The sequence below is a fragment of the Mobula birostris genome, chromosome 4, assembly GCF_030028105.1.
Source record: "Mobula birostris isolate sMobBir1 chromosome 4, sMobBir1.hap1, whole genome shotgun sequence".
In the NCBI taxonomy this organism is placed as follows: domain Eukaryota; kingdom Metazoa; phylum Chordata; class Chondrichthyes; order Myliobatiformes; family Myliobatidae; genus Mobula; species Mobula birostris.
This window is the reverse complement of record NC_092373.1, coordinates 106,927,980-107,162,219: the sequence shown is the minus strand read 5'-3', so window position 1 is coordinate 107,162,219 and position 234,240 is coordinate 106,927,980. Positions and strand designations below refer to the sequence as shown.

Below are 234,240 nucleotides of genomic sequence, written 5' to 3'. Positions count from 1 at the left end.
TTGGAGGGGGAGGGGGAGATCCAAAATGATAGGAGAAGACAGGAGGGGGAGGGATGGAGCCAAGAGCTGGACAGGTGATTGGCAAAAGCGGATACGAGAGGATCATGGGACAGGAGGTCCGGGAAGAAAGACAAGGAGGCTGGGTGGGGGGGGGGACCCAGAGGATGGGCAAGAGGTATATTCAGAGGGACAGAGGGAGAAAAAGGAGAGTGAGAGAAAGAATGTGTGCATAAAAATAAGTAACAGATGGGGTACGAGGGGGAGGTGGGGCCTAGTGGAAGTTAGAGAAGTCGATGTTCATGCCATCAGGTTGGAGGCTACCCAGACGGAATATAAGGTGTTGTTCCTCCAACCTGAGTGTGGCTTCATCTTTACAGTAGAGGAGGCCGTGGATAGACATGTCAGAATGGGAATGGGATGTGGAATTAAAATGTGTGGCCACTGGGAGATCCTGCTTTCTCTGGCAGACAGAGCGTAGATGTTCAGCAAAGCGGTCTCCCAGTCTGCGTCGGGTCTCGCCAATATATAAAAGGCCACATCCGGAGCACCGGACGCAGTATATCACCCCAGTCGACTCACAGGTGAAGTGTTGCCTCACCTGGAAGGACTGTTTGGGGCCCTGAATGGTGGTAAGGGAGGAAGTGTAAGGGCATGTGTAGCACTTGTTCCGCTTACATGGATAAGTGCCAGGAGGGAGATCAGTGGGGAGGGATGGGGGGGACGAATGGACAAGGGAGTTGTGTAGGGAGCGATCTCTGCGGAATATAGAGAAAGGGGGTGGGAGGGAAAGATGTGCTTAGTGGTGGGATCCCGTTGGAGGTGGCGGAAGTTACGGAGAATAATATGCTGGACCCGTAGGCTGGTGGGTTGGTAGGTGAGGACCAGGGGAACCCTATTCCTAGCGGGGTGGCGGGAGGATGGAGTGAGAGCAGATGTCCGTGAAATGGGGAGATGCCTTTAAGAGCAGAGTTGATAGTGGAGGAAGGGAAGCCCCTTTCTTTTAAAAATGAAGACATCTCCCTCGTCCTAGAATGAAAAGCCTCATCCTGAGAGCAGATGCGGCGGAGACGGAGGAATTGCAAGAAGGGGATGGCGTTTTTGCAAGAGACAGGGTGAGAAGAGGAATAGTCCAGATAGCTGTGAGAGTTAGTAGGCTTATAGTAGACATCAGTGGATAAGCTGCCTCCAGAGACAGAGACAGAAAGATCTAGAAAGGGGAGGGAAGTGTCGGAAATGGACCAGATAAATTTGAGGGCAGGGTGAAAGTTGGAGGCAAAGTTAATAAAGTCAACGAGTTCTGCATGCGTGCAGGAAGCAGCGCCAATGCAGTCATCGATGTAGCGAAGGAAAAGTGGGGGACAGATACCAGAATAGGCACGGAACATAGATTGTTCCACAAACCCAACAAAAAGGCAGGCATAGCTAGGACCCATACTACACCTTTAGTTTGGAGGAAGTGGGAGGAGCCAAAGGAGAAATTATTAAGAGTCAGGACTAATTCCGCTAGACAGAGCAGAGTGGTGGTAGAGGGGAACTGATTAGGTCTGGAATCCAAAAAGAAGCGTAGAGCTTTGAGACCTTCCTGATGGGGGATGGAAGTATATAAGGACTGGACATCCATGGTGAAAATAAAGCGGTGAGGGCCAGAGAACTTAAAATCATCGAAAAGTTTAAGAGCGTGAGAAGTGTCACGAACATAGTTCGGAAGGGATTGAACAAGGGGTGATAAAACAGTGTCGAGGTATGCAGAAATGAGTTCGGTGGGGCAGGAGCAAGCTGAGACAATAGGTCGGCCAGGACAGGCAGGTTTTTTATTTTATTTTTTATTAGTAAGGATATTAACGGTTATGGGGAGAAGGTAGGATAATGACGTTGAGAAGGAATAATAAATCAGCCATGGTGGAATGACAGAGCAGACTTGATGGGCCGAATAGCCGAATTCATTCCTATGCCTTTTGGAATCTTTTTGGAGCTGAGGTGTGGCTTTCTTTTCCAAGTGACATTTATTCATTCGCATACAAATTTACTGTACTTCATCTTGGTAAGGCTGTGAAATGTTTCCTAACACACAACCAAGAGTAAGCCATCAGTGTTTGTCCACACTGTTGTCAGTTCAGGCTGCCCGGTGGGAGTAATACGACTGAAGCAGGTGTCCGGTTAGGACAGGACACGACGCCGCTTTTCAGTGAAGAGGGTGCTGCTGGCGCGCCCCGCTCTCCTCCGCTGTGTGGTGCTATGGAGCAGCCGATTTGCGTTCGGGGCATGGGGGCGGCTGGTGGAGAGTAACCGGGACATCAGAGGAAAGGTATTCCCTCGGATATTGCGGCTGCTGGAGGAGCCGTGATTGCGTTGGGACTGCTGAGAAAGGCATGGGGAGGGTTGCTCGTCTGTTCCCGCGAGGGTGGCCTGTTGGCCTTTCGGTTGTTGCACCTCCGGAGCAGCTGCTGCTCCAGTGGAATCGGGGGCGTTTTCAGGCCTCGAGCTGCAGCAATTCGTGGGTTTGTTTTAAAGCAAACATTTCCTTTCTATCCCCGCCAGTAGCCCACCCCCCACCACACAAAAAAAGAAAGAGCATTTAATTTTGTTTTTGGTACACTTGTTTGCTGAATTTTAAACTTTGCACTGGCTGTAGGCCGCTGTCCTTGGTTGTGTCCGAGCCAGTCAGGCTGTGGCTTGGGCATTTCTCAAATTTAACCTGGGCAGAGTATTGGGCCTGAGCCTCTATTGAGGAGAGCGAAGTATCAGATAAAATGTACATCTTTTTCTAAAAATAATGTGCGGAATTGATTTATCATGTGTCTAAGATTAATTTCAACATATCAAGAGGTTCAGATTTCTTAAATTTAAAGAACAACTTAACAAAAATATTATTTTGATTATGGACCGAATTATTGGACGGTGCAAATTCTTTATACGATAGAAATTCTGAATTCAGAATGCTCCCGTTAAAACCTTAACTACACACTAATTTATTGGGGCAACTACACGGGGCCTCCTTAAATCAGTACAGTTAAACATTGCTGACGTATTGGAATTTATCCTAGAGACACTGCCCAAAAATACTGAACTATGAAATTAAGATATATAGCATTTAAAAAATTTTTCTACTGCGAGTTTTGTATGGGTTAACTCTTGTTGTGCTTCTATTCGCTTTATATGGTTACTTGTCTTGATCTTCTCACTATGATTTACTGAACTGAGTTAAAACTTTTTTTCATTTTATTTAACGTTTTATAATCCATCTATTTTTCTTTAGAATTCTTAAATTGATTTTATGTAATCAAACGTAAGAATTACAGGATTGCAATTGCTATTATCACATATGAAGTACTCCTTTCACTGATGAATGTTAATGAAAAGGATGAAAATAAGAAATAGAGTTGGAGAAATCAAAATGTAAATGTTGACAAATTTCATGATATTCTGCATCCAAAAGTTTGAAAAGTGGTTCTGTAGAGTTAGTGGATGAATTATTCAGCATTTGGAAAATTGTTAGCAGTTCTTAGAAATTTAGAAATATAATTGTGTCCTTCAAGAAAGTTCGGAGAAATATCACCCTTGCGCCAGGTGGTCAGAAGATCTGTATCTGTTACAGGAATACAATAAAATAAGAGCAGGCATAGTTCCCAAACCCTGCCCTGCCTTTGAATACAACCATAGCAGATCTATACCCACGTTGTCTGCATGTTCCAATTGCTTGGTCAGGAATTTATCTATATGCACCTTAAATATTTTTGATGCTTTAGTCCCCACCATTCTCTGAGATAGAGAATTCCAGATATTTTCCACTTCCTTGGAGAAGAAATGTCTACATACCTCAGTTCTAAGTGACTGGACCCTTATAGGTATGTCCCTTTGTTTGAGGTTCTCTTAGTAGTGAAAATATTTCAACATCTACTCTGTGAGCAACCCCAAAGTTTTGTATATTTCAATAAGGTCACGGTGAGCTTATTTCTAAATACAAGAAATAGAAACACTCTATTTACATTTATTAATAGAGCAGTGTTATTATCTTTGCAATTAGCCTGCTGAGTGCCCTTTGGACTTCCTCCAGTCCACTGTATTATTTTGTAAATAAGGAGACTTGAGTTGTAGCCTCACCAATACCCTGTAGATATTTTTGTATTTAGAAATACAGCACGGAACTGGCCCTTTGAGCTGTGCTGCCCAGCAACCCCTGATTTAACCCTAACCTAATCACGGGACAATTTACAGTGATCAATTACCCTACTAACCTGTATGTCTTTGAACTGCGAGAAGAAACCAAGGACCTGGAGAAAGCCCACACATTCCGTGGGAAGGACGGACAAACTTCTTATAGGGGATGCAGGGATCGAACTCTGGACTACGATGCCACGAGCTGTAATAGCATTGTGCTAACTGCTACACTACCATGGTGCTGTCCCTATTCTTACCAACCACCAGTACCTACCAATTCCTTTGCAGTAAATGCCAAAGCATTGACATATTGCATTTGGTGCTTCGGCACGACCGAGAGCAGACAAGGTGACCACTTTGCTGAGCACCGGTGCTTTGTCTACAAATGGACAATCTTTCTTGAGCTCCTGGCGACAAGCTGTTTGAACTCTCCTCCCTGTGACTATGCTGAGCCGTCTGTCCTCAGCTTCTTCCACTGCCAGGATGAGGCCTAACACAAACTAGAGGAATAGCATATTTTGCCTAGGCATTGTTCCCTCTAAGTGCAATAGCATGGCCGCACAGTAACTGAAATGTTCTTGTGCACGTAGCCTTTGTTGCCGCACTGCTGGAATTTTCTTTTATGTGATGTTAATATAAAGTGCTGCGCAGTTATCAGGCTGCGTTTTAAAAATAAATAAATAAACAATAACAATGACAATTCCTGCTCAGGTCAATGGCTGGTCCACGCAGCTGCTATATACAGGTTTCCCCCGCCATCCAAAGGTAGAGCGTTCTTATGAAACGGTTCGTAAGCTGAAATGTCGTAAAGCGAAGAAGCAATTACCATTTATTTATATGGGAAAAATTTGTGAGAGTTCGCAGACCCAAAAATCACCTACCAAATCATGCCAAATAACACACAAAACCTAAAGTAACAGTAACGTATAGTAAAAGCAGGAATGATATGATAAATACACAGCCTATATAAAGTAGAAATACTTTTCTACAATCATTACTGCACTGTTCTCCGAAGCGAAAATCTCACGCAAGCGCTATTGGCAAAAACACGGCGCAAGCGCTCTCCAGTAACCTTTAAGCTATGAAGCTGCTGAATCATACCAAATAACACGTAAAAATACACAGCCTATATAAAGTAGAAATAATGTATGTACTGTGTAGTATCACTTACTGGAATTGGTTCAGCGCCCAGCACACTGATGATGGTGTGTTAGGCTGAGTCGTTGCAGGTTTGGGTGGTGCAGTGCCCCCACCCTCCAGGCTGCCGACCGATACATTGCTGTGAAGTGTGCAGGGGTACAGCGGTAGCCGGGAGGCACACAGCACATCTTTAAGAAAAAAGCCGAAATAAACATGCTAATTAATTAGGTGCCGCCTGGCACGTAATTGTCGGCCCAGATCAGTGCCGGTTTCCGATTGCGTCGTCTCTGATCTGGGCCGACATTTACGTGTCGGGCAGCACCTAATTAATTAGCTTGTTTATTTCGGCTTTTTTCTTAAAGATGTGCTGTGTGCCTCCCGGCTACTGCTGCATTCTCCGCGAATCAGTACAGTATCTGTCCGTGGCCTGGGTGTTGGGGTGGTGGAACCCTGGGGTGTCATCTCATCGTCTGTTTCCATTAGAGCAAGCAACTCATCTTCTCCTATGACTGCCTGCCTCGATGTCGAAGGTCGAGGTTTGTCGTCTGCTGTGGCTGATGCGGAAGGCTTGCCTGACTGCTGAGCCTCGCACATTTTTCTATCATACAGTTCTTTAATAAGGACTCAGACCATCCTGCAAATATCCCCTAAACCTAAGTACCCTTTCAAAATTAAAGTCGTACTTTATCATTGGCGCGAAAATCTCACGCAGTTGCTTCACGTTCAGTTCCTGGACGACTTCACTTTCGGTCCGTTCGCTACTGCATTCAGTTTCAATTGTTATCCTTTCCTCTTCCAATTGCATCAGCTCTTCGTCTATCAGTTCTTGGTCATGGGATGCCAAAACCTCTTCAACATCATGTTCGTCAGCTTCCACAAGCCAAACTCACTTAGTCCTTACTTTGTTCACTACGATCGAAACACTTAATTATGTCTAGTTTTACGCTAAGTGTAACACCCTTACGAGCTCCTTTAGGCTTTTCCAATACCTTAGAACTCATCTTGCAAACGGCTGCTCACAGGCACGTGTTTAAGCAATGCCGGCTAGAATACCGTTCTAAATCTGGAGAGAACGGCTGCTCGGGCGCGCGCGCTGCCTTTTATCGTGTGCTGCTTTTTCTTCGTAACAGTGATAACACCTTCTGAAAGTGAAAACAGGATACTAATGTAGGTCTTTCATAACAGTGAGGTTTCGTAAAGCGAACGTTCGAAAAGCAGGGGACACCTGTATACATATTAACATCATATATATAAATAAATGAGAGGGAACGTTGATAGGTGGTAAAGAAGGTGTGTGGCATACTTGCTTCATCAGTCGGGGCACTGAGTATAAGAGTCAGGAAATCACTGCAGCTGTTTAAAACTTTGATGAAAACACGTTACATTACATAGTCCCATTTTGGCAAGGATGTCATTTCTTTAGAGAGGCTCACCAGGTTGCTACCTGGATTAGAGTATTAGCTATAAGAAGAGAGTGGACAAACGTTGGTTATTTTTCTCTTGAGCTTTGCAGGTTCAGGGGAGACCTAATAGAAATTTGTGTGTTGCAGAGGTAGATGGGGTCTTTTTCCAGGGGTGTGCTGGTATAGTGAGAGGAGGAAAGTGTAAAGATGTTTAAAAGGGTGTGTTTTTATTTACACAGAAACTGTGCGTGCCTGGATTGCACTGCCACGGATGGTGGTGGAAGCAAAGGCTTTTGTAGTCAGGAAAGAATAGATCCACTCATGGTTAAAGGAGGTTATTTATGCATGGAGCCAGAGGAAGTGGGTAGGTTCCTAAATGAGTACTTCACATTTGTATCCACTGTGCAGAAGGAAATAGATAATGGTCAAATTGGGGAGGAACATGTTGATATTCTGCAGCTCCTTATTTGTTATTAAGGAGTTGTTGTTGGGTGTCTTTGAAAAACATTAAGATGGATAACTCCTCAGGGCCTGATGGAAACTATCCCAGGATACTGATGGAGGCAAGGGTAGATCACTGGGGCTTTGAACGAGATCCTTGTATTCTCTTTATCCACAGACAAGATCTCAGAGGACTGGACAATGCTTAGAAACAAGAGAAAATCTGCAACACACACAAAATGCTGGAGGGACTCAGCAGGCCAGGCAGCATCTAGGAAAAGAGTACAGTGGATGTCCCGGGCTGAGACCCTTCGGCAGGACTGGAGAAAAAAAGCTAGGGAGTAGATTTAAAAGGTCTGGAGAAGGGAGAGAGAAACACAAGGTGATAGGTGAAACCGGAAGGAGGGAAGAGCTGGGAAGAAAAAGTGGAATCTCCCAGTGGCCATCCATTTTAATTCCACTTCCCATTCCCATTCGGATATGTCTGTCCATGGTCTCCTCTACTGTCGTGATGAAGCCACACTCAAGTTGGAGGAACAGTACCTTATATTCCATTTGGGTAGCCTCCAACCTGATGGCATGAACATCAATTTCTTAAACTTCTGGTAATGCCCCCCCTTCATCATTTCCCATCCCCATTTTCCTCTCTCACCTTATCTCCATGCCCACCCATTGCCTCCCTCTGGTGCTCCTCCCCACTTTTCTTTCTTCCATGCACTCACCAATCAACTTCCCAGCTCTTTTCTTCATCCTTCCCCCTCCAGGTTTCACCTATCACCTTGTGTTTCTCCCTCCTCTACCCCCACCTTTTAAATCTACTCCCTAGCTTTTTTTTTCCAGTCCTGCTAAAGGGTTTTGGCCTGAAACATCAACTGTACTCTTTTCCATAGATGCTGCCTGGCCTGCTCAGTTCCTCCAGCATTTTGTGTGTGTTGGAGAATCCTTAGTGTTGTTCCTGTCATTAAGACAGGCATCAGATATAATCAAGAAAATTAAGCCTGTGAGCCTTGCAACAATGGTAGGGAAATTATTGGAAAATATTCTCAGGCACAGGACTTACTCACATTTGGAAAAGCTTTGTCAGCATTGATTTTATGCGGCACAGGTAATTTCTTTTGAACTTGCTTGAGTTTTATGAGGAGATAATGAAGACAATTGATGAGTATAGAACAGTTGATGTTGTCCATATGGACTTTACTAAAGCATTTGACAAGGTCCTCATGGTAGGCACACGTATTGATTTGGATGAAAATGTAGTTAGTCTGATAAAGAAGGTTGTCAAAAGTTACAGCAGGATATAGACCAGCTAGGAATATAGACAGAGAAATGGCACTTGGAGTTTAATATGGGCAAATGTGAGGTGCATTTTGGGAGTAAAAATACAGTGGTGATTGTTGTGCAGCTGTATAGCTCCCTGAAGTTGGCAACAGGATGAATAGGCTATTAAAGAAGGCATGTGGTTTGCTTGCTTTATTGGTCAGGGGTTTCATTGTAAAAATTGGAAATCATATTCAGCTCTGTAAAATTTAGTATTCAAAGTACACTTATTATCAAAATATTTATACTTTATAGAACCTTGAGATTTGTCTCCTTACAGGTAGAAACCCATTGAAACAAAGAAAACTGACAAACACCCAGTGTGCAGAGAGAAATAAAACAAATGGTACAATCAATAAAAGTAAGCAAATAGCATTCAAATCTGAAGTTCACAAAGCTAGGCATCACTGCATCCGATTCAGAAGTCCATTAGTTGCAGGTCACAGCCTCAGTTCAGTGCGGAGATGAGTAACCCTCACGGAACAGCAAGCTGAACCAGCCCGTCCCTCTCCTCCGGCCACAATATCCTGACCCACATTTAGATTATTGTGTGCAGTTCTCATTACCATACCATAAAAAGGATTTGGAAGTTTCCCTGGATTGGAGTGTATTGGCTATACAAAAGAGGTTGGACAAACTTGGATTTTGTTTTCTGGTATGTCAGAGGTCAATACAATCATGACAGTAATAGATCAAGTAGATCCTTGGAGGCTTTTTCCCAAGATAAAAGTGACAAATACTAGAGAACAAAACAAAATCTGCAGATGCTGGAAGTCCAAGCAGCATGCATAAAAATGCTGGAGGAACTCAGCGGGCCAGGCAGCATCTATGAAAAAGGGTATAGTCGGCGTTTTAGTCTGATACGTCGACTGCACTCTTTTTCAGAGATCCTGCCTGGCCTGAATTCTAGAGAGCAGGAATTTAAGTTGAGATGAGATGAAGAAAGTTTTTTTGCACAGTGTTGTAGGTGCCCGAAATGTGCTGGAACCAGAAACAATAGCCCTGTTTAAGAGCCGTTTATATTGACATGTGAGCGTATCCCATTTAGGGACACAGACCATCTGCAGGCAGATATAAACAGTTAGATTGACATCATGTTCAGCACAGACATGGTGGTCCAAGGGGTATGTACTCATTTCTGCTTTGTGCTGTGCTAACTTAATAACTTTCACTTGTCAGGTTGTTCATTCGTTTGCTGTCGGACCTACTGTGGTTTCAGGATTTATGATCTATGTTAATAAGATGGATGAAAGGACTCTGTACTGTATCTATGTTTCTTTTCATTATGAAGCTATGAGGAAAAGTGGTAGCATCTGGAGGTGAGTTGATAAGACTGTGAGAGGATATAATTTAGGATTAGTGTAAATGGATGGCTTATGGTCAATATGGACTTAGTGGGCCAAAAGGCCCGCTTCCATCGGAGAATAGAGCGAGGTGATCATATGTTCAATCCATAGAGATGAGGAGTAACTTCTTTAGATAGAGGGTGGTAAACCTATGGAATTCATTGCCACACATTGGGGAAGCCAAGTCATTGGGTTTATTTAAAGTGGAGGTTATGGGGAGAAGGCAGGAGAATAGGGTGAGATAATAAATCAGCCATGATGGAATGATGGAGCAAGGTTGATGGGCCAAATTGTCTAATTCTGCTCCGATGTCTTATGATCATTGTCTCATCTAGGTCAGCAGAATGTTCACCAGAATTGTATTCAGATCTTTGATGAGAGAATAGAAAGTCCGGCATGATGGATAGCTCCTGGGTTGCTGTGTGAAAATTTGTGCTGGAAGTTCAATAAGGATAGGGCTAGGCTATGGGATGGCTGCCACTTACCTGCATTATCCTCATGTTCCTTCGTACCTTAATATCGAAAAAAACTTTTTGCCTCTGTATCATAACAGTAACTAAACCTCCACAGTTATCTTGTGAAGAGAAACGTGCCTTTATCACAATTTTAATCTGGCTTGACGTCTTTTTGTTCAGGTGACTTCAATACGCCTCAGACTCAGAGTTTGCTCGTGTCACAGCTGAATGCAGAAATACATGAGTACTTGAAGGATTCTTAATTGAAAGTGAGTTTGTAAGTAGCTGGCTTCATGTCTAATTATGTCAGTATTTTACAGTTATAAAATATTTTACAGCTATTACAAATACTCCATTGTTTGCAAAGCATATACAGATGCTGCCTGGCCTGCTGCGTTCCACCAGCATTTTGTGTGTGTTGCTTGTATATTGAGAAGGATTGCTTTTATGTCACTTTTTGGATTTTGCAATATTTAGCTGTGCTTTCTTTAAGAAGTTACTTTTTTAATTTGATCAATAAGTAGTTGCGCCATATGGGTCAGGCACAGTTCCCAGCGAGAAGAAGAATAAAATTTTAAAATAAAAACTGCAAGTGCTGGGGGTTTGAAACAAAACAAACAAATGCTAGGAAAAATCAGCATCAGAGAAAAGAGAAGCAGTCACATGTTGACTGCAATCCTTCATCAGAACTGGTAGAAAGAGAACAAGTTAGTTTTCAGTCGGAGAGACAATGGGAGAGTGAAAGTTAGAGCAAAGGAAATGTCTGTGATAAGGCCAGTTGCTTAATGAAGACAGTTACCTGCATATTAGTTGTTTGGTCTGTTTGGTGTGTTGTTAATGGCAAGGTTGGGACATGCCCAGCTGACCAGACGTACGAAGAGAAGTCAAAAAAAAGCTGAGCCGGATAGAAAATAGAGAATACTACAAAAACACAGCAGGCAAATGCAATTCATGAATTCATTCTGAGAGGGCTAGGATATAAAAGCAAAGATGTACTGCTGAGGATTTTTTTTTTAGAAAGTATTGGTCAGACTGCATTTGAAATATTGTGAACAGTTTTGGGCTCCACATTAGAGGAAAGATGTACCCTGCCTGGAGAGGTTCACAGAAATATGCCCAGGAGCTTAACGTTTGAGGAGCATTTGGTGGCTGTGCGATTGTTCAGAAGGATGAGGGGAGATCTTATTGAAACTTATAAGACCATAAGACATAGGATCAGAATTAGGCTATTTGGCCCATCAAGTCTTCCCCACCATACAATCCTGGCTGATCCTTTTTTCTCCGCCTCAGCCCCACTCCCTAGCCTTTTCCCCATAACCTTTGATGCCATGTCCAATCAACAACCTTTCAAGCCCTGCCTTAAATACCCACAGTGATTTAGCCTCTACAGCTCTCTGAGGTAATAAATTCCACAAGTTCACCACCCTCTGGCTAAAGAAATTTCTCCGCATCTCTATATTAGTTGGGCTCCCCTCCATCCTGAGGCTGTGCCCTCTTGTCCTAGACTCCCTCACCATGGGAAACGTCCTTTCCACATCTACTCTGTCTAGGCCTTTCAATATTCGAAAGGTTTCAATGAGATCCCCCCCCCTTCGCCCTTCTAAATTCCAGCGAGTACAGACCCAGAGCTATCAAACATTCCTGGTATGATAACCCTTTCATTCCCGGAATCACCCTTGTGAACCTCCACTGAACCCTCTCCAATGCTAGCACATCTTTTCTTAGATGAGAAGCCCAAACTGTTCACAGTGGTCAAGGTGAGGCCTTGTTATTGCCTTATAAAGCCTCAGCATCACGTCCCTGCTCTTGTATTCTAGAACTCTTGAAATGAATGCTAACCGTGCATTTGCCTTCCTCACCACCGACTCTAGCTGCTAATTAACCTTTAGGGTGTTCTGCACAAGAACGTTGCATCTCAGATTTTTGGATTTTCTCCCCATTTAGAAAATATTCTGCACATTTATTTCAACTACCAAAGTGCATGACCATGCATTTTCCAACATTGCATTTAATTTGCCACTGTCTTGTCCATTCTCCTAATCTAAGTCTTTCTGCAGCCTGCCTGTTTCCCCAACACTACCTATCCTTCCACCAATCTTCATATCATCTGCAAACTTGGCAACAAAGCCATCTATTCCATCATCTAAATCATTGATATACAGCATGAAAAGAAGTGGTCCCAACACTGACCCTTGTGGAACACTACTGGACATTTAAAGGCCTGGTTACAATATGAATATTAAAAACTAGGAGCAGGAGTCGGCCATCTGGTTCGTCGAGCCTGCTCTGCCATTCAAGAAAATCATGACTGATTTGGCCATGGACTCATCTCCGCCTATCTGCCTTTTCCCCAAAACCCTTAATTCCCCTACTATGCAAATCTCTATCCAGTCTTGTTTTAAATATATTTACAGAGGTAGCCTGCAATGCTTCATTGGGCAGAGAATTCCATAAATACACCACTCTTTGGGAAAAGCAGTTTCTCCTCATCGCCATCCTAAATATACTGCCCAAACCTTGAGGCTCTGTATCCTTGTTCTAGTCTCACCTGCCAGCGGAAACAACTTTCCTGCCTCTACCTTATCTATCCTTTCATAATTGTATATGTTTCTATAAGATCTCCTCTCATTCTTCTGAATTCCAGTGAGTACTGTCCCAGACAACTTGATCTTTACTCATAGCCTAACCCCCTGATCTCTAGAATCAACCTAGTGAACCTCCTCTGCACCACCTCCAAAGCCAGTACATCCTTCCTCAAATAAGGAAACCAGAATTGCACGCAGTACTCCAGGTGTGGTCTCACCAGTACCCTGTATAGTTGCAGCATACCCTCCCTGCTCTTAAATTCAATCTCTTTAGCAGTGAAGGCCAGTATTCCATTTGCCTTCTTGATAGCCTGTTGCACCTGCAAACCAACCTTTTGTGATTCATGCATAAGCACTCCCAAGTCCCTCTGCACAGCAGCATAATCTGCTCTTTCATTTTTTTCCTTCCAAAGTGGATGACCTCACATTTACCAACATTGTACTCCATCTACTTGCTCACTCACTTAACCTATTGATATCTGTCTGCAGACTCTCTGTATCTTCTACACAATTTGTTTTTTCACTCAATTTAGTATCATCAGCAAACTTAGTTACACTACACTTGGTCCCTCTTCCAGATAGTTAATGTATATTGTGGGCCCAGCACTGACCCCAAAGGCATGCCACTCACCACTGATTGCCAACCAGAATAACACCCATGTGTCCCAACTCTCTGCTTTCTATTAGTTAACCAATCCTCTATCAGTGCTAATATGTCACCCCCAACTCTGTGCATCCTTATCTTATGGATAAGTTTTTTATGCAGCACCTTATTGAATGCCTTCTGGAAATCCCAGTAAATAACGTCCATCTGTGCTCCTCTATCCACTGTGCTTGTTATATCCTCAAAGAACTCTAGTAAGTTTGTCAAATAGGACTTGCCTTTGCTGAATCCATGCTGTGTCTGCCTGCACTGCTTCAGTACCCCACTTGGAGTATTGTGCTCAGTTCTGGTCGCCTCACTACAGGAAGGATGTGGAAACCATAGAAAGGGTGCAGAGGTGATTTACAAGGATGTTGCCTGGATTGGGGAGCATGCCTTATGAGAATAGGTTGAGTGAACTCGGTCTTTTCTCCTTGGAGTGACGGAGGATGAGAGGTGACTTGATAGAGGTGTATAAGATGATGAGAGGCGTTGATCGTGTGGATAGTCAGAGGCTTTTTTCCCAGTGCTGAAGTGGCTAGCACGAGAGGGCACAGTTTTAAGGTGCTTGGAAGATATCAGGGGTAAGTTTTTTTATGCAGAGAGTGGTGAGTGTGTGGAATGGGCTGCCGGCGACAGTGATGGGGGTGGATACGATAGGGTCTTTTAAGAGACTCCTGGATAGGTACATGGAGCTTAGAAAAATAAGGGGCTTTGGGTAACCCTAGTTAATTTTTAAGGTAAGGACATGTCGGGCAGAGCTTTGTGCTGTAGGTTTTCTATGTTTCTACTATGCTGTGTATTTTGTGCTGGCCTTACTGGGATATGCTAAGTAGACTAGGCTGTGCACAGAGAATACCAAGACTGCAGCATTTGCAGTCTCTCTTGTGTCTATGAGCATACTGAATAACTCCAAGACTTTTTTGTCTTACTCCTGATTCTAATATGAATACTCTAAACATTCTCATATTTGAATCCTAACAAAATGTGAAATGATGCATTTTGGGAAGTTATATTGGGGCTGGACATGTAGAATTAATGACAAAGCATGAAGGAATGAAAGTGGCAACACAGCTAGAGAGGGTGGTAAAGAAGACACTTCTGTTCATAAATTGTTGCATAGAATATGAAAGTTCGGACATCACATTGCAACTTCACACAAAGCTGTAAGCTGTACTTGGAGTGTTATGTTCTATGATGGTCGCCACTTGATAAGGCATTTGAGCCAAGGAGTGACATGACCAAGTTATGTGAAGTTAAGAGAGGAATAGATTGGATTTTTGGTAAGAACAGTTTTTCACATGGTAGGACTAGTGAAAATTAGAGCATCCATTTAAAGTGAGAGAAAGGAATTCTAAAGAGGATCTGAGGGGTAAGATTTTTAACACAAAGTATTTAATATCTGGAATGTGCTGCTAGAAGAGGTGCTGAAATCAGATACAATTATTTTGTTAAAGAGGCATTTAGACAGGTACTTAAATAGGCAAGGCATTGAAGATTGCTAATCTGGTGTGGGTAAATGGGATTAGTGTATTTGGGCAAAAGGGCCTCATTACTGTCCTGTACATCTCTGACTCTTTGAGTGAGGTATCACCCTGGTAAATAACCAGTGCCTTCAAAGAAGAATTTATCCCTGAGAAAAGCAATAGTACATCAGTTAATAGTTTGCTTTTTTCCAACCTAGAGTGTTTAGTTATATGCATGATAAGTTACAGTGCAGCTATAATTCTGCCTTTAGGTTTTGCGTGTCTTTCTTTCCCTATCAACAAGCTGCAGTATGAGGTTTCTTTCATATATCATTACTCATCACAGACAATGTCACTGCAGTGCTCAGACAGGACAGACTGGAGGGCTCCTCTAATAAGGTTATATGAGTGGGACTGAGGAATGAGAAAGGGATGACCATGGTAATGAGATTATATTATAAACCTCCCAATAGTCAGTGGGATTTAGAGGAGCAAATTTGTCGTGAGATAGAAGACTGTTTCAAAAGAAGATCGTAATAGTAAGTGATTTATACTTTCTGCATATTGACTGGGGCTCCCATGCATTCAATGTTTTAGAAACAGATTTATCCCCTCCGAAAGCGGTTTTCTGATTGGACAATGAATCCACGTACACTGCCTCTCAATTTTTATAATTAAGTAAATATAGTAATTAATAGTTTTTAAAATTATGTATTGCAATGTACTGCTGCTGCAAAACAACAAATTTCACAACATATGCCAGTGATATTAAATCTGATTCTGTTTCTGTGAAATGTTGGGATAGAGTTCGACAAATGTGTTCTGTAAAGTTTCCTTAAAATATAGAGGCCCAAATTAGAGAGAGTACAATACTGGATCTCTTACTACGTAACAAGACTGGACAAGTAACAGAAGTTATGTTGGGGAACATTTTGGATCTAGTGATCATAGTTCCTAAATAATTATGGAGAAGGCTAGATCAGGTCCTCGGGTTGATATTCTGAATTGCCAGTCCAATTTTGACTGGCAAGTGTGGACTGAGAATAGGTGCTTTTCTGGCAAAGGGATGCTTGGTGAATAAGAGGTCTTCAAGAGTGGAACTTTGAGAGTACAGAATTTGTATGTTTCTGTTAGAATAAAAGTTCAAAGCTAACAGGTAGAGGAAACCTTGGTTTTCGAGGGTTATTAAGGCCCTGGTCAGGAAGAAGGAGGAGGTGCATGGCAGGTATAGGCAGCAAGGAGCAAACGAGGTGCTTGAGAATAACAAGAAATGCAAGATACACTTAAGAGGGAAATCAAGAGGGCTAAAAGCAGGCAAGGAGGAGAATCCCAAGGGCCTCCACAGATACAGAGCAAGCGGATAACAAGTGCTATATTGGTCCATTTGCAGTTCAGCCTGTTCATCAATGTATGGAGCTGAAAGATGTGGGAGATCTTAAATGGAAATTTTTGCAACAGTATCATACAGGAAATTGTCACATAGTCTGTAGAACTGAGGAAAAGTAGTAGTGAGATAATTGACTGGAGGGTAGCTAATGTTGTTCCATCAGAAACAAGAGAAAGTCTACAGATGCTGGAAATCCAAGCAACACACATAAAATGCTGGAGGAACCCAGCAGGCCAGGCAGCATCTATGGAAAAGCATACATTCGACATTTTGGGCTGAAACCCTTCATCAGGGCTGAAGAAAAAAAGAGCAGTCAGAGTAAGAAGGTGGGGAGAGGGCAGGAAGAAACACAAGGTGATGAGTGAAACCGGGAGGGAGAGGGGTGAAGTAAAGAGATGCGAAGTTGATTGGCGAAATAGATAAAGGGCTGGAGGATTTCTTATCTTATCCTTTTCTTATCTGTTTCTTTCTTCCATGATTTTCTATAGGAGAGGATAGAAGATCATGGAAGAAAGAAAAGGGAGAGGAGCACCAGGGGAAGGTGTTGGGCAGGTAAACAGATAAGGTGAGAGAAGGAAATGGGAATGGTGAAGGGAGCCTAGGAGGGGAGGGGTGGTTCATTATCGGAAGTTTGAGAAATCTGTGTTCATGCCATCAGGTTGGAGGCTACCCAGATGGAATATAAGGTGTTGCTCTTCCAATCTGAGTGTGGACTCGTTGTGACGGTAGAAGAGATCATGGATGGACATGGGAATGGGTAGTGGAAAATGGGTGGCCATTGGGAGATCCTGCTTTTTCTGGTAGAAAAGCAGTCTCCCAACTATGCTGGGTCTCACTAATATATAGGAGGCCACACTGGGAGCACTGGACACAGTAGATGACATCAACAGACTTGCAGGTGAAGTGTCGCCTCACCTGGAAGAACTGTTTGAGGACCTAAATGGTAGTGAGGGAGGTGGTGTAGGGGCAGGTGTAACATGTGTTCTGCTTAAAAGGATAAATGCCAGGTGGGAGATCAGGAGGGATGAATGGACAAGTGAGTTGTGTAAAGAAACATAGAAACAAAGAAAATCTACAGCATAATACAGGCCCTTCAGCCCACAAAGTTGTGCCGAACATGTCCCTACCTTAGAAATTACTAGAGTTACCCATAGCCCTCTATTTTTCTAAGCTCCATGTGTACCGTGTAGGGAGAGATCCCTGCGGAAAACGGAAAGTTTGGGGGGTGGGGGGAGAGAAAGATTATGCTTGGTGCTTGGATCCCATTGGAGATGGCAGAAATTACAGAGAATTATGTGCTGTATGTGGAGGTCAATGAGGACAAGAGGAACCCTGGTGGGAATCTCCTTAACCATATAAGAATTACAGCTCGGAAACAGGCCATCTTGGCCCTTCTAGTCCGTGCCGAACTCTTACTCTCACCTAGTCCCACCGACCTTCATTCAGCCCATAACCCTCCATTCCTTTCCTGTCCATATATCTATCCAATTTAACTTTAAACAACAACATCGAACCTGCCTCAACCACTTCTGCTGGAAGCTCGTTCCACACAGCTACCACTCTCTGAGTAAAGAAGTTCCCCCTCATGTTACCCCTAAACTTTTGCCCTTTAACTCTCAACTCTTTCTTTGAAGAAGGAGGACACCTCCTTCATTCTGGAATGAAAAGCCTCATCGTGAGAGCAGATGTGACAGAGACAGAGGAATTAGGAAGGGGAAGGTATTTTTACAAGTAACAGGGTGGGAAGAGGTATCGTCCAGGTAGCTGTGAGTGTCAGTGGGTTTATAATAGACATCAGTAGTTAAGCTGTCTCCAGAGACAGAGAGGTCGAGAAAGGGGAGGGAGGTGTTGGAAATGGACCAGGTAAATTTGAGGGCAGGGTGGAAGTTGGAGGCAAAGTTGATGAAGTCGACTCCACATGGGTGCAGGAAGCAGCACCAATGCAGTGTTTGATGTCGCATTGGAAAAGTAGGGAGAGGAGTGACACCAGTGTAGGCTTGGAATATAGATTGTTCCATTTAGCCAACAAAAAAGGCGGTCATAGATGGGACCCATGCGATTGCTCGTGGCTGCGCTTCTTGTTTGAAGGAAGTGGGAGGAGGCAAAGGAGGAATTATTGAGAATGAGAACAAGTTTTGCCAGATGGTGGTGGAGGGGATGTGGTTGGGCCTGGTGTCCAGAAAGAAACAAAGAGCTTTGAGGCCTTCCTGGTAGGTGATGGAGGTGTATAGGGACTGGACATCCATAGTGAAGACAGGGTGCTTGGGCCAGGGAACTTGAAATCATCGAAAAGATCAAGAGCAGGTGAAGTGTCACAGATGTAGGTAGGAAGGGTCTGAACCAGGGGGATGAAACTGGATGCAGATATGAATTCAGTGGGACAAGAACAAGCAGGAACAGTGGGTCTACCTGGACAGGCAGGTTTGGATCTTGGGTAGTAGGTAGAAACGGAAGCTGTGGGGTGCAGGAACTATGAGATAGGTGGCAGTGTTGGGAGACCCCCCAGAGCTAATAAGGTCAGTAGTGGTGTGGGAGACAATAGCCTGGTGCTTCTTAGTGGGATCCTGTTCGAGGTTAAATAAGAGGAGGTATCTGACAGTTGTTGCTGGGCCTCAGCAAGGTGGAGGTCAGTACACCAGACTACTACAGCATCCCCTTTATCTACAGGTTTGATGGTGGGGTTACGATTAGTGCATGGAGAGTGGAGAACTGTGTGTTTGAAAGGAATGAGGTTGGAATTGGAGAGAGGAGTGGTGAAGTCAAGACGGTTGATGTCCCGTCGTCATTTGGAATGAAAAGATACAGGGCATGCAGAAGACCAGGTGGGGTGTCCAGGAAGAGGAAAGGGTTGAAGATGGGTGGAAGGGTCATCAGTGCGGGACGGAGAAGCCTTGCTAAAGAAGTAGGCACGGAGAAGGACTCAGCGAAAGAGCTCAGCATCATGGTGGGTCATGAACTCACGGAGTATGGACACAGGGGGATGAAGGTGAAGCCCTTACTGAAGACAGAACATTCTGCCTCAGAGAGGGGAACGTAGGAGGGTATGGTGAACACCCGGTACAGGTGAGAGCTGGGATCAGAGGGGGGAAGGGGGTTGGTAGTTTGAGGAGAGAGGAGGGTTGGGTGTTCAGTGAAGGTGGAGTGTTGTTCCATTGTTTCTGAAAGGCTCTTAAGAATTAGCAAAGAAGTTATAGGCCAGTGACATCGGTATTGGGTAAGTTGTTGGGAGGTATTGTTAAAATCAAATCTGAATAAAACTCCGGAGACCTGCTTCTTATAGTTACAATAGTTTATTGCGCACCCTCCTGCAGGAGTTTGAGATCCAGTTGTCGAAGGGAAGGCACGTAAGTACTGCCACCATCCGACAAGTGGGCCCACTTAGTCAGGTTACAGCCGTAGATTTACTGGTAATGAGGCTGTCTTAGCTAACTGCTGAAGACAGAGTTTACTTCAGTTCAAAAATTCCTATTCAGTCCCAATTATTCTTTTAGCCTTATAAAACTGCAGCATATCTTGCCAAATCCTTTGCTCAGTGCTCTGACAGATGAAGGCCAGTGTGCATGTACATATGCCTTCTTCACCACTTGAGAAGCTTCCTCCAGTAAACTATGTACTTGTACTCCCAGGCCTGTCTATTCATGACACTCCCCAGGACCCTACCATTCACTGTATTATTCCTACCTTAGATTTGACCTCCAAGATGCAACACCTCACATTTATCTGGATTGAAAGCCATATGCCAGCTCTCAGCCCACATACCTAGCTGGTCAAGATCCCGCTGTAATTTTTCATAACCTACTACATTGTCTTCAATATCAGCCATTTCAGTATCATCCGCAAACTTGCTAACCAACCTTTGTGGATTCACATCCAAGTCGTTTCTATCAGTTATATAAACCACAGAACATTACAGCAATTCAGCCCACAATGCTTTGCTGACCAAAGATCAATTAAACCCTTCCCTCTCACATAGCCCTCTACTTTTCTATCATCTGTGTGTAAGAGTCTCCTAATGCCTCTACCAGCACCCCTGGCAGTGCGTTCCATGCACCCATCACTCTTTGTGTAAATAAAACTTATCTCTGATAATCTCCTCTATACTTTCCTCCCGTCACCTTAAAATGATGCCCCTTTATAATGGTCCTTTCTGCCCGGGCGGGGGGGTGGGGTGGTGGTGCGGTGTAAATCTCTGGTTATCCACGTGATATACACCTCTGATCATCCTGTACATCTCTATAGTCTCCTCTCAATCTCCTTCACTCCCAAAAAGTCCTAACTCACTCAGCCTATCCTCATAAGACATGCACTCTAATCCAGCCAGCATTCTGGTAAATATCTGCAACCTCTTACATCCTTCTTGGATCGGCCTCTGCAGCCACCAGAAGATGTATCAATGGACAACTCCTTATGAGAACATCATACTCGACTTGAGTGATCCCTCCGATAATGAAGTGACTGGAACAGAACCCAATGTTCCAGGATTTTGCTGAGCTCCATTATTACCTTGCTGCTATGAACTACAAAGAAACTAGCAGTGAGCCCTGTGGCACACCACTTGGCGCAGGCCCACAATCCAAGAAACAACCCTCGACCAGCATCCTCCGCTTCCTTCAACTGAGCCAATTGTGAATCCAGTAATCTTTTTTCCCCTGGGTCCCATTTGGCTAGTCTGGCTGTCATGTTGTTCAGCTTGGTGCCTTTGACTTCTGCACCGCATTCTTAGTATGTATGTTACCCAGAGAGGATATTTGCATGAAGTAAGTTGAAATGGGTATGTGAATAGTTGAGCATTCAGGTATGAATATTATTCTGTCACTGCAGCCTGCAGATTCCTGGATGTATGAGTGCAGCTATCTTTTACCTGTATAATTGGATTGAAAATACAGAAGGTGTTTAAATGTGAGAATAATGGAGGCAAAGAAATATAGCAGGATATTTAGTGTTTCAGATTTTTAAAATTTTAAATGTTGGATCTGACTATTTAATTCTTAGGTTATATTGTTTAATTGATATTTTCTTTGCTGTTTAGCAATTAATTGTCTGCTTGTATTTTATTTAATGACTTGTAACTGCCTAATATGCTTCCGAGTGATAATAGTATGTCAAGTCAAGTTCATTGTGTTCCCCTATTGGTATCATTCTGGAAAGCTCTGGAAGCTTCTCTTTATTCTGCATTATTTGAATTAAGTGCTTTTTCATTGGTTAACACCTACAAATTGGAATGGAATTTTCCTTATCTCTGTAGTATAAAAATAGCTGGCTATTAGTACGTTAGTATCTTATTCCTCTGTCTCTTTCTTTACCTCATAGACCTCCATCATTGTCTGTTTCAATTTCTCTTCGTTCTATCAACGCTTATTAAAGCAATCATTAATCAAGTTTTGTACCTCTTCCCTGACTTCTGAAATAACCTTAGATTTAAACATCAGAATCCAACATCATGTACAAGACTCTTGGGTTATTAGGATGATTATTACCGTATTTTCCCAGGTAACATTCTCAAAGCTGAACTTATAAAATTCCCTTAGGCTGGGAAAGCAATAATTTGCCTGAATCAAGCTTTCAATAGGTATTATAGATTGCAGTTTACTGTACTTTGTACAACACCTTCGATTTGTGTGTTTGGCACTGGCTCTTGCAGATGATGGAACACTCTTTAAGAAACTGAAGCCATAGCATGCTGAGGCAGAGGCATTGGGCATTCACATTTTCATATCCAGTTGGACTAGGATGCCTCTTTATCATTGTTGGAAAATTGGATCTGGAGTAACAGTTGACAACACTTCTGAGAAGAAAATCCTTTGTCATGAAATTTTGAAATACAATACTATATATTAGTATTGGGAAGTCCAGAACGAAGGGTCACAGTTTGAGGATAAAGGGGGAGCCTTTTAGGACCGAGATTAGGAAAAACTTCTTCACACAGAGAGTGGTGAATCTGTGGAATTCTCTGCCACAGGAAACAGTTGAGGCCAGTTCATTGGCTATATTTAAGAGGGAGTTAGATATGGCCCTTGTGGCTAAAGGGATCAGGGGGTATGGAGGGAAGGTTGGTGCAAGGTTCTGAGTTGGATAATCAGCCATGATCATACTGAATGGTGGTGCAGGCTCGAAGGGCCGAATGGCCTACTCCTGCACCTATTTTCTATGTTTCTATTACTAGAACTATTGCTAAGAATCAGCTGGCTACCACAAATTTTGCAGTTGAGTACCCCGCATCAAGAAGACAGCGGTAAGAGGCTAAGGATTTCCAGCGAGAAGACATTTTATTTCTGGAGTAGGAGAGAGGCCAGACTGCGCAGGCGCGTGACGTCTGCCAGTTGAGCGCGAACAGTTTAAAAAGAGGAAGGAAGTCGCAGACTTTTTCTCTTCGGATCAAGAAGACAGCGGTAAGAGGCTAAGGATTTCCAGCGAGAAGACATTTTATTTCTCGGAGTTGGAGAGAGGCCAGATTGCGCAGGCATGTGACGTCAGCCAGTTGAGCGCGAACAGTTTAAAAAGAAAACCGCCATATCCAGCAGGCAGCGTCGGAGCGGGCTGCGGAGTGAAAGGGTGCAGAGTGAAAGGGCTTTGGCTCAACGGGCTTCAGCGGAGATGGGAAGAGGCTTCCTGCGACCGTTGAGTCTCATAGTAACGGAGTAAGTTACAGTTTTTTGGTATTTAGTACAAACAGTAGCATTAGAGGTATGCATCTAGGATTAGTGTTGTGCTTGGAGTGCCAGATGTGGGGACCCTGGGAGACTCCCCGCCCCCCAAGGATTACATCTGCACCAGGTGCACTGAGATGAGGCTCCTGAAGGACCGTGTTAAGGAGCTTGAGATGGAAATTGATGACCTTCGGCTAATTAGGGAAAGTGAGGAGGTGATAGATACTACCTATAGAGAGGTAGTGGATAGCACCCCTGTGACGGTCCCCCTCAGAAAAATGGGAAAAATGAGAACTGGAAGACTTTAAAAACTTACAGAAGGAAACTAAGGAAGTCATTAGAAAAGATGAATTATGAAAGGAAGTTGGCGATTAACATAAAAAAGGATACTAAGAGTTTTTTTAAAATATATGATGAGTAAAAGAATGACAAGGGTAGATACGGGACCGATGGAAAATGATGCTGGAGAAATTACAATGGATAACAAAGAGATGGCGGAGGAACTGAATGAGTATTTTGCATGTCTTCACAGTAGAAGACATGAGCAATATACCTGATAGCCAGAGGTATCAGGGGATAGAACTAGGTACAGTCAAGATTACTAGAGAGGAAGTGCTTGGGAAGCTAAGTGGACTAAGAATAGATAAGTCTCCCGGTCCAGATGAGGTGCACCCAAGGGTTCTGAAGGAAGTGGCTTTGGAGATTGTGGAAGCATTGGAAATGATCTTTCAGGAATCAATAGACTCTGGCATGGTTCCGGAGGACTGGAAGGTCGTAAATGTAGTTCTGCTATTTAAGAAAGGAAGGAGGCAGCAAAAAGAAAATTACAGACCTATTAGTCTGACATCTGTAGTTGGAAAGATATTGGAGTCAATCCTCAAGGCCGAGGTTATGAAATACCTCGAGGTGCATGACAAGATCGGCCGAAGCCAGCATGGTTTCATGAAGGGAAGATCCTAGTGGAATTTTTTGAGGTAATCTCGAATAAGATTGACAAGGGAGAGGCTGTGGATGTGTATTTGGATTTTCAAAAGGCCTTCGATAAGGTGCCGCATATGAGGCTGCTTAATAAGATGAGAGCCCATGGAATTACAGGAAAGATATTGAAATGGGTGGAGCATTGGCTGATAGGCAGAAAGCAAAGGGTGGGAATAAAGGGATCCTATTCTGATTGGTTGCCAGTTACTCGTGGTGTTCCGCAGGGGTTGTTGTTGGGGCCGCTTCTTTTTACGATGTATATCGATGATTTGGGTTATGGATTAAATGGTTTTGTGGCCAAGTTTGTGGATGACACCAAGATAGGTGGAGGAGCAGGAAATGTTGAAGAAACGGAAAGGTTGCAGAGAGACTTATTCAGTTTAGGAGAGTGGGCAAAGAAATGGCAGATGAGATACAACGTTGACAAATGTACGGTTGTACATTTTGGAAGAAGAAATAATCGGGCAGTTTATTATTTAGATGGGGAGAAAATTCAAAGATCGGAAGTGCAAAGGGACTTGAGGGTCTTCGTGCAGGATACCCTAAAGGTTAACCACCAAGCTGGACTGGCGGTAAGGAAAGCGAATGCTATGTTGGCATTCATTTCAAGAGAAATAGTATACAAGAGTAAGGAGGTGTTGATGAGGCTCTATGGGGCATTAGTGAGACCTCATTTGGAATACTATATGCAGTTTTGGGCCTCCTATCTTAGAAAGGATGTACTGATGTTGGAGAGAGTTCAGAGAAGATTTACGAGGATGATTCCTGGAATGCAGGGGCTAACATATGAGGAGTGTTTGTCAGCTCTTGGACTGTATTCATTAGAGTATAGAAGAATGAGAGAGGATCTCATAGAAACATTGCGAATGTTGAAAGGGTTGGACAGAGTAGATGTGGAAGGGTTGTTTCCCTTGGTGGGTGAGTCCAGGACAAGAGGTCATAGTCTTAGAATTAGAGGGTACCCAGTTAAAACAGAGAAGAGGAGAAATTTTTTTAGCCAGAGGGTCGTGGATTTGTGGAATTCGTTGCCACATACAGCTGTGGAGGCCCGATCATTGAGGGTGTTTAAGGAGGAGATTGACAGGTATCTAATTAGTCAGGGTATCAAGGGATATGGGGAAAAAGCCAGAAATTGGAACAAGATGGGTGAATAGTTTAGTTCATGGTGGAGCTGCGGAGCAGACTCAATGGGCCAAATGGCCTACTTCTGCTCCTTTGTCTCGTCTTGTGATTTGGGGACATCGCAGGTGCCAGCACACCTGAAGTGCAATGGGATAGCCTTGTCCTGGGAGAACCGCCTTAATGATCACGGTCTCTCCCCTGCCAGCTAAGGATCATGATTTTTTTTTAATATAAAAAGACAAATTCTTTTTATTGAATTGACATCGGAATTGATGACTTTGTAGCAAAGTCTGCAGATGATATAAATATAGGTGGAGGGATAGGTAGTGCTGAAGAAGCAATGCAATTACAGCATGACTTAGACAAGCTGGAAGACTGAGCAAAAAAGTGGCAGATGGAATACAGTGTTGGGAAATGTATGAGAAGCATCAGAGGTGTGAAGGGACTTAGGAATTCTTGTGCAAGACTCCCAGAAGGTTAATTCACAGGTTGAGTCTATGGTAAAGAAGGCAAGTGCAATGTTAGCATTCATGTCAATAGGAATAGAATATAAAAGCAAGGAGATAGTGCTGAGCCTTTACAAGACACTTGTCAGGCTGCACTTGGAGTATTGTCAACAGCTTTCAGCCTCATATCTCAAATTCCAGATGAGGTTTACAAGGATGATTCCAGGATTGAATGGGTTAATATATGAGGAACATTTGGCAGCTTTGGGCCTGTACTCACTGGAAATGAGAAGAATGCGGGGGAATCTCATTGAAACCAACCGAATGTTGAAAGGACTAGATAGGATGGACGTGGAGAAGATGTTTCCTCTGGTGGGGGTATCTAGAACTAGAGGACACAGCCTCAAAATTATGGGTCGAACTTTTAGAACAGAAGTAAGGAGGAATTTTTTTAGCCAGAGAGTAGTGAATTTGTGGAATGCTCTGCCACAGACTGTGGTGGAGGCCAAGTTCATGGGTATACCTAAGGCGGAAGTTGATCATTTCCTGATCGATCAAAGGATATGGTGAGAAGGTAGGTGTATGAGGTTGTACACAACTGTGTAACCAGATCCTGTCCTAACTCACTACAAATTTGCATGTGATACAGAAACAGTAAGTTCCTGAAAGGAATGGGGAGCCTTGTGACGTGTCATGCCAACAACCTTTCAATGGCTGTAAAACAAAGAGCTGCAGGGAGCGGAAAGAGCACATAGAAGGATGCCCTTTCAATATAGAGATGTAGAGAAATTTCTTTAGCCAAAGGATGGTGAATTTGTGGAATTTGTTGCCACTTGCAGCTGTGGAGGCCAGGTTGTTGGGTATATTTAAGGCAGAAATTGATAGGTTAATCTTGATTGGACATGACATCAAAGGTTACAGGGAGAAGGCCGGGTACTGGGGTTGAGGAGGAGATAGAAAAGAAGGATCAGCCATGATTGAATGGCAGAGTAGACTCGATGGGCCAGATGGCCTAATTCTGCTCCTATGTCTTATGGTCCTTATGGTCACATGCCCCTGTTTACGTCAGTGGTGCTGAGGTGGAGATGGCTGAGATCTTCATGTTCCAAGTACAAATGGCTTGTCCTGGTCCAAACTGGTGGATGTCATGTCTAAGAAAGCACACTGTGCTCTTATTTTGTATACTTCTATTCAGTCATCTCAACTTCTTTTGCTCTAGGGGAAAAATTCCAACCTATCCTCGTAACCCAAACCCTTCAGTCCCAGTAACATCCTCATAAATCTTTTATGCACTTTCTCCATTTTAATGATAAGCTTCCTATAGCAAGCTGACCAGAACTGTATGTGGCCTTACCGTTGTTTTGTACAGCTACAACATTTCATTATATCTCAACTGCTGTACTCAAAATTCTGCCAAACACCTTCTTCACCATTTGTTCTACCTATGTCAGCACTTTCAAGGAACTATGTCCCTGCACACTGAGGTCTCTGTTCTCTGATCTTTGTCTATGTTCTGCAACATTCCCCAGGCCTATCCTTTACTCTGTTAGTCTTGCTCTGATTTGTCTTACTGAAATCTGATATCTTGTAGCTTTAAGTATTTATTTGAATTAGACTCTGCATGCCATTTCTCATCCCACTGGCGCACTGATCATGATCCCATTGTAATCTTCGATAAACTTCTTCTTGCTCTGTGTGAGATTGGTATCATTTGATTGGTGCCAGTGCATACTGGGCTTTCGGGCAGATGTTAACCAAGGGCAGATGTGGGAAAATGTTAACCAAGGACTGTGTAACCACTGTAATTTAAAAATTTCCTCATTGCATGTGCAATGGTATTGCAACAAAACCACAAATGTGCTATACTTGCTTGCACATATATATCATGCCTTTTGTTTCTAACATTGGAAATAATTTGATGAGATATAACAAGATATTTACTATTTTTATTTTTTCAGGCCCCGCACAGAACTTGTCTATGCAGCATCCTCTGACTTCTGGAGATGGAGCATCTCTGCAGAAGAGCAGTACTGCTCCAAGATGTCATCAGCCAGAACCACTTAGATCAACTGTTCAACAGTATGACTTCAATTACCAGAACAGCTACCAGCCATCTGCTCACAACGTCATCAGACCTCTTTGTCCTACATCTTTGGGTGATACTCAAGGATCTGGTCAGATGTGCACCACTCTTCCCATGGATTCTTCATTATTTATACCATGTGTTCCAAACATGACTACTGCCAGACCACAATCCGGGCAGGCGTTTATAAGCACTCCTCAGCAAGCAAGTTACATTGCAAGTGGTGAACCTTACCCAACTCAAGTTCCTTACTTTGTCCCTTCTTACAGTACTACTCAGGTCTTTCCATCCCATTCTGCTACGATTCACCAAACTTATCCTAGTTTCTGTTATCAAGCTACGTCTGATTTCAACACCCAGTATAATGTTTCCTTAACCTCACAGGCTCTTCATCTTGCCACCAGTCAGCCTTCATTTAATGCCTTGTCCGGTCAAACAAAAGCATTGCCAAAAATGGGGCAGGAACATCCCCAGGCATCATTTCAATCTTGCCATGCTGAAAATACTAGTGCTTCTTTGCAACCCCAAGTTGAAGCATCGCTGACAATGCCAACTGGTCCTACTGTCAATCCTGTTGTCTTTTCTTCCAGTGCAAGTAGCCAAGCAACTGCAGGTACGGGATATTTTGAGTTATTTTTTGGAAGGAATGAATGTTTGTTTTTATTGTGTAGACAAATGCTTTTTCTTTTTTTTGTAATTTATTTTTTATTGAGTTTCATCATCAAACAAACATTTCCATAAGATGTATTTCAGATACTGTACATATATATCATATAATCATATTTGTCACAAATCCCTACATAATATTTATCTGAAGTATACCCTTATAGAAAGAAGAGGAAGGAAAGACCAATCGAAAGAAGAAATCTATGTACAGAGTAGGGAGTGATTTTTTTTTTTCCAACATATTCATTGATTGTGAGAATAAAATCAGGCCTATGAGGTGTTATGTAGTTAAACTATTTTTTCCAGTATGAATAAAATTGTTCCAACTTATGATTAACAGATGTTGTTATCTTCTCCATTTTGTAAATGTCCATTGTAATTTCCATCCATACATTTGAAGATGGGCTCTCCTGAGATATCCTGAAGTGGGAGGGTGAGGAGCCAGAGGTCGTGGTACATATAGGTACCAATGACATAGGTAGGAAAAGGGAAGAGGTCCTGAAAGGAGAATATAGGGAGCTAGGAAGGGAGTTGAGAAAAAGGACTGCAAAGGTAGTAATCTCGGGATTACTGCCTGTGCCACGCGACAGTGAGAGTAGGAATGCGTTGAGGTGGAGGATAAATGCGTGGCTGAGGGATTGGAGCAGGAGGCAGGGATTCAAGTTTTTGGATCATTGGGACCTCTTTTGGCGCAGACGTGACCTGTACAAAAAGGACGGGTTACACTTGAATCCTAGGGGGACCAATATCCTGGCAGGGAGATTAGCGAGGGCTACTGAGCTGACTTTAAAGTAGAATGGTTGGGGGGTGGGAATCAAATTAAAGAGACTAGGCGAGAGGAGGTTAGTTCACAACAGGGGGATAGGAACCAGTGCAGAGAGACAGAGGGGTGTAAAGTGAGGGTAGAAGCAAAAAGTAGTAAGGAGAAAAGTAAAAGTGGCAGGCCAACAAATCCAGAGCAAGCATCAAAAAGGGCCACTTTTCAACATAATTGTATAAGGGCTAAGAGATTTGTAAAAGAGCGCCTGAAGGCTTTGTGTGTCAATGCAAGGAGCATTCGTAACAAGGTGGATGAATTGAAAGTGCAGATTGTTATTAATGATTATGATATAGTTGGGATCACAGAGACATGGCTCCAGGGTGACCAAGGATGGGAGCTCAACGTTCAGGGATATTCAATATTCAGGAGGGATAGACATGAAAGAAAAGGAGGTGGGGTGGCGTTGTTGGTTAAAGATGAGATTAACGCAATAGAAAGGAAGGACATAAGCCGGGAAGATGTGGAATCGATATGGGTAGAGCTGCATAACACTAAGGTGCAGAAAACGCTGGTGGGAGTTGTGTACAGGCCACCTAACAGTAGTAGTGAGGTCGGAGATGGTATTAAACAGGAAATTAGAAATGTGTGCAATAAAGGAACAGCAGTTATAATGGGTGACTTCAATCTACATGTAGATTGGGTGAACCAAATTGGCAAAGGTGCTGAGGAAGAGGATTTCTTGGAATGTATGCGGGATGGTTTTTTGAACCAACATGTCGAGGAACCAACTAGAGAGCAGGCTATTCTAGACTGGGTTTTGAGCAATGAGGAAGGGTTAATTAGCAATCTTGTTGTGAGAGGCCCCTTGGGTAAGAGTGACCATAATATGGTGGAATTCTTCATTAAGATGGAGAGTGACATAGTTAATTCAGAAACAAAGGTTCTGAACTTAAAGAGGGGTAACTTTGAAGGTATGAGATGTGAATTAGCTAAGATAGACTGGCAAATGACACAAAGGATTGACGGTGGATATGCAATGGCAAGCATTTAAAGATTGCATGGATGAACTACAACAATTGTTCATCCCAGTTTGGCAAAAGAATAAATCAAGGAAGGTAGTGCACCCATGGCTAACAAGAGAAATTAGGGATAGTATCAATTCCAAAGAAGAAGCATACAAATTAGCCAGAAAAAGTGGCTCACCTGAGGACGGGGAGAAATTCAGAGTTCAGCAGAGAAGGACAAAGGGCTTAATTAGGAAGGGGAAAAAAGATTATGAGAGAAAACTGGCAGGGAACATAAAAACGGACTGTAAAAGCTTTTATAGATATGTAAAAAGGAAAAGACTGGTAAAGACAAATGTAGGTCCTCTGCAGACAGAAACAGGTGAATTGATTATGGGGAGCAAGGACATGACAGACCAATTGAATAATTACTTTGGTTCTGTCTTCACTAAGGAGGACATAAATAATCTTCCAGAAATAGTAGGGGACAGAGGGTCCAGTGAGATGGAGGAACTGAGCGAAATACATGTTAGTAGGGAAGTGGTGTTAGGTAAATTGAAGGGATTAAAGGCAGATAAATCCCCAGGGCCAGATGGTCTACATCCTAGAGTGCTTAAGGAAGTAGCCCAAGAAATAGTGGATGCATTAGTGATAATTTTTCAAAACTCGTTAGATTCTGGACTAGTTCCTGAGGATTGGAGGGTGGCTAATGTAACCCCTCTTTTTAAAAAAGGAGGGAGAGAGAAACCGGGGAATTATAGACCGGTTAGCCTAACGTCGGTGGTGGGGAAACTGCTGGAGTCAGTTATCAAAGATGTGATAACAGCACATTTGGAAAGCGGTGAAATGATCGGACAAAGTCAGCATGGATTTGTGAAAGGAAAATCATGTCTGACAAATCTCATAGAATTTTTTGAGGATGTAACTAGTAGAGTGGATAGGGGACAACCAGTGGATGTGGTATAATTGGATTTTTAAAAGGCTTTTGACAAGGTCCCACACAGGAGATTAGTGTGCAAACTTAAAGCACACGGTATTGGGGGTAAGGTATTGATGTGGATAGAGAATTGGTTAGCAGACAGGAAGCAAAGAGTGGGAATAAACGGGACCTTTTCAGAAAGGCAGGCAGTGACTAGTGGGGTACCGCAAGGCTCAGTGCTGGGACCCCAGTTGTTTACAATATATATTAATGACTTGGATGAGGGAATTAAATGCAGCATTTCCAAGTTTGCGGATGACATGAAGCTGGGCGGCAGTGTTAGCTGTGAGGAGGATGCAGGGTGACTTGGATAGGTTGGGTGAGTGGGCAAATTCATGGCAGATGCAATTTAATGTGGATAAATGTGAAGTTATCCACTTTGGTGGCAAAAATAGGAAAACAGATTATTATCTGAATGGTGGCCGATTGGGAAAAGGGGAGGTGCAACGAGACCTGGGTGTCATTATACACCAGTCATTGAAAGTGGGCATGCAGGTACAGCAGTCGGTGAAAAAGGCGAATGGTATGCTGACATTTATAGCGAGAGGATTTGAGTACAGGAGCAGGGAGGTACTACTGCAGTTGTACAAGGCCTTGGTGAGACCACACCTGGAGTACTGTGTGCAGTTTTGGTCCCCTAATCTGAGGAAAGACATCCTTGCCATAGAGGGAGTACAAAGAAGGTTCACCAGATTGATTCCTGGGATGGCAGGACTTTCATATGAAGAAAGACTGGATGAACTGGGCTTGTACTCGTTGGAATTTAGAAGATTGAGGGAGGATCTGATTGACACGTATAAAATCCTAGAGGGATTGGACAGGCTAGATGCAGGAAGATTGTTCCTGATGTTGGGGAAGTCCAGAACGAGGGGTCACAGTTTGAGGATAAGGGGGAAGCCTTTTAGGACTGAGATTAGGAAAAACTTCTTCACACAGAGAGTGGTGAATCTGTGGAATTCTCTGCCACAGGAAACAGTTGAGGCCAGTTCTTTGGCTATATTTAAGAGGGAGTTAGATATGGCCCTTGTGGCTACGGGGATCAGGGGGTATGGAGGGAAGGTTGGTGCAGGGTTCTGAGTTGGATGATCAGCCATGATCATAACAAATGGCGGTGCAGGCTCGAAGGGCTGAATGGCCTACTCCTGCACCTATTTTCTATGTTTAACCATTTCCTGGTAAGGGTCTTTTTACCAGCCACCAGCAGTACATTCATTAAATATTTATATTTATCTCTTTTCAACCATTCTTGAGGCATATACCCAAAATATATGGCCTTACAGTGTATTTATCTGTTAGTATACCATTGAAATTTGCAGAATATAACTTAATCGATCTACTCCCTGAACAAATAAGAACCAAAAAAAGTGAATAATAAAAAAAAAAGTAACGAAGGTGTGGGTGTGGGTTGACCCTGGGTTGGGCTAGAAGAAAAGACTAGCCATGGGGGATAGCCCCTCCTACATGTGGGTTGAGAGCCCCTGCTGCAGTACCTATAAAAGTAAGTTTAAAAAAAACTATGTCCATTACACAGAAATGATTTCCCTGTGTATTCCTCCCATGTATATATTCTCACTTAGGTGGGGAAAAAGGAATGAATAAATAGGTTCTCTTAGTATTTCCCAAGCAGTTCGGGACAACTGCTCAGCCAGTTTCCCTTGGTTTGACCGCGCTAATGGACAGTCTCTGTTGTTCATGTCTGTAGTCGCCTCCACCACTGTCTGGTACAGTCGCCTCCACCACTGTCTGGTACAGTCGCATCCCTTCTTGGTAAAATACCCTCATTTTAGCAGGGTACGGGGTTTGGAATTTAATCTTTTCTTGCTTTATTATTTGTTTCGCTTCAGAATATTCCTTCCGTTTCTGTAGGACTGTCGAGGGGTAATCATGATCGAAGTATATTAACTTCCTGTTCCAAAACACCCTGTTCTTACCCCAGGCCCTTCGTGGAATCTTAGCCTTGCTCTTGAATCGATAGAATCTAAGTACAATGGAGCGCGGTTTACCTTCTCTGTCTCCGGGAGGCCGCTGGATAAGCGGACAATGCGCCCTTTCAATTTTAATCTCCGTAGTCTGAGGAATCTCTAGCGCTTCCCGCAGCAGCTTGTCTACAAAGTCCATCATCAACAATCCCTCCGCTCCTTCGGGAACATTATAAATCCTGATATTTTTCTGTTGCGATCTTCCCTCCTAGTCAAGCAATTTACTTTCCTGTTGACTTAATATTTTTATCGTCTTACTTAGTATCTGTTCCATGTTTTTCACGCAATCTTCCATCTTCTCAATTCGAGTCTCTGCCACCACTATTTTCTGATTGACGTGGCGAGCTCTGACTTTATATCATTGAGTTGCTGCTTTATATCTTTTTGGACTTCCCTTATCTCTTCTAAAATCCTTGTCATATTTGCTGCTTCGCCTGCACGAGGCCCAGCATCAGCTTCACCGCCACGCGGACGTGTAGGAGAGCTGCGTGCTGTACCTCTCTCTTCCATAGGCTCCGATTCTTTCTCCCCATTCTTGCCCCCCTTATCATAGAAACCATAGAAAAACTACAGCACAGAAACAGGCCTTTTGACCCTTCTTGGCTGTGCCGCACTATTTTCTGCCTAGTCCCACTGACCTGTACACGGACCATATCCCTCCATACACCTCCCATCCATGTATCTGTCCAATTTATTCTTAAATGTTAAAAAAGAACCTGCATTTACCACCTTGTCTGGCAGCTCATTCCACACTCCCACCACTCTCTGTGTGAAGAAGCCCCCCCCCCACAATGTTCCCTTTAAACTTTTCCCCCCTCACCCTTAACCCATGTCCTCTGGTTTTTTTCTCCCCTTGCCTCAGTGGAAAAAGCCTGCTTGCATTCACTCTATCTATACCCATCATAATTTTATATACCTCTATCAAATCTCCCCTCATTCTTCTACGCTCCAGGGAATAAAGTCCTAACCTATTCAACCTTTCTCTGTAACTGAGTTTCTCAAGTCCCGGCAACATCCTTGAAAACCTCCTCTGCACTCTTTTTAACGTTATTAATATCCTTCCTGTAATTTGGTGACCAAAACTGAACACAATACTGGAGATTCGGCCTCACCATTGCCTTATACAACCTCATTATAACATTCCAGCTCGTACACTCAATACTTTGATTAATAAAGGCCAGTGTACCAAAAGCTCTCTTTACGACCCTATCTACCTGTGACGCAGCTTTTAGGGAATTTTGTATCTGTATTCCCAGATCCCTCTGTTCTACTACACTCCTCAGTGCCTTACCATTTACCCTGTTTGTTCTACCTTGGTATGTTCTACCTTGGTTTGTCCTTCAATTCAGATATTTTCGAAAGATCTTAGACTTGATGGATTAATGGGGCAAAATGTGTGTTTTTCCGGAGGAGCTGTTGATTTAAGCTGCCATTCTGAACGATGACGTCACTGGAACCTGACAAATGCTTTTTCTATTAAACTTATGCTTTTGAAACAGTTGCATTTTTAAAAAACCTGTGGATTTACTGTGAAGGAAATTGATATAATGTTACATTTTAAATTTGATAGCACAAGAGAGTTTGGTGATTTTTGATTCTGAAAATTTTCTAGACTTTTTCTAGAGCTGCTGTGGTTTATGTGACAAAGCCATAAATTGACTTAAAAGTAAATGATTTGATGACAGTTATTGTTATAATTTAAAATAATGAAAGAAAGGTATAGCTGGACTATTTGAATTAAAGTGAAACAACAATAATCTGGCTCCCTTGGAACTTTGATAGTGTTGGACGGGGGTCCCCAACCTTTTTTGCACCACAGACTGGTTTAATAGTGACAATATTCTTGTGGACCGGCTGACCGCGCGGGGGGGGGGGTCGGCGGTGGGGTGTTCAAGTAGGGTTAAACTCACCTTAACGGGTCTTTTACAGTTAAGGTTGCCAATTTTCTCACTCTCAAATAAGGGACAAAAGTAGCAGTCAAATATGGGACACTTGTGTTTACCCCGAGAAGGACTACCATGACCATGAAGCCTTGCACGGGCACCTTGTGTGCGCATGCGTGTACGTGCCGATTTTTTTCTACAAATGGGTTTTGGTTTAATCTTCCCGACTCAACTGTTAAGTGAAACTACACTGTATATACATTATTTCTACTTTATATAGGTTGTGTATTTATCATATCATTCCTGTTTTTACTACATGTTAGTGTTATTTTAGGTTTTATGTGTTATTTGGTATGATTTGGTAGGTTATTTTTTGGGTCTGGGAACACTCAAAAATTTTTCCCATATAAATTAATGGTAATTGCTTCTTCACTTTACACCATTTCCGCTTACGAACGGTTTCATAGGAACACTCTACCTTAGCTGCGGAAAGGGCGGTCCCGCATGGGAGAAACCAATTTAGCCCAATATATGGGATGTCCCAGCAAATACGAGACAGTTGGCCACCCTATGTTCAAGGTTCAAGAGTACGTGGCTGGGAACGAGGAAAGGTGCAGCTGACTCATATCTTTTCCTTGCGGCCCGGTAGCACATGCTTTGCGGCCCGGTGGTTGGGGACCGCTGGTGTTGGACTAGCAGATTTGCAAGACTTGGATTTAACACTTTTTGATACTCAGCACAACTTTGTTACACTTCTTTATATGTTACACAGTAATAAAATTATTTTTTTCAGAAAACCTTGAGTTTAAAGAGAGTGTCAAACTGAGTGCACGTGAATTAAAATTGAACCCAGGGAGCCACAACTTGTCAAGCCATTCTGGAGACTGGCTGCTTCTAAAAGCCTCTCCATGACTCTGACCCTTAATGCTGATTGTACATCTGGCCTGCACTCCGAATCCTTGCTCTGGTTGCACATCCAGGCCACAGTTCAAACCATGGCCTCAGTTGTACATTTTTGTTGTGGATTCCCTGCCTTACATTCTGCTTTAATGTGTTGAGCCAGAGTTATTAAATCATCAAAACTTCTAACAATTGGATACCACTTTAGTGTAGATTAATTGAAGAACATTAGTGGGACAATGTATTCTTTGTTTTAAGTAATCTCAGTTCTCTCATAGTGTTACTCAACAAGGCAATAGTTTTTGCACTATTCTGGAATTGTTGAAGCATGAACTCCCCATATTATGATTATGAAGACATGTAGTCCTCTTTTATTGTCATTTAGTAATGCATGCATTAAGAAATGATACATTATTTCCTCCGGTATGATATCACAAAACACAGGACAAATCAAGACTGAAAAAACTAACAAAACCACATAATTATAACATATAGTTACAAACAGTGTAACAATACCATAACTTGATGAAGAAGTCCATGAGCACAGTAAAGTTCAAAGTTTCTCAAATGTCCCACATCTCACGCAGACGGGAGGAGGAAGAAAAACTCTCCTTGCATGCCGACCACGATCCGACTCTGAGCCATCCAAAAACTTCGAGCTCTGATCAGCTCTCCGACACTGAGTACTGAGCGCCATCTCTGTCCGAACGGTTCGACCTCCTTCTCGGTCGCCAAAAGCAGGCAAGGCCGGGGATTTTGAGGCCTACCCTCCGAAAGATTCCCGACCACACAGTAACGACAGCAGTGAACGGGAGTTTCAGAAATTTCTCCAGATGTTCCTCTGTGCTTTCGCATCCATTCTCCATGAAATCGGAATTGTCCACGGCCCCTATTTAACAGATACGATATCATTTTTCACCGGAGGGCTGCGCACACGCAGGCGCGCTGCCATCTTCTCCTCCCGCCTGATGAAACTGATTAAAAAGGATATTTGTTTCAGTTATGCTTTAGAAAGGATTCTATAGGAACAATTAAAACCAATTGACAATGGTACCTTGCTTAGCATTCCTAAGACTGACAGTACAAATGGAATCAACTTTAAAGGGATAATAATTGCAGCAGAAAGTGTAGATGTATTCATTTACTGTCAATTCTTATTTTCCCAGTTCTGATGAAGGTTCTTCAAGCTGAAACATTAACTCCTTTTTGCATAGATACTGCTTACCAGTTGTTTCCAAAAGTATTATTTTTGTTTTGGTTACGTGAGATTTTCATTGCAGCATTGTTGAACTCTTTAAGAACTGCTTGCAAGAACTTAATTTACAAATGTAAAAATGAGTTGGTTAATAAACTATAACTGATTCATTGCATGTAAAAGTTAGAAAGCATATAAAAATTAAGGACCACAGTCAGCCAGGACATTCCCCCTATTGTAATTTACTGTTTTTATTATGTATTGTAATGTAGTGCTGCTGCGAAACAGTAAATTTCATGACGTGTGCCACTGATTCTGATACTATTAGAATGATGACAAATATTCTTGTTGTCTCCTAGGTCTTTTGAATTTACCAGTTTCTTTTTGCTTCTATAATTTTAACTTATATATTTTTTTCATCTATTCCAGGAGAGTGCATGGGTTGCAATGGTTGTTTGCTTTGTTCATTTTTTGAGAAGAGAGCAGAGCATATCAATCCTCATGTTTATTTGTAACTTATCAGTGGTTTCTATCTTTTCCTATGTATCTACACATTAAATATTTAATAGTAAAGTGTTTGCATGAAGCAATGTGTGAGTTTAAATGAGACTTCAAGATAAAATTATATTGCTGACCAGATGATGACGACACAAGGCTACAGCAATTTTCACTACTTCCTGCAAATCTGTCTTTGCTTCAACCCAGTATTAAAATGTTAGCAGGTCGACTATAAGCTGTAAGCCATATGGTCGAATGATGATCAGTTTTTCTGTTACAAATCAGATCATTGTTTTATCCACTTACGTCAGCATTCTGCTTGAATCTTAGGTTATATTTAATAGTGTGGAATGTTCAATGACAAATACGGCTATCAGTTTTCATGATTGTAATGAATGAAATCTGTCAGAACTTATACATGTAAATGCAAAATACACATACTGCTGACTTCAATTCCCTGTTGGTCTCTGAATTGCAAGGTGTGCAGTGCTGACTTTTTCAGCTTAGACTTTGGAAGAGTCAGTGAAATTATATGTGGTGATAAAATGCTCTTTTAAAAGTAATGAAAAGATTAATTATGCTTATTTTAAACTTATGTTGAGTTTGTTACTTCGGCATTCACCCATGTGTGCTCTCATCCATATTTCACTCTGCAAAATGTTTAGTAAGTTAATTAAAAATTGCATTTGTGCTTGCTGTCAAGGAATTCTTCACTGTGATTGGCTGCAAACATCTTTTGCAACCTGTGTGCTCTTTTAGACCAGGCAACAAAAAAAAAAAGACGTTAAAAAATTTCAAAGCTAAGAATGGATGCAAAAAGGATTCTGGAAAATTGAAAGGACTAGATACAATGAAGGATAGTATCCTTCATTGTAAATCACAACTGCTGCATTTCACATAATGTGGTGACTGACGGAAACTGATGTCAGAAAAGGTCACTTGAGCTTATTCAATTTTTGGGCAGCTGTCTTCAAGATTAATTGGCAAGCACTTATGCTTCATCACTGCAGAATGCAGGTTATGGGACATTGTTGTTATGCTTGTTTACAAATGAACTCTGTTTTGAACTTAGGCTCTCCCCTTTTAACGCCTCAACATATGAACCAAAGTTATCCACCCAGCAGACCAAATGTAGTAAAAACTCCAGTTGCTATGGCACCTCTTCCACGATTGCCACCACCTTCAGCTGATCAACCTGCTTCAGCTTTTGCATCACCAGCATCTGCTTCAGAGACACAGGATGGTAAATATTGCTGCATTTGTTACTTGTACTTATCTCCTTTCTCTTTGCTTTGCCCCACAAACACATTATAGCTATTCAATTTATGCTTTTCTGAAGACATAATTAAGTTGACTTGTATCTCAAGATGGTCAATAGATTAAGAGTGACACAGAAGACTCTGACTATGTAGGACAAGAAAGTGAACAGGTTAAGAATTTGGGTTCTAACTTTAAAAAAAATTTGGACTTTTTTTCACCTTCAATATTTCTTATTTAGTAATTTTGTTTTTAAATGAAACTGGAATATCCCATTTCAAGAGCATAAATACCTTAATGTTCAGCAGATTAAGACCAATTTTGGAGGAATGACTATTATGGAAATATAATGTCCATATAATGCAATGTCCCTTCCCATCGTGTTGCTGGATTCATAATCCCACATTCATAAAGAATACACATTTGCTGTTTTCTCTCCAAGTGAAATTTCTTGCACCAGATCAGCCAGTAGTTTTTTATAAACACGTCAGGGAAATGTAAGTGGGAGGAGTGACAGAATAATTTTCCAACAACACCCAAGTGATGGTTTTTTAATTTATCTCTTAGTTGAAATCAGGAAGCAGGTGTGAACGATGAAGAGAGGTATGTGTGTACTGTGGGGAGAAAAGTAGATTGGGGGGGGCATTCTGGGATGTTCAAGAACCCCTTAAGAGACTGTTTTGAGTCAACACTGATAATCCTGTAGTTCCAAACCTCACCACTTGTATCACGTTGGGGTCTGAAAAGATATTTATTTGGAAACTCAAAAAAGGACAAGCAAGCTGTGTTGGAAATGCTCTGCTGAATAAGCTCTGCCAGTTTGTATGTTAAAATAGCATTTTCCTCTGAATTAAGTTGTTTCGACATTGTACCAATTTGAGAATAAATCCAAAATTGAGCTGTTTTTGTTTTGAATTGCAATAGTATTTTGTTTGCTAGTTCACCTTCTCTTGAGTCACATTATCCTGTAATGTCAGTGATATAGTTGTTACACATTTCTGTAAAAAAAGATTTTAAACTGTACAAGATGTAACATGTTTTCTGTTGAGAATTTGTAACTTATCTAATCACTGGAAACTATACTTATTGGACCTTGGGTAGTGTGAAGTAGGGAGATTATATAAGTTCAGAGCTTTTAAGGGTTAATAGACAGCATTCTCTTTCAAAGAAATTAAGGGAATGAATCTTTATTTGCTTTGGGAATTATTCTAAAATGCACTGAAGCAGAGAAGTGAGAAGGTAAATATCCTCTGGGAGCTCATTGCTGGGGAATAGTAGTTAGCCATCTCTTGATAGTTCTGTGTGCAAATTCTGCGATTGCATCAGAATTGTGCTTTCAATTACAGACATCACTGCAATAGGACAAGCCTTCTAAGATTTTTGTATTTGCATTTGTATTGTAGTTTATGACTAAGCATTGAGTTGAGGATCAACAAATGCAAACACTTTTTTATTTTAAGACAGTAACATGATTTTTGTGTGGTTTTAAGCAATACTAATTTGATAGTTATAATTAACAGTTACAGAAAGAAATTTAGCAAATAGTTTTGTATTAATGCTCTGTCTACCTTTTAAAAAAATTTTCCTTTGGATCAAAATTTCAAGTTAAGACTGGTAAATGTGTGCTGTCAATGTGAAGCTTTTTGATTATTTTAGTTCTTTGGGATGAATATATATAAATCAGATTAAGTTTTGTGGAGTGAAATATGGAAATTCCCCTTTTCACAAATCTGTTGGGCATTCTTTATGTTCGTTTGGACTGGAGATTGTGCTTGCAAAATGTTTTTTTCTTCACCCCACTATTAATGATGGGCTGGCTGGTGGCACAATGACATCAACGGAGGTTCCTGGGTTTGAATCCAATCGAGGCTGCTCCCGAAGTACGCTTTCCATCCGTACCGGGTTGGGTGTCGAGATTGCAACTCGACCTCGTAAAATAAAAGGGAAAATTTCTGCGAAAATGTCTCGGTGAGGAGTGGCGCGCCACACAGTCTCTCTCTTGCTCCGCGCCTTGTAAAGGCTTGAAATAAAAAGACATCATCGCGCACACGCACGGATGCACAGACGCACATACACATGCACAGACAAACATGCACGCACGCACACGCCAAAACAAAAAGAAAGAAACTATTAATGATTTGGTTTAGACTAAACTGGTACTGCCAAAGGAAGGCCAAGTTCTGCAAGTGGTCAGCCAAAGCAATGCATTTGGTTATGCTGTTCATACACACTGAATTTGAAGGTTAACTTTTAATTGTCGTACCAATATTTCAGATGTATTTTTGGGATCTCAGTGGTGCAAGCAAAACCAGTATTAATTGCTCATCCCAAATTGATCTTCATACGGTAGTTGTAAATTACTGCTTTGAACTGTTCAAGTTCAAGTTTATTGTCGTTCAAACATATACAGTGCATATATACCACAAAGCAAAACAATGTTCCTCTGGACCAAGGTGCACAACGCAGCTTGTATAACTCACACACAGCACATAAAGTAATATTACTACAAATAAATTAACAAATAATAAGTTGCATTTACGGCACAAGTTTAAAAAGTAAACTGTATAATGTTTCTGGTGCCTCGTATCTGATGAGACCTGATTGGTAGCAGTGAGTTCAGTATCTCATGACCTGGGAGAATGAGGCTGTTTCCCATCCTTATTTTTTTAGCCAGAGGGTGGTGAATCTGTGGAATTTGTTGCCACAGACGGCAGTGGAGGCCAAGTCATTGGATGTATTTAAGGCAGAGATTGATAGGTATCTGAGTAGCCAGGTGAGAAAGCGGGGGAGTGGACTAAATGGGAGAAAGTTATGGTGAGAAAGCGGGGGAGTGGACTAAATGGGAGAATGGATCAGCTCATGATAAAATGGCGGAGCAGACTCGATGGGCCGAATAGCTGACTTCTGCTCCTTTGTCTTATGGTCTTATTCTAATGCTGCAGTACCTCCTTCCTGATGGTGTGGCGGGGGGCGTTGTTCAAAGATGTTGGACGGTTGGGAAAGATCGTGAACAGTGCTAAGGGCATTGTGAACGTACTGCTGATAAATATCTCTGATGGGTGTAAGAGCGACCCCAATGATCATCTCTGCAGTCCTCACAATCCTTTGAAGGGTCTTGCAGTCAAGTGTCTTGCAATTCCCAGACTAGATAGTGATGTAGCTGCTCAGGACACTCTCATTGGTGCTCCTTTAAAAATTGGTTAGAATGTTGACCAATAGGGGGAGAGCCTTGCTTGCTTCACTCTCCTCAGGAAGAGGAGACACTGCTGTGCTTTTTTGACTAAAGAGTGGTATTGAGGAATGAGGTGAGATGGTTAATTATGGGCATCCCAGAAACTTGGTGCTGCTAACTCCGTCCATGGAAGAGCTGTTTATGTGCAGTGAGGAGTAGTCAGCCTGCACCTTCCTAAAGTTGACAGTCATCTCTTTAGTTTTCTCCATGTTGAAACTCAAGTTGTTGTGCTCACACCAATCTACCAGCTGCTCTACCTCCTCTCTGAGCTGTGTCATTGTCATTGTTGATGAGGCCAACTACTGCTCTGTCATCTGTGAACTTAATGATTTGGTATGAACGGGATCTGGCAGTGCAGTCATGTGTCAGCAGCGGGCTGAGCACACAGTCCTGGGGGGCTCTTAACATGGACTGACTCAGCTTTCTGTCAAGAAGAATCATATACACAGAGAGATGTTGAGATCCAAAAGGACAGTTTACCCACCAGTTTCTGAGGGATGACTGTTAAACGCTCAGATTTCTGTATTTTCTCTCCATTTAGAAAACAGTCAACCCTTTCATTTCTTCTACCAATGTGTATGACCGTACGCTTCCCAACACTGTATTCCATCTGCCACTTCTGTAGCCTCCCTATTTCCTCAAAACTACCTGCTCCTCCACCTATCTTCATATCATCTTCAAACTTGGCAACCAACCCATCAATTCCATCATCCAAATCGTTGACATATAATGTAAAAAAAATCGGTCCCAACACAGACCCCTGTGGAACACCACTAGTCACCAGCAGCCAACCAGAAAAGCTCCCTTAATTCCCACTTCTTGCATCCTGCCAGTCAGCCACAGCTTTGTCCATGATAGAATCTCTCCTGTACTACCATGGGCTTGTAGCTTGTTAAGCAGCCTCATGTGTGGCACCTTGTCAAAGGCCTTCTGAAAATCCAAGTACACAATATCGACTGATTCTCCTTTGTCTATCCTGCCTTTTACTTCTCAAATAATTCCAAGAGATTTGTCAGGCGAGATTTTCTTGAGAAAAAATGGCCTTTTTTTATTATGTCCCTCCAAATACCCCGAAACCACATCCTTAATGATCAACTCCAACATCTTCCCAACCGCTGAGATCAGACTAACTGGCCTATAATTCCCTCTCTTCTGTCTCTCTGCCTTCTTGAAGAGTGAAGTGATATTTGCGGTTTTCCAGTCAGTGGGAACCTTTCAGAACCCTGAGGTGTACACCATCTGGTCCAGGTAACTTATCTACCTTCACACACAAATTGCTGGGGGAACTCAGCAGGCCAGGCAGCACCTATGGAAAAGAGTACTGTCGACATTTTGAGCAGAGATCCTTCAACAGGAGTGGACCTGTCCTGTGTTGTTTGGATTTCCAGCATCTGCAGACTTTCTCTTGTTTCTAACTTAACTACATTCAGGCGTTTCCGTTTTCCAAGAACCTCCCTCTAGTAATACTAACTTCACGCACATCATAACCCCTGGAGCTTCCACCATACTGCTAGTGTCTTCCACTATGAAGACTGAAGCAAAATACTTTTTCAGTTTGTCTGCCATTTTCTTGTCCACTATTACTACCTCTCCAACATTGTTTTCCAGAAGTCCAATATCCACTCTTGCCTCACTTTTACACTTTATGTATCTGAAGAAACTTTTTGTATCCTCTTTAATATTATAACAATCACAGCACGGAAACAGGCCATCTCGGCCCTTCTAGTCCATGCTGAACTCTTACTCTCACCAAGTCCCACCGACCTGCACTCAGCCCATAACCCTCCATTCCTTTCCTCTCCTGTCCATATAGCTATCCAATTTAACTTTAAATGACAACATCAAACCTGCCTCAACCACTTCTGCTGGAAGCTCGTTCCACACAGCTACTACTCTCTGAGTAAAGAAGTTCCTCCTCATTTTACCCCCAAACTTTTGCCCTTTAACTCTCAACTCATGTCCTCTTGTTCGAATCTCCCCCACTCTCAATGGAAAAAGCCTATCCACGTCAACTCTATCTATCCCCCTCATAATTTTAAACACCTCTATCAAGCCCCCCCTCAAACTTCTACACTCCAAAGAATAAACACCCAACTTGGCTAGCTTACTTTTGTATTCCATCTTTACCTTAATGATTTTTTGGTTGTCTTCTGCTGGTAATTAAAAACTTCCCAATCTTAAATGTGGACCTGACTGAAAGGTAGCTCTTTTTATGCACTGCCTTTTGCTTCCTGGTCACTCTTCAAATCAGAAAATCTGCCGTGGAAACTCTGCCTTCAAAATCTCAACTGCCATCTTGATTAAATAGCAACTCTTTTTATGCACCCCTGGTGTGGATTGCCCAACTCCAAGTTAGAGTGATGTGTGTATCTTGGAGGGAACCTTGCAGATGGTGGAGTTTTCCATTTGTTGCAGACTTTGTTTTGTTGTAGGAAAGGTTATCTTGTTCTTGTAAGCAGAAACTCCATAAGTAGTACAGAATGAGTAGCATACTGCTGCTGGAGGGCATTTCAGCTCTTGAATGCTGGAACTGATGTATTGCAATCACATTTTAGATTGTCTTCATTTGAATGCCCTGTCCTTGATTCATGCTTGGTTGTAGCACTACTTCACTATGGGCAATCACTATTAAATTGCATCAGCAACCATTTTACAAAAAGTAGGTTGAAAACATCTCTTACTTAGCTATAGCCTCTGACTTTCAAAGCTTGTCAAGAGCAGAATTTGAGTATTAGCAACCCACATTTTTTTTAAACCTCAGCCCATATCTGAAACAACAATCTTTGCTGACTCGTGGCAAATAATGAGACATTATTTGCAGATGTATTAGGAACCTGGAAGAGTTGATAAAGGTTCCAAGGTTAATTTATTACCAAAGTGTACAACTCTGAAATTCTTCTCCAGATAGTCATGAAACCACGAAAGAAAAGAATGGTAGCATGATCATCCTCCCTGCACAAAAAAATGACCAAAAATGGAACAGGCACATCTACTCTCAAATCCCCCTCCACTACATGCAAAACCATGAGAAAGATCGGTCAAAAACACAGGCAGAATATAAAAAAAACTGTAAGACAGAAAAGAAGTGTATAGTCCAAGTCCATACCAAAATACAGAAAACCTGGGTAATGTTCTCCCTCTCCATAGCAGGGTGATTTCACCAGCGATAAAAAGGTGGTCTCCTCTCTCCGGCAGTAGAGCAATTCCCCCAACAATTTAAAAAGGCAGCCGGCTAGCATTTTAATCTCCCTCTTCACTTTAATCGGCAAACAAGGGAAGCTTTACTTGTCAAAATGGAGTCGAATGTCGGCTCACAGCCTTCTCGCCATGAGGTTCCTGCATGCTGCTTCTGCCACCCGGAATCTCCTCAGAGACTGCAGAGTGCTGTATCACCCAAACGATCTCCAAACTACAAATCATGGGCTCGCACAACAGTTCCATAATCACATTCAAGATGAAAAACAGAAGTAAAAGAAGTGAAATATATGGTTTCATGATCTATCCATAAGCTATCAACCGAAGAAGTGATGTACGCAGGTGCCATCTTGACTGGAATAACATCACTTGTTAGTAACTAATACCTGAAGTCCTTTTGTCGCAGAATGAGATTGTCACATTCATGTATATTACAAACTTTAGATCTTGAGGAAAATAAATGGCAGTCTTTGTTCTACCTGAAAGAAAATGGATGCTGAAGTAGTAAAAATCACCATTGTAATAGTAATGCTTCAACTAAGAAGGCAATGGATTTCTGGAATGACCAGAGCTGCAGTCTCTCAATTCCAGTCACGTGGGTTCAGTTCTGACCTTTAGTGCTGTCTTTGTTGTTACGTACCCCGTAACTGGGTTGCCAAACCAGCAGAAATGGACCACTTAGTTGGAGTCTGGAGTCTGGATTACTGGAACTAAGAAAGTTTTATTAAAGAAATAAGTAACACAGTACTCTAATTGTAAGGACATAAATGCAACAGGTTAGCAATGATAAACACACATGTACACAGAACTAGGGTAATAGGAATCAAACAAGCTCTATCGCAGTCTGGGGGTCAAATGATCAGTCTCAAGTGACGCAGAGTTCAATTCAGCTTAGTACAGTTCGCAGTAATCGCTGTTGTGCCGTTGGAGAGAGAGAGGAAATATGCAAATCTGATTCAGACAGACCTTGATGTTCTCCGCAGTTAGCTTTCGGGCGAACCCTCTTATGTGTTCCGTGGTCACCGACTGTGATTCCCTCCATTCCGGATACGACCGTTCTTCCGCGGTGAACCGGGCACCCAGGCAAGGGCGGACACACACACCAGGTTCCTGCCGATCGTACCTTTTCACCCTGTGCGTCTATGGTCGGTTCCCGCGATCGGACCTCCAAACTCTCACCAACTTGTGGGGGCATACTGCTTTTCCAGGGACTCGGTATCTCATGATCTCGTGGTGTGTCGTGCCTCAGCGAACCTGTTCTTTTTATCCCCCTGTTGGGGTATCGCCTGTCCATCAAACTTCAAACAGTTCAGGTTCAAAGCAACCGGTCTGTCAATGCTCTTAATTGTGTTTCTTTTCCGTTACCTCTCTCTCCTCTCTCATTAACATTTTGAACGCTTCTCCATTGTCTCCCTTATCTCTCTCATCAGTATCAATCTTCTGATAACTTTGGTTTTTCGTCACAGTGTAGAGTTTGCATGTTCTCTTCTGAGTACTCTGATTTCTTCCCATATCTCAACAATTTGTTAGTAGGTTAAATAACTACTGTAGATTGTTGGGTGTCAGTGAGTGGTAGAATTTGGTTGGCATTGATGAGAATGTGGGAAGGGTAAAATGGGTCAATGTAGCATTACTGTAAAAATCGATCCTTGATGGTTGGCACAGACCTGGTTGTCCTTTGTGCCTATTTCTCTGTAGAGACTGCAGATGCTGCACGCTAGAGCAGTAAAAACCTTGGAAGAACTCAGCAGGTTAAGCCACATCTTGTGGACTGTTTCTGTCCTGTCATTCTATATGACTCTGACTCCAATTTACAGAAACAATTAAAAAGTTGGCCTCAGCTTTGTTTTCTTGACTGTTTCCCATAAACTCTTGATTCTCTTGTTAGTCAGAGACTAAATCAGGCAAGAAGTGTTGCATTTAAAGCTGTTTGAGCTGGATAATTTCAAATCAATCTGAATATGCAGAGGTGTTGTTCTTCCTGATCCACTCTAATATGGGTAACTTGTTATCCTGAAACTTATTTTCCTGGTTACATCTTTACAGGAAGGTTGTGGAGCATTGGAAATGATGCTGAAACAGTACATTGAGATTTTGCCTGGATTAGGACGTATTAGGTAGAAGGAGAGATTGGACAATCTTGGATTGTTTTTCTGGAGAGGCACAGATTGAGGGGAGACTGACTGAAAAATATATCTAATTATTAGGCATTGCAGCACTCATAACACGCTGGAGGAACTCAGCAGGTTGGGCAGCATCCGTGGAAATGATCGGTCAACGTTTCGGGCCGGAACCTTTCGTCAGGACTGAAGAGGGAAGGGGCAGAGGCCCTATAAAGAAGGTGGGGGGAGGGTAGGAAGGAGAAGGCTGGTAGGTTCCAGGTGAAAAACCAGTAAGGGGAAAGATAAAGGGGTAGGGGAAGGGGAAGCAGGGAGGGGATAGGCAGGAAAGGTGAAGAAGGAATAGGGGGACCCGAAGTAGGCCCGAAACATTGACTGATCGTTTCCACGGATGCTGCCCAACCTACTGAGTTCCTCCAGTGTGTTGTGTGTGTTGTGAGTGTTGCTTTGACCCCAGCATCTGCAGAATATTTTGTATTAAGAGGCATAGAGAGGGTGAATATTCAGTCTTTTTCCCAGAATGGAAATGTTGAATGCAAGAAGACATAGATTTAATTTGAGAAGGAGAAATTTAAAGATTTACAAATCATTTTTTTAACTTACTAAGTGGTAGGTATCTAAGCAACACATACAAAATGCTAGAGGAACTCAGCAGGCTAGGCAACATCTATGGAAAAAAGTGCAGTCGAAGTTTCGGGCTGAAACCCTTCAGCAGGACTGGAGAAGTGTTTGCTACACTGGGAGCACTGAACACAAATACTTCACCTGTGAGTCTGTTGGGGTCATTTACTGTATTCAGTGCTCCTGGTGTGGCCTCCTGAACATCAGTGAGACCTGACGTAGATTGGGAGACTGCTTCGCCAAACATCTGCGCTCTGTCAGCCAGAACAAGCGGGATCTCCCAGTGGCCACCGATTTTAATTCCACTTCCCATTCCCATTCTGATATATCCATCCATGGCCTCCTCCACCGTCGTGAATGAGACTACATGTCAGTTGGAGGAACACCACCATGTATTCCATTTGGGTAGCCTCCAATCTGATGGCATGAACATCGATTTCTCAAACATCCGGTAATGCACCCCAACACTTCTCCCCCCCCCCCCGCCCCCCCGCATTTCCTATTCCCTTTTCCCTCTCTCACCTCATCTCACCAACCAGCTTCCCAGCTCCTTACTTCATCCCTCCCCCTCCAGGTTTCACCTATCACTTGGTGGTTCTCTCTCCCCTCCCCTCCACCATTTAAATCTACTCCTCAGCTTGTTTTCTCCAGTTCTGCCAAAGAAACATTGAGTTTACTTTTTTCCATAGATGCTGCCTGGCCTGATGAGTTCCTTCAGCGTTTTGGGTGTGTTGCTTGGATTTCCAGCATCTGCAGATTTTCTCTTGTTTATGGTGGGTGTCTGGAATGCTCTACGAGGAGAGGTGGCTGAAGCTGGTATAAACGCAACATTTTAGAGTATTTATACAGGCATATGAACAGGTAGGAAATTGAGGGATTTTGACCATTTGCAGGCAGATGCGCAGTTTAAGTCAACATTATGCTTGCCACAGACATCTTGGGCTGAAAGGCCTTTGCCCATGCTGTACTGTCTTACTTTATGTAGTTATGGCAAAGGCCAATCAGAAAGACCTTTAAGTTAGAAACAGAAAATGGTGTGTGGAGAGTGAGAAGGTGAGAGAAGTGTAGTCCCCATCCAGCCTCACTTTTACTCAGTGAATGAGTTAGTCTGCTCAGCATTTCCAGCTTTGTTGTGGCTTAAGACAGTGGGGAACATATGGTGATGAGAGAAGAGATATGGAAATGCCTGCTCCCACCCATAAGTTCCCTCTCCCCCTACACTAGCTAGCAAATCCATCCCACTGACTCCCAACCATTTGTCCATATGTACAAGGTGCCCGTAAGTCTGGTGTTTGTAAACTGGGGAGAACGTGTAATCCAGCAATTCATTTTGCTATCTATTACTTTCTGTACCTACATGTTCTCTTAGTTTTTTGCATGCGAAAGCAGCCTTGTCTCCTCATAAATATACATTAGTTTATTTTGTGCCATTTGCTTTTCTGTTCTTCCAACTAAAATCCATAACCTCTCAATTATCTACATTATAACTAAAATGCATTTCTCTTTCATACTCATTTCACCTGTTTCTTTGCAGCCACTTTTGTGTCCTATTCACAATCTCCTGCTTACCTTTGTGTTGCCAATATCATGGGTATGAGAGGAGCTTGACTTTTTCTGTCATGATGGAAATTGTGAATAGTTAAAGCGGCAGTATTCATTCATGTGACACTCCAGTTGTAACTTCAGCTTGCAAATTTGAAAATGGCCCTTTTATCCCATTCTGTTTTCTGTTTATTGCTTATCTTCGGGGTTTGTTAATATATTACCATCCCCACCATATGCTGTTCTGAAGTAACTTGATATGTGGCATCTTGCTGAATATATTTGGAAATTATATTATGCAGCCTTTGTGATTGAGCATATTTACTTCAACTCCTGTATTATGGGATCTGAGGTAGCTTTAAGAATCTTCCACAGGTGGAACAGATAGTACTGCGGGGTGGAGGGGGGGGGAGGGGAGAAAGGTTAGGACCTTAGGACTTTGTTTTGGAAGATTGTGCATGCCTTCTGCAATGCCTCTGAGTGCTTCCATGGAATGAATTAGAGGTGCTCAGAGACTTCCTTGATGCCTAGTCTCCATTTTGAGCAGTTGTTGACTAAGAATTCCCATGAATTTCACAGAAAAGGTCTTTCTCTTTTTCTCCTGAGGAAACCTCCTGCTTGGTGGCAGCATGTAAAGTGTTTGATTTGGGAGTCTGGTGTCAGATCTACAAGCAAAGTGAGTATGATCAGAGGCTCAATGCTGTGGATGTTGGTCTTGGAGAGGACACTGACATTTGCTTCCTGCAATCGATATGGAGGATTTTTGAGAAATAGCATTGATGGTACTTCCTTAATGCTTCAGGGGATCCACTTTTAGTTGTGCTTGCCATTGGAGCATATGGGAGGGTATAATGTTTGCAGCATTTTTTGGTCAATAGACACAATATTGAATTTAGTGTTCTGGTTTTTGCGTGTTCTTCTGTTGGTCTAAGGCTGTACTGTCACATTGAATGCTGTGAATTTCATCATTGATAGCTGCCTTTGCTGAAAGGTGACTCATGAAAGCGCTTCATGTTTTTTGTGGTCTCATTGTGGATTTTTGTTTTCAGAGGATGCTTTAAGTAGCGGGCACTGGCTATTAGTGGATCTGTGTGGTCTGGGGAGTGTTTAATGCAAAGCTATAATCCCATTAATATTGCAGTGAAGTAGTTGCAGCTGACTTGAAGTTCACTCAGAGTATGCATAGGTGTGCTGTAAATTGATGACTGAAGTTGGTGTGAATCTTGATTGTGGAGTTGAGATACCAAATGTCAAGACAGTACCTAGTCATTCTGCAATGGAAAGGTCATATGGATAGAATCTCGAGGGGTGGGCAGGGTTTATACCAGTGGTCCCCAACCCAACGGGCCGTGGACTGGTACCAGGCCGCAAAGATATGTTACTGGGCCACGAGGAAACGATATGATTTGGCGATGTGAAACGGTATGAGTCAGCTGCATCTTTCCTCATTCCCTGTCGCACACTGTTGAACTTGAACACCCCCCCCACCCCCGTTGGCTGGTCCACAAGAATATCGTCAATATATATTTTTTTTTAATATAATTTTTATTGAATTTTCAAAATGAACACATGAAAAGATAGTGTCTACCCTCCCCCCTCCCCTTAACCCTCCCCCCCCCCATATATAGTCCTACCTAAAAAAGAAGAAGAAAAAAAAAGAAGAACCGCCTGGGTGTTGGAAGGTTTCCACATGCTCCATGGAGTTCAAAATAAATTTGGTATACTTATTCGTTACTTTCCCCAAGGGAACAAGATCTTTATCGGAGCACTTAAATATGCCATCCTATCTTTTGTAAATAAGGGCGCCAAATATTCAGAAATGTTACATATTTATCTCTTAAATTATAAGTAATTTTTGGGGACTTCCGGTAGCGCTCATGGAGTGAAGTCGCGTTCTTGATTCGCTCCATTACCTCTGAGTTTTTCTTCTTATGATCAGCTATATTTTAATTAACCATTAAGGCATCGACTTTTACAATACTTTGAAACAAATTGGGCTCTTCGATAATCGGATGTTTTTAAGGTCTGCTATGTCTAAGAATGGAAAAAATGGGAAGGACGACAAACCTCCGGGTAGACCGAAAGGTACCGATTTTCCTCCGACTGAACCACCGGTGACGTTGAAAGCTATATCGGAGCTAATTCAAAGGGAAATTTCAACCTCTATTACGGAGCTGATTCGTGAGGAAATTTCAATTAGTTTCCAGAAAATTGCCGATTCAATCGAGAAGATACAAATATCTATTACGGAACATCAGTCGGCTATATCTGATCTTCAAAAATCCACGCAACAAAGTGAGCTCAAGATGGAGAAAATCGAAGAAACAATTAATGTAATGAAGAAGAAACTCGACTTTCTGACCTTTAAAAACTCTGACTTAGAAACCAGAACGCGACGGCAGAATCTTCGAATGATCGGGGTGCGTGAAGCTGTTGAATCTGATAACCCTATGAAGTATTTTTCTCAACTTTTAAAAGATGCATTTCCTACTGTATTTCCTGACCAACCACCGTTATTGGATCGTGTTCACAGAGTTCCATCATACTCGCTTAGGTCAGATAAACCTCGACATGTCATTTTACGTTTTCATTACTTTCAAGACAAGGAGAAACTGTTTCGTTTCGTTCGATCTAAAGGTTACATTGATTTTCTGGATCTTAAATTCCGATTCGTGGAGGATTTCAGTAAACCAATCCGGGATCAACGGGTTCGTTACAGATCTGTGATGTCCGAACTCTACAAGATGGATTTAAAACCAGCGCTGCTTTACCCTGCACGTCTAAGGATTCGTACGTCGGATGGAGCCCTCCGTTTTTTTGAATCTCCATCGGATGCCCAGAGTTATCTGGATCAATTTTCACCTTCAACATCTTAATCGTAATTTTTAACTATCTCTGTTGATCGGAGGTTGTGAATTTGTCAGTCTTAATTTTTTTTTGCCCTATATGGGCAGAAAAGTTTATTTTTGATTATTTAATATGGTTGCTAAACTTTCTTTTTAACTGCGTCATTCCTTTCTTTTTCCCAGGGGATTCTGAGTGGTTATTTCCTCACCGTCATTTTATGTATTTCCTTTGTGGCCTTAAATTTTGTAGTTTTTAAATCTACTTTGTTTTGTAGGTTTTCATAACTAGTTTATGTTAATAATCTCATTTTTTTTGTTTTGTTTACTCATAGGGTCTGGGGTTTGTTGCGGTTTTTTTTATATTTTCTGGCTTTTACTCTGTTATATTATGTGTTTGTTTTAATTGAGTTACCTTTTTTTATTCTTTTACTGTTTTATAATTAGCTGATCTTTTTTATATTTACACTTTTTTTAGGGAGCGTATACCGGAAGTCATGGGGGTAGTTTTAGTGCTTGCTTCTTTCGGGCTGGTCTGCATTAGATTTAGCCTTGGGGTCATGGGGTGGGGGGTGGTGGGAGGGGCTTCACGTTTTAGTTTCTTTCTTCTTGGGCTATGTACATTATTGAAGTATTGGTTGCGTTCTTCTTCCCGGTATCTCTTATCCGTTCTGTTCCCTTTCCGGGTTCGTGGGTCGAGCCTATTGTCAATCCTCCTAAAATCCTGACTTTAGGGTTTATGGAGTCTATTATTAATTTTGTCTCCTGGAATACTAATGGTCTTAATCATCCTATTAAAAGGAAAAAAGTTTTTAAAGTGTTCCGGAGACTTAAAGCACAAATTTTATTTTTACAAGAGACCCATGTGCAGAGGGGGGACAGACTACGTTTTTTTAAATTCTGGAAGGATCAACAGTTTCATTCGAACTCCAATGCTAAGATTCGAGGCGTCTCTATTTTTATAGACTCCTCAGTTACTTTTATACAACATGATATTATTTCTGATCCGAATGGTAGATTTCTATTGGTTAGTGGTCTACTATTTAATAAAAAGGTAGTTTTAGTTAATGTTTATGCTCCTAATATGGACTGTCCGGAATTTTATAAATCATTATTCAATCAGTTCCCGAATTTGAATGAGTTTTCATTGATCTGGGGCGGAGATCTTAATACCTGTTTATCTCCAGCTTTGGACCGTTTGGCTCCTCTACGGACCTTACCTAATAAATCTGCAACTTTGATTAATTTATTCCTCTCTGATTCTGGGTCGACGGACATTTGGCGTTTTTTGCATCCTCAGGAAAAAGATTTTTCTTTTTTTTTCACATGTTCACCATTCCTATTCAAGAATTGATTATTTCTTTATTGATTCTCATCTTATTTCTTCAGTGATTAAATGTGATTATGACTCTATAACCATTTTGGATCATGCTCCACTTAAGCTTTCTATTAAAATTCAGGCCAATACACAAAATAATAGACAATGGCGTTTTAATTCGCTGTTGCTTCAGGACTCGGACTTCGTTAACTTTATGAATGAACAGATTGATCTTTTCTTTACAATTAACTATACAGAGGATATTTCTGTGAACATTCTTTGGGATACTTTTAAAGCTTATATTCGTGGTCAGATTATCTCGTATTCTGCTGCTTTGAGGAAGAAGCTGAAGCAGGAGGAGTTGGTAATTGTGGACAAGATTAAGGAAATTGATAAGAAATATGTTATAGCTCCTTCTGAGGAGTTATATAAACAAAGAACTGAACTTCAAATGGAACACAGTTTATTACTTTCGTCCTCGATTGTAAACCAATTAAAGAAAACAAGAAGTGAATTTTATGTACACAGTGACAAAATTGGCAAACTGTTGGCAAATCAACTGAAGTCTAATTATGCTAAATCTCAAAGTAATCAGATTTATAACCAAAATGACCGACTGATACTTGATCATGCGGGGATTAATCAAACCTTCTGTGATTTTTATTCTTTCTTATATCAATCAGAGTCTCCTCGAGATTCTAAATATATGAATGATTTTTTAGATAATCTAGACTTCCCTGAGATTTCACAGGATATGTCTTCTATGTTAGATACTCCCATTACCACGGATGAGATTAAGAATGTTACTTTCTCTATGAATTTGGGGAAGGCTCCTGGCCCTGATGGGTTTACCGTAGAATTTTATAAATGTTTTGCACCTTCATTAATCCCTTGGTTCTGTAGGGTTTTTGAGGCTTCATTAAAACTTGGTAAACTTCCTGAATCTTTCAATAGAGCGTCAATCTCTCTAATATTAAAGAAGGATAAAGATCCTGCTCAATGTGCATCTTATAGACCAATATCTTTATTAAATGTTGATTCTAAAGTTTTTTCTAACTTATTAGCAAATAGATTAGAAAAAGTACTTCCTTTTATTATTTCGGAAGACCAAACGGGTTTTATTAAAGGTCGTTACTCTTTTTATATCATTCGTACACTGTTAAATATTGTTTATACCCCCTCACAAAATGTTCCTGAGTGTGTTATCTCTTTAGCTGCTGAGAAAGCTTTTGATAGAGTAGAATGGCCTTATTTATTTAAGGTGCTTGAAATGTTTAATTTTAGCTCGAAATTTATATCCTGGATTAAACTGCTATATCATTCTCCTGTGGCCTCGGTCCGTACTAACTCTCTAAGCTCACCTTTTTTCCCTCTTTTTCGAGGTACTCGACAAGGTTGTCCTCTTAGTCCTTTATTATTTGATATTGCATTGGAACCTCTTGCAATTGCCATTCGAGAATCTCCAAATATTACTGGGATAATTCGGGGCTTAAAGTCCCATAAAATATCACTCTATGCTGATGACTTACTTTTATATATTTCTAATCCTCAAAAATCCATCCCTGCTGTTTTAGAGCTATTAGCACAATTTGGTCTTTTTTCAGGTTATAAATTAAATCTTAGTAAGAGTGAACTTTTCCCGATTAATAAACCCTTATATCATAACTTTCCATTTAAATTGATTAATAATTATTTTTCATATCTTGGGGTTAAAATTACTTGTAAATATAAAGATTTATTTAAGATTAACTTTTTACCATTAATTGACCATATTATTCAACTTTCATCTAAATGATTTCCTTTATATTTAACTTTGATTGGTCGTATTAATGCAGTTAAGATGTTTTTTTTGCCAAAATTTTTATATATATTTCAGGCATTACCAATTTTTGTTCCAAAATCTTTTTTTGATAAAGTTGACTCCAAAATTTCTTCATTTATTTGGCAAAATAAAAACCCGGGACTGGGTAAAATACATTTACAGAAAGCTAAGAGAGATGGAGGCTTAGCATTACCTAACTTTAGATTTTATTATTGGGCAATTAATATTCGACATATGAAATTTTGGTTACTTGACCAGGATATACTATCCATTCCTAAATGGGTAGCATTGGAATTACAATCTGTTCAGGGTTATACACTTGGCTCTATTTTAGGTTCCTCTCTTCCTTTTGATTTGAAACGCCTTAAACAGGTGTCTAACCCGATAGTTAAATATACCTTACGTATTTTGTTTCAATTCAGAAAATTTTTTGATCTTAACCAATTTGGGCTAGCGATTCCTACTTTAGGTAACATATTTTTTCCTCCCTCTTTTACGGATCGTGCTTTTCAAATTTGGAAGACTAAGGGTATTTCACGGTTTTTGGATTTATTTTTAGATGGTTCTCTTATGTCTTTTGAACAATTATCTAATAAATATAATTTATCAAGAATACATTTTTTTAGATATCTACAAGTTAGAAATTTCCTAAGTACTATACTTTCTTCCTTTCCAATGCTTTCTCCTACATACATTTTAGATACTATAATTAACCTTAATCCATGTCAGAAAGGTGCATCGGCTATGATTTATAATATTATTATGAAACTTAGGAAAGCTCCATTTGATAAGATTAGGGTAGATTGGGAACAGGAATTGGGGTCTATCATTTCCGTGGATGACTGGGGGCAGATTTTACAATTAGTCAATACTTCCTCTATCTGTGCCAAACATTCCCTAATTCAATTTAAAGTTGTTCATAGAGCACATATGTCCAAAGATAAATTAGCTCGCTTTTATTCTCATATTAATCCTTTTTGTGATAGATGTCCGGGGCAGATAGCCTCTTTAACTCATATGTTTTGGTCTTGTCCTACTCTGGAAACTTTTTGGAGAGACATTTTTAATATTGAATATAGATATCTCTTCTCACCCTATTACTGCTATCTTTGGACTACCTAAAATTTCCAGTAATCTTTCTCCTTCAGCCCGTAGAATGATTGCATTTCTTACTTTAATGGCGAAAAGATGTATCTTACAACATTGGAAAGAGCTTAATGCTCCAACTACCTTTTTTTGGTTTTCTCAGACGATATTATGCTTGAATTTGGAGAAAATTAGAAGCAATCTTTATGACTCCTCATTTAAATTTGAACAGACCTGGAGATCTTTTATTCAATATTTTCATTTAATGTAATATATACTCTTCTTGTTTTTTTTACTGTTTTTAATGGAGGTCGGGATTGAGGACGTGATTTTAAGTTTTTTAACTCTGTTTGGTTTCAAGTTAGCCCATTGCTTTGCTTTGCACGGTGGTTTTTTTTGGGGGTTTTTTGTTCCTTTTCTCTATTGATATATATATATAAATTAGTATACTATTATGTTACCTTGGTACATTATGTTTAAATTACATTGTTTGTATCATTTTCTTTTGTATTAATATCTCCTGTAGTTTTATTATATTCTAACAGTGTATTAGTGCCTATATGGCTTACCTTTTTGTATACTTATTCAATAAAAAGATTAAAAAAAAATTATAAGTAATTTTTTTGAGTGGAACAGAACTAGCCATTTCATTATTCCAACGATTCATACTTAAACACGAATCAGATTTCCAAGTAACTGCTATAGTCTTCTTAGCTACTGCCAATGCAATTTTTATAAATTCTTTCTGATATTTATTCAATTTAAGTTTCGGCTTTATCCCTTCAATATCACCTAATAGAAATAATGCAGGGTTATGTGGAAGTTGAGTTCCAGTAATGTTTTTGCCAAAACCTAATGAAATTGAAACTTTAATTCAAAAAGGGAAAATTAAAAAATTTATTTCTTGTATGTATAATTTGATTCAAGAACAGACAATTAAACAAGGAATCTATAAGTCAAAACAAAAATGGGAAACAGATCCGAATATTAATATTGATGAAACAAATTGGTCAAGACTCTGTCTTGACAGTATGACAAATACAATAAATGTTAGACTTAGATTAGTACAATATAATTTTTTACACCAATTATATATTACACCACAAAAAATAAATAGATTAAATTCAAATCTATCCGATAAATGCTTTCGGTGTAATCAAGAAATTGGTACTTTTTTACATTCTACTTGGTCTTGTTTTAAAATTCAATATCGTCAATATTAAACCAGTCCATGGTGTGCAAAAGTTTGGGGACCCCTGGTTTTTACTATAGGCTCCCCATTCGTCAGCAGGAATTAGAAGAACATATATGAAGGGAAATTATACAGAGGGAAAGGAATAATAAGGTTGTAATACTATGTCATTTTATCTTTACTAATTATTAACTGGGATTCCCTTAGTGCTAAGGTATCAAATGGGTCAGAATTTGAGTGTCCAGGAAAAGCTGAAGAAATATGTAGATGGACTTAACCTAGAAGGAGCTGAATCCTGCTTCTTCTTAGGAAATGAGGCAGTGCAAGTGGTTGATATGTCAGTGGGGAAATAGAACTATTAAACTAATGCTATTAATTTCAAACTCATCATGGAAAAGATAGGACTTGTTTTCAAGTTAAAGTCTGAATTGGGGGAAGCATAGTGTTACTGGTAGTGATATTGTAGATCAGAATTCTCCAAAGTTGAGAGGTTGTTGCAGGCAAAGGAGCACCTGGAAAATGTGATAAAAGAAGTTCAGGGCCAGCATGTTCCTGTTTCAATTAAGGGCAAGGCTGGCAGGATTAGGTGGCCTTGGTAGAAAAGGAAAATGGAGAAACTGATGAGCCATATAATGGTTATAGGCAGCTGGAATCAAATAGTCCCTTGAAGAGTATAAGAGGTACAGGAGTGTACTTAGGTAAGAAATTATGAGGGTAAAATGTTGTTATCCCTGATGGATAAAATAAAGGAGAATCCTAGCTCGAGAGAGAGAGGGGGAAGATTACCTCAAAGATCTCTGTGGAAATCTACTGTGGAGCCGCGGGAAGTGCGTGAGGTCCAAAATGAAAATGGTTGCAAGAAAAAGTGTGTGAACCCTTTGTAATTACGCGTTTTTCTGTATTAAATACTCATAAAATGTGAACTGATCTTCATCTAAGTCACAGAAATAGAGCTTCACCTTCCTTAAATGAGCAGGACGTCCATCCTAGGACTGACCCACCCACAACAAATATGCTGTTTCAACAGAAAGCCGGGTTCAAGATGACCTGGAGACACTCCCGATCCAAACACTGGCACCTCCCAGACTACATCCTGGTGCGCCATAAGGATATGTCTCATGTTCTACACACCAGGGTCATGCTGAGCACAGACTGTCAGGGCGAAAGTCAGACTGGCTATCAAGCCAGTGAGAAGGAAAAGGGGACCATGGTCAAAGATACTTCAGGTGGATAAGCTCTTTGGCCTCCGAGATGTATCCTAGATAGAATTGAATTAACTTTAATTCTTCAAACAACAGGAATACTGCAGATGCTGGAAATTCAAGCAACACACATCAAAGTTGCTGGTGAACACAGCAGGCCAGGCAGCATCTTTAGGAAGAGGTACAGTTGACATTTCAGGCCGAGACCCTGATGAAGGTTCTCGGCCTGAAATGGCGACTGTACCTCTTCCTAGAGATGCTGCCTGGCCTGCTGCGTTCACTAGCAACTTTGATGTGTGTAACTTTAATTCTTACTCCTTTCACATACATGAGCAGTAAAAATCTTTACCTTACATCTCCATCTAAATGTGCAATGTGGAATTTATAGTAATTTGTAATAACAGGACAGCCAATATAATATAGAAATACAGTGGTGTCTGTGTGAATTAATCAGTCTGATGGCCTGGTGGAAGAAGTTGTCCCAGAGCCTATTGGTCCTGGCTTTAATGCTGCGGTACTGTTTATACTTTATACTTTATTGTCGCCAAACAATTGGTACTAGAACGTATAATCAGCGATATTTGATTCTGCGCTTCACACTCCCTGGATTACAAATATTAAATATTAAAAATAGTTAAAATAGTAAATATTACAATTCAAAATATAAATCATAAATAGAAAATAGAAAAAATGGGAAGTAAGGTAGTGCAAAAGAACCGAGAGGCAGGTCCGGATATTTGGAGGGTACGGCCCAGATCTGGGTCAGGATCCGTTCAGCAGTCTTATCACTGTTGGAAAGAAGCTGTTCCCAAATCTGGCCATCGGAGTCTTCAAGCTCCTGAACCTTCTCCTGGAGGGAAGAGGGACGAAAAGTGTGTTGGCTGGGTAGGTCGTGTCCTTGGTTATCCTGGCAGCACCGCTCTGACAGTGTGTGGTGTAAAGTGAGTCCAAGGACGGAAGATTGGTTTGTGTGATGTGCTGGATCAGGGAGGCTAAAGACAGGTACAGGAGGAAGCTTGACTGGAAACTCCAGCAGAACAACATGAGAGAGGTCTGGAGGACCATCATTGGGTTCCGGCAAACTAGCAACAGAGGAGCTGAAGGCAGTGTGGACAGGGCCAATGAACTTAACCTGTTCTTTAACAGATTTGACAGTGTGGCCCCTGCCTATCCCACACATGAGCCATCTGTTGTTGGCCCCCAACCAACACATATTCCACTCTCCCCTCCTACCCCTCCTCACAGTCCCCGACCCTGCTCTCATGACTATACCACTTCCCCACACGAAACCACCACAGTGGGCTTCACAGCTCTACAGGTGAGAAGACAGCTGAAACGTCTCAACCCAAGCAAGGCTGCAGGACCAGATGGTGTCAGTACCAGGGTGCTCAAAGCCTGTGCCCCTCAGCTGTGTGGAGTACTTTGTCATGTATTCAACCTGAGCCTGAGGCTCCGGAGGGTTCCTGTATTGTGGAAGACATCCTGCCTCGTCCCTGTGCCGAAGACGCTGCACCCCAGCGGCTTCAATGACTACTGACCAGTGGCATTGACCTCCCACATCATGAAGACCCTGGAGAGACTTATTCTGGAGCTGCTCAGGCCACACTTAGATCCCCTCCAGTTCGCCTACCGAACTAGGAGTTGAGGATGCCATCGTCTTCCTGCTGAATCGTGTCTACGCCCACCTGGACAAGCCAGCAAGCACTGTGAGGGTCATGTTTTTTGACTTCTCCAGTGCGTTCAACACCATCTGCCCTGCTCTGCTGGGGGAGAAGCTGACAGCGATGCAGGTGGATGCTTCCCTGGTGTCATGGATTCTTGATTACCTGACTGGCAGACCACAGTACATGTGCTTGCAACACTGTGTGTCCGGCAGAGTGATCAGCAGCACTGGGGCTCCACAGGGGACTGTCTTGTCTCCCTTCCTCTTCACCATTTACACCTCGGACTTCAACTACTGCATGGAGTCTTGTCACCTTCAGAAGTTTTTGGATGACTCTGCCATCGTTGGATGCATCAGCAAGGGAGATGAGGCTGAGTACAGGGCTACGGTAGGAAACTTTGACACATGGTGTGAGCAGAATTATCTGCAGCTTAATGTGAAAAAGACTGTCAGTGTGGACATGGTGGAGGATTACAAATACCTTTGGATACGAATTGACAATAAACTGGACTGGTCAAAGAACACTGAGGCTGTCTACAAGAAGGGCCAGAGCCATCTCTATTTCCTGAGGAGACTGAGGTCCTTTAACATCTGCCGGATGATGCTGAGGATGTTCTACGAGTCTGTGGTGGCCAGTGCTATCATGTTTGCTGTTGTGTGCTGGGGCAACAGGTTGAGGGTGGCAGACACCAACAGAATCAACAAACTCATTCGTAAGGCCAGTGATGTTGTGGGGATGGAACTGGACTCTCTCACGGTGGTGTCTGAAAAGAGGATGCTGTCTAAGTTGCATGCCATCTTGGTCAATGTCTCCCATCCACTACATAATGTACTGGGTGGGCACAGGAGTACATTCAGCCAGAGACTCATTCCACCGAGATGCAGCACTGAGTATCATAGGAAGACATTCCTGCCTGTGGCCATCAAACTTTACAACTTCTCCCTTGGAGGGTCAGACATCCTGAGCCAATAGGCTGGTCCTAGACTTATTTCATAATATACTAGCATAATTTACATATTACAATTTAACTATTTATGGTTCTATTGCTATTTATTATTTATGGAGTAACTGTAACGAAAACCAATTTCCCCCTGGATTAATGAAGTATGACTATGACTATGCGTCGCGTTCAAGATTTTCTGCAGCTTCTTTTGGTCTTGGACAGGACAACTTCCATACCAGGTTGTGATGCACCCTAGAAGAATGCTTTCTACGGTGCATCTATAAAAATTAGTGAGGGTTTTAGGGAACAAACCAAATTTCTTTAGTTTTCTCAGGAAGTAAAGGCACTGGTGAGCCTCCTTGGCAGTGAACTCTGCTTGGATGGACCAAGTCTGGTCCTTTGTGATAGTGACCCTGAGGAACTTAAAGCTTTTGACCTGTTCCACTTGCACACCACCGATGTAAATTGGGTCATTCAGTCCACTACTCCTTCTGAAGTCAACAACAAATTCCTTCGTCTTGCTGACATTGAGGGATAGGTTATTGTCTTCGCACCATGCCACCAGGTTCTTAATTTCCTCTGTGTATTCAAACTCATCATTACCCGAGATACGGTCTACAATTGTTGTGTCATCAGCAAATTTATATATTGAGTTTGATGGAAACTTGGCTACACAATCATGGGTGTACAGTGAGTACAGCAGGGGACTGAGTACACAGCCTTGTGGGGCACTGGTGCTCAGAGTGATTGTAGAGGAGAGCTTGTCCCCTATTTTTACAGCCTGAGTCCTGTCTGTGAGAAAGTTGAAAATCCAGCTGCAGATCTGAGTGCTAACGCCCAGGTTCCGGAGCTTAGGAATCAATTATTTGGAATGATGGTATTAAAGGCAGAGCTGTAGTCAATGAAAAGGAGCCTTACGTATGCGTCTTTATTCTCCAGGTGTTCTAAGGAGGAATGTAGGGCCAGAGAGATGGCATCTGCCGTTGACCTGTTGCTCTGGTAGGCGAATTGCAAAGCGTCGAGGTTGACTGGTAGGCTGTGGTTGATGTGTGCTAAAACCAATCTCTCGAACCACTTCATAGCAATTGATGTCAGAGCCACAGGTCGATAGTCATTCAGGCATGCACCTTGCTCTTCTTCGGCACTGGGATTATCATTGCGTTCTTAAAACACGAGGGGATCTTAGACTGAAGCAAGGAGCAGTTGAAGATGTCAACAAGCGCTCTAACTAGCTCACTTGCACAGGCCCGAAGAACCTGTCCTGGGACGCCATCTGGGCCGTCGCCTTCCTTGGATTTATCTTCAGGAAGGCCCTTCTAATGTCCTCCTTGGTGACGATGAATCTCGATGCCACCAGGTCCGGTTCATCTGGAGGGAGCTAGAATACGTAGAATACGCTAAGTTCGTCAGGAAGAGAAGCGCCACAGTTATTGATATTCTCAGCCTTTTCTTTGTGCCTAGTGATCTCATTGAGACCCTGCCATAGTCTACTGGCATCCCTTTGGTTAGCCTGGGCTTCCAACTTGGCTCGATATTGCCTCTTGGCACCCTTAATGGTTTTCCGGAGTTCCGGATGGTAGCAGCTGGAACAGTTCGTGGTTGGGGTGACTCGGGTCCCCAACGATCTTTTGGGCCCTTTTTACGCACCTGTCTCTGTAAATGTCCTGAATAATGGGAAGTTCACATCCACAGATGCACTGGGCTGTCCGCACCACACATTGCAGAGTCCTGCGATTGAGGGAAGTACGATTTCCATACCAGGCAGTGATGCAACCAGTCAGGATGCTCTCAGCTGTGACCCCATAGAAAGTCCTTAGGATTTGGGGACTCGTGCCAAACTTTTTCAACCACCTGAGATGAAAGAGGCACTGTTGTGCTTTTTTCACTACATAGCCAGTATGTACAGACCATGTGAGATCCTCGGTGATGTGTATGCTGAGGAACTTAAAGCTGTTCACCCTCTCAACCCCAGATCCATTGATGTCAATAGGGGTTAGCCTGTCTCCATTCCTCCTGTAGTCCACAACCAGTTCCTTTGTTTTTGCAACATTGAGGGAGAGGTTGTTTTCTTGACACCACTGTTTCAGAGTGATGACTTCTCTGTTGGATGCCTCGTTAATATTTGAGATTTGGCCAATCAGTGTAGTGTTGTCAGAACATTAATTTAATTAACAAATTTAATTATACAGTTCAGTTGGGTGAACTTTGATGTATTTAATTGTCCTTTGAGTGATTGTGAGTTGATTTTGTATTTGTTTAAAGTCATTGTGGTAATGTCAGCAAATTTAATTAGCAGATTGGAGATGTGGATGGCGATAGAGTCATGGGTATACAGAGAGTAAAGGAGGGGCTTAGGAGACAGCCCTGACGGGCATCTGTGTTGAGGGTCAGAGAGACAGAGGTGAGGGAGCTCACTCTTACCACCTGCCGGTAATCTGACAGGAAGTCCAGGATTGAGTTGCACAAGGCAGGGTGAAGGCTGTGGTTTCTGAGCTTCTTATTGAGCCTGGAGGGAATTATGGTGTTGAATGCCGAGCTGTAGTCCAAGAACAGCATTCTTACATAAGCATCCCTCTTCTCCAGATGTGTCAGGACGGTGTGTAGAGCTGTGGCTATTGTGTCATCTGTCAATCGGTTGTGTTGGTAGGCGAATTGTAGGGGGTTCATTGTGGGTGGTAGCAAGCTGCAGATGTACCCCTTGACCATCCTTTCACAGCATTTGCTTATTATTGAGGTGAGTGCGACAGTTGCCAGTCATTCAGACATGTTACCTTGGTCTTTTTATGTAGAGGAACAATGTTGGATGCTTTGAAGGCACTCTACACTGGGAGAGGGAGAGATTAAAAATGTCTGTAAACATACCTGCCAATTGTGCCCATGCACATCCTGAGTACCCACCCTGGGATGTCGTCCCGTCCCGCAGCCTTGCGGCTGTTCACTCGTTGGAAACACCTGCGTACTTCAGCCTCAGAGATGACCAAGATGCAGGTTGCTTCGGTGGCTGTCCTCGGGGGCTCAGTGTTGGCAACATCGAACCGAGTGTAAAAAAGAGTTAGCTCATCTGGGAGAGAGGCAGCGATGTTGGCAGCACCATTGCACTTGGCTTTGAAATCTGCAGACCTTGCCATAAGCTGCGTGTGTTGTTGGTGGAAAGTTGTGTCTGGATCTTGTCCCTGTATGGTCGTTTTGCTGCCTTGATGACTTTGCATAGATTGTAGCTGCATTTCTTGAGTTCCTGTTGGTTACCGGCTGTGTAAGCTCTGTCTCGCACAGTAAGTGCTGCCCATACGGAGCAAGCTAAGGGAGAAACTGAACAGCAAAGGCACCCCAAGTGCAGACTACGACACAAGGAAGAAATGGCAACACCTGAAGACTCTCATCCAAGATACAGCTGTCGAGGTAGTTGGATATTCCTCTAGAAGAAATGAGGACTGGTTTGATGAAAACACTGCTGAAATCCAGAACCTGCTCCAAAAGAAGTGCTCCTCCCATCAAGTGGAGCTGTCTACACCCAAAGACCAGGTGGCCAAGGCAGAGTACAGAGCTGCATACAGCACCCTCCAGGCCAAATTGAGCCAAATGCAAAATGATTGGTGGACTGTCCTAGTGGAACAAATGCAGCACTATGCAAACACCGGCAACACTTGAGCCTTCTATGAATCACTGCGCATAGTGTATGGTCCAACTCATCAGTTTCAAGCTTCTGATGGCTCCTGCTTGCTGACAGATAAGGAAGCCATCATGAGGCAATGAACGGAGCACTACCAGAGCCTTTTCGGGGATAATTGTTAATCACAAAAAACATCCATTGAAATGAACACCCAGCATGAGGTCAGGCTTAAGCTTGATGGCCCGCCAACTCTGGACAAGGTCAGATCTGTTATTTCCAAGCTGAAGTGCCATGAAGTCCCAGGCATTGACAGGATCCCAGCAGAAGCGTTCTAAATGGGTGGAGACATTCTCCTGAGTGAACTCACAAACCTGTTCTCACACTGTTGGGAGAAAAGTTCAATCACAAATGACCTGTGCAGTGCTGTAATTGTCTCCCTGTACAAGAACAAAGGGGAGAAATCGGATTGCTTTAACTATAGAGGCATTACCCTGATGTCCACTGCGGGGAAGATTTTCTTGGACAGAATCATCCCACTATTGCCGAAGGCATCCTCATAGAGAGTCAGTGCGGATTCAGAGCGACAGAGACACATCCGACATGATCTTTGTCCTGTGCCAGATATGGAGAAGTGTCATGAACAGAACACGGGACTGTACGCGGTCTTCATTGACCTGACCAAGGCCTTTGATATAGTCAGCAGCGATGGTCTCTGGAAGGTTGTCGAAGCTCGGCTGTCCCCCGAAATTCCTCACCATCCTGCAGCAGCTCCATGAAAGCCAAAGTGGTGAGGTTAAACACGCTCTGTCCGCCAGAGAAAGCAGGATCTCCCAGTGGTCACACACTTTAATTCCATGTCCCATTCCCATTCTGATATGTCTATCCACGGCCTCCTCTACGGTCAAGATGAAGCCACACTCAGGTTGGAGGAGCAACACCATATATTCCATCTGGGTAGCCTCCAACTTGATGGCATGAACATTGATTTCTCAAACTTCCGCTAATGCCCCACCTCCCCCTCGTACCCAATCTGTTAGTTAGTTAGTTAGTTAGTTAGTTATTTATTTATTTATTTATTTATTTATTTATTATTATGATTAATCTTTTTTCCCCTCTCCTTTTTCTCCCTCTGTCCCTCTCACTATAACTCCTTGTCCATCCTCTGGGCTTCCCCCCCCCCCACTTCTGTCTCCCTAGGCCTCCCGTCCCATGATCCTCTCCCTTCTCCAGCCTCATATCCCTTTTGCCAATCGACTTTCCAGCTCTTAGCTCCATCCCTCCCCCTCCTGTCTTCTCCTATCATTTTGGATCTCCCCCTCCCCCTCCCACTTCCTTCTTTCAGTTAGTCCTGACGAAGGGTCTGGGCCCGAAACATTGACTGTACCTCTTCCTAGAGATGCTGCCTGGCCTGCTGCGTTCACCAGCAACTTTGATGTGTGTTGCTTGAATTTCCAGCATCTGCAGATTTCCTCGTGTTTGCCTTTTGTACAGATGATTCCATCGCCAGAAGTGATCTCGATGATCCAGAAATCTGAAACGCTGACCCCCTGCACCATTTCTCAGCCACACATTCATTGCCAAATCATTCTACTCTTAGCCTCATTCACGCATGGCATAGGAAGCAATTCAGAGATCACTACCCTGGAGCTTTCTACCAAGCTTCCTAAATTCTTTGTTCAGGACCTTATCGCTTTCCTACCAGGCATCACTGGTGCTAATATGTACCATGTCCTATGGTCTTATGGTTGTAAGACTTCTGGTTGCTCACTGTCTCCCCTTTTGAATGTCACGGACCCAATCCAAGACATTCCTGACCCTGGCACCTGGGAGGCATCATACCATCCGGATGTCTCTCTCATGTCTACACCTCTAACTATGGGATCACTTATCACTACTGCAGTCCTCTTCTGCCCCCTTCCCTTCTGAGCCACAGTTCCAGGGACCCAGTTGCTGTGGCTCCCTCCTGGTAGTTTGTTCCTCCTCAACAGTATCCAAAACGGTATACATATTATTGATGGGAATAGCAACAGAGGTAGACCATAAGACATAGGAGCAGAATTAGGCCATTCAAACCATCGAGTCCGCTTGCCATTTCATCATGGCTGATCCCAGATCCCAATCAACCCCATACACCTGCCCTCTCACCATATTCCCTTGCTACCCCAACCAACCAAGAACCTAACAATTTCCACTTTAAATATTCTCACGGACTTGGCCTCCACCATAGTCCGTGACAGAATATTCCACAGGTTCACTACTCTTCGGCTAAAAAATGTCCTTACCTTTGTTCTAAAAGGTCACCCCTCAGTTTTGAGGCTGTGCCCCCTAGTTCTTGATACTCCCACCAGAGGAAACATCCTCCCCACATCCTCCCTATCTAGTCCTTTCAACATTCGGACTCTGTACTTTATCAACTCTGGATATGGATTAATTTACTTCAGCATTTAATTACTAGCTTAATTAGTTTGGTACAACGTCATGGACTAGAGCATCTGTTCCTGTGCTGTACTGTTCTACACTCCAGCACCTTGTTTGTCATGTTGAGAGGCTCCAGAATATCACTGTTCCCTCAGCTGAACTACCTTAGATTTTCTTCTCCATGGTAAATACAGATGAAAAGTGCGTGAGATCCAAAATGAATACAGTTGCAAGAAAAAAATTTTGAACCCTTTGCAGTTGCTTGACATTCTGCATTAATTACTCAGAAAATAGGGTCTGATCTTCATCTAAATCACAATAATAGACAAACACAATCTGCCTAAACTAACAGAGATGGCTGAGTCCTCAGGAGTGGCGGCACGATCTTTGGAGACTGTAGAGGCCAATTCTGGATCTGTAGTCTCTGGAGCAGTAGGGACACGGGAACATCTAGGATGCGGGCATTTGGGTAGTAGGATCCTTCCTACGTCTCTTCTTCAGCAGTCGCTCTTCTGGAAATTCTTGCTCTGCAGATCAACATTCTGCAGCAGTTTCTGTTATAAGCCAGCAGCTGCTACTCATTGACCTCAATATTTGCCTGAGAGGGCTGCTGCTTAACTTGGTCTTTGTACCTCTTGCGTGGGTCACCACGATCTCTCTTGCCCTGAGAGAGCTTTCTGTAGAGTACTGCTTTCGATAACCTGGAGTTGTCCATGCAAGACACGTGGATCTGTATGAGCAGCAAAGTGACTTCAATACTTGGAAGTTGAGACCTCTCTAGGACCTTGCTGTTGCAGACAAGATCCTGCCAGCTGATACCCATGATGGAGCGGAGGCAGCGCTCGAGCAACCAGATTTGCTTGTGGTTCAAGACCCAGGCTTTGGAGCCATATAGCAGTGTTGTGACGATGGCAGCCCTGTACACCTAGATTTCTGTGGACACACACAGCTGGAGGTTCTTCCAAATGTTTCTTGAGGCGCCTGAAGGCACTACTAGCTCTGGCAAATTGATTGTCAATGGGATTGAGGTCAGGGCTTTGTGATGGCCATTCCAATACCTTGACTTTGTTGTTCTTAAGCAATTTTGTCACAACTTGGAGGTGTGCTTGGGGTCATTGTCCATTTGGAAGACCCATTTGCGACCCAGTTTTAACTTCCTGGCTGATGTCTTGAGATGTTGCTTCTATATATTCACATAATTTTCCTTCCTTGTGATGCCATCTATTTTGTGAAGTGCACCAGTCCCTCCTGCAACAGAGCACCCCTACAACATGATGCTGCCCCTCCCATGCTTCACGGTTGGGATGGTGTTCTTCGGCTTGCGCAAGCCTCACCCTTTTTCCTCCAAACATAACGATGGTCATTATGGCCATATAGTTCAATTTTTGTTTCATCAGACCAGAGGACATTTCTCTAAAAAGTAAGATCTTTGTCCCCATGTGCACTTGCAAACTGTAGTCTGGCTTTTTTATGGCTGTTTTGGAGCAGTGGCTTCTTCCTTGCTGAGCAGCCTTTCAGGTTATGTTGATATAGGACTCATTTTACTGTGGATATAGATACTTGTCTACCTGTTTCCTCCAGCATCTTCACAAGGTCCTTTGCTGTTGTTCTGGGATTGATTTGCACTTTTTGCATCAAAGTACGTTCATCTCTAGGAGACAGAATGCGTCTCCTTCCTGAGTGGTATGACGGCTGCGTGGTCCCATGGTGTTTATACTTGTGTGTTATTGTTTGTACAGATGAACATGGTACCCTTTGGCGTTTGGAAATTGCTCCCAAGGATGAACCAGACTTGTGGTGGTCCACAATTTTTTTTCTGAGGTCTTGGCTGATTTTTTTTGATTTTGTTTGTAAACCTCTGACCCACTGGAATTGTGATATAGTCAATTAAAAGAGAAATAATCTGTCTGTAGACAATTGTTGGAAAAAATTACTCGTATTATGCACAAAGTAGGTGTCCTCAATGTCTTGCCAAAACTATAGTTTGCTAATATGAAATCTGTGGAGTGGTTAAACAATGAGTTTTAATGACTTCAACCTAAGTGTATGTAAACTTCTGACTTCAACTGTATATGCAGACTTCCAAACAGTAATCAGGATGTGGGCTACAAATTACAATGGGAGACAGAAAAGGCATGTCGAAAGGGCAATGTTACGACAGCCATGGGGGATTGCAAGATGCAGGTAGATTGGGAAAATCAGGTTGGTGCTGGATCCAAAGAGAGAATGCCTACAAGATTGCTGTTAAGAGCAGTTTGTGGTTGAGCCCACTAGGGGATAACACCCAGTCCAGAATAGCTTGTGTAATGAACTGGATTTGATTAGGGAGCTTAAGGTAGAGGAACTGTTAGGAGATGGTGATTACAATTTGATAGAATTCACCCTGCAATTTGAGAAGGAGAAGGTGTATCAGTATTACAGTGGAGAAAGGGGAATTACAGAGGCATGAGAGAAGAGCTGGCCTAAGTTGATTGGAAAGGGATGACGGTGGAGCAGCAATGGATAGAGTTTCTGGGAGCAATTTGAAAGGCACAGGATTGATGCATCCCAAAGAATTAGTATTCTAAAGGCAGGATAACACAACCATGGCTGACGAGAAGTCAAAGCCAACATAAAAATAAAAGAGAGGGATACAATAGAACAAAAAATTAGTGGGAAGTTAGAGGATTGGGAAGCTTTACAAACCAACAGAAGTCAACTAAAAAAGCCATAAGTGGTGTAAAAGATGAAATATACAGATGAAATAAGCAAGCCAACAGTATCAAAGAGGGCCAAAGGGCCTGTATTGTGCTGTAGATTTTCTGCGTTCTAAAGAGGATACCACAAGTTTTTTTCAGATATATAAAGAGTAAAAGAGAGGTAAGCGTAGATGACACTGGAGAGGAGGTAACGTCAGGCAAGGAAATGGCAGACAAAGTTAAGTATTTTGCAAGTCTTCACTGTGGAAGACATCAGCAGTTGTTTCTACTAGGGAGAAGGTGCTTGAGAATCTGAATAATCTAAAGGTAGATAAGTTATCTGGACCAGATAGACTACATGCCAGGGTTCTGAAAGATATAGCTGAAGAGATTGTGGCGGTGTTAGTAATGATCTTTCAAGAATCACTACATTCTGGAAAGGTTCGGGAGGACTGGAAACTTGCAAATGTCACTCCACTCTTCAAGAAGGGAGGGAGGTAGAAGAAAGGAAATTATAGGCCATTTAACCTAGCCTCAGTGGTTGGGAAGATGTAGGAGTTGATTGTTAAGGATGCGTTTTCAAAGTACATGATAAAATAGGCCAAAGTCAGCATGGGAAATGTTGCCTAACAAATCTGTTGGAATTGTTTGACGAAATAAAAAGCAGGATAGACAAAAGAGAATCACTGTATATTGTGTACTTGGATTTTCAGAAGGCCTTTGACAAGGTAGCGCACATAAGGCTGTTTAACAAGAGGCCATGGTATTATAGGAAAGGTACTAGCATGGATAAAGCATTGGCTGATGAGCAGGAGGCAAAGAGCGTGAATAAAGGGAGCCTTTGCTGATTGGCTGCTAGTGACAAGTGGTGTTCCACAGGGATCAGTGTTGGGATCGTTTCTTTTTATGTTTTGTGTCAATAATTTGGATGATGGAATTGATGGCTTTGTGGCTAAGTTGGCAGACAATACAAAAATAATTAGTGTTGAGAAAGCAGTTGCTGTAGAAGGACTTGGATAATAAGGAGAATGGGCAAATGGAATACAGTGTTGGGAATTTTATGGTCATGCATATTCGTAGCATAGACTATTTTGAATTCAGGAAGAAAATTCAAAAATCCGAGGCGTGAAGGGACTTGGGAATCTTTGTGCAAGTTGAGTCAGTGGTGAGGAAATTAAGTGGAATGTTAGCATTCGTTTCAAGGAGACTAAAATTTAAAAGCAAGTATGTAATTCTGAGGCTTTATAAGGCACTGATGAGGTCTCACCTGGAGTATTATGAGCAGTTTTGGTCCGCTTATTTTAGAAATGATCTGCTGACGTTAGAGAAGGTTCAGAGGAGGTTCACGAGAATGGTTCTGGGAATGAAAGACTTATCGTGCGAGGAGTAATTGATGGCTCTGGGCTTTTACTTGAACTTAGAAGTATAACGAGGGATTTAATTGAAATGTACTGAATTTTGAAAAGCCTAGATAGGGTGGATCTGGAGAGGGTGTTTGCTGTAGTGGGGGAGTTTTGGACCAGAAGGCATCACCTCAGAATAGAGGGACATCCATTTGAGGAATTTCTTCAGCCAGAGGGTGGTGAATTTATTGCCGCAGGCAGTTGTGGAGGCCAGGTCATTGGGTGTAATTAAGGCAGAGGTCGTTAAGTTCTTGATTAGTCAGGGTGAGAAAGGTTATGGAAAGAAGGCAAGAGAATAGTTTTGAGAGGGAAATAGATCAGCCAAGATGAAATGGGCTGAATGGCCTAAAACTCTCCTGTATTTCATGGTCTTATGATATCCCTCTATTCCCTGCAGCTTCATCTGCCTATCCAAGAGTCCTTTAAACCTATTGTATTTGCTTCTGTTACCTCCCTGGCAATGCAGTCCAGGTACCCACCATAGTCTGTATCTCCTTTGAATTTGCCCCTTCCTAGTGTAAAATACATGCCTCTAGTTTAAGTCATTTCAATCCTGGGAAAGAGATTCTGACCATCTCCCACATCTGTGCCTCTTATAATCTTGTACTTCTGTCAGTCTCCCCTCAGCCTCTGCCACTCAGGAGAAAAATAGTTTCAATTTGTCCAGCCTCTCCTTGTGGCATGTGCTCCTTAGTCCAGGCAGCATCCTAGTGAAACTCTTCTGCACCTCTCCAATGCCTCCCATCCTTCCTATAATGGGATAACCACAATTAAATGCAGTACTCCAGGTGCAGCCAAACTAGACTTTTATAAAGCTGCAACATAAATTCCTGTTTCTTGACCTTACTGCCTTGATTAATAAAGGGAGGCATGCATTTGCCTTCTTTCCACCCTATCAACTTGTGTAGTCACCTTTAAGGAGCTGTGGACTTGGACCTGAAGATTCTTCTGTATATCAACACTGTTAAGGGCTCTGCCAATAACTGTACTGTCCCTTTGCATTTGATCTCCCAAAGTACATCACCTTCACTTGGCTATCTGCCATTTCTTGTATGATATCTGTAAGTGATTTATATGCTGCTGAATCCTTTAGCAATCTTTTTCAATATCTACATTATTTACTAATGCACCAATCTATGTTTACATCCATGTCATTTATAGATATCCCGAACAGCTTGGATCCCACAATAGGTCACCCTGGAACCCGCAGACAACATCCACAACGCTACCTTCAATGACCTTCTTCACCCCCTTCGAAAGCTCTATCATGTTAGTAAAACATGACTTTGCCTCGCAGGAAGCCATGCTGACTGCCCTTAATGAGGCCATACTGACCCAAATGTGCATGAATTCTAACCGTAAGAATCCTCTCCAATAGCTTTCTTACCACTGACGTGAGACCTACTGGGCTGTGGTTTCCCGGATTATTCCGATTTGAAGACCGGAACAACATTAGCTACTGGTCAATCCCACAGGACCTTGCCTGAAGCTAGCAAAGACACAAAAGGTCATGGGTCATGTCCCCAGCAATTTCATCTCTTGCCTCTCTTAATAAGCTAGGATAGATTCTATCAGGCTCTCGAGACTTGCCCACTTTAATGTTCTTCAAAATACCCAACACCACCCATTTCTTGATTTCAAAAAATCCTAGCATATTGATATCACTCATATTGATCTACCTATTTTCCATGTCCTTTGTAAATACCTATTCAAAGTAATTATTTTGTACTTTGTCCGCATAATTTGACCACAAGCATAAACGCCTTTAGTCTTGAGTTGACTTACCCTCTTTCTCATTATCCTCATGTTTTAAGGTATTTATAAAGTTCCTTGGGAATTTCGTTAATGCTTTACTCCTGGTCCTGTGCTATACTGTTCCATGTCTGTGTTAAAGTGGGATTTGTATAGAGAGAGAGAAACAGTGTCACCACAGACATGGTGGACTGAAGGGCATGTTTCTGTGCTGTATATGATAACCTTGACTTTCATCATCAGTTTTTGTACTGGCTTTGAGTCTATTATGAAGTTTTTAGTTACTGTCAGGACTTCTAGAAGACATACTATAGAATATTAATGAGTTGGCCACAAAGCCATCAATTCTGATATCCTTTTCACCTTATACATCATTGACGTATAAGGTGAAAAGAAGCGGTTCCAACTCTGACCTCTGTAGAGCACCACGTCACTAACAGCTAACTAGAAAAGGCTCCCAATATTCCCACTTGCCTGCTGCTACTCATCCATCCTTCTATCAATGTTGATATCTTTTCTCTAGTTTTACGGGCTCTTTGTTAAGCAGCCTCATCTTTGGCACCTTGCCACAGGCCTTCTCCCACTTATTCCCCTGTAACCTATTCTCTCGTAACCTGATTCTCCTGTCACCTACTGATATTGGTGCTAACTTACAGTAAGTATCAATTAGCTGGCTCTCTAATGCTCATTCCATCATTAGCCTTTCATTAGCTAATAACTTTCACATTGGATCTTAACTTTTAGAAGCTGGTAAATCTGTTTAATTTTCCTTAGAGACATGATGGTGTTTGCACCCAAAAATGCATTGCATTTTTAATTAAGTAGTTTAAGTCTCCTGGTCACTTCATAAAGCTAGTTTCAGTGCTTTCTGGTAGAGAAGCCCAGAGTCTTGAACCTGGTATTAATTGTGGTTCACAGACATTGTGGCCACATTGCAACTTTTTTGGTAAGTTGTCAGGTTTGGGATGCTGACTTTCTTTCTGGTGTCATTGATTACTTTTGGAAATCTAAGTACAATACATCCACCAGTTGTGTTTTGCCCAACTGTGTTGGATGCATCCTAAGTGAAGTACATTGTTTCCCGTTGATAAAACAGTGCTATTTCTGGATTTCCATGATAGGATTTTCTAAGAGTCCTCTGGGCATGTAATAATTGTATCTAATTTCAGCATTGACTTGGCAGCAAACATGTTTCTTGTTTTGTTTCTTTCCTCCCTCCTAAAAATAACAACGCACCATTTGTGGTTTCTCAGTCTACCTGCATCCTTGCAAATGTAGGAAATTTTGTTGTAACCATTATCCCAGATGGTGACAACTGCTCATTTTGGGGGAGAAAAGGGTCCATGAATTTGATTTACCATAAATATGAAAATTAAAGCTGTCTCAGTAATTATATTGCATTTGTTACAATCTCTTGATTTAATTGTTAATCTGTCCATTTGTATAGCCACTGTTAGGCGGAGGGGGTTGGTCTCTAGGTTACTTGCTCTAATGATTTCTTTCCTTTGTTATTTCAAACATATACACAATCTGATTGTGCTGTAACTTTCTGAGTATTTTGTTATTATCCTCATTTTCCATTCTGTCTGTCCTTCCAAAATAATGCCCTGCCTTCTTCACTTTGCAGCTATAATCAATCTCTTTCACAGCTCTTTGATCCTACCTGTTTATATTTATTTATACTATCAGTTCAGCTAGCAGTACTGTTCTGTGTGCTGTGCTCATACTGACGTCAAGACTTTAATTCTAACCTGTTGCCATTCTTTTATTGTTATGTTCTTTGTCTTTTCCTATCATACTTTGCTTGTTACTTATCGGTGCTTCACCTCCTAATCTATGTCTGTGCTTGGCTATGGAGTATGAAAACTTCCTGTGGTTCTTAAAATACTTAGTTCATCATGAAGACAGATGGATTTCAAACTTCAGGTTGAGAATTTGTGTTATGATAGATAGGAAAATAATGTATCGTCTCAAACTGGCATTTTCCAGAAAGGTTCATTATGAGCACGTGTCTGTAGAGTGCTTTTGTTAATTTTTAATCTGTTATGTTAGTTGCCTTTTCATTAACAATTAGGTTTGCATCCCACTAACATGTTTGTCGTTCTTAACTTTTGAATGATTTGCGTTGTGATTCTTAATTCTTGGCTCTGCTTAATTTTCTTTGTTTTGTGCTTTCCACTTTACAGGCATGCACTGTGGATTTGTTTCTAATAATCAAGTTAATTCAGCACCAAGTCCCTTGTCATCAACTTCAGATGATGAGGATGATGATGATGAAGCAGGTGTGCTTTATGTTTTAACAGATGACATAAGTGTTGCTGCTGATATGCATATGCTGAATTCATTTGCTGTAAATTGTGTAATATTGTTGGATTATAAGACCACAAATTGTTCAGCTGAGTGTTTGAAAGGCTCTCAGTTGAATAAGTAATGATGATCGGGTACAGTTTATCATTGAAGTGGTTTCCTGTTCATTGACTAAGCCAAGACTCTATAAGCCTTAGTGTTGAGTGTGCGACATGAAGTGGTATATTTCACTGCAGGTTTACTGATTTTCTCTGAGATCCATGTGATATGACTGAGTTTCATGGAATGGAAAGAAATTTGTATAAGATTATTCTTATGAATGCAAGACATTGTACATGAATAGTGGGGCAAATGTCTGAGGTTGAGTAATGGATGTAATAGTTGAAAGTATCAACAAGATGATCAACCAGGCTTGTTTGAAGAAACTCCTGCCCAATTACAATGGGCATATAACCTGTAGCACCAGAGGTCTCAATATACTAGACCACTGTTATACTAAGATAAAGAATGCCTACTATTCTATTCCTAGACTGCATTTTGGGAAATCTGATAACTTGGCTATACTTCTCCTGCCTGCATACAGGCAGAGTCTAAAGAGCAAGGCTCTAGAGATTAGGACGACAAAAAGTGGTTGCAGAAGGCAGAGGAATGGCTATAGGATTGCTTCGAGTTAGTGAACTGTGCCGTGCTCAAGGAGTCATCTGTGGATCTAAATGAATACAACATGGTTGTCTCAAACTTTATAAAAACAGTTGTGGACGAGTGTGATCCCACAAAATCATTCAGAGTCCGGAAGCCCTGGATGAATCATGAATGTGGTAACCCGCATCTACAACTATTGTCCAGTAGATCTTACATCCACAGTGATGAAGTGTTTTGAGAGTTTGGTGGTGAAACACATCAACTCCTGCCTGAGAAGTGACTTGGATCTGCTCCAATTTGCATTGCAGCACAACAGGTTCACAGCAGATGCCATCTCACTGGCTCTTCACTCAGCCCTGGAACATCTACAGCAAAGATGTATTAATCAAGATGCTCTTTATCAGCTACAGCTCTGCATTCAACACCATCATTCTCTCAAAACTAATCAATAGACTTTAAGACCTTGGCCTCAATGCCTCCATGTGCAATTCATCCTCGATTTCCTCATTTACAAAGCCCAGTCTGTCAAATTGGCAACAACATCGCCACCACAATCTCTATCAGCACAGGGGCACCACAAGGCTGTGTTAACCCCCTGCTCTACTCATATTACACTTATGACTGTGTGGCTAAACACAGCTCCAATGCCATTTTCAAGTTTGCTGATAATACCACCGTCGTTGGCTGAATCAAAGGTGGTGACGAATCTGCGTATAGGAGGGAGATTGAAAATCTGGCTCTTAATAACAACCTCTTACTCAGTGCCAGCAAGTTCAAGGAGCTGATTATTGACTTCAGGGGAGAGAAAACAGAGGTTCATGATCTAGTCCGCTTTGGAGGATCAAAGATGGAGAGAGTCAGTAACTTTAAATTCCTTGGTGTTATTATTTCGGAGGACTTGTCCTGGGTCCAGTCCGTAAATACAGTTACAAAGAAAGCACGGCAATGCCTCTATTTCCTTAAGAGTTTGTGAAGATTCAGCATGATATCTAACATTTTCACAAACTTTTATGTATGTGTGCTGGAGAGTATATTGACTGGCTGCATCATAGCTGGTATGGAAACACCAATGCCCTTGAATGGAAAAGCCTATAAAAAGTAGTGGATATGTCCCAGTCCAGCATGCGTATTGAGCACATCTACATGAACATTGTTGCAGGAAAACAATATCTAAGGGCTCACACTATCCAGGTCATGCTCTCTTCTCACTGCTGCCATCAGGAAGAAGGTACAGGAGCCTCGGGACTCACACCACCACATTGAGGAACAGTTATTACCCCTCAACCATCAGGCTCTTGAACCAAAGGAGATAACTTCATTCAACTTCACTTGCCCCAAAACTGAGATGTTCCCACTATCTATGAACTCAGTTTCAAGGACTCTTCATCTCATGTGCTCGATTTTTATTGCTTGCTTGCTTATTTATTTATTTATCTATCTATCTATCTATCTTTTTTTATTGTCCTTTGCACACTAGTTGAATGTGCAATTGGTGCAGTCTTTCATTGATTCTGTTGTGGTTATTTTTCTTTTATGGATTTATTGAGTACGCCTGCAAGAAAATAAATCTCAGGGTTGTATACAGTGACATATTTGTACTTTGATCATAAATTTACTTTGAACTTTGAAGATTGAGCAAAGCTAGCTGAGGCTTATGAAAGGAAGATCATGCTTAACAATCTTTTTTTAGCATGCAATGTATAGAATAGATGAGGGAGAACAAGTGACCATAGGCAATTTGAATTCACAGACAGTATTTGAAAGGATCCCACATTAATGATAAAAATAAAGCATGAGCGTTTGGTGATTGAGGATTTGTTGATGGATAGGAAACAAAGTAGGAATAAACAGGTGACTCAGCCAGTGCTATTCAAATATCTATCAATGATTTGGTTGAGGGAAACAAAGTGTAACATTTCCAGGCTTGGGATGATGCAGGCCCACGGTGGGTTGGGGATGGGAGTTGTGAGGAGGATGCAGAGGCTCAGTTGTAACTTAGACAAACAGGATTAAACTGTCTAGAAACTTCATTTTTAGGAACCGAAATATAATTATCCAAATAGGTTCAGATTTGGAATATGGAAGGCTTGGTATCCTTGTACACTAGTTGCCTAAAGAATCCACATCAACCTTTGGGAGAAAAAAATTATATATTAGCCTTCATTGCAAGATGATTTGAGTACAAATGTCTCGTTGTGCTGTACAGGGCCTCAGTGAGATCCCATCTGGATTTTTATTACCGTTTTGATTTCCTTATCTGATAAAGGATATTGTTGCCAAGTGGGAGTGCAGCAAACGTTTACTCGACTGGAATGAACATAGGATGTAGAAAACCTACAGCACAATACAGGCCCTTCAGCCCACATAGTTGTGCTGAACATGACCCATAGCCCTCTATTTTACTAAGCTCCATGTACCTATCTAAATGTCTCTTAAAAGACCCTATCGTTTCTGCCTCCTCCACCGTTGCTGGCAGCCCATTGCACACACTCACCACTGGTAAAAAAACTTACCCCTACATCTCCTCTGTACCTACTCCCCAGCACCTTAAACCTGTGTCCTCTTGTGGCAACCATTTTAGCCCTGGGAAAAAGCCTCTGACTCTCCATACGATCAATGCCTCTCATCATCTTATGCACCTCTCATCCTCTGTCGCTCCAAGGAGAAAAGGCCAAATTCACTCAACCTATTCTCGTAAGGCATGTTCCCCAATCCAGGCAACATCCTTGTAAATCTCCTCTGCGCCCTTTCTATGGCTTCCACATCCTTCCTGTAGTGAGGCAACTAGAACTGAGCACAGTACTCCAAGTGGGTCTGACCAAGGTCCTATATAGCTGCAACATTACCTCTTGGCTCCTAAATTCAATCCCACAATTGATGAAGGCCAACACACCGTACGCCTTCTTAACCACAGAGTCAACCTGCGCTGCTGCTTTGAACGTCCTGTGGACTCGGACCTCAAGATCCCTCTGATCCTCCACACTGCCAAGAGTCTTAGCTTTAATACTATATTCTGCCATCATATTTGACCTAGCAAAATTAACCACCTCACACTTATCTGGGTTGAACTCCATCTGCCACTTCTCAGTCCAGTTTTGCATCCTATCAATGTCCCTCCACACTATCCACAACACCTCCAACCTTTGTGTCATCAGCAAACTTACTAACCCATCCTTCCACTTCCTCATCCAGATCATTTATAAAAATCACGAAGAGTAACAGTCCCACAACAGATCCCTGAGGCACCCCACTGGTGACCGACCTCCATACAGAATATGACCCGTCTACAACCACTCTTTGCCTTCTGTGGGCAAGCCAGTTCTGGATCAACAAAACAATGTCCCCTTGGATCCCATGCCTCTTTACTTTCTCAATAAGCCTTGCATGGGGTACCTTATCAAAAGCCTTGCTGAAATCCTTATACACTACACCTGCTGCTCTTCCTTCATCAATGTGTTTAGTCACATCCTCAAAAAATTCGGTCAGGCTCGTAAGGCACGACCTGCCCTTGACAAAGCCATGCTGACTATTCCTAATCATATTATGCCTCTCCAATTAGTCATAAATCCTGCCTCTCAGGATCTTCTCCATTAAAAGAATGAAGAGAAATAGATTTGATTTATGGGATTCCTGCCCCTTCCCACACCCCACCTCCCATTCACCAGAGTTTAGAAGAACAACAGAGGCTTGGTTTTCACTTTATAGCAGGATGAGTCAGGCTGAATGCAGGGCGAACGCTCGTGATAGCTAGGGAGGCCAGAACACTATATTGCACTCGCCAAGTTTGGCGTATGCCATTAGACGTGAGATGGACGTCAAACATCACAGCTCAGGCCTTTCTGCCCGCAATGTTGTGCCAACCTTTTAACTTAATCTATGATCAATCTAACCTTTCCTCCCGCATTGCCCTCCATTTTTCTTTTCTCCATGTGCCTATCCACAAGAGTTTTCCAAATAACCCTCCACCACCAGCAGAGAGCTCCATGCTGCCGCTACTCTCTAAGTTTACACCCAAACAGTCTTTTTCCTAAGACAAGAGAGTCTAAAACTGGAAGAATAGGTTTAAGGTAAGAGGGGAACAGAACGTTTTCCACAGAGGATGGGTTTGTGGAATATATGGGGAAAGCTGCCAGAAAAAAACTGCATCAGGAGATCCTTCACTCTTTTACCAGAGAACGCAAATGATGCAGAAAAGCCCATTGCAGAATGCAGTCCAGGCCAAGAAATTAAAATACTTTCAAGACTGAGGTACTTCATGCTGAAAGGAAACAGAGATAAAACAGAAACAGGGTGTTGAAGCGATTATCTGTTATTGTATTGAATGATGAGTGGGGCCAAATAATGTACCCCTGCTCCAATTTAGTATCTTTAAAAAGAGGGAATGTAATGGATATCAGTACTGGTAGGAATTTGATGAAGTTCCACATGTGAGGCTAGCCAGCAAACTTGAGGCCCCTGGAATATAGGGGACATTGACTGAAGCAAAACAAAAAGTTCAGACCAGAGGCGGCAAAGACTGCCTTTTGGAGGTTATTGTTCTTTTGTAATGAGAATGGCTTGGTCCTGAATTTCAATATTTGTAGATGATTTAAGAGAGCGAAAATAAAGATGAACATAGAACATAGAATAGTACAGCACATTACAGGCCCTTCAGCCCACAATGTTGTGCCGACCCTCAAACCCTGCCTCCCATATAACCCCCCACCTTAAATTCCTCCATATACCTGTCTTGTAGTCTCTTAAACTTCACTAGTGCATCTGCCTCCACCACTGACTCAGGCAGTGCATTCCACACAACAACCACTCTCTGAGTAAAAAACTTTCCTCTAATATCCCCCTTGAACTTCCCACTCCTTACCTTAAAGCCATGTCCTCTTTTATTGAGCAGTGGTGCCCTGGGGAAGAGGCGCTAGCTATCCACTTTATCTATTCCTCTTAATATCTTGTACACCTCTATCATGTCTCCTCTCATCCTCCTTTTCTCGAAAGAGTAAAGCCCTAGCTCCTTTAATCTCTGATCATAATCCATACTGTCTAAACCAGGCAGCATCCTGGTAAATGTCCTCTGTACCCTTTCCAATGCTTCCACATCCTTCCTATAGTGAGGCGACCAGAACTGGGCACAGTACTCCAGTGTGGCCTAACCAGAGTTTTATAGAGCTGCATCATTACATTGCGACTCTTAAACTCTATCCCTCGACTTATGAAAGCTAACACCCCATAAGCTTTCTTAACTACCCTATCTACCTGTGAGGCAACTTTCAGGGATCTGTGGACATGTACCCCCAGATCCCTCTGCTCCTCCACACTACCAAGTATCCTGCCATTTACTTTGTACTCTGCCTTGGAGTTTGTCCTTCCAAAGTGTACCACCTCACACTTTTCCGGGTTGAACTCCATCTGCCACTTCTCAGCCCATTTCTGCACCCTATCAATGTTTCTCTGTAATCTTTGACAGTCCTCTACACTATCTACAACACCACCAACCTTTGTGTTGTCTGCAAGCTTGCCAACCCACCCTTCTACCCCACATCCAGGTTGTTAATAAAAATCACGAAAAGTAGAGGTCCCAGAACTGATCCTTGTGGGACACCACTAGTCACAACCCTCCAATCTGAATGTACTCCCTCCACCACGACCCTCTGCCTTCTGCAGGCAAGCCAATCCTGAATCGACCTGGCCAAACTTCCCAGGATCCCATGCCTTCTGACTTTCTGAATAAGCCTACCGTGTGAAACCTTGTCAAATGCCTTACTAAAATCCATGTAGATCATATCCACTGCACTACCCTCATCTATATGCCTGGTTACCTCCTCAAAGAACTCTATCAGGCTTGTTAGACACGATCTGCCCTTCACAAAGCCATTGCTGACTGTCCCTGGTCAGACAATGATTCTCTAAATGCGCATAGGGCCTATCTCGAAGAATCTTTTCCAACAGCTTTACCACCACAGACGTAAGGCTCACTGGTCTATAATTACCCGGACTCTCCCTACTACCTTTTTTGAACAAGGGGACAACATTCGCCTCCCTCCAATCCTCCGGTACCATTCCCGTGGACAACGAGGACATAAAGATCCTAGCCAGAGGCTCAGCAATCTCTTCCCTCGCCTTGTGGAGCAGCCTGGGGAATATTCCTTAGGGCCCCAGGGACTTAACCATCCTAATGTATTTTAACAATTCCAACATCTCCTCTCCCTTAATATCAACATGCTCCAGAACATCAACCTCACTTATATTGTCCTCACCGTCATCAAGTTCATTGGTGAATACCGAAGAGAAGTATTCATTGAGGACCTCGCTCATTTCCACAGCCTCTAGGCACATCTTCCCACCTTTATCTCTAATCGGTCTTACCTTCACTCCTGTCATCCTTTTCTTCTTCACATAATTGAAGAATACCTTGGGGTTTTCCTTTACCCTACTTGCCAAGGCCTTCTCATGCCCCCTCCTTGCTCTTCTCAACCCCTTCTTAAGCTCCTTTCTTGCTACCCTATATTCCTCAGTAGACCCATCTGATCCTTGCTTCCTAAACCTCATGTATGCTGCCTTCTTCCACCTGACTAGATTTTCCACCTCACTTGTCACCCATGGTTCCTTCACCCTAACGTTCTTTATCTTCCTCACCGGGACAAATTTATCCCTAACATTCTGCAAAAGATCTCTGAACATCGACCAGATGTCCATAGTGCTTTTCCCTGCAAAAACATCATCCCAATTCACACCCGCAAGTTCTAGCCTTATAGCCTCATAATTTGCCCTTCCCCAATTAGAATTTTTTTCCTGTCCTCTATTCTATCCTTTTCCATGATAATGCTAAAGGCCAGGGAGCGGTGGTCACTGTCCCCCAGATGCTCGCCCACTGAGAGATCTGTGACCTGACCCGGTTCGTTACCTAGTACTAGATCTAGTATGGCATTCCCCCTAGTCGGCCTGTCAACGTACTGTGACAGGAATCCATCCTGGACACACTTATCAAACTCTGCCCCATCTAAACACTTGGAACTAATCAGGTGCCAATCAATATTAGGGAAGTTAAAGTCACCCATGATAGCAACCCTGTTATTTTTGCACCTTTTCAAAATCTGCCTCCCAGTCTTCTCCTTTGTATCTCTGCTGCTACCAGGGGGCCTGTAGAATACCCCCAATAGAGTAACTGCTCCCTTCCTGTTCCTGACTTCCACCTATACTGACTCAAAAGAGGTTCCTGCTACATTACCCACCCTTTCTGTAGCTGTAATAATATCCCTGACCAGTAATGCCACTCCTCCTCCCCTTTTTACCCCTTCTCTATCCCTTTTAAAGCACTGAAATCCAGGAATATGGAGAATCCATTCTTGCCCTGGTGCCAGCCAAGTATCTGTAATGGCCACCACATCATAATTCCATGAAAGTCAACTTGCATGGAATATACAAGCTTCATGCATATAAAAACAAAAAACTTAGAGAAACTTTGGAAGGTTGAACTTGAAGGTAGAGTACAAGTACAAGATTAATAGCAGGATTCTTGGCAGTGTGGAGGGAAGGAGGGATCTTGGGGTCCACATGCAGAATTCCTTACAGTTGCTGTGCAAGTTAATAAGGTAGTTAAGAAGGTGTATGATGTGTTGGCTTTTATTAGTCCAAGGATTGAGTTCAAGAGTCACAAGGTAATATTGCAGCTCTATAAAACTCTGGGTAGACCACACTTGGAATATAGTGTTCGGTTGTAGTCACTTCATTACAGGAAAGATATGGAAGCTTTGGAGAGGGTGCAAGGGAGATTTACCAGAATGTTGCCTGGATTAGAGAGCATGTCTTATGAGCGAACTAGGCCTTTTTTCTTTGGGGCGAAGGGGGATGAGAAGTGACTAGATAGAGGTGTGTAAGATGACAAGAGGCGTAGATAGACTGGACAGCCAATGCCTTTTTTCCCCATGGTGGATAATACGAGAGTGCATAATATTAAGGTAATTTTAAACTATTGGAGCGATGTCAGGTAGATTTTTCTACACATGGAACACACTGCGGGGGGTAGTAGTAGAGGAGCTTACTTTAGAGACATTTAAGAGTCTCTTCGACAGGCACATGGATGATAGAAAAATGGTGGGTCATTTGGCAAGGAAAGGTTAGATTGATCTAGGAGTACCTCATGGGCCGAAGTGTCTGTACTACTCTGTTCTAGAATCACTGTCAGGAAGGGGAGAATTTATAATGGGAATCAGTTGGCAGAGCAATCTAATGCTATGCCTGTGTGAAAGATGGTGTAAATAACTGTGCAATAAATGTGAAGGAATTAAGAATTAAATGGAAAGGAAGAATTGTAGAAAATCAGGAACTACTAGAAACAACAGATCAGGCAGAATCTGTGAAAAACAATTCTGATGAGTGTATTTCAACCAGAAAGATAAACTATGCTTCCCTTTCCATAGATGTTGCTTGGCCTGCTGAGTGTTGCTGGCATTTTCTGTTTGTATATTAGATTTCCAAGACATATATTTTTAAAAATTTTCATTGCAGGAGATGAGTTCAGTAAAAATATATGTGGGAGAAATTAATGGAGCAGAGAGCTTTTGCATCTTCAGGAAATGATAATCTACATAAAAAGGGTAACAGAGAACTGGTTGTCACCTTCCAAATTTTATAGGTTATAGTATTTTTCTTGCAGGTTGGAGTTTGGTAAACGTAACTAAAGGAATGAGGAGAGAGAGAGAAAAAAATAAAAGACCTTTAGACTGTTTAGCCTAACATCAGTTCGTTGAGCACTCTCGCTCCATCCACCAAAAGCAGAACTTCCCGGTGGCCAAACTTTTTAATTCCAATTCCTATTCTCATTCCAACATGTCGATCCATGACCTTCTCTTGTGCCAAGATTGAGGCCACCTCAGGGTGGAGGAACAATACCTTATATTCCATCTGGGTAACCTCCAACCTGATGGCATGAATTGATTTATCCTTCTGGTAAAAAACATTCCCTCTCCCTCCCCTCTTCTATTACCCACTCTGGCCTCTCAACTCTTCTCACCTGCCTATGAGCTCTCCCTCAGTCTCCCTCCTCCTTCCCTTTCTTCTATCAGATTCTTTCCTCTCCAGGCCTTTACCTTTCCCACCCACCTGGCTTCACCTATCACCTACTAGCTATCCTCCTTCCCGTCCCCCACATTTTTATTCTAGCATCATCTTCTTTCCTTTCCAGTCCTGGAGATGGGTCTCAGCCCGAAACATCAACTGCTTATTCATTTCCATAGATGGTGCCTGACCTGCATTTTGTGTGTGTTGATCAGTATAGGGAAATCACTAGAATCTATAATAAAGGTTGGGAAAGCTAGGCACAGAAGATTTCAACAGGATTTGCGGAATCCACATTGTCTATGAAAGGGAAATTGTGTTTGACAACTTTATGGATTTTTGTTTGAAGATGAAAGTGGTAGATTATAATAAGGGACAACCAATAGGTACCTGGATGTTCAGAATGTCCCTAATGAAGTCCTATTTTAGACGCTAGTTTCAGAATTGAAGTACATGGAATACTGGTGATATACTAACATAGTTTGAAAATTGACAGAAATAAAATGCAAGTAGGAATGAAAATATTACCTTTTCAGATTCCAGAAATGACTAAATAAGTTACCATAAGGATTGGTGTGTGTGACTTCACCTATTCACAGTGGTTTTGATGTGGGAACAGAATATAATATTTCTAATAACATGTATCTGAGATTGTAACTTGAAAAAGAAACAAAGAGACTTCAAGGTGATTTAGACTTGAGTGAGTGGGGAAATAAGTGACAGCAAGGCAGATACAGTATGATGAAGTTATCCATTTTGGTATAAAAAGAACAGACGCAGAGTATTATTTAAATGTTGATAGATTAGAAACTGATGTATGGAAGAATTTACGTGATAATAGTCACTGAAACAAATTTGCAGCTGCGGCAAGCAGTTAAGAAGCTAAGGAGTATGCTAGTCTTTAGTGCAGGAGCAAGGATGTCTTCTACACTTTATAGAACCTTGGTGGGGACATGCTTGAGGGTATAGCACGCAGCTTTGGTCTCCTTTCTTGCTGCACATTTAGTGCAACAAATTTTACCAGCTGTTTGCGGGGATGACAGGACTCTCACGTGAGGATGGATTGGGTCCACTGGGTACATAGTCTTTCAAGTTTGGAAGAATGAGAGTAGATTTCATTTTCATTTTTCATTTTATAATCTTTTTATTGATATATAATCTTCTACAGCTATAAAATACAGTTCAGCAAATTAGTATATATATAATTAATAAAGCTGAAGAAAAAACATGCTAATGAAAAAAAATTTTTATATAAGAAAAAGAAGGAAAAAAGAAAACTCCAACTAACTGAAAAAAGATCCCACTAACTACAAAACAAAAAAAAAAGAAAAAAAACCATTAGGAGCCAACTCCCGGAGCAATACGTCTTACAATCATATATATATATGAAGAAAAAAAAACTGCCAAATCACATTTATATAACATAAAATTGGAAGGAAACCATATAAATTAATTCAAATTAAATGATAATTTGGCAAAAGAGCCCCACCTTCTCTCAAAATCGAATCAGGGATCAAAAGTTCTACTTCTAATTTTTTCCAAACTAAGACATAACATTACTTGGGAAAACAATTGAATTAGTGTAGGAGCAGAGGTATCTTTCCACTTCAATAAAAGAGCCCTTCTTGCCAACAATGTAACGAATGCAATTACATGTTGGTTTGAAAATGAAATACCCTGAATATGATGCGGAACTATTCCAGATTTCATTGAAATGTACACAATTCTGAGGGGTTGAATGCTGGAGAGTTTTCCTTGTCACAGGACCTTTAGATCCAAGCTCATGATGTGGGATAAGACAGAGAGGGCTAAGGTGAGGAGAAATTTCTTCACTTGAGGGGGAGATTTTGTGATACAGAAAGCTGTGGAAGTCAGGTTGTTGAATGCTTTAAGGAAGATAGATACACAAGTTCTCAAAGGGTTTTAAAAGACTCTTGGGATATGATACTGAGATAGATGATCAGCTATGATCATACCGAATGGCAGACCAGGCTTGGAGGGTCAAATAGCATACTCCTGTTCCTAGGTTTCTAATTTATAATCACAAACAAATTATTCTACATTATTTATCTTGCACTTCCTTGAGATGTAAGGTACTACAGGAAAAGTGTACTATGAAGTTTGTCTGTTTTTATGAGCTACATGAGGCTATACATTTATAAACCGGTGGATGTATATTTGTTATATTTGTTTTGATGAGCAGATGTTATTTTATGAAACCAAACATGTTAGGGAATGTTTTACATACTTTAGAAAAACTATTTTATTTCCACTTATGCTGAGATCTTTTGCTGTGGATAAGTATTATGTTTTGATTTTTTTTTCCAGGTGTGGACTCTTCTACTTCATCATCAACATCCACCAACACGTCACTTACCAACAACTATGATAGTTTGGAAGGTGGAAGCAGTCAAGGTGACATTTTTCTCTGATTTGCAGAGGGTATCAATTGGAAAGAGTTGTGCAGCTTTCAAGCCTAAATCAGAACATTTCTTTTAAAGTATTTGTTGCCTAATACTTCAAACAAAAACAAAAAAACCTTTGAAGTATTTTTAAAAAATAATTTCAATTGAAAAATTATCATGAATAGCTCATTGTATTCTCCCTGATGATTAGTGTAGAATGCAGCCTCAGCCTCAAGAGTGATCCTTAATACTGTGTAAGATGATGCAGCTTGTTTATCTATGAGCTGTTTAGATTGAAGTGGAAAACGTTTAGCAATTTCCAGTACATAAAACATAGACAAACTATAAATATGAAACAAAACTCTGAACCATTAAGCTGTACATGGATTTCTAGAGATCAGAGAGCAGAAAGTTGTTCTCAGTTGTTTATGCAGTACCCAGTGTTGACACCCCCCAATGCACTGCACTGCCCTTCACGGTGCATGTCCTGCCCTGATGCAGCTTCCCAAAATATATCACTTCACACCTGTCCAAGTTTCTTCTGCCAATCCCTTGCCCATTGACTCATTTGATTTAAATTATGCTGTAACCTAGCTTCTTCACTGAACACTATAGCACCAGTTTTGGTGTTGTCTAAAATTAATAATTATGCTACTTACATTCTCAAACAAACAATTAACATTTATAAGAGCATAAGACAGAGGAGCAGAATTAGGCCATTCAGCCAATCGGGTCTGCTCCACCATTCCATTATGACTGACTTATTATTTCCCTCAACCTAGTTTCTCCAGCCTACTCCCCAAAACCTTTGACACCCTTACTAATTAAGAACCTATAAACTTCCACTTTAAATATAGTCAATGACATGGCCTCCTAAGCATCTGCAATAATGAATTCCACAGATTCATCACCCTCTGGCTAAAGAAATTCCTCCTCATCTCTGTTCTTATATTTAAGGAACATTCTTATATTTTGATGTTGTGATCCTAGATTCCCCCAGTATAGGAAACATCCTCTCAACGTTCCACTCTGTCTAGGCCTTCCAATATAGAAAGATAGAAAACCTATGGCACAATACAGGCCCTTCGGCCCACAAAGCTGTGTTGAATGTGTCCTTACCTTAGAAATTACCTAGGGTTACCCATAGCCCTCTATTTTTCTGAACTCCATGTATCTATCCAGGAGTCTCTTGGAAGACCTTATCGTTTCTGCCTTCTCCACCATTGCCGGCAGCCCATTCCATGCTCTTATCACTTTCTGTGTAAAAAAAACTTACGACTGACATCTCCTCTGTACCTACTTCCAAGCACCCTAAAGCTGTGCCCTCCCGTGCTAACCATTTCAGCTCTGAGAAGAAGCCTCTGACTATCCACACGATCAATGCCTCTCATCATCTTATACACCTCTATCAGGTCACCTCTCATCCTCTATCGCTCCAGGGGAAGAGGCCGAGTTCACTCTACGTATTCTCATAAGGCATGCTCCCCAATCCAGGCAACATCCTTGTAAATCTCCTGTGCACCCTTTCTATGATTTCCACATCCTTCCTGTAGTGAGGCGACCGAAACTGAGCACAGTGCTCCAAGTGGGGTCTGACCAGGGTCCTAGATAGCTGCAACATTACGTCTCAGCTGTTAAACTCAATCCCACGATGGATGAAAGCCAATGCACTATATGCCTTCTTAACCACAGAGTCAACCTACACAGCAGCTTTGAGTGTCCTATGGACTTGGACCCCAAGATCCCTCTGACCTTCCACACTGCTAAGAGTCTTACCATCAATACCATATTCTGCCATCGTATTTGATCTACCAAAATGAACCACCTCTCACCTGTCTGGGTTGAACTCCATCTGCCACTTCTCAGCCCAGTTTTGCATCCTATCGATGTCCCGCTGTAACTTCTGATAGCCCTCCACACTATCCACAGCACCCCCAACCTTTGTGTCATCAGCAAATTTACTAACCCAATATTCAATAGGTTTCGATAAAATTCCCCCTTATTCTTTGAAACTCCAGTGTGTTCAGACACAGAGCAATCAAGCAGTTCTTATACATTAACCGTTTCATTCCTGGAACCATTCTCATGAACCTCCCCTTGTCCATCTCCGATGCTAGCACATCCTTTCTTAGATAAGGGGCCCAAATCTGCTCACAATATTCCTGGTGTAATCTTACCAATGCCTTATAAAGCCTCAGCTTGACCTCCTTGCCTTTATATTCTACTCTTTTTGAAACGAACGTTAGCATTAGATTTGCCGCCTTTACCACCCAGTCAACCTGGAAGTTGATCTTTATGAATGCTGCACAAGGACTCCCGACATGCCTTGCACTTCTGCACCTCTATTCCTTTGACCAAAGTGCATGACCGTACACTTCCCTGCACTATATGCCATTCTACCATTTCTTTGCCCATTCTCTCAATCTGCCTGAGTCCTTTTGCAGACACCTGCTTCCTCAACACTTCCTGCCCCTCCATCTAGATTGTGTTGTCTGCAAACTTTACCTCAGCCATCAATTCTGTCATCTAAATCATTGACATATAACGTGAAAAGATGGTAAAGAAGAGAGCAACCAGACGAATTTCTGTGTCACACTACTGGCTATAGGCCTTCAATCTGAGAAATAACCCCTCCACGGTCACACTCTTCTTCCTGTCACGAAGCCAACCCGTCCACACAGTTGGCTTATTCATACTTGATTCTATGTGTTGTAACATTCTAGAGGGATGTCCTACCTTGTGGGACTTTGTCAAAGGTTTTGCTAAAACCCATGTAGACGGTGTTCCTGCTGTTATCAATCTCTTTTAAAAGTACAATTAAGTTGTGGGACATTATTTCTCATTCATAAAACCATGTTGACTATCCTGAATCAGTCCTTCCGACAGGGCATCAACTGTCTCAACTTCAACACTCCTGTCTCCAATTTCAACCTCACCCCTTCCGGACACTCTGCTCTCCACTCCCTCCACACTAATCCCAATCTCACCATCAAACCCACAGATAAAAAGGGGTGCCGTAGTAGTCTGCGGACTGACCTCTACCTTGCTGAGGCCCAGCAACAACTCTCAGACACCACCTAGTACTTATCCCTCGAACAGGACCCCGCTAAGGAGCACCAGGCCATTGTCTCCCACATCATCACTGATCTTATTAGCTCTGGGGATCTTCCATCCACTGCCACCAACCTCATAGTTGCTGCACCCTGCACCTCCCGTTTCTACCTCCTACCCAAGATCCACAAATGCGCTTGTCCAGGTAGACCCATTGTTTCAGCTTGTTCTTGCCTCACTGAACTCATACTTGCATATGTCCGACTCTGTTTTATCCCCCCCAAGTTCAGTCCCTTCCTACCTACATCCATGACACTTCACACACTCTAGATCTTTTCAATGATTTCAAGTTCCCTGGACCCTATCATCTTATTTTTACTATGGATGTCCAGTCCCTCTACACCTCCCAACCCCCACCAGGAAGGCCTCAAAGCTCTTTGTTTCTTTCTGGACACCAGACCCAACCAGTTCCCCACCACCAGCACTCTCCTCTGCCAAGCAGAACTTGTCCTCACTCTTAATAATTTCTCCTTTGGTTTCTCCCACTTTCTTTAAACAAACGGTGTAACTCATGTGGGTCCCAGCTATTCCTGCCTGTTGGCTACGTGGAGCAGTCTATGTTCCAAGCCTACCCTGGTGACTGTCCTGCACTTTCCCTGCACTACATCGACATCTGCATTGGTGCTGCTTCCTGCACTCATGCGCAGCTCGTTGGCTTTATCAACTTTGCCTCCAACTTCCACCCTGCCCTCAAATTTACCTGGTCCATTTCCAATGCCTCCCTCCCCTTTCTTGATTTCACTGTTTCTGTCTCTGGAGAAAGCTTATTTACTGATGGACTCTCACAGCTACCTGGACCACACCTCTTCCCACTCCGTTGCTTGTAAAAACGCCATCTCCTTCTCTCAATTCCTCCTTCTCCATTGCATGATGAGGCTACACTCAGGTTGGAGGAATAACACCTTATATTCCATCTGGATACCCTCCAACCTGATGGCATGAACATCAATTTCTGTCATTTCTGGAAATGCCCCCCCCCCCCACCATCGCCATTCCCCGTCCCCTTTCCCTCTCTCATCTTTCCTCCTTGCCTGCCCATCACCTCCCTGTGGTGCTCGCCCCCCTTTTCTTTCTTCCATGGCCTTCTGTGCTCTCCTATCAGACTCCCCCTTCTCCAGCCCTGTATTTCTTTCACCAATCAACTTCCCAGCTCTTTACTTCAACCCTCCCTCCACCTTTTAAATCTACTCCTCTTCATTTTTTCCTCCAGTCCGGCTGAAGGGTCTGGACCAAAAAAGTCGACTGTACTTTTTCCCATAAATGCTGTCTGGCCTCCTGAGTTCTTCCAGCATTTTGTGTGTATTGCTTGAATTTCCAGCATTTGCAGATTTTTTCTTGTTTCTGAATCAGTCCTTGCCTTTTTCAAATGGAAATAAGCCATGTCTCTCTGGATTTTTTCCAATAATTTTTCCACCACTGATGTAAGGCTCACCAACCTGTAGTTCCTTTTTTTTAGCATAAGCAAAGCAGGACAAATTATTATCATAAAATACTTTAAATTTGAATACATATTATTCTGCACACCTCCTGGTGTTTGCCTGATTGAAGAGGTACCACGTTTGTCCATACAACACAGGAGGTATAGGAAAAGGAACATTTTCAGATTTTGTTGAATATGTATTCAGTATTTTCTTATTGTACTTATGCTCCTCTTCATCTACATCAGTGCTTCAGCCCCATGGATTTAAATTAACTTTATTCAATATCATTCTATTTTGTAAGTGTATTTATGTAAATCATTCATTACTAAGCTACTACTACAGAGCATTTGTGACCCATTTCACCACAGATTAATTTCACCACAGAATGGTACCTTTTCAGGTAAAGTTCCACGTAAGGAAACTTCACAGTGTCATGTTACACATACTGTCCCATTCCCTTGTATGCCAGTTATTCGTAGTAAATATTCCTAAAATGTTAGACACTAGCTGTGTGTACATTAAATACACATTAACAAAGCAATTTGCACTTGCTCATTGCTATTTGCAAATTGGCCAGCAGGTTTAATTATTGCACAGCTATGACTGTACTTCAGATGTACTTAAATGGTATTTGAAGTGCTTTGCAGTGTACTAAAATAGTGAAAACTGCTGTAGAAATGCCAGGTCACTGTTTATTTTAATATTTCTAACTTGCATGTTCAAATTTTTGCAGACTTGTCATCTTTAGCCACTAAACCACCTGCTCCATCTGATCCAAGTTCACTGATGACAACTAAACATAATGCATATCCAACTTTTCAACAACCTCACCTGAAAGTAGCTTCTCCATTGTGTTCTGTGGGGCAGCCCACCAGTCCAGGATATTCTCCTGCAATTCAACGGATTACACAGGTGGGTCCACTATTAATCTCGGTTTTGACCTGCATCGGGAGATGGTCTTAATAAAGTTCGTTATTAACTTCATTCACTTTTCATTTCTGTTTGCCCTTCCCAAAAATAACCCTGAGAATTCAACAATTCAGGAAGCCAATTGACTATCACCTTAAGAATGGGTAGCTTAATGCTTGCTCATCCTACTATGCCCAGGTCCCTTAATTGATAAAAAAAGAATCACTATAGTGGGGTTTGAGACAGTTTGCATCATTGGTATTTTCTCTTTTAAACACATCTGAAGCATCTTATCTGGTTGGAGTGTAGCCTTATTCATGGAGGTGCATCAGATTTGGGGTGTAACAGGTTGATCTCTCTTGCTTTAACATGGAAATGCAACTTACTAGTAGCCTGATTTTTGGCGTAAGTTAATTTGGTTGCTGGTAAAAGGTTTGAAAGCCTGCACTTTTTAATTACCGAACACTGATACTAGCCTTGAGAAAAGATATCTGACATGGTTAGTCATGAAATTAAGATAACATCTAACATTTAAGATAGCTGCTTCAGTTACTTATATTGTGTCTGTAACTTGAAGCAGTTTTGAAAATTTCTTCAAAAATTAAAATTGCTACCAGATGTAAATTTATGCATTTCATTTGCTCTGCAGTATCATTCAGTTTTAATAGCAGAATCCTTTTTCCAAAGTGGCAATCTTAATGTCTTTGGACTTTGGATATTTCATAAAGTTTTTCCAATTAAGAATTTTAGTTAAATTCATTACTGTTGAAGCATTTGGTGTGTAATGACATGTTTAATAAAGGCTTTTGCTTGAATTTGGATTAAAAAAAAACATGCATAACCAGAGAAGGTCCTTTACTTTTCACAATTGCAGCCATTTTCAAATGTTAATCAGTTGTCATCGAGAATGGAGCAGCTATTTTTTCAGAATAAGCAACAGACCGAGTCTCTGAAGCAAATCAACCTTCTTCAAGAGCATAATATTCTTCCAACTGTTCCAGTCCAGTGCTCTCAATCAAGTTTAAGTCCAGAACTAAGAAAGCTTAATTGCAGTCCAGAGTAAGTTTATTTCCTGTATATTTGTATATACTGAACTGCAAAATGTCTGCACAGGCTTTTATACCTGTTCAGTACCATATCATTTGTGACTAACTTGCTATATTTCTTTAAGACTGTACTTATTCTGTTTAGCTCCATTCTCAAGTGTACTGCCTCTGATTTTCCTCGCCCTTTTCAAAATTGAGAAAATTAAATAAAGTATGAAACTAATGAAAAGATACTTGAGTTATGATATTTACCCTAACCCTGAAGGCATGGGGTTCTCAAAACCATTGGTGACAGTTTTGAAACTGACTTGAAAGTGCAGTTAAAATGTTTGATTCCAAGTGTAATTGCAAGAAATTTAGAATTAATTAACAGCTTTGTTTGAGGTGATTGCTTTTGGTATTAAATGTTTCAACTCTACAGAAGACATTTTTACAAAACTAGATGATCCAAGCATATAAATTTAAAGATGTAATATTTGAAGTGAAAGGGAAAGGTAAGCTTAATTATTCTTGAAACCTTCATATTCAAACAGGATTTTATGACAGTCATATAAATAAATCCATAAGCTATAGGAGCAGAATTAGGCCATTTGGCCCATTGTGTCTGCTCCACCATTTCTCCTGCCTTTCCCCCATATCCCTTCCTGTCCTGACCAATCAACAATCTATCAACCTCTGCCTTAAATATACATAAAGACTTGTCCTCCACAGCTGCCTGTGGCAAAGAATTCCACAGATTTACTACTTTATGGATAAAGAAATTCCTCCTCGTCTCCATTCTAAAGGGATGCCCCTCTATTCTGAGGCTTTGTCCTCTGGTCTTAGACTCTCCCACTATAGGAAACATTCTGTCCACATCCGCTCTATGGAGGTCTGTCACCATTCGATAGGTTTCAATGAGGTCACCTGAATTCTAGTGAATACAGGCCCTGAGCCATCAGACAGTTTTTATATGACAAGCCTGGAATCATTTTTGTGAACCTCCTTTGAACTCTCTCCAGTTTCAGCACATCTTTTCTCAGTTAAGGTGCCAAAAACTGCTCACAATACTTTAAGTGAGGCCTCACCAGTGTTTTATAAAGTCTCAAAATGACATCCTTGCTTCTGTATTGAAATGAATGCTGACATTTGCCTTACTTACCACAGACTCAACCTGCAAATTAACCTTTAGGGAATCCTGCACAAGGACTCCCAAGTCCCTTTACGCCTCAGATTTTTGCATTTTCTCTCCACTTAGAAAATAATCAACCCTTTTGTTTCTTTTGGTAAAGTGCATAACCATACACTTCCCAAAACTGTATTCCAGCTGCCACTTTGCCTATTCTCCTAATCTGTCTATGGCCTTCTGTAGCCTCTCTATTTCCTCAAAACTACCTGCCTTTCCACTTACCTTTGTATCAGCTGCAAACTTTGCAACAAAGCCATCAAATCCATCATCTAAATCATTATCATATAACGTAAAAAGAATCAGTCCCATCACAGAAAAAGCCCCCTTTATTTCCACTCTTTGCCTCCTGCCAATCAGCCAGTACTTTGTCCATACTAGAATCTTTCCTGTAATACCACAGGCTCATAACTTAAGCAGCCTCATGTGTGGCACCTTGTCAAAGGCCTTCTGAAAGTACACAAAATCAACCATATCTCCTTTGTGTATCCTGTTTTTTATTTCTTCAAAGAATTCAACAGATTTATCAAGCAAGATTTTCCCTTGAGGCCATGCTGACTACAACCTATTTTATCATGTGCCTCCCAACTACCCTGAGACATCATCCTTAATAATTGACTCCCCAACATCTCAACCACTGAGGTCATATTAACCGGCCTTTAGTTTCATTTTTTATACCTCTCTTCCTTCTTGAAGATAGGAGTGGCATTTGTAATTTTCCTGTCTTCTTGAAAGATCTTTACTTATGCCTCCACAATCTCTTCAGCCACCTCTTTCAGAACTCTGAAGTGTACACCATCTGGTCCATGTGACTTACCTACCTTCAGACCTTTCAATTTCCCAAGAACCTTCTCTCTAGTTATATTAACTTCATATACTTCATGACCCTGACATCTGCTAGTGTCTTCCACAGTGAAGCCTGATGTAAAATACTTACTCAGTTCATCCGCCATTTCCTTGTCCACTATTACTGCCTCTCTAGTATCACTTTTCAGTGGTCCAATATGCACGCTCACCTCTCTTTTACACTTTTACAGAAATAAAATTATCTTTTTCACAAAATGTATGTACATCCATACTGTTCAAGGGATTTTGGTTTTCAAGGGATATTAGCGATCTGGTTAAGAAAAAGAGAGAGGTGTATAGCAGGTATAGGCAACTAGGAACAAATGAGGTACTTGAAGAGTATAGAAAGTGTAAGAAAATACTAAAGAAGGAAATCAGGAAGGCAAAAAGAAGACATGAGGTTGCTTTGGCAGATAATGTGAAGGTAAACCTGAAGGGTTTCTACAAGTATATTAAGAGTAAAAGGATAGTAAGGGACAAAATTAATCCCCTAGAACAGCGGTCCCCAACCACCGGGCCGTGGACCGGTACCAGGCCGCAGAGCATGCACTACCGGGCTGCCAGGAAACGATATGATTTGGCGATATGAGTCAGCTGCACCTTTCCTCATTCCCTGTCATGCCCACTGTTGAGCCATTACGCATGTGAGGTCATTACCTGCGTGTCATCCATGTCAGCGCCGGAAGGAGATCAACTCCTCGAGCTTGCAAATGACGGCGGGCTGAAAAGTCTGTTTGACATAACATCTCTGCCGGCATTCTAGATCAAAGTCAAGGCGAAATATCCTGAGATAGCCATGGAGGCACCGAAAACGTTGCTTCCATTTCCAACATATCCCTGCGATGAATGTAACAAAAACTAAATTGCGGATATAAGGACATAAGGAACCCCGTTCGAGTATCGCTGTCTCCCATCACCTCTCGATAGGACCGTCTTGTTGCAGGGAAACAAGCCCAGGGCTCCCACTGATTCAGCGATATTGGTGCGTTGCAATGATTTTATAAGTTCATACGGGGAAAATATGCGCTGTGTTTAATATCCAAACATTACTTAAAATGTTATGATGCTATTGACTTATATAACCATATAACAATTACAGCACGGAAACAGGCCATCTCTGCCCTTCTAGACCGTGCCGAACGCTACTCTCACCTCGTCCCACCGACCTGCACTCAGCCCATAACCCTCCATTACTTTCCTGTCCATATACCTATTCAATTTTTCTTTAAATGATAATATCGAACCTGCTTCTGACACTTCTGCTGGAAGTTTGTTCAACACTTCAAGCTCCCCTGTCCTCCCCTGATAATTGATTTATTGCTATATTCATGCGATGAAAATGCGCTGTGTTTAATATTAAATTCGTTAGATAAAGCCTTTTAGAAACGAAATTGAGTGTATTAGCCACTTATCATCGATATTCCGGTCGTGATTAACAGCCACCCCCCAACAGAATCGCCAAAAACAATTTGTAGAAAAATAATCGACACGAGCGCGCATGCGCACTGGTGCCCATTCAAGGCTTCATGGTCATTGTAGTCTTCCTCTGGGTAAACGCAACGTATTTGACTGCTACTCTTCAAAGTTGCTGGTGAACGCAGCAGGCCAGGCAGCATCTCTAGGAAGAGGTGCAGTCGACGTTTCAGGCCGAGACCCTTCGTCAGGACTCCTGAAACGTCAGTCCTGATGTGTGTTGCTTGAATTTCCAGCATCTGCAGAATTCCTGTTGACTGCTACTCTTGTCCGTTGGCAACCATCCTGCGCGCCCCCCCCCCCCCCCCCCAGTCCGCCGCGCCGGTCCGCAAAAATATTGTCAACATGAAACCGGTCCGCACTGCAAAAAAGGTTGGGGACCCCTGCCCTAGAAGATCAGAGTGGTTGTCTATTTGTGGAGCCTCAGGTGATGAGGGAGATCTTAAACAGTTTTTTTTCCATCAGTATTTACTCAGGAAACTGGCAGAGTGTATATGGAAGGAAGTGAAACAAGCAGTAGTGTCATGGAACATATAGAGATTAAAGAGGAGGATGTGCTTGCTGCCTTACAGCGAATAAAGGTAGATAAATCCCCCGGGCCTGACAGGATATTTCCTCGGACATTGAGAGAGAATAGTGTAGAAATTGCAGGGGCCCTGGCAGAAATATTTAAAATGTCCTTAGCCACCGGTGCCGGAGGACTGGAGGGTGGTTCATGTTGTTCTGTTGATTAAAAAAGGCTCTAAAAGTAAACCAGGCAATTACAGACCGATGAGCCTAACATCAGTAGTAGGTAAATTATTGGAAGGTGTTCTGAGAGATTGGATATACAAGTATTTGGACAGCCAAGGGCCGATTAAGGATAGTCAGCATGGCTTTGTGTGTGGTAGATCATGTTTAATGAATCTTGTAGAGTTTTTTGAGGAGGTTACAAAGAAAGTAGATGAGGGAAAGGCTGTAGATGTTGTCTACATAGACTTTAGTAAGGCCTTGGACAAGGTCCCACATGGGAGGTTGGTTCAGAAGGTTCAGAGACTAGGTATCCATGAAGAGGTTGCAAACTGGATTCGAAATTGGCTGTGTGGGAGAAGACAGAGTGTGGTAGTGGATAATTGCTTCTCAAACTGGAGGCCTGTGACTAGTGGTGTGCCTCAGGGATCTGTGCTGGAACCATTGTTGTTTGTTGTCTATATCGATGATCTAGATGAAAATGTGGAAAATTGGATCAGCAAGTTTGCTGTTGACACTAAGATTGGAGGCATTGTGGAAGGCTTTCAAAGCTTGCAGAGGGATCTGGACCAGCTGGAAAAATGGGCTAGAAAATGGCAGATGGAATTTAATGCAGACAAGTGTGAGGTGTTGCATTTTGGAAGGACAAATCAAGGTAGGACATACACAGTAAATGGTAGGGCACTGAGGAGTGCGGAGGAACAAAGGGATTTGGGAGTTCAGATACATAATTCCCTGAAAGTGGCGTCACAGGAGGACAGGGTTGTAGAGAAGGCATTTCGCATCCTGGCATTCATAAATCAAAGTATTAAGTATAGGAGTTGGGATGTTATGGTGAGGTTGTATAAGACATTGGTGAGGCCAAATTTGGAATATTTTGTGCAGTTCTGGTCACCTAATTATAGGAAGGATATCAGTAAGATTGAAAGTGTGCAGAGAAGATTTACTAGGATGTTGCTGGGTCTTCAGGAGTTGAATTACAGGGAAAGATTGAACAGGTTAGGACTTTATTCCTTGGAGCGTAGAAGAATGAGGAGAGATTTGAAGGAGGTTTACAAAATAATGAGGGATATAGACAGAGTAAATGCGACTAGGCTCTTTCCGTTTAGGTTAGGAGAGATAAACATGAGAGGACATGGCTTTAGGATGGAAGGGGAAAGATTTAGGGGGAACGTTAGGGGGAACAACTTCACTCAGAGAGTGGTGGGAGTGTGGAACGAGCTGCTATCTGACGTCGTAAATGCAGGCCCACTTAAGTTTTAAGAACAAATTGGATAGATACATGGATGGGAGAGGTCTGGAGGGTTATAGACTGGGTGTGGGTCAATGGGACTAGCAGAATAAAGTTTCGGCACAGACTAGAAGGGTCGAATGGCCTGTTTTTTGTGCTGCAGTGTTCTGTGGATCTATGGTTCAGATTATTCACAATATTAATTGCGCCTCCTGACTTGTCATTGTCAAATTTTCCTATTGCACTCACGATTCATTTTAACGCGGACCTTAGAAATCCTAGACCTGTTGTGCAAAGATCCTCCTTTCTGCTTTAAAATTAGCCTTTAACCCCAGATTAAATACACATCAGCAAGACGAGGTATTTATTTATACCCATTGGCTTTTATTTAAAGTGGGAGATACAAATTTCAAGTCGGGTCCTGTTATAAACTAAAGTTTACCTTGTTGAAAACTATACATTCTTGAGAAGAAGGAGGGTATTGCTGTGGTTTAAAAATATCTATGCTGATCTATTGAGAAATATACTGCTGCAGTAACCAAAAAGACAAAATTTTATGTTGTGTGGATTTGCACAAGTGCTGACATAACATGCTCACTAAATTGTGTGCAATTCACTGAATTAAATCTAGTCTCTCTGAGCATATGTTGGCATGGATGGAATAAGTAGACCAGAGCATTTTGTCTACTTATTTAGTGACACATTGCGGAAGTAGGCCCTTCAAATTATGCTAAGTAATGTAGCAACCCCCCGGCGACTCCAATTAATCCTAGTCAAATCATGGGACAATTTACAATGACTAATTAACCTACCTGATACATCTCTGGATTGTGGGAGAAAACGCATGCATTTCGCAAGGAGATCGTACGGATACTCCTTACAGAACGACGCTGGAATTGGACTCTGACCTTTCATGCACTGAGCTATAATAGCATCTTGCTACCTCCTGTGCTACCATGGTGTCTAATACTTAAACCTACAAAATACTTTTTAGAAAAGAATAATTTAAGAATATAAACTGAGAAATGTGTTTTTTTCCTTGGCATTTATTCTATAATGTTAGTGTCTGATTTTGTGCTATTTTCTTTATCTCAGCTTATTCCGGTGCACCCTGATGAATGTTCCTCAGACTCAGGCTTTGCTGAACAAAGCAAAACTTCCCCTTGGGTTACTACTTCATCCTTTCAGAGACCTGACGGTAATTAGTTTTATTTGGTATCTATAATGATGCTCTTCACCCTGTGTAATTTCTCATGATGCAGTTGATGGTACTCACTATCTTCTATGCAAAACTGCTGATAAAAGGTAGTCAACCTAGTTTATAAAAAAATGAGAAAATAGAATGGAAAATTGTCTTTGTGCCAAATGCCTGATTCTGTATCATTGTGTGCATGGGAAATTAAACTGTGCTACCCTAGATGGTATTTAGATTTTACTTTCATAATACTGCAATGGAAGATGATGGACAACAAGTAGATTGGAAATTTACTCTGACACAATACAATACCCTATATTATGATCTTTCCATTGTTACTGGGTCCAAATCTTGACCCAAAGGTATTGTGGGTGTATCTCAAGGATTAGAATGGTCAAGGGTCGTGGTTCACTATCATCATGTCAAGGGTATGGGCATTGATTGTGAGTAGATCCCAAAAAACTGATTTAGCCAGGTGAGGCATGAGAGTGGTTAATATGGAATTCCTGGCTCACAGACTTGGGTGACGTCTCTGATTGTTCCTTGCATTCCTACCAGAGCTGGCAAGGGGCCTCCTTTCTATTTTCCACCACAGATGAATGAACTATTCTAAAGCTAGTTCTGAATCCAAATGGCCAATTCACAATGGATTCATGTATCTTAATCTTCTGGATGAGCACTTCATGAGGTATATTGCGAAATCCATGTAGATAACATCCTGTACCATCATCAGTCAGTCTCATCACCTAGTCAAAAAAACTCAGTTGAGTTAGTAAGACATGACTTGCCTTGCTCAATGCGATGCCTCACTATTGAGTCACCTTTCACTGTCACTCTGCCTGACTTCACCTTTCCCTGTTGAACCTCAGAGCTGGCTACAGTGCCACTGGCCTGACTGCTGCTGTTGCTTTGTATTGATAGCACCCACCCCACCCTGGAATATCCAAAGGGGTAGTATATTTGTTGTTGAGGGGAATGGCCACAGAGGAACCCTACATGGATGTTTAAGCCCCTTACTTCTCCTGATTGTCTCCCATTTTGTTTCTGAAGCCTGCACTCCTGGTGTGACCACCTTAGTAAAAGTTTCATCTATGAGGTTTTCCGCTCTCCGAGTGTCTCTGAGTATCTCCAGTCCCTTGATCTGGTCAGTCAGGAGCTAAAGTTGGGTGCAGTTGCTGCTGACGTCATCTTCAGGGAGACTGTTAGGTACTCTAAAATACTACATCTTACAGGAAGAGCATTCCACGGCCTTAACTATCATCCATCCGACACTGAATTAAAGATTTACAGGCAGCCGAAAAAGCTTACCTGTTCTTATGTGTGCCTTCTGTCTGAAACCTTTGGGTTTCGCACTCATCTAGGTCAATACTCCACCTCTCCTCACTGAGCTTGTCCAAAAATTAAAGTAAATTTATTATCAAAGTACATAAATATTACCATATACAATCCTGAGATTCAGTTTCTTGCGGGTATGCTTAATAAATAGATAATAGAATAATAACTATTATAGAATAAATGAAAGACTGCACCAACTTGGGCTTTCAACCGGTGTGCAAAAGACACAAATTATGCAAATACAAAAAGAAAGAAAGGAAAATAATAAATAAATAAGCAGTAAGTATTGAGAACACGAGATGAAGAGTCCTTGAAAGTGAGTCCATAGATTGTGGGAATATTTCAATGATGGGGCAAGTGAAGTTGAATGAAGTTATCTCCTTTCCTTCAAGATGGTTAAGGACTGATAACTGTTCCCGAACATGGCAGTGAGAGTCCTGAGGCTCCTGTACTTTCTTCCTGATGGCAGTGAGAAGAGTCCATGTCCTGGGTGATGGAGGTCCCTTATGCTGCTTTCTTGCGATGTTTCATGTAACTGTGCTCAGTGGTGGAGAGGGTTTTACACGTGTTGCATTGAGCCGTATCCACTACCTTTTGGAGGATTTTCTGCTTAAGGGCATTGGTGTTTCCATACCAGGCTGTGATGCAGCCGTCAATATACTCTCCACTACACATCTATAGAAGTTTGTCAAGAATTTTAGATGTCATGCTAAATCTTTTCAAATTCCTTAAGAAGTAGAGGCACAGCTGTGCTTTCTTCATAATTGCACTTACATGCTTGGCCCAGGACAGTTCCTCTGAGGAATTTAAAGTTGCTAACCCTCTCCATCTGTGATCTTCCAATGAGGACTGGCTCATGGACCTTTGGTTTCTTCTTCCTGAAATCAATAATTAGCTCCATGGTCTCTTTGACATTGAGTAAAAAGATTGTTGTTATGGCACCACTCAGCCAGATTTTCAATTTCCCTTCTATATGCTGATTCGTTACCACTTTTGAATTGGCCTACATCTGTGATGTTGTCAGCATCCTGACATGTGCATCTTTGCTGTCTCGACGTTCCAGGATTCAGTGAATAGCCAATGAGATTACATTTGCTGTGGACCTTTTATACCTTTGGTTGCAACTTCTCAAGCCCAAGCCCAAGTTCTACAATGAAACAAATGATTCAAGTCCATGTATGCACAGGTGCAATGAAAAATGTACTTTCAGAAACATCACAGACATAAAACATCACATAAGCAGGAAAAAAGGAATATTAATAATTTTTGTAGACAATGACAACCTTTGTGAATGAATTTCCCTTCAAAAAATTCTTTTCTAAAGGTTAAGTTGACCCTAACCGGATCTTGGACTTCTTGATCAGACGTAAGATCCTACACTGCGGTCTGTCTCCTCCCTGTTCATGACATTTTCCAGGAGTGTTGTATACAAAGGGCCAAAAGCATTGTTAAGGATCCTTACCACCCATCCCACAATCTTTGACTCAGTACCATCAGGAAGGTGGCACAAAGAGCATCAGGACTAGGACTGCAAGATTAGGTAATAGCTTCTTTCCTCAGGGTGAGAGACTAATACCACTGATGTCTTGTCACTAGGACAGTGAACTGTTTACTGTTTGCCTTTGCTGCACATTACATGCACTTCAAATTATATTTTTTTCACTTATTTGTGGTAATATTTTGTTTAATGTGCTGTGTGTGATATAGGTTTTGTGGGTACACTGTGGTCTGGAGGAATGTTGTTTCATTTGGTTGTATATATGTACAGTCAGATGATATACTTGAACCAAACTTGAAGTCTGGCTAGATGATAGTGCAATCATCATTATCAGCAGTTCTACAGAAAAGCACCGGATACTAGTTATGTATTTTTCAGCTAGCTGGTCTACACAAGATGGTGCAGCATTATGGAAGTGTTATGGAAGATATTGGAAGATTGTAGCTTATCTTGCCTTCTCTTTTGCTATTTGGCATGGCATTGAGTTAATTATGCTGAGTTGAGGGTCCAATACAATTAGCAGTCAGCTTTATATGAGCTTTCGGGCAGCCCCATTTATTTAATTGTGTCATTTATTTTGATGAGAAAAAGGTAAGACTGGTTGAAAAGCAAAAACTGCAGGTGTGAAAGATGTAAAACAAATTAACTGCAGGAAATATTCTACAAGCCAGCCAACAGCTGAGCAAAGAAAAATGAGTTAACTTTTTAGGTTGACCTTTTTGAGCTTTTTATCCTTCAGAAGCCACTAAAGGGGTAAGTAGCCACTGTTGCAAGTAGCCACTGTTGCAAGTAATTACAATTTTTGAAGATGTAGCTGCAGAAATTATGGTTGTTTTGCAGGTGAGTTTAACTAGGCAGGTAGTCTTACTAAGGAAATTTTAGAAGCTAAAAAACAATTTCAAAAGGAAGACTAAAAGTGTGGTAATCTCAATGTTCTGTTTGGACTTGAGTCCAAAATGAACTTTCTGGGCACTGGCCTGAAGTGATAACTCACTACGCGGATGCTGCTTGTTCTGAATATTTTGAGCATTCAAATAAAGCTAGTTGCCTTTTTAAATTAATATTCAATGTTTATTCTGAGGTAAAGGTTATTAGAACCACAGACAACCTGCAGCAGGAGCATTATGTAAGATCTGGATTGGAGAAAGTAATCATGATCTATCTAGCAGGCCTTCGCTTGATGTGTGGATAATTTCATCTTTTCTGATTGTATTTTAGATATTAACTTGCATGTATTGAGAAAATCTGGAAATTTTGCTCAGTAATAATAATTGGTTTTGTTGATGATTCAGCATTTACCTGTGATTACGTCCAGCACCATTGTCAGATGTCGAACTTGCAGAACATATATTAACCCGTTTGTATCCTTCCATGATCAAAGGAGATGGAAATGTAATCTGTGTTATCGAGTTAATGATGGTAAGTTAACAGATATTAGTGAACTTTGGAGTTATTTTAATATATTAGGTTTATTATCACTGAAATACATCATGAAATTAGCCTTGCTGAAGGAATTTCAGTTGCTCAAAATTGTATATTTTTGAAAGGAAATGTATGGTGATTTCAAAGTGTTCATTGTGCGAAGGATAAAGGCATCAAAAAAAATTTAAATGTAGCTAAACAACATGGTATAGAAGAGAGAATCTTACAGGGGGCATTAGCTTTACTTCAGAGACTGGTACCACTTAATTTGGATTGCAATCAAATTATAACAGAAAAAATGAAATAGTTATTTATGAAAATGAACAAAATTTAATTCAAGAGGCATGGTTAGTAAGTTTGCAGATGACACTGAAATAGGTTGTGTCGTAGACAGTGAAAATGGCTATCGGGATTTACAGAAGTATCTTGTTCAGCTGAGTAAGCAGACTGAGGATTGGATGGCGTTTAATTCGGGTAACTGTGAGGTGTTTCAGTTTAGGAAGACAATTCTAGGTAGGACATTCACAGTGAATTATAGAGCCTAGGTGAGAGTTGCACAACAGAAGGATCTAAGAGTACAGGTGCATAGTTTCCTGAAGGTGTGTCACAGGTAGACAGGGTGGTGAAGAAGGCTTGGAATGCTGGTCTTTATCAGACGGGGTATTGAGTATAGAAGGCAGAATGTTCTGTTGCAATTGTAGAAGACATTGGTGAGGCTGCATTTGGAATATTGTGTTCAGCATTGGTAGCTTTGCAATGGTAAGGATATCATTTAGCTGGAAGGAATACAGATGTTGCTAGAACTAGAAGGACTGACTTATAGAGAAGGTTGAACTGACTGGTTCTTTTTTGTTTGGAACTTGATAGAATGAGGGGTGATCTTAGAGGTATATAAAATCATGATGTAGGGTTGAATTCGCAAAATCTTTTTTCCGAGTTGGAGAATCAAGAACTGGAGTGCCTTGGTGTAAGATGAGAGGAGAAAGGTTTGTAATGGGAACCAGTGGGGTAATGCTTTCACCTAGAGCATGGTGGTGCTGCTAAAGCAAATAGTTGAAACAGGTACGTTAATAACTTGTAAGAGATACTTGGACAGGTACGTGGATAGGAAAAGTTTAGAGGGATATGAGACAAATGTGGGAAAATGAGACTGGCTTAAAGGTGCATCTTGCTTTGGTATGGATCATTAAGATGAAAGGCCTGCTAACGTGCAAGTGTGAAGAATCAAAGATTACCAGATCCTTGAAGATTTGGACATTTGGGACTCGGCCAAGAAATTTAACTTGTGAATTGAATTGACTTTATTTCTTACATCCTTCATATTCATGAAGAGTAAAAATCTTTGTGTCTCCGTCTAAATATGCAATATGCAATTATAGTAATTTATAATAAATAGAACAGTCAATGTAACATACAAATACACTCAAATCAGCGTGAGTTAATCAGTCTGATGGCCTGGTGGAAGAAGCTGTCCTGGAGCCTGTTGGTCCTGGCTTTTATGCTGTGATACCGTTTCCCGGCTGGTAGCAATTGGAATAGATTGTGGTTGGGGTGAATCAGGCCCCCAATGAATCTTTGGGACTTTTTTCATACCTGTTCTTTGTAAATGCCCTGAATCATGGGAAGTTCACAATGCACTGGGCTGTCCACACCACTCTCTGCAGAATTCTGCGATTAAGGAAGGTACAGTTCCCATACCAGGCAGTGATGCAGCCAGTCAGGATGCTCTCAATTGTGCCCTGTAGAAAGTTCTTAGGATTTGGGGACCTATACCAAACTTCCTCAACCATCTGAGGTGAAAGAGGTGCTGTTGTGCTTTTTTCACCACACAGCTGGTGTGTACAGACCACATGAAGTCCTCGGTGATGTGGATGCCAAGGAACTTAAAGCTGTTTGCCCTCTGAACCCCAGATCCATTAATGTCAATAGGGGTTAGCCCATCTCTATTCCTCCTGTAATCCACAACCAGCTCTTTTGTTTTTGTGACATTGAGGGAGAGGTTGTTTTCTTGACACCACTGTGTCAGAGAGATGATTTCTTCCCTGTAGGCCACCTCGTTATTGTTTGAGATTAGGCCAATCAATGTAGTGTTGTAGGCAGATTTAATTAGCAGATTAGATCTGTGGGTGCTGACACAATCATGGGTATACAGAGAGTAAAGGAGGAGACTTAGTGCACAACCCTGAGGGGCTCCTGTGTTGAGAGTCGGAGGGGTGGAGGAGGGAGCCCACTCTTGCCATCTGCTGGCAATCTGACAGGAAGTCCAGGATCCAGCTGCATAAGGCAGGGTCAAGGCCAAGGTTATATTTAAAAAATCTTTAAAAAAAATGATAGGTTGAAAGATCTTAAAATGTAATGAATATCCTGAAGGAAAACAGGCAGAAATCATATTTTGGAACTGTGGTAAATATTATTTCAAAGTAACTGAGGAAAATAAGATTTGAGAATAGCTACTTTGTGAAAAATGCCATAATTCATGATAGGAGTGACAATTTTATAGGAATATGTTTGGAGCCATTGAATCAGGACGGAAGGTTATTTGGATGCTGTTGCATACTATTATAATATGAAAAGGATGGGAAAGGCAGTTTTCACATTTTTTTGCCTTAATCTTTCCAGAGCTTATTGTGTTAAATTATGCATTTATTACATCCCCGCAGTAGGTCCTTGGTTTTGCTTTAGATTTTGTAATGACTGCTGCTCTTCAGGATTGTTTTGACATGATTTCCGGATTTAATTTTCCCTGTCGTACCTTTTGCTAAGGAGATCATTAGTATGAATTGAAACTACTTGCATAAATTAGAATATTATTCGACTTTTACAAATAAAACTTTTCACATTAAATTGCAGTACCTGAAGAATTTATGTATAACCCTTTGACCCACTCATATGGTGAGCCACATAAACGGCCAGAGGTTCAAACTGCAACTGTGGAATTTATTGCTTCTTCAGATTATATGGTAAAATGTTGTATTCTGCATAACCATTCTAGATATTCAAGTTATTCCATATTTGTATATTGGTATATATTTGTTGCTTGTATAGAGTACAGTGTTGGAATCTAATTGAAAGATTGCAAATTGACTGGTATGATTGAAAAATAAAATGTATAAAGCTGTGTTCTGAAGATAGAAGTTTTTTCAGTTATATAAAGAGTAAAAGGGAGGTAAGAGTGAATATTGGACCACTGGAAAATGATATTGGTGGGGTAGTAATGGGGGACAAAGAAATGGCAGATGAACTTAATGGGTACTTTGCATCAGTGTTCACTGTGGAAGAAACTAGCCGTGTGCCAGAGTCCTGTAAGTGTCAGGGAGCAAGAGTGCATGCAAAGGCAAACCGGAAGGTCTTCAAGTGGATAAGTCACCTGGAGCAGATGGACCACACCCTAGAGTCCTGAGGGAGTTTGCTGAAGAGATAACGGATGCGTTGGTCATGATCTTTCAAAAATCACTCGATTCTGGCATGGTCCTGGAAGGTTGCAAATGTCACTTCATTCTTTAAAAAGGGAGGAAGGCAAACGAAAGGAAATTATAGACCATTTAGCCTAACCTCAGTGGTTGTGAAAGTGCTGGAGTCCATTATTAAGGATGAGGTTTCGGGGTACTTGGAGACTAATGATAAAATAAGTCAAAGTCAGTATGGTTTCTGTAAAGGGAAATATTGGCTGACAAATCTGTCAGAATTCTTCGAAGAAATAACAAGCAGGGTGGGCAGAGGAGAGGTAGTGGATGTTATTTACTTGGATTTTCAGAAGGCATTAGATAAAGAGCCTTTTCTGGTTGGCTGCCAGTGTTCCTCAGGGGTCAGTTTTGTGACTGCTACTTTTCACATTGTCAGTAATTTAGATAATGGAATTGATGGCTTTATGGTGAAGTTTGCAGATGATGCGAAGATAGGTGGACGGATAGGTTGTGCTAAGGAGACAATGCGATTGCAGAAGGACTTAGTCAAGTTATCTAAGTGGGGAGAAAATTCAAACGTAAAAGTGCAGAGGGACTTGGGAGTCCTCGTGTAAGACACTCAGAAGGTTAATTTGCAGGTTGAGTCTGTGGTAAAGAAGGCAAATAATTATTGGCATTCACTTCAAGTGGAATAGAGTATAAACACAAGAAGATAATGCCGAGGCTTTGTAAGATGTTAGTCAGCCCGCACTTGGAGTATAGTCAACAGTTTTGGGCCCCATATTTCAGAAAGAATGTGTTGTCATTTGAGAGTCCAGAGGAAGTTCACGAGGATGATAATGGGAATGAAGGGGTTAACATACGAGGAGCATTTTGCAGCTTTGGGCCTGTACACATTGGAATTTCAAAGAATACGTGGGGATCTCATTGAAGCCTACTGAATGTTGAAAGGACTAGATAAGGTGGTTGTGCAGTGGATGTTTCCTCTGGTGGGGGTGTCCAGAACTAGAGGGCACAGCCTCATAATTGAGGGTCGACCCTTTAGAACAGAGGTAAGGAGGACTTTTTTTAAAATCAGAAAGTAGTGAATCTGTAGAATGCTCTGCCACAGACAACTGTGATGGCCAAGACCGTGGGTATATTTAAAGTGAAAATTAGGTTTCTTGGTCATCAAAGGTTATTGTGAGAGGGCAGGTGTATGGGGTTGAGTGGGATCCTGGATAAACCATGATGGAAAGGCTAGGTAGATTCAATGGGCGTCATGGCCTAATTCTGCTCCTGTATCTTATGGTCTTATAACTGTTTTCAACACCCCTTTAAATAGCCAAAATATTTCCTTTGCAGCTGCGACCGCCTCAACCTGCTGTCTATCTCTTTGTTTTTGATGTTTCCCATAATGCTGTGGAATCAGGATATCTGAACATTTGTTGTCAGTCATTGTTAGAAAACTTTGACAAGTAAGTGTCCATTAAAAAAAATAATAGCTTGCAATTAAGAGTGTATATTATTTGAGGCTTTGGATATTTAATATTTTTTCCAGAGAATTTGAAATCATTGTGAGATATAAAATTACGTGATGTCGATGTGTGTTTTTTTTAAGTTATGTTTGAAGTGCTTGTAATATAGATAAAATCACAATCTAAAGCTTCATGGAATATATTATTGTCTGACTTAAAATGATCTTAAGACTTAATTGCATGCCCCAAAAGAGATTTCGTACTATAATGCGATATTTTTTATTTTACTTGTTTGTTATTTACTATCATTGCAAACATATATACTTTTTAGATCATCACTAAGTTTATGTGTGTGTGTGTGTGTGTGTGTGTGTATATATATAAATAAATAAATATTCATAAATATATTTTAGGTTACCTGGAGACTCAAGAACCAGAATAGGATTTATTACATTTGACAGCACTGTTCACTTCTTCAACTTGCAGGAAGGGTTGGCACAGCCTCAAATGTTGATTGTGTCCGAGATTGAAGGTACATTATGAAAATGTCTTATATTTTTACTTTGGTGTTTTTTTTTGTTATGTGGTAGTAGATGTTTGTAAAAATAGGATGTTAAATTAATTTTTATTGATTTAATTATAGAATTTGAATTTAAAGTATTTTCCTATATAAATATAAGTTTTGGTTACATTTTGTAGAATAATATCAACTATCTTGGAATAGTTAACAAAGAAAATTCTGCCAAAACTAAAATCTGTTCTTTATTATGAGTACCAACTGCATTTCCTCAGACAGCAATTTTTTTGCCAGCATGGTAAATTGGTCAAAGTAATCTGTCCAAGCTGAGTACACTGTACATCTTTGAGAATGATGTGTCTGACCCCCTGAAAGCACAACAGTGCTCTTGCTTTCCCTGGTTAAAAAAGGGATGGAGTTTATGAAATATTCAAGAAGTACAGGGGATAATTTTATTGGTGAGAGTTAATTGTTGAGGTCCAGTCACCATTGCTGAAAGTGACTAAACTGTTGCAAAAGTCTTGGAAGCTGTGATGCTGATCTATACAGTCGCTATAGAAATGTAATACTGATCCAGTGTCTTACTATCTATTTTTTCTCATCATTGTCACCTGGGAAACTGAAGGAAATCTGTGTAATTGCAAAAGAGAGTCTTACCTTTCTCTGTACTTTTTCAAATTTGCTATGCCTGGGGAATGCTTGTATATGTCGGTTTGTAGTAAAATGAAGTAGTATTCTATCCTGTAGTAGTATCCTGTAGTATTCTAACTACAACAGTAATATATACAGTTATTGATTCAAAAGAATATTTATATTTTTAAAATGCCTTTATCCATTTAACCTGCCACTTCAAGGGTTGCTGTTATACTGTATATTTCTTCTGTTTTGTCTTTTTAATGTTCTATTATTAAAAGAGAACTAGGAACAGTTCCCTCTAAGTATTCATCCTTTGCCTTAATTAAGAGTTGTCATCAAAATTCTTGTGGCTCTCATGCCGTTCTTATTGAACCCGCACCTATACTTTCTACCTCAAACACTACCTCCCTGCATCATTTTTTCCTCTTGTAATTTAAGAACGTGAGGCACAGCTTCAGAATGAAAGGATATACCTTTAAAACTGAGATGAGGAGGAATTTCTTCAGACAGAGGGTGATGAATTTATAGAATTTATTGCCACAGAAGGTTGTGGAGGCCAGCTCATTGGATATGTTCAAGGTTGGAATTGATAGGTTGTTGATTGATGAGGGGGTGAGGGATTATGGGGAAAAGGCAGGACAATGGAATTGAAGATTGAGTAATGGGGAGTTGGTATATAAGTAGATCCATTGTGTAGTTTAGAAAGGGATAGGAGTTTAACTTCTGGTAACATGAGAAAACTGAAAAGAGTGACGAAGGTGTTATATTTGAATGCATGCAGTATATGGAGTTGATAAATTTTGTAGCACAGTTAGAGATTAGCAGATATGACATTGTGGGCATCACTGAGACATGGCTGAAAGATCATTGTTGGGAGCTTAACATCTGAGGATACATCTTGTATCAAAAGGACAGGCGGGTAGGTAGAGGGGGTGAGATGGTACTGTTGGTAAAATTGAAATCAAATTCTTTGAAGGAGGTGACAAAGGATCAGAAGATGTGGAATCCTTGAGGGTGGAGTCAAGAAACTGCAAGAGTAAAAAGATAGTGATGGCAGTTATGTACAAGCCTCTGAACAGTAACCAGGATGTGGGATACAAATTACAATGGAAGATAGAAGAGGCAATACATGTATTACAACAGTCATTGGGGATTTCAGTATGCAAGTAGTTTGGGAAATTCAAGTTGGTGCTAGATCCCTAGCGAAGGAATTTGTAGAATACCTGTGAGCTGGCTGCTAATGTAGGTTGTGGTTGTCCCCATCAGGAAAAAGGCAATTTTGGATTAAGTGTTGTGTAATGAGCCAGATTTGATTAGTGAGTTTCAGGTAAAGGAACCCTTAAGAGGCAGTGATCATAATATGAAAGAACTCACTTAGCAGTTTAAGAGGGGCAAGTTAAGATCAGATGTATCAGTATTACAGTAGAGTAATGAGAGCTCTAGAAGTATGAGAGAGGAACTGGCCAAAGTTGATTAGAAGGGGACACTAGCAGGGATGATGGCAGAGCAGCAATGGCTGGAGTTTCGGGAAACAATTTGGAAGGTCGTCTCACTATAGGAAGGATGTGGAAGCATTGGAAAGGGTACAGAGGAGATTTACCAGGATGCTACCTGGTTTAGAGAGTATGCATTATGATCAGAGATTAAGGGAGCTAGGGCTTTACTCTTTGGAGAGAAGGAGGATGAGAGGAGACATGATTGAGGTGTGCAAGGTATTAAGAGGAATAGATAGAGTGGATAGCCAGCGCCTCTTCCCCAGGGCACCACTGCTCAATACAAGAAGACATGGCTTTAAGGTAAGGGATGGGAAGTTCAAGGGGGATATTAGAGGAAGGTTTTTCACTCAGAGAGTGGTTGGTGCGTGGAATGCGCTGCCTGAGTCAGTGGTGGAGGCAGATACACTAGTGAAGCTTAGGAGACTACTAGACAGGTATATAGAGGAATTTAAGGTGGGGGGGTTATATGGGAGGCAGGGTTTGAGGGTCGGCACAACATTGTGTGCTGAAGGGCCTGTAACGTGCTGTACTATGTGCTGTAAGGTGCAGGATAAGTACATCCTAAAGAAGACATCTCCTAATGGGAGGATGAGGCAACCATGGCTGACAAAGGAAATCAAAAACAGCATAAAAGTAAAAGAGAAGGAATATAATGTAGCCATGGGATTATATTAGAGACCACCCAACAAAGAAGGATTAAGAGGAGCAAATGTGTAGAAGGACACAGTCTATTGCAAGAAAAACAAGGTAGTAAGAGTAACACACAAAATGCTGGAGAACTTCGATTTCTCAAACTTCCAGTAATTCCCCCCCCCCCCCGCTCACCATTCCCATTTACCCCTCTCATCTTCTCATCACCTTTCTCTGGTGCTCGTCCCCCCCTTCCCTTTCTTCCACAGCTTTCAGCCCTCTGCTATCAGATTCCCCCTTCTCTAGCCCTTTACCACTTTCACCAATCAACTTCCCAGCACTTTACTTCACCCCTTCCCCTCTCCCATTTTCACCTATCACCTACTACCTTGAATTTCTACCTCCCCTCCACCCACCTTTTTATTTGACTTCCCATATTTTTTCTCCAGTTTTGATGAAGGATCTTAGGCTAAAATATCAACTGCTTACTGTTTTCCATAGATGCTGCCTGGCCTGCTGAGTTCCTCCAGCATTTTGAGTGTGTTGCTTGGATTTCCAGCATCTGCAGATTTTCTCTTGGTTGTGATAGACAATAGACAATAGGTGCAGGAGTAGGCCATTCAGCCCTTCGAGCCAGCACCGCCATTCACTGTGATCATGGCTAATCATCCCTGATCAGTACCCTGTTCCTGCCTTCTCCCCATATCCCTTGACTCCGCTATCTTTAAGAGCTCTATCTAACTCTTTCTTGAAAGGATCCAGAGAATTGGCCTCCACTGCCTTCTGAGGCAGAGCATTCCACATATCTACAACCCTCTGTGTGAAAAAATTTTTCCTCAACTCCGTTCTAAATGGCCTACCCCTTATTCTTAAACTGTGGCCTCTGGTTCTGGACTCCCCCAACATCGGGAACATTTTTCCTGCCTCTAGTGTGTCCAATCCCTTAATAATCTTAAATGTTTCAATCAGATCCCCTCTAATCCTTCTAAATTCCAGTATATACAAGCCCAGTGGCTCCAATCTTTCAACATATGACATTCCTGCCATCCCTGGAATTAACTCAATGAACCTACGCTGCACTCCCTCCATAGCAAGAATGTTCTTCCTCAAATTTGGAGACCAAAACTGCACACAATACTCCAGGTGGGGTCTCACCAGGGCTTTGTACAACTGTAGAAGGACGTCTTTGCTCCTATACGCAACTCTCCTTGTTATGAAGGCCACAATGCCATTAGCCTTTTTCACTGCCTGCTGTACCTGTATGCTTACTTTTAGTGACTAATGAACAAGGACACCCAGATCTCGTTGTACTTCCCCTTTTCCTAACTTGACACCATTCAGATAGTAATCTGCCTTCCTGTTCTTGCCACCAAAGTGGATAACCTCACATTTATCCACATTAAACTGCATCTGTCATGCATCTGCCCACTCACCCAACCTGTCTAAGTCACCCTGTATTCTCATAACATCCTCCTCACATTTCACACTGCCACCCAGCTTTGTGTCATCTGCAAATTTGCTAAAGTTACTTTTAATTCCTTCATCTAAATCATTAATGTATATTGTAGGTAGCTGCGGTCCCTGCACCGAGCCTTGCGGTACTGCACTAGTCACTGCCTGCCATTCTGAAAAGGACCCGTTAATCCCTACTCTTTGTTTCCTGTCTGCCAACCAATTTTCTGTCCATGTCAGTACCCTACCCCCAATACCATGTGCTCTAATTTTGCCCACTAACCTCCTATGTGGGATCTTATCAAAGGTTTTCTGTAAGTTCAGGTACCATGCATCCACTGGCTTTCCAATGTCCATTTTCATAGTTACATCCTCAAAAAATTCCAGAAGATTAGCCAAGCATGATTTCTCCTTCGTAGATCCATGCTGACTCGGACCTATCCTGCCACTGCTATCCAAATATGCCGCTGTTTCATCTTTTATAATTGACTCCAGCATCTTCCCCACCACTGATGTCAGACTAACTGGTCAAGGAAGGTAGTGCACCCGTGGCTGACAAGAGAAATTAGGGATAGTATCAATTCAAAAGAAGAAGCATACAAATTAGCCAGAGAAAGTGGCTCACCTGAGGACTGGGAGAAATTCAGAGTTCAGCAGAGGAGGACAAAGGGCTTAATTAGGAAGGGGAAAAAAGATTATGAGAGAAAACTGGCAGGGAACTTAAAAACGGACTGTAAAAGCTTTTATAGATATGTAAAAAGGAAAAGACTGGTAAAGACAAATGTAGGTCCCCCGCAGACAGAAACAGGTGAATTGATTATGGGGAGTAAGGACATGGCAGACCAATTGAATAATTACTTTGGTTCTGTCTTCACTAAGGAGGACATAAATAATCTTCCAGAAATAGTAGGGGACAGAGGGTCCAGTGAGATGGAGGAACTGAGTGAAATACATGTTAGTAGGGAAGTGGTGTTAGGTAAATTGAAGGGATTGAAGGCAGATGAATCCCCAGGGCCAGATGGTCTGCATCCTAGAGTGCTTAAGGAAGTAGCCCAAGAAATAGTGGATGCATTAGTGATAATTTTTCAAAACTCGTTAGATTCTGGACTAGTTCCTGAGGATTGGAGGGTGGCTAATGTAACTCCACTTTTTAAAAAAGGAGGGAGAGAGAAACCGGGGAATTATAGACCGGTTAGCCTAATGTCGGTGGTGGGGAAACTGCTGGAGTCAGTTATCAAGGATGTGATAACAGCACATTTGGAAAGCGGTGAAATGATCGGACAAAGTCAGCATGGATTTGTGAAAGGAAAATCATGTCTGACGAATCTCATAGAATTTTTTGAGGATGTAACTAGTAGAGTGGATAGGGGAGAACCAGTGGATGTGGTATATTTGGATTTTCAGAAGGCTTTTGACAAGGTCCCACACAGGAGATTAGTGTGCAAACTTAAAGCACACGGTATTGGGGGTAAGGTATTGGTGTGGGTGGAGAATTGGTTAGCAGACAGGAAGCAAAGAGTGGAAATAAACAGGACCCCTATTGGCTCAGGGTGTCTGACCCTCCAAGGGAGGAGTTGTAAAGTTTTATGGCCACAGGCAGGAATGACCTCCTATGACGCTCTGTGTTGCATCTTGGTGGAATGAGTCTCTGGCTGAATGTACTCCTGTGCCCAACCAGAAAATTATGTAGTGGATGGGAGACATTGTTCAAGATGACATGCAATTTGGACAGCATCCTCTTTTCAGACACCACCGTCAGAGAGTCCAGTTCCATCCCCACAACATCACTGGCCTTACGAATGAATTTGCTGATTCTGTTGGTGTCTGCTACCCTCAGCCTGCTGCCCCAGCACACAACAGCAGACATGATCGCACTGGCCACCACAGACTCGTAGAACATCCTCAGCATCGTCCGGCAGATGTTAAAGGACCTCAGTCTCCTCAGGAAATAGAGACGGCTCTGACCATTCTTGTAGACAGCCTCAGTGTTCTTTGACCAGTCCAGTTTATTGTCAATTTGTATCCCCAGGTATTTGTAATCCTCCACCATGTCCACACTGACCCCCTGGATGGAAACAGGGGTCGCCGGTACCTTAGCTCTCCTCAGGTCTATCAGCAGCTCCTTAGTCTTTTTCACATTAAGCTGCAGATAATTCTGCTCACGCCGTGTGACAAAGTTTCCTACCGTAGCCCTGTACTCAGCCTCCCTTGCTGATGCATCCAACTATGGCAGAGTCATCAGAAAACTTCTGAAGATGACAAGACTCTGTGTAGTAATTGAAGTCCGAGGTGTAAATGGTGAAGAGAAAGGGAGACAAGACAGTCCCCTGTGGAGCTCCAGTGCTGCTGATCACTCTGTCGGACACACAGTGTTGCAAGCACACGTACTGTGGTCCATTACTCAATTCTCTGCTAACAGAGGTGTATTTCAATCTTTCATTATTTTGAACATAATCTGAAATTCACATGACAAACTTCGGCATGGATTGTAACTCTTGAAGAAACATGTCTATAATGTTTATTTTCTGGACGATTTTACCTGGATATTAATTACAATTTAAATTCTGTAATTTTTATATACATATTTTCACACAGATATCTTCATACCTACTCCTGACAGCTTGTTGGTAAATCTGCATGAAAACGGAGAGGTAGGTAATCATTCCATTTAAAATTGTATCTTGAATTTCAGTTCCTGTAATCTCACAGTGTTAATAATTTAAAACTTTTATAAAATATTGCTTAAGGGGATTGTAAGGGGAATTTATCATTGAAACAAAATCTGCAAATACTTGAAACCTGAAACAGCTAGAAATGTTCTCGGCATTATTTGGAAATTCTAATATCTCTCTCCCCCTCTCCCCCCTCCCCATCTCCTGCCTCCCCCCAATTACCTTAGATAGTGCATTTGCCATGTTATCCCTACAGAGATAAATGAGAAAGCTGGGGTTTTGTGTTATACCATTTCGTCTGCATAAAATCTCGGTGAAGTTTGATAAATGTCTCGTATTTTGTAATTAAAGGTATAGTCTTTCCTCCAGGTGTCTTCCCAACATCTGTAGATACTTTAGGATTTATCATTGGTGGATTACAGAGGTTAATGAAGCATTGTTGCTATATACCTGCCTACATAAACTTTAGTGAGAATCGGAACCAGGTTTATAATCAGCGACATGTCGTGAAATTTACTAACTTAGCAGCAGCAGTACAATGCAATATATGAAAATATAAAAAGAAAGATAAATAAGTAAATCAGTTACAGGCAGTAAGTGTATATGTAATAGATTAAATATAGTACAAAAGCAGAAGTAATATTTAAGAAAAAAAGGTAGTATTCATGGGTTCAACGTCCATTTAGGAATTATATGTTCCTGAGTCACTGGCTGTGTGCCTTCAGGTTTCTGTACCTCCTATCTGACAGTAATAATGAGAAGAGTGCATGTCTTGGGTGATGGGGGTCCTTAATAATGGACATTGCCTTTCTGAGGCACCGCTCCTTGAAGATGTCTTGGATAATATAGAAGCTAGTACCCAAGATGGAGCTAACTAATTTTACAACTTTCTGTAGCTTCTGTCAGTCTGAACAGTAGTCCTCTTACCCCCTGCCCCCCACCCCCATAACAGACAGTGATGCAGCCTGTCAGGATGTTCTCCACGGTACACGTACAGAGTTTTTGATTGTTTTAGGTGACAAACGAATTCTCTTCAAACTCCTGATGAAATATAGCTGCTGTCTTGCCTTCTTTATAGCTGCATCGATATATTGGGACCAGGTTAGGTCCTCAGAGATCTGGACACACAGGAACTTGAAATTGCTCACTTTCTTCACTTCTGATCCCTCTATGAGGATTCGTTCATGTTCCCTTGTCTTACCTTTACTGAAGTCCACAATCAGCTCTTTCATCTTACTGACATTGAGTGCAAGGTTGTGGCTGCGACACCACTCAACTAGCTGGTATATTTCACTCCTGCACGTCCTCTCATCTCCATCTGAGATTCTACCAACAATGGTTGTTTTATCAGCAAACTGATTGATGGCATTTGAGCTAAACCTTGCCATAGAAGGAGTTGAGCAGTGGGCTGGGCTCACACCCCTGAAGTGCACCAGTATTCATCATCAGAGAAGAGGAGGTATCACCAATCTGCACAGATTGTGATCTTCCAGTCAGGAAGCCAACGAGCCCATTGCAGAAGGAGGTACAGTGGCCCAGGTTCTGCAGTTTATCAATCAGGACTGTGGGAATGATGATATTAAACTCTGAGCTATAGTCAACGAACATTATTCTGACATGGGTATTTTTGTATTGTGCAGATGATCGAAGGCTGTGTGAAGAGCCATTAACATTGTGTCTGCTGTAGACCCATTGTGGCAGTAGGCAAATTACAATGGGTCCAGGTCCTTGCTAAGATAATTTACCCTCAGTTGGCATTGCATCTCTGTTCTCACCTTCTTTCTTCCTGGACAGGGCATGAATGAGCTCCTCTGGTCCTTACCTTCTATCCCACCAGTCTTTTCCTGAGCATCTGGTTGCCTGCCGTTTAATTCACCATCCCACACTTGATCTGTGCTTTCTGTCTGTGCCCTCCTGCACTGTTACAATGGGATGTAATACAAATTTGAGGAACAGAACCTCATCTTTCAGCTGAGAATGTTGAAGCCTTCTGAATTCATTAACTGTTTTTCAGTTGGAGGTCATTCTTTATGCTGGTCTGTATCAGAATTGGCCAATTTTGCCTGTCATCATTTTGACTTTTTTTAAAATTTCAGTTTGTGTTGTCTAACTGCTGACATTTCCCACAACCAAGCCACACAAATTGAACCAGTTCTATCTGCTAGTCTTAATGCTTCATTCATTCATTTGCTATGTGCCATGTCATATGATGTGGGTGATCATGCACTTTCAATGACCATGATTATTCTTGGCAAATTTTTCTAAAGTGGTCTGGGCAGTGTCTTACAATGTTGGCGACACCAGCCATTATCATTACTCTTCAGAGTTTGTCTGCCTGGTGTCAGTGGTCATACGACCATCCACCACCTGTACCCATTGCTTCACATGACCCTAATTAAGGGGGAGGGGGCTAAGCAGGTGCTACACCTTGCCCAAAGGTGACCTGCAGACTAGCAGAGGGAAGGAATGTCTTCCACTTCCTTTGGTAGGAATAGATCTCCACCTGGCCATCCTACCCTTAATGCTATATCAACTTACTTGGTCTTGATTTGTCAGAAATACAGTGGCTTCCAGTTAATTGAGCCTTTGGTTAAACAGGAAAGCCAGTTAATTGGGACAACTCTCAAAGAACGAAAGCTAGTCGGGAAAATAGCCAGGACTCCCTTTGCTTATTTGGGACTCCATGCTCCTTCATTGGAGCAGAAGCTTGTTGACGGAATGGTTTCTAACTAGCTCCAGATGTGTGCATTTGTGTGGTCATTAGATACTACACTGCTTAGAGCAGTTTTTAAGTAGTGTCATTTGCATTCGATTGTTTTCAAAAGCAGTGATTTTTGTTACTGATAGTTGATGAAAAATAAGCAGTAAGACACCCATACTGAGCTCATCGTTTTCATCAACTTTGCCTCAAACTTCCACCCCTCCCTTACATACAATTGGTCCATTTCTGAGACACGCCCCCCCCGCCCCCAATCTCTCTCGTCTCCATCTTTGGAGACAAACTGTCGACTGACATCTTTTAAATACCTACCAATTCCCACTGCTATCTTGACTATACCTCTTTCCAGCCTGCCTCCTGTAAAAATACTATTCCCTTTTCTGTGACAACGAATTCCACATATTCACTATCCCCTGACTAAAGAAATTCTTCCTCATCTGTGTTCTAAAATAATATCCTTCTATTCTGAGGCTGTGCCCTCTGGTGCTAGATTCTCCAACCATAGGAGACATCCTCTCCATATCCACTGTACAGTTCCTTGGAAAAGTATTCGGCCCCTAACGCTTTGCTCACATAAGTAAGTATTACAACCAGGATTTTGATCAATTTAACTGAGAATTTTTATTTGTGAATCACGTGCTCCTTTTTTTCTCAGTTGACTCCAAAAAACAGGAAATTTTTTAATGCATGAAAAACTTAAAATTCAAAAACAGCACTTCAAAAGTATTCATCCCCCTTTGCTCAGTACTTAGTTGAACTGCCTCTTGCAGCTATTACAGCCAGTAGTCTTTTTGGATAAGTCTCTATTAGCTTTGCACAACATGATGGAGTAAGATTTTCCCATTGCTCTCTTGCAAAAATTGCTCAAGCTATGTCAGTTTAGTTGGGGCTGGTGGTGGGCAGCAATTTTGAGGTCTTGACAGAGATGTTCGATTGGGTTAAGGTCAGGACTGTGTCTGGGCCAATCAAAGACGTCAGTTTTCTTCATTTGAAGCCACTCCGTGGTTGCTCTGGCAGTGTGCTTTGGGTCATTGTTCTGCTGAAAGACAAACTTCCTCCCTAGTTTACACTTTCTAGCAGAGGCTAGCGGGTTTTTTTAGGATCTCTCAGTATCTAGCAGCATTCATCTTCCCATCTATCCTCAGCAGATTTCTAGTCCTGACAGCTGAAAAGCATTCACATAGCATGATGCTACCTACTTCATACTTTCCATTAGGGATGGTTTTACCTGATTTTACTAGATTTATGCTGCATGTACTGCTAGGTGGGATAAAAGGCATATCCTTGCCCATACACTCAGGCATTTCACCCCACTGTAAATCATCCCCACAATCGCCAAGGTCCGTTTCCCTGGTGAATACTGAAGCAAAGTACCTCCGCTACCTCCTTTGGCTCCATATACATATTTTCACTCTCAGTCCTGATTGGTCCTATTCTCACATGGCTCATCCTCTTGCTCTTCACGTACTTGTAGAATGTCTTGGGGTTTTCTTTAATCCTGCTTACCAAGGCCTTCTCATGGCTCCTTCTAGCTCTCCTAATTCCATTCTTGAGCTCCTTCCTGGCACCCTTGTAATTTTCTAGAGCTCTAACAGCACCTAGTTTCTTGAACCTTTCATAAGCTTTTCTTTTCTTCTTAATTAGATTTTGTACGTCCTTTGTACATCATGGTTTTTTTACCCTACCATCCTTTCCATGCCTCAATGGAACATTTGCCACAGTTCTGCCGTGCATTTCCCTGAGAACATCTGTTCTCAATTTATGTTTCCCAGTTGCTGCCTAATAGCATCATATTTCCCCCTACCCCAATTAAATGTTTTCCCAAGTTGTCTGCTCCTATTCCTCTCCAGCACTGTGGTAAAGGAGATAGAGTTGTGATCACTACCTCCAAAATGTTTTCGCATTCGAGAGATCTGACACCTGACCAGATTCATTTCCCAGTACCAGATCAAGTACAGCCTCTCCTCTAGTTGGCTTATCTATATATTGCATCAGGAAACCTTCCTGAACACACCTAACAAACTCTACCCCATCTAAACCCCTTGCTCGAAGGAGATGCCATTCAATTTTAGGAAAGTTAAAATTATCCATCGCAACAGCCCTATTATTATTGCACTGTTCCAGAATCTGCTTCCCTATCTGCTCCTCTGTCTCTATTACAATTGGGGTGGGAGTCCATTAAAAAACACCCAGTAGAATTATTGCCCCCTTTCTGTTTCTGACTTCTACCCTCAATGACTCAGTAGACAATCCCTCCATGACTTCCTCCTTTTCTGCAGCTGTGATACTATCCCTGATAAGCAATGCCATGCCCCCACCTCTTTTGCCTACCTCCCTGTCCTTTTTGAAACATCTAAAGCCCGGCACCCTCAGCAGCTATTCCTGCTACTGAGTCATCCAAGTCTCTGTAATGATCACACATCATAGTTCCACGTATTGATCCACACTCTTGCCTTGTTTATGGTACTCCTTGCATTAAAATAGACATGTCTCAAACTATCTGGCTGAGTGCATCTTTGCTCTGTCATCTGCCTGTCCTTCCGCACAAACTCCCTTCAAGTTGTCACTACTTGTGCTCCAACCACCCCATCCTCTGCTTCTTCACTTCGGTTCCCACCCCCCCTTCAAATCTAATTTAAACCCTCCCCAATAGCATTAGCAAACCTCCCTCCCAGGATATTGGTTCCCCTCCAGTTCAGGGGCAACTTGTCCCATTTGTACAGGTCACTCGTTCCCTGCGAAAGGTTCCAATGATCCAAGAATGTGAAACCCTGTCCCCTGCACCATCTCCTCATTCATCTGCACTCCCTTCCTGTTCTGACCTTCCCTTGCTTGTGGCACTGGGAGTAATCTGGAGATTACCACCTTGGAGGTCCTACTCTTCAACCTCCTTTCTAGCTCCCTAAACTTACTGTGCAGGACATCTACCCCTCTCCTGTCTATGTCATTTGTACCAACATATACCACAACCTCCAGCTGTTCACCCTCCTCTTCAAGAATATTCTGCCACTGCTCAGAGACATCCTGGACTCCAGCACCCGGGAGGCAACACATTTTCTGGGCGTCTCTTGCTGCAGCAGAATCTCCTATCCGTACCCCTAACTATGAAATTCCCTATGACTATTGCTCTGCTTGTCCTCACCTTACCCTTCTGAGGCTCAGAGCTGACCACAGTGCAATTGATCTGGCTGCTGCTGCTCACCCAGATAGGTTATCTCCCTCAGCAGTATCCAAAGGGGTATACTTCTTGGTGAGGGAAATGGCCACAGCAGGACCCTGCACTTTACCCTTCCTTCTCCCTTTACCTCTCTCGGTGTTCACTCATCTACTTGCTGAATTCTGCACCCTGGGTGTAACCACTTGCTCAAAAGTCGTAACTATCAATTGCTCTGCCTCCTGGATGATCCTAAGTTTATCTAACTCCAGCTCCAGCTTCTTAATGCAGTCTTTCATGAGCTGGAGTTGGCTGCATTTCCTGCAGGTGCAGTCATCAGGGAGATTATCAGATTCCATGAATTCCCACACCCTACAGGAGAAGTATTACAATGCCTTATCTGCCATCCTGCCTGCACTGTTCAATTGGCAATCAAGACCAAATTCTCTAACCTGTGTCTTTGGCCTCAGCTTCTTCTCATCAAAGCCTCTTGAGTCAGAGCCTAACGCTCCTGCTCTTACTGCTGCCCTACTCCCAATAATGGCCGTCCCACTTGCCCCTTCTGTACTTTTATTTAATTTGCATTGTGCTCTGCTGTTAAACTGTTTGAGGTAACGTTTTTTATTCTTTCTCACTTCTCTTCTAACATTTGTATATTGGTATATGTGTGCACATAATGCTGCTATGACACTTTAATTTCCTTTGGGATCAATAAAGTATCGATCTACTCCAGACGGGACTTAACCAGAGTACTATAAACTTGCAACATAATCTCTTGACTTTTGAACTTAATACCTTAACTAATAAAAACAACCATTTCATAAGCTGCCTTGCTCTTAACAGTGTACTGTCTCCTTGCATTTGCCCTACTGAGGTGCAGCACCTCACATCTGCCATTTCTGTGCCCAGATCTACAACTGATCTGTATCGCACTGTATTCTTGGCCAGTATTCTACACGATCAACAACTCCACCAATCTTAGTATCATCCATCAACTTATTCACCCACCCGTCTACACTTTCATCCAGGTCATTTAAACACATCACAAACAGCAGAGGCTCAAACCTAGATCCCTGCAGGGCACTTCTAATCACAGTCCTTCAGCTCGAATGAGATCCTTTGACCACTACCCTCTGTCTTCTATGCGCAAACCAGTTCTAAATATAGACAGCCAATTTGCCACAGACCCTATGCATCCTTACCTTCTGAATTAGCCTCCCATGAGGGACTTTTTTTCAAACACTTTAATAAAATCCGTGTAGACAACATCCATTGCCCTACCTCCATCAATCTCTCTCGTCACCTTGTCAAAAAACCCATTCAAGTTGGTGAGATGCAACTTGCCCCGCACAAAGCCATGCTGGCTCTATCTAATTAGGCCACGGTCAATCAAAAGAATGTGGCATCGTACAGGTAGAGTGGATGAATTCCTTCATTGATAACAATTAGAAACTAATACTCAGGTTTATCGTGCTGTAGTAGTATTGATGGTATTCTCATCTGTTCTGTATTTCATTTAAATACATAATTTGTTACTCAGTTAAACATTAGTTTGTTTTTTTATATACCTTTAACTATTTTTAACTGTTTTCATGAAACTTCAACTAATTGGGGTAGCCGCTTAATTGGGTCAAAATGAACTGGTCCAGATTGTCCTAGTTAAGCAGATCGACTGTCTTTCATTTATTCTACTCAGTCCTTCTCCATTAGCTCTATTCTACGCAATAGAAGAGGACAAGTGGCTGAGTTATCAGTGGGCGAGCACTTTGGGACCAGTGACATTGGTTTATTAGAATCAGATTGAGATATCACCGGCATATGTCGTGAAATTTGTTAACTTAGCACCAGTACAATGAAGTACATGAAAGTGTTACATTAAGTATGTATATGTCTGTAAAATAGTTAAGTTAAAATAAGTGTAGGTTGACCACTGATTTTCCGGAAACTGATGGTTTGGCACCTCTTTTAATTCAGATGAAATTGCAAGGCTAAGAATTGCTCACTTTTCATTAAACTAGATGAAACGAATGCTGGTAATTCTGTACAAACATTTATTAAAGAATTTAACATGAAGGACGTCCTTTGGTTCATTGCTAGAGGGTGGAAGAAGATAGAATCTTCAACACTAAAGAATGGCTGGTATAAGTTGTGGTCTGCCTTGATTTTGATAATGAGCCTGAAGAAAAGCTTGACAATGATTTTACAGTATTTCATGTACCAAACGAGAAAGTAGTTGTTCATGATTTGCTTGCGTATGCAAAAAGTGTTACAGGACCTACCTGCTTTCAAAGATCTAGCAAGTAGTCTTAATGAAGAAAACCTACATGAGTGGATGATTGTCGATGACAAAACACCTGTTATGCATCACATTATGGACTGAGAAATTATAGACAGTGTTGATAAAAACACTGCCAGTGATGAAGATGAGATGGATGAAACCGAAAGGCTCACTATTGACAAGTTAGTTGAGTGGTTGAGTGATTTAGTCAAAGGGTTAGAGAAATGTACCTTCATTACAGAACAAGAGCTAATGAACTTTTACTTGATGCAAGAAAAATTACACAGGGAGAGATCAAAACACATGAAACAATTTCACCTGGATGAAATGTTTAAAAAGAAAACCGAGAAACAACATTCTTTGTAAGCACAGTAATTAATAGATTTACATTTTAATTCCTGTTATAGTCATAGTCATACTTTATTAATCCCGGGGGAAATTGGTTTTTGTTACAGTTGCTCCATAAATAATAAATAGTTAAATAGTAATATGTAAATTATGCCAGTAAATGATGAAATAAGTCCAGGACCAGCCTATTGGCTCAGGGTGTCTGACCTTCCAAGAGAGGGGTTGTGAAGTTTGATGGCCACAGGCAGGAATGACTTCCTATGACGCTCAGTGCTGCATCTCGGTGGAATGAGTCTCTGGCTGAATGTACCCCTGTGCCCACCCAGTACATTGTGTAGTGGATGGGAGACATTGACCAAGATGGCATGCAACTTAGACAGCATCCTCTTTTCAGACACCACTGTGAGACAGTCCAGTTCCATCCCCACAACATCACTGGCCTTACGAATGAGTTTGTTGATTCTGTTGGTGTCTGCCACCCTCAGCCTGCTGCCCCAGCACACAACAGCAAACATGATAGCACTGGCCACCACATACTTGTAGAACATCCTCAGCATCATCCGGCAGATGTTAAAGGACCTCAGTCTCCTCGGGAAATAGAGACGGCTCTGACCCTTCTTGTAGACAGCCTCAGTGTTCTTTGACCAGTCCAGTTTATTGTCAATTCATACCCCCAGGTATTTGTAATCCTCCACCATGTCCACACTGACCCCCTGGATGGAAACAGGGGTCACCGGTACCTTAGCTCTCCTCAGGTCTACCACCAGCTCCTTAGTCTTTTTCACATTAAGCTGCAGATAATTCTGTTCACACCATGTGACAAAGTTTCCTACCGTAGCCCTATACTCAGCCTCATCTCCCTTGCTGATGCATCCAACTATGGCAGAGTCATCAGAAAACTTCTGAAGATGACAAGACTCTGTGCAGTAGTTGAAGTCCGAGGTGTAAATGGTGAAGAGAAAGGGAGACAAGACAGTCCCCTGTGGAGCCCCAGTGCTGCTGATCACTCTGTCGGACACTTGTTATAATCCTTTTTAAGTTTCTACAGTCCATTTTTGCCATTATTATTGTGTGACCTCTTTTAATCTGGCAAGGCTCAGGAACCAAGGGTGCGTGAAAACTAGTGGTCAACCAGTAGTGTAAAATGACAGAAATAAAAAAAAGTAGTGGAGTAGAGTTTGGGCTTCAATGTCCATTTAGAAATCAGGCGGAAGAGGTTGTTCCAGCAACACTAAGTGTGTGCCTTCAGGTTTCTGTACTCCCTTCCCAACGGTAACAGTATGAAGAGGGTGTGTCCTGGGTGGTGGAGATCCTTAATGATAGGCGACACTTTTCTGAGGCACTGCTCCTTGAAAATGGATACTATGGAGGCTAGTACCCAAGATGGAGCTGACTAATTTTACAGCTTTCTGGAACATATTTCGATCTTGTACAGTAGCCCTTCCCCATAGCAGAAAGTGATGCTATCTGTCATTACCATCTGAGATTCTGCCAACAATGGTTGTACCAGCAGCAAATTTATAGATGCTGTTTGAGCTATACCTAGCTACACAGTCATGGGTGTAGAGAGAGTAGAGCAATAGGCTAAGCACACATCCCTGTAGAGTGCCAATGTTAATTGCCAGCGAGGTGGAGACATTATTTCCAATCCACACAAATTGTGCTGTTTTGGTTAGGAAGTCAAGGATCCAATTGCAGAGGGAGGTACAGAGGCCTTGGCTTTGTAGCTTTTTGATCAGGACTGTGGGGATGATGGTGTTAAATGCTGAACTATAGTCAATAAACAGCATCCTGACCTAGGTATTTGCATTATCCAGGCTTCGTGGAGAGCCATTAAGATTGTGACGATAGGCAAATTACAGTGGGTCCAGGTCTTTCCTCCGATGGGTATTGATTTTAGCCATGAGCAACCTCTCAAAGCAACTCATTACCGTACATGTGACAGCAACTGAATGATATTCATTGAGGCAGCTCTTCTTGGGCACTGGTGTGCCGTTTTGAAGCAGGTGGGAACTCCTGACTGGCAGTGAAAGATTGAAAATGCCTTTGAATACCTCCGCCGGTTCGTTAGCTCAGGTTTTCAGAGCCTTACCAGGTACTGCTTCCTTGCGAGTGGTCACATCAGCCTCCAAGACAGAGATCACAGGGTCACTGGGTGCTGCAGGAACCCGCACAGCTGTGGTTTTATTTTCCCTTTAAAAGCGAGCATAAAAGGTCTTCAGCTCGTTTGGTAGTGGAGCATTGCTGCCATTCATGATGTTGGGTTTCGCTTTGTAGGAAGTAATGTCCTGCAAACCCTGCCAGCATTGTCGGACATCTGATATCACCTCCAGCCTCACTGGGAATTGTTTCTTCGCTCTTGAAATAGCCCTCCGCAAGTCATACCTGGTTTTCTTATACAGATCTGGATTGCCAGACTTAAATGCCACAGATCTAGCCCTCAGCAGACAACAAAGCACCTGGTTCATTCGCGGCTTTTGGTTTGCGAATGTACAGCAAGTTTTTGTAGGCATACACTCATCCACACAGGTTTTATTGAAATTGATGACAGCTGTAGGTACTCATCCAAACTCAAAGATGAATCCCTGAATACAGTCCAGTCCACCGATTCAAAGTAGTCCTGTAAATGCTCCTGTGCCTCCCTTGTCCATACCTTCTTGGTCCTCACTACTGGTGCTGCAGTCTTCGGTCTCTGCCTATACTCAGGGAGTAAAAGTACAGCCAGCTGATCAGACTTTCCAAAGTGAGGAAAGTCACAGTGGTCCAGTGTGGTATTTCCTCTGGTACTACAGGTGATTTGTTGATAATAATTATTTGGTGACTTTATCAAGCTGGCCTGGTTTATCAAGTTGGCTCACAGAATAATGGGGAAGGCACCAGTATGTGCTGTTCCATGCCTGTTGATCATGTCACTCAGATCATCTAGAGCCTGTATTAACCTCAGGTGGAATGTACATCGCTACCAAAAAGATTGCTGAAATCTCAATAGACAATAGGTGCAGGAGTAGGCCATTCAGCCCTTCGAGCCAGCACCGCCATTCACTGTGATCATGGCTGATCATCCACTATCAGTATCCGGTTCCTGCCTTATCCCCAAAACCTTTGATTCTGCTATCTTTAAGAGCTCTATCCATCTCTTTCTTGCTCCACAGCCTTCTGGGGCAGAGCATTCCATATATCCACCACTCTCTGGGTGAAAAAGTTTTTCCTCAACTCCGTTCTAAATGGCCTACCCCTAATTCTTAAACTGTGGTCTCTGGTTCTGGACTCACCCATCAGCGGGAACATGCTTCCTGCCTGCAGCGTGTCCAATCCCTTAATAATCCTATATGTTTCAATAAGATCCCTTCTCAGCCTTCTAAATTCCAGAGTATACAAGCCCAGTCGCTCCAATCTTTCGACATATGACAGTCCCGCCATCCCGGGAATTAACCTTGTGAACCTACGCTGCACTCCCTCAATAGCAAGAATGTCCTTCCTCAAATTTGGAGACCAAAACTGCACACAGTACTCCAGGTGTGGTCTCACCAGGGCCCTGTACAGCCGCAGAAGGACATCTTTGCTCTTATACTCAATTCCCCTTGTTATGAAGGCCAGCATACCATTAGCTTTTTTCACTGCCTGCTGTACTTGCATGCTTGCTTTCAGTGACTGATGCACAAGAGCACCTAGATCTCGTTGTGCTTCCCCGTTTCCCAACTTGACTCCATTTAGATAATAATCTGCCTTCCCGTTCTTACCACCAAAGTGGATAACCTCACATTTATCCACATTAAACTGCATCTGCCATGCATCTGCCCACTCACCCAGCCTGTTCAAGTCACCCTGCATTCTCATAACATCCTCCTCACATTTCACACTGCCTCCCAGCTTTGTGTCATCGGCAAATTTGCTAATGTTACTCTTAATTCCCTCATCTAAATCATTAATATATATTGTAAACAGCTGCGGTCCCAGCACTGAACCCTGTGGTACCCCACTGGTCACCAACTGCCATTCCGAAAGGAACCCGTTAATCGCTACTCTTTGTTTTCTGTCAGCCAGCCAATTTTCAATCCATGTCAGTACTCTGCCCCCAATACCATGTGCCCTAATTTTGCCCACCAATCTCCTATGTGGAACTTTATCAAAGGCTTTCTGAAAATCCACTGGCTCTCCCTTGTCCATTTTCATAGTTAAATCCTCAAAAAATTCCAGAAGATTAGTCAAGCACGATTTCCCCTTCATAAATCCATGCTGACTTGGACCAATCCTGTTACTACTATCCAGATGTGTCATAATTTCATCTTTTATAATTGACTCCAGCATCTTTCCCACCACCGACGTCAGGCTAACCGGTCTATAATTCTCTGTTTTCTCTCTTCCTCCCTTCTTGAAGAGAGGGACAACATTAGCCACCCTCCAATCCACAGGAACTGATCCTGAATCTATAGAGCATTGGAAAATAATTACCAATGCGTCCACGATTTCTAAAGCCACCTCCTTAAGTACCCTGGGATGCAGACCATCAGGTCCCGGAGACTTATCAGCCTTCAGACCCAAAAGTCTATCCAACACCATTTCCTGCCTAATATAAATTTCCTTCAATTCATCCATTACCCTAGGTCTTTTGGCCACTATTACATCTGGGAGATTGTTTGTGTCTTCCCTATTGAAGACAGATCCAAAGTACCTGTTCAACTCGTCTGCCATTTCCTTGGTCCCCATAATAAATTCACCCGCTTCTGTCTCCAAGGGCCCGATTTTGGTCTTAACTATTTTTTTCCTTTTCACATACCTAAAGAAGCTTTTACTATCCTCCTTTATATTCTTGGCTAGTTTACCTTCGTATCTCATTTTTTCTCCGTGTATTGCCTTCTTAGTAGTTAAAAAGGCTGGCACTTAATTGAATTTACTTAAATCTTACATCCATCCCACAACTTAAGGGAGTAAAAATCTTTGCATTATAATTCTATCACAATGTACAAACATAAATTTATAAGTCTAACGACTTGAAGAAAGAAGCTGTCCCGTAGCCTGTTGGTCCTGGCTTTAATGCTGCGGTACTGTTTGCCAGATGGAAGCAGCTGAAACAGTTTATGCTTGGGGTGACTGGTGTCCCCGATGATCTTCCAGGCCTTCTTTATACACCTGCTGCTGTAACTGGCCTCAGTGGAGGGAAGTTCACATCCACAGATGTGGAAGATGCAAATGACGGGGAAGGTATTCCTGGTTTGGTAAGCAATTTTTGGACATCGCCAACATGTTAGTATGCCATTAGCAGTTGAGCATGTGGCACACACCTCCACTTCTGCTTTTGAGGAACTCAATGACCTATATTGACAATGAATCATAAGCCCATCTATTCGAATTGCTGTGTCCGGCATGGAAGTGGTTAACTAAGATTCCTTAAAACAAAGGACGCATTCGCGCCTAATGTCTCTCTGGTACAGCACCCTAGCGGCTTCTAAAAGGAGCAGTGTGCCGGCCACAGTTTGGTCTATTTCTGAAGGTTTTCAGCAGTGATAGATCGTTCAGTCATAGTAAAACTTCATCACTGACTGTACACATCATAGATGCAGTTATGGTTCTCAGCCGCAGTAAGCTAAAATGGAAATATTTGATGGGAATATTTCATTTTTAATAAGAGCTGCCATTAGGGGTTGTCCATGGTGCTGGCACCCCGGAAGTGGAAGGATTAGTTTTAAATTAGCTATGGAAAGGAACAGATCCAGTCCGTAAGTTAGTTTTAAATTGGGACAAGGCAAATTTTGATTAATTATTCAGGAACTTGCAAACGTTGATTGGAATGGGTTGTTGGCAGTCGCCTGGCAAGTGAGAGGTGTTTAAAAGCAAGGTGTCAAAAGTTCAACATCTGTACCTTCCTTCAGAGTGAATAGCAAGACAAGTACGAGTAGGGAACCCTGGATGACAAGGGATATTGAGGCTATTGTCAGGAAAAGGAAGGAAGAATGGGTCAAGGACGGGCAGCTTAGGATCAAGTATATCCCTGGAGAAATTTAAGTATATTCAAGAAGGAAGACATGAGATAGCTTTGGCAGAGAAGATTAAGGAAAATCCAAAGATATTATGTATGATAGGTATATTATAAGGAAAAGTGTAACTAGAGAGAAAATCGTTCCCTCAAAAGACCAAAATGAACATCCTTTAATGGAGCTGTAGGAGATGGGTCAAATGCTTATTGAATATTTCCCCTCTTGTGGAGAAGTACATGGAGTCATAGAGTCATAGAACAGTACAGCACCTAAACAGGCCTTTTGGCCCATCTAGTTCACGTTATTAATCTGCCTAGTCCCATTGACTACACCCAGACTATAGCCCCCCCTATTCATGTACCTAACCAAATTCCTTTTAATTGTTAAAACCAAACTCGCATCCACAACTTCCGCTGGCAGCTGATTCCACATTCTCACGACTCTCTGAGTGAAGAATTCCCCCTCATCTTCCTATTTATTATTATTATTTTTCTCTCTGCTAGATTATGTATTGCATTGAACTGCTGCTGCTAAGTTAAGAAATTTCACATCAAATGCCGGTGATAATAAACCTGATTCTGATTCTGATTTTCAATTCCTGATTTATTATGTAGGCTTAACAACATGAAGACTTCTGAACTTGAGGTGGTTAATGGGGATTTCTTGTAGGTGGGATAGTTCTGTATTTAATATTTCAGTAATATTTGAGTGTTACTGTAAATATATTGTTTCATTCTGCATTCTTTGTTGTTTGCATAGCTCATTACAGGTTATATGTAAAAGTACGTGAATGGCATACATCATTACGCCACCACACAGCTCACTAAAGTAAAACTCAGCTCCTGGTTCCCATGTTTTTTTCCAGTTTCTGGAGTTACAAAATATAACAGGGATGTCTGCTTTAGAGCAAAAGTGTTACTGGATGTCTTTCCTGCTGCTGCCTATAAGGAGTTTGTATGTTTTCCCCATGATCGACTGGGCACTCCAGTTTCCTCCCACTATCCAAAGACGTACCAGTTAGTAGGTTAATTGGTCACTGTAAATTGTCCCATGACCAGGCTAGGTTTAAAAGTGGGGATTGCTGGGCTACGTGGCTCGAAGGGCCAGAAAGGCCTATTCCACACTGTATCACAATAAGTAAATAATATGAAGATAGATAAATCCCCAAGAGCTGATCAGGTATATCCAAGAACACAGTATGAAGCTAGAGAAGAAATTGGGGAAGGCCTGGCTGAGACAATTTATATACATCTTGTTGGCTGCTTGAGTATTAAGGAACCACTTCATTCCTTCTGGTTCACATTATAGGTACACATGATGAGAATATCATTCTCAACTACCTCTGCTTTCAAGATTCCTACCCAAGGAATGTATTTGAATACAGTTTAGAAAATAGAGATACTGTTAAAGTTGTGTGCAAACTTTATGAACTTTAAGTTTGGATTTTAAATTTTTATCCCTTTAAATTTCCACATGGCCAGCATCTCAGTTGCTAGTTTTGTAATATTAACATCTCTGAAAACCAATGTGACTCGTATGCATGCAGCCCAGGAGTGGCTGTCAGGATGCCTTTGTTGACCCAAGTTGCTACTCTTGTTTGTTGCTGTCTGCAGCATTCTGCTATTAGTTTAATGTGTTCTGTTTTGCTTTAGAGCTGCCCATTTGATATTTTCCCTTTCCTACACAAAAAAAACATAATGATATCAGTTATACAATAAAACCAATGCCATTTTATTAAATAATTTGATGTATGCATGACACTCAGATTTGTTTTCCGAATTATTACTATTCGTATACAGCTTGCTCAAAAGTGCATATTCAAATTGAGGGGTAACGTTAGTTGAACTGCTTGTAATTCTCCAAGCTTAGACATAAGTATCCGTACCCAACTGTAGTATTTATTATAGCACAAGAAAATGCTGCTGGAGGGAGTACTTTAGGCAGGTATAAAAACAACATTCTAAAATCAATCTCAGAATCAGATTTAATATCACTGGCATATATTATGAAATTTGATGTTTTAGAGCAGTACATTGCAATAAATGATAAGAACTATAAATTACAATAAGAAGTATATATAAAAAAGAGAAAATGAAATTAAATAGGTAGTCTAAAAAGAGAGGGAAAAAATACTGAGGTAGCGTTCATGGGTTCATTCAGAAATTTGATGACGGAGGGGAAGAGCTGTACCCGAAATGTTGAGTACGAGTCTTCATGCTCCTGTACCACCACCTTGATGGTAGCAATGAGAAGAGAGCATATCTTGGATGATGGGGCACTTGGACAGGTCAACATGGACAAATGGGATGAAATTAGAATGGCATTTTGATCAGCAATGGTGTGTTGACCCAGATTCTGTGGTGTATTATTCTGTCCATAACTGATTGTTAGTGTCATCACCTAAAATGGAATTTGTTTATAAAATCCTTGACATTTTTAAAAATGTGCATGAATTGATCTTTGAGTTTGCATTTCTTGGCACCTTTGAAATCGCATACAAACATTGGGTTGTTAGGTCCACGTCTCAGAGAAGCTAACAATCTAGCAACATATACAGCGACGTTGGTATTATGGGATGGCATGGTAGTGTAGTGGTTAGTGCAATCCTTTACAGCACTGGCTGTAAGATCATTTCCCACCACAGACTGGAGGACTTTGTGCATTCTCCCTTTGACTGTGTGGGTTTCCACCAGGTGCTCCGGTTTCCTCTCACATTCCTTGCTGATAAGTGTTCGGGTTAATGAGTTGTGGGAATGTTGTATTGGTGCTGGGAGCGTGGCAACACTTGTGTCCTTGATGTTTTGATGCAAATGATGCAGTTCACTGTATGTACATATGACAAACAAAGCTAATCCTTTATCTGTTTAGTTAGAGGATGAAAATTATTCTGTGTGTCCTCCCATTTCAAGACAAAGTTATTGAACGTGTATCATCAGTAACTGAAATCGGTGTTCTTGCTTTGTACAGTTCAGTTAAGTATTCTCTCATAAACTAGGTGGCCTATCAAGGGAGCCTTTAAGTCATTTCTATCAATCTTGAGTCTGTAGGAAAGAAAATATGCCCATAACTTATAAACAAAATCTGGTTCACACAAATGCCCTGTGGGGATTTTGGGTGCATGAACACCTTTATACGTACTTTTTTTGTGTGTTGTTTCAGACATTTTCCTCACTGATACAAGTCCTGGAGTAAAACCTGTCAAAACACTGAAAGGAGGAGCTAGCAGTTTTGGGTTTTAAAATGTGGGGAAGAAAATCATCTAGTAAAGGAGTAAAAAAAACAAGCATGAAAAGAATCAGCCTTTATTTCCCTTGTGTGTAATTACCTCAGGAGGCAGCTGCATTATTGGATACATAAATATGTTACCCTATTTTGCAACTTGTTGTGAGCATTGTTTTGTGTACCCAAAACCCTTTGCTTGTCTTCCTGCACCTCTCAAATAACATAAAAAGCAGTGATTCTGATGTATTTAGGTAGTAAAGCAGTGTGAGTTCATGACAGAGCTCATAAGATAATTACCTTAAGAGCAGAACTTGAAGCTGCCTACAATTGAATGGGTGGCTTTTGGGCAAAAATCTCAAGGTATTAGTTATCCTCTGTTGTGTTTTGCCCACTGTAAACAATTTGTAGCATGTGTGAATAGATCAGGTAACAAGGATGGATTTTTAACCAAGCAAATCTGGGAATCCTTAGGTGCAATGTACACACTCAAAACCAGGAAGTGTCTAACTTAGAATCAAAAACCTGCAGTTATCTGAAATAGAAACAAAATATTGTAGACATTCAACAGATCAGAAAACGTCTGTGATGAGAGAAAACTTAACGTTCCCTTCCACCAGAATGGAAGATGCACATAATTTAGTTCATTGTAAAGTCATGTGCATTGTGCAAAACAAGGGAAAAGAAGCTGAGATCAAATGACAAAAAATAGCTTTAAACATCTCCAGCTATTAAAGTCTGGAACAATGAGACTCTTGAATTTTCTGTGTTACAGGATTTTCTTGACAAATTAATATTTATGAAATCAATTGCTTTATTCCTACTTGAAGAATTTGCCCTAACTTTTTTGACATGTTTATTGAGTAACAAGGAATTCCATATAGGGAATTAAGTGAGCCATGTCTCTGTGGAGAAGCAATGCAAACCAAGCAGAAATTTCAGGATTGAACATAAATGCATTGATGTCCAGTTTACCTCTTAACCTCATCATTATTCTAAGCATTAAATGTGATCGTTGCATTTCAATGAAAATCTCCTTTTCTGGAAAGCATACAGAGTTGCTGGTGTAATGTCAAGCAACTTGCTTAGGCAATTGTCATTCGTATTTACTTTTGTGTTACTGAGGGAAATAATTGCAGATTTTTGTGAAAGATTTGTGTTAATAGGTTTGCTTATTCTGAGAAGTCTGAAATGTACTTTTCGTTTTTCTTTTGCAGCTTGTTAAAGATTTACTGAAAGTGCTACCCACAATATTTACTAGCACAAGAGAGACCCATAGTGCACTGGGGCCAGCTCTGCAGGCTGCATTTAAACTTATGTCTCCTACAGGAGGGCGCATATCTGTGTTCCAGACACAGTTACCGTCTGTCGGTGTGGGTCGACTTTTTTCAAGAGAAGATCCTAACCAGCGATCCACCATAAAGGTAATTAAACAAAGAGAAACAAATCTTGTATCAAACATAATGTAAAGGTGATATTTTTAATTTCTGTAGTTTTAGTCACCTGAAGTCAAGAAGTCTGGGCAGCTCTGTGTAATTTCAATATTTTTTGAGATCTTCAGACATCAAAAGTAAACCAAGTTGGAGAACATTTGATAAGTTAAAATGCTACCTTATAAATGGTCCCATGATCATTAAAGTTGATAAGAGTAATGGTGGGAGATTTAGAGCTGATTTGAGGTAGATACTGGTTAAAACCACACTGCTTGACACGGGGAGGTGGAGGATACTCGTAAGAGGTATTTAGATAAGCACCTGAAAACACCACGGCACAGAAAGCTATGGACCAAGTGCTGAAAAGTGGGCCGTATAGATAGGTAGCTGAGGACTGGCATGCACATACTGAGTTTAATTGCTGTATGACTGCTTTCAGAGCATAGAACACGATAGCACAGTAAAGGCTCTTCGTCTCACAATGTTGTGCTGACCTTTTAACTTGCTGTAAAGTTCAAAATTATTTTATTATCAAAGTGCATATATGTCACCGTGTATGACCATAAGACATAGAAGCAGAATCAGGCCATTCAGCCCATCGAGTCTGCTCCACCATTCCATCATGGGTGATCCTGGATCCCAATCAACCCCATACACCTGCCTTCTCACCATGTCCTGACCAATCAGAAAACAATCAACTTTCGCCTTAATATACACACAGACTCGGTTTCTACCACAGTCTGTGGCAAAGCATTCCACTGATTCACTACTCTCTGGCTAAAAAGAATTCCTCCTTACCTCTGTTCTAAAAGGTCCCTCATCAATTGAGGCTGTGCCCTCTAGTTCTGGACACTCCCACCATAGGAAACATCCTCTCCACATTTAGCCTATCTAGTCCTTTCAACATTTGGTAGGTTTTAATGAGATTCCCCCGCCCCCTGCATTCTTCTAAATTCCAGTGAGTACGTACTCAAAGTTGCTAAACGCTTCTCATATGTTAACCCCTTCATTCCCAGAATCATCCTCGTGAACCTCCTCTGGACTATCTCCAATGACAACACATCCTTTCGAGATATGGGGCCCAAGAAGGATATGTTGGCAACATTGCTTTCATATTCTATTGTTGGGACTCCTTAATTTCATTAGGCAGAATTCTCCCAGACTGTTCAAAGGTTCAATTTAATGTCAGAGAAACGTAAACAATATACATCCTGAAATGCTTTTTCTTCGCAAACATCCACGAAAACAGAGAAGTGCCCTAAAGAATGAACAACAGTTAAACATGAGAACCCCAAAGACCCCCCAGCTCCCCCCTCACATGCATAAGTGGCAGCAAGCAGTGATCTCCCCCTCCAGAAAAAAAAGGCGTACCCGCTACCGAGCACAAGCACGAGCTAGGCAATAGCAAAGACACAGACCTTGCAGTTACCCCAAAGCATCTGGCATTCAACAAACCACAGGTTCTCTCTCTCCCTAATAAGGGAGAAGGAGGTGTCCCCCATTTTCACAGAGAGCAGGAGATATAACAAGAACCCACTGGTTTACAAAGTCCGCTTTGTTGCTTTTTACGAGCTCTGTGCCCAAAGATCGCAAAGATCTCTGGTCTTCGGGCCCACAGCGAAAGATTTTCCAGCCTCCCCAACGACACATGAGTCTCCTGCCATGGCACCGACCCTTGATCCGCCCGTCTCCAGAGCCCCGAGACCTCAGGCTTTCAAATACGAATTGGACTCTCAGGCCGAACCTTGGCATGCCGAACAACAACGGCCAGTTCTGAAACCCCAAGAATGGGTCCCATTCCCACAAAGAACCGAAGTCTGCGAGTAACTCCAGGTCAGGGTCTTCAAAAGAACCCTGAAAGGGACAAATAAAGATATTAAAGATGGAAATAGAGCTGTTTCCGAAGATGCAAGCAAAGGAGTCGCCGTTTGGCACCATCTTAACTCCGCCTCCAACGTATGAGTTAAGTTCGCCGTGTATGTTGCATGTTACATTGTACATTATTACGTTTTGGGGAGGCGTTTTTTTTCTGATATATGTGCGATGTCACCATGGTTTGCGGGAAAATAAAGTGTGCGTTAGAAGTAATTACATTCGTGTTGATTTTTGCCAACAGTCCCACACTATTCCTCTTGAAGTAAATGCCAACATTGCATTTGCTGCCTTTACCATAGACTCAAACTGTAAATTAACCTTCTGGGAGTCTTGCACGAGGGCTCCTATGTCCTTCTGCACCTCTGATGTTTGAACTTTCTCCCCACTTAGATAATAGTCCACACTATTGTTCCTTTTACCAAAATGCATTATCATACATTTCCCAACACTGAATTCCATCTGCCTCTCTTTTGCCGATTCTTCCAATTTATCTAAGTCCTGCTGCAATTGCATTGCTTCTTCAGCCCCTCCATACCCCTTCTACATACCTCTCCACCTATCTTCGTATTATCCGCAAACTTTGCCACAATTTCATTATCCAAATCATTGGCAAACACTGTGAAAAGTTACAGTCCCAATACTGACCCCTAAGGAACACCACTAGTCACTAGCAACCAACCAAGAAAGGCCCCTTTTATTCTCACTCACTGCCTCCTACCTGTCAGCCATTCCTTTATTCATGCCAGTATCTTTCATGTATCGCCATAGGATTTTATCTTGTTAAGCAGTTTAGTGTGTGACACCTTGCCAAGCACCTTCTGAAAATCCAAATAAATGACATCCAGTGCCTCTCCTTTGTCCACCCTGCTTGGTACTTCCTCAAAGAACAGATTTGTCAGGCAAGATTTTGTCCTATAGAACCAATGCTGACTTTGACTTGTTTTATCATTAGTCTCCAAATATCCTGAAACCTAATCCTTAATAAAAGACTCCAACACTTTCCTAACCACTGAGATTAGGCTAACTGGCCTATAATTCCCTTTCTTTTGCCTTCCTCTCTTCTTAAAGACTGGACTGACATTTGCAATCTTCCAGTCCTCTGGGACCTTGCCAGAATCAAGTGATTCTTGAAAGATCATGACCAATGCATTCGTTATCTCTTCAGCTATCTCTCTCAGGACTCTGGCATGTAGTCCATCTGGTCCAGGTGACTTATCCACCTTAAGACCTTTCAGTTTGCCTAGCAGTTTTTCCTTTGTATTAGCAAAGGCACTCACTCCTGCTCCCTGACACTCATGGATCTCTGGCACACTGCTAGTGTCTTCCACAGTAAGGCTGATGCAACGTACCCATTACATTTATCTGCTATTTCTTTGTCCCTCATTACTACCTCATCATCATCATGTGCAGTGCCCAGTTTGAGCTTTGACCGCCATGGCCCACACACTCCTGTTTCGGGTCAAGTGGATCAATTCATTGGTACTCATTTCCAGTTCTCTGGCTGCTGTCTCCATCATCATTTGTCTTTGTCTTCCTCTTGCTTTCTTCCCTTCAATCTTTCCCATAATTACCATGCATTCTAATTCCTCTTTCCTAATCACATGTCCAATGAAGTTACGTTGCCTTTTCATATCTCATACATTATTTCTCTTTTTGTGTTTGCTCTGTTCATGACATCCTTGTAGATATTCGTTTCGTCCATGATATTCTTTGCCTCACCAACATCGTTTTCCAGTGGTCCAATATCAACTCTCACCTCCCTTTTACACTTTATATAACTGAAAAACTTTTGGTATCCTGCTTTATATTATTGGCTAGTCTACCCTCATATTTCATCTTTTCCCTTATAGCTTCTTTATTTGTGTTTGGTTGGATTTTTTAAAAAATTCCCAATCATCCAACTTCCCACTCACTTTTGCTACCTTATATGCCCTTTCCTTGGCTTTTATGCAGTCCTTGACTTCCTTTGTCAGCCTTGGTTGCCTACCCCTGCCATTTGAGAACTTCTTCCTCTGTGGGACATATCTATCCTGTGCCTTTCTCCCCAGAAACTTCAGCCACCTCTGCTCTGCCGTCATCCCTGTCAATATCCTCCTCCAATCCACCTGGGCAAGTTCCTCCCTCATAGTCATAGTCATACTATATTGATCCCGGGGGAAATTGGTTTTCGTTACAGTTGCACCATAAATAATTAAATAGTAATAAAACCATAAATAATTAAATAGTAATATGTAAATTATGCCAGGAAATAAGTCCAGGACCAGCCTATTGTCTCAGGGTGTCTGACCCTCCAAGGGAGGAGTTGTAAAGTTTGATGGCCACAGGCAGGAATGACTTCCTATGATGCTCAGTGTTGCATCTCGGTGGAATGTGTCTCTGGCCGAATGTACTCCTGTGCCCACCCAGTACATTATGTAGTGGAGGGGAGACATTGTCCAAGATGGCATGCAACTAGGACAGCATCCTCTTTTCAGGCACCACCGTGAGAGAGTCCAGTTCCATCCCCACAACATCACTGGCCTTACGAATGAGTTTGTTGATTCTGTTGGTGTCTGCTACCCTCAGCCTGCTGCCCCAGCACACAACAGCAAACACGATCGCACTGGCCACCACAGACTCATAGAACATCATCAGCATCGTCAAACAGATGTTAAAGGACCTCAGTCTCTTCAGGAAATAGAGACGGCTCTGACCCTTCTTGTAGACAGCCTCAGTGTTCCTTGACCAGTCCAGTTTATTGTCAGTTCATATCCCCAGGTATTTGTAATCCTCCACCATGTCCACACTGACCCCCTGGATGGAAACAGGGGTCACCGGTGCCTTAGCTCTCCTGAGGTCTACCACCAGCTCCTTAGTCTTTTTCACATTAAGCTGCAGATAATACTGCTCACACCATGTGATAAAGTCTCTGTAATTCCCTTTATTTCATTGCAATACTGATACATGTGACTTGTGCTTTTCCCTCTCAAATTTGCAGTATGAGTTCAAACATATGACCACTGTCTCCTAAGGGTTCCTTTACATTAAGCTCCCTCATAAGATTTGGGTTGTTATACAACCTTTCCCTGAGTAGGCTCAAGCACAAGCTGCTCTGAAAAGCCATCTCATAGGCATTCAACAAATTCCCTCTCTTGCATCTGACACCGACCTGATTTCTCCAATCCCCTTCCCCAATTTCTGAAACCCTCATTCGCTGCTGTCGTTACTGCGTGGTCGGGAATCTTCCCGAGGGAGGGCTTCAAAATCCCTGGCTTTGCCCACTGTTGGCGACCTAGATTGAGGTTGAATCGTTCAGACAGAGATGGCGCTCAGTACTCGGTGTCGGAGAGCTGAATCGGAGGCTCGAATTTTTTGGATGACTCAGAGTCGGACTGTGGTCGGCATGGCAGGGAGAGTTTTTCTTCCTTCTCCCGTCTGCGTGAGATGTGGGACATTTGACAGACTTTGAACTTTTTACTGTGCTCATGGACTTCTTCATCAAGTTATGGTATTGTAGCTATATGTTATAATTATGTAGTTTTGTTAGTTTTTTCAGTCTTGGTCTGTCCTGTGTTAGAACATAGAACATAGAATAATACAGCACAGTACAGGCCCTTCGGCCCACAATGTTGTGCCGACCCTCAAACCCTGCCTCCCATATAAGCCCCCACCTTAAATTCCTCCATATACCTGTCTAGTAGTCTCTTAAACTTCACTAGTGTATCTGCCTCCACCACTGACTCAGGCAGTGCATTCCACGCCCCAACCACTCTCTGAGTAAAAAAACCTTCCTCTAATATCCCCCTTGAACTTCCCACCCCTTACCTTAAAGCCATGTCCTCTTGTACTGAGCAGTGGTGCCCTGGGGAAGAGGCGCTGGCTATCCACTCTATCTATTCCTCTTATTATCTTGTACACCTCTATCATGTCTCCTCTCATCCTCCTTCTCTCCAAAGAGTAAAGCCCTAGCTCCCTTAATCGCTGATCATAATCCATACTGTCTAAACCAGGCAGCATCCTGGTAAATGTCCTCTGTACCCTTTCCAATGCTTCCACATCCTTCCTATAGTGAGCGACCAGAACTGGACACAGTACTCCAAGTGTGGCCTAACCAGAGTTTTATAGAGCTGCATCATTACCTCACAACTCTTAAACTCTATCCCTCCACTTATGAAAGCTAACACCCCATAAGCTTTCTTAACTACCCTATCCACCTGTGAGGCAACTTTCAGGGATCTGTGGACATGTACTCCCAGATCCCTCTGCTCCTCCACGCTGCCAAGTATCCTGCCATTTACTTTGTACTCTGCCTTGGAGTTTGTCCTTCCAAAGTGTACCACCTCACACTTCTCCGGGTTGAACTCCATCTGCCACTTCTCAGCCCACTTCTGCACCCTATCAGTGTCTCTCTGCAAACTTTGACAATCCTCTATACTATCTGCAACACTACCAACCTTTGTGTCATCTGCAAACTTGCCAACCCACCCTTCTACCCCCACATCCAGGTTGTTAATAAAAATCACGAAAAGTAGAGGTCCCAGAACTGATCCTTGTGGGACACCACTAGTCACAACCCTCCAATCTGAATGTACTCCCTCCACCACCACCCTCTGCCTTCTGCAGGCAAGCCAATTCTGAATCGACCTGGCCAAACTTCCCTGGATCCCATGCCTCCTGACTTTCTGAATAAGCCTATCGTGTGGAACCTTGTCAAATGCCTTACTAAAATCCATGTAGATTACACCCACTGCACTACCCTCATCTATATGCCTGGTCAACTCCTCAAAGAACTCTATCAGGCTTGTTAGACATGATCTGCCCTTCACAAAACCATGCTGACTGTCCCTGATCAGACCATTATTCTCTAAATGCCCATAGATCCTATCTTGAAGAATCTTTTCCAACAGCTTTCCCACCTCAGACGTAAGGCTCACTGGTCTATAATTACCCGGACTAACCCTACTACCTTTTTTGAACAAGGGGACAACATTCGCCTCCCTCCAATCCTCCGCTACCATTCCCGTGGACAACGAGGACATAAAGATCCTAGCCAGAGGCTCAGCAATCTCTTCCCTCGCCTTGTGGAGCAGCCTGGGGAATATTCCGTCAGGCCCCGGGGACTTACCCGTCCTAATGTATTTTAACAACTCCAACACCTCCTCTTCCTTAATATCAACATGCTCCAGAACATCAACCTCACTCATATTGTCCTCACCGTCATCAAGTTCCCTCTCATTGGTGAATACCGAAGAGGAGTATTCATTGAGGACCTCGCTCACTTCCACAGCCTCCAGGCACATCTTCCCACCTTTATCTCTAATCGGTCCTACCGTCACTCCTGTCATCCTTTCTTTCTTCATATAATTGAAGAATGCCTTGGGGTTTTCCTTTACCCTACTCGCCAAGGCCTTCTCATGCCCCCTTCTTGGTCTTCTCAGCCCCTTCTTTTTTGTGATATCACACCGGAGGAAATATTGTATCATTTCTTAATGCATGCATTACTAAATGACAATAAGAGAGGACTGCGTGTCTTCATAATCTAATTACAATTGTGTCATTATTCTTATTACATGCCTTTTCCAGCTCCCTTTGCAATCTCAGCCCCACATCTTGACTTCTATTTAGAGGCCTTTATATAATTCTCGTAATGTTTTTTTTTAACCCTTGCAGTTTCTTAACTCCACCCATATAACCATATAACAATTACAGCACAGAAACAGGCCATCTTGGCCCTTCTAATCTGTGCCGAATGCTTACTCTCACCGAGTCTCACCGACCTGCACTCAGCCCATAACCCTCCATTCCTTTCCTGTCCATGTAGCTATCCTATTTAACTTTAAATGACAACATCGAACCTGCCTCAACCACTTCCACTGGAAGCTCGTTCCACACAGCTACCACTCTCTGAGTAAAGAAATTCCCCCTCATGTTACCCCTAAACTTTTGCCCTTTAACTCTCAACTCATGTCCTCTTGTTTGAATCTCCCCTCCTCTCAATGGAAAAAGTCTATCCAAGTCAACTCTATCTATCCCCCTCATAATTTTAAATACCTCTATCAAGTCCCCCCTCAACCTTCTATGCTCCAAAGAATAAAGACCCAACTTGTTCAGCCTTTCTCTGTAACTTAGGTGAGCACCCACAAAGATTCAACATTCTCTGACTCTATGTCACCTCTTTCCAAAGATGTAATTCCATTTCTTACCAACAGAGCCACACCACCACGTATGCCTTCCTGCCTATCCTTTCAATACAAAGTATATCCCTTGATGTTAAACTCCCAACTATGGCCGCCTTTCAGCCATGACTCAGCGATGTGACAATGTCATACCAACCAATCCCTAATTGGGCCACAAGTTCATCCACCTTATTCCGAGTGCTACAGCATTTAAATACAGCGGTTTCAATCCTGCATTCTTCACCCTTTTGAATTTTGCCTCTGTGGTACAATTTAACTCTCTGTTCTGTCTGCATTTGTACCCACTCTTTGGCTTGTCCTTCCTTACATTCATGTTGCACTCATCATCTACATGTAAACCTGCTGGTTCATCCTCAGCTCTATCAGACTGATTTCCATCCCCCTGCCATGTTAGTTTAAACCCCTCTCAACAGCTCTAGTCAACGTGCCAGCAACCCTGAGATTCATCTTCTGGCGATTATACACAGTAAACACAGAAACACGATAGAGTCGATGAAGAATCGTACCCAACAGGATGGGCAAATGATCAATATGCAAATACAAAAAGAAATTAGAAATGGAAATAATAATAATAATAAATAAATAAATTAGCAAAAATATCAAGAACATCAAATGAAAAGTTTTTGAAAGTGAGTCCGTAGGTTGTGGGAGCAGTTCAGTGATGGGATGAGTGAAGTTAGCTCCTCTGGTACAAGAGCCTGAGGGAAAATGACTGTTGCTGAACCTGGTGGTGAGGATCCTGAGGTTCCTGTACACTACTTCCTGATGGCAGCAGAGAGAAGAGAAAATGGCCTAGTTGGTGGGAATCTTTGATGATGGAAGTTGAGAGTGCTTCATGTAGATGTGCTCAGTTATGGGCAGGGCTTTATCCATGATGAACTGGGCTGTGTATCCGCTACTTTTTGTATGCTTTTCCGTTCAACGGCATTGGTGTTTCCATAGCTAGCCGTAATCAACCAGACAATATATTCTCCACTGTACATCTATAGAAGTAAGATAAATCTAACCCTTCCCTCCTCTGTAGACCTCTTTTCTATCATCTATGTACTTTTCTGAGAGTGTCTTAAATGCCCCAAATGTATTTTTCTCTGCCACCACCCTGGCAGGGTTTTCCCTGCACTCACCTCTCTGACATCCCCTATACTTTACTCCAATCATCTTAAAATTACGCCTCTTTGTATTAGCTACTTCTGCCTTGAAAAAAAGTCTTTGGCTATCCACTTATCTGTGCTTCTTATAACTGTCTACACCTCCATCAAATCACGTCTTAACCTCCTTTTCTCCAGAGAGAAAATCCCTAGCTCGCCCAAGCTATCCTCATAAGACATGTTCTCTAATCCGGGCACTATCCTGGTAAATCTCTGCACCCTCACTATAGCTTCTACATCCATCCTATAATGAGGCTACCAGAACTGAACACGGTATTCCAAGTGTGGTCTGACCAGGGTTTTATAGAGCTGCAACATTACCTTGCGGTTTTACCGATTAATAAAAGCCAATTCACCATATGCATTCTTAACCATCCTATCAGTTTGCATGGCAACTTTGAGGGACCTATGGATCTGGACCCCAAGATTGCTCTGTTCCTGCAGAATCATGCCATTAAGCCTGTATTCTGCCTTCAGATTTGACCTTCCAAAGTGAATCATTTCACACTTCTCCAGGTTGCATTCCATCTGGTGCTTCTAAGCCCATCTCTGCATCCTGTTAATGTCCTGTTGTAACCTATGACCATCTTTAACACTGTCCACAACAAACTAACTTCTGCGTCACCTGCAGTTGTAAGAATCCAACCTTCCACTTCCTCATGAAAGTCCTTTCATGAGGTTAAGCAACACAGGCTAAGATTCTGGGCAATCTCCTCCATTTTTTTTTATTTACAGACAGTGTGGAACGGGCCCTTTCAGCCCTTCGAGTCACACCTCCCAGTAACCCCTGATTTCATCTGAGCCTAATCATGGGATAGTTTACAATCATCACCTCCCAGTAACCCCTGATTTCATCTGAGCCTAATCATGGGACAGTTTACGATCATCGACTGGTACGTCTTTAGACTGTGGGAGGAAACCGGAGCACCCGGAGGAAACCCATGGGGAGAATGTATAAACTGCTTACAGGCAGCAGCGGGTCACTGCATCTGTAAAGTGTTGAGCGAACCACTATGCTACTGTGCCGTCCCAAAAGCTTGCATGCAATTCTGAAGATTTATTCACTTCTAATGATATTAGCTAATTTTTATACAGTATATCCACTCTCTATTTATCACTTCCAGTTAAAGTTCCTCCTTGGATTAGAGATTCATTTTATCCCTCGCTTCTGTGAATACAGATGAAAAACATTCTCTTGGAAATACACCTCCTTTGCCTACACATATAGGCTCTTTCTGCAGTCTTTTATAGGAAATATTTCCTCCTTTGTTTTCCCCCTTCTATTCATACTATATATAAATATATTAAAAGTTGATCTTCGTAGATGTTACCTACCAATATTTTTTCTTCTATCCTCTTTGCTTTTCTAACTTTGACTTTCATTTCATTCCTGCATTTTATACAGTCCTCTAGGGAGTCTGCATTGTTACCTTCTCCCCTTGTCTTCAGGTCCTTTACTGCCCTCCCCTGCCTGTGATATTCAAGAGAGGATATATTTGGAATTCTCCTTTCTTCTTAAGTTTGCTATGTACTGATTAAGAAAAACCATTTCAAGATTTCTTCACCTTTTCTACTCTTTTCAAGCAGTTGAAATCTGTTTCCAACAAACTGATCCCGATGCCCCATAAATCTAAAGCTCTCCCTTTATCTTTTCAATTACTATCTCCAATTACCTTTTAGGTCTGACACTGAAAATAACATGGAGGTAACAGCTGTTTCCCCTCAGCCCTTGTATTCTTCTCCGTAATTCCCATCCATTGTTGCTATTGCTATCCTTCCCTCCCTAACTTGGCTCCATCATGAACCCCTCCTCGAATGGATCCACCAATCACTTGCTAGCTTCTGCCATGCCTCTTTATACTAACTCCTCTTTACGTTCTTCATAAGACCATAAGAGAAAAGGGCAGAATTAGGCCATTTGGCCCATCGACTTTTTCTCCATTTCATCATGGCTAATTGAATTTTCCTCTCAGCCCCAGTCTCCTGCCTTCTCCCCGTATCCCTTCATGCCCAGACCAATCACGAACCAATCAACTTCTCCCTTAAATATACATACTTGGCTTTCACAGCTGCCTGTGGCAAAGAATTTCACAGATTCACCAATTTCCGGCTAAAGAAATTCTTCCACACCTTCATTCTAAAAGGATACCCCTGTATTCTGAGGCTGTGGGCTCTGATCCTTGACTCTCCCTCCATGGAACACATCCTCTCCACAACCTAACCCTAACCCTAACCCTACATAGCACCTCATAGCTCACCACACCAAACTCTGCAACCTTACCTCTCCCAGCCCAACATATACATCCGCCACTCCTACCCTCAAACCTGATCCTAAGGTCCAAGGGGGCACACACCCTCACTAACCCAAGGCACACCCCGATTAACTCTGGCCACACCCCCACAAATCCGCAGCCACTACACTACCCCATCTACCAGAGCCCTACATGCTCACCACACAAAACTCCACAACCTGATCTCTCCCAGCCCAACATATACACCCACCAGCCCTACCCTCAAACTTAATCCTAAGGTCCAAGGGGGCACACACCCCTAATAACCTCAGGCACAGCCCGATTAACCCTGGCTGCACCCCATAAACCCAATGACTTGTGTAAGGACGGACAAGATGCAATAAAGGCAAGTGTTGGACTTGGTTAATGAAGGAGTGGGCCAGATCAAAGTGGCAAGGTTGCGTGACACTGAACCTCAAGTGACGAGATCAAGAAGCACAAGAGGGCTGATTCGCCCACTGCCCGAATAATCTCAACCTGGAGATCTCATCCTTAATAATCGACTCCAACATTTTCCCAACCACTGAGGTCAGACTAACTATAGTTTCCTTTCTTCTGTCTCTCTCCCTTCTTGAAGAGTGGAATGACATTTGGAAACTTCCAGTTTTCTGTAACATTTTAGAATCTAGTGATTCTTGAAAATCTTTACTAATGCCTCCACGATCTTTCAGCCACCTCTTTCAGAACCCTGGGGTGTACACCATTTGGTCCGGGTGACTTATCTACAAACCCCATTTCCAGAAAAGTTGGGATATTTTCCAAAATGCAATAAAAACAAAAATCTGTGATATGTTAATTCACGTGAACCTTTATTTAACTGACAAAAGTACAAAGAAAAGATTTTCAATAGTTTTACTGACTAACTTAATTGTATTTTGTAAACATACACAAATCTAGAATTTGATGGCTGCAACACACTCAACAAAAGTTGGGACAGAGGCATGTTTACCATTGTGTTACATCACCTTTCCATTTAATAACACTTTTTAATCGTTTTGGAGCTGAGGATACTATTGTAGTAGATTTGCAATTGGAAATTTTGTCCATTCTTGCTTGATATAAGACTTCAGCTGCTCAACAGTCCATGGTCTCCGTTGTCTGATTCTCCTCTTCATGATGCGCCATACATTTTCAATAGGAGATAGATCTGGACTGGCAGCAGGCCAGTCAAGCACACACACTCTCTGTCTGCAAAGCCACGCTGTTGTAGCCTGTGCAGAATGTGGTCTGGCATTGTCCTGCTGAAATAAGCATGGACGTCCCGGGAAGAGACGTCGCCTTGATGGCAACATATGTCTCTCTAAAATCCTAATATACGCCTCAGAGTCAATGGTACCTTCACATACATGCAACTCACCCATGCCGTGGGCACTGATGCACCCCCGTACCATCACGGATGCTGGCTTTTGCACCTTTCGCTGATAACAATCTTTAAACAAAGATGGCCGTTTTCATCTTTGGCACAGAGAACTCGATGCCCGTTTTTTCCGAAAACTAGCTGAAATGTGGACTCATCTGACCACAGCACACGGTTCCACAGTCTTTCAGTCCATCTGAGATGAGCTCAGGCCCAGAGGACTTGCCGGCATTTCTGCTTAGAGTTGATGTATGGCTTCCTCCTTGTGTAATACAGTTTCAAGTTGCATTTTTGGATGCAGCGACGGACTGTGTTGAGTGACAATGGTTTTCTGAAGTACTCCTGAGCCCAGGTGGCTATACTTGTCACAGTAGCATGACGGTTCCTTAGGCAGTGCCACCTGAGGGCGCAAAGATCATGCGCATTCAACAGTGGTTTCTGACCTTGCCCTTTATGCACTGAGGTGTCTCTGAATTCTCTGAATCTTTTCACAATATTATGTACTGTAGATGTTGAAAGACCTAAATTCTCTGCAATCTTGCGTTGAGAAATGTTCCTTTTGAACTGACTAACAATTCTGTCACAAATTTTGGCTCAAAGGGGTGAGCCACGACCCATCCTTGCTTGCAAAGACTGAGCCTTTGATGGACGCTACTTTTATACCCAGTCATGATACCTCACCTGCTACCAATTAGCCTGCTTAATGTGGAGTCTTCCAAACCGGTGTTACTTGAATATTCTGTGCACTTTTCAATCTTATTTTAACTCTGTCCTAACTTTTGTTGAGTGTGTTGCAGCCATCAAATTCTAAATTTGTGTATATTTATAAAATACAATTAAGTTGGTCAGTAAAACTATTGAAAATCTTTTCTTTGTACTTTTGTCAATTAAGTGAAGGTTCACGTGAATTAACATATGATAGATTTTTGGTTTTTTTGCATTTTGGAAAATATTCCAACTTTTCTGGAAATGGGGTTTGTACTTTCAGGCCTTTCAGTTTCCCAAGAACCTTCTCTTTAGTTATGGTAACTTCACACACTTCATGACACCTGACACCTGACACCTGGAACTTCCTCCATACTGCTAGTGTCTTCCACAGTGAAGACTGATGCAAAATACTAACCTAATCCGTTCCCCTAATCAGTTCCCCTCTACCACTCTGCTCCCTCTAGCAGAATTAGTCCTTACTCTTAATAATTTCTCCTTTGGCTCCTCCCACTTCCTCCAAACTAAAGGTGTAGCTATGGGCACCCGTATGGGTCCTAGCTATGCCTGCCTTTTTGTTGGGTTTGTGGAACAATCTATGTTCCGTGCCTATTCTGGTATCTGTCCCCCACTTTTCCTTCGCTACATCGACGACTGCATTGGCGCTGCTTCCTGCACGCATGCTGAGCTCGTTGACTTTATTAACTTTGCCTCCAACTTTCACCCTGCCCTCAAGTTTACCTGGTCCATTTCCAACACCTCCCTTCCCTTTCTAGATCTTTCTGTCTCTGTCTCTGGAGGCAGCTTTTCTACTGATGTCTACTATAAGCCTACTGACTCTCACAGCTATCTGGACTATTCCTCTTCTCACCCTGTCTCTTGCAAAACTGCCATCCCCTTCTCGCAATTCCTCCGTCTCTGCCGCATCTGCTCTCAGGATGAGGCTTTTCATTCCAGGACGAGGGAGATGTCCTCCTTTTTTAAAGAAAGAGGCTTCCCTTCCTCCACTATCAACTCTGCTCTCAAATGCATCTCCCCCATTTCACGCACATCTGCTCTCACTCCATCCTTCCGCCACCCCACTAGGAATAGGGTTCCCCTGGTCCTCACCTACCACCTCACCAGCCTCCGGGTCCAACATATAATTCTCCGTAACTTCCGCCACCTCCAATGGGATCCCACCACTAAGCACATCTTTCCCTCCCCCCATCTCTCTGCTTTCCGCAGGGATCACTCCCTATGCGACTCCCGTGTCCATTCGCTCCCCCCCCATCCCTCCCCACTGATCTCCCTCCTGGCTCTTATCCTTGTAAGCGGAACAAGCGCTACACATGCCCTTACACTTCCTCCCTTACCACCATTCAGGGCCCCAGACAGTCCTTCCAGCTGAGGCGACACTTCACCTGTGAGTGGGCTGGGGTGATATACTGCGTCCAGTGCTCCCGATGTGGCCTTCTATATATTGGCGAGACCCGACGCAGACTGGGAGACCGCTTTGCTGAACACCTACGCTCTGTCCGCCAGAGAAAGTAGGATCTCCCAGTGGCCACACATTTTAATTCCACATCCCATTCCCATTCTGACATGTCTGTCCACGGCCTCCTGTACTGTAAAGATGAAGCCACACTCAGGTTGGAGGAACAACACCTTATATTCCGTCTGGGTAGCCTCCAACCTGATGGCATGAACATCGACTTCTCTAACTTCCGCTAATGCCCCACCTCCCCCTCGTACCCCATCCGTTATTTATTTTTATATATACATTCTTTCTCTCACTCTCCTTTTTCTCCCTCTGTCCCTCTGGCTATACCCCTTGCCCATCCTCTGGTTCCTCCCCCCTTGTCTTTCTCCCCAGACCTCCTGTCCCATGATCCTTTCATATTGCCTTTGCCAATCACCTGTCCAGCTGTTGGCTCCATCCCTCCCCCTCCTGTCTTCTCCTATCATTTTAGATCTCCCCCTCCCCGTCCCACTTTCAAATCTCTTACTAACTCTTTCTTCAGTTTGTCCTGATGAAGGGTCTCGGCCTGAAATGTCGACTGTACCTCTTCCTAGAGATGCTGCCTGGCCTGCTGCGTTCACCAGCAACTTTGATGTGTGTTGCAAAATACTTATTTGGTTCATCCACCATTTCCTTGTCCACCATTACTACCTCTCCAGTATCGTTTTCCAGTGGTCTGATATTCACTCCCTCCTCTCTTTTACATTTTATAGAACTTTTGGAAGCATCAAGTTGGATGGGTCTCCAGGACCGGATGGGATGTACCTGGGGCTTCTGTGGAAGGCGAGGGAGGAGATTGCTGAGCCTCTGGCAATGATCTTTGCATCATCAATGAGGACGGGAGAGGTTCCAGAGGACTGGAGGGTTGCAGATGTTGTTCCCTTATTCAGGAAAGTGAGTAGGGATGGCCTGGGAAATTGTAGACCTGTGAGTCTCACTTCAGTGTTTGGTAGGTTGATGGAGAGGCATAATACGATTAGGAATAGTCAGCGTGGCTTTGTCAAAGGCAGGCCATGCTGTACGAACCATAGAACACTACGGCACAGAAAGCAGGCCATTCGGCCCCTCTAGTCTGTGCCGAAACTTTATTCTGCTACTCCCATTGACCTGCATCCAGTCCATAACCCTCGACCTCTCCCATCCATGTATCTATCCAATTTATTCTTAAGACTTAAGAGTGAGCCTGATTGAGATTTTTGAGGATGTGACTAAACACATTAATGAAGGTGGAGTGGTGGATGTGTGTATGAATTTTGATGAGGCATTTGATAAGGTATCCCATGCAGGGCTTATTGAGGAAGTAAGGAGGCATGGGATCCAAGGGGACATTGCTTTGTGGATCCAGAACTAGGTTGCCGCAGAAGACAAAGAGTGGTTGTAGACAGGCCATATTCTGTGTGGAGGTCGGTCACCAGTGGAGTACCTCAGGGATCTGTTCTGGGACCCTTACTCTTCATGATTTTTATAAATGACCTGGTTGGGGAAGTGGAGGAGTGGTTAGTAAATTTGCTGAAGACACAAAGTTTGGAGGGTCATATTCTGCATGGAGGTCAGTGACCGGTTGTGTGCCTTGGGGATCTGTTATGGGACCCCTTCTCTTCGTGGTTTTTATGAATGACCTGGATGGGGAGGTGATAGGATGGGTTAGTGAATTTGCTGATGATTAGGGGTGTTATGGATAGTGTGGAGGGCTGTCGGAGGTTGTGGTGGGACGTCGATGGAATGCGGAGTTTGCCTGAAAGGTGTCGGATGGAGTTTGGCCTGGATAGGTGTGAGTGGTTCATTTTGGTAGGTCAAATATGATGACAGAATAGAGTACTTATGGTAAGACTCATGGCTGTGTGGAGGATCAGAGGAAACTGGGACTCAAAGCTACTGCGCAGGTTGACAGTGTGGTTAAGAAGGCACATAGTGTATTGGCATTTATCAGCTGTGGGATTGTGTTCAAGAGCTGAGATGTAATGTAAGACCCTGGTCAGACCCACTTGGAGTACTGTGCACAGTTCCGGTCACCTCACTACAGGAAGGATGTGGAAATCATAGAAAGGGTACAGAGGAAATTTACAAGGATGTTGCCTGGATTTTCAGTGCTTTTGTGGCTATCTCAGGATATTTAGCCTGACTTTGATCTAGAACACCGGCAGAGATGTTATGTCATACATACTTTTCAGCCCGTCGTCTTTTGCAAGCTCGAGGAGTTGATCTTCCCGCGCTGACATGGATGACGCGCAGGTAATGACCTTGCGTGCGTTCAAGCTCAACAGTGCGTGACAGGGAATGAGGAAAGGTGCAGCTGACTCATATCGCCAAATCATATCATTTCCTCGCGGCCCGGTAGCACATGCTTTGCGGCCTAGTGGTTGGGGACCACTGCCTTAGCTCTATCCACAATGATTCAACACCTTCTGACCCTATGTTACCTCTTTCTAGTGATTTGATTCAATTTCTTACCAACAGAGCAACGCCGCCCTCTCTGCCTTCCAGCCTGTCCTCTTGATACGATGTATATCCTTGGACACTAAGCTCCCAGCTACAATCTTCTTTCAACCATGATTCACTGATGCCTACAACACCATACCTGGCAAATTGCAACTGTGCTGCAAGTTCATCTACCTCAGCGGTCCCCAACCACCGGGTCACGGACTGGTATGGGCCGCAAAGCATGCGCTACCGGGCCACGAGGAAGCGATATGATTTAGCGATATGAGTCAGTTGCATCTTTCCTTATTCCCTGTCACGGCCACTGTTGAGCCATTACGCATGCGAGGTCATTACCCGCGCGTCATCCATTTCAGCGCGGGAAGGAGATCAACTCCTCGAGCTTGCAAATGACGGCGGGCTGTAAAGTATGTTTGACATAACATCTCTGCCGGCATTCTGGATCAAAGTCAAGGCTAAAAATCCTGAGGTAGCCACGAAAGCACTGAAAACGTTGCTTCCATTTCCAGCATATCTCTGCAACTGCAATGAATGCAACAAAAACTAAATTGCGGAATAGACTGGACATAAGGAACCCCATTTGAGTATCGCTGTCTCCCATCACCCCTCGATAGGACCGTCTTGTTGCAGGAAAACAAGCCCAGGGCTCCCACTGATTCAGCGATATTGGTGTGTTGCAATGATTTTATATGTTCATACGGGGAAAATATGTGCTGTGTGTTTAATCCAAACGTTACTTAAAATGTTATCATGCTATTGACTTATATAACCATATAACAATTACAGCACGGAAACAGGCCATCTCTCCCCTTCTAGTCCGTGCCGAACGCTACTGTCACCTAGTCCCACCGACCTGCACTCAGCCCATAACCCTCCATTTCTTTCCTGTTCATATACCTATCCAATTTTTCTTTAAATGATAATATCGAACCTGCCTCTACCACTTCTACTGGAAGTTCGTTCAACACTTACTTCAAGCTCCCTTGTCCTCCCCTGATAATTGACTTATCACTATATTCATGCGAGGAAAATATGCGGTGTGTTTAATATTAAATTTGTTCGATAAACCCTTTTAGAAAGGAAATTGATTGCATTAGCCATTTATCACCGATATTCCGGTTGTGATTAACACCCCCCCCCCCCCCACCGAACAGAATTGCCAAAAATGACTTATAGAAAAAAATCGTACACGCATGCGCACTGGTGCCCGCGCATGGTCATTGTAGTCTTTGTCAGGGTAAACCCAGCGTATTTGACTGCTACTCTTGTCTGTTGGCAACCCTACCACCTCCCCCCCCCCCCCAACCCCCGGTCGGCCGGCCAGCAAGAATGTTGTCAATATGAAACCGGTCCGCAGTGCGAGAAAGTTTGGGGACTCCTGATCTACCTTATTTCGTATGCTGTGCACATTCAAATATAACACCTTCAGCCCTGTATTCACCCTTTTCGATTTTATCCACGTTTACTTTGCAACCCATCCTTTTGACTGCAATTTTGCCCAGTCATCAGCTTCTCCTTGCTAAGAGTCTCACTATACATTGCCTCTGTTTATAAACCAACTACCTCAACGTCACCACTGTCATCCGGCTTTCCTATGATTCCTCTTGTATTGAAATATACGCAGCTCAGGACACTAGTTACACGATGCTCAACCTTTTGATTCCTAACTTTATCTGAGGTCTTACCAACATCTGCCTCCACAACCTCTCCACTGAACCTCCTGCCTGTTCCCTTTATGCAGGTCTTGACCTGAAATTTTGACTATCCCTTTGTCTCCATGGATGCTTCCTGATCTTTTGAGTTCTTCCAGTGGCTTGTGTTTTGCTCTCAACTTCCTGTTATCAGTGTGTCATAATACCACCTTTTTTTATCTCTGTCATTGGCCTGAGGCTGTTCTTGACTTCTGGCTGCACCAGTTGCCTCCTGAAGAATGTTCTTCATTGATATTTAGGACCGTGGCAGCATGGAGGCAGCAGATCCTAGAGTCATGTCTGTCTTCACAGAAAGTCCTCCTCTTTTAACTCCTTTTGCTGTAGCTTTCCTGCCTTTTCCATCTGCACCTTGTACAGCTGAGTCATACTTGGACTTGGCGCTTTCATTATTCTGCAGAAGAACCATTATTTCTCCAGTATTCAGAGATGAATCCCTATAAGAGAGATTGACTTGTGTGCCAAGCAGTCCTACCTCTGCAGGCACTTTTACTATGTGGTGAGCATGTGATTCACAAAGCAAGTGATCTTGCTGATACGCGGCTGGCATCACATTCCACTTGCTTGCACCATACACCAGAGTGCTCTCTTCAGTTACCTGATGAGGTAACCGTCACCTTTGGCCAGGGGCAGATGTTGTCAGGTGGTGCCTAACTGTCACAGAGTGTTTCAACCCTTAACCACTACACTCTCCAGTTAGCGGGTGAGCAGTGGTGGCAAGTAACTGCCCATCTGCTCCTGACTTCCAGCTCAACTCCTCTCGCCTGCTCCATATCCAGCAAGAGGCTCTTTCTGCTTCCTCCCCCATCCTGCGAGCTGTTTGGTTCTTGTTCTTTTCATCAAGACCCAGCACAGATAGCAACTCCATGTCAACCTTGCTGGGAACCCTCTACAGCCAATTTTCATGGGGAATAGCCATGTCTGCCATCCTTTGTCCCTGCACTCCCAGACTGACCAAGCAGCGGCACTCAGGGCCTTCCTCTCATAAATCTCCTCACATCCTTCCTCACATGGTACTGCGAGCTCCACCAGGATGATTCTCTTGTCTTTGGTGCACCATAGTAAGATGTCTGGTCGAAGTGTGGTTTGCACCACCTCCAGGAAATGCAGTTTCCTTCCCACAGCGACCCTCATCTCCCATGATGCAGATTGGATTTAGGTCTCTTTGATATGACTGGTGTGGTTCTCACCTTGATGAAAATGACTGCCCTGATTGTCTACCTGACACCTGGTCTCTTTTTATACCTCTTTGCTCCAGTGTGTCAGCAAGGGACAGCAGAACCTTGTCGTGATGTCACTTTTTACGGTCCTTGTGCTAAAGCTGTTTTACATCTTTACAGTATGTGTGCCAGTGAACCCACTGACCACAAAGCTTGCATTTAGGGTCTCAGCCTCCGTGTGTGCAGCAGTGATGGGTGTAGGGAGAGTGTCATACACGGACCGCAGGAAGTAAGAAATGCGGAAGGGCTCCAATCTCCAAAGCTCTGCCCAAGTATGACTCAGCTGTACAAGGTGCAGATGGGAAGGGCAGGAAAGCTACAGTAAAAGGAGTTAAAAGAGGAGGACTTTCTGTGAAGACAGACATGACTCCAGGATCTGCTGCCTCCATGTTGCCACAGTCCTAAATATCAATGAGGAGGAGGAGAAGATGGCGGCACGACACAGCGCGCACGGCCTCTCCGGTGAATGATATCTGTAACCTGATGGAGACAGACGTGAGAGTACGGAGGAATATCTGCAGAAATTTCTGAAACGCCTGCTTCGCTGCCGCTGCTACTGTGTGGTCCGGAATCTACGGAGCAGAAGGCCCCGAATCCTCGGCTTTGCTTGTTTCGGTGGCCGGGGCGAGGTAGATGGCGCTCGGGAGGCTGTATCAGAGGGGCTGGTTGGAAGCTCAAAGTTTTCGAATGGACGGACTCAGTGTTGGCTGTGGTCGGGTGCTTCCAATGCATCGGCAGTTGTCGGTGCCTGGAGGTTTATGACAGGGGTTTCTCCCTTTTGCCGCCTGCTATCGGGGACTCGGGAGTCGATCGGGACTTGAGACTTTTTCTTACCGTGCCCATGGTCTGTTCTTTATCAAATTATCGTATTGCTTTGCGCTGCTGTAACTATATGTTATAACTATGTGGTTCTGTCAGTGTTAGTCTTTGGTTTGTCCTGTTTTTCTGTGATATCACTCTGGAGAAACATTGTATCATTTCTTAATGCATGTATGCATTTCTAAATGACAATAAACGAGGACTGAGTGTTCTCATAATCTAAATCTAAGCGCTTGGATAGATCCCATAACGTCCAGGCGCCCTGTGACCCAGCTCCACTGCCTTCGGTACCCACCTTTTGTTCTCGCGGTTCCATACCTCTCCCTCGACCATGTCACACCTATCCCTTCCACCTGCACTCCCCCATCATTGGAAGTGTGCAGAGCCGAGGCCTTGCCGTCCTAGGCACGGGTTGCCAATGATATCTCTCAATTGCAGGGTTGGTCTGTGGCTGAGTTGGTGGCCCAGTTTCATTGTAACTCCTGCTTAATTTATTACCTTGTTATCAAAGCCCTTCAGTGTTAACACAACTCTACACTTTGCCACCTTGAACTCCTCCACTACCAATGACAATGGCAGCTGTAGCTGGCTTGATCTTATGTAACGTTCCACTGAAGAAAAACTTTGGGGAATCCCCAGCTACCTCCGCAGGTGCTGGTTGACTTTCCTCTCGATGCGTTCTACAGTAGTCAGGGGAACTTGTACACTGTGAAAAGCCAGAGGAGCTTTGGTAGAAGACCAAGTAGGTACAAACATGTCTGAAATTTACCAGGCAGTCTGGTTTTGTTGATCTTCTTCAGCCACTCTTCAGTCTGCGTTATAGTGTTGGTGATGTTGGTGCTGTCTGTCATTGCTGCATTAAACCACTTTCCAAGACACTTTATTGGGTTGTCCTCTACAGATGGAATGACTTCTCCCTGTACTTGAAGACTGAACTTGCTAGTAACCTTGCCCTTTTTGATTACCATGCATCTGGACTTCCTGGCCTTGGAGGTCATCCTAGCCCAGGTAGCGACATTGTCCAGGGTTTCCAATACCCATCTTGTTTGAACATGGGTTACAATGGTTACTGTGGTGTCATTCATGAATCCCCTTATTGCAGGTTGTCGGATGCTGGGCTCCAACACTGGACCTTGGGTTACATCTGCTGCTGCTGATATGAGGAGGTTCATACCAATGACAAACGATATGGGGGAGATGGTACAGCTGGTTGGAATCCCTTTTTCGAGGCCACCTGGTTGTAAAGTGGGCTGAAATGAAGTGTAGCTTGAATCCCCCTAGGTAGCTGGTGATCATGTCTTGTGTTACTGGCGAGATATGCTAGTGGTCCAGGACAACCCGGATGAGGACATGTGGAATTGATCTATAGGCAGTGACTTAGTCTAACCAGATGACTGTTCGATCGCCTTTCTTCTGCCTGGCCTCATGGATCAACTGGCTGATTATTGAGGTGTGTTCAAGGCTTCCATAAAAACCTAGGATGCCACCTTTCTGGATGGATGTGTTGATATAGTGGTTCTTCATTAAGTTCAAGGTCAGCCTTCTTGCAAGCACCAAGAAGAATATGTTGCACTCCATGCTAAGGAGGGAGGTTGTCCTAAACTGGGTGATTGTGGAGGAACTTCTTCCCTGGGAACTAGCTTGGTGGAATAGAGCCTTTGGTCCAAATCTTCCTCATTATCTTCCACGACCTCCTGAGGAGTTTTGGGTATTTCTGATATACCTTATAGGGTATACCACATGGTTCTGGGTAGCAGGTAACTTTGCTCTCTTGATGATATCCTGGACCTCCTGCCACGTGGGCTGTGCTGCATTCAGCTCAGTTGCTGGGATTCTTGGTTGGGGGACTTTCGGATTGAATTCTAGTCCCTGATTCCTATGGGGACCACTATGTGATTTCTGCAGAAATTCTTCTACCTCCTGCTTTGAGCTGGTTAGGGTGCCAGATTTTTGCAGGCTAAGAAGAGCCCTAGTGAACATGAATGGGTTTTTAACAAACTGCACTCTCCTTCTCGCTTTCCCTCCTCTTTGATTTCGCAGCTGCTCCACTCTCCTGACCTTGCTTAGCTGTTCCCGCAGTTTGCTAGTTAGATGTTTGGCACCATCAGGCAAACTGTTTTTGAGTTGTTTGTTCAGGGTCTTTATCTCTCGTCTCAAGTAGCAAATCTCCCTTTCCCTCCTGTTTGGTTGCCATGATGGTTTAAGATCCCCCTCCTTCTCCATTGGCCCGAATCACTCTTTAGCAAAGTTGAACACAATGGCTGTAAGGGAGTCGATTTTCCTGTCGACAGATCCTGCTAATGTAGCTTTCAAGATGCAATCCAGGTAGTCATTGAACTGCTTCCAAGATCCATTGTCTGGTGATCTAGGCCATCTGATCCTCTCTTTCCTTGATGAATGGATTAGGGTGTCAAATGGGGCACTTGATCTCTTCTTTGGCACTGGGATAGCTCAGGTGTGGAGAGATCTTTAGCTGTGTGGGGTGCTTCCTGGCTGGAGTTCTCCATCATTTCACTGGGTGTTGAGTCCATGCGTTGCACTTGAGTTGCCTTTGTTCCACAGCTGGACCTGCTTTGCTGTACTTTGAGGCCTTTGGTGTTTTTGCAGATTTTGCCACAATGGCACTTTGAAATGAATGCCTCCCTGGTCAGTATTGTTTGCTTGAGCCTTCTCATGATCATATTTCCAGTCCTGGCCATTGCCATATGTCCGTCTTACTGAGTCTTCTCATCCTTCCCCCCCCCCCCCCCGAAGACTCTGGGGGTATTGCATATTTAGTTCACCCATAGCTTGTGTGGTGCCCTCTTGCAAGTGCTGCACACAAGGTTGCTAGACTTCTATGTCTGTGCCGGTCTTTCCTGGAGGTCAGCTGTCTCTCCAGTGTCACCAACCTTTCTCGGTTGCCATCCATTTTTTCCTGGAAGTCACTGGCTAACCAGATGTCACTTCGTCTCGTGAGCCTTCTTGCCTCCTTCCTCCCATAGCATTGCAAGCTCCACCGGGATGGCTTTCTCATCCCAGGTAAACGATCGAGTTTAGATATGTGGAAGGGCTTTTTCTCCTAGAATGTCACCATGCCAGAATTCTCTGTGAAATCTCTTCGGTTCTCAGTTTTACTTAGCAGTTATTTGAATGTCACCATGGAGCCCCAGGTGAATTACTAACACAACACAAACTCACTGAAAGGCATTATCTGCAAGAAATCCGAATTTTGATTTTTTTTATTGCAGAAGTTACTGGTTGAAGTTTTATAACTATTCTGCTATTTTGGTACTAGCCATGTTGGAAATAAATGTACTGTAGATCATAGGTACTTGGAATTACTAAAAAGAAATGTCTGTAAGTGTCAAAAAGACACGTAAATAATTGAAATCACTGGCAACTTATCTGCAGCTTTGCCTTCTGTGAGGGGTTCTTGCAATAGGTACTACGATGCCTAAGACCTGGACGCAAGCTAATTCAAGTATACCGGAAATAAGTAAGATTGTGGTAGTGCAAGGACAGCAGGCAGTGATTCTGTATGGTGGGGCAGGCTTAGCAAGATGGAGGTTAAACAGCAGGAAGATGAAAATTTTGGCAACAGGTGGAGTAGTAGTGTCAGACAGTGACAAGGATGAAGATACAGAGTCTTAATGATGATATGTTGGTGGGGTTTCAAGATCATCCTGAGTTTGAATATAGCATCAGGATTTTGAACAATCTGAGCCAGTTTCAAACAACTGCGAGGAGAGGGATGGAGTCAGCAATTATTTCCACCTGTAAAAGACATTTTGAACTGAGAACCTTTTATTCACGCAGAGTTATTCCCACATGGAATGGACGGTTCAGTTGAATTATAGAGCTGAGGTGATGGGAATTACCTATGGGACAATTAAAGACTTCGGAGGCGAAGATTTGGAATAGGTATAGGGGCAGAGATGGGTTGCAACATGAGTGCAGGGATAGAGACTTAGAGCAAGAAGCATACATGGTTGTCTGGATGAAAGTACCTTAGTTTACAAATGATCATTCATATCAATAGTTATGTTGTATCAGGTGATTGGTGCTTGAGGAGCTACTTGCTTCAAAGTTGTATGAGTCAGAGTGCTAATGTGTTCAGACTTAGGGTTTTGAATCAGGCCCAGCTGTATTACCCAGGTTAAGTGCAGTTCACCACAGTCAGTACTTTTATTCAGTAAACTAGGAAGAATTGAATGATCACAACAATTTCTGAGATTTGATGGGGGGTGGTGGTACAGCTGCAGAGCATGTGGCTGCCCTAATTAAATCATTCCAGGCATAGACAGATTGATCCCAAAGTAAATTACAGTGTCACAGTAGCATTGCAAGTGCACAGACATACCAATATACAAATATTAGAAGAGAAGTAAAAAAGAATAAGAAATGTTACCTCAAACAGTCTAACAGGAGGGGGTCATCACTTTCCCGACTATAGGTTGACTCATTATAAAGCCTAATGGCTGGAGGTAAAGATGACCTCATATAGCGCTCTTTGAGGCAGCACATTTTTCTTAGTCTATTACTAAATGTGCTCCTCTGTTCAACTGAGATGGCATGCAGAGGGTGAAAAACATTGTCCAGAATTGCCAGGATTTTCTGTTGGGTCTTTTGTTCTCCAGTGTGTTCAGTTTGACTTCTACAACAGAGCCAGTCTTGCTAATCAGTGTATTGAGCCTGTTGGCACCACCTGTGTTGATCCCATTGCCCCAGTACACCACCATATAGAAGATTGTACTGGTGACAACAAACTGGAAGAACGTGAAGGAGAAGCATGCATACTCCAAAGGACCTCAGTCTCCTCAGGAAGTAGAGACAATTCTGACCCTTCTTGTACACAGCCTCTGTGCTGGTACTCCATTCAAGTCTGTCATTCAGGTACATCCCCCAGGTACTTGTAGGTCTTCACCACATCCAAGTCCTCACTATCAATAGTAACAGGGAGCAGTGCAGGCTTAGTCCATCACCATCTCCTTTGTCTTACTTTGTTGAGCTGCAGATTATTCAGCTTACACCATTTGAACAGTCTTTCACCAGGGCCCTGTATTCAGCTTCCCATCCATCTTTATACACCCAGCTGTTGCTAAGTCATCAAAAAATTTCTGCAGATGGCATGATTCAATGTTGCATCTAAAGTCCGAGGTATGCAGGGTAAACGGGAAGGGCACCAGTATTGTCCTCTGTGGAGCCCCAGTGCTGCTTATAGCCATACAGCTATACACACAGCTTTGAAACCGCACAAATTGGTCTGCCAGTCGGGTAGTCCATTATCCAGGATACAATGGAAGCGCAAACCTGTATTGAATGGAGCTTTTCTCCCAGCATTGAGGGCACTATGGTATTGAAGGCACTTGAGAAATCAAAAAACATGATCACCACAGTACTGTTCTGCTTATCCAAATAGAGTAGGCTCTGTTCAGCAGGTAGATGACACCATCACTGACCCCAACAAGGTTCTAGTATGCAAACTGCAGGCGGTCAAGGGCCGATCTGACTGGGGGTCAAGGGTTCATCTGACCAGGGGATGGAGGTGAGCCAGGACCAACCTCTCTAGGATCTTCATGATGTGTGAGGTCAGGCCACTGGATGGTAGTCATTCAAGACTTTTGGTTGGCCCTTCTTGGTTAGTGGAACCACGCATGATGTTTTCCACACAGTCAGCATGTTCCTTGTTTTGCAATAATTCACAGGCTAGTAAAGTTATTTTCAAAAGGTATTTTCTGTGTCTGAAATATTTCTGAGATGTTACTTATTTTCATTTAAGGGGGTGCAGCACCTTGGTCCAGCCACAGACTTTTATAAAAAGTTTGCTTTGGATTGCTCAAGCCAGCAAGTGGCTGTGGATCTCTTTCTGCTGAGTGGACAATATTCTGACTTGGCTTCACTTGGTAAGGGAATTTTTATGCTATTAAATAATTTAATTAATATACTTGTCAAATAAGTAAAGAATTGGAATTCTTTTGACTTTAAGCAATACACAAAGCTTTTACAGCACCTTATAAAAGTATTTAGCTCCTAACCCTTTTGTTACAACCAGGATTTTGAGCAATTTAACTGAGAATTTTTATTTGTAAATCACATGTTCCTTTTTTTCTCCACAGTAAAGCCTAAAAACAGGGAAAATTGTAAAGCATGAAAAACAAAAAAAGTCAAAAACTGAAATGTCAGTAGTTCAAGAGTATTCATCCCCTTTGCTCAGTACTTAGTTGAACCACCTCTCACAACTATTTACAGCCAGGAGTCCTTTTGGATAAGTGTCTGATGTCACTTAAAGCACACAAATTTCTACAAATATACCGTGCAGAGCATTCTGACTGGCTGCACCTGGGGGGTCGGGCTACTGCACAGGATCAAAGTAAGCTACAGAGAGCTGTAACATTAGTCAGCTCCATCATGGGTACTGACCTCCATCGTATCCAAGACATCTTCAAGGAGCATTGCCTCAAAATGGCGGCGTCCAACATTAAGGACCTCCCCGCCCCACCTAGGATATGCCCTCTTCTCATTGTTACCATCAGGAAGGAGGTGCAGAAGTCTGAAGATGCACACTCAACGATTCAGAACAGTTTCTTTCCCTCTGCCATCCAATTTCTGAATGGGCGTTGAAACCATGAACAGTACCTCACTACTTTTTTATTTCTGATTTTGCACAACTTAATTAATTTAACCATTTGATGTACATGTATGTGTATGTGTATATATACACACACACACACACACACTCTTAGTATAAATCCATTTTTTCTTATATCGTGCTCTCATGACATGTGCCTGTGATATTAAGCCTAATTCTGATTCTGTTAGTTTTGCACAATGTGATGGAGCAAGATTTGCCCATTCCTCCTTGCAAAGTTGCATATGCTGTGCTAGGTTATTTTTTTCTTGTCACCTTAAATAGCTACCCTCTAGTACTAGACGTTTCAATCCTGAGAAAGGATACTGGCCATCTGTAAGTGCCTCACAGAATTTTATTAACCTCCATCAATTCTCCCTTCAGCCTTTGCCACTCCAGAGAAAACAACCCCAGCTTGTCCAGTCTCTCCTCATAGCACGTGTCTGCTAAACCAGGCGGCTTACTGGTAAACCTCATCTGTGTCCTCCCTAAAGCCTGCACAGGCTTCCTATAAAGAAGTGACCAGAATTGAGCACAGTAGCCCAAATTTGTCCTAACCAAAGTTTTATAAGGCTGAAACATAACTTCCTGGCTCTTGAACTCAGTGATTGAAGGAAAACATGCCATATGTCTTCTTTACACTCTTATCAACCTGTGCTGCTGCTCTTAGGGAGCTATGTGCATGAACCCTCAGGTCCCTCTATTCATTAATGCAGTTAAGGATCATGCCATTAACTTTCCCTTTATGTTGGATCGCTAAAAGTTCGGCACTTCATACTTGTAAGATCTGGGAGTCTTTTATTGAGGAGGTCACACCCAGAGTGCAGGCTTTAGACAGTGGATGAGTGACAACTTGGAGAATTAAGGGGAGTAAGCAGTCAGTGCCGAGTTCCCCTGTGACTGTTCCCTACAGCAGCAAGTGTACCACTTTGGGGAGAATGACCTATCAGGGCACAGCAGCAGCCAGGCAAGTGGCACAGTGTCTGGCTTAGTGGCTGCAAAGTCAGGCGGAGTGGTGGTGTGAGGAGACTTGATAGTTAAGGACAGGACAGGAAATTTGCTGACTGCGAAAGAGAAGCCAGGGTGATGTGTTGCCTCCCAGGTGTTAGGGTTCAGCATGTCTCAGAATGACTGCAGAAGATTCTCAAGAGGGATGGTGTGCAGCCAGAGGTCCTGGTGCACATTAGCACCAATGACATAGATAGTAAGGAGGAAGATGTCCTGTGCAGTGAGTATAGGGCGTTAGGGAAAATGATGAAGAGCAGGACTTCCATGGTAGTAATCTCCCAGTGCCACGTGCTTTTCAGGGCAGGAATAGTATGATAGTACAGATGAATGAGTGGATGGGGAAGTGGTGCAGAGGGGGAGGGCAGGGTTTTGGATTTCTGGACCATTGGGATATCTTTTGGGGAAGATATGGCCTGTATAAAAAGGACAGGTTACACCTGACCTTGAAGGAGACCAATATCCTTGCGGGCAGGTTTGCTAGAGCTTTTGGGGAGGGTTGAAACTAAATTGGCAAGGGGATGGGAACCAGAGTGATAGAGCTGTGGATGGGACAGTTGGTATGCAAGTTGGAACAATGTGTAGTGAGTCTATGAGGATGGACAGGCAGGTGATGGACAGAATTACAGTCAGTAGGATGAGGTGAAGTGTAGCATGGGGCCAAAATCAAAAAGAGTGACGGATGCAGGAGTGAAGGTGTTGTATTTGAATGCATGCAGTACACAGAATGAGGTAGATGATCTTGTAGCACAGTTAAAGATTGGCAAGTATGATATTGTGGGCATCACTGAAATGTGGCTGAAAGAAGATCATCGTTGTGCACTTAACGTCCAAGGATACACATTGTCTTGAAAGGACAGACAGGTAGGTAGAGCGGGTGAGGTGGCTGCGTTAGCAAAAAATGAAATCAAATCATTAAAAAGAGGTTATATAGGATCAGTAGGTAATTCATGGGCATGAAAGAGAAGCTGGCCAGAGTTGATTGGAATGGTACACCAACAGGGATGACAGCAGAACAGCATTGGCTGGGTTTTCTGGGGGCAATTCAGAAGGCACAGGATAGATATATCCCAAAAATAAGTAAGTATTTTAAAGGTAGCATGAGGCAACTGTGGACCTCCAGGGAAGTCAAAGCCAGCACAAAGGTTAAAGAGAGTGCATATAATATTGCACAAATTTATGGGAAGTTAGAGGATTGTGAAGCCTTTAAAAACCAACAGAAGGCAACTAAAAAAAACATAAGGAAAGGAATGATGAAATATGAAGGTAAGCTAGCCAAATATATCAAAGGGGATACCAAAAGTTGTTTTAGATATACAGTTACAAGAAAAAGTTTGAAACTTTGCAATTACCTAATTTTCTGCATTAATTACTCATAAAATATTGTCTGATCTTCATCTAAGCCACAATAATTAGACAAACAAAATCTGCCTAAGCTAATAACACACAAATGATTGTATTTTTCATGTCTTTATTGAACACATTGTTTAATCATTCACATTCTAGCCTAGAAAAAGGCTTGTATTTAATAACTGGTGAAACCTCCCTTACTAGCAATAATAACTTCCACCAAACATTTCCTGTAGTTGCTGATCAGACTTGCACAATGGCGATAAGAAATTTTAGACCGTTCCTCCATAGGAAACTGTTCCAGTTCATCAATATCTCTGGAATACCTTGCATGAACAGCTGCCTTCAGGTCACACCACAGCATCATTAATTGGGTAAACTCAGGATTCTGAGTTGGCCATTCCAAAACACAAATTTTCTTTTTTTTTAAACCATTCAGTTGTTGACTTACTCTTGTGTTTTAGATCATTGTCTTGTTGCATCATCTAGCTTCCATTAAGCTTCAGGTGACGGACTGCTACCCTGATATTCTGCTGTAAAATGGCTTGATACAATTTTGAATTAATTGTTCCCTCAATAATTACAAGCTCTCTGAGCCCAAACTATGATGCTGCTTCCACTATGCTTCCCAGTTGGGATAAGGTTTTGGTGTTGGTGTGCAACACCCTTTTTCCTCCAAACATTTCTGACAAAAAGTTCAACTTTTGTCTCATCTGTCCACAGATCATTGTTTCTTACAGTGGACATACGAACAGAGACTTTAGAAAGTTCTAGAGGTTTCTGCAGGTCTTTTGCTGTTACCCTTGGGTTCTTTTTCACCTCCTTCAGCATTGCACATTTTGCTCTTGGTTTGATCTTTGCAGGATGGCCACAACTAGGGAGAGCAGCAACGGTACTGAGTTTCTTCCATTTGTAAACAATTTCTCTTACACTCAGGTCTCTGGAAATGCTTTTGTAGCCTTTTCCAGCTTCATGCACCTCTACAATTTTTCTTCAAAGGTCCTCTGAAAATTGTTTTGATCGAGGATTGGTGTACAAAAGCAGATCTTTCTTGAGAAGAGCAGGCTCTGTCAGTAACCTAACTTTGTGTGTGTGTTTTTTTTAGGCAGGTCACCTCTATAACTCACACCTCCTATCTTATCTCATTGATTACAACACCTAACTCCAAATAGCGTTTGTAGAAGGCATTACCCAGAGGTTCACATTACTTTTTTGAACCTAGGCCGTGATTGTTTAAATGATATGCTCAGTATTAGCGAGAAGAAGTACAAATATTTGTGTGTTATTTGCTTAGGCGGATTGTGTTTGTCTGTTGTTGTGACTTGGATGAAGAACAGACCACATTTTATGAGTAATTAATGCAGAAAACCAAGTAATTGCAGAGGGTTTACAAACTTTTTCCTGCAACTGTATATGGAGTAAAAGAGAGATAAGAGTGGATATTGGACTGCTAGAAAGTTACCCTGGAGAGGTAGTAATGGGGCACAAAGAAATGGTGGACGAATGTAATAAGTAATTTGAGTCAGAATTCACTGGAGATACCAGCAGTGTGCCAGAAATTCGAGAAAGTCAGTGTAGAAGTGAGTGTGGTTACTATTACTAAGAAGAAAGCGCTTTTGAAGCTGAAAGGTCTGAAGATAGATAAGTCACCTGGACCAGATGGACTATGCCCCAGGATTCTTGAAGTGGTCATTAAAGAGGTTGTGGAGACATTAGTATCATCTTTCAAGAATTACTAGATTCTGGAATGGTTCCAAAAGACTGGAGAATTAGAACTGTCATTCCACTCTTTAAGAAGGTAGCAAGGCAAAATACAAGAAATTATAGGCCAGTTAACTTGACTTCAGATGTTGGAGTCTATTATTAAGGATGATGTTTCAGGATATGTGAAGGTGCGTGATAAAGAATGCCAAAGTCAGCATGGTTTCCTGAAGGGGAAATGTTGTCTCTCAGATCTTTTGGAATTCTTTGAGGAAATAACTGGCAGGATAGACAAAACAGAGCCAGTGGATGTTGTTTACTTGGATTTTCAAAAGGCCATTGACAAGGTGGCACATATGAGGCTGTTTAACAAGAGGCCATGGTATTATAGGAAAGATACTAGCATGGATAAAGCATTGGCTGATGAGTAGGAGGCAACGGGTGTGAATAAAGGGAGCGTTTTTTGATTGGCTGCTGGTGACCTGGTGTTCCACACGGGTCGGTATTGGGGCCACTTCTTTTCACATTATATGTCAGTAATATGGATGACAGAATTGATGGCTTCGTGGCCAAATGTGCAGATGATACTAAGTTAGGTGGAGGGGCAGGTAGTGCTGAGGAAGAAGGGAGCCTGCAGAATGACTTGGACACTTTAAGAGGATGGGCAAAGAAGTGGCAGATGGAATATAATGTAGGGAAGTGCACGTTCATGCATTTTTGTAGAAGGAATAAAAGCAACTATTTTCTAAATGGGGAGAAATTTAAAAATCAAAGGTGCATTAGGGCATGGGGGATTCTTGTGCAGAATTCCCTCAAGGTTAACTTGTAGTTTGAGTTGGTGATAAGGGAGGCAAATGCAATGTTAGCATTTATTTTGAGAGGATTAGAATATGAAAGCTGAGGCTTTGTGAGGCATTGTTCAGACTGCACTGGAGAGGGTCCAGAGGAGGTTCATGAGAATGATTCTGGGAATGAAAGGATTAATGTATGAGGAACATTTGATGGGTCTGAGCCTGTACTCACTGGAGTTTATTAGAATGAGGGGAAATTCATTGAAACCTATTGGATATTGAAAGGGGTAGACAGAACGCATAAGGGAAGGATGATTCCTATAGTGGGTGAGTCTGGGCACAGCTTCAGAACAGAGGGACTCCATCTAGCAAAGCAATGAGAAGGAATTTCTTCAGCCAGAGGCTGGTGAATCGGTGGAGGCCATGTCATTGAGTATATTTAAAGCAGAGGTTGATTGGTTCCTTGTTAGTCAGGGCATCAAAAACTTTGGGAGAAGGCAGGAGAAGGGGTTTGAGAGGGAAAATAAATCAGCCATGATAGAATGGCAGAGCAGACTTGATGGGCTGAGTGGTCTAATTCTGCTCCCCTGTCTTCTGGTCTAAGATTAAACTACATCTGTCACTGCTCTACCCATATCTGCAATTGATCTCTATTCCACAGTATCGTTTGATAATCTTATATGGAATCCTTAGTGTCACCAAACTTTGTATTGTCTGTCAGCTTACTCACCCAGCCTAGCATATTTGCATCCAAATCAACAGAATTCCCAGTATCAGACTTGCATCCAGAATAATACCCATCTACCACCACACTCTGCCTTCTCTAAGCGAGCCAATATTTGATCCAATCAACCAAGTCACCATAAAACCCATGCATCCTAATTTCCCGGATGACCCTACCATGTGGGTTCTTGTTGAATACATTATTAAAGTCTGTGTATGCAACATCCTTAGTTCTACCTTCATCAATCTCCTTTGTCAAGCTGTAGATACAAACTCAATCAGATTAGTCTGATGTGACCTTCCCCACACAACACCATGCTGACTATAATGTACATCAAAATGCTCATATATCCTATCCAATAAGAATACTCTACATTGGTCTCTCTTCCATTGATGTGAGACTCACCAGTCTATAATTTCCAGCATTATCCATATTTCCTTTCTTTAATAAAGAAATGTATTAGCTACCTACCAGTCATTTGGTACCACACATTTGGTTGATGACGGTACAAAGATCTTGGTCAAAGTACCAGCAATTTCATCTCTCACCTCTCTCAATGACTTGGGTTATCCCATCAGGCTTGGGGATTTTTCCACCTTAATGTTTTTCAAGAGAGTTAACATAACTCATTCCTAGTCTCAAAATCTCTGAGCATCTTAGCATGCTTTATTTTGATCTCAATATCCTCTTCATTCTTCCCCTCAGTAACTATTGACACAAAGTACTCATTTAGGATCTTATCTATATTCTCTGTCTTTAAGCACGTTCCTTCCTTTATTCTTGAGTGGTCTTATCCTTTTCCAAATTATCCTCTTGCTCTTGATGTGTGTGTGAAATGCCTTGAGATTCTTTTTATTCCTACTTAACAAGGACTTTTCAGGAATCCTTCTAGCTCTCCTAAGTCCCATACTGAGTTTTCTTCTCGCACCTTTATGGTCTTCAAGTGCCCTGTTCAGTTTCAACTTCTCAAGTCTTGCATGTGCTTCCTCTATCTTGATAAAATTAACCGTCTCTCATCATCCAAAATTCCTGTACCTCACCATCATTGTCCTTCCTTCTTATTGAAACAGATCAGTTCTGAACTCTATGTAACTGGTCTTTAAGTACCTTCCACATGTCAAACAGTCTGAAAGTTCAAAGTACATTGATTATCAAATGATATATACATTTTACAACCTTGAGATCTGGAACAATCTGCTGGAAGAACTGAGAACTATCAGTCCTGATGCAGGGTTTTGGCCTGAAACATCGACAGTTCCTTTCCTCCCAAAGAAGTGGCTCGACCTGCTGAGTTCATCCAGCAGCTTGTTTGTTGCCCTAGATTCCAGCATCTCCATATGTCAGATGAGGATTTGCTGGAAAACTACTCTTCCCAATTAACTATCTTCTGCTCCTGTCTGGTGCCCAGTAGGTGAAATTTGCAGCCACAAGTTGTATTTACAAACCCCATTTCCAGAAAAGTTGGGGTATTTTCCAAAGTGCAATAAAAACAAAAATCTGTGATATGTTAATTCATGTGAACCTTTATTTAACTGACAAAAGTACAAAGAAAAGATTTTCAATAGTTTTACTGACCAACTTAATTGTATTTTGTAAATATACACAAATTTAGAATTTGATGGCTGCAACACACTCAACAAAATTTGGGACAGAGGCATGTTTACCATTGTGTTACATCACCTTTCCTTTTAATAACACTTTTTAATCGTTTTGGAACTGAGGATACTAATTGTAGTAGATTTGCAATTGGAAATTTTGTCCATTCTTGCTTGATATAAGACTTCAGCTGCTCAACAGTCCGTGGTCTCCGTTGTCTAGTTCTCCTCTTCATGATGCGCCATACATTTTCAATAGGAGATAGATCTGGACTGGCAGCAGGCCAGTCAAGCACACGCACTCTATGTCTACAAAGCCACGCTGTTGTAGCCCGTGCAGAATGTGGTCTGGCATTGTTCTGCTGAAATAAGCATAGACGTCCTGGGAAGAGATGTCGCCTTGATGGAAAAGTATGTCTCTCTAAAATCCTAATATACGCCTCAGAGTCAATAGTACCTTCACATACATGCAACTCATCCATGCCGTGGGCACTGATGCACCCCATACCATCACAGATGCTGGCTTTTGCACCTTTCGCTGATAACAATCTGGATGGTCGTTTTCATCTTTGGCACAGAGAAGTCGACGCCCGTTTTTTCTGAAAACTAGCGGAAATGTGGACTCATCTGACCACAGCACACGGTTCCACAGTCTTTCGGTCCATCTGAGTTGAGCTTGGGCCCAGAGAACTCGCCGGCATTTCTGCATAGAGTTGATGTATGGCTTCCTCCTTGCGTAATACAGTTTCAAGTTGCATTTCTGGATACAGCGACAGACTGTGTTGAGTGACAGTGGTTTTCCGAAGTACTCCTGAGCCCAGGTGGCTATACTTGTCACAGTAGCATGACGGTTTCTTAGGCAGTGCCGCCTGAGGTCTCGAAGATCACGTGCATTCAACAGTGATTTCCGACCTTGCGCTTTACGCACTGAGATGTCTCTGATCTTTTCACAATATTATGTACTGTAGATGTTGAAAGACCTAAATTCTCTGCAATCTTGCGTTGAGAAATATTCCTTTTGAACTGACTAACAATTCTCTCACGAATTTTGGCACAAAGGGGTGAGCCATGACCCATCCTTACTTGCAAAGACTGAGCCTTTGATGGACGCTACTTGTATACCCAGTCATGATAGGTCACCTGCTACCAATTAGCCTGCTTAATGTGGAGTCTTCCAAACCGGTGTTACTTGAATATTCTGTGCATTTTTCATTCTTATTTTAACTCTGTCCCAACTTGTGTTGAGTGTGTTACAGCCATCAAATTCTAAATTTGTGTATATTTTCAAAATACAGTTAAGTTGCTCAGTAAAACTATTGAAAATCTTTTCTTTGTACTTTTGTCAGTTAAATAAAGGTTCGCGTGAATTAACATATCACAGATTATTGTTTTTATTGCATTTTGGAAAGTACCCCAACTTTTCTGGAAATGGGGTTTGTAGTATGTAGCTGAGTGGTCATAGGATCGTACATGATGGAAACAGGTCCCTTGTCTCAACTGATCCATACTGACAATGTTCCAGCAAGCTAGTTCCATCTGCCTGCATTTGACCCATTGCCCACTAAACCTCTCCTATCCCTGTATCACTCTAGTTGCCTTTTACCTGTTGCTGATGTGTCCATCTTAACTATAAGGTAATTCCAAATATGCAACATCCTTTATGTGAAGATGCTGCCCTGAATGACCCTTTTAATTATCTCATATCTGATGTTAAACCTATACCCTCTTGTTTTTAATAACCCCTCCCTGAGAAAAAGACTATTTGCTTTCACCTGTCTGCCCCACAAAAGATTATTTACCTCTATAAAGTCACCTCTCAATCTCCAATCTCAAGGAATATTATCCTCATCTTTGCAACTGCTCCATATAACTCAGGTCCCCAAGTCCTGGCTACATCCTGGTAAATCTATTCTGCATGTTTTTTAGTTTAATTACATCTTTTCTGTAACAGTGTGGCCAAAACAGAGCATAATACTTAAAGTGCAGCCTCACCAGTATCTTATATAACTGCAGCGTAACTTCCAAGCCCCTGTACTCAGTGATAAAGGACATAAGGCCCATTGAGCCTGCTCTGCCATTCAGTAGGATCATGGCTGATCTGGCCATGGACTCATCTCCACCTACCTGTCTTTGCCCCATAACCCTTAATTCCCCTACAATGCAAAAATCTATACAACCTTGTCTTAAATTTATTTACTGAGGTAGCCTCCACTGCTTCATTGGGCAGAGAATTCCACAGATTCACCACTCTCTGGGAAAAGCAGTTCCTTCTCATCTCCGTCCTAAGCTTACTCCCCCGAATTTTGAGGCTATGTCCCCTAATTCTAGTCTCACCTATCAGTAGAAACAACTTTCCTGCCTCTATCTTGTCTATCCCTTTCATAATTTTATGTTTCTACAAGATCTCGTCTCATTCTTCTGAATTCCAGTGAGTACAGTCCCAGGTGACTCAATCTCTCCTCATGATCTAACCCCTCATCTCTGCCATCAACCTGGTAAACCTTCTCTGTACTGCCTCTAAAGCCAGTACATCCTTCCTCAAGTAAGGAGATCAGAATTGCATGCAGTACTCCAGATGCAGCCTCACCAGTACCCTGTACAGTTGCAGCATAACCTTCCTGCCCTTAAATTCAATCTGTCTAGCAATGGCCAACTTTCCATTTGCCTTCTTGATAGCCTGCTGCACTTGCAAACCAACCTTTTGTGATTCATGCACAAGCACTTCCAAGTTCCTTTGTACAGCAGTATTCTGCAAGATTTTACCATTTAAATAATAATCTGACCCTCTATTTTCCTTCCAAATCTTGCATTTACCAACATTGTACTCCATCTGCCAGCCCCTTGCCCATTCACTTAACCTATCTATATCTCTCCGCAGACTCTCCGTATCTTCTGCACAGTTAGCTTTTCCACTCAATTTAATGTCATCAGCAAACTTAGACACACTACACTTGGTCCCCTCTTCCAGATTGTTAATGTATATCATGAACAGCTGCAGGCCCAGCACCACTCACCACTGATTGCTAACCAGAGTAACACCCATGTATCCCAACTCTCTGCTTTCTATTGGTTAACCAATCCTTTATCCATGCTAATACATCACCCCAACTCTCTGCATGCTTGTTTTATGGATGAGTCTTTTATGTGGCACCTTATTGAACTCCTTCTGGAAATCCAAGTAAGTAACGTCCATCTGCTTCCCTCTATCCACTGCACTCATTATATTCTCAAAGAACTCCAGTAAATTTGTCAAACAGGACCTGCCTTGGCTGAATCCATGCTGTGTCTGCCTGATGGATCCATTTCTGTCCAGATGCCCTTCTATTTCTTCTTTAATGATAGCTTCAAGCATTTTGCCAACTACAAATGTTAAAATAACTGGTCTACAGTTACCTGCCTTTTGCCTATATCCTTTTTGGAACAGTGGCGTGACATTCGCCATCTTCCAATCCGCTGGGACCTACCCAGAGTCCGTAGAATTTTGATAAATTATCTCCAAAGCTTCAACTATAACCTCTGCCATTTCTATCAGTACCCAGGGATGCATTCCATCAGGACCAGGGGACTTGTCTATCTTCCAGCCCACAAGTTTGCTCAGCACTACCTTCTTACTGATAACTATTGTATCGAGGCCCTCACCTCCCATCGCATCTATATCATCTTTCTTTGGCAGGTTAGACATGTTCTCCACCATGGAGATTCCCTATAATTTTTTTATAACCTTCTTCACTGTCCACTATACTGCATACAATTTACAGGTTTATTAACCATGCTTGTGTATTCTCATTCATTTACAATGGAAACATAGTGCAATTGCTGTTCACTGGTGGTGAGGAAAAGGATGTGTAGGATGTGGGTGGGATGCTAAAGCCTGGGCAGAGTTGAGTCATTTAAGTGGCAGAGTAGGCATATGAGTCAAATGATCCATTACTGTTCTTTATGTGTGCGGCTAAAAGGAAAGGCCAATAGTAAGTTGGAATATTCATAATTGCTTTATAAAGACATGTTCTTATGAAATGGTATTGTACTATATGTGTCAAATGGCGAGATACCATATTATGTACAATTTGATGTAATTAAAGTGTTTGAGATTAATTATATGTTAACTTTTCACCTTTTTTTTTCAAAATGACTATACAGTCTACCAGTGACTAATAATAAATTTGACACTAGTTTGTTATAAATATTGTGTTTTGACAGCTTGTATGTCCAAATATTCTGCTGGATCAGTGTTCTATTATCCATCATTCCATCACGTTCACAATCCTGCCCAGGCGGAGAAGTTTCAGAAAGACCTCAAACGTTACCTCGTGAGAAAAATTGGCTTTGAAGCAGTTATGAGGATACGCTGCACAAAAGGTAATATCGTGTGTGTGTGTGTGTGTGTGTGTTTGATTTATAATAGTGATGAACTGATTATCCTTTCGATAAAATTATACAAAATTATTTAAATGTGCATTATTATAAACATTCATTTTTGCATTACATCTATCATGATTGCTGAGGCGAAGGGATCCTAAGTGAATACCTCTCATCACTATTTACCAAGGAGAAGAATGTGGAAGTGGGAGAGTTAGGAGTGAAGTACACAGATATTCTGGAACATGTCTGTGTCAGAAAGAAGAAAGGGTTGAAGATATTGGCACACATTAAGGTGGATAAATTCCTGGGCCTGATGCTTGGAGATTACCAGGGCCCTGATCTAGATTTTTGTATCTTCATTAGCCACGGGCAAGATACCAGAAAACTGGAAGATAACAAATATTGTTTTTTCTCTTTTACAAAAAGGGCAATAATGATAAGCCAGGAAACTACAGACAAGTGAGCCTTGCATCAATAGAAGGGAAATTATTGAAACAACTTCTGAGGAGGAGGATTTGTATTCCCTTGAAAGGGGGTAACTAATTTAGAGGAGTTAATATGGTTTAGTGCAAGGGGAGTGCTGTATCAAAAATCTGATTGAGATGTTTTTGAAGTGGTAACTTAAGAAAATCAGTGAAGGCAGATATAATTCACATTACTTTAACAAGGCTTTTGACAACCTGTATGGTTGACTGATCCAAGGTGTGCTTGCCTTCAAAAGATGAGGCATTGCATGTAACAGGATTTTAAGACGTTTGGGTAGGTAGATAAACAGGAAAAGATTTAGAGGGTTATGATCCAAATGCAGGCAAGTGAGACCAGCTCAGGAAGACGATTGATCACCATTGATGAATTGGTCTATGTGTATGCTGTATAATTCTGAATCTATGTTATATATGCTATATAAAACATTGGTTATGCCATACTTGGAATATGGTATTGTAGCATTTGAAAGAGTGCAGAGGAGGTTCACAAGGATGTTGCCTGGAATGGAGGGCTATGAGAGATTGGATAGGATCAAAGGTTCAAATGTCTAATTTAAAGTCAGAGAAATGTATACAATATACGTCCTGGAATGCTTTTTCTTCGAAAACATCTGCGAAAGCAGAGAAGTACCGCAAAGAATGAACGACAGTTAAACATGAGAACCCCAGGGCCCCCCCCCCCGCGCGTAAGCGGCAGCAAGCAACGATCCCCCTTCCCTCAACCAGCAAAACAAAAGCGCATCAGTACCATCACCGAGGCCAAGCATGTGCTAAGCAATAGCAAAGGCACAGACCAAAGTTACCCCAAAGGCTTCGCATTTCATCCAACATTCGACAAACCATAGGTTCTCTCTCTCCCTGGCAAGGGAGAGGGAGGTGTCCCCCATTTTCACAGCGAGTGGGAGAAATAACAACAACCTGTTGGTTTACGATGTTAAAAGTCCATTTCGTCGCTTTTTTCGAGCTCTGTGTCCAAAGATCTCAAAGACCTTGGGTCTTCGAGCCCATAGTGAAAGATTTTCCGGCCTGCCAGACAACACACGAGTCTCCTGCCATGACACCGACCCTCAATCCATCTGTCTCCAGAGTCCTGAGATCTTAGGCTTCTGAACACAATCAAGACTCTCAGGCAAAACCCTTGGCATGTCGAATAACTGCCAATTGTGGATCCCCGAGAATGGGTCCCATTCCCACAAAGAACCGAAGCCAGCGTGTAACTCCAGGTCAGCGTCTTCAAAAGAACCCTGAAAGGGAAAAATAAAGATATAGAGCTGTTTCTGAAGATGCAAGCAAAGGAGTGGCTGTTAGGCGCCATCATCACTCCTGAGCTTACTTGAACATAGGAAGCTGAGGTTTATTAAATTTAGAGTGACATTGATAATATAGATAGTCATGAACTTTTACTCAGGGGAGGGGAATCTAGAACTAGAGCATAAACAGTGGCAAGAAAAAGTTTGTGACCCTTTGCAATTACCTGGTGTTCTGCATTAATTACTCATAAAACGTGATCTGATCTACATCTCAGTCACAATAATTAAACAAACACAATCTGCCTAAACTAATAACACACAAACGATTGTATTTTTCATGTCTTTATTGAACACATTGTTTAATCATTCACAGTCCAGGCTGGAAAAAGTGTGTGAATACTTGTATTTACTATCTGGTAGAACCTCCTTTAGTAGCAATAACCTCCACCAAATGTTTCCTGTAGCTGCTGATTAGACTTGCACAACGACGAGGAGAAATTTTAGACTATTCCTCCATACAAAACTGTTTCAGTTCATCAATATTTCTGCGATACCTTGCGTGAACAGCCTTCTTCAGGTCATGCCACATCTCAATTGGGTTAAGGTCAGGACTCTGACTTGGCCATTCCAATACACAAGTTTTCTTCTTTTTAAACCATTCAGTTGTTGATTTACTCTTGTGTTTCGGATCACTGTCTTGTTGCATCATCGGGCTTCCATTAAACTTCAGGTGACGGACCGCTACCCTGACATTCTTCTGTAAAATGTCTTGATACAATTTTGAATTCATTGTTCCCTCAACAATTAGCTGCTGTCCAGGCCCTGAGACAGCAAAGCAGCCCCAAACCATGATGCTCCTTTCACTGTGCTTCACAGTTGGGATGAGGTTTTGGTGTTGGTGTGCAGTGCCGTTTTTCCTCCAAACATAGTGTGCATTTCTGACAAAAAGTTTAAATTTTGTTTCATTTGTCCACAGAATATTGTCCCAGCAACCTGTTTGCATAAAGCAAACTGCAATTTATAAACTTGTTTCTCATATAAATTGTCAGTTAACTAATGGACAAAGTGCCAGGATTTTTTCCTTTGCTGCTTGGAATATTTCTGCAGATTTGTTTATAAACACCTAAGTGAACAGAAAATCCAAGAGAAAATCAAGTGACTGCAGAGCAGTTTGTTTTTGTTTTGTAGCGAAAGCATTTCAGAAATGATAGCCAGGTATAGGATTAGCCATCATAAGGAAAATTACTGATTGAATGAAATAACTGAGAGAATCAATGCAAGGAATGGCTTTGATGATGTGCTTAGTTGTTCCTTAATTTACTAGGAAGATAAGAGCGTTATGGAGTTATAAAATTGTACAGCATGGAAGCAGGCACTTTGGTCCAGTGTCTGTGCTGACAATCTTGCTTCCCTGTATCCACTTAACACAAGAGCTTCTGCAGATGCTGGAAATCCAGAGCAATACACAAAAAATAGTGTAGGAACTCAGCAGGTCAGGCAGCACCTATGAATAAACAGTCAATGTTTCGGCCCAAGACCCTTCTTCAGAACTGGAAACAAAGAGGGAAGACACCAGAATAAAAACCCGTAATTTTCTAAAAAACTGGCTAGGTGGAGGGAAAAGTAAAGGTTGACTCTGAAATTACATGTCACATGTCGATGGTAAGCTTTTCATGCAGTAATTGCATCCAGATCCATTGGTGGTAACCATATAGTGTTGGGGAGTAAAAACACCACCTGGGTAATGTCAACTATGTCCAAGACATAAATGTGATGTCCGGGGGTATTACTGACAATGAAAGAAGATTTGTTGCCCATAGCAGTGTGCCAGTGGTCTGTGAATGTCAGGGAGCAGGAGTGAGTGCCAATGCTATTACGAAGGGAAAAGTGCTAGGCAAACTCAAAAGTCTTAAGGTGGATAAGTCACCTGGGCCAGAGAGACTACATCCCAGGGTCCTGAGAGAAGTTGCTGAAGAGATAATGGATGCATTTGTCATGATTTTTGAGAGCCACTTGATAGATAGATAGATAGACAGACATACTTTATTGATCCTGAGGGAAATTGGGTTACGTTACAGCTGTACCAACCAAGAATAGAGCATAAATATAGCAATACAAAAACCACAAACAATCAAACAATAATATGCAAACTATGCCAGATGGAAATAAGTCCAGGACCAGCCTATTGGCTCAGGGTGTCTGACCCTTCATGGGAGGAGCTGCAAAGTTCGATGGCCACAGGCAGGAACAATCTCCCATGACGCCCAGTGTTGTATCTCAGTGGAATATGGCCGGAGTCCAACAACAAAAAGTTCAATATCTGGGCTACAAACACATTCCTCAATTGTAATATGACCAGGATTGCACCATCCACCATTAAGCAGAACAGCAAGCCCCCAACTCCTTTACACTTACCGCTCTCAGTGTACTTCTGGTCAGCCCGAACGGTCTGAAAGCCCCCCATGGAAAGGTTTTGTCGGGTATGTCCTCGTGCAGCCACGTTTCAGTAGAACACATAACATTGCTCTCCCGAAATGTTCTCTGACTCCTGGCTAGCACCGTCAACTCGTCCATTTTATTACCCACCGAACTCCTCTTCTCCATAAGTCTCTGTTGTCTCGACCCGGTCCTCTTTTTCCTTGCCTTTGTGATCCCCCTCCGCATCCTCTGTGTCTTTTCCTCCAGATTTCAGCAGGGGTGTCCGCCGCTCTGTTCGCTAAACCGGCCGGCATAAGTGCAGTCAGTTGGTCCCTGGAATAAACAATGCGACCATACTGCTGCCCCGCTAATGAGACGTGGTACCAGAGGACTGGAGAATTGTAAATGTCACTCTGCTCTTTAAGAAAGTAGGAAGACAAAAGAGAGGAAATTATAGGCCAGATAGTTGAACCTCAGTGGTTGGAAAAGTGTTGGAGTCCGACATTAAGGAAGAGGTTTCAGGGTACTTTGATTCTAATGATAAAATAAGTTAAAGTGGGAGAAGGTTCAAACATTGGAGGTGCAGTTGGACTTAGGAGTCCTCATGAAAGACTCCGAGAAGGTTAATTTACAGGTTGAATCTGTGGAAAAGAAGTCAAATACAATGTTGGCATTTATTTCAAGGGGAATAGAATATAAAAAGCAAGGAGATCATGCTGAGCCTTTATAAGACACAGTCAGGCTGCAGTTGGAGTATTGTCAACAGTTTTGGGCCTATATATCAGAAAGGATGTGTTGTCATTGGAGAGAGTCCAGAGGAAGTTCATGAGGATGATTCCGGGAATGAAGGGTTAACACGTGAGGAGCATTTGGCAGCTTTGGGCCTGTACTCACTGGAATTTAGAAGAATTGGGGAAGGGGATCTCATTGAACCCTACCGAATGTTGAAAGAACCAGGTAGGGTGGATGTGGAGAGGATGTTTGCTATGGTGGGGTATCAAGAACTACAGGACACAGCCTCAAAACTGAGGGGTGACCTTTTAAAACAGAGGTAAGGAGGAATTATTTTTTAGCCTGAGTGTAGTGAATCTGTGGAATACTGTGCCACAGACTGTGGTGGAGGCCAAGTATGTGGGTATGTTTATGGCAGAAGTTAATCGTTTCCTGATCGGTCAGGGCATCAAAGGATATGGCAAGAAGATAGGTGAATGGGGTTGAGTGGGATCTGAGATCAGCCATGTTGGAATGGTGGAGCAGACTCGAGGAGCTGAATGGCCTAATTCTGCTCCTGTGTCTTATATTATTGTTTGCACAGTTTTGTTTGATGAAGACGGAAAGAAACAATGATAGTGCTTTGAAGAGTAGCATTGTTTACAGACTTGGTTACTTGGCCAATCATTTGCATTGAAGCACCTCAGATTCTGAAGGAATATTCAGACTGAGAGATTAAGATGGGATTGAGGTTATTCACCCTCAGCACTATCTCGAAGGTGAAGGAGTAAGGCAATATCTGGCTGTCGTGAAGGATGAAACAATTCTCTAGTCCCACAGTATGAACATTTGTGAGGGCATCCTCTTTTGAAAAAAGCTCTGAATCATTTGTGTAAACCGTTGTTAAGGTGCTTAGCCTCCTTCCTCAATGTGATTGGTGAAAGTGACTTGCAGGAATAGTTTTCTGATACGATCAATGAAGGTACATCACCAAAGGAGGATTTTTGGACTGTGTATCCCAGAGTAACTCATTAGTTCCACATCTGGCACCCTCTCCGTAGTCTTGCAATTTTATCCTTATCAGTACTTATCCAATTCAAAAAACAGAATGCTGAAACATTACAAAACTGGCTAGGCCACATTCGCTGTATTGTGTGCAGTTCTGTCATCATCGAGCTGGAAGGATGCAATTGCAGTGGATAGAGAACAGAGAATGCATACTTCTACAAGTATGTGAAGAGCAAGAGGATAAGACGTGAGAGAATAGGACCAATCAAGTGTGACAGTGGAAAAGTGTGTATGGAACCGGAGGAGATAGCAGAGGAACTTAATAAATTCTTTGCTTCAGTATTCACTACGAAAAGGGATCTTGACAATTGTAGGAATGACTTATAGTGGATTGAAAAGCTTGAGCATATAGACATTAAGAAAGAAGATGTGCTGGAGGTTTTGTAAAGCATCAAGTTGGATAAGTCACCGGGACTAGACGAGATGTACCCCAGGCTACTGTGGGAGGTGAGGGAGGAGATTGCTGAGCCTCTGGCAATGATCTTTGCATCATCAATGGGGATGGGAGAGGTTCCAGAGGATTGGAGGGTTGCAGATGTTGTTCCCTTATTCAAGAAAGGGAGTAGAGATAGCCCAGGAAATTATAAACCAGTGAGTCTTACTTCAGTGGTTGGTAAGTTGATGGAAAAGATCCTGAGAGGCAAAATTTATGAACATTTGGAGAGGTATAATATGATTAGGAATAATTAGCATGGTTTTGTGAAAGGCCTTACGAGCCTGACTGAATTTTTTGAGGATGTGACTAAACACATTGATGAAGATAGAGCAGTATATGTAGTGTATATGGATTTCAGCGAGGCGTTTGATAAGGTACCCCATGCAAGGCTTATTGAGAAAGTAAGGAGGCATGGGATCCAAAGCGACATTGTTTTGTGGATCGAGAACTGGCTTGCCCACAGAAAGTGAAGAGTGGTTGTAGACAAGTCATATTCTGCATGGACGTCGGTGACCAGTGGTGTGCCTCAGGGATCTGTTCTGGGACCCCTTCTATTCATGATTTTTATAAATGACCTGTATAAGGAAGTGGATGGATGGGTTAGTAAATTTGCTGATGACACAAAGGTTGGGGGTGTTGTTGATAGTGTGAAGGGCTGTCAGAGTTATAGCGGTACATTGAAAAACCGGGCTAAGAAGTGGTAGATGGGGTTCAACCCAGGTAAGTGTGAGGTGGTTCATTTGGGTAGGTCAAATATGATGGTAGAATATAATATTAATGGTAAGACCAGCGGTCCCCAACCACCGGGCCGCAGACCAGTACCAGGCCGCAGAGCATGCGCTACCGGGCCGCGAGGAAGCGATATGATTTGGCGATATGAGTCAGCTGCACCTTTCCTCATTCCCTGTCACGGCCACCGATCAGCCATTACGCATGCGAGGTCGTGACCCACGCGTCATCCGTGTCAGGGTGGGAAGGAGATCAACTCCTCGAGCTTGCAAATGACGACGGGCTGAAAAGTATGTTTGACATAACATCTCTGTCGGCATTTTGGATCAAAGTCAAGGCTAAATATCCTGAGATAGCCACGGAAGCACTGAAAACGTTACTTTCATTTCCAACATTTTTCTGCAAAGCGGAGTTTTCTGCAATGAATGCAACGAAAACTAAACTGCGGAATAGACTGGATATAAGGAACCCCCTTTGAGTATCGCTGTCTTCCATTACCCCTCGATAGGACCGTGTTGTTGCAGGGAAACAAGCCCAGGGCGCCCACTGATTCAGCGATATTGGTGTGTTGCAATGATTTTATATGTTCATACGGGGGAAGTATGTGCTGTGTGTTTAATATCCAAATGTTACTTAAAATGTTATGATGCTATTGACTTATAAGTGACCCTATAACAATTACAGCACGGAAACAGGCGTTCTCTGCCCTTCTAGTCCGTGCCGAACGCTACTCTCACCTAGTCTCGCCAACCTGCACACAGCCCATAACCTTCCATTCCTTTCCTGTCCATATACCTATCCAATTTTTCTTTAAATGATAATATCGAACCTGCCTCTACCACTTCTACTGGAAGTTCGTTCAACACTTCAAGCTCCCCTGTCCTCCCCTGATAATTGACTTATCACTGTATTCATGCGAGGAAAATATGCGCTGTGTGTTTAATATTAAATTCGTTAGATAAACCCTTTTAGAAACAAAATTGAGTGTATTACCCACTTATCGCCTATATTCCAGTAATGATTAACACCCACCCCCATGAACAGAATCGCCAAAAAGGATTTGCTGGGCGGGCGGTGTGGGAATCGGCTTGCACTGGTACCCGCGCAAGGCTTCATGGCCATTGTAGTCTTTCTGGGTAAACAACGCATTTGACTGCTACTCTTGTCCGTTGGCAACCTTACCCCACTCCCCCCCCCCCCCCCCCCAGTCGGCCGGTCCGCAAGAACATTGTCAATATTAAACCGGTCCGCAATGCAAAAAAGGTTGGGGACCCCTGGGTAAGACTCTTGGCTTTGTGGAGGATCAGAGGGATCTTGGGGTCCGAGTCCGTAGGACACTCAAAGCTGCTGTGAAGGTTGGCTCTGTGGTTAAGAAGGCATACGGTGCATTGGCCTTCATCAGCAATGGGATTGAGTTCAAGAGCTGAGAGGTAGTGTTACAGCTACAGTGGCATGCAAAAGTTTGGGCACCCTGGTTAAAATTTCTGTTAGTGTGAATAGCTAAGCGAGTAAAAGATGAACTGATTTCCAAAAGGCACAAAGTTAAAGATGACACATTTCTTTAATATTTTAAGCAAGAAAACTTTTTTATTTCCATCTTTTACAGTTTCAAAATAACAAAAGAGGAAAAGGGCCTGAAGCAAAAGTTTGGGCACCTTGCATGACAGTACTTAGTAACACCCCCTTTGGCAAGTATCACAGCTCATAAATGCTTTTTGTAGCCAGCTAAGAGTCTTTCAATTCCTGTTTGGGGGATTTTTGCCCATTCTTCCTTGCAAAAGGCTCCTAGTCCTGTGAGATTCTTGGGCCGTCTTGCATGCACTGCTCTTTTGAAGTCTATCCACAGATTCTTGATGATGTTTAGGTCAGGGGACTGTGAGGGCCATGGCAAAACCTTCAGCTTGCACCTCTTGAATTAGTCCATTGTGAATTTTAAGGTGTGTTTCGGATCATTATCTTGTTGTAGAAGCCATCCTCTTTTCATCTTCGGCTTTTTTACAGACAGTGTGATGTTTGCTTCCAGAATTTGCTGGTATTTAACTGAATTCATTCTTCCCTCTACCAATAAATGTTCCCAGTGCCACTGGCTGTATCACAAGCCCAAAGCATGATCGATCCAGCCCTGTGCTTAACAGTTGGAGAGGTGTTCTTTTTATGAAATTCTGAACCCTTTTTTCTCCAAACATACCTTTGCTCACTGCGGCCAAAAAGTTCAAAGGAACATCTAAACAAGCTTGATGCATTTTGGAAACAAGTCCTGTGGACTGATGAAGTTAAAACAGAACTGTTTTCATGCTTAAAATATTAAAGAAATGTGTCATCTTTAACTTTATGCCTTTTGGAAATCAGTTCATCTTTTACTCACTTAGCTATTCACAGTAACAGAAATTTTGACCAGGGGTGCCCAAGTATTTGCATGCCACTGTATCTTGGACTCTGGTCAGACCCCACTTGGAGTACTGTGCTCAGTTCTGGTCACTTCACTACAGGAAGGATGTGGAATCTATAGAAAGGGTGAAGAGGAGATTTACAGGGATGTTGCCTGGATTGGGGAGCATGCCTTATGAGAATAGGTTGAGTGAACTCGGCCTTTTCCCCTTGGAGCAACGGAGGATGAGAGGTTATCTGATAGAGGTGTATAAGATGATGAGAGGCATGATCGTGTGGATAGTCAGAAGCTTTTTCCCAGAGCTGAAATGGCTAGCACGAGAGGGCACAGTTTTAGGGTACTTGGAAGTAGGTACAGAGGAGATGTCGGGGGTAAGTCTTTTACGCAGAGAGTGGTGAGTACGTAGAATGGGCTACCGGCAACGGTGGTGGAGGCGGATACGATAGGGTCTTTTAAAAGACTCCTGGATAGGTACATAGAGCTTAGAAAAATAGAGGGCTATGGGTAATCCTAGGTAATCTCTAATGTAAGTACATGTTCAGCACAGCATTGTGGGCCAAAGGGCCTGTATTGTGCTGTAGGTTTTCTATGTTTCTTGGAGGGTGACGACTGGAATGGAGAGCTGTAGTTGTTAGGGAACACTGGATAGGCTGGGATTGTTTTCCCTGCAGTAAATGAGGCAGAGGCGTAAACGGATGGAAATATCTGAGATTATCAGAGGCACAGATGGGGTGGATAGTCACAATATTTTTCCCATGCTAAGGGTATCCAAAGCGAGAGGATAAGTTTAGGTTTGGAGGAAGGAGTTTCTAAGAGATGATGGCTAAGTATTTTACACGGAGTTGTTGACAAATGTAATTGTGTTGCCAATGGAGGTAGTAGAATCAGATACAAGTATTATGTTTAAGATACATTTAAACAGATACTTAAATGGTCAAGGCACAAGGGGATACAGACCTAATGTAGGCAAATGGGATTAGTGTATCTGGGCAAAAACGTCGGATAGATATGGTGGGGCCAAGGATCTGTTTCTGTGCATGCCAAAGTCCTGAAACTTCCTGTAAATTATAGGGGTAAGACCAGCAATGCAACATGGTGTTTACCAGTAAGATTTATCCATTTGTACTTGAAGGAAGCTTGAGATACAATATCAAAGGATTGATTTGTATAATATTTTGATTCAAATATATGTCAATGCAATTGATTACACAGATTATGATCATTTCTTTCATTTACAGGTCTTTCAATTCACACTTTTCATGGAAACTTCTTTGTGCGTTCCACTGATCTGTTATCCCTTGCTAATATAAATCCCGATTCAGGATTTGCAGTGCAGCTGTGTATCGATGAAAGTCTGGCAGGCTCATCTGTTGTATGTTTTCAGGCTGCTTTGCTTTACACTTCAAGCAAAGGTAAGTGTGTTTTATGTAGATTTAGTACTTGTCTCTGTGTAATGTTCACATTGGTTAATGTAATTTGATCATGTCTAAGCTTGAATTTTGTATCCACACTTTAGTCTTTTGACTGTAATTTTTTTCATTGCTGATAAGATGCTGTAAATTGTACTTGGCCTGATGAAGATTATTGGTACTATCTGCTTTGTTTTAAACATTATTTCTCTTTACTTTCTGAACAATGAAAAGTCGTGAAAGATTGAAGTTCGCATATTTTATTAAGGAATAGGTAACATGTTCCCCAAATAACCTGCCTTTGAAGAATGATGTTTTGGATGTAATAAAGTTGCAACAGCTGAGTGACTTTCTTCGGCCTTTTCTATTGCTAGAGAGAGGTTAAATGCAAATTGGGAGTACAACAACTCATAGTCTGCTCAAGTAGCTTAACAATAAAAAGATATTGGATTTTCCAGTTTCAGGTAACGCACGCCCCAGTTGTTCTCCCACGTATGCACACTTGTCCACCCAAGTTTATCCTCTTTCTGTTCAATTTTCTCATTCCCTCCCCATCCCCTACCGAGTTCCACCTGTTCTTCCCACCCACACACATCCTCATCTGGTTCAACAGATCCCATCATTTGCAGTCTTTGTGTGATATAGGAGCAAAACTAGGTAATTCAACCTATCAGAATTTCTCCACCATAATTTTTTCAACCCTATTTCTCCTGCCTTTTCCTCAATAACTCTTAATCCCCTTAACAATCAAGAATCTATTAATCTCTTCCTTAAATACGCCCAATGACTTGGCCACTACAGCCTACTGTGGCCATGTATTCCACGGATCCCTCATTCTCTGCCTGACGAAACTCCTCGTTGTCTCTGTTCTAAAGGAATGCCCCTTTATTCTGAAGCTGTGCTTCGGATCCAAGACTCTCTTAATGGAAGCATCCTTTCCACGTCCACTCTCTCCAAGTCTTTCATTGTTTGGTAATTTTCAGTAAGATCCCCTGTCATAGTTCTAAGCTCCATTGAGTATAGGCTCAAGTTATTAAATATCCTCACATGTTATGTCTTTCACTCCCAGGAATCTCCTCTTGTGAACCTTCTCTGGACTTTATCTAGGTCAAGTATATCTTTCCTAAGATACAAGGTCCAAAATTTCTCTCAGTTTCTCAAATATGGTCCAGCCAACTCCTTATAAAGCCTCAACAGTACATCTGTAATCTTATGGGGAATCTGAACTAGGGATTCCCAAGTTCCTTTGCTCCTCCAATTTATGAATTCTTTCCCCATATAGAAAATAGTCCACACCTTTATAATCAACACACAGCAAAGTTGCTGGTGAACGCAGCAGGCCAGGCAGCATCTGTAGGAAGAGGTGCAGTCGACGTTTCAGGCCGAGACCCTTCGTCAGGACTAACTGAAGGAATAGTGAGTAAGGGATTTGAAAGTTGGAGGGGGAAGGAATTCCAAAATGATAGGAGAAGACAGGAGGGGGAGGGATGGAGCCAAGAGCTGGGCAGGTGATTGGCAAAAGGGGATACGAGAGGATCATGGGACAGGAGGTCCGGGAAGAAAGACGGGGGGGGGGGGGGGACCCAGAGGATGGGCAAGAGGTATATTCAGAGGGACAGAGGGAGAAAAAGGAGAGTGAGAGAAAGAATGTGTGCATAAAAATAAGTAACAGATGGGGTACGAGGGGGAGGTGGGGCCTAGCGGAAGTTAGAGAAGTCGATGTTCATGCCATCAGGTTGGAGGCTACCCGGACGGAATATAAGGTGTTGTTCCTCCAACCTGAGTGTGGCTTCATCTTTACAGTAGAGGAGGCCGTGGATAGACATGTCAGAATGGGAATGGGATGTGGAATTAAAATGTGTGGCCACTGGGAGATCCTGCTTTCTCTGGCGGACAGAGCGTAGGTGTTCAGCAAAGCGGTCTCCCAGTCTGCGTCGGGAGCACCGGACGCAGTATATCACCCCAGTCGACTCACAGGTGAAGTGTTGCCTCACCTGGAAGGACTGTTTGGGGCCCTCAATGGTGGTAAGGGAGGAAATGTAAGGGCATGTGTAGCACTTGTTCCGCTTACATGGATAAGTGCCAGGAGGGAGATCAGTGGGGAGGGATGGGAGGGACGAATGGACAAGGGAGTTGTGTAGGGAGCGATCCCTGCGGAATGCAGAGAGGGGGGGGAGGGAAAGATGTGCTTAGTGGTGGGATCCCGTTGCGGCTGTACACAAGTATACGTGGCTCCAGTATCTATCATCATTGGTGTCAGCTGCCCTTCTAACACAACCTGAACAATGGGTTCCTCCTCTGCCTCCCTTGTTATCACTGGGTAGTGTCCTTTCCACCTGGGTTCTCTGGGCACCCCTAATGTCTTGCATAGGGGTTCATGGGTCCATTCGGCCCTGCGGGGTCTGGTCCTTGGCTAGACTGTGGTTCCCCTCTCATTGATTCCTGCTGGTATGTGACGGCCCATGGCCTAAGTGGACAGTCCCTTCTTATGTGTCCTGTCTGGTTACATCCCCAGCACCGTCTCTGCATCTCTCTTCCCCCTCGTTTCCTTACTGGTCCTTCCTGCCCATAACCTCTCTGCCCCCCTCCTTGGGATTTCCAATCCTGTCTGGGCTGCTGTTTAAATTTATCCTGTCCCTGATAGGGCATTTGTGGAAAAGCACCCCCAAAGACGTTTATTATTGGCATGGGGTTTTCTGGGCCCTGTCTTACTGCACGACCGGTCCCTCCATATAATGGCATTTCATTCATTTCAACGGCTGTGCTTAAATCGGTCATTGCTGGCAGCATCTTCTTGCCTTTTTCTTTTTCCTTCTTTTTAAGTTCTTCAAGCTGCATTTGTATCAGCTTTCTTTGCACTTCTTCTTGCTGCTCAGTCAACTTTCGTTTGTCTTTTCGATATTTTTCGACCGCATAGACTACGTGGTCCCTGAATTCCTGTGGGGTCATTGACATCAGTCCAACCACTTCCTCAAGTTTAGACTTAACTTGGGGAGGCATCGCATCCAAAACAGCATTTCGGAACATCCAAGTCATAACTGGGTTGCCTTCCACCTCTTGTTCAGTTTCCAGTCTCCACCTTTTCAACTGATTTTCTATATAGGCTGCTGGATTTTCAGTGTCTCCCAGTGGATCCCCTTTCATGGCTTTGGGGTCCATTTTGGGTGGATAGAGCTCCCTGAGGGCCCCCCATACCCTCTGCCTCACTGTGTCAAATCTGGCCCCGTCAATCAGTGTGCTGTCCGCATTTTGTATGCCAGCCGCTTCCATCAACTCTTGTAGTTTGGAGGTTCCCATCAGCCTTATCAGCAGCGCCTTTAAATCTCCCATAGCCAACATTCGTCCCGTGGTTTCTTCCTCAAAGGCCCTAATCCACTTCCCTGCACCCTCATGTAGGCTGGGCAGGGTGTTTTTCAGCCCTTCCAGGTCCTGGGATCCTCAAGAAATATACTGCACTTGTCCCAATCCTTTTACTAACAACGGCATCATTCTCCCTTTCCTTTCCCTCATCTCCTGATTCTCCTCCTCGCCTGACTCCCCATCTGTTTCTGAGCACGTTTTCACTGGCTGCCACATGATTCTTTCCGGGGTTTCCTATCTCCCTTGGCCTCCTCGTGGAGTTCTTTCTTTCTGCCTTGAGCTAGCATTTGCTTTGGCCCATGCGAAATCCTCAAACTCTCGTTGGAAATTCAGTCTGCGCTGTAATTCCCTAATCTCTCCCTCTGTTTCTAATATCTGCCTTTTCACTCTCTCTTTTTCCCCTTCAAGGCTCCTGTCTCCTATCCTCTGCCTACACTCTCCGGCACCCTCTCTTTTGCTACTTAACTCTTGCTCTCCCGACAAGTTACCTTCTGCTCTGGCCTGTTCAGTTCCGTGCCCATATAACAAAGATTTCTCTTCATCCCTTTTCACTTTTAATTCCTGTAACCCTTTGATCTCTTCTACTATTTCCTGTCTCTCCTGCTCTATCCTTGCCCTGTCTTCCTCTATTACCTTCCATAGTTCCTCCCGCTCCTTTTCATGATTCTTTCTTTCCTCCTTGGTATCCCAGACTTTAATTTCTCCATTTAGATCCACTCTTCCTGTTATCATCGGACACTGCTTAAGGGTTTCTTTCTCATAATAGGGAGGAGGTTTTTCTACGTCTTTCAGGTCTGGGTATAAAGCCGAAGCCGACTCCCTGTTATGCTTTTCCTTTTCTTTATCAGACTGCTCGTTTCGTTTCTCAATGTCTTTTCTACTTACTATTAATATACCTCCCGTCTTTCTTAATCTTTCTCCCTCCATCCTAAAGAGTTTTAACACTTCCATTTCTTGTTCCCTTTTTCCTTCTCTTTTCTTAGATTTATCTTTGGGTTTGTGATTTTTAATTAGCGCTTCCATTTCCTCACATAAGCTTACATCAAATGTTCCTTCTCTTGGCCATTTCGTGACCAGTTCTTTAGTTCCTTTTTCCCATTTTTCTGAAATTTCCACGATCTTACCTTGACACACCGGGAATTTTCTGCTCAATATTTCTACTGCTGTTCCTTTCTCTGTCATGTTGCTCTCTTTTTCCTTTTTCTATTATGGTATTTTTAGAATCTCACTACTTGCCTACTTAATAGTACTATTTTTCTAACTCTATTTCTATGCCTAGCCTTATGTTTTATCTCACCAGCGTCTGAATTCTCTATTAAACTATCTTTGTCTCTTACTACGTCCTGCCGTGCAGACCCCTACTTAGGGCGGTATCCACAGAACCTTTTACACCTCGCCTATGCAGACCCTTACACTTCTTAAGGCGGTATTCACGAGGATTTTTAATTCTCCTTCCCTGCCTGTTCAGACCTTTGTTTCGTGCGAAGCGGTATCCACAGGGACTTACCAACACCACGTGGAATTTTCTTACTTAACTTATTATTACTTTATTCGTACTTACCCCCACTGCAGTGTTCTTGATTAATCCTCTGAGCCTCCTTTTATCCCCGATTCTGCCAGATCCTTTGGATCGGAGAGACCTTTCGGCAGTTGCTTCACACTTCTGAGTCTCTGAGACCCCTCAAAACCAACAGAATTCTTAGTCCGAATTATTGCAAAAAGTGCTCACTTTTTTCTTTGGGTGCACCCTTAATTCTGTTAGCCTCGTGAGGGTCCCCGAGGGACCGGGAAGTGTCCCAATCTGCCGTTCCCTTCCTCGCGGGTCTCTATCCGATCCTGTTTGTGACGCCAATTTTGTCGTGGTTTCTCATTTCTTACAAACAACAAGGAGACGCAGAAAATCCTTCAAGAAGTTTTAAACTTTAATTTGCAAATCAAAGCTGAGACAATCAGAAAGCTAGTAGCTGACTGCCCATCGAGGCTTGTACACAGCATTCTTTATAGCAATCTCCTATCTTAGCTACATTATCATATCCAGACGGCCTGTGATCACATATCATCAATACATCCGCTCTCGACCTTGCACTATTGTTTTACTTCCCAATCTAATTATGTCCTAGTTTACTTTTTAGACCAGGTGTCCCCTCATCCCTAACCACAGTTATTTCTTAATTGGTCTTGTTTTGACATACTGCCACATATTTCATTACCTTACTCGCCACCGTTATCTTCCTACTTGGTTTCATTCTAGTTCTCTTCATGAATTAATAGTGATTAGGTCAAAAGTCATGGCTACATAGTGAATACCCTCTATTCAGCTAGCAGTGGTTACATAGTAAATATAGAAAATATAATGTGTGCACTTGAGTGAATACTGAAATACTGTTGAGTAAATACTGTAATACATAGCAAATACAATTTATGCGTTTACATTTTCCAATACTTTCCGGCGAGCCCTTTGTAATGTCTTCTGAGGTCACCAACTGTGACCCCTCCGTTTCAGATACGATCGTTTCTCTGCAGTGAACCTGGCACCCAGGCAAGGGCGGACACACACCAGGTTCCCGCCAATCGTACCTTTCCACCCTGTGCGTCTATGGCTTGGTCTCGTGACTAGCCCTCCAAAGACTCCCACCGACTTGTGGGAGGCGCACCGCTTCCAGGGTCTCGTTACCTCGTGGTGTTGTGTGTGTCTTGCCTTAAGCAAACCTGTCCCTTTTTATCCCCCTGCTGGGGTATCGCCTGTCCATCACTTCAAACAGTTCAGGGTTCAAAGGGGAGCCGATCTTGACAGCTCTCAGACCGTGTCTCCTTCCGTTAAAATCTCCCGTCCCTTTATTAACATCTCCAAATGCTGCTCCATTGTTTTCCTTATCTCTCTTTCTCCTGAAGACAGGTGGCAGACCAAATGCTGATCCCACTGGTGCCAGCACAGGACAGTTAACATCTTAGTCTATGTGTACTTTCGTTACACCTCCTAGTAAGAGTGTTTTGGCTTCGGCTAAAGATAAGGAGCCATGTTGTGTATGTTGTGTCAGCCAGTCAGGGTTGTCCTGGTACCTGTTGTAACTTTCTCACCAGTGGGATGTCATGGAACATTCGAGAGGACTGAGGGGCATCAGATTTCTGAAGGACGGTAGTCTGATTTGGGGTCTTTTGGTGGGAGCTGCGGAGCGGGGCACAAGGGAAAATCCCTGCCAAATGCTGTTTGAAGGAGAGGTCCATTGTAAGAAGTGCTTTGTGCAGATGAATAGTTCACAGGAGGAAGTACCAATACTCCTGAGTTAGCCAGATGGTTCGAGATGGTCCTCGAGGGAAATTCGAACTGTGACAGGTGTCCTTCATGCAGAACGTAGTGGGTACAGCGTGTGAATAAAGCAATACACCTGACTACTCCAGAAATGAGCTCCAATAATTATGTGCACGTTGGATGGTTTAACTGTCTTATTTTTAATGCTAGTATATGATTTGTCATTTCTTAGTGACCAGTAATTGTGTACAGGGCACACAGCATTCACTGCAATCAATGTTCCCTAATCAGAACATCCCAATTTTCCTGTTTAGTGTAAGGCAAATTCATACCGATTCTGTTGTTGAGTGAATGAAGTCACCAGAGAAAATTACTGGTGGATACAAAGCAGCTTCTTTATTCGACAAAACAAAGTACAGCAGGCATCATTTGGAGACATTTTCGGTGGAAAGGTCTGCTGGCTCAACAAAGGGATCAATATTTTATGTGCCAAACATCAAAGGACAATTCTATATTTACAATGTATGGACAATGCTTTCTTAGAAACTACATACAACAGTCACCCCTCCTGATTTGCATCCACACCACAGACATCCAAATGAATTTTAATCAGCATTGTCTGGTCTGGAATTCACTGCTTTTAGGAACCAATTGTTCAGAGATGCACTCCAAATTAAATCCACAATACATATTCAGATGTGAAGACTGGTAGCCAAAGTCAATTGCTAAATGTCCATGTCCTAAACCCAAAAATCGCTCTATCAGACCCTAGGCGTGTATTGCTTACGAAAGGTGGCCTTCTCAGTGCTGAGTCACATGGCTCTCAGCAGAGCTGGCTAACAAGCCAAGTTTGTATACAAGCCCGGTGAGAGGGTTACACAGGTCATTAACATCAAAGTGAAATGTTCTCCCACTACTGACTCCTGTGGAACTCCGCTAGTCACTGGCAGCCATCCTGAAAAGAACCATACTCCACCTTCTGCTAGTCAACCAATCTCATATCTTGCTTCTGACACCATAACTGTTATCTTGTTTTTCAGCTTCATGTGCGGCACTTTGTCAAAGGCTTTCTAAAAATCCAAGAAAATAACATCTGCCTGCTCTCCTTTGTCTATCCTTGTTATTTCTTCAGAGAATTCCATCAGATTCACCCAGTAATAGTGGTCTGTTTCACTTCAGTGATGGGGAAAGTTCCAGAGATAATTATTGGGGTAGAATTTGCAGTCACATAAACATGTGTGGTCTGTTTAGAGAAAGCAAGAATGGATTTGTAAAGCTAAATTATAATCCAAATAAATAAATATCTAAGTAACCTGATAGTTTCTTTTTAAGTGAAATCCCATGATTTCTTGAGGGAATTGAAATTGAAGTGAGATGCATGGATTTTGAAAAGCATTTGTTAAGATGTCGTACAATAGATTTATTATCTAAATCAAAGTCCATTGAGTCAAAGGGGCTTTGACAATGCAGAGACAATAGACCAAGTAACAGGAAACAATGTAGTTTTTGGGTGGTTTTGCAGACTGGGCCGAGTTTCAAAATGTTCATTTGGTGCCAACCTTGGAGACATAGTGAACTCTCAGGAGGTAAGTAACATATTGCAAAGAATATAGATGTACTTGTGGTTGTGAGAATTGAAGTATAATGAGCATGTGTGGTTCCGGTCAAGATGGCGCCAGGATATAACACTCTTTTGGTCGACATCTTCTGGATAGATCATGAAGCCATCTTTTTCAATTACTTTATGTCTTGAATGTGTGCTTCTCGTCTTGAATGTGATTCTGGAACTGCTAGAGCCTGTTTTGTTGTTTGGAGATCATTTGGGTGATTCAGGACTCAGCAGTCTCTGAGTGGATTCCAGGAGGCAGAAGCAGCATGAGTGAACCTCATGGCGAGAAGGTTACAGGATGGCACAGGAGCCGATGTTTGACCCCATTTCGCTGATTAAAGTGATGAGGGCAATTGAAACATCAAGGGGAGCACGGAAGTTTGGAGATCCTTTGGGTGTTCCAGCACTCTGCAGTCTCCAAGAGGATTCCTGGAGACAGAGACAGTGTGTGCGAACCTCATAAGTGGACAATCTACAGGCCAATGCAAGCCGATGCTCGGCTCCATTTAGTCGATTATAGCTTTCATTGTTTGCCAATTAAAGTGATAAGGGAGATTGAACCCAGTGCAGAGAGTGAGTGTCAGCTGCTTGCCTTTTGATCAGTTGCTCTTCACCGAAAGGGGAGAACCTGCCGCTGCAGCCAGAGAGTGCTGCCCAGGTTTTTTCTGAGTTTTGGATGTGGATTTGGGCTATAGACTCTATTTTTTAGTCTTACAGTTTTTATATTCTGTGTTTTTTGCCCAATCTTCTCTTTTTTTTGCAAGGATATAGAATTTGGGGGTTGATGTTCGTGCTGCCTCTCTTTTCTTTCTTGGTTTTATGGCTACTCAGAGAATTGAAGAATTTCAGAGTTGTATACTTTGATAAAAATACACCTTTGAACCCTTGAACCTTCACTGCTTCATCCACAACTGTGGTACAATTCCAGGTGTTGCAATTTAAGAAAGATGTAAAAGCTTTAGAGGAAGTGAAAAAGTGATTTACTGAAATGTTTTCAGGATTAAGAGACTTTATCTAAATGGATAGATTAGATAAGGTAGGATTTTACTCTTTTTGAGCACAGAAAATTACAAAGAGATTTAAGATGCTGAAAATTTAGATTAGATAGAAATCTTCCCATTGCCAGAGGATATAGAATCAAGGTGAATGGCAAAATAACTAAAAATTATGTGAGAATTTTTTTCCAGAAGCAATGTTTGAGCGCTAGAATGATCTGCTTAGGTTATTAATGGAGGCAGAATCGGTTACAGCAGGCAAAAGGGAGAATGATAGTTGGCTGAAAAGAGAGAATTTGTAATGTTTTGGGGAACAGACTGGGGAGTCGAACTAGCTGAACTGCTCTTTTTAAAATGCAGATGCAGTGGTCCTGCATAAATGGCAGAAGGAGCTGACTATCTCACAACTATCCTCCTGCCTTCCCTACCAACCATCTTCTGGCCCGTCTCTAGAAGATTCTGTTGCTCTCACACTGAAACCACCTTAGAACCCACAAAACCACAGTGGAAGCAAGTCATTCCCAATTCCAAAGGTGAAGATGATCTGCTTAAGTAAATTTTGGCTGCTAATCTATTTGTTCATATACTGTATGTATGTTAGAATTCTTATTGGAGCTTGATAAAGTTTATGTCACTCTCCAAGAGATTGTGTCTGGAACATGCAGGTAATTTTTTTCTTTTTTCAGGCCACATTCTTGTAATACCAAGGCAACACACAAATGCTGGAGGAACTCAGCAGGTCAGGCAACATCTATGGAAACGAATAAACAGTCGACGTTCAGGCCGAGACCCCCCCCCCCCTTGTTATTCCAACTCTTCCATACTGTATTACAGTTTCTCTGTTTTCAGACAATTACCATTCTCCCTTTTGTGTACTATAATTGACTGCCTCCATTAATAATTCTAGCAGAACATTCTGGCTCTTAATCTTTGCTTCTGAAACTTTTCTGCTGTATGTTTCGATTAGCAAGTACTCTAGTCTCTAAACTGCAGATTGTGACTTCAACACAAAAAAATCTAGGTTGACCCACCAGTGCAGTACTGAGAAATTGCTCCACTCTTGGAATTGGTGTTGTTCAGCTGAGCTAAGGCCTTGTTTGCTTCCTCATATGGTTGTAATAAATCCTGTTTCAGGATACTTTGAATACTATGTATTTCCATTACTAAAAGAACGTTATCTAGTTATCACATTGGTGTTTGTGGAAACTTGTGTAGTGAGCATGTCAACAGCCATGACTGGTACATCGCAAAACAAAAAGGCTTGGAATCAGGTTTATTATCGCTGCCATGTAGTGAAATCTGTTGTTTTCAGCAATAGCATAGTGCAAGATTTAAAAGTTCTATAAGTTGAAATAGATAAACAGTGCGAACACTGAATTATAAGCAAGTGTTCATTCGTTCACAGACTGTTCAGGAATCTGATAGCTCAGGGGAAGAAGCTGTTCCTGAAACTTTTGAGCACGGGTCTTTAAAGTGATAGAAAAATACAGCATAGAAATTGGCCCTTCAGCCCATCTAGTCCATGCTGAGCCATTTAAACTGCCTACTCCCATCAACCAACACGAGGACCATAGCCCTCCATACCTATCCAAACTTCTCTTAAATGTTGAAATCAAGCTTGCATGCACTATTTACACAGGCAGCTCATTCCACCCTGTCACGGCCCTCTGAGTGAATAAGATTCCCTCATGTTCCCCTTTAACTTTTCACCTTTCATCCTTAACCTATGACTTGTTGTCCCACCAAAGCTCAGTGGAGAAAGCCTGTTTGCATTTACTTGATCTATACCCCTTATAATTTAGTGAATCTCTATCAAATCTCCCCTCAGTCTTTGGTGTTCCAAGGAATAACGTCCTAACCTTTTCAGTCTGTCCATATAACACGGGTCTTTGAGACCCAGCAATATCTTTGTTAATTTTCTCTAGTCTTTCCTGTAGGCAGATGACCAAAACTGCACACAATACTCCAAATTAGGCTTCTTGTACTTCATCCCCAATGGTAGGAAGTACAACCATTGAGAGCATGCCCCAGATGGAAAGGGTATTTAATAATGTATGGCGCCCTCCTTGAGGTGCATGCCCGTGATGGAACTGGCTGAGCCTATAGCCCTCTGCTGCTTCTTGCAAGCCTGTACATTGGCAGCTCCACACCAGGCTCTGTGCAATCAATCACAATGCTCTCCACACTACATCTTAGAAATTTACCGGAGTCTTTGGTAATGTACCAGATCTTGACTTCATCTACTGTGGGGAGGATGTCGAGGTTCTTGTTGATCTCTACCTGGGGCAGGCGGGCAATGGCCTCATCGTTGATGTCGTCAGGGACCCGGTGCAATCCCTGCTGAGGTATACAAAGCAGGAGGCCCTGTCATGATGCAAAAGCTGACTGTACTCTTCCAGTCCATGTGGAAAAAGGGACAGGTCCCGCAACAGCTGAAAGATGCCAGTATAGTCCACATCTACAAGAGGAAAGGCAACCGCCAGTCTTTGCGACAGCCACCGAGGCGTCTCCCTCTTGTCCATTGCGGGGAAGATTCTGGCCCGCGTCCTGCTCAACCACCTTCTCCAACATCTTGAGCAAGGTCTGCTCCCAGAAAGCCAGTGCGGCTTCCGTGCTGAACGTGGGACCACGGACATGATTTTTGCTGCGCGCCAACTCCAGGAAAAATGCCAGGAGCAACACAGCGATCTCTTCATGACCTTTGTCGATCTAACCAAGGCTTTCGATATGGTCAGCAGAGAAGGCTTGTAGAAGATCATGGAGAAGTTTGGCTGCCCCAGCAAGTTCATAACAATCATCCAGCAGTTCCACGACGGTATGATGGTGAAAGTTCTGGATGACGGCGACAAGTCGGAGGCCTTCCCAGTGACAAATGGCGTCAAACAAGGCTGCGTTTTTGCCCCGACTCTGTTCAGTATGGTATTCTCTGCCATGCTGACAGATGCCTTCTGTAACTACGAAGAAGGAATCCACGTCAGGTACAGGACTGACGGCAGGTTGTTCAACCTTAGGCGCCAGCAGGCAGTTACAAAGGTGCAAGAGACTGTCATCAGAGACTTCTTGTTTGCTGATGACTGTGCACTCAACACCAGCACAGAGCAGGAGATGCAGCGTGAAATGGACTGCTTCTCACAAGCCTGCGACAACTTCGGTCTCACTATCAGCACCAAAAAGACCGAAGTTATGTACCAGCCTGCCCCAGGAAAGCCATACCAGGAGCCGCGCATCACAGTGAAGGGCCAGAACCTCCAGGCAGCCGACAACGTCACCTACCTGGGCAGCATACTCTCTCGCGCAATGAATATAGATGCTGAGGTCAACAACAGGATTGCCAAAGCCAGCGCCGCCTTTAGGAGACTCCGTGAGAACGTCTGGGAGCAGAGAGGACTCAGCCTTACCACCAAGCTGAAGGTCTACTGTGCAGTGGTCCTTACCACCCTCCTTTACGCCAGCGAGACCTGGACTGTCTACAGCAGACACGCCAAACAGCTCAACCACTTTCACCTGAGCTGTCTCCGCAGACTCCTCCACATCAGGTGGCAGGACAACGTCCCCGACACGGAAATCCTGGAACGAGCTGGGCTCTGCAGCGTCTACACCCTCCTGCTGAAAGCCCAAGCCAGGTGGGCTGGACATGTGGTCAGAATGCCAGACAGCCGATTGCCTAAGCAGCTGCTGTATGGAGAACTGTGTCAGGGCAAGTGCTCAGTCGGGGGGCAGAATAAATGTTACAAAGACTGCCTCAAAGCATCCCTCAAAGGCCTGGGTGTCGACATCAACACGTGGGAGACGCTTGCCCTCGACCGTCCAGCTTGGCGCAGCAAGATCACCACAGAAGCCCATGCAGCTGAAGTCAGGCGCATCATTGAGGCGCAACGAAAGCGTGCTGTGCGCAGGGCCCGAGCAGCATCCACTGCCACGACAGCACCCACCCACTTGTGTCCGACATGTGGGCGAGCCTTCAGGGCCCGGATTGGCTTCATCAGTCACCTCCGGACCCACAGCCACCAATCTCCCATTTGACTTTGAAGCCATGGCCTTCGATTGCGAAGGACGAACAACAACAACCAGATCTTGAATTAAGTAGTGTGTTGTTGTGCTTTTATCAGGATTGAATATATTAAGGTGAATGGCTTAATTAAGATGACATTGAATGCATATGCATACATAAAAGAAAAGGCATGTAAAAAGGGCAATGTTACAGTAGTCATGGGAATATTTCAATATGCAGGTAAATTGGAAAAATCAGGTTCGTACTGGATCCCAAGAGGGAATTTGTAGGACGCCTACAAGATGGTTTTTTAAAGCAGCTTGGAGTCCACTAGGGAAAAGGTAGTTCTGGATTAGGTGTTGTGTAATGAACTTGATTTGATTAAGGAGCTGGCCAAAGTTGATTGGAGTTTAACATCAAAGGATATACTTCGTATCGAAAGGACAGGCAGGAAGGCATAGGCGGTGGTGCGGCTCTGTTGGTAAGAAATGGTATTACCTCTTTAGAAAGAGGTGACATAGGGTCAGAAAATGTCGAATCTTTGTGAGTGGAGTTAAAAAACTGCAAGGATAAAAAAAACACATGGAAATCATATATATAGGCCGCCAAGTAGTAGCCAAGAGAGGTTGCGACGGCAAAAGGAGCTGGAAAAGGCATAAAATAAAGGTAATGTCACAATTGTAATGGGGACGTCAATATGCAGTGGGATTGGGAAAAGCAGGTTGGTATCGGATGGCAAGAGAGGGAATTTGTTGAATGTCCATGTGATGGCTTTTTAGAGCAGCTTGTGCTTGAGCCTAATTAGGGTAGGGCTATCTTAGATTGGGTGTTGTATAATAACCCAGAACTTATTAGGGAACCTAACAGAAAGGAACCCTTAGAAGGCAGTGATCATAATATGATTGAGTTCGTACTGCAATTTCACAGGAAGGAGCATAAGTCACATGTATCAGTACACAATGGAATAAAGGGAATTACAGAAGCATGAGAGAGGAGCTTACCCAGGTGGATTGGAGGAGGATACTGGCAGGGATGGCAGCAGAGCAGAGGTGGCTGAAGTTTCTGGGAATAGTTCACAAGGCGCAGGATAGCTATGTCCCACAGAATAAATTGTTCTCAAATGACAGGGGCTATGCAACAGTGACTAACAAGTGAAGTTAAGGACTGCATAAAAGCCAAGGAAAGGGCATATAATGTAGCAAAAGTGAGTGGGAAGTTGGCTGATTGGGAAGTTTTTTAAATCCAACAAAAGGCAACTAAAAAGCCATAAGAAGGGAAAAGATTAAATATGACTAGCTGATAATATAAAGCAGGACACAAAGTTTCTTTTCAGTTATATAATGAATAAAGGGGAGCTGAGAGTTGATATTGGACCACCGGAAAATGATGTTGGTAAGATAGTAATGGAGGACAAAGAAATAGCAGATGAACTTAATAAGGACTTGGCTTCAGTCTTTACTGTGGAAGACACTATGTATGCCAGAGGTCCTTGAGAGTTGAGGAGCTGGAGTGAGCGCCATTGCTATTACAAAGGAAAAAGTGCTCAGCAAATTCGAGTGTCTTAAGGTGGATAAGTCACTTGGACCAGATGGGCTACATCCCAGAGTCCTGAGAGAGGTTGCTGAAGCGATAACATTTACATTGGTCAGGATCTTTCAAGAATCACTTGATTTTGGCATGGTCCGGAGGACTGGAAGATTACAAATGTCAATCCACTCCTTAAGAAGTGATGAAGACAAAAGAGAGGAAATTATAGGCCAGTTAGCCTAACCCCGGTAGTTGGAAAAGTGTTGACATCTGTTGTTAAGGACAAAGTTTTGGGGTACTTGGAGACTAATGACAAAATAAGTCAAAGTCAGCATGGTTTCTGTAAAGGAAAATCTTGCCTGACAAATCCGTTGGAATTCTTCAAAGAAGTAACAAGCGGGGTGGACAAAGGAGAGGCAGTGGATGTCGTTTACTTAGAAAATCAGAAGGCATTTGATAAGGTGCCACACATAAGGCTGCTTAACAAGATAAAATCCTACGGTATTACAGGAGACATACTGGGCATGGATAGAGGAATAGCTGACAGGCAGGAAGCAGTGAGGGGGCCTTTTCTGGTTGGCTACCAGTGACTAGTGGTGTTTCTCAGGGGTCAGTATTGGGACTGCTACTTTTCACATTGTTTGTAAGTGATTTAGATGATGAAATTGATGGCTTTGTGGCAAAGTTTGTGGATTATACGTAGATAGGTGGAGGGGTAGGTGGTGCTGAGGAAGCAATGCAATTGCAGCAAATTGGAAGAATGGGCAAAAAAGTGGCAGATGGAATACAGTGTTAGGAAGTGTAAGATAATGCATTTTGGTAAAAGGAACAATAGTGCGGTCTATTATTTAAATGGGAACAAGGTTCAAACATCAGAGGTGCAGAGGGATTTAGGAGTCCGCGTGCCAGGCTCCCAGAAGATTAATTCATAGGTTGAATCTGTGGTAAAGAAGGCAAATGCAACATTGCCATTTATTTCAAGGGGAGTAGAATATAAAGGCAAAGAGATAATGCTGAGGCTTTATAAGACACTAATCAGGCTGCACTTGGAGTATTGTCAACAATTTTGGGCCCCATAGCTCAGAAAGGATGTGTTGCCATTGGAGAAGGTTCACGAGTATGATTCCGGGAATGAAGGTGTTAACATATGAGGAGTGTTTGGCACTTTGGGGCTGTACTCACTGGAATTTAGAAGAATACGTGGGGATCTCATTGAAACCTACCAAATGTTGAAAGGGCTAAATAAGGTGGATGTGGAGAGGATGCTTCCTCTGGTGGGCGTATCCATAACTATAGGGCTCAGCCTCAAAATTGAGGAGTGACATTTTTGAACAAAGTAAGAAGGAATTTTTTTAGCCAGAGAGTATTGAATCTGTGGAATGCTCTGCCATAGGCGGTGATTGAGGCCAAGTCCTTGGGTATATTTAAAATGGAAGTTGATAGATTCCTGATTGGTCAGGGCATCAAGGGATATGATGAGAGGGCAGGTGTGTGGGGTTGAATGAGATCTGGGATCTGCGTAGACTCGATGGGCTGAACGACGTAATTCTACTCCTATGTCTTATGGAAGAGGATGCAGGGATGATGGCAGAACAGCAATGGATGGATTTTCTGAGAGCAATTTGAAAGGCACCAGATTGATACGTCCCAAAGAAGAAGTAGTATTCTAAAATCAGGATGACACAGCCATGGCTGACAAGAGAAGTCAAAGCCAACATAAAAGTAAAAGAGAGCGGGGGGCGTCACGTGATGACGTGGGATTGAGACGTGTAAATCCAGCTCTCTCGCAACAAATCAGTAAAGTACCGTTTAAATAAAACAAAGTTGGTAAATATTTTCTCAAAACTATTTATAAACTTTGTAAGACTACGATATGCCTCCTAAACCGCAACAAAAGAAGTCTGCTGTTGCGAAGCAGCCGCGAGACGGGAAGAAAAAAGGGCCTACTGCAACGATGGAGCCTCGGACTCAGGTTGGATCTCCTTCGGTAGAACAGGGAGCAATGGCGGTGGCAACGGTTTCTCCGAAGAAGACACCGGAAATGCGCATGCGCAAATCGACACAACGCAAACTACAAGAACCGACACCCACTGCGATTGAAAATGAATCAGAGTCAGAATTGGACTCTGCAGAGAACACAGATGAAGAAGAGGAGAAAGAATTGGAAGCGAGTGGAAGTAAAGGAGATGATAGAGACATAAGAGAGGCTATATTGCAATCAATGGCTGAATTAAGAAAAGTAAGAGAAGAGCTTAGAGATACGAAGAGGTGCTATAATAAAGTTATGGAAAGACAGGACAAAATGGAAAAGAAGCTTCAGAAGATGGAAAGAGAAATGGGGCTTATGAATGATAGAGTGGAAAAAACAGAAAATGATTTCCTTGTTTGGAACTCGGAAAGAAACCGACTCTTGGAGAAAGTGGATATGTTGGAAAATTTCAGTAGACGTAATAATATTAAAATTGTTGGTCTTACAGAAGGTATGGAGGGAGAAAAGCCAATAGAATTTTTTCAAAGATGGATCCCGGATGTTTTGCAAATGGGAGAGGAGGCTCGACCAATTGAAATTGAGCGGGCACATAGAGCTCTAAGACCAAAACCAAAAGATGACCAATATCCACGATCGATTTTAATAAAATTCTTAAGATTTCAAGACAAGGAAAGGATTCTACAGGCAGCTGCTCTGGCTGCCAAAGATAGAAAAGGGCCATTGATAATTAAAGGGAACAAAATTTTTTTCTACCCTGATATAAGTTACGAACTTTTGAGGAAAAGGAAGAAGTTTAATCCAGTGAAAAAAACCCTATGGGATCATGGCTATCAATTGATACTGTGTTATCCTGCAACTTTGAAGATTTTTTTGCCTGGTGGAGAAAAAAGATTTTTTGATGACTACCAGAAAGCAGAGCAGTTTGTGCAAGATTCTCTGAATATTCACCAGATACAAGAACAAACTCAGGAGAGAGAGATAGATTGAAGATGAAGATCGGGTTAAAGAATGGACTTGTTGGATTTTTGAAGCTGGATGAATGTATAAATATATTATTAATTATATGAGGGGGGTAAGAAAGGTTAACACTGGAGGAAATTAGTTGGGAATAGTAATACTAATTTTGTCTATATATATATATATATATATATATATAACTTTTTTTGTTGCGGGGGAGCTGGAAGAAGCACTGATCGATTGCTACGTTAATCATGTGTGCAAGCGTGGCTTTTGCTGCGACCCGTAAAATGGAGGGGGGTAGTGTTGTGTATCCTTTCATTCACAACATTAGTGGGGGGGTATTTTGTTTTTTCTTTTTTTTTCTATCTTTTTTTCTTTTTGCCTGGAAGGTTGGGGGGGGGAAACACACAGCAACATGGTGAAGTTTAAAGAAATTCCCCAAGGAACTATGAGAGTTGAGAAGATAAGTATTGTTTTAGATTGGAGTAACTTTGTTAAGAATAATGACTAATTTATTGAATTTTTTGAGTTTTAATGTTAATGGGCTTAATGGACCAGTGAAAAGAAAAAGAATCTTAACATATATTAAAAAAATGAAGATAGATTTAGCTTTTTTACAGGAAACGCACCTAACAGAAATAGAACATCAGAAACTAAAGAGAGATTGGGTGGGTAGTGTTGTTGCGGCTTCATTTAATTCAAAAGCGAGGGGAGTAGCAATTTTGATCAATAAAACGTTACCAATTAGAATACAAAATGTAATAACTGATTCTGCGGGGAGATATGTGATTATACATTGTCAACTTCTTTCCGAACTATGGACTTTTATGAATATTTATGCACCAAACGAAAATGATGCAAAATTCATACAAGAAGCTTTTTTGAATTTGGCGGATGCACATGAAAAAATATTAATTGGAGGAGACTTTAATTTTTGCTTAGACCCAGTCTTAGATAGATCAACCAAGGCTGTTATAAAATCGAAGGTAGTAAATTTAACTTTATCATTGATGAAAGATTTAAATTTGATTGATATATGGAGAAGAATCAATCCTAAAGAAAGAGACTATTCGTTCTATTCCCATAGACATAAAACTTACTCAAGGATAGATTTTTTTCTATTATCAATGCATATTCAACACAGAGTGAAAAATATGGAATATAAAGCAAGAATATTATCAGATCATTTTCCTTTATTAATGACAATAATAATGGCTGACAAGGAAGAAGTGGCTTATAGATGGAGATTTAATTCAACATTATTAAATCGTCAAGATCTTTGTGATTTTATGAAAAAGCAGATTCAATTTTTTTTGGATACAAATTTTCATTCAGTGGAGGATATATTTATATTATGGGATGCGATGAAAGCATATCTTAGGGGCCAGATAATAAGTTATACGTCTAAAATTAAGAAAGAATATATGGCAGAACTAGATCAATTGGAAAAAGAGATTACAAGAATAGAAAAAGAATCTCAAAGATATATGTCTGAAGAAAAATGAAGACAACTTCTCAATAAGAAGTTACAATATAATACACTTCAGACATATAGAACGGAAAAAGCAATTATAAGAACTAAACAAAGGTATTATGAGTTAGGTGAGAGAGCACATAAAATTCTTGCCTGGCAGTTGAAAACAGAACAAGCTTCCAAAACAATAAATGCAATTAGAATAAGGGCAAATAAAATATCTTATAAACCTCTTGAAATAAATGAAACCTTTAAAAAATTTTATTCTGAATTATATCAATCAGAATCCCAAAATGATGTTAATGAGATAGAAAGGTTTTTATCACAAGTTTCTCTTCCAAAATTGAATTTGGAAGAACAGAGGGGATTAGATATGCCTTTTACATTAAAAGAAGTTGAAGAAGCTTTAGGATCACTCCAAAGTAATAAATCTCCAGGAGAAGATGGTTTTCCACCTGAATTTTATAAAAAATTTAAAGATTTATTATTTCCTCTTTTTATGGAACTAATACGTCAAGCAGAAAAAATACATAAACTTCCAGAATCTTTTTCAACAGCGATTGTAATAGTATTGCCAAAAAAAGGACAGAGATCCTATGAAACCAACATCATACAAGCCTATTTCTTTATTGAATACGGATTATAAAATAATAGCAAAAATTTTATCAAATAGATTATCTAAATATTTACCAAAATTAATACATATGGATCAAACAGGATTTATTAAAAATAGACAATTGGCAGATAATGTAACTCGGCTACTCAGTATAATTCATTTGGCACAAAAAAGGGATGAGAAGAGTATAGTAGTAGCTTTGGATGCAGAAAAAGCATTTGATAGATTAGAATGGGATTTTTTATTTAAAGTATTAGAAAAATATGGGTTAGGAACATCTTTTATAAATTGGATTAAAACTTTAAATTCTAACCCTAAAGCTAAAGTAGTGACAAACTCTCAAATTTCAACACCATTCCAGTTAAAAAGGTCAACTAGACAAGGTTGTCCACTATCACCTGCTTTATTTGTATTGGCGATAGAGCCATTAGCAGAACTAATTAGAATTGATCCAGATATTATGGGTTTTAGAGTTAACCAAGAGGAATATAAAATTAATCTTTTTGCCGATGATGTTTTGATATATTTAACAAACCCACAACATTCGTTACATAAATTATCTTCTAGATTGGATGAATATGGGAGGGTATCAGGTTACAAAATAAACTGGGATAAAAGTGAAATTTTACCTCTTACTAAAGGAGACTATAGTCAATGTCGATTAGTAACCCAATTTAGATGGCCGGTAAATGGTATAAAGTATTTAGGTATAAGACTTGATAATGATGTAAAGAATTTATATAAATTTAATTATTTACCACTATTGAAAAAAATTCAAGATGATCTTGACAAATGGATGATACTACCAATAACATTAGTAGGTAGAGTCAATGTTGTAAAAATGAATATATTTCCTAGATTACAGTATTTGTTTCAAACATTACCAATACAATTGCCACAGAAATTTTTTCAAGAGTTAAATAAATGTGTGAGCAAATTTCTTTGGAAAGGTAAAATGTCAAGAATATCATTGGAAAATCTGACATGTAAATTTGGGTTAGGAGGATTACAACTTCCAAACTTTAAAAACTACTATAAAGCAAATCAACTTAGATTTATTGCATCTTTTTTCGATGATCAAAAACCAGCATGGATTAAAATAGAACTAGACAAGATAGGAGAAAATAAACCTGAAGATTTTATATATAAATGGGAATCTAAATGGATACGGGAAAAGAAAGAATCTCCTATATTAACACATTTGATTGATCTATGGAATAAGATAAATGTTGATAAGGAAACACAGAAATCTCTATTAGCAAGGAGACCTTTGTTCCAAAACAGACTTATTCCTTTTACAATGGATAATCAACTTTTATATAATTGGTACCAAAAAGGGATTAAATTTATAGGAGACTGTTTTGAGTGAGGTATATTGATGTCATTTGAACAATTAAAGGATAAATATAAAATATCTAATAATACTTTCTTTCGTTACTTTCAATTAAGGGCTTACTTAATAGGTAAGCTGGGTCAAACAATGTTTTTGCCAAAGCCTAATGAAATTGAAATTTTAATTCAAAAAGGGAAAATTAAAAAAATTATTTCTTGTATGTATAATTTGATTCAAGAACAGACAATTAAACAAGGAATCCATAAGTCAAAGCAAAAATGGGAAACAGATCTGAATATTAATATTGATGAAACAAATTGGTCAAGATTTTGTCTTGACAGTATGACAAATACAATAAATGTTCGACTTAGATTAGTACAATATAATTTTTTACACCAATTATATATTACACCTCAAAAAATAAATAGATTAAATTCAAATCTATCTGATAAATGTTTTCGGTGTAATCAAGAAATTGGTACTTTTTTACATTCTACCTGGTCTTGTTTTAAAATTCAACCCTTTTGGATAAATTTAAGAGTCTTATTGGAACAAATTACTGGAATTCAACTTCCACATAACCCTGTATTATTTCTATTAGGTGATTTTGAAGGGATAAAACCGAAACTTAAATTGAATAAATATCAGAAAGAATTTATAAAAATTGCATTGGCAGTAGCTAAGAAGACTATAGCAGTTACTTGGAAATCTGATTCGTATTTAAGTATGGATCGTTGGAATAATGAAATGGCTAGTTCTATTCCACTTGAAAAAATTACTTATAATTTAAGAGATAAATATGAAACATTTTTGAGTATTTGGCGCCCTTATTTACAAAAGATAGGATGGCATATTTAAGTGCTCCGATAAAGATTTTGGTTACTTGGGGAAAGTAACGAATAATTATACCAAATTTATTTTGAATCCCATGGAGCATGTGGAAACCTTCCAATAACCAGGCGGTTCTTTTCTTTTTTTTCTCTTTCTTTCCTTTTAGGTAGGACTATATATGGGGGGGGGGGAGGGTTAAGGGGAGGGGGGGTGGGTAGATTTTATCTTTTCATGTATTCTTTTTGAAAATTTAATAAAAATTATATTAAAAAAAAAAGTAAAAGAGAGCGGATACAGTAGAACAAAAAATTAGTGGGAAGTTAGAGGTTAGAGAACTTTCAAAAACCGACAGTAGTCAACTAAAAAAGCCATAAGCAGGGGAAAGGATGAAATATGAAGGTAAGGAAGCCAATAATCTCAAAGGGGATACTACAGGTTTTTTCAGCTGTATATAGAGTAAAAGAGAGGCAAGAGTAGATGACACTGGAGAGGAGGTAATATCAGGCAAGAAAATAGCGGATAAACTTAAGTATTCTGCATCAGTCTTCACTGTGGAAGATATCGGCAGTTGCTTTCACTAGGAAGAAAGTGCTTGGGAAACTGAATGGTCTGAAGGTAGATAAGTCATCTGGACCACATGGATTACATGGCAGGGTGTTGAAAGATATAACTGAAGAGATTGTGGAGGCATTAGTAATGATCTTCCAAGAATGACTAGATTCTGGAATGGTTCAGGAGAACTGCAAACTTGCAAATGTCACTCCACAATTCAAGAAGGGAGGGAGATAGAAGAAAGGAAGTTAGAGGCCAGTTAGCCTAGCCTCAGTGGTTGGGAAGATGTAGGAGTCAATTGTTAAGGATGTGGTGTCAGGGTACATGATAAAATAAGCCAAAGTCAACATGTTTTCTTTGAGGGAAAATGTTGCCTGACAAATCTGTTGGAATTCTTTGAAGAAATAACAAGCAGGATAGACAAAGGGAATTAGTGTACATGGATTTTCAGAAGGCCTTTGACAAGGTGCCACATGTGAGGATGTTTAACCAGAATCTACAGTGTTACAGGAAAAATACTAGCATGGATAAAGCATTGGCTGATTGGCAGGAGGGAAAGAGCAGGAATAAAGGTAGCCTCTTCTGATTGGCTGCTGATTGGTCAGTGTTGGGATGGCTTCTTTTTATGTTGTATGTCAATTATTTGGATGAAGGAATTGATAGCTTTGTGGCCAAGTTTGCAGACAATACGAAGATAGGTAACATTGAGAAAGTAGGGCTGGTGCAGAAGAATTTGGATAGGTAAGGAAAATGGGCAAAGAAGTAAACAAATGGAATACAGGGTCGGGAATTGTATGGTCATGCATGTTAGTAGCACAATGCTTCACAGTACAGGTGACCCTGGTTCAATTTTCATCTCTACCTGTAAGGAGTTTGTACATTCTCCCTGTGACCGCATGGGTTTTCTTCAGGTGCTCTGGTTTCCACCCGCAGACCAAACACATAGCAACAGGTCATTGTAAATTATCCTGTGATTAGGCTAGTGTAAACTGGGTTTGCTGGGCAGTGTGGCTTGAATGGCCAGAAGGGCATATTCCACGCTGTATCTCAATAAAAAAAGTTCTTTGGTTTAGTATCTCTTTTAAAAGACAGAATTGCTTATGTGCTTTAATCCTTCAGTACTCTGTGGAATTGTCAGACTAGATTTCATTGTTTGTCAATAATGTAGAATTCAAATCCTTAACTTTCTGACTTAGCAGACTATATCAACTGTATCACAACAGATATAAGATAAGCCCATTGCTTTACTTCCCTTTCTTGTGCAAATAATGGAACGGGACAAGTATCTAACGAAGATTGTTTAAAATAATTGAAATAGGATATATGAAGCAATGAAATGGAATAACTGTTTATGATTGTGGTTCAGTTTTTTATCGGTCATGAGAGACAATGAATGTAAAGCTGTCAAAATGCTTCAAAATTACAGATCAACAAGTGGAAATCTTGAAGTGATACAAGTTTCAATGTTTGTGGGATCCTGAATATGTGTTGCCTGTTGGTTTATAATGGGAGTTTTAAAGGGAAAAAACCTTACTTTCAATTTTCCTTATTGAAATTTAGTTTCTGAATATTTTGATCCTTTGGAAAGATGCAGTAATATTTTCAGGGATCACTACTCAATACTCATTCAATAAATCCAGTTAATCAATATGAAGATCAGAATTGTGAAGTTCATGTCTCAAACTAAGTGCAGAAGTGCAATTTTAAAATTTGGGTTGACTGATTTTTGGTATTTTCAGGTGAGCGTCGGATTCGAGTGCATACTTTGTGTTTACCTGTTGTGAGTTCTGTGGCTGAAGTTTACTCAGGAGCAGATGTACAGGCTATTACTTGTCTTCTAGCCACTATGGGTAGGTGAATTTTCAAAATCAATGTACAACGGGATGGGAAAAATACAGGTAAATTGAGGTTCTTTGAAAAATGTGAATGCAGTGTTTTGGGTAATTTTGTTAGGAATTGAACTATAGTTTGTAATGTCAGATTTGTTAAGCATGAGGACAGAATCTATTTTGCAACAATTTTGAAATGATAGAAAGACTTTCAAAGCATAAAAACACGTACAAGTTAGAAAATGTTATGTTCTTTCATGTTCATTCACACTGCAGGGTGCATATATGCAGATACTGAGGTAAGATGTACTAACTTGCATCTTTACATAACTTACATACCTGAATCTGGTAGCTCCAAAATATTTGAAAACAGAAAATTCAGCAAACATTCAGTAGGTTATACTGTATCAGAAGGAGAAACTATTAATGTTTCAGGGCTTGGACCCCAAGGGGTGGAGGAGGGGTAAGTGGAAAACTTGAATCTCTTACGATTTAAGTAACAGTTAAGATAAAATTAAGTTTCTTTTCTGTACACTGTGTTGCCTATCGTTAGGCTGTGGGATATGCCCAACATTCCAGATTTACAAAACAAAAAAAAAGTAAAGGTGATTAGTTCTAATACTGACAGAAAGAAAGAGAGAACTTGATATCAAGCTGTGAAGGTAGTAATACACTTGGGATGTTGTATCTCAAACTTGCATTACCACTTTTTTTTTGTAACCATGCAGGAGGCAACAGACAGAAATGGCAGAGTGGTAATGGAATAGTGAATTAAAATAACAGGCACCTCAAGGTTCAGGGTCACTCCTGTGTTTTGCAAAGTGATCACTCAATCTGCATTTGTTTTGTCCATTGTTGAGGGGCCCCTTTGTTAATACCAGATGCAGTAAATGAGATTGAAAGTACAGCAAATGAGTTTCTTTTCACTTAAAAAAAAGAAACTCCAGCAGTTTCAAACATTACCTGTTCAAATTTCACATATATTTATCAAAGTATGTATACATTATACAACCTTGAAATTCATCTTCTAACAGGCAGCCACAAAGCAAAGAAACCCAAAAGATCCCATATACAAAAAAAAGACTGTCCAAAGGGAAGTTACAGACTATTACTTGCAATGATCGTGTGTCAGGAAAAGTGTGATTTACAAAGTATACAGTTGTTTTCCTTGTTTCATTAGCCACCAGCCAGAAGTCATTGAGGTTTACCAGCACCATTTTAAACCGGGGTCTCTTGATTTTATTTTTGATGTCTTCTGTACTTGGTAACATCCCTGTCGTTTATTTTCCACTAAAATTGAAAGTTTAGAGGATATTGACAATTATGTTGCTTAAATTCTAACTTATTTTTGCTCCTCAGCTGTTGATCGATCTGTTTCCTCCAGTCTATCTGATGCCAGAGATGCCTTGATAAATGCTGTGGTAGATACCTTATCTGCATATCGTTCCACAGTTTCTAATCTCCAGCAATCAGTTCTGGTGGCTCCAAACTCCCTCAGGCTGTTTGCCCTTTATATTCTAGCTCTGTTGAAACAGGTACATCAGATAATTGCCTCTTACATAATAATTAATGTTGTATTTATATAGTAAGTTTCTATTCATAATGTGTTTTGAATTGTAATACTGTGTAAAGGAAAGCTACATATGTTTGAAAACTGAAATAGAAACTGATAGAAACTCAAGTCAGATGGTATTGTGGAGAGATTGTGGAAAAGAGCTATGTTTCAGTTCATTGAACTTTAATCAGGAAAGCAAGAATGACAAAAGTGAGCATATATGTTGCGGAGAAGTGGACGAGGACAGGGAAAATATGAGGAACATCTGTGAAAGATTTGACTCTGAGAGAATTCAAATGACATATGCTATTTGTGCACTCTGATAGGTTGATGAGTGACTGTTTATGCTAGCCAAACATTTCTCTTTACTTGAATATCCTCCAGACTGATCAGTGTAATGAACAAGTATTTATCTAACTGGATTACAGTTTATTCTTTAAAATAGGGATTCGCATGGAGAAACAATTATAAATGATGCTTGTTGGTTGTAATTTTTTTTCTGAGAAACTCTCCTTAGGCAGATCCTCTGGATCCAAACTAACTTGCCTTTGCTGTTTTTTGGGGGTTCTGAGATGGGAAATTACAAACTATGCCACAGGTAAGGTCAGCAGGAGTGACGGGGAGACTAATGATCAGAGATAGAGATTGAGAATTGTGAAGGACTCAGGTCTATGGGTTTGGGTAAGGAAGGGGAATCTGAAGAATACTTGAAAGTAATGGGAAGTATTTAACGGCAACAACTCTTAGAACCTCAGTTCCACGTGCTGTGACAAAGCCTCGCAATGTCAATTTAACTATCAACAGTAAATAGTGCACACACTTTTCATCATTTCTTTGAAGTCTAGAGATATAAAAATTATTAATTTTCAGATCAACTAATATATTCCATGTAATCTTTGATTTTGTAGCAAGCATTTAAAACTGGCTCCAGCATTCGTTTGGATGAACGGGTGTTTGCAATGTGTGACATGAAGACTCGGCCATTAGTTCATCTGATGCTGATGATTCATCCACACTTGTACAGAATTGACAATCTGTCTGATGAGGTTAGTGAAATTGTATTAAAAAGTGATCGATATTTTTACAAAAATCTTTTTTAAAAGACCTTTGACACTCTGGCAGCTAGTGAACCAAAGACTGATGTTTTGATTTTAATTGTCCCTCCTGTCACTGCTAAAACAAACTTACTAGAGAGATGGAATACCCATCCAGATATCCATTCTCATTATGGGCAAGGGAAACAGTGGTCTTGAAATGAAAACAGAATTGTGTGAATAGTACAGAACTAGTCCACTGCACAGAATCCCATGTGTTCTTGCACACATTCCCAAAACACTCCTCTTAAGAAAATTGAGTTTTTTAAACACAAAATTATGAAAGAGAGTATTTTGGCAGTCTTGAGGCACATAAAGGTGGATAACTACCCACGGCCTGATAGTGTATCATAGGAAGTTGTGGAAAGTAAGGAAAGAAATTGTTAGGGCCCTGACAGAGTATTTTGTGTCTTTGTTAGCCACGGCAGGCTGGTGAATCTAACATCAGTGGTGGGAAAGTTACTGGGAGGTAGGATCTATTTGCATTTTGAAAGCCAATCACTGATTTGGGATAGTCAGCGTGGCTTTGTGTGTCAGAAATCATGTCTCACAAATTTGATCAAGCCTTTTGAAGAGATAACAAAAAAAAATTGAAGAGGCAGGGCAGAAGACATAATCTACATGTCTAAAGCCTTGATGAAGTTCAAGGTCCCACATGGTAAATTGGTCCAGAAGGCAAGATTGTGTGATATCCAGGGTCAGCTAGCCAGTTGGATACAAAATTAGTTTAATAGAAGGAGTCTGAGGGTGTTCTTCAAGGGTTGTTATTCAGATTGGAGACGTGTGACCAGTGGTGTGTTGCAGGAATCAATGCTTCTTCCTTTGCAGTTTATCATGTATATTAATGATTTGGATTTTAATGTAGTTGGCATGATTAGTAAATGTGCAGATGCCACCAAAATTGTGTGGTGGACAATGAAGAAGGTTTTCTAAATATATAGGATGATCCTGCTCCAATGGAAAAGTGGGCAGTAGAATGATGGAATTAAAACTAAAACAAGGGACGGCTGCGCAAGCGCATGGACGTCAGCGAGTTAGACCAGCGCGAAGAGTTTAAAAGGAGACAGATTTTTCTTCGCAAACACGATTTTTGGATCTCCCCCTCCCCCTTCCACTTTCAAATCTCTTACTATCTCATCTTTCAGTTAGTCCTGACAAAGAGTCTCGGCCCAAAACGTCGACTGTACCTCTTCCTAGAGATGCTGCCTGGCCTGTTGCGTTCACCAGCATTTTTTGTGTGTGTTGCTCAGATTTTTCTTCAGCAGTTTGATCGAGGGACAACTGCACAAGCTCGTGGACGTCAGCCAGTTAGACCAGCAAGAAGTTTAAAAGGATGCAGCTTTATAGAGTGTAGAGGGAGACAGAGTAGGAGGGCATTGGTTCAACAGGGCTTTGGTGATAACAGGTGGAGGCCAGGTAGGTTACCTGTGTAGACTAGAAACAGGAAGTATGTCTGTGAGACCGGTGTTCTTTACTGGGTGTCAGATGTGGGAAGTCCGGGAGACTCCCAGCCTCCCAGAAGGCCACATCTGTGCCAGGTGCATCGAGTTGCAGCTCCTTAAGGACCAGGTTAAGTAACTGGAGCTGCAGCTTGATGACCTTCGTCTGGTCAGGGAAAGTGAGGAGGTGATAGAGGAGCTATAGGCAAGCAGTCACACCAGGGGGCTCGGGAGTCAGATAAGTGGGTAACAGTCAGGAGAGGGTAGGGCAAAAGGCAGATACTAGAGAGTATCCGTGTGGCTGTCCCCCTTAACAATAGGTACTCCTGTTTCAGTACTGTTGGGGGGGATGGCCGACCTGGGGGAAGCAAAAGTGGCTGCGCCCCTGGCAGAGAGTCTGGCCCTGTGAAGGGTAGGGAAAGGAAGAAGGCAGCAGTGATAGGGGACTCTATAGTTAGGGGGTCAGACAGGCAATTCTGTGGAAGCAGGAAAGAAACTTTGATGGCAGTTTGCCTCCCAGGTGCCAGAGTCCGGGATGTTTCTGATCGCGTCCACGCTATCCTGAAGTGGGAAACAGAACAGCCAGAGGTCGTGGTACATATTGGTACCAATGACATAGGTAGGAAAAGGGAGGAGGTCCTGAAAACAGACTACAGGGAGTTAGGAAGGAAGTTGAGAAGCAGGACCTCAAAGGTAGTAATCTCGGGATTGCAGCCTGTGCCACATGACAGTGAGTATAGGAATAGAGTGAGGTGGAGGATAAATGCGTGGCTGAGGGATTGGAGCAGGAGGCAGGGATTCAGATTTCTGGATCACTTGGACTTCTCTTGGGGCAGGCATGACCTGTACAAAAAGGACGGGTTGCACTTGAATCCCAAGGGAATCAATATCCTGGCAGGGAGGTTTGTTAAGGCTATTGAAGAGAGTTTAAACTAGAATTGCTGGGGGTTGGGAACCGAACTGAAGAGATGGAGGAAGGGGCTGTTGGCTCACAAATGGAGAAAGCTTCGAGACAGTGCAAGAGGGAGGATAAGCAGGTGATAGAGAAGGGATGCACTCAGACCGATGGTTTGAGATGTGTCTACTTTAATGCAAGAAGCATCATGAACAAATCGGACGAACTTAGAGCGTGGATCAGTACTTGGAGCTATGATGTTGTGGCCATTACAGAGACTTGGATGGCTCAGGGGCAAGAATAGTTAGTTTGAGTGCCAGGCTATGGGACAGGGAGGGAGGCAAAGGAGGTGGGGGCATGGCACTGCTGATCAGAGATAGTGTTATGGCTGCAGAAAATGACGGAGTAATGGAGGGATTGTCTAGTGAGTGTACGTGGATGGAAGTTAGAAAGAGGAAGGGGTCAATACTCTACTGGGTGTTTTTTATAGACCACCCAATAGTAACAGGGACATCGAGAAGCAGATAGGGAGACAGATTGTGGAAAAGTGTAATAATAACAGGGTGGTGGGAGACTCTAACTTCCCAAATAGTAGATGGAGTGGAGTTTGTTAGGTGTGTTCAGGAAGATTTTTTGACACAATATGTAGATAAGCCTACAAGAGGAGAGGCTGTACTTGATCTGGTACTGGGAAATTAACCTGGTCAGGTGTCAGGTCTCTCAGTGGGAGAGCATTTTGGAGATAGAATTGTAATCACTGTGTCCTTTACCGTGGCATTGGAGAGGGATAGGTACAGACAAGTTAGGAAAACGTTTAATTGGAGTAAGGGGAAATATGACGCTATCAGGCAGGAACTTGGAAGCATAAATCGGGAATAGATGTTCTCAGGGAAATGTACAGCAGAAATGTGTTAAATAGTCAGGGGATATTTGCGCAGTTTTCTGCATAGGTACGTTCCAACAAGATGTAAAGGATGGTAGAGTACAGGAACCGTGGTGTACAAAGGCTGTTGAAAATCTAGTCAAGAAGAAAAGAAAGACTTACAAAAGGTTCAAAAAACTTGGAAATGATAGAGATCTAGAAGATTATAAGGCTAGCAGGAAGGAGCTTAATGAAATTAGGAGAGCGAGAAGGGGCCATAAGAAGTCCTTGGCGAGCAGGATTAAGGAAAACCCCAAGGCATTCTACAATTATGAGAAGAGCAAGAGGATAAGACATCAGAGAATAAGACCAATCAAGTGTGACAGTGGAAAAGTGTGTACGGAACCGGAGGAGATAGCAGAGATACTTAATGAATACTTTGCTTCAGTATTCACTACGGTAAAGGATCTTGACGATTATAGGGATGACTTACAGTAGATTGAAATGCCTAAGCATAAAGACATTAAGAAAGAGAATGTGCTGGAGCTTTTGGAAAGCATCAAGTTGGGTAAGTCAACAGGACTCAATGAGACCATACTCCAGGCTACTGTGGGAAGCGAGAGAGAAGATTGCTGAGCCTCTGGCAATGAACTTTGCATCATCAATGGGAACAGGAGAGCTTCCAGAGGATTGGAGGGTTGCAGATGTTGTTCCCTTACTCAAGAAAGGGAGTAGAGATAGCCCAGGAAATTATAGACCAGTGAGTCTTACTTCGGTGGTTAGTAAGTTGATGGAGAAGATCCTGAGAGGCAGGACTTGTGAACATTTGGAGAGGCATAATATGATTAGGAATAGTCAGCACGACTTTGTCAAAGGCAGGTCATGCCTTACGAGCCTGATTGAATTTTTTGAGGATGTGACTAAACACATTGATGAAGGTAGAGCAGTAGATGTAGTGTATATGGATTTCAGCAAGGCATTTGATAATGTACCCCCTGCATTGAGAAAATAAGGAGGCCTGGGATCCAAGGGGACATTGCTTTGTGGATCCAGAACTGGCTTGCCCACAGAAAGCAAAGAATGGTTGTAGATGGGTCATATTCTGCATGGAGGTCGGTCACCAGTGGTGTGCCTCAGGGATCTGTTTTGGGACCCCTACTCTTCGTTATTTTTATAAGTGACCTGGATGAAGAAGTGGAGGGATGGGTTAGTAAATTTGTTGATGACACAAAGGTTGGGGATGTTGTGGATAGTGTGGAGGGCTGTCAGAGATTACAGCAGGACATCAATAGGATGCAAAACTGGGCTGAGAAGTGGCAGATGGAGTTCAACCCAGATAAGTGTGAGATGGTTCATTTTGGTAGGTCAAGTATGATGGCAGAATATAGTATTAGTGGTAAGACTCTTGGCAGTGTGGAGGATCAGATGGATCTTGGGGTCCAAGTCTATAGGATACTCAAAGCTGCTGCGCAGGTTGACTTTCTGGTTAAGAAGGCATATGATGCATTGGCCTTTATCAACCAGGGGATTGAATTTAAGAGCCGAGAGGTAATGTTGCAGCTATATAGGACCCTGGTCAGGCCCACTTGGAGTACTGTGCTCAGTTCTAGTCACCTCACTACAGGAAGGATATGGAAACCATAGAGAGGGTGCAGAGATTTACAAGGATGTTGCCTGGATTGGGGAGCGTGCCTTATGAGAATAGGTTGAGTGAACTCGGCCTTCTTGGAGCGGCGAAGGATGAGAGAGGTGTGTAAGATGATGAGAGACATTGATCGTGTGGATAGACAGAGGGTTTTTCCCAGGGCTGAAATGGCTAACACTAGAGGGCACGGTTTTAAGGTGCTTGGAAGCAGGTACAGAAGAGATGTCAGGGGTAAGTTTTTTACGCAGAGTGGTGAGTGTGTGGAATGGGCTGCCAGCAACAGTGGTGGTGGAGAATACGATAGGGTCTTTTAAGAGACTGGATAGGTACATGGAACTTAGAAAAATAGAGGTCTATGGTTAACCCTAGGTAATTTCTAAAGTAAGTACATGTTCCGCACAGGATCGTGGGCCAAAGGTCCTGTATTGTGCTGTAGGTTTTCTATGTTTTTATGGACTGAAGTATTTTTGGGAAGTTAAGTCAGGGCAGGACTTGTACAGTAAATGACAAATCCTTGGGGTGTGTTGTAGAATGAAAGACAAAGGGGTACAAGTACATCGTTCTCTGACATCTGTGAACAAGGCAAAGTTCAGAGTAAATTTATTACCAAAATACAAACATGTCACTATATACTACCTTGAGGTACATTTTCTTGTAGGCAATCACATAGACCAGAGAAATACAATAGAATAAATGAAAAACTGCACACAAAGACTGACAAACAACCAATTTGCAAAAGAAGTCAATCTGTGTAAATATAATAATAATAATAATAATAATAATAAATAAGTAATACTGAAATCATGAGTTGTGGAGTCCCTGAAAATGAGTCCATTGGTTAGACTTGAGGTGAGTGAAGTTTTCCATGCTGGATTAGGAGCCTAATGACAGTAACTGTTCCTGGACCTAGTGATGCAGGACCTAAGGCTCGTGTACCTCCTTTTTGATGGCAGCAGCGAGAAGAAAAGATAGCCTGGAGTTAATGTCAGTTTTAAATGGCTGCATGCTGATCGTTTATGCTCAAGAAGATGCAACTAATTTCACAGATAGTTGTACCCAATTTCACAGATAGTTGTACATTTTTCCTCATTAGCGATATTGATACTTTCATTGTTGTAATGTAGGTTTGGCATTGGTCGACTGATAAAAAATTCTGCACTTGCAATAAATAAGGCTGCAAATAAAGGAAAGAAAGACACTTGACTCAATTGGCCTTGCTCACAGGAAGTTGGATAGAGTCATGCTTGAAAAGATATCAGGGTTAGATAATATGAAAATCAGGAATGTCTTTCTGTTTGGGTACATAATAAGGTCTTCACACTTTATCCAAATGATGCTGCTGTTGAAAGCGGGAAAAAGCCTGCACGTACGTAATGTTCAAAGGATTTAAGTGAGGATGACACTAATGTACTAAGTAGGATAAGTCACTTCCTTTCTAATTCTACGTCTTATTGATTTATTTGAGCAGGTCTCTCCCCAGCAACCCCACAACCCTGATTAACCCTAACCAAATCACGGGACAATTTACAATTACCAGTTAACCTACCCGGTACATTTTTGGACTGTGGGAGGAAACCAGAGCACCAGGGGAAACCCATACATTTCACATGGAGGACATACAGAGACTCCTTAGAGAGGACACGGGAATTCAACACTAAGCGCTGGAGCAACCCGAGCTGTATTAGCGTCATGCTAACTGATAAGCTGCTGTGATGCCCAATGTATATTTGGGTGTGTGCCATAATATTTAAGAAACACCAATTCTTTTGAGTATGATCATGTAGAGGATTGAAGAGCAGTGATAATCCTGTTCTACCAAAAAGAATTTACAGTGACCCAAAACTGAAGGACCCCTGGCTCTTGCAGTTTTTCTTTAGCATCCTGTCATGTAGTGAGCAGTAGAGGAACTTTAACACTTTAAAACTTTTTAAAACATCATTGTGGTGTAGAATGGATTAAGAGAATGTCTTTTAGAAGCATTTTAACTAATATTCTTAAATAGCAGCAAACTAAAATTAACATTTTCTATGACTCCCATTTTTAAAAAGAAATCTTTGTCCTTTGCTTTCCATTACGAATTTTGTAACGTTGCTTATTTTGTTTCACTAATGGTTTTGATTGAAACCAGTTCATAATTTTGAGCTGTTGCAAAATTCATATATTTAATGTTCTTTCTTGCCAGTTTTAGTTCGGTTATGAATAATTTAGATGTGTAAAATTCATTTTTGTCTTTGATTTTTACATAAACAAAATATTTTCATACATTAATAAGTTGTGACTACATTTATCTTTAAATCTTTGATATGTAGATATTATTATTTGTCCTGCCTTTGAAAGAGGAATTGACATGTCATGGATTCAACCATTATAAAAAAAAATTGTAAGACACAATTTGTACTGCATATCTTCTCCAACATGTTGCAAATTTGAAATGTCCAGATTTTGTATCAGCACCATGTGAGATTAAAAAAAATCTGTGGCATTTATGTGTGAACAACAACCTAGTAGGTTAGCACTTCCCACACATCGGTCTGGAGCCTCACGAATCAGTTCAGAAATTTCAAAGCAGTGTAATTTTTTTACCCTTTGTTTAATATTCTTTTGTTCATTCAGAATGATTTTTTTTTGTGCTCCTGGTAGGGTTCTAGCACTGTTGGTGACAAAACCATTCCTCAGCCACCTATTATGCAACTTTCTGCAGAAAGGCTGATAAAAGAGGGTGCTTTCTTGATGGATTGTTGTTCTGTAAGTACTTAACTTTGAATCTGATAATCCTGAGAGTCATTCTTGGTTATTTGGCCTATTGTATTAGAAAGGTTATTTAGGTGCTTTTTCTTAATCTTGGATTAATAAGACTTGAGAAGGCTGTTTCTTTTTATTGATATATTCTGAACATTTTATTATATTTGTTACTATGGAAGAGTGGTTTTCTATTCCTTTTTACCCCTGGAAATCAAAAGTTTCCACATTCTTCTTATAATGTGACAACCAGATAGTTCAAATGTGATCTAATTATATAGAACTGCAGCATTACCTTGCAACTCGAGCTCAATCCCCAAACTAATGAAGGCCAATACACCATAGGTGTTCTTAACACCCCTCAACTTGCATGGGAACTATGGATGTGAACCCCAAGATCCCTTTTAATACTGCACACTGTAAAGAATCCTGCCATTCTGTATTCTGCCTTCAAGTTCGACCTTCCCGAGTGAATCACTTCACACTTCTGCAGGTTGAACTCCATCAGCCACTTCTCAGCCTAGCTCTGCATCCTACCCATGGCCTGTTGTAAACGTCGACAACCTTCCACACTACTCACAACACCTCCAACCTTCGTGTCGCCTGCAAACTTACTAATGCACCCTTCCCTCTGCATTCTGTGGGCAAGACAACTTTGAATCCACACAGCCAAGTTTCTCTGGATCCCATGGCTCCTAACTTTCTGAATGAGCGTACCATAGGGAAATTTGTCAAGTGCTTAGTAAAATCCATATACACCACTTGCTCTTCCTTCATCATTTTGTTCTGTCACTTCCTTAAAGAGAAAGAGGCTTGTGAGATATGATCTTCTTCTCACAAAGCCATGTTGACTAAGCATAATCAGACTGTTTCTCCAAATGCTCGTAAATCCTGTCTCTAAGAATCCTTTCCAATAATTTGCCCACCAGTGAAGTAAGACTCACTGGTCTGTAATTCCCAGGATTATCCCTATTATCTTCCTTGATGAAAGGAATGACATTTGCCACTCTCTAATCTTCTGTACTTTTCTTTTGGCCAGTGAGGGCACAAAGATCATTGCCAAAGATGCAGCAACCCTTTCACTCTCTACCCTTGGTAATCTGGGTTATGTCCCATCCAGTGTATCTATCCTAATGTTGAAAGTTCCAGCAATCCTCTTTTCTCAACATTGACGTGTTCCAGTATATTAGCCTGTTCTATACTATCCTAACCTTGACTTGTTCCAGTATATTGGCCTGTTCTATACTATCCTAACCTTGATGTGTTCCAGTATATTAGCCTGTTCTATGCTATCCTAACATTGGTTCAGGTCCCTCTCATTGGTGAATACTGAAGCAAAGTATTCATTAAGGACCTCGACTATCTCCTCCAACTCCAGGCACGTGGTTGACAAGAAATGTGGAACGTCTAGTCAAAAGGAAGGAAAAAGCATAGTTAATCCCTGATTGGCCCTACTCTCACTCTGGACATCCCCCTGCTCTTTCACATTTATTTAATTATTTTTACCTTGGGATACAGCGCAGAACAGGCCCTTCCAGCCCAACAAGCCACAACACCCAGAAACCCACCTACTAACTCTGGCCTAATCACAGTACAATTTACAATGACTGATTAACCTATTAACTGTTAATTCTTTGGACTATGGGAGGAAGCGTGATCACCCAGAAGAAACCCACGCACTCAAAGGAAGAAGGCACCAACTTTCTTGCAGAGGATACCAGAATTGAACTTTGAACTCTGACAAGCTGAGCTGTAATAGTGTCATGCTGACCACTACACTGTTCATATACGTGTAGAATGCCTTGAGGGTTTTCCTTAATCCTACTTGCCAAAGCCTTCTCCTGCCCCCTTCTTGCTCTCCTAAGTCCATTCTTCAGCTCCTTCCTGGCTACCTTGTAACTCTCCAGAGCCCTATTTGGTCCTTCCTTCCTAAAGCTTAAGAGAGCTTCTTTCTTCCTCTTCACTGGATGTTCCACATCTCTCGTCTGTACTCACCTATGCTTTCCCTGCCTCAAGGCAACAAAACTATTCGGAACCCCATGCAGGTGCTTCTTAAACAACCTCCATAGTTTTGTTGTGCATTTCCCTAAGTACATCTATTCCTAAGTTAGGCTCCCTAGTTCCTGCCTAATAGCATCATAATTCTCCCTCCCCCATTCAAATACTTTCTCATACCATTTGCTCCATTTTTCCCATACCACTTGTCCAAATCTATGGTAAAGGCCAGGGAGTTGTTGTCACTGTCTCCGAAATGCTTGCTTACTTACTGAGAAAATCTTGTCACCTGACCAGGTTCATTGCCTAGCACCAGATCCAGCAAGGCCTGTCCTCTAGGTGGCCTGTCTACATATTACGTCAGGAATCCTTCCTGGACACACCTAATAAATTCCACACATTTAAACCTTTTGCACCAAGGAGGTGCTGGTCATTACTAAGGACGTTTAAGTCATGAAAATAACTCTGTTACTTTTGCATCTTTCCAAAATCTGCCTCCTGATTTGTTCCTCAGTGTCTCTGCTACCATTCTGGGGTAATAGGATAATCCCAATGGAGTGATTGCTCCCTTCCTGTTCCTGACCTCTATCTACAGTGCTTCCCTGGACGATCCCTCCACAGCGCCCTCCCTTTCTGTAGCTGTAATTAGCAAGGCTACTCCTCCACCTCTTTTACCGTCCTCCCTGTCCCTTTTGAAACACCTGAACCCTGGAATATCCAGCAGCCATTCCTGCCCTTGTGACAGCCAAGTTTCTGTAATGGCCACAACGTCGCAGTTCCATGTACTAACCCATGCTCTGTTAGGGTTCCCAACCTTTTTTATGCCATGGATCCTAGCATTAACCAAGAGGTCCGTCGACCTCAGGATCTCCTACCTTTAAGTCATCACCCTTGTTCCTTATACTTCTCTCATTAAAATAGACACATTTCAACCCATCCAGCTGACTGCAAATTCTGCCCTTTCCACTGCCTGTCCTTGCCCACAGTCTCTCTACACACTGCATTGATTTTTACACCAACTTATCACTCTAATTCTCATCCCCCTACCAGACTAGTTTTAAACTCTCCCAGCAACTCTAGCAAACCTGCCCACAAGGATATTGGTCCCTCTGATACCCATTTCTGTTGGTGCTTGAAAGCCATGTGCAGATCCAGTGAGAATGCGTCTGCTGCTGAAGCAGTGGGCAAATTGCAGTGGGTCCAGGTCCTTATTTAGGCATTCTAGTCACAACCAACCTCTCAGATCACTTTTATCACCGTGGATGTGAGTGCTGCCGTTGAGGCAGCTCACCCTGCTCTTCTTGGATATTAATATGATTGTCACCCTTTTAAAGCAGGTAAGAAGCCCAACTGCAGAAGTAAGATGCCATGGAACACTCCAGTCAGCTGGTCAGCTGAGGTTATCAGTATCTTGCCTGTGCACTGTTGAGACCCTTTTATTCCTTTCCACAACAGAGTGTTGTCATTCGATTAATAGCCTTATTTAAGAAAGTCAACTTGTTCATCATTATCTTGTCTGCTAGTTACAAAAAAGCTGCGTGGTCAGACAGTGAGTCCTCTCTAATTGACCTATGTTGAGTCTGCCCAGTCCTACCATAAATTTTGAAGTGCCATGTTACAACTTGAATAATTGTTTACAGTATTTTTCTCAAGTGCAAGAGCGTTCTGAACTCATGAGGCCACAGTATTTATTTGTCCAAAAATGATATAAATTCATGTTTCTTGTGTACACCTCCACCAATCTTCATTGATATGCTTTTTAATCTTTTCAGGTTATATACCTCTGGATTGGAAAATATTGCAACAGCAGCTTTATAAATGAAGTGCTAGGATTTTCTAACTATGTTTCTGTTCCACAAACTATGGTAAGTTAATAGATGAAAAGAGACTTGTGAATAAGAGCTTGAGTTCTTAAATGTTTCTAAAATGTAATGTCTGATAGGATGAAAACAGCTATTGCTTGCAATGAATAAAGCATTTTTATCAGCACCTTAGATTACTTTTTTCTCTAACTCCCTGAGCCATTGAGCTTTTTTACTTTGTGGTTCTTATGCTGGGCATCATCTGGTGTGAATGTCTACCTCAATACTATAAGGCTAGAATGATCACTCAGGATTGAGCCATCTCGCTACTCACCTCAGCATGGAGTTGTCCCCTTCCAGCCCTTCAAGCAACCCTTAACCCTAACCTAATCACTGGACCATTTACATTGACCTTTTACCCTTCCGGGTACCGTGGGAGGAAACCAGAGCATCCTGGGAAAACCCACATATTCTACAGGGAAGATGTGCAGAGACGGTGCCAGAATTACAGCTCAACTCCAGGAAATAGCATCACACTAACTGCCACACTACCAAGAAGTTCATATTTAACTAAACCCAAGCAACAAGAGTTGCATGGAGAATGGGCTGCAGCTCTCATTGCAGGGCCCAACATGTTAACAGGAGATTTTGTGGCATAAAGGGTAAAACAGCATCGTCTCTAAGTGTGTCAACTTTCATGCCTTTGCTTTATTCAGAGCTGTATAATAAACTGTCTATATATCTGCAAAAAATCCAGATCAATGGCACATGGTGAAAAAGTTCAGCCCAGCAGGTTGCTTTGTTTTCAGGTTTCACGTGCGTTCAGTTGTAGCAGACCCTTGAAACCTGATCACAACAGCAGTGCAAGAAAGAAATCTCCCAATACAAAGATCAACACGATCTGGGAGTTGGTAGGTTATGAAGTAGCAGAATGGAGGTCAGTTGGACAAAAAAACCATTTTGATGATACTTCATAGTATATACTCCTGGGTATAGTGAAATGTCAGGGACAGGAGAAAAAAGTCTGAAGCACCAAGTGGCAACTGAAAGATGCAGAAGTGATCAAAGCAGGAACAATGTGTCATATTCCTGAATTCATTGGATGAATTTTGTTAGTGTGTCACTATAAACATCTTTCATGATGTGTTTGATTCACTAATTGCAACCATACTTGGCAGGAACCATAACATTTGTTCGAGAAGATTTCAATTGTAGCTTAATATTTACAGCTGTAAAAGAGCTGAGTATTCTCATTTCCTGGTTTAACATTTACAGAATCAAATAGAAGAGGCATTTGATCATTTGCACTTAAAAAAAAATCACTGTGAGAATTTTGCAGGTCAAGAAGCATCCCTGAAAAGATTAAATTAATGTTTTGGGTCAAAGATATTTTGTTTGTGTTGTCTGATCATTGCTTTTTGAAACCTTGCTGTTTGCAAAGTTACTACATTTCAAAGGCACTTTGATGGAAAATACCGCAGACTAATGTTTTTCTCTTGTTTCTCCAATTTCTACTTTGTTTCCTAATCGGAGAAGTTTGAACTACCGGAATTGGATACAGCGTTATCTCAAAGAGTTAGAAGTTTTGTTTCCTGGCTTCGAGATAGCAGACCATTTCTATCAATTATTTACATTGTGAAGTGAGTATAAAACATTTTGTTGACTTGGTAGTAAAGGATATTTGAATATATCGTCATAGAGTCAAAGAACACTGCAGAATAGAAACTGGTCCCTCGGCCCATCTAGTCCATGCTGGACCATCAATCTGCCGAGTCTCATTGATGTAGGCCAGTTAGAAGAGTGGACTGAAAGATGGCAGATGGAGTTTAATGCTGATAAATGTGAGGTGCTACATTTTGGTAGGACTAATCAAAATAGGACATACATGGTAAATGGTAGGGCATTGAAGAATGCAGTAGAACAGAGGGACCTAGGAATAATTGTGCATAGTTCCCTGAAGGTGGAATCTCATGTAGATAGGGTGGTGAAGAAAGCTTTTGGTATGCTGGCCTTTATAAATCAGAGCATTGAGTATAGCAGAGTTAGGATGTAATGTTGAAATTGTACAAGGCATTGGTAAGGCCAAATTTGGAGTATTGTGTGCAGTTCTGGTCACCGAATTATAGGAAAGATATCAACAAAATAGAGAGAGTACAGAGAAGATTTAATAGAATGTTACCTGGGTTTCAGTACCTAAGTTACAGAGAAAGGTTGAACAAGTTGGGTCTTTATTCTTTGGAGCGTAGAAGGTTGAGAGGGGTCTTGATAGAGGTATTTAAAATTATGAGGAGGATAGATAGAGTTGGCGTGGATAGGCTTTTTCCATTGAGAGTAGGGGAGATTCAAACAAGAGGACATGAGTTGAGAGTTAAAGGACAAAGGTTTAGGGGTAACATGAGGGGGATCTTCTTTACTCAGAGAGTGGTAGCTGTGTGGAATGGAATTCCAGCAGAATTGGTTGAGGCAGGTTCGATGTTGTCATTTAAAGTTAAATTGGATAGCTATATGGACAGGAAAGGAATGGAGGGTTATGGGCTGAGTGCAGGTCGGTGGGTCTAGGTGAGAGTAAGCGTTCGGCACAGACTAGAAGGGCTGAGATGGTCTGTTTCCGTGCTGTAATTGTTATATATAGTTATATGTACCCGGACCATAGCTGTCCATACCCCTCCCATCAACGTATCTATCCAAACTTCTCGTGAACTTTGAAATGGACCCACGTCCACCCCTTGTGCTGGCAGCTTGTCCCACACTCTCATGATCCTCTGAGTGAAGAATTATTTCACCTTTAACCCATGACCTTTAGTTCCAGTCTCTCCCAACTTCAGTGGAAAAAGCCTGCTTGCATTTACCCTATCTATGCTCCTCATAATTTTGTGGACATCTATTAAATCTTCCCTTGGGCTTCTACATTCCAGGAATGGAAGTCTGAACCTATTCAAATTTTCCCTATAACTCAGGTTCCCAAGTCCCGGTAACATTCTTGTAAATTTTCTCTGCACTCTTACAATCTTATTTACATCTTTGCTGCAGGTAGGTGACCAAAACCATGCACAATACAATGTCTTATACAATTTCAACATATCATCCCAATTCCTGTTCTCAATACATTGATTTTTGAAGGCCACTGTACCAAAAACTTTGTTTACGACCCAACCTACCGTACCTGTGATGCCGCTTTCAAGGAATTATGGATCTATTCCCATAACCCTCTGTTCTACCGCACTCCTCAATGCCTTACTGCTTTCTGTATAAGAGCTACCCTGGTTGGGCTTCCAAAATGCTACATCTCACACTTGTCTACATTAAATTCCATCTCCCATTTTTCGGCCAATTTTCCAGCTGATCCAGATCCTGCTGCAAGGTTTCATTGTCCACTACACTCCCAGTCTTGGTGTCATCAGCAAATATGCTCATCCAGTTTAACACATTATCATCCAGATCATTGATAGAGATGACAAACAATGGATCCAGCAGCATACCACTAATCACAGGCCTCCAGTCAGAAAGGCAATCATCTACTGCTACTCTTGGTTTCTCCCAGGAAGACTATGTCTAATCTAATTTACTACTCATCTTGATCGCCTAGCGAATGAACCTTCTTGACAAACCTCCCATTCAGATCCTGTCAAAGGCCTTGCTAAAGTCCATATAAACAACATCCACTGCCTTGCCTTCATCATCTTTCTGGTAACTTCCTTGAAAAAAATTTGAAAAAGGTTGGTTAGACACAATCTACCACACACAAAGCCATGTTGTCTTCAATCCCTGTCTATTCAATTACTTGTATATATGGTAATTTTCCCACTACTGGTTTCAGACTCACAGGCCTATAGTTTCCTGGCTTATTCTTAGAGCCTTTCTTAGATAACAGAACAATGTTAGCTGACCTCCAGTCCTCTGCACCTCACCTGTCACTAAGGATATTTTAAATATCTCTGCTGGGGCACCTGCAATTTCTGCACTTGCCTTCCGCAGGGTCCAAGGGCCTTGGGGATTTATCCACCCTAATTTGCCTCGATAGCAAACACCACCTCCTCTGTAATTTGTACAGGGTCCGTGACCTTGTTTCTACTTTACTTCATTTCTAAAGACTCTGAGTGCATCTCACTAATGAATACAGATACAAAAAATCCACTTAGATCTCTCCCCTCTTTCGGATGGCTTTAAGAACTTTAAAACAAATACTTACACTCAGGTTTTAATGATGAGTACTTTAGAATCACTGTATCTCATCATTTCAGAATTTCATTGCTGTTTTAAGCTGTAATTCAGTGTTTGAGGCATGACTGCCCAACTTCCACAGAAGATAATAGCCTCCTTCGGTTTTTTTTTAAGCAACTATTATATGGGTGAAGCAATGATTCTTTAAATTTTGGTCTTTTGTTTCAGGAAGTTTTTTAAAAAATTGTGATTTTCAATAGTTGTAAACGTGATAAAATGATTTTTGGTAAGTTAACTGCAGTACTTAATCAGAACTTATATATTTGCATAAGGTAAACATAAGAAATAGGAGCAGAAGTAGGCCACTTGCATGTCGAGTCTTCTCCGCCATTCAATAAGATCATGGCTAATCTGGCCATGGACTCATCTCCACCTACCTGCCTTTTCCCCATAACCCTTAAATCCCCTTCGATGTAAAAAAAAACTTCCATCCAGGCAGTAATTTTTCTGGAAGATTTACTCATCTTCCTTGATTAAAAAGTTCAAATCTTCAGCTCTGGAATAGGTTTAAGTAAGCAGTAATAGCTTTCACAAAGCCACTTCTACTGTCATTTGCTCCTGTCCTGCCCTTAAGATGCAATAGCACATCAAAATCTTCTGCTGGCTTCCCAGCTCTTAAACTGGGAAATCTGCTTGCTGAGCACATGCCAAGTGAGTTATTATACAATTCAGTTGAGGTAACTTGAACGTATTTAATTGTCTTTTAAGTGAGTGTGAGTTGATTTGTATTTGTTTAAAGTTTTTTATATTTTTACCCACTTTAATTAGATTAGAAAAAAATTGGTTAAGACAAATGTAGGTCCCTTACAGTCAGAAACGGGTGAATTGATCATGGGGAACAAGGACATGGCAGACCAATTGAATAACTACTTTGGTTCTGTCTTCACTAAGGAGGACATAAATAATCTTCCGGAAATAGTAGGGGACAGAGGGTCTAGTGAGATGGAGGAACTGAGGGAACATGTTAGTAGGGAACTGGTATTAGGTAAATTGAAGGGATTAAAGGCAGATAAATCCCCAGGGCCAGATGGTCTGCATCCCAGAGTGCTTAAGGAAGTAGCCCAAGAAATAGTGGATGCATTAGTGTTAATTTTTCAAAACTCTTTAGATTCTGGATTAGTTCCTGAGGATTGGAGGGTGGCTAATGTAACCCAGCTTTTTAAAAAAGGAGTGAGAGAGAAATCGGGGAATTATAGACTGGTAAGCCTGACATCGGTGGTGGGGAAAATGCTAGAGTCAGTTATCAAAGATATGATAACAGCACATTTGGAAAGCGGTGAAATCATCAGACAAAGTCAGCATGGATTTGTGAAAGGAAAATCATGTCTGACAAATCTTATGGAATTTTTTGAGGATGTAACTAGTAAGAGTGGATAGGGGAGAAGCAGTGGATGTGGTATATATGGATTTTCAGAAGGCTTTTGACAAGGTCCCACATTGCAAGAGGATTCGAGTACAGGAGCAGGGAGGTTCTACTGCAGTTGTACAAGGCCTTCGTGAGACCACACCTGGAGTGTTGTGTGCAGTTTTGGTCCCCTAATCAGAGGAAAGACATTCTTGCCATAGAGGGAGTACAAAAAAGGTTCACCAAGGAATTTGAAGCTTGATACACGCTCCACTACAGCTCCGTTGATGTAGATGGGGATGTGAGTGTGGCTCCAAGCATGCCTGAAGTCCACAATGATCTCCTTGGTCTTCTGGGTGTTAAGGGCCAGAATGTTATCGGCACACCATATGGCCAGGTGCTGAACCTCGTCCCTGTAGGCCATCTTGTCATCCCCTCTGATCAGGCCAACCACTGTGGTGTCGTCTGTGAACTTGATTATGGAGTTAGAACCATGTACAGGAACGCAGTCGTAGTTGAAAAGGGAGTACAGAAGAGGGCTCAGCATACAGCCTTGAGGCACACCGGTGTTCAGGGTGAGAGTGGAGGAGGAGAGGTTGTCTAACTTAATTAATTGGGGTCTGTTAGTTAGAAAGTCCAAGGTCCAATTGCAGAGGGATGAGCTGATACCAAGCTGGCGAAGTTTGGCCATCAGCATGGAGGGGATCACAGTATTGAATGCCACTTTCATTGCAGAGTTATAATAATGACATTAAAGTCAATGAACAGCATTCTGACATAAGAGTTGGTGCTGTCCAGGTGGGTCAGAGCAGAGTGAAGTGCCGCGGAGTGAAGGTCCTCTGTTGACCTGTTGGTGCGATAGGGAAACTGATGGGGGTCCAAGGTAGTGGGCAGACAGAATTTCAGATGTCATGTTTTGAAATTTTCTAACATCCATAAACATGAAATTGCAGAGACAGCTTTGTGCAGGGTTTCATAGTTGTTAAAGTTATTCTGAGTACAAATGGTCATATGCCAGAAGCCTTATTTTGCACAAGGTCAGAGTGAAATGCTGAGAGTCAATCACCCTGCAGAAAAATCTGCAAAAGACTATGCAATGAGTCCAGAACCACACTGGAAATAAAAACAGGGTGGTCCAAGGACAAACTATTGTGGAGTCAGCCATCAGCAGATCTCCCCTTAGTGAATGATTAATTTTCAAATTATGTTTATCATGTTCAATACTCTGAATGTTTGTTAAATATTAACAGGGATGATGCTCCATTCAAAACAAGTTTCTTTCACAAGTTAGTGGAGGACAGAACAGAATCTGCATTATCATATTATGAGTTTCTTCTTCACATTCAGCAACAAATCTCCAAGTAACATTGATAGTTCGTGAGTTGGAACTGATCAGTCATCATCTTGTTTCTTGGTGGGAGGTTGGTATGGTGTGGGTGATGGAAGAGTTGGGGCAGAATGGTCATCTAAAGAGAAATCCATTTACCTTGGAGACTGGACTTGCTTTCAGCTACATTGACATGTATGTTTTCAAACAGTGTTTCAATCTTGATAAGAGTTTTACACTGACCTCAGGAATATGCAAAGCTGGTCAATAAAATTTACAGATCTGCAGAATAAATTCCTGGTTACAACACTGAAATGCCTGACTCTATGCTACAATAAAGATTTTTAAAAAGCCACTTTCATTGCAGAGTTATAATAATGACATTAAAGAATGGGTTTGAATGTTTTTTTTCCTAGATGGGTCAGGAACTTGGAGACCTTGTTACCTAATACAAAATTTGATTTATTTATTGCCATGTATAAGGCCCATTTTATAGTTTTGTTAATTTTGATCCTATTAAGTTTCTTGTATGTAATTTTATCAGTGTATATGTTGATTTTTCTTTTCATTAGTTTGTCAGTGTGTAGTAGACGTGATGATTATAAATGTAAGAACTTATCCAGAATGACTAGTGAGTGCAGTCTGCATTAAGATCACTTGCAGGGCTACTGAATGTGGTTTCAGAATGCACATTATAAAAGTCAGTGTGTATATAGAAGTTAATTTTATAATGTATAAAAAGTAGCCTCATTTTTTGGTTAAATTACAATGGAAAGAATAAACTGTATGCAACAGTGTTGAATGTTTTGTTATCAAATTCCTCCTGTCCCATGCAGACCATTTAGGGCTCAAGGATCTGAATGCAGGTCTTCTATGCTGTCTGTCAATTCAAACCACAAGTGTGTTGTCAAATTTAACAAAAAACATTTTTTAAATATTTTGTTTTGTGTGGAATTATAAGTGCTCTGTAGGGTTTTCATTTTTAGCTTTATTTTATATTCAACCTTGTATTGCTAGGGCTGATAAAATGGACAGATTGTTTTATTGTACAATCAACACTCCACACTATGGTCAGCTGAAATCTCAAGAAACAGAAGAAAACTGAATGTGTACAACAGCTCTAACTAAATAAATGTATAGGATGTAATGGGAAGTTTAGAAAACCAACATATGAATAAATAACTTCCTGAACTTCAAACTGTAAGACCTGGTATGTTCCACTGCTTAAATTAAGCAAAATATTAAATGCAGCATTTATCTGAAATATATTGTCTATTTTTGGATTAGAAAAATCTTAACAAGTGCATGAATAATTCCAATTGTTTTACATTTATGAATAAAACATTGCAAATATATTGGCCTCGCACGAGAAATATTCCAAAAAGAATGTAGCATAAGACAACTCATCTGAAGCTGACTAATCAAACTATGTCAAGTTAAGTCTGTCCTTCGACAGAGAAAATCTTGGTGAGAAGCAATTGGAAAACAATGAAATTGTTGAAAGAGAATTTTGTATTTCATAGTTTTAAAGTTTTCAAAAGTCACTTCTCACCAATATTCAAGGGCATGGATATTTAGTCAATAGACATTAAAGTAGGTGTATTTGCAATGGATCAGGAATTGACCAGGAATGGACTGTATTGTGAGCAGAAAGTACACTCATATAGTCAAATTGAATAACTATGAGTAATTATGGAAAAACATTTTAAACCCTGGCTTGTAATTGGTCAAAGTAAAATCTATAAATATTGACTAAATGTTTTTGTCTCTTATTTACAATCTATCCATTTTCCTGTCTCATACTTTGTTGATATTTGTTTTGCTCTTTTATTGATCTAGCATGATATTCTGCAAATTATGGCAGTAGACTGATGTTACAAGATACTTATTGATAAATACTTTCAAAGACAGAGTTAGTGTAATTTTCTGTAAGTCATTTTTCTGAGACAAGCCATTTGCCCTAAGATAATGTCATAAATATTGAGTAATTTAGCAATGTTAGATAGTCAGTCATTCGTGTTTTCTATCGATTGTGGCACAGAAAGAGGCATTCAGACATTTCGATCTGTACCTCCACAGAGCAATCCAATAGTGCCATTTGCTGTTATGTCCCCATACCCCTGCAACTTACTTACGTTCAGGCGTACCCCATCAATAGCTCTGATTTATTTTTGTCACT

At 41.9% G+C, this 234,240-nt stretch overlaps 1 protein-coding gene across 10 annotated transcripts; it reads left to right on the top strand.

The window, feature by feature from the left end:
* Nucleotides 1-2,229: 2,229 nt before the first annotated feature.
* On the top strand, nt 2,230-233,812 carry LOC140196528 (protein transport protein Sec24B-like). 10 transcript variants are annotated; one of them, XM_072255877.1, is made up of 26 exons: nt 2,230-2,305; nt 10,441-10,529; nt 16,830-16,906; nt 27,493-28,230; nt 38,554-38,724; nt 75,566-75,661; nt 87,705-87,791; nt 93,047-93,225; nt 94,097-94,281; nt 100,808-100,910; nt 105,033-105,159; nt 108,013-108,122; nt 109,911-110,023; nt 110,437-110,555; nt 117,350-117,405; nt 136,337-136,543; nt 163,554-163,677; nt 175,769-175,927; nt 186,655-186,828; nt 211,053-211,163; nt 212,502-212,677; nt 213,606-213,743; nt 221,273-221,377; nt 225,139-225,231; nt 226,702-226,808; nt 231,985-233,812. In XM_072255877.1, exons 4-26 carry the CDS (start codon nt 27,513-27,515, stop codon nt 232,097-232,099), a joined length of 3,573 nt encoding a protein of 1,190 aa, XP_072111978.1. In that variant the 5' UTR covers nt 2,230-2,305; nt 10,441-10,529; nt 16,830-16,906; nt 27,493-27,512; the 3' UTR covers nt 232,100-233,812. The 10 variants fall into 10 exon arrangements, with proteins under 10 accessions (XP_072111978.1, XP_072111979.1, XP_072111977.1 ...); XM_072255878.1 differs by having other exon boundaries at nt 10,441-10,537; XM_072255876.1 differs by lacking the exon at nt 16,830-16,906.
* The last annotated feature ends 428 nt before the right edge of the window (nt 233,813-234,240 follow it).

Excerpts from the sequence above, each read along its gene's own strand:
- LOC140196528 (XM_072255876.1), top strand. The coding sequence starts at position 27,513 with ATGCAGCATCCTCTGACTTCTGGAGATGGAGCATCTCTGCAGAAGAGC. Across the intron at positions 110,024-110,436 it reads TTGTTAGAAAACTTTGACAA|GTTACCTGGAGACTCAAGAA; the intron begins GTAAGTGTCCAT and ends AATATATTTTAG. Across the intron at positions 213,744-221,272 it reads TTGACAATCTGTCTGATGAG|GGTTCTAGCACTGTTGGTGA; the intron begins GTTAGTGAAATT and ends TGCTCCTGGTAG.